The following is a 249,597-nucleotide window of genomic DNA, read 5'->3' on the forward strand; positions in this document are numbered from 1 at the left end:
TTAAATATACTTTTATTGGTACATTGTAATCACACATCATAATGAAGTTTGGAGTGAGAGGGGCATACACGCACACAGCGCTGGTGCACTTCCCCCTGGCATCCCACCCCACTTCCTCCCCTTTCCTGTACCTGATATTGGGATTTGCATTAATTATTTCACATATATACATAGCATCAATTATAGGGATGAGGGTGTAGCTAGGAGGTAGAATACCCCTGGTTTCAATCTCCAGTACCAAAAAATAAAATAAAATAAAAAGACAGTGTTTTGATTCCATGAGAGGCTCTAAATGGCAGAGAGCAGACTCACCCTGGTGAAGGGGACCTGGCCCATGATGGACGACGTGTAGGGAGCTGGTGGAGCAGCTAGAATCTGAGCTGCTGTTGGCAGCACAGGAGGAAGGAGGACAGACACATCCCTCATGCAGGGCTGCCTGATGGAAATAAAATGCAAAACATATATGTAATTTCAAATTTTCTGGTAGCCACATTAAAACAGTAAAAAGCCACATTAAAATGCTATTTAACTCAATACATCCAAAATATTATTTCAATATATAAGCTGTACAAAATGTTTTAGATATTTTGCATTCTCTTTTTCATACCATGTCTTTAAAATCTGGTTATGTATTTCATACTGTCAGCACATCTTAATTTGGATAGGCCACACTTCAGTGCTCATGAGCCACAAAGGGTAAAAGCTACAATAGTCAGCAGCTTGGGTTTACTCTGCCCGGAGAGCCTGACTGGAGGTGGCCTTGGGTAACTGAGAGATACTACTTCTTCCTCCTCATCCTCCATTTCCCTTCTTCCTTGATATTATGTAATGCATTCTAATCATGTACCAGACACCAGATACTATGCTGACACCTCAAATGCACTGTCTCAAACCTGCAGTCATCAGAGATCTTTATAGTTATAGCAAGTGACATAACCAGATGATGGCAACATAGCATGTGGTAAGATACGGACTTGAGATCCCTGTTTCTGTCACTTCTGCATACTTCATTAGGACTTTTTTTCGTGGTACTGGGGATTGAACCCAGGGACATTCTACCTCCAAGTTACACCCCAGCTCTATTTTTTAATTTTTTTTTATTTTTTTTGGTTGTACTGGGGATGGAACCCTTCTACCTCCAGGCTACACTCCCAGACCTATTTTATATTTTTTATTTGGAAACAGGGTCTCGTAAGCCAGTGAGGCTGGCTTCGAACCTGTATGATCCTCCTGTCTCCACCTCCCAAGGGTGGGGATTACAAGCATGTGCCACCACGCCCGGATTATTATTTTTGAAACAGGGTCTCACCAAGTTGTGGAGGGTCTTGCTAAGCAACTAAGGCTGTCTGCAAACCACAATCCTACTGTCTTGGCCTCCTAAGTGCTGAGATTACAAGCATGTGCCACCATACCCAGTGTTAGGTCAATTAATGTCAGTGTTATTTGTCAAATGAACTCAATATAATTACTTCTCTGATAGATATTGTTGTGTGGTTTAAATGAGACTATGCCTGAAACACTGTAAACATTCAATAAATATTTATATCACCAAGTTGTAAAATTGCAGAACACTTTGGAATTTGCAACACATTGTAAAAATATTACTATTGTGACCAAAGCTCAACAAAGATAAGTGACTCAGCCAAGGTAACTACTAACAATCAGACTCTTGCCTGGTATGTCTGTCTTTAGAGAACTGTTTCTTGCCATCTGTTTTCCCTTATAACATGGCCTCAATTTGCATTGATTCTGACTTAAAATGAAAGACTCCTGAGACATAGATTCCTGATACCTGTTTGCCATTCTCAATGAAGCAGAATTTAGAAAAAAAATTGGTGTTATTTTATAAATAGGAATTTACTATTCTAAGAAATTACACAAGGAACACACACAGAAAAAGAAGAGTTGCATTTAATTATCTTTGCTCCCTTTGAGTCTGATTTTACTAGGGAACAGTGTTCTAGTATACAGTAGGGTGTGCTTGGTATTTTAAACCAAATTTGCATTTTAGCAAATGACAGAGATTTTAAAGGCTACATTATTCCCCATTAGCAACATATTTACAAGGATGTGTACCTCTCATTGTTTCAGAAAAAAAAAATCTCTTGAAACTTAAAGAAATTTGGTAGTACTACAAAAATGCATGCAATCCTCTAGATATGTTATGAAAATTTGTGTGTATAAGTACTTTTTTCATCAACTTAGCAAATAAAAACAAAAAAAAGATCGGCATTGTTGGGTCTCACTTGACTGGCAGTCCACTTGAGCATGCCCTTCGGTAGAGTGACATACTTGCCACCTGCTCACAGGATGGTTTGTTTCAGCCTTTCCCCATACAGCCTCTGCCACAGCTTTTGTCTGTTTGCATCTTGCTCTCTCCTCTCACTCCTTTGTTTTCCATCACTGTTTTGCTCCCCGCTTCCTTAAGAATTAGGGAGAGAGGTCAGATGCATCAGTCACCTGACTCCTGTTCCAGCACTAGGGGTGACACCTCTGCCTACCACAGTGCTGGTTAGGGGCCATGACTAGCCTTGAATGTGGGCCCTGCCAAGAATGTCCACTTCTAAAAAACCCCCACTCAGCTCCATTTTAGTTTTGTAGGGACTTTGTAGACCCTCATTACTTGTTTCACCTTCTGAAAGAATAGCCAAGGTTATAGTTTAGCCTGTTTCCACCATGGCATTTCCTTTCCCTGTCTTTGACAGTCTCTTTTACAGGGATTCCTACAATATCCCCCAAGGACTCCTTCCACAACCTGGCTGCCACTGCCTCTGCACCTCATCTCCCACCACACCGCCAACCTCACTGTACCCTATGCTACAGACCCCCACACATGCAGGACACACCTCTCCTGCTCCGGTACCTAATTTCTACTCACCCTTTAGGCATCATCCAAGAACTCAGCCCCTCAGGAAAGCCGTCCTTGGTTTCTCAAGCCAGGTTAGGATTCCATGTAGACTCCTGTATAGCATCCTGGGCCCCTTTTTAACTGGCTGCTCTTTTGTGAGTTGTCCTGTACAAGATTATGTCTCTTCCCTTTGCCCAGAATTCTAAATTCTAAAGAGAAGCTACACCTAAGTAATACAGACATTGGTATGGTTTGGATCTGCAATGTCCCCAAAGGCTCATGTGTTGAAGGCATGGTCCCCAGTGCAGCAATGTGCAGAGGTGGGCTTTGGGAAGTGACTGGGCCATGAGGACTGTAGTCTCCTCAGGAGATTAATCCATGGATGGACTCATATTTGAATAGACTTTGGGGAGATGGTAGAAATCACTAGACCTGGGATCTGGTTGGAGGGAATAGGTCATTGGAGACTTGCCCTGGAAGGGTGTCTTGTCCCCTCCCCAGTGTCTGTCTATCTCTCCCTCTTTCCTAACTGACATGAGGTGAGCAGCTTGGTTCTACCATAGCCTACCCATCATGCTGTTCTGCCTTTCCACAAACCTACAGCAATGGGGCCAAGCAACTGTGGGCTAAAACCTCTGAAATTGTGAGCCAAAACAAATCTTTCCTCCTCTCAGATGATTTTATCAAGAATTTTATCACAGTGATGATAAACTGAAAAATACAGCTGTTAACTGCTAAATAATTTTTCTTTAGATTTGCAAAACCCAGGACACCGGGTAACCTTCATGCAACATCAGGATATGTAATGCCTTTCTTTATTCTGTAGTTCTCTGCATCAACTAACACAAAGCTTGTGAACTGCTGTAAGATATGACTTTCAAGTCAAACATTTCTATTATCGCCAAATTTGTCTTGGAAGAGAAATGTCTTATTTATAAGAAATATTTGGCCAGGTGTGGTGGTACATGCCTGTAATCTCAGTATTTTGGAGACTGAGACAGGAGGATCACAGGCTCAAGGCCAGCCTCAGCAACTTAGTGAGACCCTATTGCAAAATGAAACATAAAATAGGGCTTTGGGTAGCTCAGAGGTAAGACACCCTTGACTTCAATCCCTGGTACCACAAAGAAAAGAAAAAAGAAATATTTGGGTTAGCAAATATATTAAGAATGCAGATGATGAGGATATATTTCTGATTTTTGAATTACAGGGCTGCCACGTAATGGCTCTGAAACCTTGAGTTCTTGACTTTTCTGGGCCTCAGGTTCTTCATGTGTAAAATGGAGGTTATAGTAACAAGAGTGCCCACCTTAGAGAGTTGTTATGAGGGTTATAAGAATACACATAAAAAAACTTATAAATTCCTGGCACATATAAACACATAATCAATGCTAGCTATTACTATTACAGTTATTAAACCAATACAGATGGAAGATGAGCTCAAAAACTAAAGTTGATTGTTTAGCATTTGCTTGATGTTTGGGGAAAACAGCTGAAGCTGCACTGAGTTCCAGTACCAACGGAAGAGATAACTTTGACTTTGGCAGGAGAGGGAAGGAGAATTCATTTGTACATTCCACAAGTATTTACTGAGTGCCTATTGTGTGCTAGATATAAAAGAAAATAAGACAGCCACACCCTGTACTAAAAAGGCTGACAAAAAATAAATAAATAAAGAGCCGGGCATGGTGGAGCACACTTGTAATCCCAGTACTTGGGAGGCTGAGACAGGAGGATCGCAGGTTCATAGCCAGCCTCAGCTACGTAGTGAGGCTCTCCATCTTGGTGAGACCCTGTTTCAAAAATATAGAATAAAAAATAGGACTGGGGGTGTAGCTTGGAGGTAGAATGCCCCTGGGTTCAATCCCCAGTACCACACACACAAAAAAAAAATCAAGAAAGAACTCGAGAGGCTTGGTAGTAAGGTGGTGGGGACAGACCCTCTCTGTGGAGCCACAGGGAAAAGCTTGAGAGATAGAAATGCTATGGAAGGATTTTAAAGCATCTGCTAGAGGATGTGTAAATCCTGCCCTCCACCTTCTCCATGAAATCTTCAATAAAGTTTCCATTGCTCACTGGAGAGAGACTGAAGAATGGGAAGAGAGAAAATATCTGGGTTACAGCTGCTGGGGGAAAGATGCTATAGGCAAAAAAGCTCTTCTTCACTCTTGTGTGCTACAGTAAGGAAACATTCTAGTGCATGCAATATTTAATGGTTATAAACGATACCCAGTGGACTGCATAATGCAAGGTTCTTTAAAATGAATGTGAAGTAAACAGTACCAAAAGCAATTACAGTAAGTGAGGAGAAGAGGCACTAGGAAACTTGGGATTCTGAGAGAAAGGGGCCATGTCTGAAGCTGGGAGTGGATATGATCACCAAGCAGCTCTTGTGAATAATTAAACATGATTCCTCAGCTACTGTACCGTGTTATTTCGTAACTACTGTCTTAGATGATACAGATTTTCTTAAACATAAATGTCCTAAGGATTAGGTGTGGAGAGGAAATGGTCCACTGTGCACTTCTGCTCCCAGCCTTTCTTGACTTCCAGTTCCCCACTTATGAAAGTCACTATCCTGCCACTATCTCCTGTAAGTAACCATTTGAAGAGAAGCACAGCAAATATATTTCTTTTAAAAAGCAACAGCCTAGGAAGTAATCAACTTAAATAAAACAAAACTACCAATTTGCCTGAATTTCCAAGAGTGAAATATATAAAGCATTGTTGAAATTTACCTATACAAATTGAGACTGTGGGGAGAACAGGGAAACTAGTCTGCATCTTATAATGTGACTACTGATTAAAAAGATATATGGTTGTTTATTAATGTTCTCAAAGCACTGTGAAAATTCATATAACCTTGGGTGTATTTTACCCCAAGGCTATGAAGAATATGGAAGCATTTTATATTTAACAAGGCTAAAATATGTTAACTCAAATAGTCTGCTTTGAATATGATTTTCCTTTAAATCATTAATGAATAAAGAGTGCTTGGGTGGTCAAGCATTAAATGTAAATGAGTAGTTTTCTTTTTCAGACCTTATAATCTAATGTCACCTGATGTTCAAATTTAAATTTGATAATACAGGAAAGAACATTACAATTTACAATTTACATGTAGTTTATGTCTAGAGTGTGTGTGTGTGTGTGTGTGTGTGTGTGTGTGTGTGTGTGTACGTGTCACTGGGTCACTGGGGATTGAGCTCAGGGGCATTCTTCTACCCTTGAGCTACACCTCCAGCTCTGGTTTTTTTTTTTTTTGGTACTGGAAATTAAATGCAGGGGCATCCTACCATCAAGCTATACCCCCAGACTTATTTTGCTTTTTTTAAAAAATTAATTAATTTATTTAGTGTACTGGGGATGGAACTCTGGAGCATTCTACCTCCGAGCTACAAGAACAAGAATGTGGTCCTTTTTACATATCTATGTGTTTAATTTCTCTCTCTCTCTGCAGTACTGGGGATGGAACCCAAGGACATTCTACCTCCAAGCTACACCCCTATCCCTATTATTATTATTATTATTATTATTATTATTATTATTATTTTGGTGGTACTGGGGTTCCTGGAAACCCTTCTACCTCTGGGCTACACTCTCAGACCTATTTTATATTTTTATTTGGAAACAGGGTCTCTTAAACCAGCACGGCTGGCTTCGAACCTGCGCAATCCTCCTGTCTCCGCCTCCCAAGCGCGGGAATTACAAGCATGCGCCACCACACCCTGCCCTATTTTTTATTCTTTATTTTGAAACAGAGTCTCACTAAGTTGCAGAGGGCCTCACTAAGCTGAGGCTGGCCGCAAACCATGATCCTCCTGTTTCACCCTCCCAAATGCTGGGATTACAAGGGTGTGCCACCACACCCAGCTTTTTTATTTAGAAACAGCGTCTCGCTAGGTTGCTGAGAGTCTCACTAAATTGCTGAAACTATCCTTGAATCTGTAATCCTCATGTCTCAGCCTCCCCAGTACTGGGATTATAGGGTATTAAAAATATATATAGAAGATGGGCGTGGTGGCGCACACTTGCAATCCCAGCATTTGGGAGGCTGAGACAGGAGGATCCAGGTTCACGGGCAGCCTCAGCTACTTACTGAGGCCCTCTGCAACAGGCTAAATTGGGGATAAAAGGCTGGGAGGGAGCAACTGACTTAGGAGAACCCATGAGAATCAGAACCCCACTTCCCTACAGATTAGGGCTTTTCAATGGGGTTAGGAATGGTATAAGGATGAAGGAATAGTTATGTACGTTGTTTTTTGGTGAGTTTGAGGTCAGGCCACACCTGATAAAATCCTTAACCAGGAGGTAGGTGATGGTCAGAGGTGTTTGTATTTGTGTTATTTCTTTTGTTTGGCTTCTAGGTGGCCTTTCACTTAAGTCCACAGTGCCTATACAGGGGTGTGCCACCATGCCCAGCTGAAACTATGGCCCTAAGTACTTTTTTGTTGTTGTTTGAGATAGGGTCTTACTATGTTGCCCAGACTGGCCTTGTTCTCCTGGGCTCAACTGATCTTCCTGCCTCAGCCTCCTGAGTAGCTGTGACTACAGGCGTGTGCCATTGTATCTAGCTTCTAAGTCCAATTTTCAGGCGACAAGTGAAAAACTTATAATGATAACCCAGTAAAACAGTTTTAATTGGGTGGAGAAAGAAAAAGAGCTTGCCTGTTCTTTATCTCAGGGACCATATTTTTAAATATAAAATTAACACAAAGTGTTAGAGGGAAGCAGAGACAACCCTAGACCTCTTTAAATGGATGCAAAACTACCAATAAAATTCCTGAAGGACCAAATAATATAGAAAACATATGTTTACCCTCTTATTAAGAGGAATATATTTTTTAAAGCAGAAAAAGCCTTTACGAACCTCTTCAACTTCTCTAGGGTCTAATAAGCCTCAGAATGGCAACTATATCCTATTCTCAGGCAGAAGGTGCGGACTGCAAAGTAAAACTGCAGAGACTCAGGAAAATCAAGGTGGACACCAGGCCTGGGCTCTACCCTTCTATCATCAGAAAGAGAGATTTCAAGGAAAGGGCAATGAAAAATGTACATCTTTTAACCAGGTACCTCTTAAGAATGACTGATCCTAGCATAGTAAACTTTTCAGCTTAGCCCTCAACTCCTCCACCCCCACTTTGGAGCCCCCCCTCAACACCCCAAAACAAAAAACTGTCAGGGTATCACAAATTTCTATCAAAAAGAACATTAATGTCCCTGGGTCAACTATGAAGTTTGACTGTGTGTGGGGGGGGGGGGCTGGAGATTGAACCCAGGGACATCCTACCTCCAAGCTATGCCTCCAGACCAACTTTTTATTCTGTATTTTGAACCAGGGTGTCACTTAGTTCCGAAGAGCCTCACTAAGTAGCTGAGGCTGGCAGCAAACCTGCAATCCTTCTATCTCAGCCTCCCAAATACTGGGATTACAAGAATGCGTCTACCTATGAAGTCTGTATCAGCTTTTGCCAAGACTGATGTTGGTTTGCAGGAATAACTAAATTCACAAGAGCTAACGATTCAACCTAGTGCCAGAATGCCCGATTTTACTTTAAAACCTTTTGTCTTGCTTTGAAAGCCATTAACAACAGCAATACACCACCTTCCAGAAATGCATTCCTACACCAACATGACTCATGAAATCGGAATTTCTGAAAGGCACATCCCTGAGCAACTCTCGTACCACGCTGAGCGCCTGAGAACATTCTGGAAGCATCGCCAGGAATGGTTCCTTCTCTGCAGGAAAAGACTTAAAGCAGAAGCCACAGCTTTGGGGTGGGGTTGGGGTAGCGGTTTGCCTCTGCCATGCTTTACAGGAACGGGCTAAATTTTAAAACGGGTCGACTATGACTTCTTCGGGTTTTTGTTTTTCACAATACTTTCTTCTATGGAGTGGCCGGAACATAAAGTTTGGAAAGTTAAGCGCCTAAGATTCCAGATAACCCGTACGCCCTGCGGGCGTCGCAACCCGACGGCTCGCCCTCCTCGCCCCGCGCGGACCCCCGGCGCTCGGCGGACCCCCAGGCCTGCGGGCCGCTTCGATACAAGTGTATCCATGTCCGCGCCCGGGAGGCTAGGGGGCGGCCCGGCCCCGCCGCGCCACTCGCTCCGCCGCTGCCGGAGGCGCCGGTCGTGCCGAGGCCGCCTCGCCAAGCTGGCCGACAAGACGCTGCGCACGCCCAAGTGCTCCCGCTGCCGGAACCATGGCTTCCTGGTGCCGGTCAAGGGCCACGCGGGCAAGTGCCGCTGGAAGCAGTGCAGCTGCGAGAAGTGCTACCTGATCACCGAGCGCCAGAAGATCATGGCGGCGCAGAAGGTGCTCAGGAAGCAGGCGGCCGAGGAGGACGCGGGCCGCGCGGGCCCGGGCGGCCTCCCCGAGCCCCCGCGCGGCCGCAGCCCGGGGCCCAGCGCCTTCCAGCCCGTGGCGGGCCGCGGCCCCGCGCCGGCGCCCAGCCCCGGGCCGAGCGCCGACCCCGGTAAGACCCCGCGGAGCCCCCCGGACGGGGACGCGCGGGCGCCCTCCAACAGAAAGGCAGACGCGGGCCGGAGAGGGAGAGGGGCCCGGGGGCTTTTCGCTTTTAGCTGCAGACTTTGCCTTTCCACGTTGCGAGGAGAAAATGGCGTCCGGCGGCCTAACCGGCGCTTCCGGCAGCCTGCCACTGCGCGTGCGCACCCCAGCCCGCCATTTCCTCCGGCCCGTGGCTCCTCCTCGAGGATTTATCAGCGGGTGGATTGTGGGTCAACCGCGACTGCGCCTGCGCCCTTTCCGCCGTCCCGTGGCTCCCCCTTAGCGTGGCGAGGCCCGGTGCGCATGCGCGCCCCTTCCCGCCTTTTCCCTGCGTGCGGCTGGCCATGTGACAACTCCATCCTGCTCAGGGGAACGGTTGCTATATTGAAATGCCCCCCCCATCTTGTGCATAAATTGCTTTATTCCCTGTGTTTTGCTACTTTCTGTGTTAAAAGCACAATTTTAGGCCACGTGTAGATTTGAGCTTTTCAGGATGGTTCTTTTCGGGTGCAGATGTGTTTTTTGGTACTTTCCCTACAGCATTGTAGAAAGGGCTCAGATCCGAGTTGGGAGGCTGTGCACGCGCTAACCGTGGACAAGTTCCTTCAGAAATAGTCCCTGGAAGCCTGCTGAAGATCGCTTCTCATTTCTGCCTTCTGGCGGGCAATTTCTTTTCTGTCTGTCTTTTCATAACAAGGGTTAAACCCAAGTGTACTACCGCTGAGCTACATCCCCAGTTCTATTTTAATTTTTTTTTTTTTTTTGAGACAAGGTCTTATTAAATTGCCCAAGCTGGCCTTAAACACAGTCCTCCTGCTTCAGCCTCCAGAGCTGCTGGGATTAGAGATCTGTGCCACTGCACCCAGCCTTTTGGCACTTTTTAAGAAAACAACGGCCCTCAAGGAATGAGCTTTCTGTTGGGGAAGACAGAACTGAAACAATAATCCTAGAAAGCTACCTTTCCAAGAACATGGTATGCCTTTCTTTGTTCCCTCTCTCAACAGGAACTGAGCACTTAAAATGTGCCTTCTCAAGCACACTAATGATAGGAAGAAGGGAGGCACATTCCTTCCCCTCCAGGATCTTGTCCTGTGGGAGGGACAATATTGATCAAAGAATAACACAAATCAGTGTATAAATAGAGCTTTAAGGATTGATGGCCTGTGGTCTGAAGGAAGAGCTGAATACATATGCTCCTTGGCTTATGAGCAAAAACATCCCAATAAACCCATCAGAAATTGAAAATATCCTCAATTAAAAGGGTATGGTGGTACACCCCTGTAATCCCAGGACTTGGGAAGCTGAGGCAGGAGGATCTAGGCCAGCAAGAGGTCTCAGCAAGACCCTATTTCAAAATGAAAAGAGCTGAGAGTGTAGTTTGGGTAGAGTCCCTCTGGGTTCAATCCTCAGCACCCCCACACACAACATACATGTATATATGTACGTATGTGTGTGCACATGTGCATGCACATGTGCGCACATGCATGCATCAGGCTCTTGGGTTTGAAACAGCCTCACAAATAAATGCCTGATGCTCCCTCCAGACATGCAGGGGATGGATGGTGAATTCATAGTGCTTTAATGTCAAGCTGCTCAGCCAAGTCTCCCTCTGGATCACAACTCCTGCGTGGGGCCTATGGTGGCAGCTCAGAACCAAATAACCAACCGAGGTCATACAACAAAGGCATATAACAAAGTATATATACTTATATTACTACACAGGGCCTACTAAGCATCCTAGTTTAGGAACACAGTCTACTGTAGACCTATCGGTCGTTTCCCCTGGTTATCACCTGGCTGGCTGGGAGTTGCGACTCACTGCTGCTGCCTGGTGTCCTGAGAGAATATCTTACTGCATGCATATCACCAGCCCAGGCAAAGAGTGGACCTTAAAGTATGGTTTCTACTGAATCCATATCACTTTTGCGCCAAGGTAAAGTTGAAAAATCATTAAGGCAAACCATGGTAAGTCAGGGATCATCTGTACTGAGGCCTTCAGGAGGCAAAGTGAAGTTAGGAGGAAAAGCCTTCAAAGCCAAGGAAAAGCATCTGCCAAGGGCTCATGGGCATGAAAGCGCGGTGGCCAAGGGATGGAAGAGCAGTGAGTTCGAAGTCTAACCAACATGTGAGCTCTTTGAGGATGAATTGGCGTGTTCATTGCCCTTGGACACTAACGCCATGCTCCTCCCTAGTGCTGTGTTTCTAACATTTCCCACCTTGCTTGTCTTTTTCAGGGCATCCGCTGACCTCAGATTGTGTGGCAGGGCCTGAGTACATGGAGAGGGAGCCTTCTAAGCTGTACTCTGGCTGTTCCACCATGCACTCCTACTGCCCTTTCCCATTGGGCTACCAGGATCCATCCCCGGCCCCGGGGATCGCCCCTCAGCGGGGCTTCCGGCATGTCTCCTATAGCCACTACCATGGAAGCAGCTTGGTGAGTCCTAGCCCTGACTCCATCCCAGGTTCCTCTGTGTCCCAGCTGCCCTTGCTGTTTTTATGGGTCCACGGTCCCAGGAAGCTAGTGTCATAGCCAGCGTACCTCTGGGAATGCCCGTGTGCCTGCACTACTGGGCCTGGGCAGAGGCATGTACTTTTCAGAGCTGCGGGCTAAAAGACTGTGAGACCAGGGGTGATCATTAGCCTTGATTCATGGAATACAGACACTAGCACCAGAGATGGAATACCAGTTTCCCAGGGTTACAAAGTTAATGGTAGAGCCAGGACCAGATGTAAGACCCTGCCCACAGATAGAGCCCTCTTGGGGCTGCAGGGGGCTTTTAGGAGGAGGTGGCATTTGAACTAAGTCATGAAAAATACAGAAACCTTCCCCTAAGCACCCTAGGAAGCACTAATAGAAAGAACCGATGATTTAATAATGTTGTGAGATTCATGGTCAGTTACTAACTGGTGCTTTCCTTAAGCCTGAAGTTTTGAATATCAGGTGTTTAGAAAGTCACATCATCCCCATTGAGTGAGGGGCAGGAATGTCCATGTTTGTGACCTTGGTTACCATCTCTCTCCAGACCAGATCAGTTAAAAGCCCTCTCCGTCTTGGCAGCCTCTGAGGGTCGCCAGGACTGCAGGACAGGGGGTGTCTGGGTGAATAACCCTGCTTTTGGTCCCATAAAACTGGACCTGTGGGTGGGGTTGACAACACACAGAGCAGGTTCAAAGAACTAGGGACTGCATTGCCTTTTCCTCCTCCCTCAGAATGGAAGGCAAGCACGGATACATAGACATGCTTCCCGAGGGGGAGAGGGAGAGGACCAAGCGTTCTGGTTCACTGTGGAAAAGGATGCAGCGAGACAAAGCTTGATATTTACATAATGAAGTCATTACCACAGTCCCCAGAGGGCAAGGTCCTCAGGCCCCTGCTCCACGCGGAAGGTCGCTCCTCACTCTGTTCCAGCCCAGCAGCATCTCTCCTGTCTGCGTTAGATGTTGTTTTCTTTTACTTAGAAATCATTCTCCATCCAGGCACAGTGGCCCTTGCCACCATGCAGAAGGAGCATGGGTTCCAGGCCAGCCTCAGCAACTCAGTGAGACCCTGTTTCAAAGAAAAGCTGGAGTTATAGCTCAGAGAGAGAGTGCCACTGGGTTCAACCCTCAGTACTTAAAGGGGTGGAAAAAGGGAAGAAAGGAAAATAGTTTCTGTTCATTAAATGGAAAAATGTTCGAAAAATACTGGTCTTAATAATTTCCAGAGTGCCTACTAACCCTGTGTGAAGCCTCAGGTTGGTGTTTTTCCCCCTCTGTTGAGTCAGGAAAAGTGTTCAGAGAAGCTCCATTTTTGTCCAAGGTCACAGGACTGGTGAATGAGGATCTGGGCTTCAGCTCACATAGCTGGGTAGTGGAGCCAGGACACCCACCTCTGTTACCCTTGACTCTCACTCCACTACAAGCCACCCAGACTAAAAGATGTGGGCACTGCCTTTGGCCACTCACTGCCACTCAGAGCAGGGCGTCTCCAGCCTCCATACAAAGAGGGGCCGTGGCCAAGCAGAGCCGCGCCATCTGCTCACACAGAAGCCCGGAGCCTGGTGTCCCGGGCATGGCTCTGATTGACAGGCCTGCCAGACTGCCTTTGTTGTAAGTGTGATCTTGGTCGGTTTATCTGGTTCTGAGCTGCCACCATAGGCCCCAGGCAGGAGCTGTGAGCCAGGGAGAGACTTGGCTGAGCAGCTTGGCATTAAAGCACTACTAATTCCCCTCCCACCCCCTTCATGTCGGAGGGAGCATCAGGCATTTATTTGTGAGGCTGTTTCAAATCCAAGAGCCTGTGAATGGCTTTCTCCTATGTCCTGCTGCCCCCAGAGCAGGCTTGAGACACTACCCGGGGACATCTATCCCTGTCCCTCTCCACCTGTTGCTTCTGGGCTTTCTCTAGTTTCCTCTTTGCAAAAGAGCAGAGACCCCTGAGAACCTTAGGCCATCAGTCTGTCAATGTAGGACTACCCGTCTCATGAATAGTTTAAATAAGGTGTGCCTAAGCTGGGCATGGTGGCACACACTTGTAATCCCAGCATTTGGGAGGCTGAGACAGGAGGATCTGGGTTTGCAGCCAGCTTCAGCTACTAAGTGGGGCCCTCCACAACTTCGTGAGACCCTGTTTCAAAATAAGGAATAAAAAAATCGGCTGGGAGTGTAGCTTGGCGGGAGAATGTCCCTGGATTCAATCCCCAGCACCACACACACACAAAAAAAGTGTTCCTAGCATAGGGTCTGGTGCGTAGTGAGTGCTTAAAAGTGGGTGTTCTTCCCTTCCTATGATCAAATAAAATTAGGACATGTTGGCTTAAGCCTTAAATATACTTATGTATGACCTTACCATGTGGGGAAGTGTATGTGAGATTTCTCAATCTCACTTGATAAGAACACTTTTAAGAGAATTTGAGAGTACCTTGTAGGACTAGGGGTTGCTGAATCACAGCTTGGGACATGCTGCTCTGAAGTCTACATAGAGAAGTAAACTCTAAGAAGTACCTCTAGGGTGCATTCCAATTTTGTATTACACTCCTGTCTCGGGCTGCGTGTTCAGCCTGGCAGACCTACCTGGGCCCAAGTGCTATAGGGTAGGCTCCACTCCCATCTTGTGAAGGAGGAACAGAGGCACAGGGGCCTTGGTCGGTAAGGCCACCCGCCTGTGCCAGGCAAGGGGGCCCCTGGAGGTTGGGGTGCATTCAGACCCTTTTGCAGGTCAGGTGAGTGGGCTGTGCGGTCTCGCCGATTTGGGATCCAGTTCTGTGCCCCTGGCTATATAGTGTCCTGTCACCAAACCTGTTTTTCTATCAACACTGCTGGTAAAGAGACCTGCCTTGGAGGGTCGTCAGCATCTAAGCACGCTGCCCCTGGCACAGTGGCTCAGTCCTGCTGTGCTCAGCTGGTCCTCAGGCTTACATGAAATGTGCCTGAGTTTCTTCTTGCCTTCCATCATTTGACAGATGTTTGCTGAACACCCTGTTCCAAGTGCCCTGCATGGAGGATCTTGGGCTGCGGAGGTACATCTATCCCATGGGAACCTCCTTTGGGGGGAATAAGAGCTGTGTTTGCCCAGCAGCCCTGTCTAACAGTCTGCCTCTGCCGTGTGCCACGCAGGTGTCAGAACCAGTGGGAGACTTCCAGCCAAGCTTCTACTCGCTGCCGCCGCCGCCACCGCCACCTCAGCCCCAGTTCCTTCCACCAGGCTTCCTGTCTGCGCTCCACTTCCTCCCGCCGCCGCCGCCACCTCCGACTTTCTCACTAACCCTCCTTTCTGACACGGACAAGGAGAGCACTGGTAAGTGAGCAGTGGCCTCTGCACGTCCAGGAAAACCAAGAAGACTTCCTGGAGGAAGGCGGAGCCATCTGAAGTGGTTCTGGAGAGACAGGACATGGGGCACAAAACTTAAATTTGAGCTGGGCGTGGTGGCACACACTTGTAATCCCTGCGCTTGGGAGGCTGAGACAGGAGGATCCCACAGGTTCGAAGCCAGCCTCAGCTACTTAGGCTCTCAGCAACCTAGTGAGACCCTGTTTCCAAATAAAATATAAAAAATAAAGGTCTGGGAGTATAGCCCGGAGGTATAAAGCCTCTGGGTTCCACCCCCAGTACCACCAAAAAAAAAAAAAAAACCTTAAATTTGCTGGGCTCTGAGATAAGTGCTTTCCCACACCCCTCCCCCAGCCTCCACAAGCATGCATCCAAGGGAGGTGGGAATGGGACCCCCAGGTGAGGAAACAGGTTCCTGCAGATGTGAATGGCAGCGTGGGATTTGAGCAGAGCTCTCTGTCTGCCTCCAAGTTCAGTGCAGTGCTCATTCCCACACCTGTCAGCAAGGTGCAGAGGGAGCGTGCCCGTGGTATGTTCAGCAGGCCAGAGAAGCCAGGCCTCTTCACAGGGACAGCTGAGGCTGAACCCGAGCAGCGGCAGGAGCCACTCTGGAGAGACCAGGCAGGAGTTTCAGAGCCTGCCCCTGCCTACCCTGGCCCCTCAGCCTGTCTTCTCGCTCTAACATAGTCCCGCATAAGGTTACTGGGAAGGTCCACTGAGTCTTTGGGTGTAATGCTTTGAAATTTGTCTTGTGAGCCCTTACAGTTTTAAAAGTTCTAGGACTTTCTTCCTTTCAGTCATTCCTGAACCCCCTGGGTTTAGAATGGACTTACAAACTCCAGGTAGTCTTTAAAATGACAGTGAAAACCCTCTTGTGAGCTGAGTGAGTTTAGCACTGAGGAGGTAGAATAGGCAGATAGGGCCAGAGGGCTGCAATGGGAAAACTCAATTTCCTGAGAGGCAGCAGGTGCTAACTAAAATCCAAAAGTGTGCGAAGTACAAAGGATGATGCTCACACTCAACACTGTGGTCTCTGTTTCACTCAAGAGCAAACAGGCCAGTTGCTCAGCTCACTGGCTCCCCTGCTGGGAGAGCGGGGCTTGGAGCTCGCTGGCCCTATGAGGAGGCCTGTGTGTGAGTCCTGGCGCCAGCACTGACCAGCTGTGCGGCCTTGGGCAAGCGTGTTCACGCCCTGATGCGTCAGTTTCAACTGCAGAAGTGGACTAAAAGTGGCCCCTCCTTGCCAGCTTATTCTGGGGATGAGAGAACCTGAAGCCATGAAGGCTTCAGGGATAGTTATCTGTCATTACTGTCTCCCCACACTGCCATTGCAGGGTAGGTGTTGTCTCCTTTTTTTAAAATTTTATTTATTTATTTTTATTTTTATTTTTATTGTGTGTGGTACTGGAGATGGAATCCAGGGGTCATCTACCTCCAGGCTACACTCCCAGACCAATTTCTTTTTCTATTTTATTTGGAAACAGAGTCTCTTAAACCAGCTGAGGCTGGCTTCGAACCTGTGCGGTCCTCCTGTCTCAGCCTCCCAAGCTCCGGGATTACAAGCGTGCGCCACCACGCCCGACTTTGTTGTCTCCTTTTAAGAGCACAGGTTTAGAGCTGTGGAGAGCCTGGCTAACGCCGGCTTGTTAGAGGAGGAAAGCTGGAGTCAGAACTGGACAGCACCAGGGACCAGGGCTAGCACGCCAGTCTCCCCACCAAGAAAACTCAGGCAGATTCACTCTCCGCGAGGCTGGAGATGATGAGAAAGCTTAGAGAAAGTCTGTATCTGAGTGTAGATAATTGGCACCCCCTCTAAATCCAGCTGTCTTCTTCTCCTCCACAGATGACCAGGATGCAGAGGTGCCCCGCGAGCCCAGCCAGCCCTCATCTCAGGAGCAGTCCAACTAAGCCCCAGGCCATCCTGCAGGCTGCAGCGGTGTCAGGGGTGTGACCGCAGGGACTTTCTTGTCTGTTCAGTGTTGTGTAGAGAGGAAAGATATCCATAGGTGTAAGGTGGCAGCTAATTCCCATCTCAAGATAGGAGGAAGGAGGGTGGTTTCTCAGGTTCTCTTGATCCCATGCTGAGGCCGTGGAGGAAGAGATTGGGGGAGGGGGTAAGGATCTGAGGAGGGGGCTGGTGATGCTTATGTTTAGGAATGAATTTAACTGTCCTAGGTTGTCTCATTTATTGGATTCACCCCATAGGCAGCCTTTGATTTCCTCGGGCCCCACTCAAGGCAGAAGGTACCATCTATTTTAGCCTTCTGCTGCCCTGGCCTGGTCCCCAGGGCTGGGGCACCGCAGACATCAGGCCTCCTCCCAGCCCGGTGTCTAGTGCACGCAGCCAGGTCTGGGGCGTTGACAGCAGGTTCTGCAGCGCCCCGCCTTTGCCTGGCCACTGCCCCTTGTCCCGTCTTCAGGGAACTTGCTAGAAAGCATCCTGACCACCAGGGCAGCTTCAGTTCCCCTCCATGAAGTTTCAGCCATTATAGGCATCCTTTCTGGTTTTAAAAAAAAGTCTGTTAAAGTTTCACTATTTGATGATTTTATAGTAGAAAGCTCATGTACTTCTGCACGCAGTTCTAAGAGAGTAGAATGGTGTGGCCAGATCACCTGGGACAGCAGTTTCTTCTCTTGGGACTGTTGACTGTTAAAATAAAACAAGCAATGGAAGTTCTTTCGGAAGGTTTCTTTGTAATCCTCGTGGAAGGGTATGCTAGGCAGAAGCCTGGGTGTGTGGGGTGAGGATTCACGGCCTGCCACTGGCTAAGGCAAGTCCCTTTTACTTCCTCCCTTGATCTTAGTTACAAAGTGAGACATTGGGCTGCTTTGTAGATTTCTCTACTTTATTATTAAGGAGTGAAGACCTTTTAAGAAAATTTGATGTAGACACACCAGAAATAAAGATTTCCAATTCTTTTTATGGTCCCTGTAGAGGGACCTGGTTTTAAAAAACAGAACTTGATCCAATCCTGCTCTTTTAGAGTCCTGGGCCTCTTCCCTCCATTTCATTCATCCCTTCATTTAAAAGATGTCCTGTGTCCACTGGATTCAGAAAAAAGCAGCCTCCCGCTCTGCCCAGGAGGGTGGTGGCTGTGGGCATGGCCAAGCCCGGTGGAGCCGAGCTTTCATCCTCACCTTAGAGGACAGGAGTGAGTGAGGTGAGAGAGCTGGGTGTTCCTAGCTGTGAGGTGCAGGGAAAGGCTGATGTGTGGGTGCCCAGGCATCCTAGGTCCCAGACGGGTGGCAAGAGGATTACTGAGAAGTGATACCTAACTGCTCTGTCCACGCCAGTGTGATGGTGGGGTCCAGCGCTCGAGTCCCTTCTAGCAGAAGGTACTGGGACAGGAACCACCGAGAGAATGCTTTAGTTTCTGCTTTATGGGTAGAGTGCTGCCATGAGGCAAACACAGGTGTGCAGAGGCCTGTGGGTCAGCATCGGCTTCAGCCCAACATGACACAGACGTCTGGACAGCATGACACTCGTCCCCCAGTGCTGGTCCTGCCCCCGGCCACAGTGCTACAGGACCTGGGCATGGTGGGCAAAGACCTGCCTCTGGTTCTCAGCCTGTTCTAATGGACCCCCTGACCTGTCAGTACGGCGAGGTGGGGCCTGAGCAGGGATCCTACTTCTGTATTACACTAAGTTTTATCTTAGACTTCACATTTTTAAAGATCTTTCAACCAGGCTACATTAATCAACAAAGCTATTTTCCTGTTTTTGATCAGCATACACACATAGGAGATGGCCAGTGACCAGGTGGACTGTGCCATTCCTGACCAGTGCAAAGAAATGGGTGTTGAGTCTGGGGTTGGAAGAGGGAGGCTCTGGCCTGAGAAGTGCTGTCCTCTTGTAGGGATCCCAACCACCGGGACTGCAGGGAGGGAGAGCTGTTCGGTTCTACCAGCCTGTGATCTGGTGGATCTCCAGAGATGGCTCAGCGCCTTGCCCGGAGCCATGGGCGCCCAGCGGGGTGAAAAGGCCAACTGTGGGGCTGGAGTTGCCCAGTGCTGGCCCCTGTCTACTGGTTTCGGGGTGGGAGGCCTGCCTTCTGCTGCCAGCCCAGGTTGTAAGAGACCCCAGCTGCCCTTGCTCCTGTGGGCTCTCCCCATGGTGACCCAGCCTTCTGGGTCTGCAGACCTCTGCACCCTGCAGCCTTCCCAGGCAGTCCAGCCTGTGCTCCGCGAGTGAGTGCTGGAAAACCAGATCTGCTCATGCGGCTGCTCTGCTCACAAGCCCTCTGTGGCTCTCTACTGGCCTTAGAATTAAGAACCAACATTTCACTGGACCTGGCTACCTTTCCCTCAGTAGTTGGCCTAGCTCAGTCCTGGAAGGGAAAGTCAGCCAGGTTTAAGCAGGAAATAAAGGAAAGTGGAGTGACCAGTATCCAGTAGCAGCGCTGCTCAGGCCAAACAGCTGAAATTTAGCGCTAAACCAGAATAATATTCTGGAAAGCAGCCAGCCAGCATTCCTTGATGCCGGGTGCACTGGCCGAGCGCCGCCAGGAGAGGGCGCGCCCGCGGCAGCTGGGGACTCGGTCAGTTGCCTAGCGACCGGCCTTAGCAGAATTGCAGCATCCTTCCCCATGAGTAGGATCTTGCTGCGTGGTCCTTAAAGTGCCCTGGAGAATAGGGGTTTCCCTGAGAAATAATGACGCCTCTAGGCTGTGCTATGCGACCGCCAACTTTTCAGCAAATCATCTTTGAGCGGCCCCCGCTGAGAAGTCATGCCCTCCTTTGTCTTCAGCGCCACCTGCCACTCAACCCCCGTGGTCCCACAACACATTCCCTGCTTCCTTCCCTTTTTACGCTTTCTCGCACACAGAGTCCTCTGCCTAGACTACTTGCTTTGCTTGGGCAGCTCCCTTGATCCTCACAGACATAGTTCCTGTGTCCCACCCCCAGGAAATCGGCCCTGACCCCTACCGCCTGGATTAGGAGGCTGTGTAGGGTCTGCGTGGCCATCACTGAAGTCCCTCCCTCCAGGCTGTGAGTCTCCCGGAGGCAGTGACAAGATCTCATTTGTCCCTGCTGTCCCAGTATAGGGCTTGCCATTGGTCAGGCCGGTACTTATGGAGGGACTATTGCAAACCACTGTCAGGACATCCTGTTGCACAGGGAGGTCACACCTGGGACCCTAAGGGCTCTTCCCGCAATGCTGTCCTACAATGCCAGCGTTAGGAGGTCTCTGGGTGCAGGCTGGAGTCACCTTGCCCTCGCCACCCACTGTGGCATCCTTTGTCTTACAGCTCTTGCGCAGTAGGCTGGGGACTCACACTCAGAGGAACAGAGTCAGCCCTCGTGGCACCTACAGCACCCAGTGCTGGCCTCAACCACCACAACCCACTGGGACTCCTTGGTTATAAAGGAAAGTGAGGTGCAGAGAGCAACGACCTGCTCAGAGTCACTAGTCTGCAGGTGTCAGAGCCTCCGGAGGGGGTGGCTGAGGGTGGGTACAGGAGTGGGTAGTACACCCCTGGGAGCCAGTCACGGAGCTTTAACGTCCATGTTGTCTTGAGTTGCCAGCCTGAGATTTTCGACACACAGGGCCTGTGAATGCGCCTTGGTCTCCGGTGTGTTTCAGCATGGGGAGAGCAGTCTGGGGGCATTTGCCTCAGGCACCACTGCTTTCTCCATGAGACTCACTGAAGGATTCCTAACGCTGGCATTGTAGGACAGCACTGCGGGAAGAGCCCTTAGGGTCCCAGGTGTGGCCTCCCTGTGCATCAGAAGGTTCTTGTCAACACCTGTTGCCTGACCTCCCACTGTGGCCTGGGCGTCACTCGTGTGCCAACACTGGCAGAACGCTTGCTCTTATGGCCACGGCAGAGGAAGGGGAGGGGCTGTCTTCCAAAGCAGCACCCCTGCGGTGTGGTTCCCTGAACTCCACAGAGGAGAAGCCCTCCAACTCTGCTGTGCACCATTTTTCTGGAAATCACAAAATGTGCCTCTCTGGGCCTGTGGCAGGGGGTGAGACCCTCCCCCTGCATCCCTGGGGGCTCTCACAGCTTCTTCCGCTCCTGGGCACTATGGTCTTGGTGGGCCCCTTTACAGGGAGCTCAGAGACCCTAGACTGTGCCACAGCTTCCTTTTCTTGGCCAAGGCCGGGCTCTTGGGAGATCCTGCCCTTCCTCCCTGCCGCCTCCTAGCTGTGTGCTCTTGGCCACGTAACCTCTCCCTGCCTCCCTTTGGCCCCCAGGGAACATTGGTTCAGGGGTGTGCTGAGGATGCAGGACCCTTGTGTGAAATACTTCCTCCCAGGGCACCTCTTGGTGTCCAGTATAGGGTACCTGTGTCATTGGATGGGTAAAGACAACCTCCTCTTTGAGACCATGTCAGGAGGCTACAAATTGCAAAGCTCCCAGCCCAGGGCTGTTTTCAGCTATGGCTCTTTACACACTAGGCATCATGCTTGAGTGCTTTTCACAAGTTCTGTGACTTCTCGGTGACCCTTCAAGGCAGGCACCCCAGTACCTCATCTTACAGATGGAAAAACTGGGGCTTTCACAGGTGAGTTCTTGCCCTCAGTCACACTGTCTGTAAGTGACAGAGCTGGATTCAATTCTCGTTCCACCCGAATCCAGAACCAAGTTCCAACCGCGCTGAGCTCTCCTGCTCCTCAGGGAGGGGGAATGAGTCTTGGAGAGGTCCTGGCCCCGCCCCGCACTGAGGCTGGCGGCCCAGCTGCAGTTCGCCCAGCCCAGCTGGGTTTCAACAGTGCCGACAAGAAGACTACAAAGGACAATCAGCTCAAGACTTACACAAGGAATGAAATCATTAAAAAAAATCCAAAACCTTTAATTTCGTTTTGAAAATCATGAACAAAGAATCATGAAGTTGATTTTTTTAAAAAAAATAACGACTATTAATAGCATATTGAATTTAAGTCTAAACTCTTTCACATGGTAGATGGGAAATTTCTCAATATTAGTGCTTTTAATTCAAATGCAACCTAGGAGCTGGTTTTGAAATTATTACAAGGATAATTTATTTTCATGGCCATTTCTTCATTGTTCTCCAGCTTGTTTGGTTGGTTGTTTTTGTTTAAAATTAATTAATTAACTGTAATATAAGCAAGGCACAAAAATAGTAAGCAGTTTAAAGCTGCAAGCCAGGAACAGCTTCCTCCGTCTTACTATCTCAGCACTTCCCTCCCTCCCTCAGACGCATCCCTTTATTTTCGTCTCCCCTTCCAAAGATGATTTGTGCATCCATAGCTTTAAAATTTTTTATATACTGGGAATCAAACCCAAGGGCATTCTATCTCTAAGCTATACCTCTGGGCCTTTTTACTTTCTTTATACTTGTTTTTATTTATTTATTTATTTATTTATTTATTTATTTATTGGCACTGGGGGTGGAACCCAGGGGCTTTTTACCTCTGGACTATACTCCCAGACCTATTAAGTTGCTGAGAGCCTCACTAAGTAGCTGAGGCTGGCTTCGAACCTGTACGATCCTCCTGTCTCAGCCTCCCAAGCGCTGAGATTATACAAGCGTGCGCCACCACGCCCAGCCTACTTTTTATTTTGAAAATGAGATCTAAGTTTCTGAGGCTGGCCTTGAAACTACAATCCTCTAGCCTTAGCCTCCCAAGTACCAGAGATTACTGATGTGAACGACAACACCTAGCTCTCTCTAAGCTTTTTTTCTTGGTTAAACTCTAATGTTGAGATCATTATACATTCACATTCAGTTGTAGGAAATAATACAGAGAAATCTTATATACCATTTTCGCAATCACACCCAGTGGAAACATGCTCTCCTGTTGATGTTGACACAAGTCACCCAATTTATTCAGGTTCCATTTTACATTTTGCATTTGAGTTAATTTAGTTGCAGGTTGAGGCCCAGTTTCTGACCTATGGATGTCCAGTTGCTCTAGCATCATACATTCTGCTACTGAGTAGAGTTTTCTTTGGTTTTTGATACTGGAGATTGAATCCAGGGGCACTCTACCGCTAAGTTACATGCCTATCCCTTTTTTAACAAAACTAATTTTGAGATAGGGTCTCCTTAAGTTGCCCAGGCTGGCCTCACACTTGCGACCCTCCTGCCTCAGATTCCTGAGTAGCTGGGATTACAGGTGTGCACCACTGTGTCTGGCTCCCACTGAATGGTTTTTGCACTTTTGCCAAAAAAAATCAATTGAGCATATTTTTGTGGGTGTGTCTGGATTTTCAATTCTGTCCCACTGATCTGTTTTTAAGTACACACAGAGGAGCACATGATTTACACCATTCTGAAAGCTACTCTGTTTAGAGTTTCCAAGCCTTTTTGTGTGTGTGTGCTATGGGCCCCTTCATCAGTCTGGTGATGGTGAAAGCTGTGACCCCTTCTCAAAGTAGTTTTTTCCTCCTCCTCCTCCTCCTCCTCCTCCTCCTCCTCCTCCTCCTCCTCCTCTTCCTCCTCATATTTTGTGGGGAAGGGAACTGGCAATTGAACCCAGGGTGTTCTACCTCTGAACTACACCACCAACCCTATCTTATTTTTTGTGTTTGTGTGGTACTGGGAGTGGAACCCAGGGGCTTTTCTACCTCTGGGCTATACCCCCAGACCTATTTTATATACTTTTATTTGGAAACAAGGTCTCACTAAGTTGCTGAGAGCCTCACTCAGTAGCTGAGGCTGAAACTACAATCTGTGTGATCCTTCTGTCTCAGCTTCCCAAGCGCTGGGATTACAAGTGTGCACCACCACGCCCAGCCCTATCTTATTTTTTTTGAAACAAGGTCTCGCTAATTTGCTGAGGGCCTCATTACGTTGCTGAGGCTTTCCTGGAACCTGTGATCCTCCTGACTCAGCTTCCCAAGTACTGGAATTACAGGCGTGTAGTGCTTTCAGTGGAAAAAATATAACTCATGAGGGTACAGAGTTTAATAACTTGTCAAAATAGAAAGCTGCATTTGTTATTCAGTAATACACATACGATCTGACTAACACATACGTAGCAGTATCTAGCAGTGAGTCTAATCACTACTGATAGTTCGAAGCAGCGCTATCGTTGATCTTTTGAGATATTTTCCACAAGTGTAAAGTGACACAAGAACATGTGTGATCTCTATCAGAGACCGAGTCACAGCTCATTCTACCAGGGCCTGTGGCCTACGTTCATAATCGAAGGAAACACTGAATTAGAGTCAGAGGTTCCTGGGAATCGAGTTGTGGCCTTTCCCCCACTGTGTATGAGAGCTTAGAGATCTGTATATCATCTTCAGAATTCTTGTTATCACCTGTGTAGTATGTCATTGACTGGATGCACTTAATGTATGTAACCAGACTCCTCCTAAGAGACAGGAAGGTGGCTTCTAATCTTTTGCTATTACTGCTGTCTTCATTTCTTCTGCTAAGTTTTCTTCTGCTGAGAGAAAGTCTTCTTTCCAGCAAGGCCAGCACGCTGACCCTCTTGCATTCAGCCACCCTCGGCTGGTGACCCACAGCCAGCTGAACTGAGGACAGCGTCTTGGCAAGAAGGCCCCAGTCCCCCCTCCCCACCTCCTGGATCTGTCCCCCTCCTCAGCAGGACATCCTTTGCCTCTCCCCCAAGCCCTGGACCAGGGAGTCCATGCGAGCCCTGGCAAGCCAGCCATGGGTAGGCAGGCTGCAGAGGGTTCCCCAAGCTGTGCGGCATCCTGTGAGCAGATGTAAAACCCCTCTGTGCTTTTGTGCTACATTTTATTAACAGCAGATCGCAAGATGCTAACATTTTATCATGTCAGCCCTTGCACTTGAGCAAGCCCAGGCACTGGCCTGCGAGTAATTAGCTGCTGGGTGGTGTCTTTTCTTCATCTTTTTCTTCTTAAAATTGGAATCAGAAAATCTGTTCTCTCTCTTTCTTTTCCTTCCTTCCTTCCTCCCTCCCTCTTTTCCTTCCTTCTTCCCTTCTTCCCTTCCTTCTTCCCTGTCCTTCCTTCCTTCTTCCCTTTCCTTCTTTCTTTCCTTCCTTCCTCCCTCTCCTCCTTCCTTCCTTCTTCCCTTCCTCCCTCCCTCCCTCCTTTCATTCCTTCTTTCTTCCCTCCCGTCCTTCCCTCTTTCCTTCCTTTCCTCCTTCTTCCCTTTCCTTCCTTCTTCCCTTCCTCCCTCCCTCCCTCCCTCTCTTCCTTCCTTCTTCTCTCCCTTCCTTCCCTCTTTTCTTCCTTTCCTCCTTCCCTTTCTTCCTTCCTTCTTCCCTTCCTTCCTCCCTCCCTCCTTTCATTCCTTCTTTCTTCCCTCCCGTCCTTCCCTCTTTCCTTCCTTTCCTCCTTCTTCCCTTTCCTTCCTTCTTCCCTTCCTCCCTCCCTCCCTCCCTCTCTTCCTTCCTTCTTCCCTCCCTTCCTTCCCTCTTTTCTTCCTTTCCTCCTTCCCTTTCTTCCTTCCTTCTTCCCTTCCTTCCTCCCTCCCTCCCTCCTTTCATTCCTTCTTTCTTCCCTCCCATCCTTCCCTCTTTCCTTCCTTTCCTCCTTCTTCCCTTTCCTTCCTTCTTCCCTTCCTTCCTCCCTCCCTCACTCCCTCCATTCCTTCCTTCTTCCCTCCCATCCTTCCCTCTTTCCTTCCTTCCTTTCTTCTTCCCTTCCTTCCTCCCTCCCTCTCTTCCTTCCTTTTTCCCTCCCGTCCTTCCCTCTTTCCTTCCTTCCTTTCTCTTTCCTTCCATCTTCCTAGTAGTAGATGCAGTACTTGGGACACTCCGGTGGGCTTGGCTGCCCTTCCACATCCCCAGGCCATTAATTTCCAGTCACCCAGCAAACACCGCGTTGCCTCCCAACCTTGTCCACCACTTGCTGAAACAACTGCCCCCAAGGGAGACAGATCATGGGCCCCACTGGGATGTGTGAAACACACCTAGCTTCGAAGCCCAGTGTTTCAGTTGTCGGCCTCTAATTAAGTCAGTGTTGTTCTGCATCTGGCTCTTGGATTTTTTTTCAATTTGGAGTGAATTTTTTACTCCCATGGCATATTCACATCAGTCATGGAGTGATGTCAGCCGCCATCTGCAACATCAGACACGGCCTATGTTCCATCTGAAAAGTCAATAGCATTTACTGGGCCCCGACAACGTGTCAGGCCTTGTGCTGGGCACTTGGGATAAGATGGCTATTTCCCTCACACATCACAGCATGAGGGTCCCAATTCCCAGATCTGAACACCCCCAGTGCCTCCCCTGGCTCCCCACTGCTCCTGGCTGGCCTGCAAGGCCTCCCATGAGCCTAGCCCGCCGGCCACTCCTCTGTGCCCCTTTGCCCCTACTGCACCAGCACTTCCCCAGATGCCTCCAGGCCCAGCTCTGCGGCACCCTCAGCCTGGTGACCCTCCTCCTCCTCGGGCCGCCTTCGCTCCGTGGAGTCCCCAGAGCCCCCGCCACGCTGTCCTTGGTGCCAGGCATGCTTCCCCCCACACTCTCACTGCCCTTGCCCCTTCTGTCGGTTCCTCACAGCTCAGAGCCACATCTTACTCACCTGTGAAGATCACCAGCGGCCACCCTGCCCAAATCCAGTAGCCAGCTGCCAACCTCTGCTCCCTTGAGCTCCTAACCCTATTTGCACACTTTTTTTGTAGATGTTCAGGACAGTGCTCAGGTCCAGGCTCCACAGGCTGCTCCTTCCTCTTCCCTGCTGTCCCTGGACACAGCATCCCAGGTGGAGCCTGGACCCTCCCTTCTTGCCGATGCTCTTTCCCTGGGCAGCTCATCCAGGTCCCTGCCCTCACGCTCCATCTAGTGTCTAGGTGACCCAGTTCTTCATCCCTGCCAGGTCTGAGTCCTTGGTCACCCTGTTTTTGGTGCCTGCTACAGTTTCCACTGAGCAAGCATTGTTGGATGCTTGAGAGTGCCTCTCCCTGGCCTCGTGAGTGCCTGGCTGCCCACGAAGCGCTCTCTGCATCATGCAGCAGAACCAGTTGCCCTTGGCAAGCCAGGTCACTCACCCAGACCACAATGGCCACTACTCGCTCACCAATTCAGTAGCATGAGGAGCTTAGAGGGGCCAGCAGGTTGCCCCAGTTTCTAATTCAACAGAACCATGGCTGTGTTTCTTGGAGGAAGCCTTTGAGAGACACGACCTCCGGACCCACCGAGCCCAAGGTTAGTCTTAATCTGGATTCCTCAGAAACGCACCTCAAATGTACTTATTGAGGAAGCACTCCCGGGGGTCACCAGTGAGGGAGGTGGGGAACAGTCCAGGGGAAGGGGAGAAACCGAGGATGGATGCGAGTCCCAGCAGGTCTTGGCCTCAGCCTGAGCCCACGGGCAGCTCTGGACTGAGTTACCTGCACCCAAGGCTCAAGAGCTGGGCTTTCAAGCCCCTCACCCCTCAGCCAGTGGCCAAGGGCTTCCCAGGGTGAAGTAAATTCTCAGGTACCTAGAGCTACCTGGGCTTGTGGGCCAAGCAGGCGGGGGAGTCTAAGGGACATCCTTTGAAAAGAGCCTCAGATGTGGCTGTTGGAAGCAAAACCACACCAGAACCAGAAGAGGCCTAAAGATGGAAACAGGGAGTCTGGGCAGAGCTCCAACATTGTCTGCTCTGCTGCAGAGATGGGAAACACAAATTCCATAAGCTGGGTTGTAAAAGAATGCTGGCTGCACAACTGTGCAAATATACTAAAGCCATGGAATCATATGCTTTAAAAAGGTACATTATACATTGGGTAAGTTGCATCTCAATAAAGCCTATTATTTTTTCAGAAGAGGGCAGCAGCCTCCTCCTGGTGGGAGACAACCCCAGAGAGTACTACTGGTCACCGGGTAAGTCACAGGTCCTGTCTATTGGGAGAGGCCTCTAGCTCACCTCCGCCGGCCATTGCAGCAGCCCCGTCATAGCTCTCACTGTTCATTGAGTGCCTGGGTTGGGGGCAACGCAGCGAGGCATCCTATAGCGCTGCAGATGGCGGTGCTGGCAGAGTCCCCAGCCAGGAGGGTGACTCCAGATTCCACAAGGACTAACAGAAAGTGTCCAGTGGAATCAAATGGCCGTCATGTGGTCTCCCGAGAGACAGTGTCTGCTGCACACCTCTGGCAGCACCGGCCTGTGTTCTTGGCACACTGGGCCTGGGCAGCTGTAGCCAAAAGAGCTTTGGTGAGGAGTCTGTGTCATTGAGCCTGTGAGAAGCCTCCGTCTCTGCAGCTTTGGACTGAATGTGTTTCCCTGAAATAGACGTGTTGCAGCTCTCAGCACCACTGGCTGTACTTAGGGATGAGCCCAAGAGGACACTAAGGAAGTAAGGTTAAATGAGGTCATAAGAGTAGGGCTGATGCAACAGGATTAGTGTCCTTGTAAGAAATGCACCAGAGCTCGCATGCTCCCGCCCTGCCTCCCTCCTTAGCCTCTTGTGCACAGAAAGATGTCTGAGCACATGAGACAGTGGCCACCGAGAAGCCAGGAGAAGAGGCCTCAGAATGAAGCCTACCTTGCTGGCACCTTGATCTTAGACTTCCCAACCTCCAGAAATAGGAGCAATGCATTTCTGTTGTTTAAGACACCTAGCCTGGAATTTTTTCTGTCCCCACTTAAACAGAGTAAGATACTTGTTGTCATGGTCACCAGTTCATGTGCCCATTGAGCACAGGCAGGACAAGCTGGGGAAAGGGACACCCACAAAATGGGCTACCTGTCCACTGCAGAGCGTCCTCTGAGTGGGACACAGCACATGAAGATCTCCCCACATCCTTTTTTTTTTTTTTTTTTTTTTTTTGCAGTTCTAGGGATGGAACCCAGGGGCATTCTACTTCCGATCTACACCCAGCCCTTTTTTTTTTTTTTTATTCTTTATTTTGAAACAGGATCTCACTGAGTTACAAAGGGCCTCACTAAGTAGCTGAGGCTGGCCACGAACCGCGATCCTCCTGTTTTGGCCTCCCAAATGCCGGGATTACAAGCATGCACCACCACGCCTGGCTGTTTTAAGAGGTCCAGCTCTATACCTACTTCCTTGTTACCAATTTTCTGATCACATTCTTTCCAATTCCCTGCATGCCCACGATCCCCTTGCCCACCAGTCAGCGTCAGTCCATACTCGGGTTCTCTCTCCTGCCACCAGTGTGGCTGATCAGAGGGGGCCAGGGGAACTTCTGCCCGTGGAGAATCTCCTCTCACCCAGGGCAGCCCAAGTGAAGCAGCGATGGAGCCTCCGGCCACTTATGGTGAGTGTGGGCATACTATGCACACCCATTTGGAAACTAGACTTCTAGTGGTTTCTGTTAACTGGTTGAAAGGAATTCCCCAAAAGGGAGAGCACTGCAGCAGGAACAGAGTCCACGGAATTGGCGTGTGCCTCCGAGACCTGCTACAGCCCAGCTTTGTGCGTACCTTTCTGCTGATGCTGGGAAGGCTGCCTTCAGCAGTGGGCAGCATGCGGTGTGGGATGCTGGGCTCCATCTATCGTTTTGGTTTGGAGAAGCAGATAAAACCCAGCGAACTAATTCTACTGCAGCAGAATAAACTACTACCAACTCGGTGGCTTAAAACAGCACTCGTTTCTTATCTCACAGTTCCTGGAGGTTGGGTACTGACTGGTTCCTCTGCCCAAGGTCTCACCGGGCTGAAACCAAGGTGTCAGCCGAGGCATGGTAGGACCAGCCGGGGGACCAGCCGGAGGCGGCAGCAGGCGTGGGGGTGCGGTGAGGGATGGGCCAGAGCAGCAGTGAGAGAGTAGATGTGGGGAGGCCTTGGATGCAATGCCAGGTGTATTAGGTTTCCAGCGGGAGACCTAAACCTTCCAGGAGGCTGAAGAGGGGCAGCACCTGCATATCCTGAATATAAAGCAAGAGGTTTTATATTCAAACTTATGCTCCAGAAAAGCTTATATACTTTTCTTTGTGTGTGTGTGTGTGTGTGGGTCTGGGGACGGAGCCCAGGAGCATTTGACCTAGCTACACCCCCTGCCCTGTTTTTTATTCTTTATTTTGAAACAGGGTCTCACTAAGTTGCGGAGGGCTTCACTAAGTAGCTGAGGCTGTCTGAGAACTGTGATCCTCCTGTCTCAGCCTCCCAAATGCTGGGATTACAAGCGTGCACCACCACCACGCCCAGCTTTACTTATATATTTTAAACAGTTTCACGTTCTATGGAGCACTTGTTACGCTATTTTGAAAAGCAGAGCTGTGGTTGAGGAACATACATTAGACTAAGACCAGCTCTGCTGCTTTGGGTACTGCTGAGAGTGACCTGTGAAATCATGGGACAGGGCGTGTGCAGAGCCTCACCGCCCGAGGAGGGGCCCTGCCGAGGGCGCAGCCTGACAACTGTGAGGCTGCCTGGGAAGCACAGCAGGGGGTGGCGCAGAGTCAAGGTCCCGCCCCTTGTTCTTTGGAGGGGGACACTGAGGCCTGGGAGGTGAGTGACTTCCTAAGGTGCAGAGTCAGCCTAGAGTGCAGCAGATGAGATGCCAAGGCTCCCAGAACACCAGGCTCTCTCAGGAGAATGCACCAGAGGCACAGGAACACACAGCCTTTCTGGCCTCCAAGGATCCCATGATGATGGGCCGAGCACCGGCTTGGGAGCCAGGAGACCAGAGTTCTAAGTCCCAGCTTGTCCACCTGCCAGCTGGTGGCCGTGGGCCAGCGCCTCGCTCTCTCAGCCTGTTCTCTTCTCTGCTGAGTGGACACATTGGCCTCTTCTTTCCCCAGATGCGGTGAGGCTCCACTCTGGCTTCTGTAGAGCACAGGAGGGATCATTCCGTGAGTTCAGGGGCCAGGACATGAAGGGGACACTGGGGCGGTTCGCTCTCCTGTGGCCACCCCTGGGCAGAGAGATGTGAGTCTGCTCTAGGAGCGAGCCGGGCCTGGCGCGGGCCGGGTGGCTGCGGCAGCTCTCAGCCCTCGCCGCAGCAGGCCCTGGGACTCTCGCCACAGGAACATGTGTTCGCCACCACAGGCCTTGAATGTCTTGTAAAACTCACAATTTGTTCAAAAGAATAAACAGCATGAAAGGGGATGCACAGCCTCCATCCAGGGCTGGTGGGCGGGGTGGGGGGCAGCTCCCAGGCTGGTTCCCATTTAAACCAGATTCACAGCGTATGTTCTGCTGGAGGTCTGGGCTGGGAAAGCCCTTCCCAGCACAGGGCTGGTGCTTGGCTCTGGCCTGGGATGGAGGATGCAGAATCTCACTTCCCATCTGTAAAACAGGGATGCTAATCAGATGACTATATGCTATATAAGATGGATACATGCAGAGTGCTCAGAGCCTGCCTGGTGGAGCCAGGGCTAGGAAGGATTAGCTGTTACCCTTTCTAGAAGGCAGGTGTGGGTGCAGATTGGGACAGAGCGAGCCCCAGCCCTGGGGCCTCTAGTCACCTGGAAGAGTCAGGGAAGGCTTCCAGGATAGAAACTGAGGATGGGGAGATGAGTCTTGGTAGTACAAGTGGCACGTATTGAGGGCTCTGAGGTGGGAAAGGTTTTCATACTTGAGTTAAATTGCTGGGCTGGATGTATGGCCCAGCAGTAGAGCACTTGCCTAGTATGTGCCAGGCCCTGTACTGCAAGAAGGAGAGGACAGAGGCAAGATAAATTCCTCAGGGTTGAAAGGGCCAGGTGACAGGATTGTGTGCTGTCCCTAGAGGATGACCTGAAGCAGCCGGGGCATCTGGGAGCCTGCCTAAAGGAAATAGCACTGCACAATGAGAAGGCCCTAGCACTGCGCAGAGGGGCTCCAGGCAGGAGGAACAGCTTGGCAAAGGCCACGCCGTGGGCCAAGCTGGTGCGGAGCGGTCCCATCAGGCCTGGGCTGGGCAGGCGCACCTCCCCATCTGCTCTCCAGGAAGGCATGAGCACTGCCTAGTCCTGAGTGCCCGGCTCCAGGAGACTCTGCAAACGCCAGCATGAGACAGCACTAGGAAGGGGACGGGCGTGCCGTCTGCTGCGCAGGCTCTGCTGCCCCACGTGGCGATCCGGGCCTGTACAGAGTCCTTCTTGGGGGAGTTTAAGCCAAGAACCAGGGCAATGGCCCAGCCTCTGACCAGAGCGGATGATGTACCAAGACAGGAAGAGAGAAGAGTCATTTGGGGCGCGGTGTGAGGACCCAGCTATGAGAAGCTGCCCGTTCCTGGGGCTGAGGTCAGGAGGACCTCCAGGAAGAGGGGTGCTGCAGCACGGGCTGCGAGGGAATCCTGAGGGGAGCCCCTGTGGGTCGTGTGAAGGGGCGGCTGAGTCAGAAGAGGAGAGGGCAGGGGCTCCAGGGGAGTGGGTGGCCCCCAGGCCGAGAGGCTTGGCTTTGGAAAGTGCCCATCGATGGAAGAGCCAGGAGGGTGTGGAGCCATGGGGTGCAGAAAGGAGCAACAGGCCAGGGTAAAGCGCCTTTTAAAAAGTGAGCTACGAGGTGGGAGGTCAGAAACGGAGTGGGCAGTGCGGAAGGCTCCACAGGTGTGTGCCAAGATGAGCCGAGAAACTGGTTTTGGTTGTTGTTGCTTTTCTTTTTTTTGTACTGGAGGTTGAATCTAGGGAGCATTCTACCTCTGATCTATACCCCTAGACCCTTAAAAAAAAAAAACAGTGTCTTGCTAAGTTGCTGAGGCTGGCATCCAACCTGCCATCCTCCTGTCTCTGTGTGCCTGCACTGAGCTGCTGAGAATTTAAATTCTGGGAGAAGGGAGCTGGGGAAGGGGGTCATGGGGCTTGTGGCTCCTTGTCACAGGTCCATCAGGTGGTGGCTCTTGTGGAGTAGGAGCTGAGGCCGATGGCTGAGGGTCTGGCATCCAAGAGAGAGGATGAGAAGGTTCTTAGGGGCTTCTGGGAGCTCTGGTGGGGGCTCTGTGGCCAGGCGCGCAGAGCCAGGGGGTGGGCCTGCAGGGGACTCCAGGGTTGAGCCAGCTTGAGCCAGGAACATGGACTCCACCTCACTCTCAGGCCTCAGTCTACCTGGGGACCACCTGGCTTCCAGGCAGGTTGTGAGACAGAGAGGAGAGAAGGGCGTGCCAGTCGAGGGCCCTGTGGCCTGGCTGGGGGCAGAAGTCAGGTGGGGATGAGCGCCTGGGGAGCAGGCTCTTCGGCCCCAGTGCCCCCATTCCCACCCTGGGGTAGCCAGCGGAAGCTGATGCATCCTCCCAGTGCCTCTCTGCCTGCCAGGGGCAAGCGGCACATCTGCCTGGGCCTCCAGGCCCCCTTTCCTCCCCTGGGTAAGGAGGGGTGTGTAGATGGGGGTCAGCCTGCTCTGAGCCTCCTGCTCCAGTCTCCCCTGACAATTTGGTTTGGTTTGGACTTGTCCTCTGGCCCCTTCCATCACCCAGAACAAGAAAAAAGGAAGATGAGAAGGTTCTAGGTGGCTGCTGGGAGCGCCAGTTGCCCCGCAGCCTGTCAGGACCCAGCCTAGGCCCCCTCCTGCCCACACTTTAAGCCAAGTCTGTGGAAAAAAGGAACGGCCACCAGGGGGCGCCAGGACCCAGCCCTTGCAGCACATCTGCACTTTGTGTTCTGTTTTTCCAAGGGGTACTAGCTGCAATGAAAAGCTGAAAGTCTGTCATAGAGTAGGGCCTCTCCTGACCGAAGAGGAGGCAGGAGGCCCCACCCAAGTTCCACCTCTGCCAAAGACTGGCAAGTCCTGCCGAGTGCTCCAGGTCTGTTTCCCCGTTGGTCAGTGGGGGTGAGGGGGAGCGGACAGTGGGAAGTGTGTCTGCTGGGAGAGGCCCCCCTCTAGGCTCTTGATGGCCTCCCAATTGCGGGGCCTTTGGAGTTTTCTCAGGTTGTTTCCATGCTGGCCCAACCACCACAGGCCTCCAGGGTGTCAGGAGGAGCCCTCTCAGCTGGTGGGGAAACCGAGGCACAGGGAAGCCAGTGCTTTCAAGCTCACCTGCCTGGAAATTCCCGCAGCACAGGAAGCTGTGCGCTGGCCTCAGGGCCAGGGTGACTGCCTCCTTCCTGCCCTCTGTGAGCACCCAGCAGGTACCACGTGGGCCCGGGGATCAGGCTGCAAACATATACAGTACCCTGAGGAGGGCGTTGGGCCCAGATGCAGCCTGGTCAGGAGGCCTAAGAGGGAGCCTGGAATCTGCCTTTGTAGCAATCGCCCTGCGAGGCCACGGCACAGGTGAAGGCAGCTCGTGGGGCCTGAGGCTGCCTCGCCGCCAGGCCTGGGGACCACAGGCTCATCTCCTTCCATTCCAGAAGCACCAGCCAACTCCTGCCCCATGGGACCTCACTGTGCCCGGGGCACTTGGAGAGGGCTCACACCTGTCCAATCTTTGGCGGCTGTAGCCCAGGGACGCTCACCTAGAGCAGGTTTGCAGAGTGGTCAGGGCGCTCACCAGGAACAGTGTGCACAAAGGCAGGAAGCGAGAGGCAGAGCTGGGAAGAGCAGGGCCCAGCATGGGCGGCCTGACCGGAGGAGGGCCAGGCCTTAGGCCTCACTGAGGCCTTTCAACTCTGAACTGGGGCTTGGGAACTTGGGTGTCTCTCACACTGCTTTGCAATTGCCGTGTGTGTGTGTGTGTGTGTGTGTGTGTGTGTGTACGCACGTGTGTGTGCATGATACTGGGGATTGAACCCAGAGCATTCTACCTTCAAGTTACACCCCTAGCCCTATTTTATTTTTTTATTTTAAAACAGGGTCTTGCTCAGTTGCTGAGGGCCTCATTAAGTTGCTGAGACTGGCCTCCAACCTATGATCCTCTTTTCTCAGCTTCCTAAGCACTGACATTATAGGCATGTGCTACATTTATTTATTTATTTATTTATTTATTTATTTATTTATTTATTTATATATTTTGGTGGCACTGGGGATGGAACCCTTCTATCTCCGGGCTACACTCCCAGACCTATTTTATATTTTATTTGGAAACAGAGTCTCTTAAGCCAGCGAGGCTGGCTTTGAACCTGCGCGATCCTCCTGTAATCACCTCCCAAGCACGGTGATTACAAGCATGCGCCACGCCCAGCAGCAACTGCCCCTTTATATCACTAGCGGGGTATGGTGGCGCATACTTGTAATCTCAGTACTTGGGAGGCTGAGACAGGAGGATCACAGGTTCACAGCCAGCCTCATCTACTCATCTACTTAGCCTCTGCAACTTAGTGAGACTCTGTTTAAAAAATAAATAATAAAAAAAACAGGGCTTGGGGGAGTAGCTTGGAGGTAGAATGCCTGTGGGCTCAATCCCCAGTACTAAAAAAAAAAAAAGAAAAAAGAAAGAAAGTTTCATGCCAGCTTGGGAGGCCCCATGGATGATGAAGACTATGAATCCACCTCTGGCAGGAGCCCTGAGACCCCAAAACACCACACCCAAACATTTCCTCGCTGGAATGCAGGCTGGAAAGGGCAGTGAGCCCAAGGGTGGCGGCTGAGGCTGCTCAGGGAGTGGGCGTGGAGGGCAGGAGATTTGTTTTGGAGCAGGAGGCACTGGGCTGCTTTCTCCACTACAGCATCAATGGCTGCTTGGAAATGTGTGCAGAATGAGCTGGAACATTACCGAAGCCATCTGCACTGCTCTGCAGGCTGGGAGTTCAGGGTGAGTGGGACCTCTGGTCCCAAGTTTCTCCCTAAAGTTTTTGGATCAAATAAGTACAAACCATGATATTTCTTCTGAACTCCACTGTCTCCACCAGCCATAAGGTAAAGGGATGGAGTATTTATTTATTTATTGGTACTGGGGTTCCTGGAAGCCCTTCTACCTCTGGGCTACACTCCCAGACCTATTTTATATTTTTTTATTTGGAAACAGGGTCTCTTAAGCCAGCAAGGCTGGCTCCGAACCAGCGCGATCCTCCTGTCTTCGCCTCCCAAGCGCGGGGATTACAAGCGTGTGCCACCATGCCTGGCGTACCCTTTGAATTTTCTACCACAGATTTAATTTTGGTCACTTGTTTGGTTCAGTTTTGCTCTGCTGCCCACATGATCTGTTTTCTTCAGGTTTTCCCTTTAGGATCGTATCAAGATTGAGATGCAGACAGACATGGTGGCACATGCCTGTAATCCCAATACTCGGGATGCTGAGATAGGAGGATTGCAGGTTTGAGGACAGCCTCAACAAGTAGGGAGACTCTCATCAACCTAGCGAGATGCTGTTTCAAAATAAAAACAAAGTAGGGCTGGGGGTATAGCTCAGAGGTAGAATGTCCCTGGGTCCAATCCCCAGTATAACACACACACACACACACACACACACACACACACACACACACACACACACTGAGGTGCTAAAAAGCCCGGGAAGCTCTGTGCACCTGGTTTCGAGCAGGAGGTAGGGAAGCTTGATGACTTGGCTTTGCCAGGGCATTCTGGTGGCAAGCTAGCTTTATTTGGACCACTCAAAATGCTGATTTCTGGAAGTCAGCTTCGCCAAAGAAAGATCTCCAGCTCTCCACCCTGTGGGTGTCTCAGCCCCTTGGTGTTTCTGCATCAGAGTTTGCTGGCTCTGCTTCTCTAGAGGTGAAGCAGAACCTGCTGTCTCCTGGAAGCAGAAGATGGGGGGTGGGGGAGGGCTGGCCGCTTGGCTGTTCAGGGGAGCGGGGAGTTTGAGAGCCCTGTCACTGCCTTTCCACCAACCCCTCTCTTTTTGTTCCACCCCCTCCACACCTTCCTCAATACCCAGTGCCCGGGCCCCTCACGCTTCTGGGACTCTATGAGACCCTGCGCACCCCTGAGAGCCCCCTCCCAGACTTGAGCCGTTTCTGTCCCCCTTTCATCAGCTCCTGGCTCCCACTGGGTCCTCCTCTACTCTCACGACTGTTTGCACTATGAGATCAGCGCTTATGTCCAGTCTCTCTGTGGTGTCACGGACACCTCACTAATGGCAGGCAAGCCAGGGAGCCAAAGAAACATCTGCACTGTGGGACGGCCAGTGTTTACGGAGCACTTGCTCTGCCCAGAGCCCCCCGAAGCGTACAATAACGTGTTATCTCCTGGGGTCATATCACCAACCTCGGAGGGAAGTTACCAACGTGGGAACTGGCTCAGAGACCTGGGCCACCTGCAAGGGCACCCAGCAGACCACACAGGCGCCCTTGGCAGAGCCAGGGCTCTGGGCAGCCCCGCCCACTCACCTGTCCTGCCCCCACCTGGACTGGGCGGCCCTGCGTCCCGCTCACCCCTCATGCTCTCTCCACACTATGCACGGGCTGCTCCCCTGGAGAAGGAGCAAAAGAGGCTGGGGGGCGTTGCCTATAAAAATTAACATTGCACAGCTCCCAGGGCAGCGGTGAGAGCCCCGAGCTCACCTCCTACCCGCCCTGTGCCTATGGTCTTGGTTTGCAGGAAAGGTTGGCTTTGGTCTGTGCCGGGGACGCACACCCTCCTGGCCATTCCTCTTTCCACTTGAAAAGGCTCGCGTCTCTACTGCCTAACCTGTTCATTTTCTGTCCCTAAGGTGGCCAAGCAAGGGACAGAGAAAGGGAGCGCCAGTGGGAAAAGTCACAGGACAGCCACTTGGTGCCGCTGCCAAGTCAGTCATTTGGGCTGCATGGACTGTCAGCATTAAGATGTTTAGAAGCAACACATCCAGCATGCTGGCTTTAAAAAATAATGGCTTTACCGAGACATAATTTACATACCATACAAGTCGCCCATTTAAAGTGTACAATTCAATGATCTCAGTGTCCACAGAGTTGTGCAACCGCATCAAAGTCAATTTCAGAGGGCTGTCATCACCCCCCAAAGAAACCCCATCCCCGTTAGCAGTTACTCCAGCCCCTCGAGCTCCCATTCCTGGGCACCACGAAGCGGCTTCCTGTCTCTGTAGATTAGTCTAGCCTGACATTTCATGTAAACGGAATCACACAGCGTATGGCCTTTTTGGCCTGGCTTTTTCCACTTAACGCAGTGCTTGCAGGGCTCACCACCACAGATCATGAGCCCTGTGGTGCATGAGCACTGCACTTCTTTTTGTTGCCAAATAATATTCCAGTGTGCAGATATGCTCCCTGTGTTTATCTTCTGTCGACTGATGAGCACGCAGGTGTTTCCCACTTTGGGGTTATTATGAATAGTGCTGCCATGAACATTTCTGCACTAGATTTTGTGTGAATATAGTTTGATTTCTCTGGAGTTTTTATTCTACCTAAGAGTGGAACGTCCAGGTCATACAGTAACTCAACAATTAACTTTATCTTGGTACTGAGGATTGAAGCCAGGGGCATTCTACCTTTGAGCTATACCTCAGCCCTAGTTTTAACCTTTATTTTAAAATAGGGCTCACTAAATGGCAGAGGGACTCACAAATAGCTGAGGTGGGCCATGAACCTGTGATCTTTCTCTCTCAACCTCCCAAGTACTGGGATTATAAGCATGCATCACCACACCCAGCTATAATTAGCTTGTGTGTGCGTGTGTGTGTGTGTGTGTGTGTGTGTGTGTGTGGTACTGGGGTTCCTGGAAACATTTCTACCTCTGGGCTACACTCTCAGACCTAATATATATATATATATATATATATATATATATATATATATAATTTTTTTGTGTGGTGGTGGTGGTACTGGGTTTCCTGGAAGCCTTTCCATCTCTGGGCTACACTCCCAGACCTATTTTTACATTTTTATTTGGAAACAGGGTCTCCTAAGCCAGCGCGCGTGGCTGGCTTTGAACCTGCGCGATCCTCTTGTCTCTGCCTCCCAAGCGCGGGGATTACAAGCGTGCGCCACCACGCCCAGCCTATTTTATATTTTTTTAAATTTGGAAACAGGGTCTCTTAAGCCAGCGAGACTGGCTTTGAACCTGCGCGATCCTCCTGTCTCTGCCTCCCAAGCACGGGGATTACAAGTGTGCGCCACCACGCCGGCTATAATTAGCTTTTTAAGAAGCTTCTAAACTGTTTCTCCAGCAGCAGCACCATTTTAGATGTCTACCCTCAGTGTAAGAAGGTTCTGGTTTCTCCACATCCTCACCATAACCTTGATGGTCTGACTTGTTGACAGACATTCTAGTGGGTAGCTATCTGCTGGTATCTCGGTGGAATTCTGACATGTAATTCCCAGATGGCTAATTACTTAAGCAAATTTCCATGTGCTGAGTGGCCATTTGTAAGTCTTCTTCAGAGCAATGTCAACTCAGATCACTGGTCCTTTTAAATAATTGCAATATCTAGCTGGGCGTGGTGGTACACGCCTGTAATCCCAGTGCTTGGTAGGCTGAACCTGCAGTACTTGCAGGTTCGTGGCCAGTCTCAGCAACTTAGTGAGGCCACCTGGAACTTAGTGAGGCCCTGATTCAAATGCCTTTGGGTTCAGTCCCCAATAACTACACACACACACACACACACACACACACACACACACACACACACACACCAATTCTGCATTCTTGGGACAAATGCTATTTGGTCATGGTGTATGTACCTTTTTATATGTTGCTGGATTCAATTTGCCAGTATTCTGCTGACTTTGAGGTTCATATATGTCTGTCTTTTCCTTGTGATATCTTTGTCCAGTTTGACTCTCAGGGTACTGTTAGCCACCTCTTAGAATGGATTGGAAAGTGTTCCCTCATCTATTTTTTTGAAGTTTGTTTTTGTTAATTTTTTTTTTTTTTTTTGTGGTACTGGGGTTCCTGGAAGCCCTTCTACTTCTGGGCTACACTCCCAGACCTATTTTATTCTTTTTTATTTTTTTGAAACGGGGTTGCTTAAGCCAGCGCAGCTAGCTTCGAACCTGTGCGATCCTCCTGTCTCCACCTCCCAAGTGCGGGGATTACAAGTGTGTACCACCACGCCCGGCCGGTTTTTTGTTAATCATTTAAGCATTGAAATTCACCAGGGAAGCTATCTGTATCTGGACCTTTCTTTGTGGATTTTTTTCATTACTCAGTATTTTTGCATGTTATAGGCATATTCTTCTGGAATTTCTTCTAGAGATTAATATAGTTTAAAATTTTTGAACCAGACACACGTTTGTGACCAAATGCTAATGGCGGATGTTTATGTGCCAGGCTTTTCCCAGGTCTGAGACACGGTCCAGGGCCAGGACCAGGCTGAATCATCTTGTTTTCCTGTGCCTAGTTCAGAAGAGTTAGAGACAGTTTGATGAATGGATCAGCATTAGTTAAGAGACCCAAAAGAGAAATGAGAAGCAGCTGAATTTTAAGTCTCTTTGGGCTGGGTCTCTTTGAGAAAAGAGATTTTGACAGGCATCCTGGCCTGGGTTCTGTACCCAGTAGGCAAATCCAGGCCCTCCTTACGCTTCTCCCTCCTCATCTGTAAAATGGGGTTGGGCCAGTTTCCCTTCCCAGATAGCTGGAAGCCCTGGGGGCCTTGGCACTTGGGGCCATCTCCCAGCCTGGGCCCAGGAGCCACACGGGATCACTGGCTACCTGCCATCATCCGTGTGTGCGCCATTCAAGTGCTCAGCGTCATGGAGAGCTTGGTGGCCTGGCCTTTGAGGAAATCTGTCATTAGGTGGTGAGATGGCTCAGGGAAGAGTTCATGGAGAGACTGACCAGCCTGGCATGGACATAGGAATCCTGGAGCTCTAGCCAGGGATCTAGAGACTCGTGCACGCAGCTCTCTCTCCACCTGCTGAGTGACCTGGGAAGGACCCCACTCCTCTGTCTCCCTGCCCTGATCCTGTGGATTCCCAGGCTCACTCAGAGCCCTGGCATGCTGTGAGCTCTCCCACTGAGCTCTGGTGCCAGTACCTGCAGAACCAAAGGTCAACACAGTGGAGGTGGGGCTGACTTGGGGCGGCAGCTTGTTCTAGGAGACAGGAATCATCCCAGAGTTGGTCCAGCATCTGAGCCTACACTTCCTCTCTCTCTAGGTGGTCAGAAGAGTGAACGAGTTGACACATCAGGTGGTTGGCCCCCAAAGCTCCTGCCGGCATGAGCCAGGCCTGAAAGTTGGGGAGACCAAGGCAGGCTCTTGGCCAGCAGAAGAGGGTGGGTAGCATGACTGCAGGAGTGACAGCTTAGCCTTTGAGCAGCCCAGGCCTGTCAGCTGGCAGGGTCCTGCTCTGTCCTTGTGTCTGGCAAGAGCAGGAGCTCCTTCCCCACTTCTCAACCTACCTAGAGAGATGCTGAAAGTAATGCTATGCCCGGGCATGTGTCCAGTGGTCATCAAGAGAGCTCCATGGAGGAAACTTATTTCAAGAGCACATAAAGTACACACAAAAAAATTAGGAGAAAAGGCAGAGATTTGTGTCTATGGGAAGGGAGGTCATGTGGGGGTATTTCTGGGGCTGAGTGTTGAAATGTGTTTCCAGGAACCTATCCTACTGGATGGGTGGGAGGATACTCAGAGGTGTCAAACCCTGTAGAACTAAGCAGGCTACGATGAATTCATCAATTGCAAATTAATAGAGGGGGGCTGCTCCCCTCCCTGTCCATCCGTGTCTCTTCATTGACATACCTGGCTTGTCAAAGTCCTCCTCAGCACCACCTTATTGTGGTTTTCCATTTTTCATTTGAAGATCCTGAATCCAAGAGGGAGCATGTGATTGGTCCAAGGCTGCACAGTCAGGATTCAAATGGGGACCCCAGGCCTCAGGTGGACAGCCTGGGGCATGCTGACCAGCGAGGCCTCTGCCCAAGACAGCACGCGGTGATAAAAATACCATTCTGTGAGTCCCAAGAACACATCCACCACCAAATTGTCGTGTGTCTCCAGGCAAGTTAGGACCATCTCCTTGGCCTGTATCCCCACATGTAAGGTGGACCTTGGTTGAGAGTTACAGGGAGAATGTTCAGGGTGCTGTCTAAATGGAAGTACTAATAGTCACATTTGTTGAGCACCTGCTGTGGAGGAGGCCTTGACTCTGTTTACCCACTGAATCCACCCACCAAGGCAGGAGCCACTGTTCCTTCTCACGGAGTGGCAGTGCAGACTGAGTGAGGTGACCCGGGGGCTCTGGAATTCTGCTGTCAACACTTGGGGCTCATCATCGCCAACTCCTGAGCCTATTTCTTCACTAGTAAACAGAGTCCAGTGAGCAAGGCATGGAGACTCACGCTTGTAATCCCAGCATTCGGGAGGCTGAGACCGGAGGATCACAGTTCATGGACAGCCTCAGCTACTTAGTGAGGTCCTTTGCAACTCAGTAAGACCCTGTTTCAAAATAAAGAATAAAAAATAGGGCAGGGGTGTAGTTTGGAGGTCAAATGCCCCTGGGTTCCATCCCCAAACCCGCAAAAAAAAAAAAAAAAAAAAAAAAAAAAGCAACACATAGGGCAGTGTGTGCTGGCTGCATTCGCTCCTCTCCAGGGCATAGAACCACCTTGTAAAGTCAGGCTCCGGGACAGCGCACAAGCTGGGTCTCGCTTGGTAAGAACAGTGTCCAGGCCGTGGATCCTGGAATCATCTTGTGCCTAGTTCAGAATCATCTTGTTTTCCTGTGCCTGGATTCATCCTGGGGTCACCCTCTACCTCCCAGCCTTTGCTTTCCAGCAGGAACCCCCAGCCCACTTCTCTGGGGCTCAGCCCCATCCGGTTTGCTCGTATCTGGTGGCAGAGGTGTGACGGACACAAGAAACTCAGATGAGGGGAAAGGGCAAACTTTCGGAAATCCCAGATTGCCTGTGCACAGTCCTTCAGGGTTTGCGATGGCAGATCTGGCCCAGTAGTGCTCTTCATTCCTCAGGAACCAAGAGGGCTGGGAGGGTGGTTCCCACTCTACAGATGAGGAGAGTATGTAAGTGGTTTCTGTGTGCCAGTGGTAGAGGCAGGCTGTGGGCTGGAGCCGGCTCCAATCCTGGGGTCTTGTCTCAACCATCCCAGGTGAGGCGGGCACTCAGGCCTCACTGCAGGGACTTGCTGTCCACCAGGCCTTGCCTCCTTCAGAACTTGATTTCCCCTCTTGTACATATTACCCAACCCACTCCTCTGCCTCGGAGAGATGGGACCAGCTGGACTCTAAGGGGCTCAGTTTCCCTCTCCATGAAGTGGGGGTGGAGGGAGATATGGGCTCTGTCGTGGCCTGGCAACTCCAAGGTGCTGAGGCCCACAGAAGCCAGATGCCCTGGCCACCAGCCCCCAGTCCAGGCTCAGTTCCCTGACTGGCAGGCTCCTTCCTGGGAGCAGAGCCCCAGCGCGGCCACGCCTCCTCGGTCCTGGGCAGCCTGCATGGGTCTGCACACCAGAACCACCGAGAAAACATCCAGGCAGGAACCCAAACCTTGCTCCCTGCTCCCTGCAAGCCCACAACTGCCACCTAGATGGCCCTGTGCCACGTCCAGCCTTGGGAGCAGCTCTGGGTGGCCACCCCACTGCTGTCTGCTTTGCTATGGGAGAGCAGCTGTCAGAGTCCTGATTTGGCACGTGAGGCCTTTGGAAGTACGCCATCCAGTCCTTGACCAAGGGACAGGATTCTTTGTAGTTTCCTGCCCACTCTTGCTTGCACACCCCCAGAGATGAAGAGCTCGCTTTCATCCCAAAGTAGTTCATTTTACATGAAAGGGCTCTGTATTATATAAATATGACATTTGGCTCAGCCCACCCTCTGTGGTCCCTGCTTGCTTGGGAGTCTCCTAGCACAGCCTGGCTCCCTCTGTCCAGGGTGTCTCCCAGAGCCTGGGTGAGGCCAAGGAGTCTCCTGTGCTCCCAGGACCCCCAACACCCTCAGGAATGAGGCCAACAGGCCTCTCCGTGCACTCTCTTGTTCTTCATGTACACAAGCAGATTAACACCCAGAAACATTTATTAAACCCCAAGTGTGGCCAACTGTGCACCAGGCCTCTGCAGGCAATGGGGCCACGGGGCCACCAGCATGGTCCCTGCTGCGATAAGACAGTCACACAATAAATGAACTGGGGATCCTGACCCGCCCAGCAAGGCCTCAGCCCAGAAAATCCATGCTGAGTTCTACTTGCCTTGGCTGCCAGGTAAGTGAGAAATCCCAGTCTGGCCACACTGGACGGCCTACACGCTTCTCTCCTGGAAAATTTCAAACACACACAGACATAGAGAATGGTGCAAGGACCCTGAGATGGGATGAACCCATCTTCCACCTTCTGTTCCCATACTCCCCTCCACCCCGTCCGGCCCTGGGCAGCACAGGTACTTTGGTCTGCCTTAAAAGTAGCCCCAGGCCCTGTCCAGCACCACAATGGCCTGCTGCAGGGCCCAGGGGCCTGGGAGTAGATGGAAGGCTTCGTCTTGCAGCTGCAGGGCATCGAGGGCTGGCCAGTCTTCCCCCTTTGACTGTTGTCAGCCTGAGACCTGACCACTTAGAAACCCATAAATCCCTGGCAGAGCCGAGGCCCAGGTGAGTATATAAACTGGGACTTGTAAAAACAAAATAATGGTCCCCTCCGGACTGGAGAGAGGGATGCGTGCCAGAAGTCCTCAGGCGGCTCCCAGTCCCACACCCCAGGCTGGGGCACAGACCAGCAAGCAACAGGTGCCCCAGCTCTGCCTGGCTCACGCCGGCGAGGCACCTCTCCAAACCTGTTCTTCCCTCTGCAAAATGAGCCACAACACTTACCTTGCCAAATGTGTTGCTGACTGCTCATGCTCTTTGGGAGAAGGCAAGCAGGGGCGCGCTAGTTTTTCAGGTGCACAGGAGGGATGAGGCAGATGAGCGAGGGCAGAGGGCCCAGGCTCTCCACTGTGTCCCTGACCTGCAGCGCTGACCTGCAGCGCTATGTGACTGCACAAGCCAGTCTGCACTGGCATCCTCTCTTGGGCGGGACGACTGAGCTCCTGGGTAGCTGTTGTGGCCCTACTCTGCGTGGGCTTCCTTGCCTCTCTCTCCTGCTCCTCCGAGGGTTTTGACAGGCAGGCACAGAGCATGTGCTGTGTACCGGCTAGGAGCCTCAGTCAGCAGAAGACGGTAAGACAGGGCTGCTCTCTTGGAATCTGTGTTCAAGTGGCTGCTTCACCCAGCAGAGGGGGCATCAGGGCATAAACCTGCCTGGGCTCCCCTGACGACCCTGCGCCACTTCCCTCCTCCACCCCCAGCTGACTGGAGCAGGGATGAGAGGGGCGGGAAGGTTTCTTTGGGCTGGAATTTCCAGTGTGTGTGGTGAGGGGGTGGGGCTGGGGTCCTTTTGGCCTGATGGCCCATCCTGTACTCTCTTATGGGTCCCCAAGGCCAGTAGGAACATGGGAGTTCCTAGAGGGCAGGCTCAGGTGTGGGGAGTCCCTGTGCACAGCGCAGAAGGACCCTGCACCTGGCTGACAGAGTGAAGATGTCCCAGCACAGGAGGAACCCCCTGCAGGAAGGCCTCCCCAGCAGGACCCTTCAGGAATCTCCTTTCCAGCCCCGCCTGCTCCCCGGTCACTGAGCTTCTCTGGCCACAGATTAGGGGCGAGTAAAAAAGGAGGGAGGGAAGAAAGGAGGGGAGAGAGAAGGCTGACCCGCCCTTGGCTACCTGGTGGGGCAAAGATCTGCTCACACTGCTGCAGCCAGAGAAAAATGGGGGAAGGAGGAGACTAACATGAGGAATTGGGTGGGGTCTAGGAAGGGGCGTAGAGAGGGAGGGTCAGGGCCTGTGGGGCAATGGTGAGAGCAGAGAAGAGGATGGAGAGGAGGGAAGGAAGAGGCAGGCTCCTGAGGGAGGCGACAGGCCAGGCTGTGGATTGGGGAGGTGAGAGCCTGGACTAGGCAGAGGCCGGCCAGGTGGGAAGGGCAGCATGGTCACCTGGAGGGCCTGGGCACTGTCCCTGCACCCTGGGTCTTCCAGTAGCTCTCCAGGCCTAGTGAGAAACCTCAGCCCTCCCTGTGTGACAGCAATAGCTGCATGTCCCTGCCACGCAGGGGAGTGGTCACCATGCCCCCTGTGCTGGCGGCAGCAGAGGCCCTGGCCTGGGGCAGAGCGGGGCAGGGGCGGCAGCCCTGGGTGACTTCTAAGTAGGAGACAAGGATGTGCTGGCTGGGAAGGACGCCGGGTGTCCTGGTGCATCCTGCTGATGTAGGGTGAGGGTTCCCAGAGTACACCAACAGTGGGGACAGTCTCCAGCAGGGGAGGGAGGTCACAGTCGCCAAGATGGCTGGGACTTTGAGCCCTACTGTGTGCAGGACTGGCCTGCCCTGCCAGCTGCTGGCTTCTGGCTCTGCTCTGCTCCGTCTTTGTTTCTCTGCCTTTGTCTCCTTGCCTCTCTGCTCTCTGAAATTAAATGGGATCCAACTGCCAGCTCCCTGTGTGTTCTCCTGCTCCAGGCTCAGCCCCTTTCATTATTAATAGAAATATGTCCTCATTGTACAGTTTAATTCTGCTTATCTGGAGTGGATTAAGTACTGACAATGACATGCAGTATTGATTCCTGAGCATCCCTGTGAAAGGAATTTTGCCACGGCCTAATGAGTTCCATAAAATCAGTGGGGGCTGGGGCAAGGGGCGAGGGACCCCAGCTGGAAGTCAGGTGATGTGCCGGCCCTTCCTGCTGAGTCTTGGACTGGGATGCAGGGCTGAAGGGGCGGTGGGTCTTCGAGGGTCAGGAGGGAGCAGTGGGTGCCGGGTGGCTCTGGAGCCCCAGGCCTGGGTTTGGATCCTAGCTCTACTGCTGGCTGGGTGTGTCGCATGGGCAGGTGACTTAACTCTACTGTCTCTCTTAACTTTACTGTCTGTAAAGTGCGAACAAGTATCAGGGTCTGGCAAGAAACAGCATTCTCAGATGGGGCCACCGAGCAGAGAGGCTGAGGAGCTGTCCTACTGGGTGGCAGGTGTTGGGCAGAGGAGGGAGGATACCTACCCTGGCTTTCCTAACAGTGGGAGTGGCACATCCTGGAGGAAGACAGGAGCCGCCAGGGCTTGGGAGAGGAGCTGCTGCAGAGACACAGCAGGTGCCCCTTCCCCCTCGCCAGGCTGGGCCTGGAGGAAGACAGGAGCCGCCAGGGCTTGGGAGAGGAGCTGCTGCAGAGAAACAGCAGGTGTCCCTTCCCCCTCGCCACGCTGGGCTCCCCACTGACACAAGGGAGGGAGGAGCCTCGAGTGCAGCCTCCACAGGGCCACAGACATGGTAAGCAGACAGGCGGCGTGCTCACCTCCTCCACCTTGGGAGGATTGTTGGTGTGACTGATGTCTCCCCAGGTGACAGAGGGACCAGGCACACAGCACGGATTTGTCACAGCTTGGCTGCTTGGTCTTGGTGAGCCTCAGTTTCCCCTCTATGAACAGGGGTCCCCTAGATCTTCCCTTCTCTCTTTGCCTACTTAGGCCAGCTCTGCAGTACACAGGCACAGAGGTGTCCCTGGCCTGGTGTGAACCCTGCCTACGCCCCTCAGCAGCAGAGGGGGCAAGGCCCTCTCTAGGCACACAAGACAGGTGACCTCCCTTGCTGTTTTTCCTGAACTGTGATGAGGAATTTCCCTCTGTCTTCTATTCGGAGAATGTAGTAAAATCCAGGATGTTGTCCAGGTCACCCGTGCAGGCGTGGCCTGTGAGCCTGGTCTCTGTGCTGGACGCTGGAGAGGGCCAGGTGGGCAGGGAGGCAGAACCAGGCCAGCCTCATCCCAGCAGTGGCCTCCACCACTCAGTCAGGCCTGGGGCTCCCCGCAGCCCGTGGGCTGTGGGCACCTGGAGGGCCGGCCCTGTTCTCCAGGGGTCCTCTGCCAGAGGCAGACACAGAGCTGCAGCTCACTTTCCTAAAGGGCAGGGCCACCAGCTGGGGCCCGTGTGGCTGGAGCTGTGGGGCAGCCCGACCTGGCCATGTTGTCCTGGGACTAGCACCGGCATGCTAGGACTACAGCCTGTGGTGGGGACAGGTGACATGGGCCCCATCATTCCACCGGGAGCCCAGGGCCCGAGCTGACTCCTGCGGGCCTCCCAAGTCCTGCACAGTGGCTCCTCGTCCCACACTCCTCCAAGGTTCTTCTGGGCCATGCCCTCTAGGCTTAATCACAAAGCAGAACCAGACCCCCAGTCTCGTTTCCAGTTTTTAATGTTTTTCTTGTAAAACCAAAAATATAAAACTGGCAGGGGAGTGGAAAACAAGTTCTATACACCTTATATACACGAGGTCTGTGATTTCCAAACTGTAGGGAAGAGGAACAGAAAGACATGATCAAGGGACTGTCACAGGGTCACAGTCCCGAGTTCGGCCACGCCGTGGGCGGCACCTGTGCGCCTGGCGCCGGCCTGCGCCTGTGGCGGGTGAAGCAGCGTCTGCGGAGTGGGCGGGGCGGGTGTGGGGCGGGGCCTCCTTCAGGTGTCTGTGTAGATGGAGGGGATGTGACTCAGGCAGTGGTCAAAGGCCCCATTGGGGAAGAAGCCGCAGTCCTCGGGGCCGCTGGACACCACATCTTCCGATGGCTGTGGTGGCAGCGCTGTGGGGCACGAGGCCTCGGCCAGGCCCTCGTAGCCTGCAGGAGAGCAGAAGAGAGTCAGGGCTGGCAGAGGGTCCTGCCAGAGCAGTCAGACCTGCTCAGGGTCCCTCCCTAGTGTTCTCTGTCCCCTCCATGGGCCTGGCCTTGCAGTCCCAGGGAGCTGGAGGCAGCTGGGGAGACAAGCAGGTTGGTTTGGGGCCACGCATTCCTCGGTGCTGGGTGTGGGAGGGAGTTCATGATGGGAGGTATCATAACCATTACCCACAGGGGTGGTCACTTTTTGAAAGGACTTGGCTCATCCATCTAGTTTCCTTCCATTAGACTCAAGAAATCCAAAGAGGGGACCAAAATCTACTTGGTAAATGCTCGCTTAAGCCCCAGCTCAGTTACACTTCACAATAATCCCATTTATGACTGAAAAGATGGCTCAGAGAGGGTGAGACAGTAGCCTAGAGTCACACTGGTAGTAAGTGGGGAGCTGGGACTTGAACCCAGGTCCATCTGGCCCTAGAGACACCCAGCTGTTCCACTGGACATGCTATCTTCAGCGTAGGCTGCTGTTCAGAGACCCTCAACTTGGGTGGGACCTGGAGGGGTCAACTCTTATAGCCCCGGTCCCGAGCTGCTGTCACAAATGTGTGCGGCCCACAGTGAGTGCACCTGCCTTGCGGACCGGCAGTGGGGCCGGGGCTGAACTATTCTGAGGCCTTATGGCGACTCCAGCTTGTTTAGTCTGAGTCGATTTTGTCTTAATAGAGGTTGGGCAGTAGGATACTGAGCAAGCTGGGATGAGGCTGAAAGAACTAGCCCACCTGGGCTGGGAGCCTGGCAGCTGCTGCTGCCCCTCAGAGCCACAGACTTGAGGCCTGGATGTTGAGCTGAGACCCTGCCTGGACCGGGTGGGGAGGAGAGGATGGGGTGGTGCAGCCCACCATGACAGGCATGGTGCTGGCCAGTCATGCACATTCCCATGCCACACAGGTCTATCATGTGCATACGTGGCACACATCCACCCCTGTGCTCACACACAAATGCACACATGCATGCACAGATGTGAGCTATGAGGCGGTAACATGATGCACACAGACGGGGTGCGTGAACGTCAGCACAACAGGATTGGAGTTCACATGTGCCTACCTGTGAGCTCATGTCCTGGGTGCTCCTTACTCTGCCCAGAATGACTGTGTAAGCCTTATGCACACACAACAGGGGGCAAGGGTACAAACCTGGGAGCAGTGGTGTAAACATGTATGCATGGAGCCCCATACAGACACACCTACTGTGTGCTTATCCCTCTGTCCCGGGCTGCACACACTCAGGGCTCCCAGGAACACTCTGCGGCTGGATCTCAGCTTCCCCGTGTCAGCCCTTGTAGCCTCCAGCTCCATAACAGACGCTGGGGCTGCTCTGGGTGGGGCCTGGCTAGGGATTCGGGGAAGTTCTTTCCACGAATCTGCTGCCCTGCTCCGAGCCCAAGCCCAGCCTGGGCCCTTCTACCTGGGGACTTCTACCTGCTCCCACTTCTACACTCAGACCCCAGAGCACCACTTGCAGGTGCACCTGAGAACGAGCACAACCCAGGCTCCGGTCCTTCCTGGTTCCCTCACCCGTTACGTGGGGATCAGTGTTTGTCTTATCCTGTGCTGTAACCGCAGGGTCTCCAGGTGTGCCTGGCACACAGCAGGTACTCAATCAACAGGGTGAAGCACCAATCGGACCATGAGCTCTCAGCCTAACATTTCCTGTGTTCAGAAACATGCCAGAGTTCAGACACACAGAAGCTGTGAGGTTGGAAGGAACACTGACCTTGCAGTTAGGAAGGACACAAACCCCAGCTCTTTGGGGCCCAAGGCCTGAGACTCTACTTCCCCTCTGTAAATGGGGATGACCTTGTCACACAGAGCTGCCCAAAGGATGCAGGACAACGTGCATGCAGTCCCCAACGTGGGGCTGGGGCTGGGCCTCGGCCGGTGGGTGGCGCTCACCTGTGGCAGGTAAAGGTGCACTGAGGCCATGGTAGCCATTGGGCCGCAGGGGGTTGAACCCGTGCGCCTCCCCGGCCAGTCCATCCCCACTAGCTGCCGGCTCTGTGGTCCGGTAGCAGTCGCCGTAGGGGAAGCGATTCTGGATGGCGTGGAAACTGCCCTGGTAGCCTGCAAGAGGAGGTGGTGGGTGCTACACTGAACAAGTGCAACGCCAGGGCAGGGAGCAGCAGGGTGGCATGGTGTGGTGGACCCCCACTGTCTGGTCCAGGCATCAGTGTGAAGGAGAGAAGAGAATAAGAGGCAGAAAAGGCGCTGGAGCCCTGGGCCCCTTTCCAGTTCCACCCTCGCCTTCAGAACTGAGTTCCTTTAGGAAGTGACCCTGACCAGGCTTTTCAGGTCCCCCAAAGCCCAGCTGCTTCCAGCCTTGTGCCCATTCTGTCACTTTGGGGTCCCATTGGCCTCCCCCAGAACAGTGGGCCACTGTTCTTGGGTTTCCCCGAGGGAGTTGGTATGTGTGCAGACAGGGTCCAGCCAGGCCTTACCTTGTGGGCTGGGCAGAGATGGGGGCGGGGGGCTCTGGAAGGGTGGGTAGGACGGCTTGCTGGGGAGTGTGGCAAAGGGCTGGCCTCCTGGAGGCTGGCTCTGGGAGGATGGAGGCAGCAGAGGTGGCCCAAGTCCCTTCATTGGGCTGAGCATGGGCGACAGGAGGCTGGGCCCCAACCTGCAGAGGACAGAGATGACCATCAGTGGGCAGGGCTCTGGGGCCAGTGGACACATGGCCACTAGGAGCCCTCCAGCTGCCTGCTGCTCTAGAAGGGGCTCGATTGTGTTCAGACTGGACTTAAAGTTCAAGTGAGAGCCTGGCGTTTAGGGTTGCTAGGCGGCAAGAAGCTCTGGGGTCCACGGAATCGCGCTCAAACTCCTGACTGCTCTCACCGCCATGTGACTTTGAGCAAACCGCACCATGTCTCCCAGCCCCGGGTTCCTTGCAGGGCTCCAGGTTCTCCTCCAGACACGCTGCTGCTTCCTGCCAGGGCTGAACGCTGCCAGCCCTGCTGGATGCCCAGCATTCCAACACCGTGTGCCACTCATTACCCAAACAAGCCCTGCACTGGCCCATCTGAAAGCCTTGTGGGTCCGCAGCCCACAGAACTAGGGTGATAACTGAGCATCCACCTTGCCCGGGGGCTGGTACTCTTCTGCTCCGCTTTGCAAGAAAATTAAGGTTCAGGGAGGTTGCTCAAGTTACTCCCAGCCACGCTGCCCTGACCTCGCAGGTAAAATTAAAGCAGTGTAGACAAAGCACCAGTATGATATCTCATCCACTCTTAGCCACTCATCAATCGTCATGATCAAGATGAAAGGAAGAAAAACCAGCAGGTCGGTCTATGTCCAAAGGTCAACTTTCTCCCCCCTCCCGTACAGGGTACTTTGAGGGACCGCTTCCTGTTGCCATCCCTCCTCTACTCGCACGTCTCCTGTGACGGGGGCTTGCCATCTCCCTTCATACTGAGCCTGAGGGGATACAGGCCCAAGGCTGTGCTCTCCGGAAGCTCATGCTCCAACCCAAGACCGCAGCAGCAGAGCTGCTGGGCTGAGCAGGCTAGCTAGCTGGCTTGCACGTCACTGCAGATCAAGTTCTTTCCTAAGCCCCCACCTCACAGGAACCAAAATGACTCAGGTCAGTTGACTTTGGGGACTCTGTGGACAGGCCAAAGGCTCTCAGCCTAAGAATCGTCTCTGTGTATTGCAGAAAGGAGAGGATGAGAGCTGTCTCTACTTTATTTGGATTTGACAAACTACCACCTTAAGATAGACTGCAAATTCAATGTCACAGCTCCAAGGTGACCTTGTCAGAGAGGCACGTTACCCTTGCCCATCCCCTGCTCTATGAGGTATTGACAGGACAGACCAGTGCCACCCTCTAAGGGAAGCAGGACCATGTGGCATGGAGAGAGAGCAGAGGCAAGGGCTCCCTGTCTTCAGCTGCACTGGGTTCCCCTCCAGCTGGGGCGCACTGAAGTCCCTGCTCCCCTCCCACTGTGCTGTCATCGTCCGTGGGTCTGGGGCCCACCACTGAAGTAGGGAAGGGGACCCCAGCGCCAGGTCCCTGGCCCTGCAACTTTAGGTACCTGCTAGAGCATCTCATGCTGACCTTGTGATATAAGACAAAGCTTACTTTCTATGATTCATTAAATGTCTGACACCCTGCCCTGATGTGTTTTTTTTTCTCTTTTAAACTTTCCTGCTTACATGAATATGGTTTTTTCTATCCTGCATAAAAAAAGTATAAAAGATTGTTGTAAGTTCTGAATAACGAAGAAGATTGATCTCATGTGACAATTCTTTTCTCATTTCAACCTCGGCTCTTTCATCACTGACGCACAAACCCCGACTTATGCTAGGGCTGGACCCCGGCAGGTCCCTGCCCCCTTCTCGAGTTCATGAGCTCAATCCCCATCTCTGTAGATTACTTATCATAGTCATTAGCTTATTTAGGCCTGTCTCACAGGGCCATTGAGTGGGACAGGTCGACCTCTGTATGCTCTGAGCTGTGGAGGCCATGCACAAGCCACGTGTGCTCGCTGCTGATTCTCTTGGCTATAGCCAGGAGGACGATCCTCCAGCGGTCCTCCAGGCCTGCCACGTGGCATCTGCATTGTGCTTTCCATCCCATCTGGGCACCTACAGCCCAGCTCTCAGCCCTCTGGGTCACCTGGTGCCCAGCATGGGGCCGGGCACCCGGTAGACAACTGATAACACTGACGAAAGGTTTTCTGAATCTCTCAGCTACAAAACCCAGAGACTGAGAACACTGCAGAAGCCAGGCGAGCCAGATCCGAAGGCAGAGCACACGCATCTCCAAGTCTGTTTTTCCTGCCCGGCCCTGCCATAAATTCACATTTGCCACCTTCACAGCCAGTGAAATTAAACAAAACACCACTCTACCCGCAGCAGACACGCAGCGGAGGCTCCACGGCTCCACCTGAGCTCTCGGAGGAGAGGCGATCACCCAGAGCCCTCTTCTGAGTCATGCAAATGATTCCTAGATCAAATGCTTTTGCTTCCATTGGAACCTATAAACATTAATGTGCAACCTCACTGCCCCAGTAGACCGGCAGCTTCATACCTGGCACAGGGCTAGGGGAAACCCACCCCATTCTACATCTTCCCTGAGCCAGGGTAAATACATTTGGTCATGAAGTCAGGCCCTCTCAGCATATTTCTGAGTGAATCAGATAATTCTGTCAAGCTATTTAAACGTCCCAGAAAACCACTAGGGAGCCTGGAGTGGCTGTTCCCTGTTGACTTTGGCAGGAAAGGGAGGCTGAGGCCCTTTCCTCCTCTCTCTTCTCAGGGGATTAAAAAAAAAAAAAAGGCCCATTCAGGCTAAGCCTGGGCCTGGTGTCGGGCGCAGGCACAAGGGCCGGGCCGGGCGCCTGGCTGCTGCGGCCACTCTGCGGGTGGGTGGGCAGGCGGGCAGCCACTTGTCATCACTCTGCCCCTCGTGCAGGGACTCCTGATGGGCACTTCTGCAGGCAGCAGGCAGGTGACGGATAGGGCCAAGCAGAGGGGACGGGCAGTAGGCCTCTGATGTATTTTCCTGTGGCTGGAGATGTCTGGGGTTGGCTGGGGCGACTATCAAAGGAACCAGTACTGGGTGGCACATACACCACCACATGTAGTTGATCCCCACATCACTCCTACAGAAGGGCATTTTGATGAATAAACCGAGGCTTAGGGAGGGCCCAGTTCTCTGGTTACAAGATTTTCTTCACTCCCTGTCCAGGCAGACTGTTGGTGGCTGTCTGTTAGCACTTCAGCACAATCTCCCACAATCTCTCTGTCCACCCCAGGGCTCATCCCAGGTGGCCCTCTGTAGTCAGGGTCCTTGCCTGTCCTATGCCACCGTGGCCTGTTATTCTGCCCCTGCTCCGCGCAGCCTTGGACCAGGGGCCATCCTGCCCCCCATAATCCAGCCCAGGCTGCAGGCCAGGGCTGCCCTCCTCCCCAGCCTGGCCCCATCACTGCTGATACCTGTTGTGGGCCTGCTGGCCTGGCCCTGCTGAACACACCCCACATGAAAGTCTGTTCCAGAACACACCGCTCTCACCATGCCTGCCTTGGCCCTGGATCACTCCAGCCTCACCTCAGAGGCCTGGCTTGGTGTCACCTGCTCTGTGCCCCACCCCACTGGTTCCCTGCTGGGCTCCCACAGCCTGTCCTGCCTCCTCCCCAGGAGCACCTGCCACCACGTGACTGTCCCACCCACTCCTCATGCTGAGCTGGGGTTGGGGGCCACCCACAGGGCTCTATAACTGGACACGGGAGAGCCTGGATGAATGGATGGAAGGAGAAGCTGGTTTAAGCCTGTGGCTGCAGATGTGGCGATGAAACCAGGCTGGTCCCACGCGAATTCCAGCAAAGGCAAGGCCTTGAGGGGAGGCAGGGAGGGAGAAGGCACTGGGGCCAGGCCTTGGTGACAAACATGATTAAGTCACTGCTGGTGATAAGCAAAGCTGGCAGGGAGGGCAGGGTGGGCTGAGGCCCCCGCCCACGTGTAAGCCAAACGGGTTTCAACAGTATTAGGAGCCAGCAATTAACACACTGCCAGGCCATTAGTGGCCACAATGAAAACCACATTGAACATGGGGGAGGCGGTTCCTCTGCAGTGACCCGTTGGTCGGGGCTCAGAGGCAGCCCCTGCCAGCCAGGCCATGGGTCAGCACTCATGGCGTGGGCAGTGGGGGTCCAGCCTGCATATCGGTGCATGCTAAGTCACAGCGAAGCCGGGCAAGGATCCCTAGCAGGACTGGTATAACTTAACACAGGAGGCACATGGCCCCTTCCCTGGCCCCCCTGGAGCAGAGGGGGAGGCACCCAGGAATTGGGGTGCCAATACAATCTGCCTCAGAGCCACGGGGAGGCAAGGATGAAATTGTGTGTGGAACCTGGCAGGTACAGAGCACCATATACGTAAGGGCTTCATAAACGTGCCTCCCACATACGTACCCTTCATGTCCCCTGAAGAGAGCTGGCTTGGTGTACATACCCGTCCCTGGTGCTCTCCGTGGTGGGCAGAGGGGACAGATGGTGGTGGGAACTGGTGGTGGTGTCCAGGGGGTGGTGTCTGGAAGGGACGTCATGCGTGGGGGGCAGGATGCCTGAAACGACCCCGTTATGAGGGGTGATGGAGCCAGGATACACACCTGCAGAGAACCAAACAAGTTATCCCTGGGCTTGGGCCACTCCCTAGAGATGGCCAGGAATTGTCCAGGAGCTGCATGTGCCTGTTTATGGAGAGAAAACGACAAGAAGAATGAGTAAGGTCATACTGAGAGAGGCCAGGTGCCCAAACAAGGGAGGTGAGGGCCCATGCTGGTCAGGTCCTGGCCGAGCTCACTCTGATGGCAGAGGTGGACTGGCAAGAGATAGGCACAGGCTGGTGTGTGTGTGTGTGTGTGTGTGTGTGTGTGTGTGTGTACTGGGCTGGGGGCTAGTGTGGAACAGGCTACTTCAAGTCTCTAGAGGGCTTTTTTGGAGAAGCAGGGAATTGTTCTGTATTCTCCAGAAGCAGATGGGGACCTGGAATAGAGAGAGACTTGAGAGAAGCAGGAACCAGCTCAGGGCATGGTGGTACCTTGTAACAGGCAATGCTGCCACAGGGTACAGTGACCTACCCATTCCCATCCCCGGGTGTACCAGCAGAGCCTGGGTGTCCACAGTGAGAGATTCCAAAGACAGCATGACCAGCCAGCCTGGGAGCCCTCAGAGGGGCCGCCATGGATGACCGCACAGGCTGTACACTCCACAAGGGTCCCAACTAAGGAGACAAGTCAGCTGTGTTCTGGCCTCAGATTCTAGCCCTACAGAAGGCATCTGTGGGGTGATGCCATCTTTTATCACCCCTGCCCCTCCCAAGACAGGAGCTCCTGGGGCTAATGAATCAGCAGGGCTAATGAATCAATGGAGGACACTAGATCGGAGCCCTGTGCTGGTTGGTCCAGAGTCCCAGTTGAGGGTTTGAGAACTGCTGAGGCCAACATTTCTTAAATGTCTTCACCATGAGACTCCTACTCTGGGGTAGGGCCAAGAGGGACACAGCAAAGGCTGTAAGGTATCGATGTTCTTTATCTGGAAAAAAAAATGGGGTGGATTTTGCATTCACTTTAAACCTACGTTTACTTGAATAAAAGTGACATCATTCTCCTGAACCAAGGCCCCAGGTCGCTGTGTACCCAGCAGCCGTGCTAACCCGGTGCCGTGTCCACTCTGACTGCTCAGTGCCCTTCCCCCGCCAGCTGTTGCCTCTGACCATCACTCCAGTTACTGTGGATCCAGACCCAGTGCTTTCTGTTGCCCCATAAAGACCAATATGAGAATGTATCAGGTTCCTTCACAGAGGGGATGAGAAAGAAACATTACCTTAGCTGTTTGGGGTTCCAAGGCTAGCCCATCCCAGGCTCGCCCTTCTGGCCCTGGCCTGTAATTCAGGAGGCTACTACAGAGAACTGAGCACATCCAGGGCAGCCACTGCAAGCTCAATGCCTTAGGCACACGGCAGGGATCAAAAGAACAAACTAAGAATTAGCAACAGGGAGTGGTGGGGACTGTGGCAGAGAGAGAATGTGCCCCTAAAGGCCTCTATGCTGAAACTGCCGAACAACAACCACAGTCTGCAACCCCCCAGCAGGCATCCACGGCTGGGTTACAGTAAAACATCAGTCACTGTTAATGCCAAGTTCTGTCTGCACAGACCTAGTTCAACCATCTCAGTAACTGTCAGCCAGGGATAATATCCCATTTAAGATGAAGAGACCAGATCTTAATAAGATAAATAACTTGCCCAAAGTCACACAGTGGGCAGCTCATCAGGCAGTATGGAGAGAAAATCCACTGGAGGCTGGTCCAGGAAATGGCTCCAGCTAGGCCGTGGTGCAGACGTCCTGCTTGGGGCCTTGGCTCTGTCTGGGCTTTGTGGCTGGCTGTGAACCCCAGGCTCTGGGTGGGGCCGGAGCCCCTCCTCCTCTGGACCCCGGCCCTTACTGCTGCCTCGAGGACGTCTGGAGGGGATTCTGCGGCTGGAGCCTGGCTCAGAGCTGCTGGGTTGACCCCTCTTACCACTCTCCTTAGGGCCTCCTGGACTGCCATCTTGAACCAATTTGGGGGCTGACAGCTGGGAAGGCCTGGAACCCTGGTAGCCCTGCTTCCTACCATGCTGACCTCATGCTTCCCACGTCCCTGCCACCTGTCACTTCACCAGGGTGTGCTGCGGGGGCCTGCCCTCTGAGCTCCGCTGGCTCCAAGGAGGAGCCACCACTGCAGGTGCGCACTCTGGTCAGACAGTGATGATCTGATGTTACTCTCCAGCTCCTCCTTGCCCCTCTGTGCCAGGTCCTCGCATCTGTCCCCTGCCTTTGCAGGTCCTTGTCTGTCCAGCCCTCTGAGGATGGACATCCAGTAGTGACCGAGTGTGTGAGCTAGAGCTGCAGAACCTCTGTGCAGACAGGACGAAGGAATCAATGGACCACAAGGGGCAGTGGGGTGGGGACCCAGCCTGCCTAGCCTCCCCCAGATGCCCCTCTTTGGGCTGCAAAGCAGCGCCATCCATCATCAAGTCTGAGTGCTTAACCTCTGGCCTGAACATCTGTTTCCAGCTGTGTCTCGGCCATCTGCATCCTACAGAGGACTCTGGTGGTCCTGAGCACAAGATCCAGGGCCTCTGATTTGGCCTGGCCACTCCTTTGTTCCCCTCTGCCATGGAAACAGCTAGAGGACAGGGGCCAGCAAAGGGGGGTACACGGTAGGTACTTAGTATGGCATAGAAGCAGCACAACACTGGCCTGTTGGGCTAGAGTGTAGCCCACAGCAGAGGACCTGGGGGTCCTGCTTCAGCTCTCTCTGGCTGAGAGGGCATGTGCCTACTACGTGGAACTAGCTTGCACAGTGCAGGCCCTATGCAGCAAGAGACAGTTGTTGCCAGCCCTGCCCGCCTCCTGGGACAGCCATTGTCAGCGCCAGGAAGCCTCTTTCCTGCAGAGTAGAACAGCCCAGGAGTCCCCAGTTGAATGTTCCAAGCAGCTCTGACCAGCCGTTGGGAGCTGGCACGTGTCTGTCTTCACCTCTGGGCTGGGTCATTCTTGTGGTCCCTTCCAGCCCTGTCCTTTGGCATTCTGGCCCTCTGAGTAGCAGCCATGGCAGAGGGGCCCCTAGCCAGAGGGGGAGGTCCACATCCGTGGACATCTTTGCCCTGAGAACCCAAAGAAAGGGGGAAAACCTGATCCTCCCAGGCTCTTTGGGAAGAGCTTTGACATATTTTAAAATTTGTTGCTACTCTGCTGTTGAGGGGAAGAATAAAATTAGAATGTAAAAAATGTTTTAAATGGTTGGAGTAACTCAAGAAATCCCAGAGGGCGGATAGAGCGTTCTCTCTCTCCACTGAAGTTTCTTTAGGGCGGGTGAGGCAGAGCACAAGCACTGTCAGAAGCAACCCAAAGGCTACGAGGCTGGTTCCCAAGCTGGGCCAGCAACTGCCCATACCTGAGACCTGCCCACGGCCAGCAGCGGCTGGAGAGACAGGCTGGACAGGCCTACAGGTCCAGGGCTGCAGTTTAGTGACGGGCTGGAAGTAGGTTGCAACTCAGTTGCCTACCCTCTCAGAGCCTCCAAAGCAGTTGCTGGGCTGAAGGTTAGCAGCCCTCAAATCAAGGCTGGGGCAGAATGGGTGATTCTGAAGGCAGTTCCTGCCTGCAGGTGGCCCTGGCCATGTGTACACCCAGGGCTGCAGCCTCTCTACACACGTCCTGGGCAGGGCCACATGTCCCCATGCTGAGTGCTGGTGAGGCAGAAACTGGCCCATCCTGCAGATCTCACAGGGGGCCTGGTGGGGGAGACAGGTGGGGAACAGCGACAGTCCAGTGTTCAGCACTGGAGCAGCAGACAGCCAGAGGAGGACTTCCTGGAGGAAGGAGACCACCTCAGTGAAAAGAGAGGGGAGGTTGGCAAAGGCATGGACAGGTGCTCAGGAGCAAACAGGAGCAGAATGTTCAGGAAACTAGATCCATGTGCCACAGCTGGGACAAGAGGCTGCCGTGCAGAAGGGCGAGGTCTGCGAGGACAGGCTTCTCCCCATGGGCAATGGTGAGCTATGGATGAACGTGAAGGAACACCTGCCTAGTTAGATGAGCCGCAGGGCGAAGGTGCAGTAGAGACCCAAAGGCAGACGGGCCACAAAGCCCAGAGGCGTAGGGACCACGCAGTGAGCCGTGCCCATGGCCCTCAGAGGCAGAGCTGAGCACCACTGTTCACATACCTGGGAGCAGATCCTGGCCCAGGGCTCGGCCGCCCTTCCCGTCACCCGCAGCCAGCTGTGTGGATGCATGGAGCTGCTGCAGGGCCAGACAATCAGTCAGGACATCAGCCTCTGCATCAGGGCCCGTGCGCAGCTGGGGAGCAAGCAGAAGGAAGGAGTGTGAGTGTGAGGCCACCTGCCCACCGGCACCCTCACTTCAAGGGACAGGGCAGGATGGTCGGCAACTCTGGAAAGCCCCCTCTCCTCTCTGAGTCTCAGTTTCCTCATCTGTACAGTGGCTAATGGTGTACATTATGAGGATCCTGTTACTCAGGGTCCTCCGAGTAGCAGATACCAAGATGGAATCTGGCATGCAAGAATTTTACTAGGGGAAATGCATTGTGGGAGAAAGCAGGGGCAGCCAGGGAAGACTGGGGTACACTCTGACCCAGCGTCCAAGGGGAGGAGGGGAAGCGAAGGGTCCTGCTCCTGACACATGACCCCCCAGAGCTGCACACAGTCACGGGCTGGGAGCAGCCGAGGCACAAAGTGTGTGGCTGAACAAGAAAGAGCTGCAGGTCAGGTGGGTCAGTATATGGACTTGGGGTTGTCCAGCTAAGGGCAAGCCTGGGCCGGTCTGCCCTGTAACCCAAACCAAACCACTCTTGGGCCAACAATCCAAACCAATCTTTGGCCGCTCTTACAGACAGTAACCTCTAAACATCTTCATTTCTCCAGAAGGAGCCAGAATGTGGGCAGAGTGGGGGCCTCGGTACCTGGGGTGATAAGGGGGTTGCACCTGCACAGGAGGGAAATCCTAAAACTTGGCGGTCAGAGCTGCAGGCCCTGGACACTGGTTTATCCAAATGTTCACTCTACTCAAGACAAAACAGGCCCTGGAAGGTGAGAGCCTTGTCCCACATCCTTGAGAAGTCAAAAGTCAGCCCAGAGGGGTTTCCCACTCCAGGCCAGAAGGCCAGCGCCTGGGCTGGGGAGGCAGGCCAGCCTCACGCCCAGCTCCCAGCTCCCGCCCTGGCAGCTGTTTTCCATGTAAATGAAGTTTCTGGCGAAAGAGGGCCAAGGCATGTTCTTGCAGACCGCAAGTGGATGGGATTAGGAGCAGCAGGAGAGGGGAATTAAGGAAGAAAAGCATTTCTAATTCTCTCTGAAATGCAGCATGGCTGCCAAGGAGCTGTCATAATACAAGGGTCGCTTTACCCAGAAAGATACATCATCCCCGATGGCTCTTAATGGATGCTTATTGTTGGGAAGTTTGCAGATCTGCGGCCCCATGTCCCTGGAGGCCCAGTGCAAGCCAAGTACGGGGCCTGGGAAAACCAGGGCAGGATTCTGGTCCTCAGGCACTGGTCTGCTTGGGACAGGAGGCTCGCTGGCATGGAGCCTTGGCCTAGTGAAGCCTTTTCTCTACTCGGACCCCTCCACCCAAGAGCAGTGCTAAGAGCTTAATGAGGTACATGTGAAGTGCTAGGTATGGTGCCTGAGCAGGAGGCGGCTGGGTTAAAGTTCAGCCCCTTCTCAGGGTGGCTGTGGAGAAAGCCTTTCCACCAGTGAGCTCACTGCGTGTTCCAACCCTGTCCCTCCTCACTCTACCACTACCAATGGCTCCCCACTGCCTGCAGGATGGAGACCGGGTCCTGAGTACGTTGGGTTGAACACATTAATGGGCTCTGTCCCCTCATCCTCCTGTCATGCCGGCACCCCCGGGCTGGTCCCCACCTTTCTCTCACCTCTCCCACTCCCTGTGGCACTGGCGTACCCTCATGCCCTGGGCCCACGTTGTGGCCTGGGCCTGGGCCCTGGAGTGCCTGCTGCTCTCCTAGCCTGGGCCCTCTGCCACCCTCAGTCTGCCAGACTGGCCTCCACACTTCTGCCTCCCCACTGAATTCCCTCCTGCCACCCTGGCCCATCTCCCCTGTGCCCCAGAGGCATCTCTCAAGGTGGCACGTACCTTCCCTTCTTAAGGCCCTCAATGACACAGAGTGCTCAGGACAGAGCCCAGATCCCCTTCCCCCTCCCCACGCTGCCTGACCCGAGACCACACGGCAGGCAGTGGGCTCCATCCTTGCTCACCGCCGGCCACGCAGGCTCACTATTCCCACCTGAACTCGCCGGCAGCGCCAAGCTTGCTCTTCTTGCCTCAGGTTGAGCGACACTCAAACCAGCAACCCTTCTAAGCTGGTGCAGCTGCGCTGGGTTCAGTTCTAACTCCTCCATGGAGTCATCTGTTTGGCCCTCACTACTGTGTATATGTGTGCGTGTGTGCAGGTGGTGTTGTGGGGATCAAACCAAGGACATTCTCCCTCTGAATTATACCTCCAGCCCCTTTTTAAATTTTTTTAAACTTTGAAACAGGGTCTCACTGTTGCCATGTGTTGTCCTTGAACCTGAGGATTCTCTTGTCTCAACCTCCAAGTACTGGATTACAGGTGTGTGTCACTATATGTGACACTGGCTCCCTTCAAAGCAAGCCCTTCACGATGGTTTCCAGTGCCAGTTCTTCCAGGGACTCTTCTGCGCCCAGGTGATGGGCCAAGGCCCCCTTCTCTGTGCCTCTGATGCTCTGGCACATCCCTACTGTCATCCGTACCATACTGAGTCGCCTCCACAGGGACCACACTTTCTCTGCTTTGTGCCCTCAATGTTTGCACAGAGCTGGGTGTTTAGTGCAGGAGCTGTGGCCAGAGGAGCAGGGACGGTATGGGTGGGGTGAGCGGGAAAGGGCTGGGGTCTGTAGACACGCTGAGGAATAAGGAGGGAGGCAGCTGGACGGCGGCATTCACGGTTGAGCGTGTAGGGTGTGGGTGCTGGCGTGTGCTGACCAGGCCAGGATACCAGTGCGTCTGCAGGGCGTCTTACCTTCTTACGCACCTGCTCTTTGGCGGAGTGCGCCTTCACGTGCTTGCGGAGGGAGCTGGGGTCCGTGTAACGCTTGGAGCAGCCGGGGATCTGACAGGCGTACGGCTTCTATAACATCAGAGGGGCACCTCTTAGGGCCAAGGTCAAGGCCTAAGTGACCTGCTGGCGAGGGGCAGTTGTGGCCATAGGGGTGGGAAGGCGACAGCCTGGGGGTGAAGACGGGCTCTGTGCCTCCATCCTCTCACTGTGCTGGGACCACTGGCAGGGTGCCCCCCTCCTGGGGCCTTACTTTTCTCCTCTGCAAAATGGGATTGAGTGAATTCTACAGGTCCTTCCAGAGCGCACTGGCTCTGAGAAAGGAGCCCTTTATATTGCACAGCTGCAAAGAAGCCAAGAGTGGACAAGAGTCCTGTAGAGGCTGCCCTGGAAAGGAGGCGGAACAGGAGGCGGAACAGGACCAAAGGCTCAAGGCAGGCCAGCCTGGGTGTCCCCATTGAGGGCCTCCTCCCCCCCAGGTGCAAGCAGCTAGAGGGAGCTGGCTCAGAGAGCCAGCCCGGGGGCAGGCCCATTCCCTGTGCATGCACCTCCGCTGCTCATCTGGAAGACCAAAGGGGGACCCCAAGCCATCCCCCGCCTGACTGCTGCCCCCGGGCTCCACCCTTTCCACCACAGCCTGCCTCACACCATGGGCCCTGCTCTTGGTCTCCATAGACCCCTCAAGGGATCCCTGGATCCCAGAACACAGCCATCACCTGGATTACTGGCCCTTTGAGTCTGGGGCCTTGCTGCAGTCTCCACCCCTCCTCCTGCCCATCCCACCATCGGACACCTCATCTCTACCACCAGCCTGTCACTGCCAGCTACTGAATCCTGCCCCCTCCACAGGTTGAGCCTCACAGCAGCAGTGCCATCCACCCCAGGCTGCTGGGTTTCTTCAGTGTCCCTCTCCTCTACCAAGGGAGGGACCTGTCTGCTTCCTCCAGAATCTCAGAAGAAGGGGCAGGGACTCATGGCTCTAACTGATCTCTCCCCAGGGGCTTCGTGAGGCCTGGCGTGGGGACTTGCTGCTGCTGGGCTCCCCCTGGCACACGTGGAGTAGTTCTGATTCCTGGGGCCTCCGCCCTCCTGGGGCTACAGGGACAGAAGAGCGTTTGCAGGGGATGACACCTCTCAGAGCCAAGTCCCAGGAACTGCAGAGTCCCACTCCACTTGGAGCTTCCCCTGCAAGACTAAGGCAGCTGCGGCCCAGGGACCTTAGGACAGGAAGCAGGAAGAGACCACCATACCTTGGAGCTGCCACGGAGGGTTGCCAGGTAAAAGAACGGAGGAAAGCAAAAAGAGAGAGACAGTGGTGAGAAGCTCGCCAAGGCTGGCAGGAAGGCAGGTGGCAGCAGAGGGGAGGCCTGCCTCAGACAGCCCCCACCCTGCAGATGTCACACACACAGCCCCCCTCTCATGAGCCTTGGCCTTGACCCCAACACACGCGTACACCGCGCATGTGGACCCTTTCTCTCCCGGGCCCTGACCTACACCCCAACACCCCAGCACACACACACTCCCCTCTTCCCCACAATGGGCCCAGCCCTGCCCTGAGCCAGCACCAAGCCCCGTCCCTTGAGGACACTGATACAAATCCACACGCTTTGTCAAAAGGCAAACAAACAGAGCAGGCATTTGCCTGGAAACGGGGCAGTGAGGCCCATCTTTGTGTTTGTTTTTCCAGAGCTTGACGTGCATAGAACATTCCTCAGGGCTGGCTCCCCTGTGAGCTCTGAGGAAACTGTCTGTCCCAAGCCAGGAGTCAACCCCAGGCCTGGGGTCCCTATAGGGCTCCAGAGCCAGGCCACTCCCCAGCATCGTGAGATGTCCACTGCAGCTCCCAGGGGCCCTCTGATCGTTCCTCGGCTGCTCCCTGGGTGCCAGTACTTTGCTAAGCACTAGCCAGCCATGGTATCCTCTGAGACCCACACACTCCACAGGAATTATCCCCACCTCCTGGAGGGAGAAGTCGAGGCCTGAGTCATGCCCAGGATGGTCTCCCAAGGCCTTGTGCCATGACACCTCCCACCTGCAGCCCCAAACGGTCCAGAGAAGTGGGCAAAGGAGAGGTTATCACCTCCATCTTGCTGATGGAGGATATTGAGACCTAGAGTGGGTGGCAGCTGACTCATGTCCATATAGGGACCTGTGGCCACCAGGACTCAAACCCACACTGGATGCCTGGGACACGGCAGGGTTCAGGCGGTGTTCAGTCCCTTGATAACAGGATGGGAAAGGAAGGGTAGCCCAGACTGCCTGCAGGCCTCTGTCTCTTCTCCAGAGGCAGGTATTTTACCTTTGAGGAAACCAGCACCCAGGGAGGCTATGTTCAGACTTCTGGGAGCAGGTGGCAGGACCAGCATTAGAACCCAGGCCTGGTCCTCTCCAGTCTCTGTGCAGGACCCCGTCTAGGAACAGGACCCCATACTCTTTGATGCCAGGGGGAAACAATGCCCTGTCCCCATGGGGCTTTGTTCTCTGAGGGTGCATTCTGGGATAGGCAGTGGAGCTGCCTGTGGTGTTCATGCAGGAAGGAGCTGGGTCCATGTGGGGTGCCAGGTGTGGTGGTTACACCTCCCAGGTTCCCCTGGAACCTCCTGGGGAGACAAGGGCCTCACTTGACCCAGCCCTTGTAGCTCTGGCCACATATCATGTAGGGCAAGAGACCTGTTGCTTTGGGGCTGGGTCCAAGAGATGCTATATCTCTGGGTCCAAAAGATGCTACAGGAGGAAGAGGAGAGGAGGGAAGAAGGGAAGGGCTAAGTCAGGGTAGGTGGCCCAGGTCATGGAGATGGTGCGAGGGTCCAAGGCCTGGCATGTTGGTGTTGCCTTTTGGTCTCTGGGATCCTGGGGCACCAACTGCACCTCTCAGAGCCAGACCAGGGTGCCAAGGGCCCCAGGCCTGAGGAGGTGACAGGGGTGGGGATGAAGTGGGGGAGGCGCCAGGGGATTTGTTAGAATCACTCCTTGCTAGCCGGGCGTGGTGGTGCACGCTTGTAATCCCAGCATTTGGGAGGCTGAAACTGGAGGATCGCGGTTCAAGGACAGCCTCAGCTACTACTTAGTGAGGCCCTTTGCAACTCAGTGAGACCCTGTTTCAAAATAAAGAATAAAAAGTAGGGCAGGGGGTGTAGCTCGGAGGTCAAATGCCCCTGGGTTCCATCCCCAGACCCAGAAAAAAAAAAAAAAAAAAAAAGAATCGCTCCCTGCTTTAGGTCCTCATGTAGCCTTGACAGTGAAGAGGGGGTTGGGTCTGGGTTGGTGACAGATGCTCCTTGTCACTCTGTCCCTTCTGCTCAGCAACAACCCTCCAGGGCAGCTATGTCCCCATCAGCACAGGACATGACTGACCCCTGCCAGAAAACTGTCCCACCTCAGCTGTCAACAGGGCCAGAGGATGAAGGCAAGGATCTGCCTAATACCAGCCCTGCACCTCAAAGCAGCTCCGCGCGCAGCCCCACCCTCCTGGCCTACCGTGTCGAGGTGGGTGCGCTGGTGCTTGGCACGGTCGCTGGAGTTGCTGAAGGCCTTCTGACAGCCCGGGTGCTGGCACAGGTATGGCTTCTCGCCCGTGTGGCTCCTCAGGTGGATCTTGAGGTTCTCCAGTCGTGAGAAGGCTTTGCTGCAGCCTTCAAACTGCAGGAGAGGCTGGTGAGGGGCGTTCTCAGCCTTGGGGTCCCCACCCACCTAGGGGCAGCAGCCATTCAGGCCGGCTCGGCACCCTCTGCCCCTGCCCCCATGCCTCCATGAGTTTTGGATCAGCTCCTTATAAAGTGCTCAGGGCCCAGAAAAAGTGCACCCTGACTTGGAATGGGGCTGGGGGAGGGAGTGGCTCTGGGCTGAGAAGACCCCTCCCAGAGCCACTGAACTTTGGCTGCGGCACAGGCCATCGCTTCTGTCTTAGCAGAAGCTGGGGGCACAGGACCCCAGGCCTCGACCTGAGGGCGCTCTGTCCAAGAGGTCTTGGCCAGTGCCTTAGACCCCTCTGTGTTGTATTTTCCTGTCTCCAATTTGAGGTCATGTGACCAGCCATCGGGGCTGGCAGGAGGGCCACCAGGTGTGGGATGCTGATCGTTGAGGTCCTTGTCCACCTGCACTCCACTGCAAGGAAACTGGGAACCACAGAAGAGCCTTAAGAAGGGAGGGACAGGGTCAGATCTGTGTGCCAGGAAAAAAAGAGAGGACGGGTTTAGCTATGTGCTCTAGGAAACTGCCCTTCGCTGCTGGTGACAGGTGGGAGAAGAGAGAAAAGAGGCAGCTGCAGTCATCATAGAGGGTCACCAAGGCTGAATCCAGGGCAGAGGCAGCAGATGGAGCAGAAGCAGGGCATACCTACTGGACAGATGTGAGGACAAGGGCTCAGAAATAGTGACCCTTTGAAGGTTGGGTCACAACTGCAGGCCTTACTCTGCTGGGCCAGGGCCAGGGCCAGGGCGAGACACTCATAGCTGGGTTTCAGAGGCACTTCCCCTTTCTGCTTCCAGATGTTCCCGTCCCGCGCATCAGGAAGGAAATCCTGCGTGGGCCTGGTGGGCCACCAGCTGCCCCTGCAATGGCCTTCTGCCAAGTCCACCCCACTGTGCGCTGAAGGAGCCTGGGTGGAGAGCAGGCTTCCTCCCTGGCCTGTGCGGACTGGGGGATGTGGGTAGCAGAGGACAATAACTCCTTCACGGTGCGTGATTTTCTGACTCTGAGAGAGTCCGCAGGACTCTGGAGATCAGTATATCACCCTCCCGCAGGGGTCTACATATCTCTGTCTGTCTATATATCTCTTCCAACCCTCCATCTCAGCACACTTGCTCCCACCCCCTGCTTTTGTTCAGACTGCCCCTCCTGGGACACCTTTTCTTCCTATTCTCTGACAATTTAATTCATACATTTTTCAAAAGGCCAGGCTCAGGAGCTTGGTGTTCGTGTCTTCCCACATGGCCACAACCGCCTCTCCCATCTGCGTACATCACACGAGTCCACCCAGAGGCCTCTGCCTGAGCCGCTCCTGGAAGGCCTTTCTTCTCTCCGCTCATTTAGCAAACGTGAAACCCACTGCTCAAGAGTTGCCTTCCCCACCCCACCTCTGCAATACCCCAAGCTTGTGGACAGAGGGAAGACTTAGCCAGCCCCTGCCTTGCTCCTGAGAGGCTGAGCTCCTGACAGGCAGGCTGGCATCTTGGTCAGGGGCAGATGGTGAGTTATAAGTGTGATCCATGGGGGTGGGAGCAGGGGCCGCCAGGCCTCGGGGTATATGTACCGCTCTGGCCCAGAGGGAAGAGTGGGTGGAGAAGAAATGCTGCTTATCAGGACAGGTCTGAGAAGAGGCTGTGGGGCCCTGAGGACAGCTCCCCAGCTTCTGGGGCCTCTAGACTGCCTGCCAACATCCCTGTGGTCCTCCCTATCAACAGCTGCATGGATGGGGACAGAGGCCCACAGAGGACAGGTGCGAACAGGTCAGCATCTGGGGTATGCCTGGCTCTGCTGGGCCTGGCAGCAGCTGCAGAGAGAAGGGGTGTGACCTCTTCTCTCCACAGCCCTCTGCGGGGGCATGACTGTGCCCATGGTTGGGTGAGAGTAGTCATGGTCACGGACTCTGCTGTGGACCTGCCAGCCGGGCTTCTGTCTTGGCCACGCCACTTACTGAGTGACCCCAGGTGAGCGAGTCACTTCAACTCCATGGACCTCAGTTTCCTCATCTCTGCAAATGAGTGAGCTCTACAGTGGTGGAGGGTGGTTGTGAGGAGCAAGGACTGATCCCTTCTCATCTGGTCACTGTAGCTATCACTTCTGGTCACAGAGCGTGTACAGAGTGGCGTGGCAGTCTGCCTGGGCTGGCCGCCCTCTGCAGGGCTGTGTGTGAGTGTGCACGTGTGTGCGTCCTTCCTCTTCCCAGCCCCACTACCCAGCTGCAGCTCGCTCTCTGGGCGAACCTTGTCACAAGTGGCTCAGTTTCACTGGGGCATGTCGGCTCTGCCCTGGGCTGGGACCAGGGATGGGGCTCAGGGAGGACTGGGGACCAGGTCGCAGGGGCAGGGAGCTGCCCCCTGGTTCCCCTCTGTTGAGCAGGCACCGGGGCAGGGTGCCGGGAAATGCATAAACACTGAGGTATATCCCAAGTTCAGGATGACGGCAGTGACTGGGTGGCCCCTCAGACACCTGCCACTGGCTGAGAGGCTGTTGAGTCTCTCTCACGGAATCAAGACAACAGACCCTGCCAGGGAAATGACATCCCAGCTCCACCCTGCAGATGGAGAAACAGCACCTTGGAAAGGTGACCTCATTGGCCCTAGGTCGTATACCCAGTAAGTGATGAGTCTGGGATCTGACCTTGGGTATGGATGACATGTCCATGTAAGTGACCTTATTGGCCCTGGGTCACCTACCCAGTAAGTGACAGATCTGGGATCTGACACTGGGTCTGTATGATGTGTCCATGTGTCCCTAACCACTCTGGCCACTGGCTCAGGGTCCCCTACATACATTATCAGAGCCAGCCTATCACTCAGGAGCTATTTCTGTGGTTCCACACTGGGGCCCTTGTAGGTTTCGATCCCAGAAAAGGCCAGGCCCAGCCCAGTCCACAGAGTTGAGGGTGGGAAATGCCCCTTGATGCCACCACACAGGACAGAAACCTGGCGGCACAGCACAGAAGAGAGCATCCCTGAGCCACAGAGTGGAGCGGCCCCGCTCCCACATGTGGGGCGCGTTACGAAAGAAGATTAAAATAATGGGGGAAAATACCCTGGGAACCGTGAAGCCCCAGACCATCTGGAGTTTTATAGTAACAGGCAGAGGAAAATCAACCTAATTGAAAAAAGTCCACTGTGATCTATTACGCTGTGCGCAGCACAGAGCTGAGGGCACAGATGAAAGACAGAGGGAGCCATGGTGGGAGCGGGGAGGGCTGGCATCTCCCTAGGCCATGCCAAGGACCTTTCCAGTTCGGGGGGGGGGGCTGGCTTGCTGGGCACTAGAATCCACAGGGCTGCTCACCTGCTCAGCCAGTTGTCCTCTGTCAGCCTTTCCCTCATGTATGAAAGGCTGAGACCAGCTGGGTGTGGTGGTACATGTTTGTAATCCCAGTACTTGGGAGGCTGAGACAGGAGGATTGCAGTTCAAAGCTAGCCTCAGCAATATAGTGAGGCTGTCAACAACTTAGTGAGACCCTATTTCCAAATAATAAAATAAGAAGAGCTGGGACCACAAAAAAAGCAAGCAAGCAGGAAAGAAAGAGAAGAAAACAAAAAGAACAAGAAAGACTAAGACCTGTGGGGCAGCCCTGCCTGGTGCCTGCAGTCAGCAGGTCCTAGGCAAGCACATCTCTCCCTCTGGCCCTGAGAAGAATCAAGGGCCCGATTCCACACTCAAGGGGTGTCACACCGAGCACGAGGTCACGCAGGCAGAGGCCTGTGCTGCAGCTCTGCCAGCAAGGATGAGTGTAAGTCACATCCATCTCTGTCCTCATCTTTCTCCTCTCTAAAATGGGGCCACCGCAAACAGCTGTCAGGAGTAAATAAAAGGCTGTGCCCAAAGTAGGACCTGGCTCGCAGTTGGTGCCTAATGAATGTCAAGTGTCCTCCCTGCGGCTGACATGGCCCAAATAGGAGGGAGGGCCAGTTTCTCATGCCCTAAGAGGAATCTGGACACAGAGTATAAAGAGGAGGTTCGGGGGGACAGGGCATGAAGTGGGGCCGGGGAGGAAATGCCTCCAGTTTTGGCATTTGCCAGTGACTTGCTTCTAAACAAACATATTTATGGTTTAAGGGTAAGATATATTGGGTTACAACAGTCTGGCAGGCCATTCGGGGATCAACTTCTCATTTTTGTACAAACTTTTAAGATACTTTACAACAATGATTTAGATGGGAGAAATGTGCGGTGCCAGATCCTTCTCCAAGATGTCAAATAACTCTGTGTTTGGCCAGTTTTAAAGGCCAGGCAGCTGGGAACTGAGGGCCACTGCTCTGCCCCATGCCCTGGGAGGGGATCCTGGCTGTCCTGCCCTCCTGCCTGGGGCTTCTGCAGGGTCTCCTCAGAGGCCCATGCTTGAGTCCTCTGGGGAAAGTCAAAGCAAGAGTGAAGGGATAACCTTGGAAGAGGGAAGGTGGGGCCGGAGGACTGGCCCGGGCTCTGGACAGCGAGGCCTTCGAGGGTCGGTCCAGCTTCGGCATGCAAGGGCTGCTTGAGCAATGGACAGCCAGACAGAAGCACACAGGTGGGAGACTAGGCCCTAACAGCCATGATTGCTTCAGCTACACACCTGGACCGGCCAAGTACTCCCTAAACGCTGTTCTCTGGGCCCCATCAGGTGGGCACACTGACCCCTGTTGCTGGAGGTGGATGCCAAGATCCAGGGAATCTAGGTTAGTTTGAGTCCCAGAGCTCAGGAAGGAGCCTGTGCTCATCCTAATGCTGAGCTCTGTGTCCCAGGGCATTCTCCTGTCCCAGGCAGCTGCCATACCAAGTCAGTGTGGGAATTCCTAACTGCTCAGCCCAGGAGGCCCCTGTAACCACCCAGAGAAGTTATCAGGCCAAGGGGGTAAGGGGGTGCTCAGCAAGGGAGAAGGGGAGCAGGGCCGCATGCCTCCCTCCCAGGGCCGGGCAGGGCCGTGGACACCCTGACCCTTCCTCACAGGGACACAAGGAGAGCTCTGGGCTGAACTCTTTTCTGGGAGAAAGCCAGAAGGTAAGAAATGGGTTCCTGTTCCCAGCAGTTGATGGGGTCCTGGAAGGCAGCTACAGAGAGGTCCCAGAAGGCCAGGACAGCCTTCCATACAGCCTTCTGGGATTATATATATATGTATATAATCTCCCAAAAGTAGGGTATGCTGGGGGCTGAATCTGTCCATGGTGTCCAGGGGACACAGGGAATCTGGGCCCTCCTAGTGATGAGCCATAGCTAGACATCAATTAGGATGTGGGGGGTAACTTAGCTGGGGGCCAGGGCCAGAGAGCATAGGCAGCACAAGATGGGTGACAAATACACACACCAAACCATCACACACACACACACACACACACACACACACACACACACACACACACACACAATCTGACATTAACACCTCTTCTCACCAGGTCCCGAGTCAAAAATACAAAGCCCAGGACACCAACACAAACACTGATTCACACTTGCACCCTCACACCAAGACCCAGAGATTGTCTCTCAGTGCCCCACACCACACCCCCTTTACAAACACACATGTCACACCAGGCGTGGTGGCGCATGCTTGTAATCCCAGCATTTGGGAGGCTGAGACCAGAGGATCAAGGTTCGCAGACAGCTTCAGCTACTTAGTGAGGCCCTCTGCAACTCAGTGAGATCCGGTTTCAAAATAAAGAATAAAAAATAGGGCAGGGGGTGTAGCTCGGAGGTAGAATGCCCCTGGGTTCCATCCCCAGACCTACCCCCCAAAAGACCCCACACATATCACAGCATACCTACACCCTCCACCACATATACACACCCATAAGTCATGTCACAGAAACACACTTGCACATTCACCCAGACCCCCAAGGCTCAGACTTCAGCACAGACACAAATGTTCTAAACCCCAGACACACAACTCTGTGCACAACACAGCACAGCACATGCGGATACTGACCCATGCCTACACCATAGATAACGTCAGGTGGGTTATGTGTGCCCAGGGAGAAAGGCCTCCACCAAAGACAACTTCCAAAAAAAGACTTCCAAGAGGTCAGTAGAGAAAGATGTGTCTTCATACCCACAACTCAACATCCAACACAACCAGACCCCTGGACAGTGGCGCTCCCATGTGTCCCTCCCCAGGCTCCACACAGCCCCCAGGAGTGGTGCTGAGGCTGCAGGCGGAGGGGCTGGACCCACTGAGCCTCCTGACTCCCCAGTGCTGCCTATGGGGACAGCACACAGGGCCCAAGAGGACCCCAGCGCAAGGCCTCGGCCACAGTGGCCCTGCTAGCCTCTCATCCAGTGCTCACACAGCACGTGCTCACGCTCAGGCCACACCTTGCCATCTCCAGGCCTCTGCTCACGCTGGGTTTTCTACTCTAAACATCCCTTGGCTTGCTGTCTAGCCCTCCCACTCCTAGGCTCTAGGCCCCTGCTGAGTCCTTTATTAAGCATCCTTCCTGCCCACCTCTAGGAACCCAGTCCTTGTCCTGCTTCACTTCACGCCAGTGCGGAGGGAGGCCGACCTTTATGCACAGGCTACATGCACCCCAGGCCTCCGCTGGGCACTGGTGCCCCACAGCTACCTTCAGGAGATGGCTGCCCATTCTACACTGGGTTGGACCTGAGGCAAGGGGTAGAGACAGGCAAGGTGGACCTGCCTCAGCATGGTCACCACATACAGCCGCCTACCACAGGTCAGGTGCCCCCAGAAGGGCCAAGCCCATGTTTGCAACGTAGGGGCCCACATTACACTCTCTTACCACCTGCTGAACCCAGTGCTTAGACTTAACAAAGGGTGCTCAGGAAGGGTGGATGAATGAGTGGTGACAGCCTAGGCCAGGGAGCCAGGCGCATGTGTGTTCCCCAGCCAGCAAGAGTAGGGGCGTTGCAATCAGGGACCAACTACACGCACAAGCCTGCCATGTTAAATCCAGCCACTGAGGGAACGAGACGCAGGGAACGGAGAGGGGACCTTCCAGGGTTCCAGTGCCCAGTGAGCAGGCACCTCCCTTCCCTGGCCCCATCAGCATCCTAACAACCTGCCAGAGGCAGCACGAGGCCTCTGCTTTTAAGGTGGGAAGACTAAAGCCCAAGGAGGAGGCAACTGACCAGGGAAGAGCCTCAGCATGCATCCTCTGGCTGAGTAAGAAGAGGAAAGTGCCCGGAACACAGTAGGTCTGCACCACACAGCGTTTCTTGTGGCCAATGATAAAGTGGCTTGGCGAGTTCCTCAAAGAGGCTGAGGAAGGGGAGGCCCACCTCCCTCCACCAGAGGCCTCTGTTTAAGAGATCCCTCTGGGACTGCTCAACAGTCAGGAACTGCTGCGAGCATTGCCACCTCCTCTCCATGACCCAAGGTCCTGTGTCCACAGTGATGTCAGTTACCAGCCGGGGTGCCCAGTAAACTCGGCCATGGACACGCCTCCTGGCCAGGCAGTGCAGGACAGTTCCGATCCCTTCTGGGCCTGGGTTCTCATCTGTGGAATGGGTATCCTTGGGATAGCTTCTGCCTCTCCTCAAGTGCCCGAGAGAGGAGATGCCTGAGTGGAGTGGACGACAGTGAGTCCTTGGCTTCTGGGTTTCAAACTCCCAGGCCTTGGGCCCAATGGAAAGAACTCTGGACACAGTGATGAGTCACATGCGGCTAATATTTCAAACCATGTTCCTGCCATAAACCCGCCCAAGAGTGCCCAGCACGGGGCCCGGCACAGAGCCAGTGTTTATGAATATCTGTTCATGAATGAAAGAACCAAGCAACAAACACAGGGGCCTTGAAGGAAGTGTGGGGCGGGGCGGGAGGAGCTGGCTGCCCAGCAGCAGCCTCCAAATTCATGGGGGCCCAGAGAGACCTCGTGGTGAGAGGGCAAAGCTCCCTGTGCTTGCCTCCCCCAAGGGATGCTCTAGCTGGGCTGGAGACATGGGAGGGAAAGTGAGACGCATGGGCGTGGCAGAGTCCCCGAAAGTGTGGGGCTCTGAACTCTGCCTTTCCACCCCTGGGGCCAAGCCCTAAGGGTGCTGATGGTACCCCACCTAGCTTTGCAGGGTCTGAAGCTAGCCTCTCCTCAGGTGGGGCCCTGGGCCATTGAGGGTGCCCTACAGTCAGGCTCCAGCTATCTCAGGGAGTCCCACCATGGGAACCACAGGGGAGACAGTGAACTGGAGCCCCAAGGCCGACTATTAGACAGGAACCAGGACGGCTCAGCAGATGCCAGTGTGAGAAATGACTCTGAGGATCCCTTTGTTTTGCATAAGCCCCCAAACCCCATAGCCCAGAATTCAGATTCAACTAAGAAAAGTTGGGCGTTGCTCTGTGAACCACCTGAGGTATGCTGCCCGGCACGTGGGCTCAGAATAGGAAAGGAGTTCATGACTAACTTAAAGTGAATTTTTTCCCCTCTCATATTCCAGTTAATGGGTTTCAGGTTTAGTTCTGATATAAGTACAAAAGAGGCCACGTATTGTCCCCCTCAAGGGGACGTGGATAAGGAAGGACAGCTGGCAGATGGGCACCCAAGTCGGGCCGGGCCGCCCTCTCCGCACCCTGCCTTGCTTGCTCTGCAGAGTCCTCTAGGTGGAGGGCCCAAAGTAACCTGGAGACTAAGCTCAGGTGCTCAGGGAGGAAGTGCGGCGGCAGGACCGGCCAGGGCAGCCGAGAGCCACATCTTTGCCTTCATCCTTGCAGTACGGGAAATTGAAAGCAGACTGTCCACAGATTTAGGAAACATTTGGTCACAGAAAGAGACTAAATTCTTTCCTATCATCGGGATAGATCGTTAGTAGTACTAACCATTATAATGAGAGCATTGGTTTCTCTTAAAACCCCAATTCTTAGCCATTCAGCCCAACACAGTCTCTGGGATCCAGATCTCTGGGATCTGGGAGGATCCTGTCCCTTGCTTGCACAGGGACGTCCCCATTGGCCGCCAGCTCTCACAGGAGCTCTCTCTGCTGAGAACCCAGGGGAGTGGGAGGAGCTTTCTGGGGAGCCCAGCCTGGCCCAGATGCCAGGCTCAGCAGAGCCATGCTACCCAGCTCAGGGAGGCACCTGGAACCCATTAGCATTATGTCAGGAATAATGTAAAATTAAAACACTTAGCTTTGGCCTGGAAAATTAAGAAGGACAAAAAGAGAGGGATGCCATTGTGCTGAGCCATTCGGCTATGACTTGGGCACCAATAATTTATAGAAAATAAATTGCTGCTTGTACTTGGGCCCAGCCAGGGCCCCGGGCTACCAGCGGGAGCTGAGAACCAAAAGAGGGGTCTGTGGCTCCATCCAGGAGTAGCAGGCTGGGAGCTTGGGCAGTCCCTGACCCAGGGCTCATGTGCCAGCACAGTGCCAGGAATATGCCCCCCCTGGCCCTCTCCTCAGGCCTCCCTGTCTCTATTCTGGCCTTCCCCCTCAAATCCATTGTCTAGCTAACATCCAGGGTTCTGATAGTGCAAGCCGCCTGCTGTGGTTTGGGTCTGGAATGTTCCCAAAGGTTCATGTGTTCAAAGCATGTCCCCAGTGCATGGTTCAGAGGGGGGGCATGGCTGGAGGGGTGGGTCACTTGGAGCTTGGACCAGGGGACTCTATGTGTCTGTGGGCCCCCTTCTCCTGTTCTCTCTGCTTCCAGCCACCATGACGGAGAGCAGCTTTTCTCTACCATGTGCCCTGACACCACAGCTTCTGCCTTGGAGCTGTCCAACCATGGACTGAAATCTCTGAAACTGTGAGCCCCAGTAAACCTTTCTCCCTCTAAGCTGTGCTTGTCAGGTTTTTGGGTCAGAGTGACAGAAAGCTGACTAATACACTGTGTTTGTCACCACTCAAAGCCTACCAATGGCTCCCTACTGCCTTCTTTCAGGCTATAGTCTAAGCCCTCCATCTGGCCTTTCCAGTCTCTCACCATCTGGCCTTTGTGGGCCTTCCAGCCATAGCTGGCTCCCCGGTCCATCTCTAGGCTTGAGTGAGACCAACTACCTGGGCTGTTGGAACTTTCTATCTCTGCTCTTGCACATGCTATTCTCTCAGCCTGGAATTTCAGGGGCCAGGGGCCAGGTCTAAGCGGAACTCTAAGCGGGGTTCCTCTGCAGGGGTCCTGGGATTTGGGAGGTCCTGACCTCGATGCTACCCTTCTACCAGGGGCAAAAGCAGGATGGCCAGGCTGGGCTGCGTGGAACTCAAGACTCATCCAATGTCAGGACAGGCTGCACCCAAGCCAGCCAGAGAGCAAGGCTTACCAAGGCTTCCCCTGGTCCTGCTTCAGTAGAAGGTCCAGGCTCACTTTGGGAACAAGGTGCCCTGGAGTCACCCAGGCCTGGGCTCAGGTCCTGGCTCCCTTCCAAGTCTGTGACGGGTGCAACGTGCCCATCCTATCTAGGCCTACTGTGCTTGCTGCATCAGAAGGTGGCTTGATGACACAGTGTTGCACCTTCCCCAGCTGTGGAGAGCCTGCATCAGACACTGCTGCAGCATGGCCGCTGCCACCTGCCACTGCTGTGCGGATAAAGACTCGAGGTCTGAGGCTCCTGGCTTGCTGGGAGCTGGTCTGGGCAGAGTCCACAGGCCTGGCTCATGCAGAGTAAAAACCGAGCGGATTACAACCCGCCAATCATCCACTCAGCTCACTGCACAAGCTCAACACCCAACACACATGGCTATCAAAAGAGCAAGCTGCCAAACAGTACGCAGAGGAAGATTCCATTTTAGCAGAGTGTCATTAACATACACATAGAGAAAAGCCTGCGGGGGGGAAACCAAATGCTAGGCAGTGGCTAATTTTTTTTTTTTTTTTTTTTTTTTTTTTGGTGGTTCTGGGGTTCCTGGAAGCCCTTCTACCTCCGGGCTACACTTCCAGACCTATTTTTACTTTTTTTTTTTTTTTGTGTGGTACTGGGGTTCCTGGAAGCCCTTCTACCTCCGGGCTACGCTCCCAGACCTATTTTATATTTTTGAAACAGGGTCTCTTACGCCAGCGCGGCTGGCTTCTAACCTGCGCGATCCTCCTGTCTCCGCCTCCCAAGCGCGGGGATTACAAGCGTGTGCCACCACGCCCGGCTGCGGTGGCTAATTTTGAGTGGTGTAATTAGGGATAAGCCTTCTTTTTTTAGTTTCTTTCTTTATACTTCACTTTCTTTTTCTACTTCTTCACATATTATACTTACTGCTTTATAGTTTCACTGTTTTACTGAGGATTTAAAAAAGTTAGTGGGCAGTGTAATACTTTCACGGGCAGGTCCAGGGTGCAACACTAGACTTCTTTCTTGGGTAGTACATGGGCTTGGGTGAGCTGTCCTGGGGAGCAGGACCCGAGACACGCCCATCTTCTGAGAGGAGTCAGGAGATCTGAGTCGGGTCTATACTGGGCCTATGTGCCATGACCAAGGGCCTCCCTCTGAACTCTGCTTCTGCATAAAAACTGAGATGACTCAATAATTTCTCGAGGGGATCTGAGGATGAAGGAAGAGGTGGATGGTGACCAGAAGGGCCAGGGCTGAAGCCCATGGTGGTGACAGACCTGAGGTGACTTCTATGCAGGTACTGAGAGCCTGTCTGCCTCCCCACAGGGTGACGTCATCCAGCACCCGTACACACATGGGCACCACTGACAACGAAGGCATCTCAGGGAGACAGAGGGCTGGTTTAACTGACTAGCGGTACAGACAGTGAGGGCGTGGCTACACTAGCTCCCGCAGCAGCTGAGCCGCTGGGCCTCCTGGCTGGGGTGTGAGTTTTGAACCTGACCAGGTCCAAGTCCCATGGTCACCAGCCTCGGGCACGTTACCTGTCCTCTCTGTTCCTAGAGCCGGCTTCTGGGGAGCAGAGCTAACCCTCCCTGCTGGCCAGCTTCACATAAGGTCTAAATGAGGTGACAATGGGTAGGACCACCACTTGTGGGCTTGGGACAGGGCCTACCAGCAGTGCCAGCAAACTCCACACAGCCTGAACCACAGTCCCTCTGCTCTCAAACCCCTCAACCCGCAATGCTCTTCTCCTGCCCTTCACCTGGCAAAGTCCTACTCATCTTCAAGTTTAGCTCACAAGTCACCTCTTCCAGGGAGCCTCCCTGGATCCCCCTGTGGACCCTGATATGCCCTTCCCTCCTTCATAACCCCTGGACTCAGCACTGGGACTTTTAGTGTCTGCCTGTCTCATAGCTGGGGGCAGGGGTCAGTTCTTACTGGCCCCTCACTCCAGTACCCAGCAATGGACTGACCAGGCACAGAGCAGGTGCCCAGGGCAAGTCTGCTATCTGTAACAACCTGCTCCTCAAGATCAGCTGCCCTTGCCCATCTCTGCCCTGGAGAAGGAGAAAGGCTCTTGACTGAGGTGAGTGGAAAGGGAGGGTAGAGGAAGCTTGTCTACCTTCGAGATGCAGAGCATGGGGCTGGAGAGGGAGAAGGTGCTGACAGCTGCCTGGCAAGTCAGTGCTGGCCTGAGACGGAAAGCCAGGTCTCCAGACGCCCAGCCTATGACCTCTGACCTTTAGCCTTGGGTCACCTTTCACACCTTGAGAAGGGAGGCAGGCAATAGCTCTGGGATTCACAGGGGCAGAGCAATGCTGAATTCCATTGGAGGCCCTTCTGTTCTCTCCTTGTCAGCACAGAACTAGCCCAACCCAGGTCCTGGGCTCTACTCTGCCTCCACCCCGGATCCCCATAGATGGAGAAAAGGTACAACTCATCTCTGTGAGGTCCCAGTTCTCAGGCCCTGACCCAGGCAAACTCCCTTCAACACGTCTCACCCCCAGAACTTCACTGCAGCCAAGCTCTCCAGAGGACCTCGCCAGCCCACCCACGGCTGGACCTGCGGGGACTCGGCCTTCAAACACACTGCTAATGGCAGCACAGTGCGTGCCTCCATCTTGGATGGCATGGATAACTGTCCATTCTGGAGCATCAATACTTGTTGAACCTGGCCAACCAGGCCTCAGAAATTCTACTTCCCTGCTTCTCTGTTTGTGCTGAGCCACGCCCGGCTGTCAGGGATCACCAGGGTAGAACTTTCATTAGAAATACGGGTCAGGATGTCCATTTCCACTTTACTCCTGCAACCAAGAGCAGTCAAGAGGAGGTCCAATGGAGGCACCAGGGACGGCTTTTTTCTGTCTATGCTTTAGTGTGTGTTTCACATCTTCTGAAATCAGCATATAAAACTCTTACAAATGCTTATTTTTCAAAACTCAGGCAGCACCTCCTCCTGCATCTCCCCTTGGTGTTTTCCATGCACAGGGGCGGGAATGCTTTGGGACAGGCTGCAGCTCTCCCCTCAGTGGCCACACTAGCTGTGCTGGGCTTTTCTTGCTAACTCCCTGCTCAAGGCCACCCTGGAAGTCCCTCAGCCTGGGACCCGAGTTCAAGCCAGTTTGGCTCTGGTGCCCTTCCTCTTTCCCCCGTTCCATTCCTGCTCTGGGCCTCAGTTTCCCCACCTGTACAATATAAAGGAAGAGGCCAAAGTTCATCTCACAGGTCCCTTCTGGCTCTGGCATGCCATCCTGAGTGTGTGCCCAGGGTGCCTGAAGGTGGGGCCCGGTGTGGGGTGCTTTGATGGCCTCCGTCATACCCGCATGGGACTTGGACCTTTCCAACAGAAGGCCTGGCCCGTGCACATCTCTAGCAGGAGAGCAGGGTCTGTGTGCAGCGCTAGGATGATCTGCTGCCCCTCTGTGCTGCTGTTGTGCCCTTGCATCCATCATGGGTGGGGAGTGTCATGGCGGGGGTAGGGGTCACACATAATACAGCAGGACAGACACTTACACCTGACCTCAGCTCATCCCAGGGTTATCCCAGCTTAGGAATCTACCACTTTGCCACACTGCCTTTCATGATGACCAGACCCTGGGCCCGAATTTGGGGACAGGTCTTGCAGGAGCTTGGAGGTTGCCAAGGTGCTCTGACAAGGTAAGGGTTGCAGACACCCCTGCCCTGTGAAGGTGAACCAGGAGGAAGGGCCAGAGCTCCTGGCTGATGTTCTTACGCTCTGTGTCTGTTTCCTTGTGGTTGTCCATGAGCCTTTAGAAAAGTTCTTTTTTGTTTTGAACAGATCTGTTGACATGTAATTCACACACACAATCCACCTATTTAAACTATATAATTCTGTGGTTTTGAGTATGTTCACATCTTTGCATTACTATCAGCATAAGTTTTAGACCATTTCATCTAAAAGAAACCCTGTCCCCATTAGCAGCCAGGCACTTTCTATTTTTCCCTCTTTCTAATCCCTAGAAATTACTAATCTACTTTCTATCTCTATAGCTTTGTCTATTCTTGACACTCTATGTCAACTGAATCATACAATAGATGGTCTTCTTTCCTTTGGCATCCCCTTTTAAGGCTTATCCATGTTGTAGCATTTATCAGTACTTCAGTTCTTTTTATAGCGAGATAATGTTCTATTGTATAGAGACAGTGCAATGTGTCTATCCATCCACTGAGGGACATCTAGGTCACGTCTACTTTTTGGCTACTATGACTAGTGCTGCTATGAATATTCACATCCCAGTTCTTGGGTGGACATTTCTTCTCATTTCTCTTTGGCATGGGGATGGAATTTATAGATTCAATTGTTTAAGGAACTGCCAGACTGTCTTCCAAAACTACTGCACTGTATCACATCTGTTTTATCAGTATATGAAGGTTCCGATTTTTTCACATCCTCCCCAACACTTGCAATTGACCATCTTTTCTTATTACAGCCACCTTAGTGGTGTGACGGTATCTCTGGTGGTTCTGACTGGCATTTTTCTGATGGCTAATGACACAGAACATCTTTTCCTGTGCTTTTGCCATCTATGAATCAATCTATTCAAGTCCTTTGCCCACTTTTAGATTAGGCTGTATATCTTCTTTATTATTAAATTGCAAGAGTTTGTAAAGTAGTCTGGGTATGAGTCCCTTATCAGATATACGATGAGTCCCTTATCAGATATACGATTGCCAAAGCAAAGTTATTTAGAGCAAAACCAGGAGTACTCACCACTTGCTGGGCCCCATTTCAACTCTTTCCATCTAAGTGTTTTAATCCCCACAACAACTCCACAGGTAGGTATTATTGTTGTTATCAGTATTGTTGTTATCAGTATCATCATCCCCACATCAAAGATGAGCAAGCAGAGTCACAGAGCCCGCCTATTCAGGACGAGGAAGAGTGGCTGGCTAGGGCATTGGGGAGGATCAAGGCCCACCCACCCTGGCGTCAAAGCACTGACTGGGTGCATACCTCCTGCGGGTATGCTGGCATGTGGCCGCAGCAAGAGAGCCCCTCAAGGGGATGTGACTGTGCTGACAGATGCTGGGGCTACCAGGTTGAGCTCACATCCTGAGGTTTCCACCCTGCACTGCCAAGCTCGAGGGATCTGCATTCGATTTTACTTGGGAAGTTAGGAGTCTGTCCTTACAGGCGCGCATGTGCCAATTGGGCAGAAAAGGAATATTCTCCCACAAAGGATTCCAGACTCTGGCTCAGGAACCACCCACTGCAAATCATGGACAAAGATGTCTGGGGATGATGAAGTCAGCACCACGGGGAGGTCAGCCATTAACACATTAGCGCGTGAGCATCCTCCCTCGCTCTGTGGCAGGCTGGGCTGGAAGCTGTGGTGCGGTGGGAGCAGAGGCCCCAGGGAGACCCATCCCGGGACTGGCAGGTTAGATGTGACTGGGCTAGAGGAACACGGACTTGCACAGAGCCAGGTTCAAGCTGTCCTTGGATGGCACGGTTCTGGGCACCAACCCAAGGTTGAGGCTGGAAATCAGACAAGCTTTATACAAGGAGATGGCTAATAAATACCCTGGTTATAAAATAGGAATTGTGGGAGATCTGCTCAATGTGGGGGAAGCTGAGTTCATTTGTACCACAATCCACATATTGGACCACAATACTGCTGGGAAGAGTGAAGGTCATGACATGCCATGGAATCCCAGGGAGTTCCGCAGCCACAGGGCCACATGTAAGGATGCTAATGTCAGGGAGTTCCCGCAGGGCCACATGTAAGGATGCTAATGTCCCCCCAAGGAGCTGAGGCACAGGGCGAGGAAGTGCCCCATCCAGGATGAGCATGCCTGGGATCCAAACCCTTCTCATTCTAAAACCTGGGCAATGGTTTTTAAATGTTACTCCTTGGTGGTAACTCACTCTGCATACACTGTGCTGAGTACTCCCCCACCTGCCTTTTTGTGGTACTGGAGATAGAACCTTCTACCTTTGAGCTATACCCCCAGCCCTATTTTATTTTTTATTTGAAAACAGGGTCTTGCTAAGTTTTTGAGGCTGACTTTGAACTTGAGATCTTCCTGTCTTGGCCTCCCACTTATAGAATTACAAGCATGTGCCACCATAACAGGCTAAAAACTCTTTCTTTTAAGGTCTTTTAAGGGCAGGAATGGGTTTAAATGAAAATACTTACCATGGTGTCTTGGAGCCACCTGCTCTTTTTCTGGTCTGCAAAACTTCTAACATAAGATTATGCCATATTTAGATATAAAACTAAAAAAAAATTTGAAATAGGGTCTCCCTAAGTTACCCACACCGGCCTTGAACCTCCAATCCTCCTGTCTCAGCCTTCCAAGCACTGGGATTACAGGTCTGTGGCACCATGCCTGGCTTAAATAAAGAAATTTTTTTTTTTTTTTTAGGTGGCACTTGGGTCCTGGAAACCCTTCTATCTCCGGGCTACACTCCCAGACCTATTTTTTATATATATTTTTATTTGGAAACAGGGTCTCTTAAGCCAGCACAGCCGGCTTCATACTTGCGAGATCCTCGTGTCTCCGCCTCCCAAGCACAGGGATTACAAGCGTGTGCCACCATGCCTGGCTTAAATAAATAAATTTAAAACACTTTTTTGGGGTTGTGGAGGAGCCTGGGGATGTGATGAGCCAGCACTTCAGGAACCTGGTAACCCACGCAGGCCAGCACTCCATGACCAGGACGGAGGCCTCTCGCAGAGACAATCCTTCACCCTCTGTGGCGCTCAGGAGGCTCCATCCCTCCTGCCCTGAGTGCTCACTGGCCAGATGTGGTGAGAGTCCCTCCCCAAGCCGCCCTGGGCTCTGGCTCTACCGAAAGCAGCTCAGAACCCTGGGGGACCCATGGGGAGCTCCACCAAGGTGCTGCCCTCATCCGGATCCTATGGTGCTTCACAGAACGCAGATGGCCTCTGTGAGCCCTGCAGTCCAGCCCTTACCACACGCCTCCCTTCTCTGCCTGCTGCCTTCCCTGGCTGCACCCGTGACCTTCTGCTGCCGGGGCTCTGCATGGACTGTCCCCCTGCCCAGCATGGCCTTTGATACCTGTGCTCTTGTCGCCCTCCAGACCCTGTGTGGTTGCATTTCAAGAAGTGATACACCCCTCCCACACTGCTCATGGGCCTCAACTAGTAGAAGATGTAGGGATCCAGGATCCTGGATGAGAACCACAGCTTGGGGACTCACCTCTCCCAGCTGGATGTGAGCCCTACACCAGCATCCTATACTCAATACACACACGCCTCACCAAACCCAAGCACACCCACACTACAGTCTGTCAGTGTGCTATGGGGTAAACACGAGGTATACAATGTATGTTGGGGTACAGTATTCGGGGCGTGGGTTTGCTGTGGGTTTGTATATAATTATACAATGTCTGTCTCCACTAAGCCATCCCTCAACTGTACCCCAATATGCATGGACCTAACTGCACAAGCCCCCCCCACCCCCCACCAAAACCACAGATCCACCCCACTCTTTATCACCAACCATATACCCCAACCACAACCGCAAATGTGTACTCAGCAACCCCGACAACTGCCAACACACCCTCCACAGGAATACACAAGCCATGTCTCCTAGTCACCTAGGCTGAACACACTCCCAGACACACGTGAGCACACACTGCCTCTGACAGAGCCCCAGCCTCTCCACACACTGGGGCTCAACTTGTACGGGTGGAACCAGGCAGCTCCCCGTGAGCGCTCACGCCAAGCCCCCACCCCCTGCACAGCAGGGCCCAGGTGGCAGCGGCCCCCACCAGAGCACCCTCTGGTCCCCTGCCCACATTCCTGCCTGCTCGAGGGGTTTATTCTTCCCTTGTTCACTGATGATTAAAATACTTCTAAACAGACCACAAAGATTGTTGTCTTTGTCTTCCTTTTTTTGTAAAAACCAACAGATGCGTTTGGGGACCCTCTGGATTTCCTCTGGGGTGAGTTACATGACCACAGCCAGTTTCTAGAGGAGAAAAGCGAACATTCCACAGGCCTAACAGAAACCTCCACCACCGTCCCTGCCTTCCCAGGGCGCTGCCCTCTACCCCGTCCCCTAGGCACAGGCTGTAGCCACACAAGAGACCTCTGTGGTTTTCTATTTTTATTTTTGTCATCAACACTGGAGGAGGGAGTTGGGCAGGCAGAGACCAGGCACCTCAGTGACAGAAAAGAAATGTCCCATGACATCAGCCCTTTTAAGCACTGAACAACTTGGAAGGAAAACCAAGTGCCGTTTCTACTTCACCCAGAAGGACTGAGCATGCAGCGGATTCCTGGCTCCCTTGAGCCTTGCCTGGGGCAGAGCTGGCCCGCCAGCTGAAGCCATGGGCTCGCCTGCCTTCCGGGCCTCTCTTCAGACCCATCCACCCCATTAGTGGGCCGGGGCGGCTCCTGTGGAAGATATAGGCCAACCCACCTGCCCACATAGGTGTGCTTTGGGTCCAGGATTTACCCAACAGCACAGCTTCTGGGCTGGAGGGATGTGTGGGTTACCTCTCCCCTTCCTTCTCTCGGGGTGGGAATCCACTCTGTGGACCTGCAGGGTCACACAGCTGCTCAAAGGCTGTTGCTATAGCCAAGGCAGTCTTTCCAGCCTGTGCACCCATCTGACTACCCACCCAGAGGTCAACCTGGCCATTACCCATGGCGTATAGTTGTGAAGCACCTTAGAAATGCTGGGTATTGTAGCTACTGGAGACACCATGGGGAACACTACACATGGTCTCTGCCTTTGGCAGCTCATGTAATAGGGTGGGGTGGGGGACACCAAGCAAGTGAGATGATGCCAGGCCATGTAACCACCATGGGGAGCGACACTCAGCCTCAGGTGTGACAAGGGGTGGCGGTATGGGCGGGGGTTGTCTTCTGACTTGGAAGTAATCAGGAAAAGTCTCTCTGAAGAGGTGGCATTTGAGCTGAGATTTCAAGTGCTAAGCTCTAGGAATCAAGAGTTCCAGATAAAGGAAAGGGTTGCAAAGACCCTAGAGCAGGAAGAGGTAGACGGAGGCCAGCATGGCAGGAGCAGAGGAGTCACTGGGGAGGGGGGAGCCCTGGCACTCAAAGAGTGTGCCAAGCCGGGCGTGGTGACGCACGCTTGTAATCCCCACACTTGGGAGGCTGAGACAGGAGGATCGCACAGGTTCGAAGCCAGCCTCAGCTGGCTTAAGAGACCCTGTTTCCAAATAAAATATATATAAAAAATATAGGTCTGGGAGTGTAGCCCGGAGGTAGAAGAACCCTGGGTTCCATCCCAAGTAACACCAAAACAAAAAAACAACAAAAAAGTGTGCCTTGCTGGCTACAGGGAGGGTTTGGCCAGCTGTTCTGGGAGATAGGGCTCTATAAGTCAAAGCAATGTCAGCCTCAATAGCCTCCTGGATATCTCTAAACAGAAAAGAGGACACTAAGCTCCCAAGGCCTGGCTCCAGGACCCTTGCCAGAGAAGGGGTCCTGGACCCTGAGAAGGCCAACCTGAAGCCCCAAGGCCATGAGATCCCATTCCTCAAATAGCATCCCTCTCCATGACCTGACTCGGATGGGACTTTCTCATTGGTCTGAGGATCCCCAAAACAAGGAGGGAGAGCAGCCACGACAACCTCTTCTTGACCAAGGGGGAAACTGAGGAATGAAGAGGCAGAATGATCATGTGAGGACACATAGTAATTTGTGAGTGGGGCAGGTCTTGAACTCATGTCCTTTCCTCGGGGCCTCTAGAAGAGCCCCTGGGCTTCACCATATCCTTGTAGATAACAAGTGGCAGGCAGACAGGCAGGTGCAGTGGCTGGCCATTAACAACTCCTGAAATCACATGGCAAATCTGAGGAAGAACCAGGATGGCACTCAAGTCTGGCACCGCAGGACTAATCAAGCAGCTCTTTAGAGTTAGTTTGGACTCAGTTTGTGCTGGTGGGTAACAGGGACACTGGAGGAGGGTGTACGTGGGGATGGAGTTGGGGTCACATTAGGGAGGCAGCACACAGGCCCACCAACTTGACCTGGAACAGGCCTGTCATCAGGACCCAACAGCCTGGCCTGAGAAGCTGGGGGATATCCCCTAAGGGCCCCTACCCTGAAGGGCTGATGTATTCCAGGAAGATCCAAATGGATGCTTAGTGCCCTCTTGTCCCTCTGGGGCAAGGTGCTGGCTAAGGTTTCAGCTGCTCTCCTGCAAATCCTCTAACCCAGACCCTTCATGTACTCTGAAGATTGTCGAATAACAATCATCAGCTTTACTTTTTTTTTTTTTTTTGGTGGTACTGGGGTTCCTGGAAACCCTTCTACCTCTGGGCTACACTTCCAGACCTGTTTTATATTTTTATTTGGAAACAGGGTCTCTTAAGCCAGCAGGGCTGGCTTCGAACCTGCACGATTCTCCTGTCTCCACGGGGATTACAAGTGTGCACCATCACGCCCGGCTCAGCTTTACTTTTAAGAAGGCCACTCTGGGTGCACTCAGTATAGAGGACAGAGGCCATGCAGGCAAGGGCAGGCAGGGATGAAAGGTGGGCCCAGCTCTCCTTCCCCCTTGGATTGAGACCAAGTCGCTGGACTTCTGAAAAGACCCAGGAAACAAGGCCTGTCTATGGATGGCCTACTGGCCCCAAACACAGAAACCAGGCTGTCAAACCATACTCAGTCGAGATGAGAATACCTTGCTAGGCTCAGGAGGGCCGTGCAGAGCCTGGACAGTGTTTATCCTCCTATCACCTCTGCAACAGCAGCCTGGCGCTTGGCGGGGTGCACGTGGCACATGAACAGCTCCAGGCTGGCAACCAGAGACCCCCCCTTACCTCCCTAATTCCTGGGGTGAGCCCACCCATCAGGGCAGAGACTGGGAGCAAAGTGTGTCCGCTGGGTCATGGTCACCCCTCGCTGGCTGAACATTCTGAACTCATCAGGTCTTTGGACAGCACCAGGAAGGAGTTTTTACGATCCCCTTCTGACAAATGAGAAAACCCAGGCACACAGGATGATATAATTTGCCCACATTCACAGAGAAAGAGAGGCAGAGCGACTGGGATTGGACTCTCAAGCCAGAGCCTCGTGTAGGAGGCTGGTCCTCAGCACTTGTGACTGGCTAGATGTAAGGAAGCAAGTCTAGGATGCCTCCTGGTGTTCTGGGGATAAGGCCGAGGCCGGCCCGGGTACACCCAGCATCTGGCCCATCAGGTGGGCTTGAAACAGCCAAAGCAGATCACATGGCTGCCTGGTACCGTCGAGCAGCTACCATGAAATATCTTGTCACTCCAATTACATCTCCGAATACCTCTCCTAATTCACTTCCTGTAAAATCAGACAGACTAGGTAAATATATATCTTTTCCCAAATGAAGCACATTATAGTACCTAACTGGTTTTTATCAAGTTGTTTCCAGTCTCTTGAAGAGTTCTGATTTCTAAATAATCCCTTATCTGTTCCATATGCCCCTCTGAAGTCATTGTTAACAGAACAGCAGAAAACACATAAATAATCTTCCCTTCTGCGTGAGCTTATGACTAACTCCAGTTGCTGTCAATCAGAAGTCATTAGGAGAGTCCCCAGTCAAAGCAGCTCGGAGTGCTGCTGAGATGAGGAGCTAGGCCTCGGCGAGGCTGGAGTGCCAGGCCCACGGCAGACACAGCTTGTTATGCTGAAAGGGCGTGCTGGCCAGCACACGCCATGTGCAGCAGCGTGACCGAGAGTCCGAGCTTGGAGGCACAGGATGGTGCAGAGGGACACACTCAAAGGAGCCCACGCAGGGAGGGGGACTTAACAACCCCTCCCGGCAGGCAGACAGTCTTGCTGAGCGCCACCCCCTGGGGCTTAGTCCCTGGCTCTGCCACTCTCTGTCAGTCCCGTGCCCCTCACAGATCTCCGAGACAGCATCCCTCTATGCACAGTCACACGTGCCTGGCCTGGCCTGCTGACCTTTCCAATCGCATCCCTGACCCTAGCACACTTCAGCCAACCCCTACTGAGCGCCGGTCCGTGTCTTCTTCTAACAAACTCCCCTTGTTCCCTAAGGATCAACCCAAACATGTCCACTGCCCTCCCCTGAATCCCCACTGGACTTGGGCAAGGTCAAGGAGGGTGTCATGGTACCCAGAGAGCCCTCAGAAAGGCTGTGCAGCCAGGCGTGGTGACGCACGCTTGCAATCCCAGTAAATCTTGGTTTACAGCCAGCCTCAACTACTTAGTGAGGTCCCTTGCAAGTTAGTGAGGCCCTGTTTCAAAATAAAGAATAGAAAATAGGGTTGGGGTGTAGCTCAGAGGTAGAATGCCCCTAGGTTCCATCCCCAGTACCACAAAAATGAAAAGAAAAGAAAAGAAAAGAATGAAAGGCTGTATAAATGAATAAATAAATGCATGAATGAATGAGTATCCACCTTTTCCTTGGGCTCATCCCTGTTTGCTCAATTCAGGACTGTGTGCATGTAAACGTGCGCACATACACACCAAAACACACACACCAACACACACAACCTTGGTCTGTGCTTCTTTGCACTGACCTGGACTAAAGCCTGCCCAGATATGGCCAATGTTTATGAAGCCATCACCAGGGTCCCAGCTAGTCCTGTGGGCCACAGCATCCTGCAGCCTGGAGCACACACAACAGTCCTGGAATTGTCTGTGTTGTCTTGGAAACCAAAACCAGAAAGAGGTACAAATCCCAACCTGATGAGAGTTTACAGTAGTAAGAACTGGACCAGAGCCAGGCATGGTGGCCCATGCTTGTAATCACAGTACTTGGGAGGCTGAGACAAGAGGATCGAATGTTTGTGACCAGCCTCAGCCACTTAGTGAGGCCCTCCACAACTTAGTGAGACTCTGTTTCAAAATAAAGAATAAAAAAATAGGGATGGGGGTAGTAGAATGCTCCTGAATTCAATCTCTGGTCCCACAAAAAATAAAAAACTGGACCAGAGCTGGAAGACATTTTATGGAACCTAGATTTCTTAGGTTTCTTAGAAACAGAAGGCATGAGGTTTTGCTGGCCTCTGACATATTGTATAAACTCTATCTTTTTGGACACTGGCTTCCATGAGGGCAGGAGCCACGTCTTCCTCAGCTATGCCTGTCCCTCCTCTGAGCCCACCCTGATGACACCAGGGCCTGTTGGCTGGGGGTGGACTGGAGAACGCGCCTCAGGCCCCAGACCCCACAGGCCAGGGCCCCTTGCCACTCATGCAGCCCAGGACTGTCCTGAGACGCTGGACTCTGGGTTAGAAGAGATCTAGGTCCTCCCCCAGACATTCTTTCCTGACTGCTAGCCAACCCCAGGTCCTGGTGGCGGGCCTGCGCACCCTTCCCTTGCCTGGCCCTACCCTTTCTGCCAGGCTGGGACAATAGTCAGTGGCCCTCAGTGTCCAGCCACTGGCCTTCATCTCCCCACCCATTCTGACACTGTGTGGGCCCAGTAACATGGTGAGGGCCTGGTCCTGAGTGCTGGGCACCCCCCCTTTCCTCATCTTCCTACCGCGTGCCCAGTGCCAACTTATCTCACCCTGGCCACCCGCCGGGTGCGGGAGAGTGCTGGTCTGTCTCTGACACACACCCTCATCTGCATACTTACATACACTCAGACACATGTACATGAGTTCATACACACACACCTACCTATACACACACCCCTCTACCTTTGCCCACAGTGGTCCCTCTCCTGGAAGGGCCTTCCTTTTAGTTTGGCTAATACCTCCTCATTCATCATTTCAAGGTAAGTGCTTCCTCCTCTAGGAACGCCCCCCCCCCATGACTTCTCAGGCAGGATCAGGACCCCCCCACCTGTCATTCTCAGCAATGTGGCAAATGCACAGCAATATAAACAGCTTCCATCTGGATTTTCCCATGAGCAGGGACCACCTTCTTGATGCTGATTTAGAGAAGAATCTCACTGGAAGCCAGGGCTGCTCATAGTGCACAGCAAAGCCCATAAAGAGACTCCACCTCTGGCCAGTCCCAGGGAAGTGGCCGTGGCTGCCTCGTCTCTGTCCCAGCACTGAGGGAGAAAGACCCTATAGCTGCCAGGTCTGTCACTGCCTGGCACCGCAGCCTCCCAGTGTCCAGCCCTGCTCACAGCCTCAGGGATGAGCGCAGTCCCTGCTCCTAAGGGCAGGGGCCTCCACTGACAGTTCAGATGGTGAGAGACCTGGCCTACAGGCTAAGATAACATCTGTCCCTCTCCACTGCCCACCTTCCAGGGCTGGAGGAAGCTGTGGTGGGGAAGGAGGGTGGGGCACAGGTCAGATGAGGCAGGATCTGGACTAGTCTGCTTGGCCTGAGGCAAATCAGCACAACTGGCTCCATCAGGCCTTGGCAAAAGATTCTAGGCACTGAGGTGGCCGTGCACATAATAGGTGCTCTAAGAAGGCCTGGAGCATGACCCATTTGGTGGGTTCTCCTTCAGAAGCAGCCATGATGGTGGTAAGGGATCCTGGGCTGGCTCTGGGCCTGAGCGCCCACCTAGACCTCGGGACTCCAGGCCTGCTGCCTGAAGGATCATAGACAATTTACCACTCTACTGTCCCACGTTGATCCTGCCAGCCCCTAATGTATATATACTTCATGACCAAACATCTGCCACGTACCAGGCACCGTGATGGGCTCGCTACAGCTGTCAGCTGGTTAGTGTAGTTCCCACAGGCAGTGTGTCTACACTCTTCATAAGTCCCACTCTGCCCCATGAACGAGGTCACAGATGAAGAAACTAGGCTCTGTTTTAGGCTGGACCACTTGCACAAGGTACAACAGGAGGGAGCCAGAATGAAAACCAGGTCCCTCTTTGCAACAATCTCCTAGGGATGTTTTAATAAACAGCCATGCCAAGAAGACCTTGGGCCTTGCAGGTAAGCACAGTGACGGGGCAGTTGACTACACTGCATTTATAAGCGGTGCAGGACTTTACAAGTCTCCAGCTACAATTTCATCATAGCCTGGACCTGGAAAGTCTGCATAATCCTGGAAGGCGCTGGGCTGCAGCTAAAAGACCGCTGTGACTGCTAATTGGATCCTCAGCCTACACTGTAAATCAGACAGAAGTGTGGGCACCTCGCTGCACTCTTTTTCCAGACAGCCGCTGTATGTCTTTACATTACGGTTGGCAAACCCAGGCCTTAAATAATTTCAGTGTAACCCAGTCCATAAATCTGCCCTCACTCCATGGCTGGAAACATCGCCAGAGAGGAGACCATGCTCCCAAGGTAAACAGTCAGGCTGGAGGCTGCCTCCTGGCCAGCCAAACACCAGAGCAGAGCGGCGGGCCTGGGCGACAGCGCTCAGAGAACCTCAGAACACACTTCATTCAGCAGAGGCCGGAGGAGTCAGTGGCCCGGCAGTTTCCGTGGAGTACCACACTAAGGCAAGACGCCAAGGGAGCTCAGGCAGGTGGCAGCTGGGGTCCTGTGGTCAGGGGGACACATCAGCGAACAGCGCAGGTCCAGGGAGAGCCAGAGGCATGAGAGCGCATTCCCCTCTGCACTTGCCACAGCACACACTTCTCCTCTCCTCACACCTGGGAGGCTGGCCTCAATACCCTGTTGTAGAGCCAGGACACTGGGGCTATCCCTCCATCCACACAGGTGACAAACAGGCGGTCAGGGCTGCCTAGTTTCAAAGCCTTTTTTTTTTTTTTTCATGTCACACATACAGAGGGAGATGGGGGCAGATGTGGCGACAGAGACCACCTTCACCTGGCCAAAAATCTATCCTCCAGGAAGGATGAGTCCAAGTGTGGTTATGAGAGCAACACAACGGAGCTTCTGAGTGGGCAGGCACACCAGAACGCCATGCGGGAGGAGGGGACTTCCTGGAGAGAGGAGAGGCTGGACAGCCCCATCTTACCAAGTTGCTACAGAAGGCACTGGGGTGACGGAGGGGAGAAGGCCCATCACTCCTTCCTCTTATCATTACCTGGCAAACACCAGCAGCGTGCCATGTCCTCACCAGGCGATGAACGCCCAAGGAGAAAGATCAGTCAGTGTATGCCTTTAGGGAGCTGAGAGGCGAATAGGAAACGGTACCAAGAACTCCACTGCACAGAGATGAGACACAGAGGGAACCGGGGACATCAGAGAAGGGCAACCCTTCCAGCCAAATAGCAGGGACCACACCTCCACACTGACTCATGATGTACAGAAACGCCCTCCATGCCCTAGACCACTCATCTCATCTGCTCTTAAGACACCGGAGAGCCGGGAAGCTTTCAGCCAGCATCCCAAACTCCTGGCTCAAGATCCCCCAGGAAAATAAGTGTGAGGCCATCTGCCTGCCCTCCTGCTGAGGTCCAGCCAGCAGTCCCCTCACCCGACAGGTGAGACCCTGGATACCAGAGGCGCGCGCTGCCTCCTCCTCTGCCAGAAACAAACACCGAACCTTAGCCACCAGGACCTCTCAATGCCCAGTGTAGAGTGGAGGTGCTGACAGATTCAGATATGTTGGAGATTAAACGCAGTAACGCATGGAGGGGACTCTGCACCGTGAAAGATCAACATATGGCAGCTGTTCTTAAAATAACGCCCCATCAGTGCTGCTTTGCCACAGACTATTTTCTATGATCCTCACGGCGACTTCCAGGGTAGTTTTTGTTATTGGTGCCCATTTTACAGATGAGGGATTCTGATCTGAGGTTTCTGCTTCAAAATGAACAGACTATGCATGAAACACTATTATGTAGCTTGAGTGAAAGGGTGAAGAAAATCGGGAGAGACACATCCAAAAAGCCATGTGCTGAAATCAGGCTGTGAGGGGCGGGCTCCCCCATGGGCAGACGCTAGCATGGGGCTGCAAGTAGATGTGAGGGCTGGACTTTCACCTCAGACAGCCAGGTCCTGGCCAGGCTCTGAGGGTGACCTGGTGCTGAAGTCTCTCTGGTTTCTGGCAGACTCAAATGCTATTACAAGTGGCCCTTGTATCCATGGGCTCTGCATTCATGGATTCAACCAACAGAGGATCAAAATAAGTGAATAAGTAAAAATAAAATGCCTCCCCACATCTGACTTTTTTTCCTTTCTTGTCATTATTCCCTAAACAGAACAGTAAAACAATTATTTACGTAGCATTTACATTGTATTTTTACCGTAAACAACCTAGAAATGATTTTAAAAGTATGGAAGGATTGTGTAGGTTATATGCAAATACTGCACAGTTTTACATAAGAGACTTGAGCATTCACAGATTTGGGTATCCATGGGGGGTCCTGCAACTGCTCTGGGTGGATCTGAAGGGACAACTGTGATCCCCTAGGAGAAAAACTTGTTCAGCCCAGGCCTCCAGTGTGCCCAGAGACAAGGACCATTCATCTCACTCCCCAAAAGCGTGACCATCTCATGCTCAAAGATTACCAAGCACACAAGGCAAGCAGATGGGAGGCTGCGCAGACGATGGGCAGCAAAGTCAGACCCTCATGGATCCCAGAGTTAACAACTATGAGACTTAGAACATAAGTGAATGTGGATGAAATGTTTAAAGAAGGAAAGGACAGATTCACAAAAACAAATCAAGGATAAAGAAGACTGTCAAAACCAACCAGCCACACAGGTCAGAAAAGGGCCAAACAGAACTTTGAGCAATTAAAATGAAATTTGCTGAAATAATTTTTAAATTAAAAATGTTAATTTTTCACCGGGTGTGGTGGTGCATGCTTGTAATCCCTGCGCTTGGGAGGCGGAGACAGGAGGATCGCACAGGTTCAAAGCCAGCTGTGCTGGCTTAGGAGACCCTGTTTCCAAATAAAAAAGTATAAAAAATAGGTCTGGGAGTGTAGCCCGGAGGTAGAAGGGCTTCCAGGAACCCCAGTACCACCAAAAAAAAAATTGTTAATTTTTTAACGAAATTAGTCAAACAACAAATTAGACATACTAAAACTAGAAGAAATTTTGCAGTGTTCAGATGGGAAGGACAAACAGCTAGAAAGAGACAGAAAGAAAAAAGAAAGAAGGAAGAAAAAAAGGGAATCAGAATAAGAAGAGAAAGTGCACCTTTACTCAAGGCTACTAAAGGGAAGAAGAGTGTGCAGGAGAGAAGCAATGACCTAAGAGGTAAAGCTCAGAGTCTTCCAGAGCTGCAAGACAGGAAGAGAGTACATGAATTCCACACTACTCAGAGTGGAGACAGTTCAGAGTATCAAACAAGTAGAGCCTACTAAAAGCAACACAGAGAAAATAAAGAGGACCAGAATCGAAGCAGATGCAATGGAGTATTTTCAAAGTGCTGTGAGACCATAACTGTAGCCTATGGGTAGGTATCCCTAAAGCATCTTTCCAAGTGAGGGTGACAGAAAGAGCAAGGAACTCCCTAAAGACAAACTCCAGGAAACAGGAAAATGATCCCAGAAGAAAGTACAGCATGTCTAAGAACTAATGATGTGCAAATAAGTTTGTAAATGTGCCTGGAGAGCTCAAGAAATGTTGTTCTATGAAAAATTAGAATGCTCTGCAACACACGGGACCACAAAAAAGCCAGAATTAGAATACTGTACAAGGATAATGGGTTGGAATAGAAGGAGTGATTAGAGACAGCTTGTTAAGGCTCTGGTGTTGCTGAAGGAGGATTAAGGTATTAACTTTCCACTCTCTCAGGTCCAGAATGCCTAATAAAATTTCAAAGGTAATCACTGAGAGAAAAGAGTTAAATGTATGACTTTCAAACCACAAGGGGGTAAGGGGGCAATAAAGAAAAACCAACAACAAAAATCCTCTTACTCATTCAAATCAGCAAAATAAGGCAAACAAAATCCAGAAACAAACACACAAGAAGAAGTAGAAAGCAAAATGTAAGATATCAGAAACAGGTCCAAATACACCAGTAACACCAAAACTAAACTAAACTCACTGAAAAAGAGCATGTCAGAATGAACTAAAGAAACAACAAAATGGAAAAAAATATTGTTAATTACAAGAACTAGACCTACAGTGAGACGATGTAAAAGTTAAAAATGACCATGCAAATGCCATATAAAACAAAGCCCTATAAAGCATAATTTAAATCACAAAAATTATTACAGGATAGATTATCTAATGATTAAAAACTTAAAATTTCTAGAAATCTAATGGTATTACAATAAAACCCAAGGATACGGATAAGATGTGCAAAGCCTGCTCCCTTGGTAGGAGATTCTAACTTTCCTCTCAATTATTAATGGATTAAGCAAAGAAAAATTAAAACTACATAAACTTTGGATGATACAAGATGTTTTATCTACTGAACAAAAATAAGAGTATACATTCTTTTCAATCACATATGGAACATTTACAAAAGAGCCGCCATATACTAATTATAAAGGCCCATATCATATAAAAATATTCTACAACCATAGTGAAACTAAATCAGAAACCAATTACAAAAAGGGGGGGAAATGTCATGCTTGGAAAATCAAAGATTCACCACATAAAACAGAACATCATGATGGATATTGATAATACTGACATAGAACTGAAAAATGTCAATGCTACACATCAACAGTTCTGAGAGGCAGTAAAAGAAGCATTAAGAGGGGAAAATATGTATATTTTGTGTACTAGAGATTAAACCCAAAGGCATTCCACCTTTGACCTATACTCCCAGTCCTTTTTCTTTATTGTTTATATTTGTTTACTTATTTATTGTGTGTGTGTGTGTGTGTGTGTGTGTGTGTGTATGTGTGTGTGTGTGTGTGTGTGGCACTAGGGATTGAACTCAGGGGCATTCTACCTTTGAGCTATATCCCCAGCTGTATTTTATTTTTTATTTTGAAACAGGGTCTCACTCAGTTGAGGAGGGCCTTGCCATGTTGCTGAGGCTGGCAGCGAACCTGTGTTCCTCCTGTCTCAGCCTCCCAAATACTGGAATTACAAGCATGTGTCACCACACTTGGCTTAATTATCTTTTAACTTTGAAACAGAGTCTCACGAAGTTGCTAAGGGTCTAAATTGCTGAGGCTGTCTTCCAACCTGCCAGACTCCTGTCTCAGCCTCCCAAGTCCTGGGATTATAGGCATATGCCACTGCTCTTGGCTAGGATGAAAATCTGTTTTGCAAATTATTATACTAGGAAAAAAAGGCTGAAAATTAATGTTCAGGAATTAGGAAAGAGTCCATCAAACTAAGCCAAAAATGTACAAAGAAGGATATGATAAAGATAAAAGCAAAAATTAATATGGTTTAAACAAAGATACAATAGAGAGAATCAACAAAGCCAGGAATTCATTCTTGGAAAGACTAGTAAAAGAGACAAACCTCTAGTAAAATGAATAAAAAAAGAGGGAGAAAAGGCACAAAGAATAATAAGATTAGGAATAAAGAAGGAAACATAATTACAGACCCAGCAAAGATTTAGAAAATAAAAGAATACTGACTGATTTATGGCAATATACTTGAAAACATATAAAAATGTACAAATTCCTGGGGGCAAGGGCTAACTTCAGAAGAAATAGAAAGCCCGAACTGTTCTGTGCCAATTAGTGTAATAGGAACACTAATATGAAATTTTCCCACAAAGATAACATCAGGCTTAGACAGTTTTATGGGCAAGTTTTACCAAATGTTCAAAGACTATATCATTCTAATCATATGCATATTCTTCAAGAAATAGAAAGTAAGAATAGTCCTCAACTTGTTTGATGAAACCAATAAAACCCAGATATTGAAATCAAATGAGAAAAGTTTGAGAAATGAGCAGTTTATAAGCAAGTATCATCCATTAATAAAAGAGTAACATCTTGAATTGAATGATATGTAGAACAGAGAACACTCAATAACCAAGTTGGGTGGGTCCCAAGAATGACTTAACATGAGAGAAGTCTGTAAATTTAACTAACCACATTTACAAACTAGTTATACTATATATTGCAATAACCTTAAGGAATTTAGAAAGAGCTTTTGGTGAAATTCAATGAGGAACAAAAAGGAATGCTTTTCTGGGCATTGCTTTGCCAGGTGGTAGAGCATGCCTTTAATCCTAGTACTTGGGAGGCTGAGGTAGGTGGATCACAGGTCTGAGGTCAGCCTCAGCAGCTTAATGAGACCATTCACATCTTAGGGAGACCCTGTTTTAAAACACATCTCCAAGATGTAGCTTGGAGATAAAACACCACTAAGTTCAATTCCCAGTACTAAAAAAAAAAAAAAAAAGAAGAATGATGTACTAGAAGTCCTAACTAATACAACAATAAAAGAATATCAAAGGTATACAAGTCAGGAAAGAAATAAAACTGTTCCCAGATGACATGAAAGTGTATGTAGACAGTCCAAAAGAATCAAGAAACCTCTGGAACAAATAAGTACTTAACAGTCATGTTGTAGGATGCAAGGTTAATATATACAAAAGCCAATCACTTTCCTATAAGCAATGAGCATGAGAAATTTCAAATTAAAACACAATATCATTTACATTATCACCCCCTAAAAATGAAGTACTTAGATATATAAGTCTAACAAAATATAGATGATCCCCAATTTAAGATGGCTCAACTTAAAATTTCTCAGCATCCCCATGGGTTTATCAAAACGTAACCCCATCATCATAATTCAACAAGCACCTGTATGTATAAGATATATGTGAGAAAAACTATAAAACTCTGATGAAAGAAATCAAAGAACTAAATAAGTGGAAATATTTCATGTTCGTGGGTAGAAAGATTCACTATTACCAAGATGTTAGTTCTTCCTAACTTGATCTATAGATTCAAATCTCAGTAAGTTATTCAGTATATTTATTTTTGTGGTACCAAGGATCAAATCAGGGGTTTACACATGCTATAGTCAAGAAGCACTGAACTACATCCCCAGTCCCATTTTGTAGACATTAATTGATCACAAAGGTTCTCAGGAGCAGCAAAAGACCCAGAACAGCCAGCACAATAGTGAAGGAAGACAACAAACTCCCAGGACTGACACTACAAGATTTCAAGCCTTATTAAAAAGCTACAGTAATCAAGACACTTTTGTATTAGCAAATAAATAAATAAATAAATAAACAGACCAGTGGAACAGAATAGAAGGTTGAGAAATAGCCCCACATGAATATAATCTACTGAGTTTGACAAAGGAGCTAAGGCAATGGCCAAAGGACCTTTTCAACAAATGAGCTGAAATGACTGAGTATCTGCATGGCAAAGGAAATAAATAGAATCTAGACCCCAGATCTCACTCCTGCCAGAAAAACTAATTGAAAATGTATCACAGACCTAAGTGTAAAACATAAAACTGTAAAACCCCTAGAAGGTAACGTAGCAGAAAATCTTGGTGACATTGGGTTTGGTGATACAACACACCAAAGCCATGATCTATGAAAGAAATACTCCATAAGCTGGACTTTGTTAAAATTAAAAACTCTTTTGCAAAAGTAATTGTCAAGAGAATGAAGAATCAAGCCTTAAACTGAAAATAATTGCAAAGTACATCTGATAAAGATACTAGCAAAAGTATACTACAAAACTGAATTAAGGCAATATGGTAGTGGCGCAGGAATAGAAAAACTGACTAATGTAATGGCGGTAACAAGAAACCGACTCATAGCTACAGAGAAACATGATATATGGCAGAACGGCACTGCAGCACAGTTAAAAAAAAGGATGCGCAATTCAATGAATGATGCCCCAAACAAGTGATGTCCAAGAAAAAAAATTAACTGGATCCCTACCTCACATCATATACTCTAATACCAATGAATTAAGGGCTCAAATGTCAGAGTAAATTTAAAAATAAATCCTTTTACTATGATACAAGAGGACTTATTTATGGCATTAAGGTAAAGAATGATTTCTTACAATACACACAAAACACAAAGACTTATAAATTCAACTCATTAAAATGAAGGGTATTCTGGGAACTACTAACAAGAAAGTGAAAATGCCTATGCAGGGTGCTGCATGCCTGTAATCCCAGTACTTGGGAGGTCGAGACAGAAGAACCTCGGATTCAAGAACAGCATTAGCAACCTAGTGAGCCCCTGTTTCAAAACAAAAAAATAGAAAAGGGAGGTAGAATGCCCTGGGTTCAACATCTAGTACGATCGGTCAATAATTAAACAGAAAAAAAGGGAAAACGTAAGTCACAAATTTGCATAAAAATTATTTCCTGTAAGTCAATGAGAAAAAGGAAACAGACAACTGATGGAAAAATAGGCAAAGGCCGTTAAGGGCTTTTCACAGGAGAGAAAACATAAATGGCCTACAAACTAAGAGAAGGCGTTCAATCGTATTAGTAATCACCTAAATGAAAATTAAGATCACAAGATGCCATTTCACACATGCCAGACAGCGAAGTTATGTAACAATGCTTTTGAGGAGGTAGAACAAAGGGCTTCTATACACTGTAGCTGGGAGTGTAAATTGATAAGACCGCCTTTAAAACAGTTTGGCACTCTCTTTCATCCTAAACCAAGAGATTTCATTTCTAGGCATGCACGCACACACACACACACACACACACACACACACACGCACGCACACACACACACGTTCTAATGAAACTTGTTGCATAGATTCACAAAGACACATGAACAGAATGCTCACAGAAGCATTGTCACTACTAGCAGAAACACCCTAAATGTCCATTAATAAGAGAACAACTAGAGTTTGAATTATTCAAAGAACATAACGTTACACAGTAGTGAGAACAAATGAATTATACAAGATTATGGGTAAAAACCCTTAAACATAAGATGAAGTGAAAAATGCAGAGACTACACAAGCATATTATTTTTTATAAAGCTTTAAATGAAGCAAAACTAAACAATACATTGTTTAAGGGCATGTATGTGTAATGAAACCACGTTAAGAAAAGCAGAGAATGCTAAACAGAAAATGGATCGTGGCTCCAGGAATTCACAGATGCTCATTTTGCCATGCTCTATTACTTACACATATTTGCCTGCATTCTTTGGAATGTATCAAATATGATATAATAAGAATATAACATAAGGGCTCTGAGTGGAACAGTACTATTTCACATCCTGGTGTCCCCTTCTTCCCTGAGGGCAGCCTCAGCGAGGCTCCTTCCCCTATGCTTCTGTTTCTTCATCTATAAAATGAGGGCGGGACACATCCCTCATGCGTGTTGCGAGCTAAGCCTAACTTAGCACAGGATCTGGCGTGTATTGAGCACTGGCTGCTATTTTTTGTTACTGTTAACAATGATTAGCATAGTAAGTGGCAGGGCAGGGACCCAGGCCACCCCTTCTATTTGACCCAGTACTCTGTCCATGACATCAACTGCCTTCTCCACCTGTGGCTGCTGTGGGCTGCAGCAGGGTGACTCTTTCTGGCCTTGTCTAAAGAGCAGCTGTATCATGCAGCACCATGGCCAACAGCCCCCGCACATCTTCACATTCCTGGTGGTTTAAAATCCTCAGTAGGCCCTGCAGCAACCTCTGACCTTGGTGATGAATTTCCTAGCCTGGTGCTGAGAGCTCTCAGCAGGTGGTGCCAGGGAGCAAGAGGGTGGCACAGCTCCTCTTGGACACACATAAGCTCCGGGGACAGAATCATGCCTCTTCCAGGCCTCAGTTGGCTCCACCACCTGGTGCTGGGGCAAAGAATGAGGACTAGCAGCTGCAAGTCCCCTGGCAAGGAATTCAGGCTCTGATCCTCGCGTGTGGGGCCCCAGGCTAGTTGCTTTTGCATTGGGTCTCCAGCCTCCAGTTAGTAAAACAGCACCTAGCTCAACTATGCCAGCACGCTGAGAACTGTGCCTGGCACAGAAAGGGCTTGGCACTCTAGCTCTCATTACTCCCTGGGGAATCCGTCTGAAGGGGGCACCAGTTTCAAGTTAGCATCCTTCTTGAGGGCTGGGACTCCACTTGGATTTTGTCTTGTCCCAGGGCCCAGAGCACAGCCTGGGTAAAGAGCTGCAGGGAATGTGTGCTCAAGTCTCTTATCAAATGGCAGACAGCCTCTGCTTCACACTCCCAGGGCAGAAGCTCCTCCCTGCCTTCCCCTGGGGAAGGTCCTGCCTGCTAGAAAGTTTTCCTAATGCAGAGCTGAAACTTGCTCAACATCTTCCTCCCTTTGTGCTTAGAGAAAGGAAGAGGACAGAGCCTAGCCAGCTCCCATCAGCATCCACTCTCAGAGCCCCACTCCATCTGCTCTCCTCTGTGCCCTGGTCCCTGCCTGGAAGAGGCATCCTTCTCTGGCTTTCAGAGCCCATCCTCAGACATGTGTTGTGTGGACACCCAACTGCACATGCACATGGTCACGCAGTCACACACCAACACGCTCACAGGATATACACAGCTTCCTGGCCCACAGAGACATATCCAACCACACCAATGTAGCCAGGGATAAGAACATGCAGACCCACACACATCAACCTGTAATCACACATGCACATACATGAACATGAAGACACGCACAAATGCACACCAGCACATACCCGCAGGTGCACTGTGAGAATGCCGGCAGTCAGGGTGCCAGGGTGGGAGCCCCTCGGGCTAGACACTTACTTGGGTGGCCTCACCACACTTATTGGGCATGTGCAAGCTAGCGCAGGAGGCTGCCGGTTTCCCGGGTTCTCAGCCAGCCTGGCATCTGAAGGGTTCTTCTAGAAGTGGCATGAAGAGACTTGGGACATACTTTTTTCTCCATTCTATGCCATACATGTTGTCAGGCAATGACAACTCAAATGGCAGCTGCCCAGCGACTATGCACAGACACTGCTGTCCCCACCCCATCTGCTCCACATTGCCAGACAGCATCACCCATCCTGACACACTGCACTTCTGCCTCCTCCGCTGCCTGGCGCCCAGTGCCTTCCAGGCCACTCTCTGTAAGTGCTCCTCAGTCAAGCGCAGGTGAGGCCACTGGGCTTTTGGTCAGCCTCCCCGTGACTGCCCCGCCTGCCTCCCTTCGGGTCCCTTTCACCTCTACCTCTGTCTCCTGCACATCACACACTGCCTGGGACATTCCCACTACTCAATAAATGACTGCTGAGGAAGTGAGTGAGCCCCTCCCCACTACTGCCACTTGTAGCAGGCCCCCTCACGGTCTCCCACGATCCTCCTTACATGATCCTCCACTCAGGGTCTGCTTCTGGGACACCCACCCAAGCACCGCTCCACAGCTGAGGACATGGAAGCTTCAGGAAGGCAGAGGAACTTGTCCAAGTTGGCCCAGCTGGCTCCACCTGCTGACAGGTGTGCTCCTGATGTCTGCTGGTCCTCAGGATGGGCAAAGGAAGCAGCCCACTCGACCCTCGTGTCCAAGCCACATGTGAGGTCACAGCTGTGCCATCAACAAGGGCACTGGGAGCCGGGCCCAGCTGTGCAGTCTAGACGTAGATGTGGTCAAACTGCGGGGAGGCAGGCCCAGCTCCGCCAGGGCTGGACCACAGGCAGTATCTTCCCTCCCCAAAGCCCAGGCCCCTCCGTTAAAACCCTCTCGACATTTGGCGCCACCATTCTAGCGCCAGAGCAGCTGCCTGTCGGCCTGGCATCTCAGCTAGGTCCTTGCTGGACACTTCAGCCCCACACAGAGCCTTAGGAGGCCAAGTTGGAAAACTGCTTGCATGCACCATGCTCTCCAGCAGCCTATATAAAGCTGAAGAAAAGAGGTCATTAAGCCCTGGGAAATGGCAGCCAAAGACACTAACTGTGTTCTTGGAAAAGCCTCCAGAATTAAGTTATTACCTGTTAGCTAACAAGAGCGGGCACGGATTTTAGGGAAGGCCTGGCTTCTGAGTGTGCGGCCCTCAGAGGCACAGGAAGCCCATGCGCTCAGTGTTCACATGCACACCACGCCCTCCCCCTGCGTCTCTGCAGCCTTCAGGCCATGCCTGAGCTCCCCAGTCTGACCCAGGGGGCTCCACTGTGGCCCCTGCACCCCTCAGCCTCTCCAGCACTCCATGTTCAGGACCACTGTTCTCACCCACTGGCCTCTCCCTAAGCTGTACCTCTCCTGGGAGGCCCCTCCCACCCTTTGCACCTGCATGAGTCCATCCCATCTCTCTTGAGGCTCCCACGCTGGCTTAGGGACTCTCCTCAGGGCTCCCCGTCACTCCCCTCCACAGTTCTTGTCACATGGCTGTGTACCTCAGGTCATGACCCGGGCTCCTTGTCCAGACGCTCAGGATGAGATTCCTTTCTTTGTGACCAACACAGAGTGCAAGGCGGGACATGGAGGTGTTTGGTGATGAACAAACGAACGTATGAACGCACAGCTGTGTGCGCACAGAAGCGGCTCGAAGCCGGAGATGGCTGCGGGAGCTCTGCAGTGACCCTTCACCATCTGAGGGAAGAGAGGTGTCCCAGCCCATGGGTTTACTATCTCATCTGGGGAGCGCAGGGCAAGCCCACGGTCAGTAGGCCATGCACAAGGGTTCCCAGAGGTCCAATGGGTGTGGGCAGCCCAAACCACACGGCACTGTGTGCTCCCATGGGGAGGAAGAACAGCCCTGGCACCCACACCGCCCGTGCTGCACCCTACAACTTCACGGCAACCACAGGAGACCCTGGCTTGCCTGCCCCTCACCCCAGATGTACACTTCCCGCAGAAGCCCTGCCATGGGGCTCCCCAGCTCCTGCAGACAGGCTCCTGGGCACCTGGGGCTCCACTCACCCTGGGGGACTTCCCACACTGGCCCCTTCCCGAGTCCTCCCTCACATGTTGCTCCCAGGTTCACACATCCGAGATCCCTGAGAACAGAAGGGAACAGACTAGAACACGGCGACAGGATCCCCCATGTTCCCTCCACCTACATCCTTAGAGAGGAGGAAACTGCACCAGAGGAGGAAAGGGGTGACGCGAGGCACAGGTGTCCTGCGATGCCCCACCTCTGCAGGTCCTGCTTTCAGGGCAGTGTCCACTGGGCATGGTACTTACAGTCTTTTAAGGACCCCATGAAAATGATCGTATTTGATTTCAAACTGGAAGAATAAAGGAACTTTCAGGCTACAGGAACGGTTGTAATCTATGATATTAATGTCTTTATATCAACACTGTCATAGAACATAATTTATATTTTTTATGGAAAAAGGAGTCTGACTGCAAAAGTACCTAAGAATGTCACCATACCACTTTACACTGATAGGAACTGGTCCCACCTGCCTGGCCACCTGGGACCCAGGTCTACTCCTGTTTGCTTCAAACAGAATCATGAACTTGCCAGCGGGGGTGGGGTGGGGGCAAGGAGGGCAGAGCCCTGCCAGGTGCATCTAATTTAGACCCTAAGTAACCACTTCAGACAGCTCTTGAAAGGCTAAGCCCATCACCCTGGCTGTGGGTGGGCGTCCCCTGGCTGATTTCTCCAGCCAGTCTTCAGGAATCTTCCTGGACTCCCAATGTGGAGACAATTAAAGGGCTGGTACTTTTAAGGCATGAGCTGCCAGCTTCCCTGCAGAGGTGTTGACTGAGGGCGGCAGACCCTCTGTTCCTATCAGCGGGAGCATGGAGCAGCCCTTCACCCACAGGACCACACCTCGTCTTCACCCAGCACTGCAGTGACAGGGGAAAGCACCCATCCCCCCTTTCCAGCTCCAGTCTCCTCATCCATCAGGACGTAAGCAGGGGTCTCAAAGATGATGTGAAGGGCCAGGAATCAACCCCAGGCAGATGGGGGTTATCATTTCCACTAAACAGGCAGGTAAACAGGCAGGTGCGTCCAGCCAAGTCACGGTGCATAGGGATCACGCAAGGCCTTGGGTGCAGGGCCTGAAGGGCAGGCCCCAGGGCTCTGGAGCATGGCACAGGCTTACCTGGATTCCAGTCCCCTGCAACTCTTACTGGCCACGGCATCTCCCTACATCCTGTCTTCACTGTATGGAGCCACCAGCCCTGACCTCCCAGTCTTTCTTGGGGCTAGAGCCCAAGGCAGCTGCCCCAGCCCTGCACACTTCCCCTACCTGCAAGGTGGGCTATCCTCCTGTACCTAGGCAGTAGAGATGACGTAGGAGGTGGAGAAGTGAGGTTCCAGGATACCTGGGGTCCCGGGTGCTGATTCTTCTTTTTAGTTTTGGACTGGGGATTGAACCCAGAGGCATTTTACCTCTGAGCTACATCCCTAGCCCCTTCATATTTTTTTGTTTAGAAAAAGGGTCTTGAGCCAGGCATAGTGGTGCACGCTTGTAATCCCCGTGCTTGGGAGGCTGAGACAGGAGGATTGTGCAGGTTCAAAGTCAGCCTCAGCAGGCTTAGAGACCCGTTTCCAAATAAAATATAAAATAGGTCTGGGAGTACAGCCTGGAGGTAGAAGGCCCCTGGGTTCCATCCCCAGTACCACCCAAAAAACAAACAAACAAACAAATAAATAACAAACAAAAAAAAAAAAGAAAGAGGGTCTTACTAGGCTGCTGAGAGTCTGGCTACATTGCTGAGGCTGGTCCCGAACCTGTGATCCTCCTGCCTCAGTCTCCCAAGTACTGGGATCACAGGCATATGTCACTTAGCCCAGCTCTGGTGCTGAGTCTTAATTCCATGAAACCTCCCACAAACAGGTTAAGTAGAGGGATCAGCTCCAAATCCACAAAAAGCCCAAATGACACGTGATTGGTTTTGAGGAACTGCAGGAAGTAATTAAGAAGTCTTATTTATCAGGGTTCTCTGGGGTGAACTCACTCACACTCAGTTTTAGAAAATGACCGTCAAGGAGAGTACCCCAGAGCGGCAGGAGCCCAGGGTGCACTCCCGGCTGCTCCCTCATTCATAAAATGGGACGGTAATGCGAACAGCAAAAGGTTCACAGAGAAGGCTTAATCTGGTATTGGGAAGAGAGTGGGGCTTCTCACAAATGCTACTTCTTCCTCACTTCAAAGGGCTCACAATAATCATTCTTTGCTATATTATATTAGTCCTTTTGTTGCCAATTAATGCAAGATTGTATGCTTGCCCCACCTCTGTGCCCAGGGTCATAAAATGTGGAGCACACATTAATGATAAACAGCTGCTGCAGCAGCAGCTAATTACTGAGCATCGACTATATGAAAGACTTGACTGTCAATTTCGAAAGACTTGACTGTCAATTTCTTCCGCAGCTGCTAAAAGAGTATGGGCACCTGGACAGGTATCCTCTCTGGGCCTTAGTTTCCAGTTTTGTAAGGGGGATCATGCTGGATGGTCTGTAAGCCCATTGCTGAGTCTGACATTCCAAACCCCGGGGACAGGAACAGAACCACCTCTCCTTTAAGTGGATATTGCAGGTGACAAAGGGAGGGAAACTGGGGCCAGAGGTGGGAAGTGCTAAGCACCTACTGTATACCAGGCATGAGCTCTCTGAGCAGACTGCCCTGGCTAGCCTAACCCAGAAATACCTTTGGGGGTGCACCATGCAGTCCCCAACATGAAGACCCTAACTCCACATTCTCCAGCCCTCCTGAACCTGAGCCACACGCCCTCTTTTCAGTCAGTGACAGTCACCTAACAAATGTCTGTGGATTGCAATGCTCTGTGTGTGTGTCAGGAACCAGTCATAGCACTGGTCACACGGGAGGGAATGAAGCCCAAAGAGATCTAGACATCACGGCACTTGTGGCTGGGTGGAGAGAACCACTCACAGACACACACGTGACATGATGTCAAGCAGATCAAGGGGCAGAGAATGGCCAAAGGTGCTATTTCCCACAGGTGTTCAGGGAAGGCCTCCTGGAAGAGGCGATGGGCAGCAGAGGCCTGATCAGACCTGTTGGGCTAGAGCAAGAATACCCGGGCAGAGGGAACAGCCATGTGGAGAGCCTGAGACAGGAGTGAATTTGGCACACCTGAGGAATCGTCAGGAGGCCTGCAAGGCTGGAGGAGAGCAAGAAGGAGAGGTGCAAAGGAACTGGGGTCAGAGGGCTGTGCAGGGGTCCCCACTGGCTGCTTCCTTGTCCACATGTCTTCTTCTTCCCCTGGGGCCATGCCAAGAATCAGAAATAGCACTGGAACATCAGGATGTCTGAGCTCAAAGGATCTTAGGAATGGAGCCCAAGTCTCCCACTTGGCAGATGAAAAAACTGAGGCCTTGTGGGGGGTGACACACAGAGCCACAGGCAGGGAGCTCTCACCCCCCTGACCTGCTGGACTGAGCCAGGATCATGAGACTTGAGAGGGCTAAGGACTTTATCTAGCAAAGTCCTCAGTGCCCACAGAAAAATGGAGGTCCCAGGGTTCAGGTGGCTCCGTGCTAATGAAGAAAAGAGGGGTGGGAGCTGGCAGGGAAGCAAGGGGCTCGTTCCATGTGTGTACTGTGCGTCTGCAGGAGTCAGGCTTCCTCTAGGCCTGCTCTGCACAGCCACTGGACATTGCTGTTCCTGTGCCCGCCAGAAGGTCGAGAGCTGAAACCTACCTCTGGTTAAAGTCCTGAGGGGCATGCCTTATGAGCCAGGCTCTGCCAAAAGGGCAGTCAATTCTAGCACATGTGCACTGCACACGCCACCAGCCATCTCCCATGAGTGGCCTCGAGCAGGTCCTCTCCTGCCCCGTCAGAGGCTGTAAAGCTTCCTCCCCAGTGCATACAACCCAAGCCAGGATTCCTCAGAATTTGGGAGGCAAAGAGCCCTTGACACTGGCCTAGCACACAGGGGGCCCTCAACAGACAGTGAGCCTGTGAGGCAGAACACCAGCCAGAGTCAAAGATGGGAGCTGTGGTTCTTTCGCTCTGTGATCCTCAGTGAGCCAGATAATCTCTACAGGCCTCAGTTTCCACATCTGAAAATGGCGCAAGTGCACTCCAGGGCAGTTGACTTGTGACCTGGGTGAGCCACCGTCCTTGTCCTGGGCCTGCTGGAAAGGGGAAACAGAGCAGGCAGGGGGTGCAGGGATTTTAAGGGAGTATCTGGGGCATAAAAGACACATTTATTTGTTTGGGGCCAAACCACTCTCCCGTTCATTGGCAATGAAGCCTGGTCAGAAAGGATCGTGCAGGCCAAACTGACTCCCAAACCCTGGGCTTCAGCATATGCTAGGAAGCATAGACTCATGGGTAAATAGAGGCATGAAAAGTTACTGTAGGCAGTGGCAAGGTCATGGGGCAGAGAGCCAAGTAGATGGTTATCAGCTGAAGGCCACTCGCGGGGCTGGCAGTGTTCCACGCCCAGCAGAGATCGCTCCATCTTGGCCCCAGAAGTGTACCGTCCTGCAGAGAACCCCAGTCTCATGTCCCTCCTGCTCCCTGAAGCTTATGTCCCTACATGGCGGGTCCATCATGGGAGGCTGGAGGTAGTCACACGGGATGGACGAAAGCAGGCCGACTCCTCACAGGCCACCTCCCAGCCACTCTCAGGACCTCAGTCTCAGTGACAGACTCACTCTATCACTGTCCCGTCAGAAGAATGCCGGGCAAGGAGGCGGGACCGCGCGGGTCTGCACCCTAATCACTTGCAGACCGCAGAGGCCTGGGCCTGGCAGAGGAAGATTTATTGTGGGGGCTGATGGCAAACAAAGAACAGTTGTGCAAACTTTACGGAGCCACACTGTGGGAAATGCCTTTCCCGTGTCCCACTGGTAAACGCGCTGGGTGTGTTTCCAAGGGGTTCTGGCCTCCATGACCCAGTCGTGTGCAGACATTGCCCTGGTGCAGTCCGGGAGGACGGGCTCTGGATTTGCACTGACCTCCCTTCCTGGGGCCTTCGCGTCCTCGCCTGCCCACTGCCACCCCCTTCTTGTACCCGCCACTCTAAAACTCTCAAGTGTTAACTCTGATCATACGACTCCCCTGCTAAGAACCCTTCTTGGATTCTTGCCACTACCCCTAGGGTAGAGTGCAAGCTCACACTGGACTGGGAGGCCCAATGCCAGGCGCCATTTCTATCCCCAGCCCCATGCCCAGAACTGACTCCAGGCCCAAGAAGACACCGATGCCCCTCCTCAGGGGTGAGACTGCCACATCTCAGAACTTGTGCTATGCCCTTCCCCTGTCATGCTTTCCGTCATGACTGACACCTTGAAGACTCCTACCCTGCCCATCCATCAGAGCCCAGCCCTCATGACATCCTGAAGGGAGCCTTCTCCCTCTGGTCTCTGAGTCATTTAATTACCTTGCCACCAGACCATTCTGCATCCCATACTGCAACCCTTGCTTCAAGCATCGACTCTGGCAGAGTGCGGGTGTCAGTAAAGCTATGTTGAAAGGCTGGCAGAGGGGAGGGCAGGCCACAGATGAGCTCAAGGCTCTCTCCAGAGCCTTATTCAACAGACACACTGTCTCTTCTCCTGAGCATCCTGGGTCTCAAGGTGACATCCTGGTGTCCCAAGGTGACCAAGATCTTCGGAGCGTCTGGCCTGTCACTCATGTAACAGATAAAGACAGGACATTGAGGCCTATCGCTGTGGCCAACCCAGAGGACACATCACGTCGGCTCTGCTGGCCCGTCTACCCCTCAGCAGAGACGGAGCCTCTCAATGCTCCATCACAGAGTTTGCCATTTCCAGGACGCCTCCTTCAGAAAACACAGCCTGGACACTTTCTCAGAGTCACTGCTGATTTTATCTGACTTTCTCATTCCACGAAGAGAATCATTTCAATTCCATTTACATTAAATTCAAAAGCTGTTTTTCTTTTATTACTATAAATTCAATTCAGAGGGTTGTGTTTTTTCATCCCTAATTTTTTTCATATTCTAGCAAGCAGTGCTGAGCTCACAGAATTTGGCTGGCACTCCGGTTCCCTCGAGTTTGGCGCTCCCAGGAATGCGCTGTGAGAGGCAGATGTCTTCAAACCAAGGAAGCGGGGCTCCTGCTCTCAAGCTCCTCATGCGCGCCGGCTCGAGGCCAGTGCTCCATGCCGTGACCTCGCTTAATCCTCATGCACACTCCTTTGCCCAGGCAGGAAACTGAGGCTCAGAGAGGTCTCACGCCTGGCAAAGGGACGGAGCAGGGTTCTGAGCCCCAGCGGTTATCCTGCGTGCTTAGCCATTACCCAGCCTGCTTCACCAATTCCTGGCTCAGATTTCACACGAGGGAAAAGGGGTCAGGCCATGTGGGACAGCTGCAGATAAAGTGATGAGGGACTTCCCTGGGGGGCTGGGGACCACCAAGTTGGCTCTTGCTGGAGAACCCAGGTGGAGGGCACACCTGTGAGGGTGACCTGCCTGTACTCAGGGATCTGGCTATAAGGAGCACTGGACTGGGAGTCAAGAAGTCAGCTTGAGCCCAGTGTTGCAGACTGGGGCAGCAATGCCCCTCTGCAGTTTAGGGAACAGCCCTCTGCCCCTCTAAGAGACTCTCCTAGAGTAATATCATGACTCCCACTTTTTTAGATGCATGAGCCAGAGCCTGAAGTGAGGTACCCTGTCCCAGGCTATAGGCAGGTGAATTAACAGCTAAGTGGGGCTGAGAATCCAACTCCATCCGGCTCCAGGTCCTCTGCCCTCTTCCAACAAGCTATTTTCATCTGGGGCCTCAGTCTCCCCTCTGCACAGCAGCTAGAGAGAACCTCAGGGCTCTCAGCTGACTGAAAGGACAGAAAGCAGGAAGGGCACTGGCTTCCAGGAAGCCTCTCCTTTGTAAGCCCCTGAGTCTGATTTTTAAGAACCAGAAGAGAAGCTCCTCAGTGTAAGCCAAGATCTAAGGCACTTGCACTGGGCACAAGAATGCGGTGTACTTCAACCTCAGGTCTAAAAACAAACCCACTTTACAGTTTGCAAAACTGAGGCCGGCACACTGTGATTTGTCTTAAAGGTCATAGAGCCAGTCCACGGCAGATCTGGGATGTACAGTCATTTCTATTCCTTTAGGGGTGTTCATGACTGAACAGCCAGTGCCCTCTTTAGACTCTTCTCCTTTCCCCAGGGCACACTAGCCAGAACAGTCGGGACCATTTGCTGCCGTTCCCATGTGCCACTGCCAGGTGTCTCACAGAAGCCTCTCAGCGAGCTTCATGCCTCCGTTCCACAGGCAAGGGAACCGAGGCCCACGGGAGCCAGGCCACGCTCGCACACAATCAGGGACAGATAGGCAGTGAAGGCAGCTTTCAAATTCAGACTTTCTTGTATAAAATCTTCAAGCTTAGCAACTTTTAAGGTCCCACCAGTGTTATGACTTCACAGAAAATTTCACTGGAAGACACTGTCCAAAAAAATGCACATCACCGTGGAACAGAGAAGCTGATGACCACGGGGCGGAGGCCCTGTCCTGGGGAGTAGGCTCAGCTCCTCCATCACCAAGGCTGGCCCACAGCAGGGAGCACTGTTATAAATGAGGCCACACACCCTGGGAGAACAGGAGGCTCAGTAAAGGAGGAGCCAGGGAGGAGGACTGGATTGGGTTGTGAAGGATGAATAGGAGTTTGCCAAGCTGGGACAGGATCTGAAGAACCTGGAGACTGCGATTTCTCTGAGCTTAGGAGGAAAGGAGGCCCTGGGACAGATGAGGGAGGAGGCAGGCATAACTTGCTGGTGACACTGAGCCATGGTGGCCCCTCTGGGTTTCGGCTTCCCCATCTGCTAATGAGGGAAGACTGGAAAATGGACACAATCCAGGAGGGCTGGTTAGCGTGGGTACCTCTGGAGGCCGACTTGAGGCCACCTTTACCCAAAGCCATTTCCCTGCTCAGTTCCTTCTCCACCCCAGGAGGGAGGTGAAGCTCAGACCCGTTTCCTAAAAGGGCAGACTGGCAGCTGAGCTGGTGGACAGGTTTGGCCTCTCTGGGCTCATTTATGGCAGGATCCTCCAGGACAGCATTTTTAAAAACATGTTTCATTTTGTAGCATTTTAATCTGACCAGAATCTCCCATCTCCAGGAAGGGAGCCTGTTTTCAGGTGACTGACTGTGGAATAGATGAGATGTCTCACTCTTCAACCAGTAAGGTGCTGTCTCCCCCCATGACAGAGTGAAACCTCATGGAGTCACCGTCAACTGGCTCAAGGTGACTGAGAGGCTGGCTTCTTGGGGGAAAAAACCCACAACAATCCATGCAAATGCCCATCAGTTTGCTCCCGCTGCCTGAGGGCTCCTGGGGGCAGCGTCCACCTCCCTTTTGTAGTCCAGCGTGGCGCACACAGGTGCCGTGACGGCTTGCTGAATGAGCCCCAACTCTGGGTGGTCTCTCCATCATTGCAAACAGACTGATGACTCTGCCTGGGAGGAGGCACACGCTGGGGCTTGGGTAGTCTCTGGAGTCAGGACTCAAATTTGAGCCCTTAGTGCACTTGGGACCTAAACTGGATTTACCCTTCCCTACCTGTAAAATGGGGAGAGTGACCTGGAATGTCCCAAGGGCTGACTGTATATGGAAGTCCTACATAAACTGAAAAGTACCCAAGTGTTTTAATAACATCCCATCCCCCCGACTGACTTGGACAAGGTTATGCCTCCGCGCCTCGGCGTCTGGCTGCCCTCCCTCCTTCCAGTGTCCAGCAATAATATCGCAAGATTCAAGGGCAGCATTCTTCCCACGACGCCGAAAGTCTCGGAGCAGATCATCTTCACCTCTGGACCCGCAAGCCCAGCACGAGGCCTGGCACACGGAACGCCTGCCCCTGGGTGAGAAGAGTGCTCTGGGGAGGAGTCTTTCCTTATCTGAGGGCCACTTTCCCACAGTCTAAACCTTCCCCAACTTTTGGTTGTGCAGTCCTGGGTCCCTGGCCACCCTCTATGGGTCTGTCTCTCCTGTCCTCCATCACTACAGGATAGGATCGACTGGCAGACCTGCTCAGATGCTTCAGGCTTCCAGAGGATGCCCTGGCATGAGGCACAGAGGTTGAGATGAGTCAGGGTGTCAGCCTTGAAACACAACACAAGCATGTGCGGCTGGTCTCAGGACATGGGGAGCAGACGCCCAGAGCCCACCACTGGGATCTAAAAGTTCGGGGTGACTGTGCTGCTGAGGGAGAGGCTGGGTGGGGCAGGTGGAAGGCAGCGGTGTGGCCATGGGACTGTCCAGGCAGCTGAGCTGGATAACGCAGAGCTGGTCACTCTGGCCCTGAACATCATAAACACAGGATTCTTCTATGAAATGGGCGTGCAGATTCACAGCTGGGCAGGTGGGCAGATCTGGTGGGTGGATCCCTGCCCCAGGGTACACTGTGACCTCAGGGGTGTCTTAGCCTCTTTAAGCCTGAGTTCTGAGTAGTTTTGTTCTGAAGACAGAATGGGGGATGGCTAGCAGAGATTCAGGATAAAAGACCCTAAATGGGCAGCCCCTCCCCACACCCAGGGTTTCCTTTCTCAGGGTTGGGGCAGAGTGAAGTGGGGGCCAGAGCCCTGGGCCTACAGGGATGGGAGCCGAGCCTGGCCCGGGCTGGGTGGTAGGGATGGGAGCCGAGCCTGGCCCGGGCTGGGTGGTGGGGATGGGAGCCGAGCCTGGCCTGGGCTGGGTGGTGGGGAAGTCCTCCCGGGAGGTCCAGCCAGATAGCTAGTGTTCCGAGTTTCTTGGCTGGTCACAGCCTTCAATCAGTAATGCTCAGCTTCTAACCAGGTGTGTTTCCGTGGTCCCAGGTTCACATGGGACAGACTGGCCAATGGTGGCAAGGGGTATAAGAGCTGGACACTGGTGGCCAGGGGAGCTGCACAGGATGGAGACCTAGCCCTGAGGCTGTGGCTCCTCACAGGGACAGGAAGATGTGCGCTCCAGCATCTGCTGGCACCGCTGGCCCAGCGCCCCAATGCCAGTGCCAAGCACCCTTCACAGACACTGCCAGCACCTGGTGGCAGGGCTCCTGCCTCACCAACAGAGGCTCTGGATTCAGGTGACCTCCAGTCCAGGCTTCACCACTGACAGTTGATTTGAGCCTCTATTTCTTTATCGATAAAAAAAGAGCTCTAAAAATCCCTGTCCAAAGTCCCAAAGCTACTGTACTAATCTCCTGGATGACCAATGGAGAAGAGTGATAGGAGAAGAAGAGAACTAACCAAGCACTTTCCCTGCATCATCTCCTCTAATCCTAATAACAACACCCTACCAGGCGAGTACTACTGCTGTTCCACTTTACAGTCTAGTGCGGTATGCTCTAGTTCGGGGGGGGGGGGGGACAGCTGCCTGAGGTCACACAGCTGGCAAGCTGCAGAGCCAGGATGGGACCCCATGGGACCTGGCCTCTGCCCGTACCTTCCATGTGAGGTTACAGCTCTGGTTAAACTGCACCAAAGTGAGAGATTCTCCCTGTTATTGTTATTTAATCAAAACCTGAGACAGGAAAAGGACCACTCTGAGAAGTTGTCCTTTTTCATTCTGCCTCTTATTCCTGCAAGCTCTGCAGCCTGCTCCCTCCTGCGCTCTCAGACCATCAGAATCCCGGCTGTCTGGGAGAACCAACCTAAAAAGCATAAAGCTAATCTCGTAGGAGTGAACGTCTTGGGGGCGTCGCGTCAGTGTTTGGGTTGGACGTAACCTTGTTATCGTAACACAGATGAAGCCTCAGATTTAATAAGGCTAAGACAACTAGAGCAATGTAAGAAACATAACAGGATATTGCAAGAGATTAGGGAGCTTCCCGTGGACTGCATGGAGGCGGAGGGGGGGAGATGGAGTAGTTTACCAGAGGGCCAGTGAGTCCCCAGCCCAGGCCTGGCCGAGGGACCACGGTGCTGGGCAAGGCTCCTCCAACGCGGAGGCCGGCCTGGTACCAAGGGAGCAGAGGCTCCGCAGACTAAATTTAAAGCAGCTGGGAGGCCGGGGTGTTACAGTTGCATGGGGAGAGGGAGCTTACCTCATGAAAGAACAGTGGAAGCAGCTGCTGGGGAGATAATAAAAGGATTAACTGCTATTTTAGTGGCCATTTACTCTTCAATCAAAATGTCTCATCTATTTCCTGTTCTCCAGAGGCTCCAGGTCCAAAATTCCTTTGTCTATTACAGTACATGGTAGCAGAGGCCTGTCATGAAAAATTAATAACTTCACGGGGAAGGGGAATTGGACTTATCTGGGTGCAGACTGGGGCCCGCCCCCTCCCTAGGTCACCCACTCCCGCCAGCATTACAGTGGAGCGCTCCCAGCCTGTGATGAGCAGGAGGGATTGGGGAGGCTCTGAGAGGCCTTTGACAGCCCTGTGTACAAGATTGCTGCTGCTGCTGCTGCCGCCGCTGCTACTCCTGCTGCTACTGCTGCTGCTACAGATGAAGGTGCCCAGCAGGCCGGCCCTAAGGCCCCAGAGAATCATTAGCTCAACAGCGGATTTACACAGACAAGATCATCACAGTGAGAAAGGTGTGGGTTCAAGTCCCACACCAATGGTTCCTCACCGTTTCCATAGCAATTTTGGGCAAGTTATTTTTCTTATGATTATTACTATTATGCTTACTGTTGCTGCTATTATTTGTCTCTAAGTAGCCGTGTGACCGGGCCAGTTACATAATCTCTCTGAGCCCAGTTTCCTCTTCTACAAAATTGGGATTTAAAATTTGCCCACAGGGCTGGTGAGGACCATCTGGAGCTATCACGTGGAAGAGCATTTGCGCACAGTCGGCACCTGAAAACCCCTGGCAGGTGCTACCATCACTGTGCTCCCAAGCATGAAGAGGCAAGGCCAAGTGCTCTCCTAGGAGCAAATAGGAGACTGGCCGGACCCGCTGGACCTTAGTTTCTCCAACTGTAAATACCCTGGGTTTGACAGGACTCTTGTAAAAACCAAACCAAATCACCAGTGAGCTCGGACACCACCTCCCCCGTGAAGCCCTCTGGGTCTCCTCGCCCTTGGCCTACATGATCTCCATCCCGGATCTGCCACTGATTCCAGTCCCTGGCACGCAAAGCCCTGTCCCTGAGTGGGAGGTCCCCAGAGTGAACGCTGTGACACATGCAGTCTGGGCCCCAGGGCCAGGTAAGAGCCAGTGAAGCCAGCATTCTGTGGAGTCCAGAATCTAGTCCAGGAGAGAGCCTGAGACAGCACTGGCTTCCCTTGCTGGCCCTTCATTCCCCATGCTGGAAAACAAGGAGGGAAGGCCTGGATCATCTCAAGGGCCTGAGGGGCAACGTGGGTGCTCGGGATGCCATGACTCCACACAGGAGGCCCCAGTGAGAGGTCACTGGCCACATGTCAGGGCTCACTGGACCATGTAGCCTCTACCTAGGCCCCACCAGCACCAGTGGGCTCACCCACAGGAGAGGAGACATGCCAGGGAACCACTGCTGTCATTCCAGGGAGAGACAGACAGCCTGTCTGTCCCCCGTGGCCTTGGCCACCAGTGGGCTCTGTCTGTTGGTCATTGTCTTCCAGCCAGGGACATGTCTTGCAGCAAGCTATGTGTTACAAGATCCCAAATTAACTGGGGCATCCCCAGAGTATGGCCCAGCAACCAGTGGCCCTTCCCCTCTGCCAGCATACTCAGCCCAAAGGCGCATGGCAAGCAGAACCCCTGGACTGCTCGGTCCAGCCTACCCCACCTCGCACCACACACCAGGCTGCCAGCCGGCTCCCTCTTCCTCCTGCCCTGGCATGGACTGTGCACTACAGCTCACTTGCCTACAAACTTCTCGTCCCCAGGGCCTGGAGTGCTGGACCAGTGCAAGCCCAGCTCACAGCTCCATAGGCAGACACCCAGGGGCGAGTGCTGGCCCAGGGGAACGAGTTTCCAATGCAGTTGCCAATGTGTCCTGCCTCGGCCCTAGGTGCCAAGCAGGGGATACTGCTCCTTCCCAGACTGAACACTCCATGAGGTGGGGCCCAGCAACAGAGACAGTGCACAAACCTGGAGAACTGGGCCTAGACCGTGGCACTGGCCCCTGCACACCAGACTCCCTGCCTCCTGGAGGCAGAGAAGACCGACCTGCCTATAAGGCCCAGCGGTTAGACAGAGGCATCAGGGACCAAGATATGTTCCCAGCCTTTGATAGGGATTCCCACCACACTGAGAGCAGATCACAGACATGACCAATCAGAGGGGCCAGAAGCCATTTGCTTGCAGTTAAATATGTGTGAGTGTGTGTGCATGTGTGTGTGTGTGCGCGCACATGCATACATGGATTTATGTGCACACACACGTCGTTCTATTCCCCAGAAACCCTAATCTCAACCCAGGCCAGAACATCACAGGTGCTATGCAAAGCCTTGGCTAGTTACCCTTGACCTTAGCCCGAAGCCTGCCCTGGGGGACACAGCTCTCCACCCAAGTGCCGATGAGGACCCAGTGCTCCTCAGGGGAAGCAAGCAGCTCTGGAAGAGGCTCAGGAGCTTCCCTGGGAGGGAACCTGGGTGAAGGCCCAAGGCTGGAGGATAGCACCATATCACCCCATGTATCATCCAGCCACCAGCAGTATGAGGTACCCGTAAAAGAGAAGCCGGCTGCACCTGCCTGGCCTCAGGGTCATGTGGTATCAGGACACTGGCAGCTAAGGCACATCCAGTGGGTGTCTAAGGCCAGGGACGGGGCACCTGGCAAGGCCAAGGTGGCACTGCCAAGGTCACCAGTGGTAGAAGCACTGGCCATCCCGACCAACGCCCACACCATGGCACTGGGCCTCGCAGGAAATGGCATCAAGCTCCCAGGGGCCTCTCCAGGGTGGCGAGCTCCGCGGGGACTCACCATGCACTTGTTGGGCTTCTCGCCCGAGTGCACCCTCATGTGGATGAGCAGCTTGTAGCGGGCGTTGAAGGGCTTGTAGCGGCGCACACAGCCGGCCCAGAAGCAGGTGAAGTCCTCGCCCTTGCGCTGGTCGATGTGGCTCTTCTCGATGTGCCGCACCAGCTCCTCCTGCTGCTCGTAGGCTGCACAGCAGTCCACCCAGCGACATGCCTGCCGCCCGGCCACCACCCTGCCCGCTAGGCCCAGCCCCAAGCCTCCGAGGCCGGGGCCAGCTGGCAACTGAGGCAGGGGGTAGGGAGGCGGCAGGCCCTGCTGATGAGGCCCAAAGAGCTCCGAGAACTCGTCCTCAGGCTCCTGCTTCAGGAAGCCTGTCTTCCGGCAGGCTTCAAGCTGCAAGCTGCTCTCCTGGCTCTCGGTGGGTGCAGGGCCAGGCCGGGCCCGCTTGGGAGGGCACCCCAGGTCTCCCGGCAGAGGAGGACTCCTGAGTCCACTGATGCAGGCGACAAGAGTCGTCTGGGAGGAGCGGATAATGGGGGTGAGATCGGAGGAGGCGCAGGGTGAGGAGGAGACCGAGGAGGTGGGGGGCAGGCCCAAGAGGCAGCAGCGCTTCAGGCCACTCTCGGGCAGGTGGCCCTCGGGCGGGGGGCCCAGGCCGGAGCTGGGCTCGCTGCCCACAAGGTAGCAGGAAGGCACAGGGGTGGCGAGGCCTCGGCCCGGGAGGTCCAGGTCCGTGTGCAGGCCGGTGGCAGGCGGGGCCCGGCAGTGAGTCAACAGGGGCGTGCAGGCTTCGGCCATGGCCTGGTAGTCGGGCAGGGATTCCTGCTTGATGTGCTGTGTGCCTGGAAGGCCGCCATTCACATATGTAGCCTGGGGCCTGGGCGACCTGGAAGACAGTGCCGGGAGCCATTGAGAGGGCAGCCACTCCACAGTGGGAGGCCAGAACTGAAGGGCTGAGAAGCCTGGAGCAGGACAGGGAGGCTGAGGGCTGGAAGCAAAGGAAGAGAAAGCCAGAGATGGGCTGTCTGTGAGTAAGACGAGTGCAGAGAGGAAGAGGAGGCTGGGTAGAGAATGGACAGGCGGGAGGTCTGTCCAGGTGAAGAGGAGACAGACTGCCAGGAAAGACTGCCCTGCTGTCCCTGCCTGAGGCTACATGCCCACCTCCCAGACCTCCCTCGGTCTGCCCCGACCTTCCAGTGAGTTCTGTGGAAAGAAGGCTAGACTGGCATTTGAGGAACACCTAAGATTCTGCTCACATGTCCCCTAAACCTTCCTTAATTTCTGTCACCTTTCTAAACTTTAAAAACTGCTAATTGTATGAAGTTTTGTCCCATGTGGCCTGTCTTCCTCCCTGTGCTGGTGAGCAGGGTCTGAGGCAGCTTTGGTGAGAGGGTATCTTAGTACTAACTGTGGAAAAGCTTCTCGGCAGTGACAGCTCCGAACATCAGGCCCTGACACTATGAATGCACAAAACTTCAGTCTGGGGAGAAGCCTGCAGCAGCTGGGCAGGCAGGGTGCAGAGGCAGGAGCCAGAGTCCAGGCTCAGCCCCACCCAGCAGCGCCAACTTGGGCAAGGTCTGGGCCTCTCTCCCCACCAGTGACATAGAAATAATCTACCTCCTGAGAGAGAAAGGATGGGTACCAGGGCTGGGTCTGCACGGCAGCTATCTTCACCACGAGTTGTACGTTACCTAGAGAAAGCCTCTCCCAATGCTGCAGGGTGTTCCCTTTGCCCCTCACAGGAAGTCGGGCTCAGAGATACATGGGGATGACTGCATCAGCATGCCCATCATCCTGGACAGGGACCAGGTAAGACATGAGGAGACACCCTTGGGCCTGTCACAGAGAAGAGGAGAGAGGCCAAGAAGGTGACCCTGAGCAGGGAGGTCCCCACTGGCTGGCTGACAGACAAGAAACCCAGTCTGTGTCCAGAGTCTGATCAGGACACTCCCCGAGACCTGCCCCAATCTGAGCCTCAGTCTCCTTGCCTGTGAAACAAGGCTTGAGCCTCTCTATGTAGAACTCAGAGGGTGGTTGCTGGGAGCAAGTGACAGCCCTCTGGGACACGTGGTGCCGATATTACTGGTGCGGGTCTTCAGTCAGTCCCTCTGTCCCCCAAGATGGCCTTGCAACCCCAGCCCTCTGGCTCCCAGCAGCAGCAGCACACCCAGCTCCAGCTCCAGGTACAGAGGAAGGAAGATGAAGAATCAGATGGGCTCCTGCCCATCAATGCAGAGAAGGAGAAGCCGAGAACAACCGAGGCTTGACTGCCTGTCCTGCGGTAGCAGCTAGTGCCTGGCTGGGGCCAGGGGCTCAGCTCCCCTTCTCCTGCACAGAACAGACCCAAAGCTCTCCCTGGATGAAGGTGCTCTTGGTTTGTTTCTCAGCTACACTGAGCAACCCTTGTCTTCCTCACCAACAAACTCTCTTCCCTCCCAGGAACTCTGCTGCCCAGAGGAAACTGAGGGGTGGGTGGCCAGGGCCAGGTGTGGCTCTTTTGACCCTGTTGGGAGCCTGCTCATGCTGTGCTTTTACACCTGAGGAAAGGAGGCCCAGGGAGGCTCAGCATCTTGCCAAGGTCACCCAGAGAGCCAGGGACGGAGTCAGGACTCAAAATGCACTTAGCCAGGCATGCTGTGCCATTTAAGCACTGAAAATGACAAAATCAGGACATTGCAGAGGTTATTTAAACCTTCTCACCACTTATCAGGTGTCCTCGGACTAATTACCTGGCCTCTGGCCTTGGTTTCTACACTTTGGCAGTCAACATGCAGTGGTCAAGGCAGTCAACACTTGTGCAGTGCAGGGCTGCGCGTGTGGCCCCAGTACATGCACCATGACTGTTGCTTATTTGCAGCAGAACCTGGGGGCATGGGGACTCATGCAGCTGTTACTGGGTAAGCCAGAGCTCCTCTGTCAGTATTAGGGAGGCTGGAGGCAGCTGACTCCCCAACCGCATTCCAGGGGCTGCTGCAGGAGCCAGGTGACAGACCAAGAAGCATGTGGTGGGGAGGTGCTAGGTAAGGCAAGGAAGGGCACGATTTCTACGGGGTGTGGCATAGGGCTAGGGGGTTTTCTTTAGAAAGTGAGGGCATTTAAAAGTGTCAGTTTGCTGGGCGTGGTGGCGCACGCTTGTAATCCCCGCGCTTGGGAGGCAGAGACAGGAGGATCACGCAGGTTCAAAGCCAGCCTCGCTGGCTTAAGAGAACCTGTTTCCAAATAAAAATATAAAATAGGTCTGGGAGTATAGCCTGAAGGTAGAAGGGTTTCCAGGAACCCCAATACCACCAAAAAATAAAATTAAAAAAAAAGTGTCAGTTAATTCAACCACTTTAGCAGAGATGGCAGCGACTTTGCTTGTGTAGGGTTCTGGGAACAAACTTTCCTTGCTTTACACTGTCAAAATGACATATAACACTTCTGATTGTCTCTAGCAAAAAAGCAAAAGACCTACCCGCTTCCTTACCTTTTCTTAGGTCAGCAAGTTCCACCTGATGTGGAATAAATTTCCCTAGAGAAACTGGTTCCTGCTGGGAGCCTGAGCCAATTATCAAACCGATAAATGCACCTGACTCTCACTAAATGATGCATAACTGGAAGCCAAAAGAAGCTTGTTTCTCATTACGGACTCAGTGGACCCAGACCCTTCACAGGTTGGAGCCTTAACCCACATGGGGCAGCGTTTGGAGATAGGACCTTTAAGGAAGTAATTAAGATGAAATCAGGTCAGAAGGCTGAGGTCCTATTCCAAGAGGACTAATGTCTCTCAGAAGAGGCACTCAAGACACAGACAACATAGACCAAAGGATGAGTGTGGAAGATGTGGAGAAGAGAGCCATCCCAGCTGCACCTTGACCTGGGACTTCAGTCTCTGAAGTGTGAGGAAGTCCATGTCGTTGTCTAAGCCACTCAGTCTATGGCACTGGGCACAGCAGCCTAAGCAAACACTCTTATAAATCAGAAGCCTCAATGATGTCAAAGAAGGTCACAAGGGATCTAAATTCTCAATGAAAGACAATTCCTCTTGGGAAGAATAGACATCCTTCTCTCTAGTAACCTCTCGCCCGTGCAGCTCCCCTGGGAGGGAAGCTCTGTTGGAGGAGAGATTTGCTTCCTTCACAAGGGACCCCTGGCCCAGCCCCAGCCCTCAGCCCACGGCAGGCACTCCATCTGCCGTGGGAGAGAGGCGAGCCAGCGTCTGGGCCAGTGTCTAAAATCTCTGGGCTGGGAAGCAGGCTCCACGCCAGCATCCTCTGGGGTGGAGCAGGTGTGCACACAGGCCTATCTGTGCACCAGAGGGCAGGGAGGAGCAGCTGCCCCCTCCCAGGGGAGGGGCTGTCAAGGGAGGCCCAGCCCACCAATAGGCAGGCTGTGGGAACATCTGTATGCACTAAGGTAGCCCTCAGTAGGAATGTGTGAGACCTGAATGGTGGTTTCCTGGTGGGGCTCTGTGAACTACAACGGGCTCTCCTGGGACAGGAGACGGCACGGGGACAAGCCCCTCTCCACCATGAGCAGAGCAGAGTGGAATGCTGTGTGAACTCAGAGCCAGGTCTGTCTCCCCAGCCACCCTGACTCTGCCTCTTCTGAAACTACTAAGAAGCCATCTCAGCTTGGGCAATGGAGACACACCTCAATAAAACCATCTTGCGGCTGGGCGTGGTGGCGCACACTCGTAATCCCCGAGCTTGGGAGGCAGAAACAGGAGGATCGAGCAGGTTTGAAGCCAGCTGCTTGTGCTGGCTTCAGAGACCCTGTTACCAAATTTAAAAAGTATAAAATAGGTCTGGGAGTGTAGCCCGGATGTAGAAGGGCTTCCAGGAACCCCAGTACCACTAAAAAAAAAAAAAAAAAAAAAGAAAAAACCATCTTGCATGTCTCCTAAGGCCCTGGCACAGAGAGAGGGTCTCGACCAGGCATTTTAGTGGCACGAGGCTCTGACCTGTCCTGTATTCCAGTGCCTGTTCCCTGGTGTGCCCCGCTAGCCATGCAAACTAGGCAAGGTTCTGAGGCTCCTGGTCCTTGCCCCCAGGGAGTTCACAGGTGGGATGGGCACATACCTGTTGGGGTGGGGGAGGTGCAGCAGCCTCTCACAGGTGGGTAGGTGGCCCCGGGGCGGCGGGGTTCCCGGAGGGAGGAACAGACCCTGGTGGCAAGCCGGGCCAGGGCCCTCAGCAAGGTCCAGATCCAGCAGGCCCTTCTCGGAGCCAGGGGTGCAGTGGCCGTAGCTCCCATTCACTAGGCAGAGACAAGAGGGGGAGAGGAGGTAGTGAGTGGGGGTGGACTGCAGAGGGGTACGAGAGAGGGCAGACATCAGGGTACAGCTGGGAAAGAGCATTGGAGCTACCCGAGGCACCATGAAACCGCTCTAAAGTGCCACACCCACCCTGCAGGATCAGTAACAAATTCCCCAGTTCTCAGATGTGAATGCTAAGCCTCCTGTGGTTAAATGGCCATTGCACAAACACTGAGTGCTTAATGTGTACTGGGGCCTATTCTAGGAGCAGAAAACACTGGTGAACAAGACAAATTCCAGTGTCTTAGAGGGCACCCCTGGTTACTCGCCCTTGGTCACAGGGCAGACGCAGCACCCGTGCAGGTGTGGGCGGCCCAGAGGCGGTGAGAGTGTTGGTGCACAGGAACCAAGGAGGAGGTGCCTGTCCACAGCATCTACCGTTACTGGTACCAAAGCCCCACCTAGGCTGTTTCCCAGAGACACCCCAGAGCCAGGGCATGGTCATGCACCCCTCTGTACCCCACAGTTCCCAGACAGTCTATCGTACCCCACTTGCCTGACTGTGGGTTTCTAGGAAGGTTAACTGCAGCAGCAAATGTGAAAGGACTTGAAAAACGACATAAAGTGTAGTTAAAATATTAGGGACAGTTGCTATATGCTCCTTCCCCTCTCAGGGCCTCGGTTTCTCATGTAAGGTGAGGATGATTAATCTGAGGACCATCTTCTGGGGCTTTCTGCTCTGTCCCTCTGGCTGTGATACTAAGGAGGAAAGGTTACAGGCTTTCGGGCCTCTGGACCACAGCACGAGTCCCTTTCCTGCCCCAAACCCACTCTGCTACCCAGGCAAATCCTGCGCATGGCAGACCCTCTGCTCCCCTGGGTAAAATGAGACAGTCATATCAGTTCCTCAGGGATGCCATGAGGTTGCATGGGATGCAAAAGTCCTACAGGTACACCGGGAATGGAAAGGTTTTTGTGGTTAAGCAGTGCTCTTAAACCCACAAAGTGCTCTATGGATGTGATAAAACATTATAAATGGGCCCAAGACTTGTCAGCACTGAGTCAAAATAAACTGTTAAGATGAGAAAAGAATAAGGGGGAATACCAGAACATGGCCCAGCCCTCAGAGTAAGGACAAGGACGGTGTCAACGAGAGCATCCTGCGCTGAGCAGTCCATGCAGGTGCCGGCTCCTTTAAGGCTCCTCTGAGGGAGTGTGAGTGTGTGATCCCCATTTGACAGAGAAAACAGAAGGTCAGGAAGTTACCTTATGCCCAAGCACATAGTTAGCAAGCCTCCAGGCTGGGTTACGTCCCACGTCTGCCAGCCTCACAGCTTAGTCACTAGGTAATAAGAATGGCCTTCTAGAGAGCCCACCCTTAGCGATCTACTCCCCAGTCCCAAAGCTGACCTCCAACCCCAGGAAGTCCCTTCAAGACATAATCACCAGTGCTGAGGCCAGTATCCTACCCCGCCCCACGCCCACAGGCAGTCACCTGTGGAGCAGGAGTCTGCGAATGAGATAGATGTGTTGTTCTCAAGGTCCCAGACAGGTGAGGGGTTCAGGCGAGCCTGCCGAGGGGCTCAGATGCACATCTGCTCCATGCCACCTTCCCTGCCCCAGCCCTAGGCCTGTCCTGCTGCGGAGAACGCTTGCCCCTCTGGCCTCGGCGGCTGCTCAGCCAACCCCTCACAGGCTTAGTTTTTAATAACTTGGTTGTTTTTTAATTAAAAAGAAATCCCTGGTAACAAATGTGAATGGCCCGAGTTAATGAGAGCAGGCTGCAGCTCGTTTAACTCCGTCTCTGGTTGGCCGTCCTCGCCTTTTCCAAATGGTTTCTGCATGTGATTTTATTGTCCCACTGAGGCAAACCCTGGGCCCAGGCCTCAGAAAACTGTGGATAATTTTATGACCATTAATAGCATTTGGAGCAGAAAGAGCAAAGCATCACGCAGACCGTTTCACCAAGGTCTTTCTCCCAGAGTCCTGGAGGGGTGCAGTTCCAAGCTTCCTAGGGGCCCCTGGGTTGCTCATCCTCCCCTCCACTTGGAGCTGTGTGCAGCGGAGTGGTGGGAGCCTAGCATTTGTCAAGCCCTTATCAAGGCTCTCAGGGTCCATCCCCAAGGCCAGCTCAGTACCTCCATTCCCCAGATGAAAAAGAGCCAAGGCTTGAGAGATCTGCAGCCTCAGACCAGGCCGAAGGTCTGTAAGTGGCAGGTTCAAGATGCAAACCTGGATCACTTAGACTTCAAGATCTGGCACTGTCCTGCTGCCCCGCAGTCCACTGATGAATAACTGAAGACCCCAAACAAGCGTTGGACTATCAGAGAGGCTAAGCTCACTCAGGGCTGAGCTGAGATCAAGCCCTTCTATGCTAAGGGAGCACTCAGCCATTATCAACAAGCCTTCAGGCTGTGGGCTGCTCCTCCGCCTGGTGTACAGGGCTTCCTAAAGTTGCAGGCACAGCCAGGTCCCAACCAAGGGCTCTGAAAGCGCACACCAGACTCTGTGCAGGCCTGCTTTATCAAAGGCTGGAAATTAAAGGAGAGGCTATGATGTGTGTCCCAGAGATACTACTGCCACTGCAAAGATGTGGGTGCTACCCCCATAGGCACACGTCTGCCAGGGACAACACAGTACCACCTCCTGCTGAGGGAGTCCAGCCTCTCCATCCCCAAGGGCATCGCAGCATCGCCAGGAGAGTCCCTTCCATTCAGGCTCTGTTTCCAGGGAGCAAGGTGGATCTTCCCCTGGGGAGCGAGAGGTGCATGCAGACTGCCCTGCTGCCCAGAGACAGGACTGGGGGTGTTCCGGGGAGGGGCTGGACCCTGAAGCTGGCTTTCCCATGCAGATGAAGCTCCTCTATAGGACTGGAGAGTGATTGGTCCTGCATTCATTTTTACAAGTTGGTCTGCAATCCTAGAACATCAAGGCTAGAACTGATCAATTATTTCATTAATAGATGAAGAAACTGAGACTCAGAGAGGGAAAGGACCTTCTCTGGTCACACAGCAAATCCATAGCTAGTGAAGCTAAGGAAGAACTTGGTCTGGTTTCCTCATCAAAGCTCCTGGGTTTGGTTTTGGTTTTTAATCTGTGAAACAGTGTTAATACCTATCTCCCCAGGCTGTTATAACAAGTGAGGTTACAAATACAGGGTACATGGCCTAGGACCTGGCTTACAGTAAACATCAGAAAATAATGCAATGCACCAAGTTAAATAGGTACTTAAAAAATGTAAAAAAGGAAAAGAGAAGCCGGGTATGGTGGTGCATGCTTGTAATCCCAGCATTTGGGAGGCTGAGAGAGGAGGAATGAGGTTTGCGGACAGCCTCAGCAACTTAGTAAGGCCCTTTGCAATTCATTGAGACCCTGTTTCAAAATAAAGAATAAAAAATAGGGCTGGGGGTATAGCTTGGAGGTAGAATGCCTCTGTGTTCCACCCTCAGTACCACAAAAAAAAAAAAAAGAGAAGAAAAGAAAAAGTAACGACAATGATAATCACTTCTATTTCTTCTCTAGTTCAGGGCAGGGAGACAGGGTCCCATGGGGAGGCATTCTGTCCCCAGAGATTAGGTCGAGATGACCCTGAGTCTAGACTCAGAAGGAAGAGCCCCCAGGACTGAAGGTCACCAAATGTGGGCTGTGCTGCAGGGATGAGGTCAGAGCCCGCAAATCTGAAGCAAATGACTCTAGTTACACACCAGAGAGCTTTACAAATTATTCTAATGAGTTGGCTATAAAGTGGCACCACATATAAGGTGACTCCCCGCAAGAATGTTAATGTATGCTGAGACCTGCCAAGTCCGCCGGAGAGTGGACAATGGCTTATTCAGCATCTTAGGCCCAGATGCGCCTCCCTCTGACCTCAGTAGTGGGGTCCGGGAAGGCCCATGCCAGCTGCCATCTCCTTTCCCAACGAGCACTTCTAGTGCCTACCAGCTACCAGGCTGGGGACAGGGCAGCACCCTTTACAGTTTACAGGAAAGGTTTACACTCATCATGAGAAGCCTCAATGCAACCCTCTGAGTTGGCTGCACAGCTCAGAGGGGGCAAGTGACCTGTGGAGCCCACACAGCAAGTGTAGGGATCAGGCTTGCTTGATGCCACCATCTGGCTGCAAAGTTTTCTCTAAGATGCAAGACAGGAAACAGCTTAGGCTTTGTGGGCCATTCAGTCCCTGCCACAGCACTCTACTCTGCCGCTGTACCATGAAAAGCAGCCACAAACAACACGGAAACACGTTGAATGTGGCTGTGTTCCAATAAAACTTTATTTAGAAAAACAGATCCCTGACTGGGCTGTTAATCTGCCGAGCCCTGAGCAGCAGCATCAGGAGAGGTGGGGATGCCAAATATGAAATGATCATGCTTTCTGACATCTGTAAAATGAGGAGAGTTTTACAGGGAGGCACTGATGAGCATCACATGCCGCCGGTGGGGCTGGCCCTGGTGAGCATTCAATAAACAGAAGTGCCCTTGGCCTGGCTCTGTGGCCCCTGCAGCCCAGGCTCACCCATCTCCCAGGTGGTACCTCACACTCCCATGATGCCTTGCTGCTGCACATCCTGCCCATCCATTGGGGGCCTGGCCTTCCCACAACCCTCGGGCCCTCAGAGCCCACAGAAGTGCGTCCCCTCCTGGAAAATCCCTTGGTCTCCTGCTTCCCCAAGCTTCCTGCCACATAGCTCTCAGGGGTGCACCATTAGCACCCCTGCACGGACCTGGCACTTTCCAGGTCTCCTTGCTATCGCTACAGGGATGGAGTAGACTCCTCTGTACTGCCACCCTGGAACTTTTCAGTGCAGTTAAAGCCCTCCTCCCCTTTGCTCTGAGGAGGCCTCAGGCTAAGGATCTTGGAGCCCCAGAGCTGCTGAACGTCAGCCCACCCTGAGAAGTGGCTTCGACCAACTTCGCACACAGAAGAGAAAACGGGGCCCAGGCTGAGGAAGGGACTTGTGTGGGTCTCACGCAGCAAGCAGGCAGGTTCTCTAGACACCTGGGGACACACCCTCTTCTGCAGGGGCTGGAAATGCTTAGGAAGGGTCCAAGCTGGCTGAGGAAGGGCCCAAGCTGGCTTTCATGCCCACTCCACACCAGCAGCTGTGACTTATGAGAACCGAGCAATCTCTAATCACACATCTGAAGTCCCAACCCAAAATTAACTTTCTACCTAATTGACCCCACATGCATGCGTAGCCTCAGTGTCTTCATCTGTAACATGGAGATAAGAATCCAAGCTGCAGAGGTCAGCTGTGAGCATCCAATGAGATAATATGCATGGAGTCCTGGCATGGCGCCTGGCACGGCAAAGGTCCCCCTGCTTTGGCTATGTTGACAGAGGGCAGACAAGGCTACAGCCTCCCTGGGGCAGGCCTGCTTTTCCTGGCAGCCTCAGGCCAACTGGCATTAGTCAGCAGCCCTTCCCAGGAGTCTGCGAACAGGATCTGTAGGCGCAGGCACGGCAGAGCACAGCAGGCCTGCAGCCCCTCTCCGAACCTCAACTTCCCCTCTGAGTAGTGGGAGTGCTGAGCCTGGGCTTCCCATGTGCCAAGCGTGGCAGGAGGAATCACAGAGCACAGAGCCCGGGAGGCCTGGGGCTCCCTGCTCCCCAGGCCAGGGAGGGTGAGCAGGTCATCTGAGGAGCCGCGCCACGGCCTCTCCCAAGGCCCCATTCCACCAATCAAGGCTGCTTCATCTGCCCTCCTTCCCTGTTCATGAAACCCAAAGGCCCAGTGACCAGCCAGGAGGAGACCAGGAGGGGGACACCAGGTTCCTCCAGTCACCAAGCAGGACAGGGTAACCAGCCCACTTGCTGGCTGGAGCCGCCTTGGAGTGTTCACTGCCGTCACGGGGCCTGTAACCTGGGCAGGGCCTCCGGGGCTGCAGCTCCTGATGGTTGAGGCCTCACGCCCGGCTCATGGCCTCCCACTCGCTCTTATCCCAGACCACAAGAACCCCATAAATTCCCCCTTAAAGCTAAGCTAGATTTACAGGGGCTTGAGCCAATAAAATGTGAGCAGGCTCACCTCAAGACGGCACCACAGAGAAGTCAGGCAAGCCCACAGTTCTGCCCTGGTGCAGCCCGAGCTGGTCACACATATAGGTGAAGATATGTACATATGTAAATGCAGAGAAGGGCCCACTCTTCCCTCAGACTCTCTTCTGCTACCAAGATAGCACATATTTATAGGAGGAAAGGATGGAGGAAGGGAAAAGAAGGGAAGGCGACCTCAGCAATAATTAGAAAGTCAATTACCATCTATAAAGCCACCAACCAGAAGGACCACTGCTGACATGAGGACACAGAAACCTCTATGCTTTCCCATGCATCTCCATACTTTTTATATATATATATAAAGCCAGGATAGTACTTGGGAAGCTGAGACAGAAGGATAGCGCAGGTTCAAAGCCAACCTCAGCTACTTAGTGAGGCTCTTAGCAACTTAGTGAAACCCTGTTTCCAAATAAAATATAAAATAGGTCTGGGAGTGTAGCCCAGTGGTAGAAGCCCTGGGTTCCATCCTAAGTACCTCACACACACACACACACAAAGCCAGGACAATATACATATCTTCTTGTCCTCTGCTTTTTTCATTTAGTGCTATATGATGAATGTCAAATTTGGTGGAGTGCCCATTATGTGCCAGGCACACTCCAAGGCTCTTCTGTGCCAGTATGCCAGCCCTATTTTCCAGAGGAAGAGAAAGAGACATTCCCAAGGCCATGCAGCTGATAAACAGCAGAGTCACGATGTAAGGCCAATTCTATCAGACTTGAAAGGCATCAGAGATGCCGGGCATGGTGGCGCACAGACAGTTTGGTTTCTGATGGGACTCTTCCCGACTTGCAGAGTGTCATTTTCTCATTGTTCTCACATAGCCTTCTCTTGATTTGTGAGTGCAGAGAAAAAGCGTGAGGGAGGGCTCTGGTGTCCCTTCTTATGAGGACAGTAGTCCTATTGGAGCAAAGCCCCACCCTCATGACCTCAGCCTTAATTATCCCTTACTCCAAATACAGCCAGGCACTTTAATATCAGACTTCCCAGCCTCCAGAACTGTGAGCCAATACATTCTATTCATTATAAACTACCCAGTCTCGGGTACTCTGTTATTGCAGCACAAAACTAACCATGACAGAAGGTTAGTCTGATACAAGGTGCTTTGTTATAGTCAAATGCAAAAAGTCCCTTCCAACCAATAGTTTTAATGATTATATAGTATTCTATCTCATGGTTGTACATATTTTACTGATATCTCAAAGTCAGATTAAGAGTATTAAAAAAAAAAACTAGGAACAATCATGAGACAAACATCTTTACAGACTTGTCTGAATGTTTATCCATATCTACGGCCTTAGGATAATTTCCCACATGAGACAGTTGAGTCAAAGGATGTGCAAATCTTAAGAATTTTCCTACCTGCAGTGATACCTACAGCGTCACTCTATGCCGTCAGCAGTACAGGACAACATCTGTCTCCCGTGCTCACATAGGCTGCATATTCTCACTGAAAAGCGAACACCTGAAACCTGCTAGCATGACCACTCAGAGCCATTTACAGCGGAGAAAAATAGGAGCCATTTACACCAGAGAAAAAATAGGACTACTGTCCTCATAAGAAGGGACACCAGAGCACTCCCTCACTCTTTCTCTTTTTCTCTGCACTCACAAATCAAGAGAGGGCCATGTGAGAACAGTGAGAAAAGGACACTCTGCAAGTCAGGAAGAGTCTTCATCAGAAACCAAACTGTCTGGTACCTTGATCTTGTATTTTCAGCCTCCAAAACCAGGAGAAAATGAAATTCAGTTAGTTAACCACACAGGCTATTTTGTTACAGCAGCTACAATAGACTAATACTCTGAGCAAACAATCGGCTTAATCTACCCTAAATCTGTTAATGATGTGAAACAATCACTAACACGTTCTCCTATTTTTCTGCATGTTCAATAGTAGAATGACTAAGTGAACTATAGTAAAGTTATTTATAAACATTAAATATCATACGGTAAAATCTCACCATCATGCACTAAATGTTGTCCAAAACTTCAATTACTTAAAAATAGGTATATTATTGTGCAATTAAATTTTTTGGGTTCCTGGAAACCCTTCTACCTCCAGGCTACACTCCCAGATACCTATTTTTAATATTTTTATTTGTAAACAGGATCTCTTAAGCCAGCGAGGCCGGCTTCAAATCTGCGCCATCCTCCTGTCTCCGCCTCCCAAACGCAGGGATTACAAGCGTGTGCCACCATGCCCGGCACTCTAATTTTTAAAAAGGCATTTTGGGCGTTTTTACCCAACTAATGTGTGGGGAAGTGTTTTTTTTTTTTTATTAAAAGAACCCATTTGTCACAAAGTACATACCCAAAAGGAACTGAGAATGTTTCAAGTGATCATGTGGCCACAATTCCCCACTGCCATGGCAAAGAGCTCCAGTCCTTACTTGTGAAGAGGATGGATGGAGGACAGGAGCAACTGCCAAAGGTCAGCCGTGCCGTACAGGAATCTGCCTCATCACAAGACACCTTGCCATGAATTTCACTGAAGATCTTCATTATAAACAAAAAAAAGTTTTTGGCTGGGTGTGTTGGCACACGCTTGTAATCCCAGTATTTGGGAGGCAGAGACAGGAGGATAGTGCAGGTTCGAAGCCAGCCTCAGCTACTTAGTGAGGCCCTTTGCAACTCAGTGAGACCCTGTTTCAAAAAATAAAGAATAAAAAATAGGGCTGAGGTATCAGTCAGAGATAGAATGCCTCTGGGTTCCATCTCCAGTACCACAAAAATAGATAAATAAATAAATAAATAAATAAATAAAGTGTTTGTAAGAAATATGTTAAATGAAAGGAGGGAGCCAGACATAGTGGCACACACCTGCAATTCCAGTGCTTGGGAGGCTGAGACAGGAGGATCACAAGTTTGCAGCTAGCCTCAGCAACTTAGTAAGACCTTGTTTCAAAAAATAATAATAATAATAGAGGGCTGGGGTGTAGCTCAGAGTTAGGAGGCCCTTGGGTTCAATCCCCAGTGCCAGAAAGAAAGAAAGAAAGAAAGAAAGAAAGAAAGAGGAAAGAAAAAGAAAGAAAGAAAGAAAGAAAGAAAGAAAGAAAGAAAGAAAGAAAGAAAGATTATTCTCAGAATTGTTCTCATGCATACAAATGAGTTTTATGGCATGTACATTTGAAAATACTTCCTAAATATCTACATTACATATATCAAAATATTTCAGGTTGATCTAGGTTTAATGACACATGGCTTGGGAGACTGAGACAGGAGGATTGTGTGTTTGAGTTTAGCACATGGTAACTTAACAATACCCAGTTTCAAAATAAAAAATAAAAGGGGCTAGCTCAGAGGTAGAACACTCCTGGGTTCAATCCCCAGTAACACACACACACACACACACACACACACACACACACACACACACACACTTAATATGTTTTTAAAATAAACAAGTAATCCTTGAGACTAAAAACAAAATGAAGTGGGATTAGACCCCTGGTCTTTAACTTGGGCAGTGAGCATTCTCCAGGTGTGTGGACAGGCACCCGTTCCTCCCAGCCCACCTCAAGCAATTCAAGGCAGGGGTGGTGTGAGGTACTCCTGGATACCACCCCAAGACCCCTTGCCCCCTTCCCCTTAAGGCTGGTAGACCACCGCTTTAAAGGAGACAGGAACATCTGGCTGGCAGGAGGAATGTGCTGCCGGGTGCCTCCCCGGCCCCAGGGCTGCCTCTCCTTCAGGGTGGGTCTGCAGGAGGCCAGTGGAAGAGATGGCAGTGCCTCTCCTGGGGCAGCAGAGGTTGCAGGTTGGCATGGGCAAGGCAAGGGCCCAAGGAAAGAAAAAAATCTCCTGGCAGAAGAAATACTGCATAGACTTGGTTATTTTAGTATCTCCCAGAGGTGAGGGAGTGGTAGCCTGGCAAATAAACCCTGATGTCTCTGATTAAAATGCTTTGTTTTACCACAACAAGTGATCATGATTCCAAAATTCAAGAGTTGGAATTTCTATGCACCTGGGGTTCTACACCTCCTATTTCTCCTACTCTGAGATGATACAATTTTATAAAGCTATTTATAATTTCTGTGCTCTATGATTCAATGACAACATGGTCCAGACACAAGGAGATTCTCTGATTCCAAGGTTGTAAAATTCCACACTTCTCTGACCCAACAACTGCCATTTTGGAGTCCACCCTGAAGCTCCAGGTGAACCTCGGCCTGGCCCCAGTTGTCAGGGAGAGCAGCGACAGTCACCCAAAACAGTTTATTTTTATCCACGCTCAGGATAGCCATGATAGTATTCCGATGACAAGAAATCTAGAGAAAATGGCTGTTAAAAGTTATAAAAACCTCGTAAGGACAAACATATTCCACCTGTGTTTTTTTCCCCAGTAAATATAGGACCATACATGTTAATGCCAGGTTTATATTTGAGTTCATGTTTAGCCTTTTTTTTAATACTTCTTCCCTTAAATCAAGCTAATTAGTTAACTCCTACATCTGTGTTAGAGTTTTCCACCCAAACAATGAGTTGTTTTTTTTTTTTTCAAACTGCTGAAAAAGAGCCAGGGGTGGTGGTGCACGCTTGTAATCCCAGCGCTTGGGAGGCTGAAACAGGAGGATCACACAGGTTTGAAGCCAGCCTCAGCTACTTAGTGAGGCTCTCAGCAACTTAGTGAAATCCTGTTTTCAAATAAAGAGTAAGATAGGTCTGGGAGCATAGCCTGGAGGTAAAAGGCCCCTGGGTTCTACCCCCAGTACAACCAAATATATATATATAGAAAGCCCAGAAGGGAGGCATGCGGGCAATGAGGAAGGGGTGCCTCGCCAGCCCTCTCCAGGTGGGGATGCCAGCACCCAAACCGCCCACTCCCAACCTTGGGTCTCTGGGCAGGATCAGAGAATTCTGAGAAAATACAGACACCCCGGCAGAATTCCTCTGATTTATAATGGTGCGGAAGCGATACACATTCAGTAGAAAGCTACTTAGTTCTGATCTTTTCCCAGGACAGCAATGTGCGGTAAGTTACTCTCCTGCTTCGGGAAGTGGCAGCGAGGCAGGGCCCCTCATCACGATGCCGAGGGGAGATGGGGGTGCTCTGCCTCTGCTCTGTGGTATGCTGCGTCCCCAAGCCCCACAGAGCTCAGTTAGGAGCGGTAAGTGTACTTCCACTTGTTTTAACCTAGGACAGCTTATCCTAAGTGAAGCGGCATCTGCACCACCTCCCTATGGGAAGACTGGGAACCGCCTCCTTTTAGGACAGTGCTCTGTGCAGGGACACAGCTCAGGCAGGCAGTGAGAATGGTCCCTGTCCCTTAGAGACTCAGGATTTGAATACCCCATGGAAAAGATGATTTGCTCCATAGAGCAGCCACAAAAGCTGGCAACACCTACTGGGGAAGTTTCAGCTCTGGCTTCAGAAAAATTTACCACTTCACCCCAGATCTGAACCCACTGGATGCCAGGGCCCTCCTCCAGGAAGCCTTCCCTGACCAGCCCTGCCCCTGACCAGTCTGTTTTCCTCCTCTTCCTTCCCCATTTCTTCTGTCTGCACCCTTGGCTTGCCAGGCACCGGGGGTCCAGAGACACCACTGCAGCCACAGTGGGGATCACTGCGGAGATTTCTGGTGGTCGCAATACTGGGAGACACTCATTTAGTGGGGAGAAGCCAACTTCCTGCCAAGGGTGGGTGAGTCCCACACTAACTTTTTAATATCTTGCCAGATATTCAAAATATCTGTAAACAAGCAGGCAGGCCATCTAAGCCCAGAACACAAGTCCATTTTACACATAAACACAGAGTGCTTTTTCATGGTCTTAACATACACGAAATTTTCCAGGCATGGAACTACCATGTAAATCAGGGAAACACTGCGCTCTTTTCTTTGGAACCTGACCAAAGGTTGTTCCCCCATTCAGGGAATCACGTCACCTTGGTCACTGTGCCTAAGACATTTGTGCATCCACAGCCGTCAGGCTGGCAATGCTGTGCACAGGCATAGATGCCTGATGTCACCCTGTCTTCCAACACATTTGTGCCTGAGCATGCACGCGTGTAAGCACATTTGACTTAAGAGTCACCTCCCTTTCGTGTCTCTTTTATATGAGAATTAAAACGTTACGTGAAGCCGGGCGCAGTGGCACACACCTGTGATCCCAGGACTTGGGAGGCTGGCACAAGAGAAACACAGGTTTGTAGGCAGTCTCAGCTACTTAGCAAGACCCTGTTTCCAAATTTAAAAAAAATAAGCCAGGCATGGTGGCACATGTTTGTAATCCCAGCATTCGGGAGGCTGAGACCTGGAGGATCACGGTTCGCGGACAGCCTCAGCTACTTAGTGAGGCCCTCTGCAACTCAGTGAGACCCGGTTTCAAAATAAAGAATAAAAATAGGGCAGGGGGTGTAGCTCGGAGGTTGAATGCCCCTGGGTTCCATCCCTAGACCTGCAAAAATAAATAAATTAATTAATTAAATAGGTCTGGGGGTGAAGCTCAGAGGTAGAACACCCTTGCATTCCATCTCCAGCAAAACACACACACACACACCCAATAACATGGAGTTTCCTAAATGGTGGTGCAGAGGTGGGTTCAGAGGGTGGGTACAGAGGTGCATATCCACAATTATGGATGAGTTTTGTGTCAGGAGTGCACGCTTGTAATCCCAGTACTTGGGGAGGCTGAGGCTCACAGTTTGTGGCCAGCCTCAGCTACTTAGTGAGGCCCTCTGCAACTTAGTAAGATCGTGTTTCAAAATAAAGAATAAGAAATAGTCTGGAGGTATAGCTCAGAGGTAGAATGCCCCTGGGTTCAATCCCTAGTACTGCAAAAAAAAAAAAAAAGGAGCGTAAAGGACACAGCACAGGAGGGCCCAGCAAGAACCCCAGCCCTGGCCAGCTCCTCCTCCTTCAGAGGAGGAAAGCAAGGTCTCCTGAGGACACAGAGTGAGTGGCAGGGGCAGGACACCACCCCAGTGTGGCGTGCCTGGCTCAACCTCGCAGCAGCGCTCCAAGGGCAGGACTGGCTGAGTCTTGACTTCTTTGAGTCCCAGGGTCTGTTTCTAGATTCAGTGCCAGAGTACTGAACTCAGAGGGACCCTCAGGAAGGCAGGCACCTGGTCCCCACATGGCTGCCCGGCAAGCTGAGCTGGCACCTCAGGCCCCGGCAGAGACATGGTGGGGGGCTCACCAGGCTGGCTCCAGAAACCACAGAAGTGGGCCTGAGGAGGGGCTGAGCAGTCAGTCACTGGGCACTAGAGGAGATCCACGGCAAAGCTCACCTCTCACACCTCCCTCCCACCCACCCAAACTTCCCCATCTTCCCCTGTGCTTGGTCTCAGCTCCTTTCTCTTCCTCAGCCCCATCTTCTCCCCTTCCTCCATCCTTACTAACTCTGCCTCATTTCAAGCCACCACCTCCACCTGGGCGAGTCTCCCTCTCTCCCTCCCTCCACCACGGCCAGGTGAGCTTTCTAAAGTGCAAAAGTTCTGGTTATCACTCCCCAACCAAGGCTCCCACTGTCCCTGAGATAACCTGAGTACCCGGGCCACTCAGCCACTGCTCCCGCAGTCCCGCCAGTCTCCTACAGTTCCCGACACTCCTCCCCTCAGCCTGTCCAACTGCTCCCAGCTCCCAGGTCTGCCCTGTCTCGCCCTTTCCTCTGCTATACCCCGGCCTCCTGCTTGCGCTCTCTCCTGGGCTCCGCTTGCACAGTGTAGCAGTAGCTTAAATGTAAGTGCATCAGATGGTCCGGGAACAAATGGGGGGGGGGGAGACAGAACAAATGCAGAACCAAGAGGTCAGGTGAGAGGTGTCTCAGGGAGGCCTGAGCCTCTGCGGCTGGGAAGGACTAGCGGGGGGACACAGAAAGAAGCCCTTCCCTTATCATACAGAACCCTACCCCACTCCAGCCATTATGGCTTCATCACTGAAACCCATTGTGTCTCTCAAGAGATGGGCGTGGAAACATAATGAACACTCCCAAAAATGTGTTTGAAGGCACCTGATCAGCACCCAGCAGTGTTTTCTGTCCAAACGCTCTTCGCTCTTCGAAGGTCAGAGCCTGGCCCCATCCCACAAAACCCGCCCCTCCCCCATCAGGGGGTCTCAGGCTAAAGAAGGCTGAGTGTTGGCCCCATCAACCTGTGTTTAGCTGTCACCTTCCTTCTTGCCCCCGAGGTCAAGAGTCCAGGGAAAGGGCCACTGGGCAGGAGCAGAGCCCAGTACTCCAGACTCTCCCTGCCCTTAATGCCCAACCCCTAGGCCTCAGTTTCCTTTTCTGTATAACACAGGAAGTTGGCTCCAGGTGTCTCTCAATGTTCGCACTCCCTTCTAACCCCAGCACGATCATGGATACCCTGTGCAGAGGCTCCCTGATGGCAGAGGAGGGGCAGGCCCAACACTGCTAACAGGCTGGCCTGGGCTGTAGCGGGCCCTGCGAACCGGTGCCCCGAGCTCCCCCTGTGAGCAGCCCCCGCACACACCGGGCACCAGCTCAGACATGAGTCTGACGCTACAGCCTGGTGAGCCACGAGCACCCTCAGACCGCGGACGATGCTGTGGTGGGTCGGTGCCAGGACTGACACTCTCCTGAGGACAAGGCACAAGCCCTCTCCGTGACCCTTCCTCTAGTGTGGTCTCCACTGCTGGGAAGCCCTCCCTGACCCTGTCACCCTCTCCCCAGGTGGCAGCTGCTCCTGCCCACACCCAGCCGCCCCCCCCCCCCGCATCCCTTACCATGTGGGTGTTGTAACCATACCTGGGGGGCCGGAGCACTATGCTAAATGGTTTATCAGGCCTCTCAAAAGATCTTTCTAGAAAGATCAACTACGCAGTTTTACAGATGAAGAAACCAACACCCAGGGAAGGTGAAATGACTTCTCCTGAATAACATACCTGGACAGAGGCAGATATAGGACTTAATCCCAGGACTGGTGACTCTAGACTCTAGTGCAGGGCTATGGTGATTGTCCTAGACTCTGCCCACCAGGCTGCCCAAGGCTGGGGGAGTCCATTCTCCAGGAACCTGCTTGTACCCTGAGCAGTCATCCCCAGTACCCCCCAGTCACCCAGCGTGAGAGGTCACAATCAGAAGAACTCTGGAGATGATCTTAGCTCGGCCTCTTACATAAAAGGGAGGCAGAGGCCCTGTAGGAGCTTGCCCAAGGTGGTACTAGGGCTGATGGCCAAGGCAGGACCAGAACCCATCTCAGAGCTCACGCCACGGTGCCTCACTGCTGTCCCCCGCAGGCAGCCGGTGAGGTGACGGCCTAGAAGGGCAGGGACCACAGGCAGACCACTGTGTCTCCACACACTCCCATAAGCTCTGCCAGGCAGAGGTCATGTCGACCTCACTGGAGAAATGAGGAAACTGAGTCTGGGATGTGACGATGGCAGCAGCAGGATGCAAGCCAGGTCTGTCTGGGGCTTTGCTGGCCGCCCTCCAGGACCTGGCACCTCTCACTTATACAGGTGACCTCATTCGGTCCTTGCCGAGGCCTGTGGCTGTGGCTGGGCTGACCTGTGCTTCCGATGACAGCTTGGAGACCCAGAGAGGCTTTTCTTCAGATGTCACAGCGCACCACTTTAAGGACACATCTGGTCACAGAAGAGAGGGAAAAACAGGAGGGCCATGGGGCTCTGGTTGCAATTTCCCGAGACTAGCCTGCTTTCTCCTCACCCTCTCGCTACCACGTGTGCTGGCTGAACTGTGGCCTCTCGCTGCCAAGCACGGGACCCCGACAGTGGCACGGCCATGAATGAGCGCAGTGTTTGGGACCAGTCAACAAGATGGATGTTGTTTCGTTTTGGCTCCGCACACCGTAAACATTCTGCGGCAGACGTAGCTCCAGGTGGCTCACTGGCTCTCACTGGGCAGCTGGCCAGCCTGCAAAGCCCCATTAACATGCACATAAACAAGGAGGGTTGGGGAATGGAAGGCAGGGGCTATGGGGCCAGCGAGAACGCAAAGGAGCTGAAATCCTGGCACCAGGCTGGAGGTGGAGGCAGCCATCAGAGACGGACCAGGCCCAGCCTGGTTTCTGTCCTAGCTCTGAGGCTGAGCTTTACATCTCATGCACGCCTCAGTTTCCCCATGTGGAGAAACAGAAATGGGCTCCACCATTAGACTGCCCATAGAAATTCTTTCTGAATGAGTGGACAGGACCAGCAAGTGTTTGAGGGCAAGGATCGGATCTGATCCATCTTGTCCCCATGATTAAGAGCATGGGCTTTGGAGACAGACAACCTGGCCTGAAATCTGAACTCACTGGCCAGTGTGTTTCTGCCCTGGTAACCTAACTTCTCTGATTTATGTAACATCAGAAGTTCATACTTGTTGCATGGGTTTATTGTGAGGATCAAATGAGATAGTGCCACTGAAAACCAGTGAGCTCAGGGTCTGGCACACAGTCAGTAAACGGTTGTCATTATTTGTCATCATTTGTGTCCCCAACGTCTCAGATAGCCTGGTAGAAAGCAGACTCTCAGGAGGAAGCGGGTTTGCCAAGGCTGGGGAATAGCCAGGTCTTCTGTGATCTCCTTCCTGCTCTAAGATGATCTTTGGAATCAGGACCAAGCACTCAGCCTGCCTGGCGCCCATGTGGGCCTCACAGCCCAGCCCCAGACATGGAGCCCCAGGCCCATGTGGGAGACGGTCCAACTTGACATTGATTCTCCAAGTTGGCCAAAAATCAATGTGTCAAATGACCAATTCGTCAAAAGCCAATTAGCCATAAATTACTTCGCCAAATGGCTACATTCCCAAATTTTCCAAATAAACAGTTACCTAAAACTTGTTTATTTTAACCATTTATAAAGATGACAATAATTTATGTTAGAGGACATGGTTTTCGTTTTAGTTAATAAGTTTTCATTTTGTGTTCATGGTAGCATTTAAAAAATATTAAATTGGTTAAAACCAGGGATCATGGGTTGGTTTGGTCTTATTGAGTACTTACTATTCAGTATACTGTATTTGAGTCAGTAATTGAATGTCAATCTTTCATACAGGAAGTGTGTGTGTGTGTGTGTGTGTGTGTGTGTGTGTGTGTGTAAAAGTCTGAGCCCAGGGACACCTCCCAGCCTTATTTTTTATTTTTAAACAGGGTCTCACTAAGTTGCTGAGGCTGGCTGAAAACTTGTGATCCTCCTATCTCTGCTGGCCCTAAATACAGTGAGAAGCATTCTTATGAGAGACACATAGACAAAAGAGGAGGTGATGGTGTGAGGAGACAGACCCTGGAATCACCAGAAGTTGAAAAGGGCAAGCAATGGATCCTCTCCTAGAGTGCTCAAAAGGAGCAGGGAGCAGCTGACTTCTCAAGCTTGGACTCCTGGCCTTCAGAACTGTGAGAGAATGGACATCTATTGTTTTACATTTTTCATCACTTTTCTTGTGTGTGTGTGTGTGATACTGGGGACTGAACCCAGGGGCATTCTACCTCTGAGCTATACCTCCAGCCCTATTTTTTTATTCTTTATTTTTGAAACAGGCTCTCATTAAATTGTAGAAGACATCACTAAGTAGCTGAGGCTGGCCACGAGCCCGTGATCCTCCTGTCTCAACCTCCCAAGTACTGGGATTACAAGCATGCACCACTCCTGACATTTTCCATCATGACGAATTTCCAAAAACAAACAAAAAATTAAAAAAATAAATTAGCTTAGCATTGTCATAGGACACAGGTTCAGCATGTAAAAATGAATTATAATTCTACCTACTGAAATAAATAATGGGAATATTGATTTTAAAAGCAATACCATATCAACAACATAAAAATACAAAGTGCTTAGGAATAAAATTAACAAAAGTTGTGTAAGACCTTTACACTGAAAAATATTAACTACCACTGAGAGAAAATAAATAAGACCTCAATAAATTGGAAAGATATAAGGCTCAATACTGTTAAAATGTCAAATTTATTCAAACTGATCTATAAATTTACTGGCATCTCAATCAAAATCCCAGCAGGCTTTTCAGTATAACCTGACATATTGATTCTAATATACATGTGAAAATATTAGGAACTTAGAATAGCCAAAATAACATTGAAAATTAGAAACTCATACTATCTGGCTGTAAGATTTTTTTATAAGGTTAGAATAATCAAGACAGTGTGGTATTAGCATAAGAACCAATATACATGCTTATAATCCCAGTACTTGGGAGGCTGAGATGGGAGGATTGCAGGTTCACAGCCAGTTTCAGCTACTTAGTGAGGCCCTCCATAACTCAGTGAGACCTTGTTTCAAAATAAAGAATTAAAAATAGAGCTGGGGGTGTTCAGAGGTAGAACACCCCTGGGTTCAATTCCCAGTACTGCAAAAGAAGAAAAAAAAAATCCCAGTACTGCAAAAGAAGAAAGAAAAAAAAAAAGACTGGTGTACAAATCAATTGAAAAAAAATGAAGTCTGAAAAGTCTACAAATAAATGCACATTTTATCATCAATATGATTTTTCATAAGGTGCCAAGCCAAACCAAAGAGGGAAAAAAGTCTTTTCAGTAAATAGTGCTAGGAAAACTGGATAAATTGGGTGTGGTGGTGTACATTTGTAATCTCAGTACTTGGGAAGCTGAGACAGAAGAATTGCAGTTTTGCAGCCAGCCTCAGTAACGGAGTGAGGCCCTCCACAACTTAATGAGATCCTGTTTCAGAATTTAAAAAAAAAAAAAAAAGGCCAGGTGTGGTGGCATATGTCTGTAATCCCAGTACTTCAGAGGCTGAGACAGGAGAATCGCAGGTTTGAGGCCAGCCTCAGCAATTTAGTGAGACCTTCATTCAAAAAAAAAAATACAAAATGCGTGAGGCATACTGGGCGTGTGTGGCTCAGAGGTAGAATTACCCTGGCTTCAATCCCTAGTACCACCAAAATATAAATGAAATAAAATAAAGAAAAACTGGATAACTATATGAAAAAGATAAACTTGACCCCTACCTCACATCACACACAAAACTTAATTCACAATGCATCACCAACCTAAACTTAAAGCTAGAGCCACAAATCTAGATGAGAGCATCCCTTTGGACAGGCAACATTTTCTTAGAACACAAAAATCCAGAAAATATTTTATTTTATTTTTTTGGTGCAGTAGTGGGGATGGAACCCAGGAGCATTCTACCTTCGAGCTACACCCCCAGCCCTATATTTTTATTCTTTATTTTGAAACAGGATCTCACTGAGTTGCAAAGGGCCTCACTAAGTAGCTGAGGCTGTCCACGAACCACAATCCTCCTGTCTCAACCTCCCAAGTGCTGGGATTGCAAGCGTGCACCACCACGCCCAGCTTCCAGGAGACATTTTAAAAGTTCCTAAATTGAAGTGAATAAAAATTCAAAACATTTGGCCAGGTGCATCAGAACACTTCTATAGTTCCAGTAATTCAGGAGGCTAAGGCACAAGGATGATGAGTTCAAAGATAGCCTGGGAGCAGGGCGTGGTGGCGCACGCTTGTAATCCCCGCGCTTGGGAGGCGGAGGCAAAAGGATCACACAGGTTTGAAGCCAGCGGCACTGGTTTAAGAGACCCTGTTTCCAAATAAAAAAGTATAAAAAAATAGGCCTGGGTGTGTAGCCCGGAGGTAGAAGGGCTTCCAGGGACCCTAGTACCACCAAAAAAAAAAAAAAAAAAAGACAGCCTGGGCAACTTAGCAAGATGCTAACTCCAAATAAAGTAAAAAGGGTTGGGTATGTCGCTCAGTGGTAGAGCACCCCAAACTAACTAACTAACTAACTCTGTTCTCTGAAGAATACCTTTTATTTTTTTATTTTGTTTTGTGGTAATACAAATGCAGGGACAGTCTGCCTTTGAGCTACACTCCCAGCCTCCTCCTCCTCCTCCTCCTCCTCCTCCTCATCATCATCATCATCATCATTATTATTATTAATTATTTTGAAACAGGGTTATTATTATTATTATTATTATTATTATTATTGAAACAGGGTCTCACCAAGCTGTAGAGGGCCTGGCTAAGTTGCTGGGGCTGGCCGTGAGCAGTTACTCAGGGTATTTTCCAGGAGACAGGTCAGCAAGGGCAGCCTTCAGCCAGAGACATGCAACTGCAGAATATACTGGGGGCCCTGAGGACTTCAGCCCTGGAAATAGGGAACTGGGAAGTCCAAGGGTTAAGATGAGCAGGTGCTATATGGGTAGGGTCTGGGGAACCTGTATCAGGAACCTTGGGCTTCAGCCTCTGTTGTGACAGAGTCAGATTTTATCACCTGCCCTGACTGGACCGAGCCCCAGTTAGCAAACCATTCATTCATTCTTCACTTATTCCAGTATTTATTCAATAAATTTTTTTGTGGTACTGGAGATGAAACCCAGGGGCATTCTACCTCTGAGCTATACCCCCAGCCCTATTTTTTATTCTGTATTTTGAAACAGGGCCAGTCTCACTGAGTTGCAAAGGGCCTCACTAACTAGCTGAGGCTGTTGGCAAACTGTGATCCTCCTGCCTCAGCCTCCTGAATGCTGGGATTGCAAGCGTGCACCACCATGCCTGGCTGCAATAAACCTTCTTATCTCCCCATCCTAGATGGCACCCGCATTCCCAGCCTTGGGATATGTAGTCAACATGGGGTGAGCTCTCATTATGTGCCAGGAACTAGGCCTGATGCTAGATTAGCAAAACTTTAATTCATCCTTGCATTTTCTCCATTTTTCAGATGATAAAATGAGAGGCTCAGAGAAGAAACTGAGTCAAGACCAGGCCTATCACAGTCTCAAACTCCCCTTCAGCTGGATTCATCCATCTATACAGGCGACCGCCCACATACAGGCTGAGGGCCAGGCCCCACAACCAGCACAGGGCATGGGTGGCCACCATGCTGCCACAGAAGAGATCATGCCAGCCCCCAGAGATGGCCTCTCCCAGCAGAGGTGGAGCTGCCTTCCTGCACAGGGCCCTGGGCTGGCCCACAGATCCCAGGTTGAGTGACCTCGGAGTAGCTGGGAGGGCACCGACTGGGTCTCACTGACTGGCTTCTCAGCGGCTCTCGACAACGGCTACACTGTGCCTTTGCCTGCTGGCAGAACCGTGGGCGCAGAGTCGGGCTGCTCTGGGAATGGCAAGGGAGGGTGCAGGGCCCAGTGCCAAGGTTCCAGCCTCCTTGCTCCAAGCCTGCACCTCTTTGGCGTGACCGGACCCTGGCCAAATACCGAAGTTCCCATTACTGTGAGCTAGAGGGGCCGTTAATCCAGTTAGAGGCAAGTCAAATAAACAAACAGCAGACAAACCATCACTTCCCCGGGGGCTGCCTCCCCTTCCCTGCTGGGATCTCTTGCCAAGTCTGTCCTCGACAGCCTGCAGCCTCAGCTCTGCTTGCAGCCCCTTGCCCAAGCTCTGCTGCAAACTCTCCACTCAGTCCTCGGGCCCCAGGGCTGATGCTCCCATGCCTGCACCTAGGGGATCCTGAGCTGGCTGGGGAGGCCTTCCCTGTCCACCCTGGAAATCTCACAACCACACCGTCCTGTCCTACCATCCTAGAGCACTCACCATTATCTAAGAGCATCTCGTTTCTTTGTTGACATCTTTGCTTTCTGCAGGGACTTGTTCAGTTGTGACCACCACCCAGTTCTAAGAACACCGTTAGGATCAGAGCAGCAATTCAACAAGTATCTGTCATGGGTATGAATCCTGGGAGCCCACCTTAAGTGATGACTTCGGTGCCACCTAAGGACATCATTTAAGGTCCTGAGCATTATTGTACTTCCTCAGCATCTCTGTTAGCATCCACACACCTCTCTCCCCCTCCCCACAGCCTCTTTTTCAGCAGGACCACAACTGATACACTCTTGCATCTGGTGCTTAACCAGCAACCAGCGCATCACAAAGCTTAATACATTTTCACTGAATAAAAAAAAGAATGCAGTTTGGTTTCCCTACCTGTGATAATCGGAGAAAAGCTTTGTAAACTGTAGAGTGACATGCAACACACATTTTCCAAGGCTTGCTGGTCAGAGGCTCTTATCACCTGTCCATTGGATGGAGTCCTGGGCAGTTTCTGCCTCTGCCCTAATCCTAGATCCCATAGCCACATGGACACACAGGAACAGTGCGGCCCCATCCCAGTTAGCATGAGTCTTGAACAACTGGTTACCTGAGCAGCCTGGGATGCAGAGGTTAAAAAAAACCACAGAGCAGAGGGAGCACTCGCAGCCCCAGGAGGGGGAGGAGCGAGCTGCCGGCACATGTGAGCAGCAGATGGTCAGCCGGGCCGATCGGGAGTTCTATTTCAGTGACAATTCATTTTCAGTAATTATCCCTCTCTCCTTTAAAGTCACCTAAGGCAGCCCTCGTGGGCACAGCGAACCTCTTCCCTAGGCGAACTTTCAAGTTATTTGCACTTGTGGAGATGCATAGAATTCAAAGCAGATGTGTCAAATTGAACCTCCCGCTTGCTGCTCCATCTCCATTTTTTTTTTCCCCTGCCGGCCCACTGTAAATGTTTTTAAAATGGGACCCTGGTACTAGACATGTCAAATAGCTGAATTCAAGGTAGAGGGGCTGCCAGCAGGGAAGACAGATGACATTTAAAATCCCTTTCGACAGATTAACTCAAGACACTTTGAAGCCATAAATCATGCAGACAGCCTAGAAGAAGCTAATAATGGATTTGGGTTTTGTTCATATTTGTTATCTTGAAGAGATAGCAGAACCCACGGCCCATGTGCCTGGCTGGAAAATCCTCTGGAATTTCTTGAAGCTGAGCACCAACCAGAGAAGAAAAGGTAAAGACGAACAAACATTAATTATGTACCTGTTGTGAGCTTGGTATGCCTTGTTTTGTGCCTGTTGCAATGGCAACTGTGTAAAAAAGACAGTATTGTGCCCATTTTATGGGTGAGGACTCCAAGATGCTCCCAGACGACCTGTTTCAAGTCTCACAGCCTGTCTCCTCACTCCAAAGCCCTTACTCTTCCTGCCCAAAAGAGTCTAAGAAAAGAGGACCCAGTCTGAGAACACAGGGGACTTGTGAATGCCCCCCCGGCAGGGCCAGTTCCCCAGGGGGCCTATGCTCTGTCCACCACCAGGCTTTCAGCTGTGCTGGCCTCTCTTCCTGGGATGCCTTTTGAGGTCACCTCTTAAGTTATGCTGCCAGGACCTGGCCTGGGCTTCTGCTCTCAGGAGCTGCCTGAGGGGACTGAGCTTCTGGGCTTGCCCTGTTCATCCCAGAGGACTGGCCCCAGGTAAATCTGACCTCCATCCCTGAATCTCTGTGGCCACACAGGACATGCTTAGTGCTGTGTAGCAATGGAATTCCGAGGCCCCAGCCCTGGACACTGGCATGGCATCTGACCTGTGCAGGCAGATCCCAGGAAGAGAGCCAACATTCACAGAGCACCTTAATGATTCATTCAGCACACATGTCTGAGTGTCCACTCTGTACCAGCACAAGCACAGAACCAGGCACAAGACATGGTGCCCACACCAAGCTGACAGCTGAGTACCAGATACCTATACACCAACTTAGCTGTATCAGCCCTAAGAGGAGAGATCGTTACCCCACCTAGCGGACCAGGAAGCTGGGGCTCGACAGGTGATGTGACTGGGCCAGGATCAAGTGGGCTGTGCCCCCAGCCTGCCCACTGCTCCCCCAGGACCCCACATCATCAAGGCCCCATCCCACTTGTTGCCGGTCAGGTGTGCACTCAAGTCTACTATGCGCTGAGCACCACACTCAAAACATGGTTCAAAGTGCAAGGTGGAGACAGGATGGATAGTAACCAGATATAGGGACAGGAGACAACACCCTGAGAGGTCAGAAGGGGTGGCCACTGGGAAGGCTCCCAGGCAGATGACAGAATCCTGGCTGTCCCCATTTTCAGTTCTCAATGGCTTCCACCCACAGCAGTGGCTCCCAAGCTCTCGGGGACATTCTCACTTGGGGAACTTTTGAAAACTATCTCTGGGCCCCACCCTGGACATATTCCAGAGGACCCTGCCTCCTTTAGCTCACCTGGGGTCTGGCCATTGCTGCACTTCAAAAACCAAGTCACCTCCTCAGCCTGGTGCATTCAAGGCCCTTTATAACCTGACTCCAAACCACCGTGCATACACTCCCATCAATACACTTTGCTCAGTCGGAGTCCAGGCCTCCAAGCCATTTCCAATTCCCCTAACAGGCTCTGACTGTGCAATACACTCTCACCCCATGCGTCAGGACACCCCTTCCCAAGCTGCCTTTCTGCCCATCCACTTCAACTCCTACTTAGCCTTCAAAGCCCACTCAAGTGCTTCTTCCCTGAAGCCCACCAGCCATCTCCACTTCCCGGCCCATGAAAAACCGCCACAGATTCAATATCCCACCGCAGCGTCACACAGCATCCACAACCCCAGCTATCACACCCCTCGACTGTCAGTCTCCAGGGCCTCTCTCTAGTTATCCCCTAGCCCTGCTGCCCCCTTGGAGCCTGGCTCACATGGTGCCTGAGGAATGACAGGCCTGGATGGCTCACAGGACAGGCCTGGGCCCAAAGATTGTGAAGGGCAAGAGGAGCGCACACTGGGCACCTGGGTCCACTTTTCCCCTCTGTGCGACAGCCACACTGGCCTCTTCCCACGGCTGAATCCCTGAGACCTCACTCCTGCCTCCGAGCCTTTAAACTAGCCATTTCCTCTGCTTCTGCTCTGGACAGTTTGAGGATGGCTGCTTCACATCATTGGGACCACACTGTGTGCAAGAGGTCCTTGTCTGCCCTGGTTTTCTTCTTAGCACATGTTTGCTCACTGTCTCCCTGCCCCTTAGACACAAGTTCCATGTGAGACTCTCTCTGGACTCAATAAATATTTGCTAAGTCAGTGTATTCTGCACAGGCTGGAGAGCCCTCTGGATCATTCCTACACATACATAAGCCTCCAGATAGCCACTTAGACCATTTGAAATTGCCATTTAGGTTTTCCTTCTGGAGAGATACACATGGCTGGCTACACATGTTCATTAGTGGTGAACTTCGAGGAAAAACATCTTCAGAAGTGAAAAAAAAAAAGATTCCATAATGCCATCTCCCAGCCTGCTTAGATACATTCATTTTTCCCATTACAGCTATGTGTGTGATTGTTTCTGTGTGTGCACATACATATACAAATATTTAGCACATTACTACAGACTGCCATTTGCTTAGTATTTGCTATAATAAAAAAAGAAATCAAGTCACGAGCATGTTCTCTTGTCATTAAGGATTCTTCAAAAAAAAAATCCCTTCTTTCGAATGGCTGCATAGTATTCCGTCATGGGACGGCACCACCATTTATTCAGCTCTGCCCTGCTGTTACACATTTAGGAGTCTTTTTCAGTTTTTGGCTCTCATAAATAACGCTGTGATGAACGCCCTAGCACATAAATCACTGCCTGCAGCTCCAAAGGCTTCCTCAGGATAGCTTCCAAGAAGAGGGAAGTGGGGCCAAAAGGGATCTTTCCAAGCTCATGGAACACAGGTCGAGCTGCCCTCCAGAAGCCCCCGCCAGTGGCGGGGCCCGTCCACCACATCCAGCAAGGGCTAGTGACTTCCTTCATCTTTGCTGATCTGTGAGATGGAAAAGACACCTCACTGTTATTTGGCTTTTATTGCTAAGGGGGCAAATATTTTAAAATGCTGTTGGGCTATCTGTATTTCTTCTGCCTTGTTCCTATCCTTTCTTCTTATCATTTTGTGAGTTTTTATGTATTAAAGATATCAGGTTTCTCTTCGTAGCAAATCCCCGTCCCACTTTCTAATTGCCTTGTTTGTTGTTGATCAATGTTTGCGTATCAGAATGTTTTAAATTTTTCAAGGACTCCAGCAGTCTTTTGGTTACAATCATTTCCCTGGCCTTTTTGTAAACCTAGTCCTTTTCCAACTAGACATCAGATAGATATTTCCCTGTAATACCTTCTAATTTTTTGTGTGTCTTCATTTTTCACACTTAACTCCTTAATCCATCTGGAATGTATTTTGTAAGATAATGTAGGTGAGGATTTAACTTTTTCCCCAGACAGTTAACCAATTGTCCCCATCTGTGTTGGGTTTTTCAAGATCCTTAAGGCAGGGTTTCTTCCACCTCCCTGAGCAGCACCATAGAGCAATAATAATCATAGATATCATATGTGTGTACTTATACTTTACAGAGCATTATCCATTCATCATTCACTCATCACATCTTGAGCACCTGCTATGCACCGGGGACTAGTCTAGGTGCTGGGAAGATAGCTGTGAATAAAATGGATAGTAATCCCCGCTCTCCTGCAGTTCATCTTCTAATGGGGAGTATAATATAAAACTAAGTAAAATATAAACAATGTGAGATGTGGAGAAACATAAAACAGGAAGGGGAATAGGAGGTGTTTGAGGGAAGGATAGGTGCCCAGGGAAGGCTTCACCGACATGTGTCATTTAGGTAATGACCTGAAGCAGGAGATAGACCAAATCATGTGGATATCTGGCAGTGGAGAGACATCCCAGGCAGAGGATACAGCCAGTGCCAAAGCCCCGAGGCAGCAGCAGGCCCCACTAATATTCTAGAATCAGCTAGAAGCCAGCATGGAATAAACCAGAGGGCACAAAGGAGATGAAAGCAGAGGCGTGTCTGCACGTGTGTACGTGTGGACGCTGCAGACTTTGCTTTACCACCACACCTAGACAAATGAGGAGTCTTAGTGAGTTTAAGCAGAAGAGCAACCTTTTTTGTGTTTCGACACAGGGCTTGTCAAACTCAACACCACTGATATTCGGGGTCAGGTAGTTCCTTGTTCTGCTGGGTGCCCTCAGGCTCTCCAGTAGTGTGTACACTTCACAGCAGGACAATGGAAAACCTCTCTGGACATTGCCCCAGGTCTCCTGAAGCAGGGAGAGCAAAAGTGCACCAATTGAGAACCACTGCTTTAATGATCACTGCCAGCTGAGCTGACCACAGAGAGGGCAGAGACCAAGTCACAGGCCCCAACAAAGCCAGGTGTGGTGGCAAGCACCTGCAGTCCCAGAGCCGTAGGCTGACACGGGAGGGTTGCGAGAGCCCAGGAGTTGGGAGATCAGCTTAGGCAACACATTGGGACCCTGTCTCAAAATTTAAAAAAAAAAAAAAAAAACTATTATAATCCACCAAGGAGACCCAAAGGCAGCTTTAGCCATCGTAAGAAGTAGCTGGATTCTGAATATACTGTGACCAGCGGCCTCAGGATTGGTTAACAAATCAGTTATAGGCAGTGAGAGGAGAAGGATCAAGGATGGTACCGGAAGTTCCTATCCTGAAGCTCTCTAAAGATGAAGCTGCCATTTTACTGAGATGGGGAAGAGGGGGAAAGGAGCAGGTTTGGAGCAAATTATCAGAAACTCAATTTTGGCCACATAAGTTTGAGACCCTTTTTAGACTTGCAAATGGAGATACTAATAGGATCTGGATTCACAGGGCTAGAGTTTTGGGGCCAGATCAGGGATGAAGACAGAATTTTGGATTCGTAGCAAACAGATGATATCTGAAATGCCGTGGTATAGGATGAGACCACTGGGGAGAAAGTACGACAGAAAAGAGAGTGGTCCAAGGACTGAGGCCTGGGCTCACTGGTGCTTAGAGGCCAGGGTGCTGAGGAAGGAGTGGCCAGAGGCGAGAGGCATTCTGGGCCGTGAGAAAGCATTTTGAGGAGTGGAGAACTATTTACTACATCCATGGCTGTGGATGGGACACCTGAAATGCAGACTGAGAATGCCCACCATGGGCCTGACCAGAGTTCATTCATGGTGGTGGGGCAGAAGACACTCAAGATAGGGAGTCCAAATGGCTCCTCTGTTTGGCAGTAATGGATTCTTGAACTCCCCTCAGGCCTGTGGCACCCTCTTACTGCTAAAGCAGCAGCCACTGGCAGCCTCCATGGGCTCAGGCTTTGGACAGGGGCAGCTGTAGCCTCTTACAAGGACATCCAGGCACCAAGGTGGTGGAGGCTGATGCTTCCAGAGCCATGACTGATCAGAGGCATGGGACCCACGAATAAATGCTCAGCAAGATTGGGATGCACTGCAAAGGCCCTTCAGAGAAGCAGCGACCCCGAGACGCAGGGCTCTCCCTATGTCCCACACTGGGATCACTCCCTGAGGAACCACCTGCACCCCAGCAAGAAAGCCTCTGTTCCACAGGAAGGAAGGAGAAAAACAGGGAGGGAGCTGGAGGTGCGTACAGAGACAAGAGATGCCCTTAGTTTGGGCTTTTGCTTTTAGAGGAGAAATAAAGAGAAATAAATAAAAGAAAAGCAGGTGTGTACTTTGACAAGAATGATCCAGGAGAAGAGGCAAAAATGAATGCAGAAGAGGGAGGAGTGGCTGGAGCAGCAGTGGCTTTAAGCAAATGAGAGGAGGCCCCTCGGCGACGCTTACAAAATGGGCCATGGACTGTGCCACAGCAAGCCTAAGCCAATTTCAAAACACTGAAATGAACAGAACTGGTTGACCACAAACATAAGGAAGATCATTAGAGACCTTATGTTTGTGGAAAATAAGAAACAAACTCCATTAAGCATAGGTCAAAGATGTAATGGAGATTAGAAAATATTTCAAACTGAGTAATAATGAAAATTCTATACATTAAAACTCATGGGATGCAGCCCAAACAGTACCTATAGAAAAGGCAGTAGTTTTTGTCTTAAATTTGTTTGTAAAAAAAGAAGTACTGACCCGAAGTTTGAGTCATTATTTCGCTTCATGCCCTCTTCCATAGAAAAACACTCACAAAATAATAGAGAGGGATCCAGTTGAGAAAAATGAAACAGTCAAAAGAAAAAAAAATGTTGGAACTTAATGAATTAAATATCCACTCCAAGAGGTTAAAAAAATAAAATGAAGTAAAAAAAATGACAAAGATATAGGCAAAAATCAGTAAATGTAAAAATATCCACATGTACATACAACACAATAAAGAAGCTCAATAAATTAGTCTAAACTGGTTCTTGGAAAAGGTTAATAAAACCGACAACTAACAGGATCACAGCAAAGTGGGAGGAGGCACAAATAACTAGACTCCAGAGTGAAAAAGGATACGGAACTTGATGCTACAGACAGTAAAAAATATTTAGAGAATATTAGAAATATCTTTATGTCAGTAATTTTGAATTGTAGTCGAAATGGACAAATTCCTAGGAAAACACAATTTTCCAAAACTGATTAAAGAAGAAATAGAAAACTTGACTAATCCTATAGGCACTAACATATTGAATTAATGGTTTTCAGTGTTCCCACAAGGAGAACTCCAGGCCCAGATGGCTTTTCCAATGATTTCTATATAATATGGAAGGAAGAAATAATTCTACTCTTACATGCATTTCAGAGACAAGAAAAAGAGGGAAGACTTCCCGATTCATTGCATAAGTCTAGGAAATTCTGATATTAAACCTCACAAGGGACAGTATGAGGAAGGAAAATTTCATGTTAAGTTCATTCATGAACACAGATGTGAACGTTCTAAATGAAATATTAGCAAATGGAATCAAGCAATGTGTAACTGGGAAAAATATATCATGACCAGATCTATCCAAAAGACTCGAAGTTGGTTTAACATTAGAACTCACTGCTTGCTATTCACCTCGCGAGCCAGCTTAAAAAGAAAGCAATATCATTTCAATAACTGCAGAAAAAGCATTTGATAAAAATTCACCATCAATTCACAATTTAGAAAGAAAACTGCTGGCCAACCTGGAAAATAAAGGAATTCCTTAATGTGACAGAGTGTTCACAGAAAGCCAACAGCAGAGGATCTCAATTGGTGGTAAAATATCGAAAGTTTTCTCTTTGCTAGTGAAAGGGAGACAAGACAGCCTGCCCTGACTGCTCCTATCTGACATTATGCTGGCAAATGCCAGCCAGCATGGAAAGGCAAAAAAAAAAAAAAAAAAAAAAAAAAAGGAAAAGATTAAGAGTTTATGAACAGAAGCCGGGTGTGGTGCTGCATGCCTATTAATCCCAGTACTGGGAAGCAAAGACAGGACGATTGCGGTTCAAGACCAGCCACAACTTAATGAGACTCTCAGCAACCTAGTGAGACTCTGTTTCAAAAACAAAAACACAAACAAAAATTTTAAAGGGTTGTGAGTATAGCTCAGAATCAGAATGCCTCTGGGTTCAATCCCCAGCACCAATAAATTTTTTTTTTTTTTTTTTTTTTTTGGTGGTACTGGGGTCCCTGTAAGCCCTTCTACCTCCGGGCTAAACTCCCAGACCTATTTTTATATTTTTATTTGGAAGCAGGGTCTCTTAAGCCAGCACGGCTGGCTTCGAACCTGCGTGATCCTCCTGTCTCCGCCTCCCAAGTGTGGGGATTACAAGCGTGCGCCACCACGCCCGGCTAATAAATAAATATTTTTTAAAAGAGTTTGTGAATAGAATTGTGTAATGGTTTCAGTGTGTCTCCCAAAGTCCATGTGTTAACCCTTAATTCCTCAATGTGACAATGTTGGGAGGTGGAACCCTTTGGGGGGTGTTTGGGTCACAGGGGCAGAGTCCTCACAAATGGATTAATGCCATACTTGAGGGCCTGGGTTAGCTATTTGGAGAGCTCAGCTCCCTTCTCTCCTGAACATGCCTGCTTGCACTTCCACTTTCTGCCATGAAAAGCAGAAGAACCTCGCCAGATACAGGTGTCTGCTTTTGAATTTCCCAGCCTCCAGAACCATATGCCCAAGCAAACATCTTTTCTCTATAAATTATCCCATCTCTAGCCATTCTGTTATAGCCACAGAAAATAAAAACAGGCTGATATCCAGACTAAGGTTTTCCAGATCCCAGCCCACTCAGGCACCCCCACCTCTTACCCCAACTGCACCTGTCTTCAGCCCAAACCTGTTCCTTCATGTGGTCAATCAGCCAGCACCAGCTGGGCCTCCCAAGAGGCCACCCACCCCCCTGGTGTTGGGAGCCGTTAAGGTCTTTCCCTAGATTGGTGTCTCTGACTCAGCTGACTGTCCTTTGCCCAGAGTCAACAAGGTTTGGGGTTATGGAAAGTTCAAAGAAGTCTGAGAGAGGATCAGGTGGTGATGACACGAGGGTACTGTTAGGCCTATCTGTAATGTGTGTGTTTTGTATTGGTCTTTATTGTGTTCTGGTGGTGGTAGCACGAGAATATTGATTGACCTGTAGCTGTGTATAAATATCTCTGGAAAAACAAGTCAGGGTCGGCACAATAAAGATGAGATTGACCCAGAAGTTGCGTTGGCCAGGAGCGTCCACGCAATAGAGAATACTAACCCAGGCATAGTCGTCAACCTGTAGGAAATATTTTTTTTTTTTATTGGTGCACTGTATTCATACATCATAGTGGGATACAAACTTTTGTAGACATACATGCACACATCGCCCAGTCAGCCCCCACCCGATCCCCACCCCATTCTCTCCCCATCCCTCCCTCCCATGCTTGGCTTAGTGGTTGACATCTAGTATTATAGCAATTTATCCAAAATTAAAAATGATAATTTCACATAACAGTTTCATTTGTCTGATACCAAGCTTTTGATGACTTAAAGATAACATTTCAATATTTCTTTTTACTTTCTTTCTTACCAGAGAATATTTTTTTTCTATTTTTTTAGGTGAAACTATCATATATTTATATATTTATTTTTCAGAAAAAAACTCTATCCTAATATGGATTATGGACTCTAGATACCCAAAATGATCTTGAAAAAGAACTAAGCTAGAAGATATATATTTTCTAATTTCAAACCATATAAAGCTACAATAATTGAAACAGTGTAGTACTATTCTAAAGGCAGATATATAAACCATTGGAGTTAAATAAAAGCCTAGAGCTAAATTCTTCCCTATATTGTCAAGTTATTTTTGACAAGGTTTCCACGAACATTTGGTGGTAGAAATAATAATATTTTAACTAAATATTGTTGAAACATATTACATGGAAAAGAATAAAGTTGGACCCTTACCTAATCCCATATACAAATATTAACTCAAAATAGATAAAAAACCTAAATATAAATCTTAAGACTAAAACTTTTAGGAGAAAATCTGGGTCATAAAACCTCACAACATTGAAATTGGCAGTGATTTCTTGGATATGATTTCAATGGCACAGGCAACAGAAGAGTATACAAACTCCCTAAAAAAAAAAATATTGTATATCCAAAGACAATGTAAACAGAGTTAACAGTTACTAATAGAATGGGATAAAATATTTCCAAATGCTATATCTGAAGGTATATTAATATTCCAACTAGAAATCCTAAAAATTAACAACAATGAAGGCAAACAATACCATTTAGAGATAGGTAAAAACTAACATAAGTAATGAATCTCCACAGATAACCAATCTTAGTTGACTGTTGGATGGAAACTCTTGTTTCTCTGGTTCTGGTGTGTGTTACCTATTTCTTCTTTGTAGTTAATCTCTTTGAGTATTTTCTCTAGTGCTGGTTTTGAAGACAAAAATTCCTTCAGTTTCTGTTTGTCATGGAAGCTTCTTATTTCTCCATCTAATTTGATAGAAAGTTTTGCTGGGTAGGAAATTTTTGGCTGGAAGTTGTTTTCTTTCAGAGTTTGGAATATGTTACTCCAAGCCCTTCTGGCTCTCATGACTTGGTTTGGGAAGTCTGGAGTGATTCTAATTGGCTTGCCTCTGAATGTCAGTTGGCCCTTTGTTTTTGTTGCCTTTAAGATTTTCTGCTTGGCTTCCACATTGGTCATTTTGACAATTATGTGGCGTGGGGATCCTCTTCTCCGATCCTTTCTAAAGGGAGTTCTATAAGTTTCCTGGACCTGTGTATCAACCTCTTGCTCTATGTTTGGAAAATTTTCTGCTATTACTTCCTTGAAGAGATTGTTGATCCCTTTGGTTTCACCTTCTTTTCCCTCCTCTATTCCAATTATTCTTAGGTTAGCTCTCTTAAAATGGGCCCATATTTCTTCAATATCAGATTCCTGCTGTCGGATATTTTTTCCTAGATTGGAAACTATGCTTTCATTTTTGGAATGATCATCTTCTAAGAGCGAGATTCTGTTCTCCATGTGGTCTAATCGGTTGTTTGTGCTTGGAATTGAGGCCTTTACTTCATTAATTGCATCCTTTATCTCTTTTTGGCTCTGAGTTCTTTTCGAAGCACCTCTATTATTTCTACAGTTATTTTCCTGATTTGATCTTCTAGAAATCTCTGATTTTCTGTTTTATCGGGTTCTGATGTTGTGGGGTTGTGGGCATTCATTGCTCCAGTGTTATTCCTCTTTCCCATGATTTCGGAAGTTTGTGCCTTCTCTGGGTTCTTCCCTTGGGTCACTATGACTTCACTTAAGGTGTTCTGGATCTCAAGACTGTAGTATCTCAGACCCCACTATTCCTTTACTGGGTTGTATCACAGAGTCTCTGACCCAGAAAGTCGATAGAGGCTGCTTTAGACTGTGGGGGGTGCCAGGTTGCACGTTCTCCTATGGTGTGATATCTCTGCCACAGCCCCTCCCCCACTGGGTCAAGTCCCAGGGAGTACAGTACTGGGATTTCTCCTCTGTGGCCCGCAATTTGACTCACTGTTCTTGAGTACGCAGATGTAGCTGTACTGGATTCGGTGAATTCTCTGCTGCTGCCACGCCCTTGGCCGTGAGGCTGGCGTATTTCTTCTTGGTTTTGATTTCCACTCTGAATCCCTGCGGCGTGTGCTGAGCTCAGCCACTGGGAGCTTTAGTTTTTACCTGCGGCGAGAAATCCCACCTGGCTGTTCCGCAGCGGCTCACCTCGGCTTGCTGTAGCCGTCCGGTGAATTTGCCGCTGCCGCCAGCAGTATGGTGCTACTGCCGCGTCCTCGGGCGTAAGGCCGGTTATCTACTCTGTGGCTCTGAGCTCTGTTCTCAGTCCGCTTTCTCTCTGGAGCCTGGTGATTTTTTTGTTTCTCTGGTGATGGTGTTTTCTGGCTATGAAAGGCGCTGATTTTGTGGTAATGGAGATTGGTTGTTAGCGGGGCTCTTAAGCCCCGCTTTTCTCCTGTAGGAAATATTGAACCACGAACAGGGGTCTACCAGTAGAGATAGTAGGCTGGCGGCTCCCCCACATTAGAGTTAAAAACTCTTCATCCTCACGCCTCACTTCAGAACCCGTACTCTTGCCGGCTGGCTCCGGCACCCTGGCACCTTCTGCCTCTCACTAGTCCCCCACATGGGTGTGCTAATGACTTCTCTAATAGCTCAGTCCTGGCATGGCCACCACTGTCTCTACCTCAGCTCCTACAGGCCCTTGGAGGCAGGACTAGATCCAGTTCACCTCTGGTCCTTGCCCATCAATACAGCAGGTCCCAGGGCCATTGCTGGATAATGGATGAGCCTACCCATTTCCCACATACCAGCTTCTTCCCACTGTCATGCTGGGAGGTGCTGCTGGCCCTTTCTGGTGGCCACTGAGACCCAGGACAAAGAACCCACAGAGACCTATGGTTGGGGAAGGTCACCATTGCCCACAATTACCAACAGCTGAGCACCCCCTAGTGGGCTGACAACAGACATACAGTGAGCGGCCCACAGGAGTGGGGGGCTGGGAGCAGGCAGGTGCTTCGCCTGCTGGGCCAGGGGGCCTCCAACAAGAGCCACCATCAATGAGGTGAGAGTTGGGAGAGATGGAGTTGGGAGGATGTCCTCCGCTGGGACTTCCAGTGGGTCCCTGGGGGTAGAGAAGCCAAGTCAGCAGAGAGCAGTGTGACCAGAGCAGCTGCTCCTCCGGCTGCAACACCTGAGGCCCTCCTGGGGGAAATGCAGGAACACACTGGAGAAGGTTAGTCGACGAAGAGTCAAGAATATATCCTAAGGATGGCAAAATCAGACTGTGTGATATTAGGGGGAGAAAAGTACAACCCAGGGTCATCTGTGCCCACTCATACCAGTGACCTCAGACAGGATGCAGAAGAATCCTCCCAGGTCCAAGCTGACCTGGATAGAACAGATAGCACGTGTCCAGTGTGCAAGGATCCCACATGCCTCTACTGGTGGCACTGAACCCAGCACACCCACAAAGGACCCCTCAGTGACCCCTTCATGGGGGAATGTTTCTAAAGCCAAGTGTCCACTACATGCCCAGCACTGATGGACAGACGAGGGCCATACTGGCAGGGAGAGAAAAGTATCCTGAAACAGCGCTCATGGGCAGGGGCAGGGGCGTGGAGGAAGGTGGTATATCTGAGGCCCGACTGCAAGATTCGGCACCTGACAGCCTGAACAATAAATACTCCAGGAGAGAAAGAGCCAGGGTCCGGTCTGGGTACAGAGAGATGACAGTGTGGGCGTGAAGATGGCCACACATAGTGCTGAAGGCCACACGGGCGAAGCCCCTGGCCACACCATGTTGGGGTACAGGAGCTCCAGATCTGGCATCAGCATGCACAAGAGCAGAAGCAGAGACTGCACCTCCAGAGTAGGGGAGGAGGCTCCTTTTCTTCCCATTTTGTCTGATAATAATCATAGGCCTGTTTAGCTGGTGCTAGACACAAAAACCAAATTCAAGGGTGCCCCCTGGCTCACTGCCATCGCAGCAACAGGCTAAGTGTCTGTAATCCAAAAATCCCAAATCTGAGACTCTGAAACTCCAAAATGGTTGAGCACTGAGATGCTTGAAAAGCTCTGACTTTCGGGGCATATGGAGTTTGGATTAGGGGTGCTCACATGAGAAAGTCCATGCAGATATGTCAAAATCTGAGAAACTCTAAAATCCAAAACACTTCTGGCACCAAGCATTTGGATAAAAGATACTCAACCTATATGATGGGTGTCAGGTGCAGGAAATGAGCAAAACAGACACCAGCCCAAAAGGCTAATCGTCGTCCAGGTGGCACAGGCCCCAGCTTGTCCAAGGCCAGGTCCCATCCTCAGCTGACAGGTGACTTGAAACCCACACCCACTTAACCAGAGCCACTGCAGAGAGTCGTAGAGTCCGGAGGTGACCGGCTGGACCTGAACCTGCCTGTCCCGTCTCTTCCCAGTGCTGCCGCCTCCCAACCCCAGAAGAGTCATGGAGGCTTGGTGACCCAGGACTCAGGGAGAGGGGGTCCCACACCCATGTCTCAACTACACCCCACTGTGGGTCCCTGGCCAGTTCACCTCACTGCTGAAAAGTCCCTTTCCAGCCCAGAGGCCAAAGGAGGAATCAGCAGAGGGCCTAGTAGACATAGAGGTGTGTGAGAGCCCCGCAGGGAACTATGGGAGCTGCCAGAAGAGAGAAAAAGGTGGTGAGACCCAGGCAGAGCGGCTGGGGTCCTGGTCTGCTGACTCACCTGAAGTTCTTAAGCAGGAGAGGAGGCACAGGGAGCCAGGGGACTGGATGGCCCCTGGGTCCCCTCAGCTCGACAGAACTGTTGACAGGACAGGCCCACATCAAAGGTTTGAAACCAGGACCTGCTGCCGGCAACCATGTAGCTTTGAGTGTGTTCTCAGCCCCTCTGAGCAGTACTTTCCTCATGTGGGAGTTGCAGGTGACACCCCCTTCTCTTCCGCAGAGATGTTCTAGAGCTGAAACCACACCAGAGGACACAGCTATGGGACACGGTGCCTGGCCAGCTATGCAGAGGGGCCCTAGGAAGGCAGGGAGGTGTGTCAGAGGACCTGGCCAGCAGCAGCCACAACAGGACCGGGGCTGCCACGCCCAGCTGCTGGAGTTGGACACAGCAGCTGTGCCAGGCTGCTGGGGAAGCCTCTTCACCCACAGCCATGCTAGCTGCCACTGTCCCCAGAAATGTTCTTCTTGGTCGCCAAGGACTGCCCTCCTTCCCTCCCCGCACTGGGAGGCCAGGCTCAGTGCTCTGGGAAGGCCCATCCATCTCCTCAGGGCAGCAGGAGGCACCCCATCAATCGATCAGTATATCCCAAGCAGATGCGCACAGGTGCCTTACTTGGAACTCCCGCCCTCTGCTGAGGCTGCAGTGAGCCCAGACTTTCAGGTGATTCACAATGCCACAGGGGCCTGGGGCTGGAGCCTTGCCTCCTGAGGGTGACTGTAGGGTTCCCTTCCCTGTCTTACTTCAGAGACAGGGCAGGGACCTTCTCTATCCTGGACCCAAGGTAAGCTCAGGTTTACTCGGGGAGTATTTACAGACCCCCAGACTTTAGGGAGCTGATGGTAAGGCCCTAGGAGCACCACTGTGGGCTTAGCAGTGCACAAACACTTTCCCCCAGGACTTCTGTCCCCATGGCTACCCCACCAAGGAAGCCAGGAGAACCAGTGGACATGGTTAAAAGCTATAGCTTTGCTGTCTTGGGTCTTGTTCAAATCCCAAGCCTGATACATCTGAGCCTCCATACTTCTACAAAACAGGAAGGATGCCCTTAACAAACATTAATGTGGTGAGATCTGAATTAAAATAATATACATGAGGTACTTACATGGAACCTAGCACATCTCAACTATTTGAAAAGTTGTCACTATTATGACTGCTCAGGTGGGGACCCAGCCAGTCTGAGGTCCCAGGGCAGTCAGATCTGAGACACTTGTGAAGCAAGTGGCGTCAGGGTGGAGGTTCTGTGCCCAGCATTTGGCCTCAGGTATGTAAAGACTAACTCGACAAAGCCCCTTCGGGAATGTCCAACGAGAAGGAAAATATCTGAGCACACAGCCGCAACAGGTCACTGATATGACCCCTTTGGTTGTATCCTGTGGCCGAGACAGGAGTGTGTGAGAAGCAGGCCGGGAGACTGGCTTTAAGACAGGCTAAAGTCCTGCCCTGCCCCTCCCTGGGTTTGCTTTTCATCAGATACCTGGGGGTTGGGCAGCAGAATTTCTGAGGTCCCCAGCACCCTGCTCTTTGACACAGCCTGTGTATGAACCTGCCTGTCACATGAGCGTTTAGAATCCAGCAGCCACACACCCATTCACTGAGCACTGGCTATGCGCGGGCGCCCTTCCAGTACCCGGCTTGGATGTTTGCTCTCAGTACTGCCCCAGAGAAGGAGCGCTGTGTCCTTACACATAAATGGAGTGAGAGGTGCACACCAAAGACATCGGCGTGGAAGAGCAGCCTTGCTGTCCCCCTCCCCTTACACACACACACACACACACACACACACACACACACACACCTATACTGAGATGCACACAGCAAGACCATGACATGAGCAGAGTGTTGGGAAAGGCAAGGCCCAGAACGAGCTAAAGCCCCGGAGGGTGCAGAACAGGCCTTCAAAGGTCAGGGAGCCCAGCTGGGACACAAGCAAAGCAAGGGGCCCACACCACCCTCCTCCCAGGAGAGAGTCCCAGGATGTCCTGGTGCCATCGGCAGGGCCGGAGTTGGCAGCTCCTCCTGGGACTATGTACCCACAGGCCCTGTCTTTTTTAGGAACTGGGCGGCCAGGCAGATCCCTGGCAGAGTGGAGGAGCATCCAGTCCCATAAGGATTTTTGCTCTGAGCGTCAAGAGTGTTGGTCTGACAGTTTGTCTCTACTCTCAGAAAACCTGAGAGATGAAAAAAAAAAGACCAGCCATTCCCCGTTCAGCACCTCAGCATGCACATGTCCATCTCTCCAAGCCTGTCTCCTCATCCATGATGGGGTAAAAACACCCAGCTCACAGCTTGTCCAGAGGCTGCTGTGCCTGCCCTTAGGAGCTAAAGGAAAAATCAAGGGAGTTCTGCGGAGCAGACCACATGAGGCTCAGCTCAGCCTCCCCCACTTCTCACTGTGACCTGCTCTCACAGTACAGCTCTCTGTTGCCCCCAGGCCCTGCTCTCGGAATCCCTCTCCACCCAGAACGACCTTCTTCACCCCCTTGCTTGGCAAACTCCTAGTCGGCACCAGGAAGTCAGTGCCGACGGCCTCAGGCGGCTGTGTCTCTCCTGCTCCTGCCGCTCCTGGCCGTCTCCATCCGGCCTGCTTGCCCTGAGTAACATGGCCCTTACACACTCCAACGAACTCTGGACCACTGCGGGGCTGATGCGGCATGAGATCACCTTGGGGCCCCCGCACAGAGTCTGGCTAGAGCAGATGTTCATTTGGGACATGAAGGAGTCAGAATTTAACAATGGATGCTGCAAAGTGACAGGCCCTCCCTAATGCCCTGCTCTGGACCTCGCGCAGTAAAGCCTTCTGTTTCCCAATAGCACTGGGCCATCCACCTCTCTTGCCCCTCTCATCCCCGGACACCTGCCCAACACCTTCTCTGGGCTGGGCCCAGGAAACATGGAAATGGACCGTAAACCCCAGGTAAAAGCATTCCAGATAGGTTCCCTGCCAACTACCATGGGAGAAGGGAAGGGTGGGACCCACAGCAACCACACTGTCAGGTGCGGCCAGCTGGGCTGCCAGAGCCAATTCTCCAAAGAGATAAAAGCCCAGGAAACGAGAGTATGCAAGGGAGGGAAGGAGAAAAAGGGAAAAAAGAATTAAAAAAGTGTTCTTTTGGTATTTGTTTTCAAAGCCACTGACGAAAACCAGATTTGAAGTTTGGGGTAAAAAGGGATTTGGGCCTTTCAAATTCCACTCTCCACTAATTGACTGCAGTTCCTTTGAAAGGGCCCCCAGCTCTTCTGAGCAATCAGCAGCCCAGCTGGGACTCCACAACAGCAGCATCCAGGCCTCCTGGCTCCAGAGGGGCGCCCTGGCTGGCTGAGCTCCAGTGATGAGCTCTGGACAGATGGACAGACAGAGCACTGGGACTCTTGACATGGCACACTTGGACCCCAAACCCATGCCATAGCCTCTCATGAACTGGGCCAGGTCAGGCGCTTGTGGCTTGTCCGTGGCAGTAGGAAGCCACAGCAGATTCAGGCACAAACCTTCTCAGGGGAGAAGGTTTTCTAAGAAGAGAGAGAAACTGTCAGATCAACACCCTTAATGCTCAGAGCAAAAATCCATATAGGACTGGATGCTCCTCCCCACTCAGCCAGGGATCCGCCTGCCTGGGTTCCTAATCCTTGTTAATCCTCCTCTCACCTGGCCTCAAAGCATTTTGTCAACAGCTTCTCTTTGGGGCAGCTCAGAAACAAATCTCCCTGCTCCCACTTTGCACATGGAGAAACCTAAACCGGAAGACCCCAAAATCCCAGCAACCCAACCCCAGCAAAGCCAGGAGCCTCACCCCACCCACACTGAGGAGGCCAGAGGGGTGGAGGGACTTCCCAAAGCCACTCAGTCTTGACCTTAGTGGCCGCAACCCAGCTCCAACCGTGAGCCCATCCCCCAGGACAAGCAGCACCAACTGCTCACCCAAAGCCCAGGCCCAAAGTCAGCACAGCGAGAATGTCCTAGAAAACATGGTCCATCCTTCACAAATGGGAAGTGTGCTGTCCCCAGCAAAGGCTGCCTCCTAGCTCTGCCCCGGAAGGGCCATCCCTCAGGAGAACTCATACCCTCGCCCGGAGGCTAGCTCTGGTGGGCCACTTTCTAGGACACCCTCTCCTCTCCAGCACAGGTCTCTCCCGACCACCTGCTGGCTCCAGACTTCGAGTTCCTCCAGTAGACGGCCAGCTTCCCTCCCCCCCCCGCCCCGAGATAGTGCCGGCCATGCCTGAGGAGGAAGCAGAGAGGCCCTGGCAAGCCGAGCCCCTCTAGGATGAGCCCTGGGTGTGAGTTCTGACTCCACCAGCTTGCCCATGCTCAGAGCCTTGGGCTTCTCACCAGAAAAGACATGGTGAGACCCACCAGTGGGGGCCACACCGTCTCACTCTATGAAAGTGAGTGATGGAGAGATGGTCCGTGCACGCTGCAAGGTAGGACCCAGGTCCCCTGCCCAACCTCACCAGGAGCACAGCACCACAGCACACGAGGCCTTCCGCTGAGGCCACCCACTTCTCTGCCCACCTCGTCACAACTTTAGGAACTGCTCATCAGTGCCATGACCTCCCCAGGCCTTTGTCAAGGAGGCTCTTAAACAGGGCTGCCAAACTTTGATCCATCCTGCATCTCCCAACTAAAACACCAGCTCCTTCAGGAAGCCCTCTGAGTCAAGCACTTCCCCCTCTCTGCGCTTTAGGGCTTGTCTCTCTGGCCTCACAGGAGCTAAGCCCCATCCTCTCTTGTGGCTCAGGTCCGACTTCACCTCCTCTAAGCTTCACCTCCCCTCACCCCATAACTGTGCTTCCCACCTCTGGGGGCCATCCTAACATGGAAGGCCACATTCCCAGGGCCCATGTGGGCCTGGCACTCAGCCAGTGCTCAGGAGGTGTGGAGAAGCCAGAGGCCGGGACAGCTGCAGACCACAGATCTTTCTGAGTGCCTGCATCCTGGTACCTGGACACACAAAGCCACCAGGGTCTGCCATGACCCGACAGCAGAGGGCTTCATATGGAAGGAATCAAGAAGGCTGAGGCATCGAGTATCCACTGGAACAGACACTTTATTATCCCGGCCATAAACCTGATTTACACTCAGGTTTCTTCTTTCCAGAAGCTCTGTAAAGTTTTAGCTTTGCCCCAGCAAGCCTTGGGAGCAAGCCCGCAGAGCAACAGGAAATGGCACATTATGATGGGGGTGCTTGTGCTCCTGTCCCCCAGGTAACCTGGCATGGTGTCACCTGAGCTGACCTGGAGCCAATGAGGCTGAGGGTCTGCATTCAGACGACAATGCACAGCCGGCGTGGCCCGCACGAGCCACTGCCCACCTGGGACTCAGTCTCCCTGTGGGTACAGTGACCATGCTGAAATGTCCAAGGACACGGGATGAAAAGTAGCTGTGAGTCCAAATCTTACTAGCTTTACAGCTAGCAGATGACTGACACTCTCTCTGTCCACCTCTTAGACTCTTGAGGAGGGCACAGCATGGACACGCCCTCTCCACTCTGCCCCCTGGCTCGCACAGCCCTAGCCATAGGTGCTGATGCATGGGAGTAGGCCCTTCCAACCCGATGTCTAAAACCCAGAGACAAGCCAACAGGTGTAAAACCTTGTTCCCAAACCACAGAGGAGGAAGACCAGACTTGGGGAGGGGACTCCCCATTCATGTACTCCAGTGAGCTGAGAACTCACCTACCAAGCCCCAGTGTTCTGGGCCAACTTGTTTTGAAGAAAAGGGGCAAGCCAGGTGTGGTGGTGCACACTTATATTCCCAGTACTATGGAGGCTGAGACAGAAGGATCGCAGGTTCACAGCCAGCCTCAGCTACTTAGTGAGGCCCTCTGCAATTTAGTGAGACCCTATTTTGAAATAAAATATTTTTTTTAAAGCCTGGGAGCTGGGTGTGGTGGCAAAGACTTGTAATTCTAGTACTTGGAAGAGTGAGGCAGGAACTTTGCAGGTTCATGGCCAGCCTCAGCTACTTAGTGAGGCTCTCTGCAACTTAGCAAGACCCTGTTTCCAAATAAAAATTAAAACATAGGTCTGCAGGTGCAGCCCGGAGGTAGAATGCTCCTGGGTTCAACCCCCAGTACTGAAAAGAAAGGGGGGGGGGACAGAGAGGGAGAAGAGGGCCAGCACCCATCCTAAAGTCAATTCACATATATTAAAGATGTTTCTGTAAGGTACCGTCTTGGGTCAACTGAACTGGCCTGCTTTACCCCCACCCCAGTTACCAGTCCCACATGGCCATGCTGCCTGGCCATGCTGCCCCATATGGCACTGGCCACTCCCTCACTCTGGTCAGGCCTCTGCTCAAATGCCACTGACCTGGGAGCCTCCGACCACCCAGCTAAAACCACAGCCCATCCCATCCACCCCAGCCCCTGCCCTGCTTCCTGCTTTTAATTACCACTTACACTACCAGACACAATCTCAATGATTGCTTTCTTCATTAAGCAAATATTATTGAGCATCTATTATGTGCCCGAAGCTGTTGCAGATGTCTGGAAGATGACCCTGGATGAAGCAGACAAAATTCCTGCCCTCCTGAGCTCCTGAGCTTATACACTGCATCTTAAGACATATACACTATATTCACAGCAATGTTACATGTAGCAGTCAAAAACTGAAAACTGTTCACAAGCAGTGGAAAACTGTTCACAAGCAGTGGAAAAGATAAATTTTAATATTCTATATCAATGAAAATTAATAAACCAGAACTACACAGCAACGTGAGCAGAGTTCAGAAACACAGTGATGTGTGAGGGAAGCCAGAACGTCTGTACTGTCTGATTCTAGTTATATAAAGTTCAAGACAGGCCAGGCATGGTGGCGCACGCTTGTAATCCCCGCGCTTGGGAGGCAGAGACAGGAGGATCGCGCAGGTTCAAAGCCAGCTGTGTACGCTGGCTTAGAGACCCTGTTTCCAAATAAAAATGTAAAAATAGGTCTGGGAGTGCAGCCCAGAGGTAGAAGGGCTTCCAGGAACCCCAGTACCACAAAAATAAATAAATAAATAAATAAATAAATAAAGTTCAAGACAAGCAAAAGAACTTTATCATGCTGGAAGTCATGCCTGTTGTTACCCTAGAGACAGAGGCAGGGAGTTGAGACTGGGAGGTTGTGTGGATGGGACTTACTGGGAACTTACTGATGTGACAGTAACATTCCATTTCTTGCCCTAAGGATTGGTTGCGCAGTTACTGTCATGTTGTGATAGTCAAACTACACACTTAGGATTTGTGTACTCTCAAATATAAGATTTACTTCAACAAAAAGTGCAATCAAGCTGGGTGTGATGGCACACACTTATAATCCCAGCGCTTGGGAGGTGGAGACAGGAGGATTGCGCAGGTTCAAAGCCAGCTGCGCGGGCTTAAGAGACCCTGTTTCCAAATAAAATAGTATAAAAATAGGTCTGGGAGTGTAGCCCGGAGGTAGAAGGGCTTCCAGGAACCCCAGTAACACACACAAAAAAGTGTAATCAAATAAAAGTAGAATAACAGAAACAAAAGTTCAGTGCATGGTTACCTCCAGCCTGGAGGCAGGGAGACAAGACAGGGGCAGCACATGGATAGATATATTCTGTCAGTGTCCAAAGTCATGGTTTGGATAGTTTGTTGCACTGAGATAGAGGATGGGGAGATGGAGACAGACAGACAGACAGGCACTTTAATGGGTGGAAGAGACAGTGGCATAAATCAACTGCATTCCATCCAAGCTTTTTTTGGGGGGAGGGATTCTGGGGATTGAACCCAGGGGCATTCTACCTCCAAGCTATATCCCCAGCCCTATTTTATTCCTTATTTTGAAACAGGATCTCACTAAGTTGCAGAGGGCATCACAATTGCTGAGGCTGGCCATGAACATGGGATCCTCCTATCTCAGTCTTCCAAGTACTTTGATTACAAGTGTGCACCTCCACGACCAGCTTCCAAGTTTTTGCTTTTAAGATTAAACACATAGACAGGCATGGTAGCTCACACTTGTAATCTCAACACTCAGGAGACTGAGACAGGAGGATCGCGGTTCACGAACAGCCTCAGCTACTTAGTGAGGCTCTTTGCAACTCAGTGAGATTCTGTTTCAAAAATAAAGAATAAAAAATAGGGCAGGTGGTGTACCTCGGAGGTAAAATGCCCCTGAGTTCCATCCCAAGTACCGGGAAAAAAAAAAAAATTAAACACAGCTGGGTGTGGTGGCGCACACTTGTAATCCCAGCATTTGGGAGGCTGAGATGGGGGATTGTGGTTAGCAGACAGCCTCAGCTACTTAGTGAGGCCCTTTGCAACTCAATGAGACCCTGTTTTAAAATGAAGAATAAAAAAAATAGGTTTGGGGTGTAGCTTGGAGGTAGAATGTCCCTGGGTTCCATCCCCAGTACTGCAAAAAGAAAGAGAGAGAGAGAGGGAGATTAAACACATAGATACGTAAAATGGACCACATTCTTGGAAGAGCTAACCCAGAACCACATCACCTACCTGATGAGATGAAAAAATAACCAAATAGTCAAAGCTAGAATAAAATTAGTAGTATTCCCTGATTTTTTTTTTTTTTTTTTTTTTTAGTTTCTCTAATCTGGAACAAGGTCCTTGTCTGATAAATGAGAGGAACCAAGGAACCAAGGCTCCTGGGGCTGAGCCCCACCCAGCTGCCCCACCACCGCCCCCAGGCTTGTGTTTATTCTGGGCTGGCACTGGCCTGATTAGCACGGCTCTAGTAAACTCCCCTTGCCACCTCTCTCGGGCATCCAGCACTGGCCCAGGAGCCCTGGATGTTGGGCCAAATGAGTTAACAATTTCCTGCTAGCCCTGTGGCATTTCTAAAATGTTACTCCCCCCCCAACCTTTTTTTCATAGCCTGAAAGAGCCAGAGTCGGAGCCATTTAACGGTCCAGTTCTGGGCTGGATCTGTCACCACGACAGTAAAAAATAAAAATTAAAAAAAAATCTTTAAGTGCATCGTGTGCTTATAATAAATAGTTTGCACAAAATTATTCATCCACATATGGGCAGAGAGATGCCTTTAATGTGCATATTGTTTGCGGAGAACTCATAACCAAGGTTGTTACTGAGCAGAATGTGGAAGTCGTTTTCTACTATTAAATAAGGGAAACAAGGTTCTCATTTTAAAATTAATTCAATGAAAACTATTAAGCAGTTGGCCGTGAATGCCTGGGTATTTTTTCCAAACTGATACTAATAAGGACTCCTACCCCCAGCCCTGCCTAAACAAAAACACAAAATTAACCATATAAGTTCCAAGAACATTTTTCCAGCATTGTTCTGAAACACACAACCAGGGGAACCGTGCAGATCCAACGAAACCTGAGCCCTGGTGCCCCACAACACTGTCTCCATGCGGGCCTGGGTGGGGCAGCTGGCCCTTGGGGCTACAGGGCTGGAGACCAAGTCCCATCCCCACTCTGGTCATCAATCAGCTGAGCCGGGGAATAGCAGGCCCTGGTCTCACAGTACTGAGGGGTGGGAAGGACTCGGGGTGAAGAAATAATGCAGGTCCCCCAGACCTCTCCAGAGAAATAGTCAGCACGTCCCATAGAGCGGAGGGAAAAGGCTTGGCTCTGAGAGCCCCTCTGCCATGCCTGAACAGGGCAGATCAGTACTGACCAGGAAACGGGGCAACAAGAAGAGTAGGGAAGGCCAGACTCTGTCGACATGGCCAGGAGTCTCTGTGAGCCCCAAGCCATCCTGGGATGGTGCATATGCCTGTGTTCCTAGGCGGGGACAGTGTCTTATTCACCCAAGTCTTCAGTGCCTGGCAAGACCGGGAACAGACCAAAGCTCAGTGAACTGAGATAATAAACAGATGAGTCCCCAGTGATGTCGTCCACATGTGTCCTGTGGCTGTGTGTGTGTGTGTGTGTGTGTGTGTGTGTGTGTATGTGTGTGTGTGATTTACTAGAGATTGAACCCAGGGGTATTCTACCTCTGAATAATACCTCAGACCCTTTTATTCTTTATTTTGAAACAGAGTATCACTAAGTTTAAAGGCAAGGCTGGCTGCAAACCTGGGACCCCCCTTTCTCAGCCTCCCATGTACCAGGATTACAGGTGTGCACCACTATGCCCTTGCCCTGTGGCCTCTTGATCCCCAGTGGTTTACAACAGTCTCCTGCATCACCCCTCTTAAAACTGAGACCCATGGTGACACAGCAGGATCCAAACGGCAGGCAGTCCTAGAAGGGAACAAGGACCAGCTAAGGGCACCAAACAGGGGGCCCGTGACAATCCTGGCCCCGCCCCCTCCTGGCCACATGGCTCCGAGCAAGCCACAGATGACATCACTGAGCCTCCTCTTCCTCATCTGCACATGGGTTAATGAGAATGGCCACTCCTGCCGACCCCCCATTTGCCAAGAGGATCTGCAGATTACAGGAGAGAAGAGGAAGCACTGACATGCAGCAAGCTCACCCCTTCTTTCTTTCTAACATGTCTCTCCAAAATGCATTGATGGCACAGGCTCTAGGGGCACAGAGACAAGCACAGGCTAGAGGCTGGACTGAAGCTTGCGTGCGGGATCTGAGCATCACCAAGGCTGGCCACAATAGGAGGGAAGAAAAGGTGTTGCAGACATAGTACCTGGCAAAATGGGAGCTTAGCCAATGCTGACCCAGAGAGGGGCAGATGGGTTGACATACAAATGGGGACAAATGGCCAGATAAAGATGTTACCTTGAGGTCCCGGCTCATCCTCCTCCCCTGGAGGCAGTGTGCTGTGGCCTGTCCCCAAGAGACCCACTTCCAGAGCGACACTCTTCTTGTGACCCCCCGAGAACAACCACGCATCGCAGCCTGAGACTCACGGCCAAAGTCTGTGCTCCATTCTACTTCTCTCTGCATGTCTTACAACTTTTGGTATCTTTCTGCAGGTCTATGGCTTTCTCTCAGCAAGTGGGAATCTTTCCTTCCTGTCTCTTTTTGGCCTCTACCTCCTCTCCTCTTTCCCTCTCTCCCTCCCTTTGCCCCACAGTCTGTCTTCCTCATCCCCATCTGAACAAGTTGCTTCCCGCAGTTGCCTGCAGGTGTTTTATCCAGGGAGACACTGCTTGTAACCACAGAGAGGATCAGGGTGAGAGGGACAGCCCTGATGAAAGGGGGCGTGGCCTGGAGCCAGCTGTGGCCCTGGTCATGGCTGGTGGAGGAGATTGGCTTCCTGCCAATCCCTGCCTCCTGGTGCTTCTTCACCTCCATCCCTGGCTCTGCCCTGCCAAGGGCCCTGGCCACCAGCAGTGAGCAAGGAGGGAGGAGGACCCCCAGGCGAGGACTTCCTGAACCAAGCCCCCAGGAACAGGGTGCCATGGGGCCACTGGGTCCCCTTTCACGAGAAGCTCTGGGATGACTTGGATGTGGAATGTCCCCCAGAGAAGCTCATGTGTTGGTAATGCAGAAATGTTTGGAGGCAAAATAACTGAAGCAGGGTTCTAACTCCATCAGTGGGTAAATCCACTGAGGGCTTAGTACTCTGAATGGACTTACTGGAGGGTAACCCTAGGCAGGCAAGGTGGAGCTAGAGGAGGCAGGTCATTAGCCTTGGGGCTGTATTTGTCCTCCTCTCTTGCTTTCTGCGTCCTGGCTGCTATGAGCTCAGCACTTTTCTGCCATGCTCTGCTGCCCAAGCTCTGCCTTGGAGCTGACCACCCAAGGACTGAGCCTCCAAACCATGAGCCCAAATAAACCTTCCTCTAAGTTGCTTTTGTCAGGTACTTTTGGTCACAGCAACAAAAAGCTAATTAATACAGGCTCCCCTTCAAAGTCCTACCACCCCTGTCATAGAAACAGCACAAAATTCCACCTAGCTTGGCGCCAAGACCAAGGCAGCTCAGCACCAGAGCAATGCTGACCTCTACACAGATGAGGGCTCCCAGTGCACAGGTCCAAGGCGACACACACCCCAGAGACTGACCGGGAAGGGGGACCTGTCCTCACTTTGAGATGAGAAAACTGAGGCCGCGACGGCTCACCTGCACTTCTAGAGCAGCCACCTGGAGTTTCCTTCCTCACTCGCCAGCTTGCTTCAACTTCTGTACACCCAAGGCAGGGCAGAGTCTGCAGCTTAACTGGGTCCCGTATGTCCCTGTGCACACTCAAGTGCAGCAGTTACTACTCTATACAGAAATCCCCAAACATTTTTTTACCTCAAATACCCATCAGGAGAAAATATATTTATTTACAGTTTTCACTGTTTTCATTTATATTACCAGATGCCCTCCTTCCCACTCATTAGGTCTATAATCTTAGGATAGCTAAGTAACTTCTGTGTCTTAGTTTCCCTATATACAATGAAGCTAAGCAAAGTGCCTGCCTCAGTAGCTATTGGAAAGAAAGAATGAGCTAAAAATATGTGCATCCAGCTGGGAGGGGGGGCGCACACTTGTAATCCCAGCATTTGGGAGGCCGAGACAAGAAGGTCGGGGTTCGCAGACAGCCTCAGCTACTTAGTGATGCCCTCTGCAACTCAGTGAGACCCTATTTCAAAATGAAAAGAATGAAAAAAATAGGTATGGGGGTGTATCTCAGAGGTAGAATGCCCCTGGGTTTCATCCCCAGTAAAACACACACACACACATACACACACACACACACACACACACACACACACACGTACAACCTCAGAACAGCACCTGACACACAGGATCATCGTTATCACTATTGTAACAACAAAAAGACATTCCATAGAGAAATGGGTCTCCCTGGCCTCAGTGCCTACCTTAGCGATCACAGGTCCAAGTGGTCTGGCCCTTGAGGGCGAGGACCATGCCTTTCTTATTCATCCTTTTCTTTCCTGTGCCTAGTAGAAGACCTGACCCCCAGCAGGCCACCAACAAACCTGCTGGAATAAAGGACAGACACCAGCTCAGCCCTTACCACCAACTGAGGTAAGGTCAGTTATCCGCTTTACAGCGAGACACCAAGGCTCTGAGCAGTGACAGAGCTCATCTACAATCACAAAGAGTTATGGCAGAGCTGGGGCCCAGACCCAGGCCCTCTGTGCCCACCCCACGGCTGGTGGCCTCTCCCCAACACCAGGGGTTCCCAGAGCAGATGGCTAGGATCTGGCCACTTGGGGATGGGGACTGCTCTTGGCCTGACTGCCCTCCTGCCCCCAGCAGAGGAGGGAGAAGGTGTTACCCAGCGCCTCGACTGGCCTCACCCTGCAGGGGAGCCCCGCATCCCATGGCCAGAGCGCCTTCTCCTCACCCCACTCCTCCAGCCCGGCCAGGCTGCGATCGGCCAGTGAGGCTGCATAAGCGGCTTTCTGAAATGTCACCATGAACAAAGCTCCCTTTTCTGCCAGCCCCTAGTATTTACAAGCAAGCACAAATCTGTGAGAAAATTCAATTGAACGCAGATGGCAGGAAATGCCTCTAAAATGACAGTGGCCAAATTCAAACCACAAGACATGAAAATAACCCAACATACTAGACATGAAGAACATATCTTATAGACTTCTCCTCGTGCGATTTGCAATCTGTGATGGATTACCAAGAAGACAGACTGCAGATTTATTGGACTTCTGTAGAACACGGATTCCATTTGCAACAATTAAACCTTCCGTGGTGGAGGACGGGGTCGGAGGGGGTAGCAGGAGATGGGAAGTTAAGGCCCGGTGTCAGCACTCGTAGGGTCCGTGTCGGCCTGGACCAGGTGTGGGCTGGACAAGGGAGGGCTGGGCATGCCAGTCCATCTGATACTCAAGTGCCACTGGGTCGAGGTCCAGCTGCGTTGCAAGGGGCTGAGAGGCAAAGCACACGGGCAGGCTTCCTAAGGGACAAGCATATGCAAACCCATGGGTCCTCTGATTATATGAGACCAGACCCAGGCTATGGATGGATCCTTTCCCAGCAGTGGTCCAGGAGATGCTAAGGGGAAAGACGGTGAGAGAATGAATGGGATGCAGGACGGTGATGCTGACAACTCCATGCCCCTGACAAAGCAGATAGTCTGATCACTAATAGATCAGACTGTCTCCTCCCTGCTAAGCTCAGAGGCCTCAGTATTTTGGAGGTAGCACTAGCAAGTGGCCAAATCCAAGTTAAGAGCATAAACTGGCATGCCATCTCTGGGCTGATGTGGTGGGGACTGCGGTGTGGCTGTTGGCTGGAGCAGCAGCCATGTGCTCAGGGGCTGAACAGGTGTGTTTGAATTCCTAATGACTTCTATGTATGCAAATAAGACAGAGGTCCACCTGTGCATAATGGGGCAGTAGCTGAGATGTGTGCCAACAGGTCAGAGATGCAAATCTATGCCACAAAACTAAGATTATTTTTCATGTCACTGATATCCAGTGCCTATACAATCTCACCTCCCACTCCTCGGAGGGGCTCAGACCTCCGAGTGGGGTGGAGTGGCTAAAGATGAACACAAATCTGTCAGGGCTCTCTTAAATAAGTGGTAGTCTGTGAGCCAGGTGTGGTGGCACACACCCATAATCCCAGTACTTGGGAGGCTGAGACAGAAAGATTGCAGGTTTGGGGCCAGCCTCAGAAACTTAGTGAGACACTGTTTCAAAAAAGTATATAGAGCCAAACTGTGGAACCAACCAAGGTGTCCATCAACAGATGAATGGATTAAAAAATTATAGGAAATAAGCTGGGCGTGGTGGTGCACGCTTGTAATCCCAACATTTGGGAGGCTGAGACCTGAGGATCGCGGTTCGCGGACAGCCTCAGCTACTTATAGTGAGGCCCTCTGCAACTCAGTAAGACCCGGTTTTAAAATAAAGAATAAAAAATAGGGCAGGGGGTGTAGCTCGGAGGTTGAATGCCTCTGGGTTCTATCCCTAGACCCGCAAAAAAAAAAAAAAAAAAAATTATGAGCAATAAACACAATGGAAGGCCGGGCGTGGTGGCACACGCTTATAATCCCCGCGCTTGGGAGGTAGAGACAGGAGGATCGTGCAGGTTCGAAGCCAGCCTCGCTGGCTTAAGCGACCCTGTTTCCAAATGAAAAAAATATATATAAAAATAGGTCTGGGAGTGTAGCCCAGAGGTAGAAGGGTTTCCAGGAACCCCAGTACCACCAAATTAAATAAATACATAAATACATAAATATATAAACACAATGGAATTCTGCTCAACAATAAAGAAGCCCGATGCAGCCTTGACCATTCTTCCAGCCACCGTGCCCACGTGCTGCCCACCGCCCCCCACAGGGAGCACACTCTTGAAAGGCCCCGTGCTGTCATAGATGCTGCTGCATATGCCTCTTAATGCTCTGCTCCCTGGTGTCTGCTCAGCAAACTCCTATTCATCCTTCAGTGCCCAGCTCAAATCCAAGGCAACTGTTAGCTCAGACTCAGCACCTCTGTCCTGGCCACATGATCTCCAATGTTTTCCCTCCTACAGACAGGGAGTGGGACAAGGTGGACATGATTCATAACAGAGTATGTGTATTGATGCTCTGTGACACTAGTCTCGGCACTGGAGCAGATGCTGGGGTTGCCCTGGAGAAGGCCTCAGGAAGGGCAAAGGCTCAGGAAAGAATATTTCCAAAGCCCGGCCTGGCAGAAGCCCAAAAGAGCACTGGGAGGAGGGTCATTGGGGAAATGAAACAGAAACACAGTGCTCAGCTCACCAAGAACTGTCCAGCAAGTGGAAACCCCTCAGGGCAGAGATGGGCAGGGCAGCAGGCTCTTTCATTCTTCTTCCCCGAGACTAGAGATGCCAAAGGCCTCGCCCAAGGGTGAGCTGGTAACTGCCATGCTTGCACACAGGTCTCCCTATGCCAAGCAAGAAGGCCACTCCTCCCCAAGGGGCTGCAGCATGCTCTGCCCACCCCACCCTCCTGAGAACTGCCCCCAGCCAGGCTGCCTCACCTCACCAAGGGCGCCTTCCTGGGAAAGGTGGTGAGGTGAGCTACTCCAAGCCTCAGTTTCCTCCTCTGTCAAATGGAAAAGAACAGGTCCCACCTCAAAGGGTTTATGCAAAGACGAACAAGTTAAAGATAACAAGTGCTCAGAACCAGGCCTCTGTGTCTTAAGGGCTCAAAATTAAGGTCAGTTGCTGAGCTGTTAGAGACACCTGGCACAGAAAGCCCCCGCTCTGCTACCTTCCTGCTGGGTGGCCTTGGGAAGGCCTCCTGCCCCCTCTGAGCCTTTTTGCCTCATCCAAAGAAAGGGACGTGGCCGAGTGATGGCAAAGATACTGGGCAGCTCAAAGCTCTGTGTGTCTTCTCCAAGCCGGGGCCATCTTGATAGCATATCAAGAGCCCCACCGCTTTCCCAGACCCCAGTGGGGGAACATCTGAGAAGTATTAGGGCCTCCCCAGGGAGGCCAGGCCACTGCCTCTTCATCCTCCACGCCTCTGGCTAGGGCTTCCTGGCTCCCTTGGCCCCACCCTCACCCACCCTCTGCGTCCACCATCTCCTCAGCAAGGAAGGGGCGGCTTCCTCTGGGTAGAAGAAGATGTGTGTCTTTATTTGGCACCTACTGCAGACCAGGCAGAGCAGCAGCCCTTCCCTGTGCAATCCCAACTGTCACAACTCAGAGATGAGGACAGCACAGCGTGTGTTCCCAGGAACCCAGCTCAGAGGGGGCGGCGTGACGCCCTGGTCATGAGGACACGTAAGTCTGCACCACCCTGCACACCTTCAAGCGCCTTCACAGAGACCCTAAGCTGAGGAAGGGAAGCAGGAGGAGATCTCGGACCATCATCCCCTGAACCCAGCTGATGGCCTAAGGTACAAAAGGGGGCACTTGGGCCGGCCTGGAGGGAGGAGAGGGACCTGGAGCCAGTACACACACTCGAACCTCTGAGCCAGCGCCCATCACGGATGCACCTCCCTCTCAGATGGCTGGGTGGGGATGTGGGGGTGTTGGAGGTGCTCAGGTTTATGGGAATGTGTTCCCCAGGGTTCCGTGGGGAGGAGAGACTCCAAAGAGAGCAGAAGGCACTGAAAATCATAGTGCAGCCTGCCATGGGCGCCCTGCCAGCCGACAGGGTGGTGGCAGCCATGAGCTGGTGGACCAGTGGATGAGTCAGTCCACTGAGTGGCCTTGGGCAATGCCACTCCAAGAGGCTGCTGGGTGGATCATACGTACAGACATGTGCACACATCCATTTCAGCACCGCCTGGCTTGTGGGACACAAGCAGAAGAAGGTGAGGGACATGGAGCCTGTTGGGAAGACAAGTAAGCAAATGGTTGGTGACACACAGATGCCTGAAGACTGCAGGAATTAGGAAAAGCCCTTCACCCTCATGACAGCCTGGGAAGGCTTCCTGAAGGAGGAAGCATGTTAGCTGGAGAGGGGGCTGTGGTGGGGAGGCTGAGGTGGCAGCACATGCAGCTCCAGGGGCGGAGGAAGGGCTGGATGGCTCATCTGTCCAGCTATGTGTCTGGGCATCATCCTGGAACAAAACTCTCAGAAAAGCTGAATTGACTCTCATTAACAACCCCCCAACATCAAAGATGCTCCAAACACCTGGTCTCCCAAGCCCCCAGACCACTCTACACAGTTGGAACTACCTTAAAGGGGACATGCTGAGAGGACCTAAGTTATTGAGGGACCTGAAAGCCTTCTGGTTCTGGAGGTGCAGAAAGGTGCCACGTTCCAGGGTCAGGCAGGAGCCCCCAAACCCCCTCTCCATGGTCCCACATGGTCCCCATGCTGCCCCTCTGCACAGCCTCAGGGAGATGCCCTAGTGTGGGGGGAGAGAACAGGGATGGTGGAGTAGACCACACTAACCACAGGTACCCCGCACCATCCGAGAGCCCAGGGCTGCACATCAGAGAGTCAGCTTCCTGTCCTGATGTCCCAGCTAGACTGCATATTGTTAGGCAAAGAGGACCAGTGCAGGGAGTGACCGGGAGCCACAGACTGGGGTGACACTTCTGCCCCACACATGCGATGAGCTTCCTGTCCCTGGAAGTATGCAATCAAGTGGCTAAGGTCTTGCTTCCTAGGGGAGGGCTTGACTGAAAACGAGGCCCCTACTGCCCAACCTCACGCGCTGGGAGCCCTCAAGCAAGGGGTGGAATCTCCAGGGCCTCAGATTTTTCATTTGTCAAACGAGATGTTCTTTCCTGGTTGATGGGCCCCGGAGGAGCCACGGTGAGGGCCAAACAAGAGCGCGGACGTGAGGGCACTCTGCAAAGTACAAAGCGCTATAAAAATGCACGGCACTATCATTATTTGAAACAGACTTTCAGAAGAGCAGGCCCCCTAGGACCCCAAAGCAATGCATCCTTTGCCTGCTATTGGAACCATGTGTTCCCAATGAGGTAATGGACGAGAACACACTCTGTAAAATGTAAATCCCAGCACGCTGGGAGCTGTTGCCGCTGCCATTAGGATGACGGAGACGCGCTGATGATGAGCAGGTCTGTTCTCCCTCTGCTGCTGCGGGGAGCCCAAGAGGCCAGAAACCATCAGCTCTGGGTCCCGAGAGCAGCCCTGTCCTATGGGGGCCACCAGGCTCCTGGTCTGGAGGCAGCTGGGAGGCCGTTTCTGACACACCCAGCTAACCCCATCAGATGGCTATCCCGGATTCAGCCAGACTCAGCAGATCTTCCCAGTCCAGCCCCAAATCTGGTCCCCCCTCCCCACCTCCAGATACACAGAGCAACCTAGATACTTCCCCCGGCCCACTCCAACCCTAACAATGATGTTTACTGAGCACCAGTATGTGCTAAGATTATTCTCAAACTGAGTAAGAATATGTGCGTATGTGAATGTTTCACTGAGTCTCTCTATTACATACAATTATAATGTACCAGTAAAAACAATAAGAAATATAAAAGGCCATTCTCAGCTCTTTACAAAGTCTTTTCCCCTAGTCCTATAAAGCAAAGACTATAACATCCCCATTTTATTTTATTTTTATTTATTTATTTATTTTGATGGTACTAGGGGTGGAACCCAGAGGCTTTCCACCTCTAGGCTACACTCCCAGACCTATTTTATATTTTATTTGGAAACAGGGTCTCACTAAGTTGCTGAGAGCCTCACTAAGTAGCTGAGGCTGGCTTCGAACCTGTGCGATCCTCCTGTCTCACCCTCTCAAGCGCGCGCCACCACACCCGGCTACCATCCCTGTTTTAGATGAAGAAACTGAGGCACAGAAGGGTAAGTAACCTGCCCCTGGTCACACAGCTGCTAACACCGGGCAGGGCTGGGGTTTGAACTCACTGACTCATCGGCTGTCCCAAGCCAGTGCACTGCCTCCCCCACCTGCCAGCCACGCCTTGCGTCTCCCCGCTCAGCTCCGTGGTGACCCTCGCCGCCAGCACCTGGATTGTGACCACCAGCCCCGTCTGTTCCTATGTCTGTCTCCACAGCAAGTGAGCAACTCAAGGCCTGGGCCTGCCTTCTTCTCTCCAGGGTTTCTTAGTTCTGGCAGGGGCTGAGTCAGAGCAGGCAGGCACCCATGGGTGCTGATCACACTAGACGGAACCCCACCCCTCAGGTCTGGGCCTTGCTGGCGTGAGGAGGGCAGGCAGGGGCCCAGGGGTGGACAGTCCCCTGCATCCTCCCACTTCATCCAAACACAGGTTCCAGAAGTCACTGGTCAGACAAGGCCCCCCACCCGCCTGTTGGGACTGTCTCCTCTAGGCCCCAGGTGAGGGAGCGAGGTGCACAGTTAAACAAGGAGAGTCACTTCCCTGCTCTGGGCCTACCTAGAAGGGTGATGGGCAGCGGGGGAGAGAATACCGGTGAATCACAGCTGCAGCTCTAGAAGCCCTGGCTGCCCACACTCCACGCAGGCCTTGGGGTCGGGAGGACAGAATGTTCTAAGGCTGAGCCTGGCTCCCTCTGGGCCAGGGCCACATGGTCCCAGGCACTGGCCTTTACAAGGAGCTGTGATTTATGGCTCTTGTGATTTGTGGCTCTTGTCATAGGAAAAGGCTCCTCTGATATGGCTCCAGACGCTTCTTGAAGGGCAGTGAAGGCAGGGACACAAGTCTAGCTGGAGTGGCCCCATCCCAAACCACCCCTCCCTTCTTGCTGGCTTCATATGGTCCTGTCCAGTGGGTCAGGACGGCGGCGGGGCACCCAGCTCAGCTCATCTGCATGGCACCTTAGCACCATCGCATGGGATCCCTGAACTTCTGAGAGGCACAGTCCCACCACCGCACATGCCTTCCATAGTGCTTGGCTGTCCTCGGGTAAAACTCCAAGTTGTCACCTGGCTCCTCTGAACTCAGTGGCCTCCTCCCACCTATTCCTCAAGCAAAGCTGCTCACCCACCGCGTCTTCTCCACGATATCGGGCAGAGGTGCCTCTGGCTAAGCTCTGCCATTACACAAGGTTCTGCAACCTCACAACTACTGGCGTTTTGGTACAGACGATTTTCTATTGTTGAGTTTATCCAGCATGTTATAAGATATTTAGCAGCATCAATATTGAAAGCCGGGGGCTGGTCTTGGGTCCAGCTGCCCCCCTTGCTTTTGAAACGCACACTACATTTTTTTTTTGCAAAGTGCTTTCACACCCATGTTCTCCTCAATCCACCTCACACCCCGTGAGGTGCCCTACTCTACAGAGGAGGAAACTGAGGCACAGGTCAGAAAAGTGAACCGCCCAAGGTCACACACCTGGCCAGGGGAAGGGCAAGGACTGGGCCTGGACATTCTCCCAGTCTTTAGCTAAAACTAGGCCCTCTTTGCTCAGTGTTTCTGGACCCTTCTCTGGGCCTCCTTTCCTGTGTTCACCAATAGTTCCTAAATGTGCCCTGTCCCAGAGGCTCTCCTAGGTGAGGGGAAGACAGAGAGGAATGCTTGCTAGAGTCCTGGGGCTCAGATAAAGGCCCACAGGAAGGGGCAGGTGTAAACAGAGCCGGGTGAGCTGAGTGCATGAGCCCCTTCTATTACCCAGCAGGTGCTCTGTACAGGGAGAAGGGAAGGGAGGGCAGAAGAGACAGGCTCTTTCCCCCAGGTAAGGCTGGGTGATGACTTGACCCCTGCCCCACACTCCCAGGCTAGGTCGGGGGCCCCAAGTCATTCGTCTGACAAACATTTGATGGAGCATCTACTCTGTGCCAGGCAGGCTGCCAAGGGCTGGGGGTACTGTGGAGAGCAAGCCAGACCCATCCCAGCCCCTCCCACCACAGGGTTACTGCCTGGTGCATCTCTGACCTGCATAGACCCAGAGCAAACTGAAATCAGGGCCAGCCGTGTGCCCCTCACCCAGAACCCTGCACAGGCCTGGCCCCGCGTGGCCCATCTGCTGGTTGAGCTGGACAAATCATGTGTCCGAGCGCTGGGGGGCAGGGTTGCACCAGAGAAGACCTGCTGACCAGGGCAGCTGGCAGCCCAGCCTGCGTTCTGCTGTCGGATGAGCAGATCCTCTGCTGTACAGGTCATGCTACACAGGGAGATTATTGGTCTGGCTTTCTACTGCTTTTATCTAAATGACCCAAAGCAGAAAACAAAAGTGGCTCTGCAGCCACAGCCCAGGCAGGAATCCTATTTCTGGAACAAACTCCTTCTCTGAATCCAATATTAAACTAGCTCTGGCCAAAATTGGCTCAGCCGGCAGGAGCCTGAGTGCTCTCCCAGCCCAAACCCTCATCTCCAGCAAGGGGAGGTGACTTCCCAGAGTGACCTGGCACCTGGCCAAACAGAGGTAAGTCAGGCTGTGTGAGGCTTTTAGATGAGAAAACACATTTTGGACTATCAATCTCCCCCCAAAAATGAGCCTCTCGTGCCAGGTGTAGTGGTGTACGCCAATTACAGTACTTGGGAGGCTGAGACAGGAGGATCACAGGTTCAAGGCAGCCTCAGCAATGTAATGAGACTCTTGGCGATGACACTGTTTCAAAACAAAACAGAACAAAAAAAAAAAAATAGAGGAGCCAAGCGTAGTGGTGCATGCTTATAATCCCCGCGCTTGGGAAGCAGAGACAGGAGGATCGCGCAGGTTCGAAGCCAGCCTCACTGGCTTAAGAGACCCTGTTTCCAAATAAAAAATATAAAATAGGTCTGGGAGTGTAGCCTGGAGGTAGAAGGGTTCCATCAAAAGGGTACCACCAAAAAAAAAAAAAAAAAAAAATAGGGCTGGGGATGCAGCTTGGAGGTAGAAGGCCCCTGGGTTCTATCCTTGGTACCCAAAAACAAAAAACAAACAAAAAACTTCCTTTTTTTTTTTTTTTTTTGAGGTACTAGGGACAGAACCCAGGGATAGTCTACCTCCGAGCTATACACCAGTCCCATGTTTTTATTCTTTATTTTGAAACAGGGTCTCACTGAGTTGCAAAGGGCCTCACTAAGTAGCTGAGGCTGTCTGGGTGTGAACCACGATCCTCCTGTCTCAGCCTCTCAAATGCTGGGGTTATAAAGGTACAACACCAATGCCCAGCAAAGCCTTCCTATTTTTCTATAAGTTAATTTTTAGAATTCTACACTGACGGTATGATAGCAATAACTAATTCAAAAGGAGATGCATTATTTTAGAAATCCACCCCCACAGAAGTATACGCAGGCCTTAGAAAGGGGAGGCATCAGACTAGGGTTTGTAGGAGAGAGGCACTTGTTTTTTTTTTTTGGTACTAAGAATTTTATTATTTTATTATTTTGTTTTGAAGAGAGTTATGCTAAGTTGCCAAGGCTGGCCTCAAACCTAAGATCCTCCTGTCTTGGCCTACCAACTACTGTAATTACATGATTGCACCCCATGCCTAGGTCTTCGCACCACTGAAATCTGATCTGAAAGGAGCCTAGGCCCCCATGTTGTGAAAAGGCTGGTGGCCTGGCTGATGGGTCCAGGACAAGGAAAGCTCACTGGTTTCTTTGCCTGAGGCCTCAAGGAATAGAACTAGGACTGAGGAGGAAGCTACAAGGGACAGATCTCACTCAATGTAAGAAGTTTCTTTGGTGTCTGGCATGATGGCACACACCTGTGATCCCAGTACTTGGGAGGCTAACACAGGAGGGTCACAGGGTCAAGGCCAGCATGTGTAACTTAGTGAGACCATGTTTCAAAATAAAAAATAAAATAGAGCTGGGGGTTCAATCCCCAGCACCACTCCCCCCCAAAAAAGTATCTTTGACAGTAGTAAGCTTGCTGTCACTAAAAGTATTCAGGGGAAGACTAAAGATTTTCCTTTGGGAATATTTTAGGAATACAGGCAGATGAATTTCACATAGACGGCATGTGAAGCTGAAATATATTGGAAGCTGGGTGTGGTGGCGCAAGCTTGTAATCCCCGCGCATGGGAGGCAGAGACAGAAGGATCGCGCAGGTTCGAAGCCAGCCTCGCTGGCTTAAGAGACCCTGTTTCCAAATAAAAAGTATAAAATATGTCTGGGAGTGAAGCCCAGAGGTAGAAGGGTTTCCAGGAACCCCAGTACCAAATAAATAAATAAATAAATAAATAAATAAATAAATAAATAGAAATATATTGGAAGTATAAAATATATGTATTAAGTATATTTATTACATAAAATAGGATGCACTTACTTCACTGAATCTTCAAAGCTTTCTACAGATGAGGAATGGAGGCTCAGAAGGTGAAATGCTTTGCTTGAGACTGTAAAACCAGCCAAGACAAAGCAGGCCTGTGAACCGGGGTGTGCTCACCCCAAAACTCTTTCTGCTTACTCCCAGCATTCAACTTTTAAAATATCTGTCATCAGCAAGAAGAGAATTTCAGTCCTCGCTCAGACTTTCTACTACTGTAGGATGAGGAAATGCTCAACTTCTGTCTGTAAGCTGTGGCCTGGGTCCCTGGCCAAGATGCTGGTGACCGTGCACAGAGTCAGGGGGCCAAGGCTCACTGAGCCGAGCCCTGTCTCCAGCCAGCCCACCCTGCCCAGCCACTGCCACTGTTCCAGGTGCTAATATATGACGGAAGCCCAGGGCACATCCTAGGCATCCCCCCGGCCCATCAGTGCCCAAAGCTGGACTTAGGAAGCAGTGTGGGAGGAATCAGGGAGGTCTAGCCTCCATCACCCAAGGTGACTCAATCCATCTACCTAAGCCCTGCCTCCTTTATGCAAAATAAAACCATTTTGTCCACCTGGCCCAACTCACAGCTAATGGGGCTTCTGCCCACAATGTCTTCTCACTTTCCCGTCCTATACATCCAGCTCCGAAGTCGCTTATTTGTGAAGCCTTCCCTGATCACCTTCTGTTCCCAACCCAGAGGAGTTACTCTGTACTTTTCTTGAACCTCAGACTATTTACTTAAGTGTAGGGCCTGCAGCAGGCACCACATCTTTCCAGCTGCAGGGTGGTAAGGTGGACTTAACCGCCAAACCAACTTGCCCTTGCAGGCCCTGCATCTGCAGATCCCTGTGAAGTCAGCCTGCAGCCAATACACGGCTGGCTATGTCCTCTGGGGGCTTAACATCTGCTCCTCTCCTCCATCTCTTGACACAAACCTCAGTCTCCTGTGCCCCACAGTGCCTGGCTCAGGGCTCAATACAAAAGAGGACCATGATTGTTCAAATCCTGCTGCCCAGGGCAGCGAGTGCCCAGGAGCTGCAGCGGCCCCACCCTCCTCTGTGCGGGGGCCCAGCCGTGAGGCTCTGGCCTCTTGTTACCCACCCAGGCTGTGCATGGGGTTCCCCCCAGCCCAGCCTGGCCAGACCACACCAGGTTCCTGCCCAGCCAGGCCACTCGGGTGTCTGCGCATGATCCCTGAGCTGGCGAGCACTCCGTGTTCCCCACCATCCCGTGCCTATAAAGGCCGGAGTGGCGCCACAGTCCCGTGGGCCTCGTTCCAGTCTGGGTCCCCACCAAGGCCCTGTCTCCCTGAGCTGCTTTCAGCCGGGGACTGCAGCACTACGCCTTTAACCTCCTATTTGTGCACGAAGAGCATTTTGTTAGAAGAACACGGCAGTGGCTTAGAGAGAGAGCAAAGATGAGCTGGCTCTGAAGGGGCCTGATTACCAGTGGGGCTACTTGCCCAGGGAAAACAATCCCAAAGGAAAAACTAAATAAAGCACGTGTGGAGTGAGCCCCAAGGGCTCGACAGAGAGCTCGCACATGGGAGACCTGGCTTCAAGCCCTGACTCACCAGCCACGTGGTCTTGGGTAAGTTGCCCCCGCCACGGAGCCTTCCTCAATGCCCCCTACCACTGTCCTCACCCAAGGGCACCCACTACTCCCTGAGCAACCTGTGCCTCTTGCACCACACTGGGATTTCCTCCCAGTCATGGGCAGATCTGTTCTTCTCACCCAGCTCAGCGCCTGGGCCAGGGCAGCACCAGTGAGCACTTGTTGGATAGACAGATGGACAGACTATATGTTCAACTACCTGGGCTTTTTTTCTCTAGAGCAAGAATTAATTAGGCCACCCTGCACTGTCCCTACCCCTGGTGTGAAGCATAACACCAAGGCACAGCAGGTGTCAATGTCTGAGTCACAGCAAGGATGAACAGGAGCCTGTGTCACCAGATCCTCCTGGACACTGTGGCGAAGGGTCTGCGGCCCACACCTGTGTACGGGTGGCTCCGGTCAGTGTCGCCCAAAGTGTGCTCCCCAGTCCAGTGACATCAACCTCGTCTGGAAAATTGCCAGACTTGCAAATTCTCAGACCTCACCCTAACCCTCGGGGGCCAGGAACCTGGGTTCTACTGAGGTTGTGAGGGGTGGGGGCATCCACACAGGAACATCTGAGAAGCACCCATTTGCATCATGGCTCTAAGATACCTCAGTTCTCTGTGCCCCAGTTTCCACCTCTGTAAAATGGGGACAAGAAGCTGGGCATGATGGCACACGCCTGTAATCCCAGCATTTGGGAGGCTGAGACTGGAGGCTTGCGGTTCAAGGACAGCTTCAGCTATTTAGTGAAGCCCTCTGCAACTTAGTGAGACCCTGTTTCAGAATAAATAATAAAAAAAATAGGGCAGGGGGTGTAGCTCGGAGGTCAAATGCCCCTGGGTTCCATTCCCAGACCCGCCAAAAAAAAACACAAAACAACAACAAAAAAAAACAACCATATGTAACGGTGCTCAGAAGACCTGCAGGCCTGCAAGTTCTTGTTGCTGTGGTTACCAGATGCCCAGCCACTAGCCCTGCAGCCCTGCCCTGGAGGGACACAGCTGCAGGCACAGCTCAGGCCCAGGATGAAGGCACATCCCCCAAGGGGTGTGCAGGGAAGTGCTCAACGATGCGTCAGTGAAACCCCAAGCTCACATCAAGGTCAAGCTGGTGCTGTCCACAGAAGGGATGCCAAGCTCAAAGTATGGAGCTGGAAGGAATGTGTGGGCTGTTTTACAGAAGAGTAAACTGAGGCCCAGAGCAGGCCAAGACTGGCCTGGGGTCCTCTTGGCAGTGTGGGGTGAGCAAGCTGGGATGCCGGCTTCTAGGAGGATCTCAAGCAGAGTTCAAGCAGGGGCCCTGCAGGACTCCTCCCTCAACAACACCCGGTGGCAGGGGCTACAGGTTGTACACAGCACTGCTGACTCAGTCCAGGACAGGGTCTCACTGGGCTGCAGGTCAGGACGAGGAACACAGCACCTCACCTGGCAACAGCCGGCTCTCTTGAGCCCCAGCTTTGCTGGATGGGGGTCAAAGGTGGAGTCTGGACAACTCCAGCGGCCTGGAATTCCCAGAGCAGCCTCTTTTCCAAACTTTCATTCCAACTCTTTCATTCCTGTGCTCTGCCCACATCCTACTGCTTCCCTGAATCAGAAACTCAGGTTTAATCTGGCTCAACCCCAAATGAGAGCTGCCCAACTTTGGGCACATCACAGTCCCACTCTGAGCAAACCAAAATTCCCCAAAGCCTCCAGGACCCAGAGCATCCATCTCCCAAGCCTGTCTGGGGAAATATAAGTGGAGGATGAACAAGAGGAGCTATGGGGACACGTGGAAATCGCTGTCTGATCACCTGGCACAGTCAGTCTCAGGACAGGTGGACACATCCAGGGGCTTTCTCTTATGACTCTGAAGACAAGGAGACCAGCTCCCTCATTTTAACAGGAGTTTAAAGAGGCACCGAGCAGTGAAGTCCAGATTAAAACCTGGATCTTTCTCTCCTGGGCCAGACTTGCTGCAATCAGAGCTCACCCTGTCCTGATACTTCTCACCAAAAGCTCCCTATAACGGCTCCATGGAGCTGCACCCACCCATCCTACCTCCTCTCTCTGGCCCAGAGAGTCCAGCCTGCAGCCAGCAGCCACTAGGACCTCGTCCAAAAGTCCCCAGGCAGAAGCAGAAGGAGAGAAAAAGTCACAGTTCAGATTTAAAACTTCTTGAACAGAACCTTCTTTTATTTTGAAGAAGAAATCATACAGTTGGTTCAAGAACAAAAAAAAAAATTAATCCTTGGGTTCGGTTTGGGATTCAGCAAATTAGCACCATTTGCTCTGGTTTGGGGCTTGAGGTTTTTTGGTCAAGTCTATGGAAAGCAACAACTGGGGACACCCTACTCCACAGGCCCCAGAGGTGTCAGCCTCAATGGCTCCATGTGAGGGACAAGGGTGAGGAAAGACCCTCCGGGAGGCCCAGGCAGGAGGCCCAGTTCTGTTCTGGCTACAAGAGCAATCACCTCAGGCCTGGGTAGAGAAGCAGCCCCTGGCCCCAGCTTAGCCTCTCCCCATGCAGCTGTGTGCTGAGCCACCCCCCGCCCTTTGCAGCTTTGCGCTCTCCCCTACACCCTGGCACAGCAACCCGGTTTGGAACCTCCATGCCTGAGAAATCCAAGCTCATCCTCATCGGCCCTGCCCATGCCTTCCTAATGATTGTCCACCTCCCACCACACTGAGCGCTCCTGAGGGCAGGTCCCTCGTGCCCAGCACAGGCCTGGGCACAGCAGGAACTCAGTCAGAAGTCACCCACTGCTGGCTCTGCCACAGACATGATCCTCAAGAAAAATCAGACTGAACCAAGCCAGGCATCCAGCCTCTCTCCAGCCAGAGCTCACATTCCAGATTTGTCCTAGGGCCAGAAGCACTGGCCCTCCTGACCTCCCAACACGCCCTCTAGCACCCTCTAGGGCCAGGCCAGGGCTGTATCCCTCTCCCTCAGCCTCACTTTGGGGCTGGGAGCTTTAATAACCTCTGGAAATTACTGTAATGGCTCTTTCATGCTTGGCTCATGCCAGGAGCATGGACTTTGGACAAATGTGCCTTCAAATCTCACTCTTGGGCCTCTCTGAGCTTTATCTGGAAAATGAAGATGTTAACAATAGCTATAGCTATTTTGCAGAGCCTGAGGATTAAGTGATATGACACAAACAAAGCAACTAGCAGGGTTGGCAGCACTAGATAACCACAAACCCAGGTTCTCCCCTCTCACTCCTGGGGTTTCTCCCTTTGAGGACAGCACCTGCCACCTTCTACAGCTCTAGTTGCCAAGGCATGGCAAAGGGGCGGGGATTGGCAGGTTCCATGCAAGAGCTGACATTTTCATCAAGAGTATGGTCTGGACCCAGGCGTGGTGTCGCACACTTGTAATCCCAGCATTTGGGAGGCTGAGACAGGAGGATCGCGGTTCATGGACAGCCTCAGCCTTTTAGTGAGGTCCTTTGCAACTCAATAAGACCCTATTTCCAAATAAAGAATAAAAAATAGGGCTAGGGGTGTAGCTCAGAAGTAGAATGCCCCTGGGTTTCATCCCTAGCACCACAAAAAAAAAAAAAAAAAAAAGAGAGTATTGTCTGAATCCAGTCAAATAATCTCAGTATTTGGAAGGCTGAGACAGGAAGCCTACAGATTCAAGATCAGCTCCAGCAACATAGTGAGGCCCTCGGCAACTTAGTGAGGCTCTGTTTCAAAAGAAAAAATAATTGGAGTAGGGAGCTCAGAGATAGAATGCTCCTGGACTGAATCCCCAGTACTACCCAAAAAAAGCATGGTTTGTAGATTAGTTATCATGAAATGGTTAATGATTGCCACGACCGGGGCTCATCAATGAGCAGAACTGGCGGAATCAGACAGGCTCCTTCTGTGAAGACCACATGCTGAGCCCGACTTCCAGGAAAGGAAACAGAGATACAAAGCAGACTGTAGCTTTCCAGAGTTGCAGGGGCAGCGGCAACAGAGCTGGGGCCGGAATCCGGTCCGCCTGGCTCCGGGGTGCACTGTGGGAAACACCCTGCGGATGACGGGCGCGCGGATGACGGGCGCATCTCACCCACACCTAAGTCTGTTCCCAAAAGTTCTGCTCCCTGGTCTGGCCATCAGTGCGCCACAGGCGTCCAAAGGAAAAACAGCTCAGTCTGGAAGGCAATAAAAATGTGTTTTTTCTTGCTAAACAAATTAGTTTACATCTGGTGATGTGCAAATAAATAGAGGGCCCCAGACCAGACGTCTCCCAGGGCCTGGGCCCCGCTCAGGCTGGATCTGGCTCCGGGCAACTGCCAGGGGGCACCTTCACTTCTCACTTGCTGTCATGCCAACCCTGGGGCCACCACCGCCTTACTTCTGTCACCATTTCTGGTAGTCCATTTGGGATCCTCCAGCCTTCCTTCCTCTCGGGAAGAGCAGGGTTCTGGTATCTATCTCCTGTCGTCCCTCCCACCCCTAGCTTCAGTTTCCTCCTGTGTGAAATGGAATAATGACGTCTCCTGTCACAGCCATGAGAAGAAAAATACCTGCAGCCATCCCTGCTCCAGTGCCTGGCATTAGGAAGTGGCCCAAAGTGTGGGTTCCATCACTGTTCCCGGGCACCGCGGGTCCCTAGGAAGTGCACTGGCATGGCCGGCCAATAGTCAGTGCGCCTGGCCTGGCCTGCATTCCTGAGGTGGTGAGCACCCTGCCACCCCTGCTGGAGAACCACACTCCCACCAGCCTGGCACATACTCTGAGAGGGCCTGTCATCAGGATCCCTTCTGTCAACGTTTCTTCAAATGTGATTCGCTGGAGCTGAGAGGCACAGCCTCAAAATGGGCCACAGAGTTCATCTTACTGCCGGGATGAAGAAACTGAGGCCGAAAGAGGTTGGCTCACTTGCCTGGCATCAGGCAGCAGGCCAATTCTCCAGGCCCTCAGCCCTAGTATTTTCTAATTCCCACTAATGAGGACAAGCTGGGACCTGCCATCCCACACCACTGATGGGGAGATGCTACAGAGATGTGTAGAAAGCACGGAACCATTGGCCTGCAGCCTGTGCAAGGGCTTGCCCATCAGGACCGCCTGTTCTCCTGGGACTTAAAGGTTATAACCTCCAGGACCACCACAGAAATGCCATTGGGTGGGACAGGGGTCACACCTGGCCCTGGCAGCCAGAACAGATTAGGTCATCCAGGAACAGAACATGGGCAAAGCTTTAGACTGGAAGAGCAGGGGTAAGTGGGGGGAGTCCCCCATCTCTGGACCTCAGGCTCCTTAAAGCTGGTCCCCAGGGACCCTTCCTAGTCAGAAATCCTGGCTCATTGGGACCCAGCCTCCTAGCCCAATTTGCCATTGAGTAGAGTGTGCCTGTGGTCCTGATTCCTAGGGGCAAACCTAAAGTGAGCCCGGCTGCTCCTTCCCTCTGACCCCTCAGCAGCCTAGAAGCTCCCCCTCTTCCCACAGCTTCTTCCTATCAAGCCCAGGTCCTCTTGCTGCCGTAGCCACCTGGAAGACAGAGGCCTGGGAGTGGGGGAGAGGCCTCCCATCTCCCTCCTAGCCCCAGGCCAGGCAGGGGCTCTGGTGGGAAGGGGAAGGGGCCCACAAAGAGGGGGAGGGGCCAGCAGGGAGGCTATGAGTGTCCCCAGCAGCTGGATGACTGTGGGAACTGGGATGGCAATTAAAATAAACCCCAAACAGCCTTAAAATAACTACAAGGCATTTCCAAAAGACTGTATTGTTGAATTCACTGTTTGTTTACTGAGGCTCTCCGAGCTGGGTTTCAGATGAAAGGAGGAGGGGACCAGATGTGAGGCTGAACGTCTGTCCCCATGGCATCTGCTGCTCTGCAGGACCCTGGTGATGCTGGAGGTGGTGAGGACCCTAAGACCCCAGCCCGAACCACAGCTGTCCTGCCTAGGCACCACAAAGCCACTTCCCCCACCTACACTGAGCCGGGGGAAGCCAGGGGTCCCAGAAAGCGTGGGCTCCAGAAGCACAGAGGTCAGAGTTCAAGTCCAGGCATGCAATCTGGGAAAGTCCTCATGCTGCCCGAGCCCGTCACCTCAGGACAGCAGCCATGCCTGCCCCGCTCTGTGAGCAGGACAAGGGAGGAGGTCCGGAGCTCTGCGGGGTCCTGGCAGCCCTACTTCTCCACTGCTCTTCCTAACTCACCAGGATTTTCTCCTATAGAGGACGCCCAGTGCAGTAGCTCACCCGCCTCATCCTGCTGAGGCAGCCTGACCTGGGGAAAGGCCCCCCACGTTCTGACAGCACCCCTAGTAGCCTGCTACTCCCATACCTAGTAGCAGGTATGGAAATCACTGGTTCCTTACCTGTCCCTGCCCAGGTCACATGTCTGTGAACTCCTCAAGGTCAGGCACCAGGTCAGATGCTCCAAGTGCCCGGTGCCAGGCCATGGCTGGACCTGGAGCAGGCAAACCAGACAGAGAGAGAAGGCAGGGGAGCGAGGTCTCCACCCCATGCACAGGATGGTCTGAAAGATTATCATGTGCAGCTACCAACAGCTTAAAAGTCTGTTCGTGTTGAATCTGGCAACTGCCCTTAATGTCCTCGTAGGGAAAAGCATGGAGAGAGATCTCCATCATACCAGTTCCACAGGTGGGAACACAGAGTCTCCCAAAGACTAAGAAAATTTCCTTCCCTATCCATAAACCCATGCTCTTTGGCAGGAAGTAGACACTACCCATTTCATGAGCAAGGGCAGAGTGCTGGGACAAAAGGAGACAGTCATAGACCTCTGATACTGACAGAGCTGAGTCACCTTGGGCTAGATATCAAGCCTCAATGAGCCTCTTCTTGCAAAAGAGAGATAGTGTAACCGCCTTCCTTGAGAGTATGAGACGCTGTAACAAAAGACCAGTGCTCTACAAACTGTAAACTGCATGGAAATGTGGGCAGAGTCATCCTGCTCCTACCAGAGGCGGTCTTCCAACCCACATGGTCAGAAAGCAAATCCTGTTTTGGGGGGGTTCGTACAGGCAAGGATGTGTGTGAATGAAAAAGTGAATGAGTGAGTGAATGAATGAATGACATTCCCAAACCAGAACCATTCAGGCATCTGAAAGCCTTTTTTAATACTGGAGATTAAACCCTGGGGCATTCTACCTCTGGGCTCAACCCCAGCCCTTTTTTATTATTTATTTTCAAACAGTCTCAGTAAGTTGCTGAGGGCCTCACTAAGTTGCTAAGGCTGTCCTACAAGCTATGATCCTCCTGTCTCAGCCTCCCAAATACTGAGATTACAGGAATGTGCCCCCGCCTTATTTGAAAGTCTTTGAAGGCTAATTCTTTTTTTTTTTAACAATTTTTCTATTGAACATAAATAGTATACATTTAAACTATATGAAGGCTAATTCTAATAACTCAGCAGTAGAAATAAAATATCAGGTCCAATTGCACTGATGTTTAAGTGAGCAGGATGAGATATGTTTGAAGACTTGGAATTAGCTGTGGGTAAGTTGTTTCCTTACTACACACACCCAAGGAGACATTCGTCTCCAAAAGATGGCATGCAGTCACCCTCTGGCATGTCCAGCCACTGGCTGGAGAAGCTCCACCCTGGATGAAGCCTGGTCAGTTTCCCAGGCCTTGGGCCTAACTGCTGACACTTTGTGTTCATATCAGATGGAGGTGCACAGGCCTCTCTTCCCAACCCTGAGGCCACAAGGGCCTCTAAGCTTCTGAAGCTGAAGATGCCTACAGCACTCTCTGCTGCCCTGGCTCTCTCTCCAGCACATAGCTGCCTGAAGCCCCAGGACCAGCTGCAAGTAACCACAAGGGCTTGCTGGCATGCCCTGCCCCACAGCTGATCCTGGGAACCAGGAATGAAGTGGCCAGAGGGCAGCAAAGACCAGACTAGCACAGCTGGTGCATGGAGGTGTCTCAGGGCCTCATAGTCTCTGGCTGGGGCTGTCGCAACAACCCCCTCAGTGGCCACGCCAGGGACAGTGCCAGGGGGGTGGAATACACTGGCCGGAGCCAGGGAGGGGCTGGGCCCATGGCAGAGGCTTGGCATAATTACTGTAAAACTGGGACAGAAGGAGAGAAACAGATGCCACCAGCCCGGCAAGCTACGTCTAGTCACAGGCAGCCAAGAAAGAGCATCCGTATTACCTCAGCATGAAGAAAAAAGGGAATGGGGTCCCTGAAACCTCCAGAGCTCCTAGATGGTAGTGTCTTTTCAAGGACTCTCAAACAGGAGTAGATGAGAAGGGCTGAGCCTGACCCAGTCCCCCACCCCACAAACACCTAGCTCCAGGTGCCCGGGACAGAGAGGACCTGCCTGCAGGGAGCTCATCCTCCCCCAAACAGGCTCAGAGGCTCAGATACACTGAGGGTCACCTGGCGGGCAGGAGGGGGAGCTGGGACTCGGAGCCCTCGTGGATCTCCCATCATCCCCTCCTACGGCCATATGCACCCGTCAGCCATTTGTTCCTTCGCCCTGGGGCCTTCTCTGTCCCTCCCCTCCCCACACTCCTGCGCTGAGTTTATACTACACTAATTTAAACCACTTTGTAGGCTACTTTGCAAGTGTTCTTAATCTTTCAACTAATTCATCAGCTCTTGGAGAATAAAGAAAATTTGCGATCCCTGTGCTGCATGCAATAAGCTCTTGGCATGGGCTATGGACCACTCCAGCCCTGCACAGATGCTCCCTTTTAGAAAGGTGGGGAGCTCTCTCCTCCCTGTTGCTCCCTCCACACCCTGACTCCAGGAGCAACTACTCATTCACCCCTGCGGCCATTTTCAGTAGTCACCATCTCTGGCCGCAGACCTGGGCCAGGTGGGAGAAGGAGGAGAATGGGGCCTGGTCTTTGTCCCTTGCAGGGCGCTCACAGTCCTGCAGGGAATGGCACTCTGCCCCCCTGTGACCAAAACAAATTAAATCTCACTGGAACAGGGCCTTCCTCTGGGGGCTGCCTTGCCACCTAAACCCCCATCAGGGGAGCTGAGGCACAGGAGATGGCAAAGGCCCTGGAGGTGACCCTAAGTGCAGGGTGGCTGACATGGATTTTCAGAATACATCATGCCGCGGTCTGAACTGATTCCTCTTGAGCCATGACCATAGAACCCAGGTGAGGAGGGAAGGACCAGGAACACCTGTCTCCCTTTGGTGAGTCTGGGAGGGTCTTCCACAGCACAGTGTGGCAGGAGCTCAGTAAACCAGAGCAGGGGGAAAACCAGGATCCCCAATATGTTACAGTTGGGGAGGCTGCTGCCCAGAGAGAGACAGGGCTGCCCTTGGCACTGTGATGGGCTGAACACTAGTCCCCGCCTGGTACTGAGCACTGCTGCGAGGTGTTAGAGAGGATCTCACAAGAAAATACAAAACAAGCTGCAGGGGGCAGGAAGGGGCAGGGCGGGGACAAGCAGTCAGGGAGGCTTCCCTGCAGAAGTGGCATGAAAGGAGACAGAAGAATGCATACAAGATTAAGAGCAAAAGCTGCCAGCAGGGGTGGCAAACTAAACTGCATGGAAATGTGGACATAGTCATCCTGTGAGGTGAGGCACAAAGAAACTGAGGCAGGAGAGGAGGCGAGCTCAATCTGGCAAGCACAGTCCAGGGCTGGCTTCTGGGCACCGCTCTCCCAGCTCCACACAACTACCCTCCCAAGCTCATGCCATGGCCAGGTCCCATCGATGCACTCACACTCTAACTCCCTGGTGATATCCCCTGCACCAGGGAGTGTAGGTGCGAACCCTGGCCAGGAGTCTCTAGAGCCTAATTCCCTCACCAAACGCCCCTCAGCTAGCCATGGTGCAGCAACCAAGGGCAGAGACCACGCACCCAAGGTCCTGGGTGCCGGCCCCAGCCCTGGGATGAGTCATGCTACCTCTGTGGCCTCATCTGCAACCTGGGGTTACTGCTGATGTCAACCACCTCAAAGTCCTCATGTGAAACAGACAGTATCATCCGCGTTAATCAGTCAGCACTGTGTCTGGTGCACAGGCCAGTCTTCTCTGGCCCTGGCAGAAGGCCTGGCACAGTGCACAAGTAGGGGATAAAGGAGTCGCGAAGGGCCAGCAGGTACGGGTACAGGGAAGGAGCAGGAAGACCCAGGAGCACCTGCCATGGAGAAGTGGTCACTTGCTGAAGAAGGGGTCTGGGCATAGGGGGCTTGGGTTGGAAGGACGGGGCTTTGTGCAGTCCCTCCCAGGACTGAGAGTCAGTCTGACCTGCCAGCCTGCCGGAGCATGGACAATTTTAGAAAGCTTGATTTCTTAATCAACCTTATTCCACTGAGGCTTAGAGCTGAATCCATTCCCCGAGCTGGACATTTATGGGCCTCAGGGAGATGGAAGAGCAGGATGGATGAAGTGTCCACATTCCAGCTGGGAGGTTAAGGGCTTTGGTGTTCCTTCCTGCTGAACTCCAAAAGTTCCCAGCCAGGCGGGGTGGGGCCAAGTCTCCTCAGCCGCCCCGGGGGTGCTCTGGCCACCTCCATTTCCATGTGCTCTGGACAGTTTTTTAAATATTGTTCACAAAGGACTCCAATAAACCCTATGCCCGGGACCTGTAAACTAGAATCTGTACACACATCTTAGGATAGCATCACCCACAGCGTCCTGTCAACACAGGGCTGTGCACAGGCCCAGAGTGAAGGATGAAGGAACCTGGGGCCCTGGAAACACAGGTCCAGGGGAGGAGCCCTGAAGTGAGAGCCCTGGGAGGCTCCCAGCCCCTGCAGTCCCAGTGACCTGACCCTCCAGAGCGTCACAAGGCTGTCACACAGAGGTGTGTGTGTTTATGTAGTGTGTAAACCAAAAGTTCAGCCTGATTTCCAGCTAGTTCAGCCCTGGGAAAGCCCAGAGGCCTTTGGGGGAGGGGGGGGGTGTCCCGTTCCCCTGGACACTGGGCTGAAGTGGCCTCTCTGTGATCAGAACCAGACCCCTGAGGACCCACAGTACACCACTGAAGGTGAGTCTCACTTTACCCTGTGAGGTGAAGAAATCACTGGAATTCCAATTCCCCAAGGTAGCTGGCTGTTCAGAGAGATTCCCCCCTCACACAAAAGAAAACAGAGGTCCCTGCAGTACCTCCTGGAGCACAGGCTGCTTTCTGTGGCTGCCCCCAAATCGAGAACCTTCAGTGGCTCCCTAGTGCCCACAGAGTCAAGTCCAGGCTCTTCGGCTTGGCATTTACCCCCTTCTTCCTTTCCATGAACCTGTCATGCAGCTGCCATGCCAGGCCTGTGGAATCACCTGCCTGTCCTCTGGACAGGAAGCCCAGCCCGGCCTCACCCTTCACCAACTGAGTGGCGCTGGAGACTTGGCTCAGCCCAGATCCATAAAGATGGCCTGACTTATGCTATGCGCTTGGCCCTGAGCCAGACACAGAGGACGAGGAGAGGCACGGGACTCAGTCGGAAGCAGGACAGTCCAGAAGGAGGAGTCTGCAGAGGAGACAGCCGACCTGAGCAAGAGGTCAGAGAAGGCTGCCTGGAGGGGGTGTGAGCGGGGTCCTGGGAGGGTCAGGAGACAGAAGAGGACAGCGAGATCTGCACACACAGACAGCAAGGGCAGAAGCAAGCAGGAGCGTGGAGGTGAAGAGTGAGGGCATGCCTGTGCCTGGCTTCACAGCCTCCGGACGCAGCTGCAGCTCTCAGAGCCACAGAGGGGACAAGACAGCACCCACCAACCTCCATGCCGCCGTGCTCCTGCTCCCCTGCAGCCACGGACATGCCATTCCTTGTGGCCGCCCCGCCATGGAGGACTGTGTCCCCAGAGCGCCGTGGTGTCTGCGCGGCCGGGCACGAGCTGTTATTATCCCCCGTCAGTGCTGCCGGCCTGTGTACATTCCTCCGTAATGAGTCTGACCCTCCTCGGCAATGTTTAATCAGAGCCTAATCGACCCCGTCTTTGATCTGTTGCATTTTCTGCAAAAACCCCAGTACCTGATTTTTACAATCTGATTAGCAGGCTGGTTCTCCGAAGCCAAAATTACCCAGAGTGGCAGAGATCCCCGCTGAGCTCTTTGTGGTTTTGCCCTCTCTTCCAACAAGTTATTTCCTGAAAGGACTGTCACTGCCTCCCTGGCCCCCATCTCCCACATCCAGCCTGCCTTCGAGTCTCCCTTAGCAGCTCTAACCTGTGCCCCATCCCCAGGGGCTTTGACCTTGGCCACAGGTACCAGGGGCAGGACCTCCTGCCCCTGCCTGGCCATCCAATCTGTCCACACTGCAGTCGGGTCTCATCAGAGCCACGGCCGCTGCCGCAGGAACCACTTCCCGCTGACCTCCTGCCAGGGCTGTGAGGCTCTCACGCACCCCCTCTGCCCTTCCCGCGCCCGGGCCCTTCATCTGGCTCAGCAGTCTCTGCTCCCAGTCCTCTAGGCTGCCAGCTGGCCCCGCTCAGCTCCCAGAGCCAATATGTGTTCTTCCCTCTCTCCCACCACGCTGCCCACCCCCATGGCACACCATTTCTCCAGAAACAAGAAATGCCTGCCATGAAGTAAGGAGGGAGGGAGGGAGGGAGGGAGGGTTGCCGGAACCCTTGCAGTCCATACTAGAGACAGCACACCCAGGTCAAACGGTGGCTGGCTGGCTGTCCACGGAGTGCAGTTCACCCCTCCCCGCTCAGAGGTTCCAGCAGCTCCCGTGCCTCTCCGATGGCTTCCTTCTCACCTGCTGTATTGTTTTCTCATGGGGAAAGAGGAACAGGTGGGAAATAGAACACGGCTCCTGAGCCGGGGCTGGAGGCAGATGAACAGAACCCTTCCTCTCCTTGGGAAGCACACACCCTTTGGCGGAGCCAGTGAAGGGGCAGATAAACTAGAGCGCAGGCAAGTGTTGTTCAGGTAACTAGCTGCTTGAAAGAGATGGAAGGATTCAAAGAGCTGGGTTTTGAGATGTGAACGGGAGCTCTCCAGCCCGGAAAAGTGAGGCCAAAAGGGCACAGTTATGAGAACACGGGGCAGAAGAAGAGGTGGGATGGTAAGTTTAATGTGGCCACATCAAAAAAGGCCTTGTCTGCCATGCCAGAGAGGTGGGACGGTACCCTGCAGTCACTGTGCCTGTCACCCAACAGAGCTCCCTGACAGTGCAGATCCCATCTCTTACAGTGATACGCAGGGACCCAAGAGCAGTGTATAAAAGCTCCCAAGAGCTATTCCAAAGCCAACGAGGACACTAAGGCTCAGAGAGGCCAGTGTTCTAGCTGAGGTCACACAGCCCAGTATTTTCTGGAGTGAAGAAAAGATTTTCTCAGGTAGATGCCAGAACCAGAGCCAGGCAGGAGAGCTCGACTTGGAAGGGCTACCTGCCTCTTCTCAGAGGGAAGGGAGGTGCTCCTGGCCAGTAAGGCTGCCAGGCCCTGCAAGTATCCACTGTCGGGGGGGGGGGTGGCAGACAGGAGGAAAGAAGGTGGGCCTCCTGAGGGCTTCCCAGGGCTCCTGTTCAATCTCAGCCATTCCAGAGGAACTCAGGTGACAGCTCGTCCAACCCCCTAACCCTGCTCTCTCCCAAATTCGAGGCACTAATCCCCATCTTGCAGTTTTCCGGGGGTGCTATCATACCCGCACCCTCTATGCCATGAGAGGCCTCCTAAACACCGCAGGCAAGCACATCTGTGTCTTCTCTTCCTCCACCCAGGACATGCCCAACACCTGGAGCACAGAATCAATGTGCAGCCTCCTACCTGCACCACCTCCTACACCTGCCTACACCTCCTCTCTGCCAGGGAAGAAGTGTGAACCTGTTAACAGGTGGTGGTAATAACTGCTCGCGTCTGTGGAGGCTCCAGGCCTCATGACAGGCGCTGGACCTCACTGTCACCCAGCTCAGGGTGGAGACACCCACATCACCACTGTGGAAACAGAGGGACGGGGGCCGCCATGGAGGCCAGACAGGCCTGGCCACAGCGGCCACAGCAGGTGAGCAGGTTTCTGTACTCTGGCTGCAGCCCCATGGGTGGCAGCCCCCCCAGCTCCATCCCTGCTTCCAGGGAGCACCTCATCAGACTCTCATTAGGTTCTGTTTTCTCTGCAAACACCCTCACGGCCACGCTCCTCCTGTGCCCAGGAATGCCAGCCCGGGCTCTGGGGAGAAGTCTGTCTGAGTCTATATTTTGACTAGTCCCCACAAAATATGCTCTGAGCATTTGTCAAGGGCAATCTGGGGAAGGGAGAGTGGGAGCAGCGAGGAGGTAATGCACAGGCTCCCACAGAAGCTGGGGGGGCCATCACTAGGCACCACTGCCCGGGGCGGTCCTCCACTCTGTGCTGGCCTTTCCCAAACTCTCCCTGCCATGGCCACCTGCTGAACCTCCCCATCCTCAGCCAGCCCAGGCAGGATGCCTCTTCTCCTTGACGTCTTCCCAGACTGATCTGGGGCTCCTTCCTTGAGCCTCCCCAGCAAGGTCCTCCCCCGGATCTCACACTTCCAGCTCTGTGACTATGTCTTGTGTTCCCCACTGGGCCACAAGCCCCCAAGGCCAGGACCACAGCACCAGCAAGTGTCACGGATGATGCCAGGAGCTCGAGACAAATCTCCGAGGACTGTCTTCAGTTTCTATGTGTACCCTGTCTTGCTCAGCAGGAAATCCATTCGTGGTGCACCCTGAGGACTCTGCAGGCTCCAGCAGGCAATCTTTGAAAGCCCAGGTGAGGCAGAGGCACCAGCCCCTACCCCGGTCCCACTCTATGCCAGGCATCCAAGGGGCGAGAGACCAACCAGATAACTTTAGGGAAGGCCCCATCTTTGCTTTAAGGGAGCCTTGTGGGTAACTGAGGCCCCCCTCAGGCAGGATGGGCGTCTCAGTGCAGAGCAGGGAGCACTGTGGTAGAGGAGAGGGCTCTGGCCCAGGGGAGGGGAGGAAGAGGACCAGGGAAGGCTGCCAGGGGAGCTCTGCAGAAGTGACATCTTAGCTGAACTTTAAAAGGCATGCAGGAAGCACTCCAGCACAAACATAAAAAGGGCGACGGAGCCGAGGAAACAGCACAGCCGAGGCACAGTGATGCAGGGGAAGAGTGTGCAGCCGCGGCCAGGGCGGCAGGATGGCGAGTGCGGCAGGTGCCAGGCCCCTGCTCAGGGCTGGTCAGGGTGGCTGGCCAGGGGCGGGGCTCAGGCTCCCAGCAGCCCTGAGGGTGAGGGCGAGGAGGATGAGGTGGGTCTCCTCCCACCAGGTGTCAGGTGGGCACCAGGATGGGATGTCTCTACTGGGGACAGACCGCTGCTTGCTTACGCAGCTGCCTTGACAGACGCCTGCTCCATTCTGCTGGGTGCTGACTCTTTCCCAGGGAGGGCACTTCCCCAACACGGGGTCTTCACGGCCTCCAGATCCAGAGCCCCTTGGAGGGTGCTGTGTCAAGGGCCCACTGTACAGCTGGCTGGCTGGCACGCCACAGCATACCCTTCACCTCCCCTGTCTCTGGGCCTCGGTGCCCTCAGAAGGGCCTCTTCTCTGAGGTCATACTCATCCCTTAGCATAAGCAAGATTTAACTCAGGGGGCTGAGGCAGGAGGGTCAGAGGTTCAAAGCCAGCCTAGTCAACTTAGTGAGACCATCTCAAAAAAAAAAAAAAAAAAAAAAAAAAGAAAGGCTGGGGTGTGGCTCAATGGTAGAGTACCCCTGTGTGCAATCCCAATACTGTAGAAAACCAAGCAAAACAAGCCAAGGCTTACTGACTGCTGATCAGGTTCCCATTCCTGTTCTCTGGCGGTCCCATGAGACTCTGACCTCATCCTAAAAGAAGTGAGACATGGAGACATTTCTTTAAAGCAGCATGTAAAATGTGCTTGAAGGTGGCAGGCAGGGAAGGCTTCCTAGAAGAGGTGCTGGGGCTGAGCCTGGGAAAGGGGTAAGTGTGAGGATGACGGGAGGAGTATGAAAGAAGGGCACTGCAGGCAAAAAGAGGGGATGGGTTGTGGAGGGGACACCCGGGGATCAGCAAGGAACCTCCCAGGCCCACAGCCCTGAGAGAAGTGGGTAGAGGCCTCACGGGGGGAGGGGAAGAGCTGCCCCTCCTGGGTCATGCTTACCACCTGTCTGCAGGCTGCAGGGGCGCGCCCGCCGAGCCCTGCCTGCCCTGACCCCTCCTGAGCAGAGAGCCCCCCAGACCCGCTGGGGCGGAGCGAGTCGCTCTGTGACTCCTCCACTCTGTGACCGTGGATCTTGGCATTTAGCACCAACACAGACTTATGCATCTGGTCAGCCACGGGTGGTGACACTGTCTGAATGGTGATGGCAAATGCTTGCACCTCTCAGGGCCCACAGCCAGGCACAGCCAGCCCTTCCCCTCCAGGAATGCACGCCTATGATGCGCCCAGGCCCCTCCAGCTGCCCCAAGCACATGACACTGGGGGGGTGTCAGGAGCTCAGCCTGGAACTTGGGCCTGCCCTTCTCTTGCCAGCTGCCATGCCCAAGAGCTCCCACTGGACAAGTAGATTTGCACCCCTGGGCCACACCTGCTGGATGTAACACACCTGGTTTCTTTTTTTTTTTCTTTTTTTTTTTTCTTTTTTTTTTTCTTTTTGGTGGTACTGGGGTTCCTGGAAGCCCTTCTACCTCCGGGCTACACTCCCAGACCTATTTTTTTATATTTTTATTTGGAAACAGGGTCTCTTAAGCCAGAGCAAGTGGCTGGCTTCGAACCTGCCTGATCCTCCTGTAACCACCTCCGAAGCGCGGGCATTACAAGCGTGCGCCACCACGCCCAGCAACACACCTGGTTTCTTCCCACCGGGCCAGCATGAGCTGGTCTCTTTCAGAACAAAGCCCCCTCAAGCCTGCACTGGGCTCCCTACTGGAGTCGCTTGGTGTGGTCAGGACCTGACACCTGTGGCCAGCCCTCAGCTATGAGCTGTACCCCTTAAGACAGGCCCAAACTGATGCATCTCTGGGCCCCCAGCCTCCAGCACTGGTCAGAAAGAGTACAAAACAGGACTCAAAAAGCAACTGGCCCAGCCAGAGGCACGGGCTGTCACAGAGGCATCAGGCTGACGTCTGAGCCCCAGTGCTACTCAGCACCTTGGCGGAGCATCTTCAGGCCATGGCAGGGAGGGCCCAGCACCCAGCCCACCCCTGGCTCTAGCCCGCTGGCACAATCCTGGGGAGGGGGGGGGTCTCTGAGACCATTTCTCTGAAGACTGGTGCTGCAGGACACTAATGGGGCTTCCGCTGGTCTCATCTGGTTCTCCTCTCAAAACCAAACCTCAGAGGGCCTCCACTCGAACTGACCACCAAAGCCCCAGATGGAGGGAGGACACTAACACAGGAAGCACCTTGCAGCCTTAACCTCTCCATCCTGAAATGGACACAGCGGGACAAGGGACTGGAGCACTCGCGCCATCCAGTGCTGCTCAGCGTGCCAAGGCCGGCTCCCTTCCCTTAGTCACCCGCGGAGGCAGGTTGGCAAGGACCACTAACTGCTTTGTACAGCTAAGAAGATGGGAACCGGGGGGTTGAACTGGCTCAGCAGAGGTGGGTGGGGAGGGCATCCCAGCAGAGGACCAGCACTGGCAGATCAGACACTGCTGTCCATGCAAGCACTGTCCGAGGGCGGTGTTGGAGCCGGAATAATGAAAGCCAGGTGCCGTGCTCACCACTCTGTGTATACTTAGACATTTAACCCTTGTGACAACCCCTTGATGTGGGTGACTTCCCCCCTCTTTACAGGTGGGTCGACTGAAACACGAAGACTAACTAACTTTCCTAAGGTCACCCAGGTGGCCAGCAGGGAAGATGTGAGCCCAGGCTTCATTGTCCCCTTTTTTTAACCACTGGGCCACACTGCCCCTCAGCAGGGAAGGGGGCGGGTGCTCCCTGCTCACTGCCTGGCCCCCCTGAACACTGGATGAGCAAATCAGGGGGCAGACTGAGCTGGGATCGGGCACGTCTTCCACCTGTAGTATTCTTTCAGCCTGTAATCCTTGTACCCCTGGCTGGACCACAGAATCCCCTGGGCCCTCTCCTCCCCTCCTGCTCAGGCTCTGCTCCCAGCCTTCAGGGCTTCTCGTCCCAGCTCTGAGCACCTGCCCTGGCCTCTGGAGGCCCTCCAAGCCTGTGCATCCTCACCTTCAGGCTTGCTCTGACCCTGTTGCGGTCTTCCTGGCTGAGGGTGTCTATGCTTCACCACTCTGTCTGACTCCCTGGGCTGATGTCTCTCTACCTCCACCCAGCTGGTGGACCCCACATGTCCTCAGTTCTACCATGGCTTACAACCTGCTTCTGACCAAACCCTCCAGAAACTCACTCCCACCAGCCAGGGCCCCCACCTCCGCCCAGGTGAGGTGCCCTCCCCTGTGTATCCACCAGCTGCACCCATACTGGAGGTGCCCAGTGCACGGACCCAGCTTCCTCGCCACCTGCTGCCCACAGACTCCTGCTCTGACATGGCATCCCTTCCACCATCACAGGAGCCAGCAGGGACGCAAGTCAGTGCTCCTCAACGTCCACAGAAGCTTGGTCCACTCCGGCTCTATGAGTCGGAATCACTGGGGATGACCCCCGCACCTCTCAGTGCACCTTCTCGTCTTATCTCTAAGCCCCTGCACCCAGGATCCCAAGTGTACACCCCTAGGGAGGAGCTGCGCACTCTGCTCATCCACGCTCCCCATCTCCACAGGGGTCCCCTCTCCACCCCATCCCCTCTCCCCAGTCCCTCAGCCTCCGGCCCCCTAACCCCCGGCTTCCAGGCCATTTCTACCGGCCACTCCTTGTAGCTACTCAGCCAGTATCAGGTCACACTCTGGCTGAGCTCTGGGTTTGCTCAAAAAGGGTCCTCATCCCTGCACAGCTCCACCTAATCAAACTTTCAATTCCTCAAACGGCCTCTATGTTCCCTTCATGGTTAGATCTAACCTCCCTTCTCCCCCCACCTCAATCTGGAGTCACACGCACCAGCCCCACCCACACATCCCAAGGCACAGAGATGAGTTATGTCCCAGCAGGGCAACGGCTTCGAGGCCCACACATGTGGGGTCATGGGGGTGAGGTGCCGCGCCTGTAACCTGCCACTGGGGCCAGTCTGCAGCTCACCCTGCAGCTCTTCCTACCTCTGTTGAAAGCCTGACACCTCCAAGATGGCCTGCTTTTTCCCCTTGGCTCAAGTTTTCTCTTCCTTCTTATCCATTTTCTCTTTCCCCTCAATTAAATAGAAAAATATCTGAAAAGCTATTGTTTAAATGTCATAAAACAACAAACCCCTTTCCGAACTCACCATGCCACATAAGAGACTAAAGCCATTGCCAGATCAATTGTCCTGGAGCCCAGCTCCATGTCATACCCTTGCTCAAAAACCCTCCATGGCTCCCCATTGCCTGAAGGATAAGAGTACTCAGCCCAGCCATGAAACATCTAGTAGGAGCCAGTGTCTTTGGGATGCACATGGAAAGAGTACAGTGGTCACATGAAGAACATAATAATAACCATATCTAACAAGGAATGAGCAGTGCCCTGTGCTTTATGCACAATGACACTTAGGCGCACACACACTTACACACACACCTACTTACACGGGGCTCACAGCGGCCTGCCAGGTGGGTAACACCATTGTCTGAGCTGGCATCCAGGGCTATGCTGAAGAACAAACAAGAGTTGGGCAGGAAGCTGGGGGAAGGCAGACCATCTTCCAGCTGGCCCAGAGAACACGCTCAGGCCCCTCTCTGGACAAGCTTTGCTCCCTGAGACACCCCAGGCTCCTCGGGGACTTCCCACTGCTCGCCCTCCGTGACTGCAGATGTCCTGTGCATCAGCCAGGCCTGAGGGCGCAGCTCAGATCCAGGTTCTGTCCCTCTAGATCCACCTCACAGGTGCCCAGCACTTTACGGTGCGCACAGCACTCCCTGGCTGTCACGGCAATCCAGGGAGACAGCAGGGGAGACATCACTCCTTTTTGCACAGAAAGGATCCTGCGTGGCCCTGGTATGTCCCAGGCTCTGTTTAATAACTTAATCCTTCCTGGGATGCCCTCCCCTCTGAGACAACCCTCATCTCTTTGCACAGATGAAGAAACCAAGGCAGAGAAGGGCCGGGGCTGGTGATGGCCCTGCACAGGGTTGGCAGGGCTTGAGCCCCATCTCCCTGGGGCGCTGGGTCTCCAAAGGCTGCCACCATGGCCAACTCGGCCTCAGAAGGCAAGCCAAGCAGACCATCTTCCCTGCCACCGCCACCAAGCACACAGAGCCGCCAGCCACGGGCGGCAGCCAGCCACTCAGGATGGTTTTCAGCAGCCCGTGGGGCCAGAGGCCAAAACAGCTAAGCCTGGTTCTGGCGTGTTCCCCCAGTCACCCCCACCCCATCCCGGTCCCAGAGCACCCCCACAGATCCAAATTTCCATTCCCTCAGCAGCATGAGCTCAGTGGGGAGGATGGCCATCTGATGACAGCAGTCCTGGCTGCGGGGTCGCCAGGGTGTGGGCGCCATAAAGTGGGCGCCCCCGCAGGATCCGCCGGGTGGGGAGGGAGCACCACGCAGCACCCAGGGCAGCTTCCGGAGCCTCCGCTTCCTCACCGGGAAAGCATGCCTATTGTTCGCTGCCTACCCAGTGTTCCAGACAACCATGCAGTGCAGTGTCGCGGGTATGCACATGCTTTGGAAGACAGAAAATAGGACTCTCGCGTAAGGAGGCTCCGTCATTACTAGCCAAGCCAACATGTGCCAGCCGGGCCTGATGCTGGGCACTGGGGTCTCACAGGAGAGTAAACACAATCTGGGCCCCCTCCAGCTACTGCCAGGTTGGGGAGACAAACAGAAACCGGTTAAATGAGTCAGACAAGGTGGCACGCGCCTGGAAAGCCAGTACTTGGGAGGCTGAGAGAGGTGGATCGTAGGTTCGAGGCCAGCCTCAGCAACTTAGCAAGGCCCTCAGCAAGTTGGTGAGAGCCTGTTTCAAATTTTTAAAAAATGAAAATGAACTAGGGCTAGAGGTGTAACTCAGAGGAAGAATGCCCCTGGGTTCAATTTCTAGTACCACAAAAAGGAAGTGAGGAAGGAAGGAAGCAATAAACAAACACACAGGCTTTCAGGGACTGAGGATCCCAGGAGGGGTCAGCCCAACCCTGGGTCAGGACAGGTCTTCTGCTTCCTCACCTTGAGGCGAGCCTCAAAGAGCAACAGGAGTTATCCAAATGGAGGGGGCTAGGCAGAGAAGGGCGTGGGTAGGAGCAGGGACTGGGCATGGTGCTTGCAGCTAAGTGTGGCTGTGCAGCTGGGCCAGGGTGACAAAAAGTAAAGCACGCTGCACATAGTAGGTGCTAAAAGCTAAAACTCCACCCTCCCCGTTTGCAAGCCTACCACCCTGGCCTGAAGCCCGCCTGCCTTCTCTTCCCAGTGTGCAGGACCCAGGTCCCTGCTCCTAACAGACAGTCCAGGGGAGACCCACTGGCCCAACCATCTGGGCACCAAGTGGACCCAGCCCACTAGTGGAGCCCACACCAAGCGGCTCCTGGTGAAGGAACAGCGCCCCCAGGAAGAAAGCCCAGGCCAGGCCAATGCTATAGGGGCCTGGGTAGGCTTCCGACTGCCTGTGTGACCTTGGGGACATTGCTCAAGAGCTCAGCCATGGACTTGGGGTCACGGGTGTGACCAGGGTTACTAGGGCCCCAACACAGTCCTGCACACCCATGAGTGTTCAACCCTAAGAGCCACAATCTCATCCTCGCAGTAAGTTGAAGCTGCCTGGAAAAACCCAGGCCAAAGAGTCACTCATTAAGCCCAAGATGTAATACAAGACTACAGTGCTGACGCAGAGGAGCAGCCCAAGTAATGGGTGAAGGTGGCCATGGTGGAGGCAACCCTGAAACACTGGCCTAGTACCTCCTGGCACAAGGGAGCAGGCATCCTAGTGAGGGAGCAGAGGAAGTCAGAGAGAAGATGACGGTCCACAGAGTTGGGCCAGTGGGTCTCCCCCAGACTGTCTGCTAGGAGCCTCCCTGTGTGTGCCGGAGCCTGACAAGGTGGGGCCGAGAAAGCCTAGCCACCACGCTCCCAGCTGGACCCCGCAGCCCAGACCCTGCAGGGTGGCATCACCCTGTGAGCTCACAGCTCCCGTCTATAAAGGGAGTGAGAGACCTCCGAGCAACCTAGTTGGGGAAGTCCAAGAAGATGGCATGACCAGCCATCAGCAAAGAGTGAGAGTTTGAGAGAAGCAAGGCCAAGGACAGTCACTGCAAGGCCAACACGCAGACCAGTGGGCCAAGACCATCTCCTCCTACTGGTCCCCTGGGACCTGCATTGGTTTCCAAGCTCTCCGCCCACACCCCAGGCAGGGCAAGAAGCCAGATCCTGGCCACCCTACACCGCTGTGGCCACGCGCCTGTTTTCATCTGTCCAATTGGGAGCTCCCTGGAGACAGGACCTATATGAGGTGCCACCACACAGCTGGACACAAGCGGGCATCGGCAGTGAAGGCCCAGGCCTGCAGAGGACCAGGCTGTCAGAGGCGGGAAGGCGATGGCCAGGTTGGCCCTCTGAGCAGACAAGAGTTTGGAGCCTAGAAAGAGAATTTCTGGAGAGGAGGGAACAGGCCTAGAAAAGGCTGCTGCACTACCACCCAACACTGGCAATAAATTATGAGCACGCACCTACTGAATACCAGGGGGGTTAGCTTACACTCAGGGTCTCATTCAGCCTTAGCAACAACCTTTCCATCTATAAAACAGTTTAAGTAATACAGTCAGGTTCACCATGTGGGGGCTGCAGAACCCACAGTCAGGGGCAGCACACCAACACACATGCCTGAGATACAAGAATTCCTGGGGCACTTGGATCCCAGCAGTAATCCCCACTTTACAAGGAGGGACAATGCTGAGGGGTTTCTGCCCTCAGGAGCTGGCAGGCTCCAAGTGATGACTGCTATGCTCCGCACGGGCTGGAGTTTAATAAAACTAGAAGCAGCTAATAGTTAACAATCAAAAATAATATTTTTCCTTCAAGCAATTAAATTGTAATATAGGCTCACTAACTCCTTCCTGTTCTTCCCCCTTGAGATCTCAGATCAAGCACCAGGAGAAATAAATTACGTGCCCCTCTTCCCCACTCAAAATACAAGTTTCAAAGAACCTCTGGGAAAAATACTGCCTCCCGCGTGAGGCCAGAAATCCCTGAGGAGTCTCACAAAGGCTTCATGCAATGAGTCACCTCTCTGCACACACAGGACCCGCTGCCTGCCCTCACCCCACATTCATTTCTTGCTCTTTCTCAAAAGAACCAGAGAGTAAAAATTCATCTTACCACAGCACAGCCCAAAACTCTCCATGGCCCCACCTCTACATGGAAATAAATAAAATTCCCAGTGCCCCCACTTGGCTGCTCCAAGGGCCTCCACCCTCACTCCTCCCTCCCCTCCGTGCGCCCACCTGCCAGCAGCACTCTGTGGCTCCTCCTCTGAGCCATCACCCAGGCTGGTCATGCTACCTGTCCTCCCTTTCCACTCATGCTAAGCCCCACCCTCTCCACTAACCCTCCCCTGGGACAGCTCACTCATTCTGGAACTCCCCCAGCCTCGTCCCTTCAAGATTCTCTCTTAGGCTGGGGTGGTGACCCACGCCTGTAGTCCCAGTACTTGGGAGGCTGAGACAGGACAATCATAGGTTTGAGGCCAGCCTCAGCAACTTAGTGAGACCCTCAGTAACTTAGACCTGTTTCAAAAAACAAAAAGTAAAATAGGGCTGGGTATAGCTCAGAGGTAGAATGCCCTGGGTTCAATCCCCAGTACCACCATCCAAAAGAAAAAAGACTTCCCCCTTTGATTTAGAGATACTGTCTCTGGAGACCCACAAGATGAGGAGAGAACCCCCTGGGCCGTGGTATCCATTCTCATCTCTGCTCGTCATACCTCCCCGCCCCACCCTGCCCTGCCAACAGACACCTCAGCTAGCCTGGTGCCCGGAGTTTTCCAGCAGGTATATCTATAGTTACTGGGTAAGTTAATAAGTGAATCAGTGACCACTGAGGCCTGCTTCTCTCAAGACAGGGAAGAGAGCTGGGAGGAGGCAGGATGTGAAGGGACCTTTGGACATTACTCAGGTAGGAGGACAGTCACACAGCATAGACCCTGACACTGACGCAACCATGTGCCTGCTGAGCAGCGAGGAGGAAAGTCCCCAGTGGCACCCCACCCCAAGTCCTCCAGGGGCTCCCTGCCTGCAGGGGCTGAGTTGGGGGTCCTGAGCTCGGCCTCCAGGGCCCTCAGTGAGCCTCTCCCACATTCCCCACGTTCACTTCCTACTCCAGGTGCCCTGGACTTACAGTCCCCCCACTCTGCCCAAGAGACCCCCTTCATACTTCAAAACATGGCCTAGTGTCACCGCTGGGGTAGGGACCCTCCTCTGCGGGGATGCTGTTCCTGGGCACCTCCAACCCTGACTGTGAGCAGCTTGGGACAGGGTCAGGCTTTGCCCCACCCCCTGCAAGGCCTTGGGCCTGCTCAGGCTCAGGCAGTGTGGTGTGGTGGAGCTGAAGCAGGGGAAGGGGAGGAAGGAGAAAGCTCAGCTGCAGGATGCCTGGCTCCAGCGAAGCACATTCAGCACTCACGCTGTCGAGCTCCGCTCTCAACCTTGCATCATGGACCGTCCACCTGACTCGGTGCTAACAACCTAGGATACCTCCTCCTACTACTACTATTTCACAGATGAGTGAATAGAGGCACAGAGAGGTTATGAAACCTGCTGAGGTCACAGAGCCATAGAAGTGGAACTGGGCTCCCCCAGTGGTTCTAATCACCACAACCAACGCCCCCCTGTAAAATCCAGGGGCCCATGGGGGAGGGGCAGGCCAGTTACTCCAGCAACCAAACCTCTTACATCTGAAAACCTCCCCACCTCTACATCCGTTTTCTGATCTCTCCCTACTCTGACCCAGAGAAGCACTGTGTGCTGCCCAGGCCAGCATTCCAAGGACTCCCTGCCCCACCCACTGGGAGCCCCAGACCAGACAGCAAACAAACAGCACCGGATGGAAGAACCAACCAGAAAACCCCACAGCTCTCCCAGAACACGCCCCACCCCACGCTCGGGGGCTGCGGGATGTCTGACCTGGGGACACCTCAGACCACAGCTCCAAAAGCAAATGCCATACGGGGAACACGCACCAGAGGATGACACAGCAGGAGTCCCAGGTGCAGACTGACCATCTGGGAGACTTCCAGATCCCTGATGTCAGGGGGCAGGATCAGGAGGCCACTGGGGCTCTGCAACCTGACCCCCCGTATTCCCCAAAAGGACCCCTGATCACTGCCTGGGAGGCTTCCCTGTACCCTGGGTTCTCAGAGGCAAGGCTGGCAGCCACCCAGCTGCAGGTGGTATCCCTCTGTCTCCTCCCAAGTGCCCACGACCACTGCCCGGCTCAGAGCCCCAGCCCTTGGGGCCAAGGCTGGGCCTCTGTTCAGCTGCTGCCCCCTGGGTGCAGGGAGACAGAAGGCTGCCGTCAACACAGTCACGTCTGGAAGGACCACGCGGACAGCACGCCGGCCAGGGCCGCCCTCATGGCTGCTCACACTGTGCTCTGCCAACTTTCCCAGCGTTTCCACCCCATAAAAACCCAGCCCCTTCCACAGACACGCCATCTCACAGTTTACGAGGCCCTCGACCTAGATTATCTCATCTGACCCCAGCCACAGCCCTGCGTGGGCAGCACCTTGACCCCATTTTCCAGAGGAGGAGACAGGCTCAGAGAGTGAAGGGACTGGCCCCAGGTCCCATTGCTACCAGGACCATGGCTGCCACAGCAGCGGGTGCCCACCACGTGGCAAGCCCCGTGTGAGGCACGTTACGGTCCCTCCTGCTCTCCAGGCCTTGGCTTGGAGGTCAGGCTGCTGTCACATAATGCCACAGGCTGGGGGGCTCCTACAAGGGACATTGATTCTCACGGTTCCAGAGGTCGAGGGCTCTCAGACTGAGGTGCCAGTGTGGTAGGTTTCTAGTGGAGGCCCTTTCTTGGCTCATGGGTGGCCACCTTCTCTCTGTGAACTCACAGGGTGGGGGGAGAAAAAGCCATCTCTCTAGTGTCTCTTCTTCTAAGGACACCAAATCCCATCATGGGGGGCCGCCCCTCATCTAAACCTACTTAACTCCCAAAGCCCCATCTCCAAATACCATAGTGGGGGGCGATTCCTTCCATAGCATGTCCACAACAACCCATGTCTACCACAGAGGACACCGAAGCGCAGAGTTGAGTGGTCAGCAAAAGGTCACTACAACAGAGGAAGACTGAGATTCAGATCTTGGCCTCTCTGACCCTGAGCTGGGCTGCCTCCATCAGGGGAGGAGGGCAGAGCACAGAGATGCACTCAGCCCGGGCTGCAGCCCACCAGTGTCCACATGACCTCAAAGAGCCCTCCCAGCCTGTGGTGCGCTCAGACGCTCCTGAGCCTCAGCCCGGGGCCAGGCTAGCCTTGTTCGCCCCAGCAAACTAGCTACAGGTCTTACCTGCTCATACCGCCCATTCACAAGGAGGAGAATTCCATGCTTTTTCCTTCAGTCCCCTGTGATATGCTGACTTCTTGGCCGACACAGGCTGTCAAGAGGGAGCAGGATGCAGAGCGGCCAGAACACAAGCTTGGTCCATGCCAGAGCAGGGTGAGGAGCAGGCCTGAGGCAGGAAGGGCACAGAGGAGGTGGGGCCGTTTTTCTTGGGGTTTTTTTTTGGGGGGAAGCAGGTACTGGACATTGAAACCAGAGGCATTCTACACCTCTAAGCTATACTCCCAGCCTTTTAATTTTATTTTGAAACAGGTTCTCACTAAATTACTGCAAACCTTGTTAAATTGCTGAGGCTGGCCTCCAAACTTGCAATGCTCCTGTTTCAGCCTCCCAAGTACTGGGATTACAAGTGTGTGCCACTATGCCCTTTTTCAAAAATAAAAAAAAAAAAAGCTGAGTATTGATTCAAATAGCACAAGATTCAACATTTTGAGGCTGGTACTAGAGATTGAACCCAGGGGTGCTCTACCTCTGAGCCACATCCCCAGCCCTTTTTACTTTTTACTTTTTTTTATTAAATTGAAAGACTCTCTAAATTGCTGAGGCTGGCCTCAAACCTGTGCTCCTCTGGTCTCAGCTACTGGGATTACAAGCGTGTGCTAGCATGCCTGGCTAGATTCACCCCTTTAAAGTGTGCTACTTCATGGGTTTCCTGTATTTACAGAGTTGTGTGCCCATCACCACCAACTAATTCTAGAACATTTTATTGCCCCAAAGAAACCCATACCATTAGTAGCTTCCAGTAGCCACTACTCTGCTTTCACCTCTGTACCTCTGCCTATGCGGAGTCTTTCATAGAAGTGGGATCATACGGCAGGTGACCGCTTATGCCTGGCTTTTTTCATGTAGCATAATGTCCTCAAAGTCTATGTGTGTTGTAGCATGTGTCAGTACTGCATTCCTTTTATGGCTGATTAATATTCCATTGTGTGGACATACCAGATGTTATTTACCCATTTGGGGTTGTTTCCATTTACTGGCTATGAATAACACCACTGCTATTAACATTTGTGAACAAAGTATGTACAGACACATGTTTTCCATTCTCTTGGCACTGACCTAGGAGTGTAACTATTGGGTCAAATGGTAACTCTGCTTACCATTTTAAGAAATGGCCCCAGTTTACATTTCCCCCAGCAGTGTATGAAGAGTCTGATTTCAGCCGGGAGTGGTGACACATGCCTGTATCCCAGTGCCTGGGAAGCTGAAACAGGAGGATCACAGGTTTGAAGCCAGCCTTAGCAATTTAGTGAGATTCTTAGCAACCTAGTGGAACCCTATTTCAAAAGAAAAAAAGAAAAACAAATAGGGCTGGTGGTGTGTATCTCGGAGGTCGAATGCCCCCGAGTTCAATCCCCAGTACCAGAAAAAAAAAAAAGAGGTCTGATTTCTCCACACCCTTGCCAACACTCGTCACTGTCTGTCTTGATGAAAGCCATTTTGGTGGGTATGGAGTAGTATCTCACAGGGACGAGGCAGGATTTGAACTCCTCGCCTCCTGCTCCAGGAGGGGCTTTGGGATTCAGAGTCTCCCACACTCTGCTCCATCTCCGCTCTCCCCACTTCCAACACCCTCCTCTCCTGTCTCATTGAGATCAATCATGACACGGCAGGTCTGACCTAAGCCCTATTATTATCCCCATTTGACAAATGCAGAAATTGAGCCATAGAAAGAATTGCCTGTAGCTGGGCTTGATAGTACATGCCTTTAATCCTAGTACTTGGGAAGCTGAGACTGGAGGATTGGAGGTTCAAGACCAGCCTCAACAATTTAGCGAGATCCTATTTCTTTCTTTTTTTTTTTTTTTTTTTTCGGGTCTGGGGATGGAACCCAGGGGTATTATACCTCTGAGCTATGCCCAGCCCTAATTTTTATTCTTTATTTTGAAACAGGGTCTTAAAGCCGGGTATGGTGGTGCACACTTGTAATCCCAGCAATTGGGAGGCTGAGACCGGAGGATCGCGGTTCGCAGACAGCCTTGGCTACTTAGTGCTCAGCTACTTAGTGAGGCCCTCTGCAACTCAGTGAGACCTGGTTTCAAATTTACAAATAAAAAATAGGGCAGGGGGTATAGCTCAGAGGTTGAATGCCCCTGGGTTCCATCCCCAGACCTGCCAAAAAAAAAAAAAAAACAGGGTTTTACTAAGTTGCAAAAGGCCTCACTAAGTAGCTGACACTGTCCCCAAACCCTGCAATACTTCTGTCTCAGCCTCCCAAATGCTGGGATTACATGCATACGCCACCACAGCTGGTTTGAGATCCTATTTTAAAATAAAAAGGGCTGAGGGTGAAGCTTGGAGGTTGAATGTCCCTGGGAAAGGAAGAAAGGGAGGGAGGAGGAATAGAAAGACAGAACCAGGGTTCAATCCCAAGTTACAGCTTGCCTCCAAAGCCCTGGCTCTTCATGCTGGAATCTTCTGCCTTCCAAGTCTGAGGCACTGCTGAGCACACTCGGTGTAAAAATGTAGGAACTACCACCCCACCCAACCCCTGTTAGCTGTAGCCACCATCAGAGAGCCCAGCTCCCTCCTTAGGCAGCCCAGCCTGGCAGGCACAGAGTGGGAAGGACAGTGTCGGCGTGGACCGCTGCCTGGGGGCCACTGAGGACTGGCCATGGCCTCTGTGCAGCCACAGAAGCCCAAGCAGAGCCAGTCCCAACCTGATAACAGGTGCCCAGTGGCCTGGGATATTATCCTCAGACCCCATGGGGGAGCACAGCGCTGGAGGGTCCCACAGCTTGCCCCAAGTGGGGCAGCTCCAGCTGTTCACAGACCAACATTGGCTTCAGATGTGAAGGGACCCAGACTCCAACCCCCACCTGCCCTCACCAACGTGGGCCAGTGACAGCCCCTCTCTGAGCCATGACAGATGCAAACAGTAGCCCCTCCCTCCTGCAGGGTTCTGGGGGCAATGGGCATGGCCCATTCACCTGTGCCCAGCCCCGTTCTAAGTTCCCTCGTCGTTGTCCTCTACCACCCTCTGCAGCAGGGACATTCATATCGCCATTCTACAGATGAGGAAGGGAAGGCGAGGTCTGGGCCCTCCCTCCTGGGTTGACCAGGGCAGGGCTGGAGACCCTGCGAGGGACACAACAGCCCTTGTCCCCAAAAGTCCACGGAGCAAGCTGGTCTCCAAGAAGCCCTCCAAAGCCAATCAGCACCCCAGGTGCTGGGAATGCTGCTTCCCAGGCTGGAAAGGCTCTCCAGCCCCCCACAGTCTACACAGGGTGGGCCCAGCACTGCTTCTGACCCTCCACGGCCTCAGACAGCGAGACCCGGCAGGGCAAGCACTCCTGATCCCCCATCCAAACCGCACACAGTTAAGCCTCTTAGATTTTCCAATTTTAATCAAGCCTCGCCCCAAGCAACATTCTTCAATAAGGGGGATTTGTTTGGTGTGTTCTGAGAATCCGTGTTACCTACTAAAGAAACAAACCTGCTTCCTTGGTGCCACTTGCACTTTTAGTACAGTACACAGCCTTCAAAAACTCTTCTCTCTCCACCTGGAAAATCTGTCTGCTCATGGCAGACCGGGCACCCTCACCCCCCAGGACCACTGCACTCTGGACAGCATCTTGGAGAACAGCACTTCTACCTGGTTCCTCCTACTCAGCAAGAGTCTTACTTTTAACCCCTCACAACAGATCTGTGGCAGGGATAGAGTGGGTTTTTATCAATCCCAACTTATGGACAGAGAAGTGAAGATGCAGAGAGGGAAAAACCTTGACCAAGGACACACAGAGTTAGTGTCAAGGCCATTCACTTGCTCGTTCAAAAAAGAGCCGATCTAGCGATAACCTGTACTTGGGAGGCTGAGACAGGAGGATTGAGGGTTTGAGGCCAGCAGTGTGTGGTAACTTAGATCCTCATTTAAAATAAAAAAGAGAGTTGGGGGATGAGGTATAGCTCAGAGGTGTAGCATCCTTGAGTTCAATGCCCAGTACCACAAGAAAAAAAAAAAAGAAAAAAAAAAAAAAAAACACCAAGCTAGTCTCTGTCCTGATTCAGAGCCTCTTTTCAAAAAACTTCCCACCGGGTACCACAGGCATGCGCCTCTGCCAGGGTTTTTTTTTGTTGTTGTTGTTTTTTTTACCCCATGGGAAAAAAGAGAAGGGGCTCACTTTTGGATAGAGGGAGCTTGAGGAGCCTCCTACTCTGAGTTACTCCATTTCCAGGAGTTGGAGGTCCCTCCAAGGGTGGGCAGTTGGGCAGGACCTGCAGCGGCACACACCTCTGTGGGACCAGCAGCACCTGAGCAAGTCGCTTCCTGAGAGGGGGGGAACAGCCCCACAGAGTGGACTCACCGGGGCACACCTGGTGACCGTGTCCTTGCAGCCACCAGTTCATGCTTTCCCAGAGTGTTTGCATGTACCACCGGCTGCTGAAAGGCAGAAAAGAGCTTCTCCTTCCCGCCTTTTTTTTTTTTTTTTTTTTTTGGGGTGGTGCTGGGGAAGGAACCCAGGGGCATTCTACCTCAAGCTGTACCCCAGCCCTATTTTTCTTTTTTTGCAGGTCTGAGGATCCCAGGGGCATTCGACCTCCAAGTTATACCTCCTGCCTTATTTTTTTTTTAATTCTTTAATTTGAAACAGGGTCTCACTAAGTTGTGAAGGGCCTCATTAAGTAGCTGAGGCTGTCTGCGAACCACAATCCTCCGGTCTCAGCCTCCCAAAAGCTGGGATTACAAGTGTGCGCCACCACACCCAACTTTTCTCCTTCCCATTTTGCATAGGACATGAATGGGGCTGCAGGAGGGATTCAGAGCAGGGGGCTAGAACTCACACTGGCTGCAGCATGCACTTAAGCTGGGCACTACCTGAAGGAAACTTTTCTTAAGCCCCATGCTCCCTCCTGGTAGGATCTAGCAGATAATAACTCCATGTTGACCCTGGTCCAGAACCTTTGTATCTATGATCAAATCTGACTGCCCCAACAGCTATTTATCACACAAAAATTTAGAGCCTCCCTCCGGGGAGGGTGGAGCCACCCAAGGTACCAGCTGGCAAGTGACAAAATACTGTGTGTGTGTGTGTGTGTGTGTGTGTGTGTGTGTGTGTGTGTTTTACTGGGATTGAATGCAGGAGTATTAAACTCTGAGCTATACTTTCAGCCCTATTTTCATTTATTTATTTATTTATTCATTCATTCATTCATTTTTTGTGATACTGGGGATTGAACCCAAGGGCATTCTACCTCAGATCTATAACCCCAGCCCCAGTTTTTATTCTTTGTTTTGAAATAGAGTATCATTAATTTGCAAAGGGCCTCACTAAGTAGTTGAGGCTGGCCATGAACCCACAATCCTCCTGTCTCCGCCTCTCAAGTACTGGGATTACAAGTATGCACCACCACACCCAACTCCTATTTTACTTTTACTTTGAAAAAGGGTCTCATCAAGTTGCAAAAGGCCTTGATAAATTGCTGAGGATGGCTGCAAACCTGTGATCCTCCTGTCTCAGTCTCCCAAGTACTAGACTTACAAACACGTGCCACCATACCAGGCTTTGCCTGCCTCTTGACAGAAATCAGATGTCCGATCTCCAGGGCAACAGCAGGTGGTGATGGATAAAGGCCCGTACATAGAGAGTCGGTGTTTCCAAAAGCAAACTTTTCCACTGGGAGGCGGAGGAGGAAGGACTCACCTTCTCTCTTTCTGTTAGCCTCTACTCCCATAAAGCAGCTAATAAACTAGTCAGAAATCCAGGAGAGACATTTTAAATATGAAAAGAAATCCAAACTCACTCTTCTTAGTTCTCTGGTCACCTGCCACCAGGTATCCAGAGGAGAAAAACAAGGCAGGTCTTCTGATGGTGCTCAGGGCCAGAGGCAGTGGAGCCCCCAGACTCTTGCCAAGGCAACAGGAGGCCAAAGTAGGGAGGTGGGGGCTTCCACCCAGGCTGTCTCTACTTTTTAGAGTTACCCAAATCCTTTAATTGACTTCCATGGAAAGGCTCCCAAGTAGACTAATCCTGCCTATGGAGCTCTCTCTCCATCACCAGCCCCGAGAAGGCCAAGGAACACCCAAGTCTCCATGTCCTGCTGCCCTGTTTGCCCAGGCCCACCTTGCTGGCCTTGAGCAGCCCCTGCACCAGAGCAGCCTGGACAGCATGATGAGAGGCCTTGGGCTGGAGCCCTGGATTCAGGCTGCAACTGCCAGCTGGGATGACCTCAGAATGTGCCTCAGTTTCTCTTTAATAATAATCACGATCAAAGAGAAGCACACCAAAGAGAAGGCTATTGTCACTGTCCCAGCTTTACATGGGAAGGAACCAAGGCCTATGAGGTTAAGTAACTTGCCTGGAGGCACAGACAGCAGAAGGCAGGGTTCCTGTGGGCTGCCATCCATCCTCGACCCCTGCCACCCTCAGTCCCCCACAGTCTGGGAGCAGCCAGAGCTGCCAGGCAGACCAGCTGGACCCGAGGAAAGCACTTGGGTGACAGCCTGGCACAGAGCAGGTGCTCGGGGAAGAACGTCCTGGCCCCTTCCCTCTTCCCTAGAAGGGTAAGAGTAAGAAAAGCTCTTCAGATCCACTGCTTTTACCCCAGGCCTCTATGCAGCATAGGTCCTTGGCTGGGAAGTAGTAACAAATGGTCCCATCCAGGCAAAGGGACCGCCTGCCACCTTCAGCACTTTCTGCAGCCTGCTGAGGGGCGACTGCACCTTCAAGGCCCCGCCAGGGGCTGCCTCGTTCTCTGAACTTGGCCTTTCAAAGGGGCTTTCATTTATCGGGCTTTAATGTTTCACATGATTTAATCGGAAACACGTGCCTTGTAAATATTGTCTGTCATGTTCCATCAAGTTCACAGGGAAAAGTACAAGTCAATAAACAAAGGTTGTAGCATAAATCTACCTTGAACACATAATACCTCGAATAAGAAAATCAAAACACGTGTGGCCTCTGACCTGCGGAGCTGCACAAGCGGAGACTCGGGGTACAGTCAGAAACACTTCTTAATGTTCATCACAGGGAGGCTGCGCTAGAAGGTTTTCATAGGCCAAGTGCACATGGAGCCCTTCCACAAGAGACTCGGCCCAGCAGCACCTGTTAAATCAAAGTGCTCCTGACCGGACCAAAGCTGGCTACCTCCCCTGGGAACGCTCTGCGAGCCCCAGAAGCATCTTTCTTAAAAGAGGGGGCATTCCCCCCATTATCCTCATATGGGGGATGCAGAAAAGACTATGATAAAGGCCTCCTCACTTCCCTTCCCATTCCCTTCTTCCCTGGCACCTTCCCAGGCTGTTTTGAAAGACAGAAAAGGAGATGAGGATGAGGTTTGGAAATCAAAGCAGCTAGGATTTGAGTGCCAGCTCTGCCATAGATCACGTGGCTGTTACCAGCATCGTAGCTGATCCCACCACTAGAAAATCCATTAATAATGCCAGGCGTGGTGGCACACGCTTATAATCCCCGTGCTTCGGAAGCAGAGACAAGAGGATCACGCAGGTTCAAAGCCAGCCCCATTGGCTTAAGAGACCCTGTTTCCAAAAAATAAAAAAAAAGTATAAAATAGGTCTGGGAGTGTAGCCCAGAGGTAGAAGGGCTTCCAGGAACCCCAGTACCACCAAAAAAAAAAAGAAAGAAAGAAAAAAAGAAAAAAAGAAAATCCATTAATAATAACATATCCTGTGATACTGTTCTTGCTATTAAAGATGCTGAAACCATTTACTGACTTCTCCCACCCCCCAAGAAAAATGAAAATGTATGTTTGTCCAGGACCTAGATGGGGTACTAGACAGGGCCTCTGTACCCCCAGTATGTGCCCACTCACACAAATCCATCCACCCTCACAGAAACTCTCTGAGAGCTTTGAAGGGAAAGCCAAGAGTGGAGGGAGCTTGACAGAGTCGGAGGACTCAGTTTTCCCATCTGCCAAATGGGGGAGGGGAGCACAGGACTGTTGCCAGGACTACTGCTCAAAATGGTACATTCAAGAATGACACCATATGCCATAAACAGTGACATATGCCTATAATTCCAGCATGTGAGAGTTGAGACAGGAGGATCACAGGTTCAAGGCCAGCCTCAGCAACTTAGTGAGCCTGTTTCAAAATAAAAAATAAAAGGGGCTGGAGTGTAGCTCGGAGGTGGAATGTTCCTGGATTGAATCCTCAGAACCAAAAACAAAAACAAAGTGCCACCATAAAACCCCTTATAAATATGTCTCTCTTTTCAATTAGATTCAGACCCCAGAGTCATGGTCTAGAAGGGTGTTTTTGTTTTTGTTTTTTGGTGGTACTGAGGATACCAAGGGCATTTCTACCTCTGAGCTCCCCCCACTCAGCCCTATTTTTTTTTTTTTTTTTGCAGTACTGAGGATGGAACCCAGGCGCATTCTACCTCTGAGCTACACTTCCAGCCCTATTTTTTATTCTTTATTTTGAAACAAGGTCTCACTGAGCTGCAAAGGGACTCACTAAGTAGCTGAGGCTGTCCACGAACCACGATCCTCTTGTCTCAGCCTCCCAAATGCTGGGGTTACAAGCATGCACCATCATGCCCAGCTTTTATTCTTTATTTTGAAATAGGGTCTCACTAAGTTGCTGAGCACCTCACTAAGTAGCTGAGGATGACTGCAAGGTTCTCCTGTCTCAGACTCCCAAGTACTGGAATTACAAGCATGCGCCACTACATCCAGCTGGTCCAGATTTTACAACTAACTCATCTATCTAGTCCCACTCCTTTGTTTTGTGGTTCTAGGACTGGGACTCAGAGTAGGCAAGGAGCCAGCATCACCCAGCAAGTTGGTAGCAAGGCCAACACTCAATGGTGGGGCATCGGGATGCGCTATGGTACAGAGGGGCTCTGCGTGTTTCAGCACATCCCCCGGGACTGCAACCCAGCTTCCCGCCTGGCCCATTGTCCTGAGGGAATGCTGGCTTCCCTTCCCCAGGAGTCCTCCTCCACTGCCCCCGCACCCATAGTCCTTCTGTCAAAGAGTACTCCAGTATGGGGCACAGCACACCCTGGAGCCTGGAGCGCTGCCTCTGCCAGACCCGCCTCACCTCCAACCAGCCTGGGAGCCCCCCCCCCCCCCCGCCTGCACTGGGCTTTTCCTTCTTTTGTTTACATGTTTACTCTGCCTCCCCCTCTAGAACATCCACTTCACCCAGTCAAGGAGCAGCCATCTAATCTACCACTATATCCCCGTCTAGAAAAGCATCAGGGACACAAGAGTCACTCAGTAACTGTTGAGTACGTGGATCTGCTGAGTGAATGAGAACAGGGGCCTGGCCTCCCACGTCTCTGTGTTACAGCATGTCAGGGCTGGGAGGGGCTTTAAAATCAGGTCCAAGTAACTCAGCTGGCCCAGGTCGTCCACACGTGAGTGTCCTGGAACCTGATGTGGAGTCTCGACCGTGCAGGATCGTGTCGGTGTGTTGAGTGAGCTGGAGAGCTGGGGATGAGTGGGGCACAGAGCAGGTGGGTGTTCCTGGCAGTTAGATGGCATCACTGCCGGTTATACAGAAGGGTGGGTGGGCTGGATAGCCGGTGCATGAAAAGGTGAGTGCGTGAACCAGGGAATGGATGAGCTCATGCCCAGATGAAAAGACTCACCCGATGGAAAGATCTATCCCTAAAGGAAGGTCAAGGTCCTTCAGGATGGCAAAGACAGAAAGCCTCACCCTCCCCTCTGAGTCATGCCTCTGTGTGGGGCTCAGAGGCATGACTCCAGGGGGCGCAAGAGCAGGGTTCAGTGGGGCTGATGCATATTGCTTGCTGAGGAGTGCCTGGGTGAGCGTGTGAAAAGGTAGGTGGTGTCCACCCACAAGGGCATGAAGACGGACTCAGAGGCACACGGGGACCCACAGCGATACAGGACGGGAGGGGAGTCCTTGGACAGGAGAGCAGGTGGGGAGGTGAGGACAAGACACAGAGACAGCTTGCTATCCACACACTGACAGTCCCCTAGCTGCCACCCTGCTGGGCCTCCCTGTTCAGCCTGTAGGGACTCCTTCTTCCCAAAGCTGCAGTCTTGGGTGTTGCCCTGCTCCCTCCCCCAGCTCCCAAACACCATCCCTCTCCATCTCGGGGTAAGGAGGGTCTCCCCTGCTGACCACAGGGAAATAAACAGCCCAAAGCCTTTCGAGTTTCAAACACAGGATGGCTGGTACGCTCACACAGGGCATGGAGTGCCAGAAACTGTGACCCAGGGCACTCGTCATACAGGCCACATCCTCTACTGGGCTGTCTGCAGGCAAGTGGTCCAAGAGGAAGGACTCAGACTCAAACAGGTGCAGAGACTTGATCAAGGGCACATGGTGACAGCACTGGTCTTCCTGGCTCCCATGCACACGCTCTGTTATAAATCTTCAAGGCTCTGCATTGTAGGAACACGGGCATCTATGTGCGGGGGGTTTCCAAGGCACCGTCCTCTATGTGCAAACACCTGGACAGTCAGCCCACCCGCCGCCTGCCAGGCTCGGGAATCAGGAGTCCCTGGCTCATCCCGTAGCTCCCAAGCCGGGTGCTGCGGAGCACGACACGGCGCCTGTCACGCTCCTGCAAACACGGTGCCTCCCGCGGACCCCCTGCACATGTGGGGAGCCAGTGCCAGCCACCCTCCCACGCATGTGAATGTTCCTAAACAGAGTAATTAGAGTGGTGTTTAGGTAACTTTTACACAGGCCCCCTAATCAGAATCACATGTGGGGCAGAGCCAGCCATGGTGGCCAAGCTGAAGGGGCCGGTCAGGCCCTCCCCAATGTGACTGCCACCTTTCTGCCTTCCTCCCAATACACTCACCCCCCAGCCCCCACCCCAGGGATAAAACCACCCACACAGGCCAAAAGGAAAACCCCTGTGGCTCCAGGGCCCAGACACCCAGCGGCACTCTAATCACAGAGACACACGGTCAGATGTGAACAGACTCTCAGCAGTAGTTGCTGTGAAGCCCGACAGGGAGAAGCAAGGAGGAAGGAATCCACTCATCAAGTCCACACCAAGAGCTTCGGCTCACCACCCAGTGGGTGTTCTGCCACTGAGCTATACCCCCAGCCCCAGTAAGGCCCAGTCTCTCCTGATTTGCTATGTGGCCTTAAGCAAGTCACTTGGGGTCTCTGGGCTGCAGTGTCCCATTTATCTAATGGAAAGATAGAGCCTGGTGACCCCTAAAGGCTTTCAATGACATGGCAGCCTGAGGGTCTGTGGGTCTGGAAGTGACAGGCACTACCCCAGCTGTTTCTCAGCCTCAGTGGGTACTTTGAGGCCCAGGGAGTGTGAGTTCCTTGCTCCCTTCCAGCCTTGCTCCAGCCATTGGCAGCCATGTTTCTGCTCCGGCAATACCAAATCCCATCCCAGTGCCCGGCCCAGCAGCTCACCCCAGCTAGGCCTTTGCCTAGAGCAGTGTTCCTGGCACAGTCAGAGCTGAGATCTGTTACACAGCAGATCCTCATGCAATTGGCCCGGGCGAGACTGAGCCTCTGCAGTTTCAACAAGCTCCCAGGCCATCGATGCCGGCGCTGTGGCTCCTACCACGCCTGGGTAGTGAGGGCCTAGAACTTTTTCTCCCAGGGCCACCATGCAGCCAAGGGCCTCCTCGCCCTCGCTGTTGCTCCCTCTCCCCGGGGAATGACTGGCACTCACTCGCCACAGCACTGCTCACCATGAGCAGCTCCCAAGTCCAGGTCTGGCACACAGGTGGGCGGGTGAGAGTCCCCTACATGAGCTCACGAGCAGTGAGGAGACCCCAGACCTGTCCACAGAGCCTGCCTCCCGCCCCAGGATGAAAGCACGGGACCAGCCAGGGCTCGAGCTAGGCAGCTCAGGTACAGGGACGAGCCACCATGGACCTGGGCTGACATGGATCTTCTTTTATAAGTGGCCCTTGCTAGAAGTGGCAAGAGCCCAAATCTGCATGTGGCCCCAGGAGGGAAGAAACGGAGAGAAGAAAGGAAAGAGCAGGGAGCGAGGCAGAGAAGCCAAGATGGAAAGATATGGGAAGATGCAGAGGGAAAAAAGTCAGAAGTCAGTGCGGTACACGGTGAGATCCCAGAAAGGAGGGGAACTGAGAAGGCAACGGAGAGCGGAGGAAACAAAAACCTAAAACCAGACAGTGGACACAGCCCGGCACTAGAGAGAAGGAAAGAACAGACACGGGCAGGGAAGACTTTCTAAAGGGCCTGAAAGACGTCAGCTCATCCAGACGGTGCACGATGCCCCCACAGGACACCCTGCAGCCTCTTCCTGAGCACCCATATCTGCACTCCAGGCTCTGGGGCATGGGACTGGCCAGGGAATCCCCGAGGCCTTCCCCCACCCCCTCCACCTTCCCCAGGCTCCCCTCCCCATTATAATCACTCAGCAAAGAAAGACAGGCTAGAAGGAGCAATTTGGATTTCTTTTGTCATTGTTGTTCTAAAGACAAACAAGGTCCAAAGCTTGTAGGAGACTGAGCTGAGCCTAAGAAAACAGAAGCAGCACAAGTTTCACAAACTGCCAGCAAGTCGTCCATCTTCTCCGAGTCTCCGCTACTTCAGCAGCAAAATTACCAGGCTCCCCGCAGAGCACTAAAAGGCCTGACCAGGTTTTGCAGACAGGAGAGCTGCCCCAGTGCAGCACTCAAGTGCTTCACAAATGGCCACCGCTCCCGGGTGCAGGGTGGGCAGCGCGAATACTCTCCGAAAGAGGTGTTTTTGTTTGAAGTCCTTTCCTACCCAGCATCTCCTCCAAGCCTCACAGGAGGCTGCCCATGAGTTGACAAACTGAGGACTCTGACACAGCACCCAGCTGTGCCATGGTGCCACCTCTGGCCTGCCTTCTCAACTGCACCAGCTGCAGGCACAGCATCAGAGTGAAGGCTCACACAAGACTAACAAGAAATGCTTTATGGGGTATGTGTGTGAAAGACAGAGACAGAGACTAGGGATGGAACCCAGGGGCCTTCTACATCCAGACTACACCCCCTAGACCTATTTTATATTTTATTTGGAAACAGAGCCTCACTAAGTTGCTGAGGCTGGTTTCAAATCTGCGATTCTCCTGTCTCAGCCTCCCAAGTACTGGGAATACAGGCATGCAACCAACGCGCCCAGATTAAGAAATGCATTTTTCCCCAAAACTGTGGCTGACCCCCTCCTCATGCTGTGCCAGGCCCTCAGCCTGAGATGAGTGGAGATGAGGAAGTGGGGCCCTTCTCCCTAGGGAGATGGGCATCCAGTGTGACACTGCTGGGGTGGACAGGAGTGGGGAGAAGTGCCACCCTCCTGGGGCCAAGGCCCGCTCTGCTAAGAACACTCCCCAAGGCCCGCCAGGTCCTGCTGCTCAGCAATCAGGAGAAAGGAGCCAGCAGATGTCAGGAGGTCATGGGGACGCAGACTCACGCACCGGTCAAGATGCAGGACAGTCTCAAATCTGAGACTAGTCTTGGCAACCTAACAAGACCTTGCCTCAATTAAAAAAAAAAAAAAGTCTGGGGCTATAGCTTAGTGGTGGAACAACCCTGAGTTAAATTCCTAGTCCCATCAAAAAAGAAAAAGAAGCACCCAGCAAAGAAGAGTGGGGGTCCATGCCTGGGCAGCCCTGGAGCTCAGAGCTCCCAAATTTAGACTGCGTCGTTTAGGGGGTTGTGTGTTTCCTTGGCACAAGTTAACAGGCAGTTCAAGTGATTCGGTTTTAACCCGGGTGGGTGGGGGCCTGAGCAGGACAGGAGAGGCTTTGGGAAGGAGCGGTCAGTGATGGACTCTGGACTGGGGGGTGAGGACTCAGCAGGGCAATGGACAGGGTGGGCCGCACCGGCGTGTGCCTGTGAGGAGAGATCACGACCTGGAAGTGTGCGATCAATCAGTAAGTGAAAATGAAACAAAGGGAAAACAGGAACACAGAGGTGAGGAAAGAGACAATCTGGAGTCCTGAAGCTCTCCTCACAGAGGGACAGGAGACTTGTACCCAACAGAGACACGTGAGGAGGTGCCAGCAGAGACAAAGGGGCGCATCTGCAGCTAAGAATAACTAAAAACTCAAACAGGACACACTGTCAGAAAACAGATAAAAAGGACAAATAAACGGGAGGGGGTAGAGACAAGAAAATTAGAGGATTAATATAGAAAGCCAAACATGCGACAGGCATGGTGGCACACACTTGTAATCCCAGCATTCGGGAGGTGGAGTCCGGAAGATCACGGTTCTCGGACAGTCTCAGCCACTTAGCGAGGCCCTTCACAACTCAGTGAGACCCTGTTTCAAAATTTTTTTAAAAAGACTAAAAATAATAGGGCTGGTGGTGTAGCTCAGAGGTAGAATGCCCCTCTGTATTGCATGTTGCAAAGGGCTTCACTAAGTAGCTGAGGCTATCTGTGAACCACAATCCTCCAGTCTCAGCCTCACAAATGCTGGGATTACAAGTGTGCACCACCATGCATGGCAAAAAAAAAAAGAAAGAAAGAAAGAAATTGTACCAGGTGTTGAGCCCAGGTGTGTTCTACTTCTTTTTTTTTTTTTTTTTTTTTTTTTGGTGGTACTGGGGTTCCTGGAAGCCCTTCTACCTCCGGGCTACACTCCCAGACCTATTTTTACATTTTTATTTGGAAACAGGGTCTCCTAAGCCAGCGCACGGGGCTGGCTTCGAACCTGTGTGATCCTCCTGTTTCTGCCTCCCAAGCGCGGGGATTACAAGCGTGCGCCACCACGCCCGGCAATGTGTGTTCTACTTCTAAGCTACATCCCCATCCCCCCCTTTTTTGGTACTGGAAATGGAACCCAAGGGCATTATACCTCAAAGTTACACCTCCAGCCCTATTTTTTATTCTTTATTTTGAAACAGGGTACTCACTAAGTTGCGGAGGGCCTCACTAAGTAGCCGAGGCTGGCTGCAAACCTGCGATCCTCCTGTCTCTGCTAATTTTAAGTTTTGAAATTGGGTCCCCCTAAGTTCCTGAGGGTCTTTCTAAGTTATTGAGACTGGCCTCGAACCTGTAATCCTCCTGTCTCCACCTCCCAACTACTGGGATTACCTGCATGCACCACAGTGCCCAACTAGATTTGAAATTTTTAACAGAATCAGCTCTGAAGCTAGACAGCCTGAGTTCAAATCCCGGCCCTGCCACTTATTAGCTTTGTGGCCTGGCCAAGTTACTTAACCTCAGGGCGTCTTATTTCCTCATCTGTAAAATGGGCATAACAAAGGTCTCTATCACATACTTCAAAGAATTAAAGTTAAAGGATGAACTAGTTCACAAAAGCATCTAGAACAGTGCCTGGCACGCAGTAAGCATTACTGTTAGCTCTTACTACAATCACTCAGCCAAATCTCTATCAGAAATGAGACCTTTTCAGACATACATCTTCATTTGTCTTACTTTGTATTTTTTTATTTTGAAACAGGGCCTCACTAGGCTGCTTAAGAGTCTTACAAAGTTGCTGAGGCTGGCCTCGAACCTGCTATCCTTCTGTTTCAGCTTTCCAAGTATTGAGATTACAGGCATGTGCCCCAGGCCCAGCTTGAATACCTTTCTTCTACTGGGAAAATTACTCATAAGGTAAAACCCCCACTTCACAACAAGCACAAGCATGTCCATGCACTGAATGTAAGGAGGGTCAATGTCAGATCTGTCAGCTCCTCCGACTGCCACCTGTCCCCCATCCCGACCACACTATGATGCAGCCCCGTCCCTCCCCTGCCTCTCCCCACAGCACGTGCCATCACTCGGTAAACTTCCTATTTAGCTTGTTTATTGGATTGCTGTGTCTCCCCTGTGGGGCACAGGCTTCATGGGTTCAGGCATTTGTGCCTGACTGTTCATGCTCCCCAAATCTGAAAGAGTGCCTAGCTCACAGCAGGTGCACAACAAAATTTGTTTATTAAAAAAAAATAAACAGCCGGGCATGGTGGTGCACGCTTGTAATCCCCGCGCTTGGGAGGCAGAGACAGGAGGATCACGCAGGTTCGAAGCCAGCCACGCGTGCTGGCTTAGGAGACCCTGTTTCCAAATAAAAATGTAAAAATAGGTCTGGGAGTGTAGCCTGGAGGTAGAAGGGCTTCCAAGAACCCCAGTACCACAATAAATAAATAAATAAATAAATGAATAAATAAATAAATAAACAAACAAACAAACAAACAAACAAACAAACAGTTTTTCCAGCCTCTTTTGCAGCCATAGCATGGTAATATGATGCAGGCGTTGCTGATCAGAAGACTGATTAGAAGACCACGGTTCTAGGGGTATAGCTCAAACTCATCCTGGCACAGGTCAAGACAGGGTCCTTAGCCCACCATGTCCCCAGGACCTAGCGTGCCCCAGGGCCTGGTGGTGTTTCCACCTGCCAGACCTGCAGGGGCTCTGACGTAAGGATCTTGACTCTGTAGTTCCTAAAGCCTGGTTCTCCAGCCTTAACAGGAAATTCTGAGAGCCAGAGTATCCTTTTAATAAGATCTCTTGTCAGCCAGTGTGGTGGCACGTTTCTAATCCTGGTACTTGGGAGGCTGAGATAGGAGGATCGCAGGTTTGAGGATAAACTTAGGGAAGCCCTGTTTCAACATTTAAAGATAGGTCTGGGGTTGTAACGTGAAGGCAAAATGTCCCTGGGTTCTATTCCCAGTACCACAAAAGAAAGAAGAAAAAAACCTCTTTTCTACTTACATCAGCCAGTCAGCCGGGCCTCATGATCCAAGATACAGGAGGTCCTGCACAGGACAGCCTGGAGGAACGATCCCAGGAGGTCAGCAGTGCAGCTTGGGACATGGGAAAGATGAAACTAAGATAGCCTGGTACATTTAAGAAAGCATGACTGACAGGCATTTGATAGACTGATGAAATAATTAGAGAAAATAGTACTATACCCATAAATGTAAAAGAAAGCAAATGAAACAGAGGTCATATTTAACCTCAGGAAAACAAAAGATTGTGCCAGAAAGGAAAAGTTCCCATGGTGCAGTATTTGATTTGATCTGCCATCCCAAATGTACCACTAACCTGAGCAAGTAGACTCCAGAGAGTGCTACAGAGACAACCCGACCACTGCCCTGGCCCACCCCGGCCCTTTCAAAACCTCATCTGAAGCTAAGCATGATGACACACACTTGTAATTTCAGTATTTGAGAGGTGGAGACAGGAGGATCACATTTTCAAGGATAGCCTCAGCAAGATAACGAGACTCTCGGTAACCTAGCAAGATGCTGTTTCAAAATAAAAATAAAATAAAGCTGGGGATGTAGCTCAGAGGTAGAATGCCCCTGGGCTCAGTCCCCAGGGCTGCACACATGCGTGAGCGCGCGCGCACACACACACACACGCACACACTATGCAGACTCTTTCCCCATCCCCACCCCTGTAGAGTCACTGGAAGTTTGGAAGTTCCTTTAACTTTCTGGATCACTCTTCAATCATAAAACATCTTTTAGTCCCAAGAACTTTTTGTCCCAAGAACAGTCTCGATTTTGTAATTAAGATGTCCGGTCCAGATTAATAATCTTGACTCCAAGCTTCATTTATAGCCAAGATCTACCTCTCCCCTAGTGGGAGGGAGCTGGCCTGTGCAGGGTGGAGGCAAGGTCCCAGGCCCTTGACCGCAGCCTGAGTGGACTTGGAGCTCAGCACCCACTGCGACCTCCTGGGCCCCGTCTCTGGGTCTCCAGGGAGTCCCTGGTTGGCAGACACCTGCCAGCCCACCATGCTCCATGGGACACCGCTAGACTCTCCACTGCCCTCTTGAGCAGGGTTGGCCTGAAGAGGACTCTGAAACTGTTCCCTGGGCTGCCTCACTGGTAGGAAACAGTGCGTGACTCTGTGCTGTCACCAAGCGGGACCCTGACCACAGCACTTCCTCCTCCTGTGTGTCTGGTACTGGGGATTGAACCCAGGAGGTTCTACCACTGAGCTATATCCCCAGCACTTTAAATTTTTTTTTCTTTTGTGGTATTAGGGATTGAACCCAGGGGCAGTCTACCTGAGCTACACTCCCAGTCATTTTTATTCTTTGTTTTTGAAACACGGTCTCACTAGGATGCTGAGAGTCTCGCTATGTTACTGAGGCTGTCCTCCAACCTGTCATCTTCCTGCCTCAGCCTCCCAAATACTGGGATTACAAGCATGTGCCACCATGCCTGGGTTGCCTTTTTTTTTTTTTTCTGTAATAGGTTCTCACTAAATTGCTGAGGCTGGCCTTGAACTTACTATCCTCTGGTCTCAGTCTCCCAAAAACTGGGGTTAGAGGCATCTGGCGTCCTTTCCTCTTTCCTCTGCACACATGAAGCCACTCGTCGTTCCACCTGCTTCCAGGCTGTGCCCTGCTTCCCGTGTGGTCCTCTTCAAGCCCAGTCTTTTGAGCTGCGTGAGGAAGAAGCAACCCCTTCCCAGCCACATGGCACCAGGAAGAACGTGTCACAACCCCTCAACAACTGTCCAAAGGAGCCCTCCCTTTTGTCCCCTCACAGCGTGCTGGGCAAGGATCTCCAAGGCAGTCTAGTTCAGCACCTAAAATCCTCCAGTGGAAGGAGGCAGCCAGGTCTCTGTCCTACCCACCGACTCAGACCAAGAGAGCACAGTTCCCACATCTGCCCCCACCACGTGGGTCCCAGCTCCGCACGGAAGTAACTAGGGAGCAGAGGTGCACTTGGGGGGCAGTACACGTGGAGCCTGGGGAGAAAGGGGCAGTTAGAGAACAAAACCCAGCCAGGCATTTCAGCACACGCTTGCTTTCCTAATACTCAGGAGGCAGACACAGGAGGATCACAAATTTGAGAAGAGTCTCAGCAACTTACCAAGACTCTCAGCAACTTAGTGAGTTCCTGTCTCAAAATTAAATAAATAAATAAATAAATAAATAAATAAATAAATAAAAAGGGCTGGAGGTGTAGCTCGGAGGCAGAATGCCCCTGGGTTCAATTACAAGGGGAGAGAGACAAGAGAATGAGAATTAATAAAAACCCAAACCCTCACCTCTCACAATAGGAAGCCAGCAGACGGCGGGGACAACACAGCAGAAGTCTTGTCTAGAGAGGCCCATCCTCACCCCTCAGCTGTGTCACCATGGCCACGCTACTCCCACCCGCTGGGCTCTTTCTGCTGCGTTGAGTCAAGGAGCCGTGTCTACCGAGTGCTGAGAGACTAACTGGACAGGGAGGCCAGGTTTTGTTTTTGTAACTGAGAACTATGGAAGAAAACGCTAGAAAGCAATAACTAGATGAGCCCAAGGTAGAGCTATCGTGCCACACAAGGCCATAGAGCTGGCGCCCCCTGGAGGTGGGCATCGTGGAAGCACGGGCCTCTCAGGAGGCTGACCATAAAGGACCAGGGCTCTCTTTAAAGACACTGCATCTGGCTATTCAAAAAGCTATGTCTGGCATTATTTTGCTAGAAGTAAAATTTTATTTTTAGAACATTAATAAAACAAGTTACCGCAAATAGTAATAATAACAAACAATGGGACTTGATGAGTGACAAATAGAAAAGCAAAGAAGGAAACGACAAAGGAAAATCTTGGCAATGTAACTATATAAAAATTTTTGTTTCAAAATCCTCATAAAAACTTGTTTAAACAACAGACTCATAAAAGTATTAGCAACAAATATGATGAACAAAACATTAACATTCTTAATGAGAGCACTTCCAAAGAGGCCAATTTTTAAATTTTATAAGTGAAATATTCAGACCCCTAATATAAACACAATTTGCAAATGCAGAGATATGAACTGTGAATAGATGCACAGTACAGTTTCCATCACACTAGTAATCAAATAAATGCAAGGTGAAATAGCAACTAGGTGTCATTTCCACCTTGGAATTCATAAAGGAATTTTAAATTACTGGTGAAGATGCAGATGAGCATGTTCTCCCAACAGACATTGCCCGCAGTGGTGAGAATTATATAACCTTTTACAAAGTGATAGGTGTTAAGTGTTACTATGCTTTAGTCTAGCAACTTTCACTCTGGGGAATCTATTCTAAGAAAATAATCCAAGATATGAATAAATATTTCTACAGAAAGATACTCATTGTAGCATTATTTCTACTAAGGAAAAAGGTTAAAAATTCTAAGCACTTATGTATGTACAACATATATACACATTTGCTTGCATGCATATAAACTATCTCTGAAAGGTCAGATGAAACCTGGGGCATCACTAGTTTGAGGAGTAGGGAGTAAGGGGAAGGGGGAAGAGGTAGGTGTTCCCTAAGGACTCTTTCTGGGTCAAAATTTTGAACCAATTTAATGTACCACCTATTCAAAAATAATCTAATAAATGTTAAAAATCTAATATACCTTGAATGTTTACAAAACAATTTATTAAGATGGAAAAGGTTCATTATGTTAGAATGTTTTAAGTAAAAATAAGTACATACAGCTATATTCAGAATGATCTCAATGACATAAAAACATATTCACATATAGTTAAGCATAGAAAAAAAAGATTAAAAAGAAATATACCAAGGCAAAAACAATCATTGCTGCAGGTAAGATTAAAAGCAAGTATTATTTCCATCTTTCTAGGTTTCAATAGTTTCCAGATTTCCTACAATGAGTGTGTTGTACTTAAGTGGAAAAATAAGGATTAATAAATTAAATTATCTTCAAAGGGTCACCCACCTCCCAGAGAAGGATTAGGAGTAAGACCAAGTAATTTGTTGGAAGTCAGGGACCTGCAGGGATAAAACGGAACCCCACTGCACTCCATCCCTGTGTACACTGGTGCACAGAACACCCCCAGGCCGTTTCCAGCTCCAGCAATAGACTTGCAGAAACCACCCGCCTGCTCCAGGCTGCCGCCTCCCTACGCACCAATAAAGTAACCCACAAGGGCCTGGCTACTCGGGCCCACCTCTCTAGGAAGCCTTCTCTGATCTCTCCGGGCAGTGCTGCCCTGCGAAATCTGAGAGCAGGACAGACCCAGGACTCCAACAGAAGCCAGGCCTGAAACCAGCATGCTGCCCCACCTCAAAGCTGGTATGTCTACCTGCAGCCCCTTCCACTGGGGGCTCCCAAGGCACAAGTCCTAGTGTAAGGAGAGGGCTTCAATGTGTGATGAAAAAATGAACAGATTAAAGACTTTTCCAGATGAGCACGGTCTGACAGAACAGTCTGTGATCATGAAAATGTTTTGCGTGTGTGCTGTCCAACACGGTAGCCACTAGCCACATGTGTCTACTGAGCACTTGAAATGCAGCTGATATGACTAAGAGGTTATTCCTTTATTTAACCTTAATTAATATAAAGAGCCATAGGTGTTCTTTATGGAAGAACACTTACATTCCCGAGGTAGTTCTAAGATGATCTGGGGGAGATACTGGGATTTGAGCCCAGGGACATTCTACCTCTGGACTACATCCCTAACTTTTTTTTTGTTAACAGGTTCTTGCTAAGTTGCTGTGGCTGTCCTCAAACCTGTGATCCTTCTGTCTCAGCCTCCCAACTACTGGGATTTCAGGCATGTGCCACCACACCGGATGATCTATTAAAAAAAAAAAAAAAAGACTGTCACAGAGTGTGGCAGTACTCGGTAAGCGATGGCTGCCAGAAAACAAAAACAGTGAGGAGGAGAAGGACCCTGACGAGGGTCTCCAATGGTGCCAGGGCCCCTACCTGCCTGGCCAATGCAAACAATGGAAATGGATTTGACTCTGCATCTCACTACCAAACAGCTCTTCTGTATTCTAAGTGCATAGCAACCAGAGCCATTGAAAGAAGCTTAAGCAAGCAGGAGCTGACAACAGGTGCAAGAAAAGAGCAGACAAGGCAGCCCCACCCCATCCCTGAGCCAACCAGCCACAGGAGCGCCACCACCCGCATCCCGCGAAGGGCCGCTCTTCAGAGGCCCCACAGAGCCCTCCTGGACCGCACTGATCTTCATGTGAGCCCCGAGAGGGGAGCTGGCAGATATTTCCACTTCACAACTTGGCAAACCAAGGCTCATGAGATTGTCTGAGATCACCAGGCTGAGACTGGCTGGAGGACAGCAATCTGCTTAGGACAGAAAGACAAATGATAAGGCGGTAATGTTGCACAGGAGGGCCAGGAACCGAGTCAGGCTGGGAGGTACCCACAAACACGCTCACTGTCCCCCTGCCTTCCAGGCTACAAGCAAGGAGGAGATGGGAAGCCCAGAAGAGTGAGAAGATTTCCCAAAATCGCCTAGCAAGCCAGGGACAGAGCCTATTATGCAGAGCCCCAAGATGGTGCTGGAGAGAGGACGTGCCCACTTCCACACGGAAGCATCCCTGTGATTACTGCAGCCTTGTGTGCTGAGAGCCTGTGTGCGTCCACCAGCCTTGCAGGAAGAACAAGAATCTCAGACATGCTCTCTTTCACAGGCCATGGGCTCGAGGACAGGGACTTGGGTGGATGCCACTCCCTTTTTCCTGGACACCCCCTCCAAGCCAGCCCTGAGCTGGGCATCTGTGGCACAGGAATATGCCGCTTCTCAAGGGCTCCTCCGTACAGACAATAGTCACACCACTGCTGTGGCAGAAGGAAGGACGGGGAAAGGGAAGGCTTCTAGGAGAAGGCCGCACTGGGGCTGGAACTTCAAGAATAAGTAGGGCTGGGGACTGGGTAGGGGCTAATTGGGTCATGTGTGCAGGTATGCCTCAACCATCTTGTACTCCATTAAGATGTACAACTACAATGCACCAGTAAAAAAAAAAATTTTTTTTTTTTTTTTGCGGTATTGGGGATGGAACCCAGGGGCATTCTACCTCTGAGCTACACCCCCTGCCCTATTTTTATTCTTTATTTTGAAACCGGGTCTCACTGAGTTGCAGAGGGCCTCACTAAGTAGCTGAGGCTGTCCACGAACCACGATCCTCTGGTCTCAGCCTCCTGAATGCTGGGATTAAAAGCGTGCGCCACCACGCCCAGCTACCAGTAAAAAATTTTTTAAAAAGAATAAGTAGGGCCTGTCTAGTGGAAGGAAGGGTCTGAGAGCCCTTTCCAGAGGTTCTGAGGCCATTAATGTGGCAGCAGTAACAACAGTGATAACAATGGCAATCCCAACATTAACTGAGCGTTTATCATGTGCCACTCTCCGCTTTTTAAGCATTGACACACATGCTAACGCACGTCATTCTCAAGAGAGACTTTGCTTTATTATTCCCATTTGACAGATAAGTATGTTGAGGCCCAGAAAGCTCAGTCACTGGCCCTGAGTCCCTAAGTCCATACATGGGGCCACGATTCGGACCTGGTGGCTTGGTTCCACGCCCATGGCTTAGTCACTACCTCGTCCACCTCTCAGACACTCCCTTCATGCCAGACCCGGTGCTAGACCTGAGATATGACAGTGAGTGTTAGAGTATTACAGAATCATTTTCCTACTTGTTCTAGAAAAGATCTAAGGAGGCATGAAGATGAGTAAAAAGAAGCTCACAGATCCTAAGGCAAGAGGGGCACGCAAAGAGAAAAAGTCCAGGCCTGAAGGTGCGTAAGGAAACATTTGCTGTTTCAAGGGAACAAGAGCGGGGCGTGGGCCGGAGAAGGAGAGACAAAGCTGCTGGCAGGAGGGCTGCGGGCCAGGGCCCGGCCGGGTTCTTCCCAGCGGCCGGCTGGTGGGCGGTCTACAAGCTGAGCTGGACGCTCAGGGAAGAGCTTGGACGCAGGCACCAAAAAACGATCCGGGGCACAAATCACGTCTCCTCGGACATGCGCAGGTGCTGCTGTGGCTCAGCAAACGCAAAGGATCTGAGAGAACTCTTAAAGGTAGTAGATCCCGAAACCTCATTAGGCATCTTCTCCCCATCAGTGCTGCTGCCCCAAAGCCAGTGGAAAGACTTTCGTCCTCGTATCTAAAACACAGACGCCCCTGCTGCCGGGATAGAGAGGAACAGAAAGGTTTTAAGCAAGACGTATTGAAGATTCGAAGTCTGGGATTTTGTCTCTCTACCCACCCCTGTACCCCCACCTCTTCCAGCCCCCCCACCACGTGTTTGAAATCAACTGTTTGAAGGTCCCAAGAAGAGCCTGCCCTGCGAGAAGCTTCAGTGCGGAGATATTCTCACAAAGAGCGCTACGTAAGTACAAATGACTGTTTGATCAATCCCTTGGCCTCAGCGTGGGATTTGGTTAGAATTAAAGCCATCTGGCCGAGGGGGGGTGGGGGGAGGAGACAGGCAGGCGGGAAAATGACCCGGCCCCCTCCCCCAAAAAGCATTGTTAAAATATAACGGGGGAAACCAGTAAAGTCCCTGCTGTTATTTCAGCCTAAGCCACTTAATCCTTCAGCACATAAAGCAACTTATTTTATGACCTTTTCCCTTTAAAAAGTAAATCAGAAGACGCTGCCTTGAATTCAGATATCTCTGAAACACGCTGCTCATCCCTCCTGGTGAAATATCCTGTTTCATAAACCTCCTTCGAGATACTTGAAACTGCAGATCACCAAATGCCTAGCTTTAGGCATCTGACATTCCAGAGAATTAATATTTAAACTTATTATAGGAAAAAAAGAATTGCGTTTGGTTGAAGCATGAAATATTTAATAGTGTCTCCAAATTAGAAACCCTATTTCGTTTCTCACTGGAAATGCCAACGTTATTACCTGGGCTTTGCACTCGAACGAGATGAAACACACAATCGCGCTGTTTTCTCTGGGGAAGCGGGGAGTGAGACAGGTTTGTGGAGTGGAAGCGATTGAGTTTCATTTTTACGATACACTTAAATTATATTATCATTCTCTGCCTTGAGGGCTGGACTGAGAGCTCTGAAGCTACCTAAAACCACGGAAAACTGGCAAAATCGGTGAGTCCGCCGAAGCCCCAGCGCGGGCTCTTTAAGTCGCCTCCTCTGTCTTGGAAGGAGCCCGCTGCTGGGCCGAACCTGGTAACTTTCTCTGCTCCCTAGAACAAAAGTATTAAGTGGTTTGGGATAAAAATTAAGCTTCACTTGACACAGTGGATTCTGGCAGCCTCTGCCGGCACGTGTAATTTATTTACAGGGTTGGAAAGTCGGCAAAATACATCATCAACTCTTATACAAACTTCTACTAGGTATTAAATACCCAGCGCTCAGAGAAGTAATTCATATAGTCCAGCCGCGTTCCAAAATAAACCCAATCTCCAGCCCCCTGGAGAGCTTAAAGCAGCAAATGGGGCTCTGTCTCCTAGGGTCAGGTTTACAGTCCTCCCGGCTTCTCGCTGAAGCCCTACTTTCCAGCAAACCTGTTATTTCAAAACAAAAGCAACAACAACGTCTAAAAGAGCAATCTGACTGCAAAAAAGACACAAAGATGAAGAGCCAGGGCCAGCCCCAATCCTTCTTCACACAACCCCTTTCAGAGAAGAAAAAAAAAACAAACCTGTCCAGTAAGCCTCTTGCAGCCTTGGCTTCAGAATACGTGTGACTCCGTGACACCGTGCAAATACAGCATACAAACAGCTCGTGCGGGGCCACAGGCTCACCCTGGCAGCCGGACCGTTGCTGTCCACAAGACATTTGTCTCCATCATCATCTGACACAAAATCCCCATCTCCCACAAACTCTCAAGTCCAACGGGAGCCACCCCCAGACCCTTCTTCATGCCACTAAGTGCTTAAAAGACAAGTAATTGTTTAATGGCTCCCTGGAGCCACCATGCATGGAGGATTCTCATCCCAGGGATATCCTGGAGTCTGCACCATACCAGGAGACAGCTCAGGCAGGGGACGTCACCTTGGACCATGACCATGGGGAGCAGGAGCAGCTGCTTCTGAGAAGGGGTACTCCAGAGTCCCAAAGAGCCTTCAGGGAGCCCCAGCTTCCTGAGGACCTGAGTCACGAGTGGGGCCCGTTTCCCCTCTCCCAAGGAGGCCACAGGGCTGGGAGAAGGGCCCTAGTGAAGAAGTTTCCCCATGAGGTCACACCTCCCTCCCCGCTGGCTGAGACTCACAAAGGAGTGCTCTAGGGAGCCTCGGCCCCTTCCCCAGGGCCGGGCGTGACACAGCTTTAGTCCCACAGCTTGGATTTCAAGAGTGGTGTGCTTTGGGGAAAAGTACTGGCCTTGCTTCCAGGCAGACCTGGGTTCAAGCTCCCAGTTCTACTACTTACAGCCTTAACTGTGGATAAATCACTTTATTTTCCCAGCCTCGGTTCCCCCTCCTCTAAAATAAGCGTCATGCCTCCTTTCCACACAGGGCTGTTGGGTGTAACTCAGTGTGATCACAGTGGCGATGTGTGTGCCTGGCACATAGTAAGTGCTCAATAAACAGTCAGTAAATCTTTTTCTTCTGCTCCTTCTGTGTTCACCTTTAGCAGTCACACCCAGAACCTGGCCAGCCTCTTTCTACACCCAGGATCCTTCCCAATCCTCCCAGCTCAGTTAGCACAGAATCCTGGCGTATCAGAGCCGGAGGGGGCTATGGATGACCCACACAAACTGTTCCCCATTTGACAGACGGGGAGACCGAGGCTCAAGCAAGCAAAGGGCATGCCCATATGCATCAAACTGCACAATGGTGCGTGTGTGCGCCCCAGGCTGGACCATAACCAACAAATAAATTCAGGCCTTACAGGAAATGCATTATTCAGTTAGCAGGCTGAAGGGCTCCTCTTGGCGCATCTGACTCAAACGCTGACTTTAAAAACACAGCTCGTAATGCTAACACAATCCACTCGGTCCGCCGGAACCCTTCTGAAGGAAGAACCCTTTGGAGTTTCAGAGGAAGATGGGAAAAGAAGAAAACAGATGCTTTCGGTGACTTTCAACTCTAAGACCACTGGGGAAGGCTGTATTCTCTCCACCCCCTCCCCAGCCAGCCTCTGTTTTCTTTCAGTTTCTTATAAGTAGGCTTTGGGAGGCCAAAGCTGACACAGAGCCTCCCTGCTCTCCTTTCCTTTGTCGGTCACTAGACTGTCAGTCCCTGGACTTTGCTTCCAACACGAAAAGCATTTTTTCCCCTTTTCATTATAAACTATTAATTAGGGCAGCGGCTGTTGATAAACAAGAAGTCTGTTTTTAAACTGCTAGGATCATTAGCACCATGGAGGCAAACAGCACAGATATTTCAAGCATTTGGTCTTTTTTCCTGGCCTGGTATTACAGCTTGCTTTTTGCATAATGCAGTCAAATTTTTCAAAGACCAGTGTAGTTTGTTTCATTTCTTCTTCCCCTTGAGCTGAATGTCTTTGTTTCTTTAAACACAAAAATAAACTACCCCCTACCAAAAGAAACAAAACAAGTCCCAAGGTCCAAACTAATTGCAACTAAAATGTACTAGGAAAAAGAAAATGTTAGAAACCACACACACTAACTTAACTTTGACTATAACCACCTATGTAAGGTGAGGTTGTTGAAACACCACACTGACTCCAAAACAAGGGAAGTTTTTTTCCCAAGAAAACTGCAAGAAGAAAAGGAAATTATCTTCTTTGTGCAAAAGCCACTATTAGCGATAGCCACTGGGTAGCTTTCAAATTAAATGTATTTGTTTGTTTGTTTGTTTTTGGCTAATTCTACCCAAAAAAAGGATTGAAAAAGCCTATTCTACACTTTAGCTTCTCCCTTCTTCTAGGATGCTGGCCAAACTCCACAAAATAAACCGAAGAAAATGATGATAATTATGCAACATTCAGAACAAAGAACATAAGAATATATTTTTAAATGATTCATTGTGCACTTATGCCTATAATGGGATTTTAACGCACTGTAAAAATAAGTGTGCTGGCTCACTTGGCTTCTCACGCAAATAAAACACAGGGAGATGAATAGCTCTGAGATGGACTGAGTTGTTTTGCTTTTTGTTTTTTAGCGGTTTTTGTTTGTTTTTGTTTTTGTTTCCAAAAGGAGAAGTGTGGAGCAAAACCATAGCATATAAAGAAATGTATGCAGACAGCAACACAGCCTATCCATCTAGTTTTGCAGCCAAGAGGGTCCTCGGACCTCAGCCCCACTAAGCACATGACAGGTAAACTACTGAGAAAGAGGCCTAAATTAAGCCTGGATCGTATATGCGAGTTCCCTTTCCTTTTTGCCCGCCAAGTCTTAGCAGCTTCTAGAGAGCCTGGGGGTGGTGGTGGAAGGGAATAGAAATTCTAGCCGCACAGGATTCTTAGGAAATCTTGGGGAATTATATTTCCGCTACATGTCTATAAAAGATTTGTCAGATGCATAACTCTTATGACTGTAGACGCAACATGTTCCTATCTCGTTTGTATACCCACACACATACGTGTTTCTCTTTGTCTCACTGAGCCTGACATTTGGCCAGCAGGTTTTTCTCCCCCTTATTTGAAACCTCAAGCACCAAAAAATTTGGATCTGATTATTTCCGGATCATAGGACCAGCACTTTAAAATGGATGAAATGCAAGCAAATTGCCCACCAGCGCCAGAGGGGGGAAATGCTTTAAAAGTAACTCATACCTTTCTACTGTGGATGCGCTAGGCTCTCCAACCCTTCCCTCAACATCACTGTGGCTTCTTGCTCAAATGAAGAAACTCAACCAGGTAACACCACTAAAAACATCACATCTTACTCTACTGCCACCAGCCCCAGATACATAACCTACAACTGCTTTTCTTCTTGTTTTTTTTTTTTTTTTTCTTCTTGTAGGAAAAAAAATAACCATTTTGGGGGGTTTTGTTTGTTTTGTTTTGTTTAAAGCTACAAGGTTGACTACTTTTTGGCAATAATATAGCCATGTTACATCAGCTGTTTTTTTTACTAGTGGCTAATTTTTACTAATTTTTATTTTTTTTAACTTTTACTAATGTTTTTACATTTGCAATGACCATTGGTCTCTTTTTCTGCTACGACATTTCCAGTCTTGATACATGGTGAAAAGGGCCCAGTGAGTCGCTGTGAGTTACATAGTGACCTCATTATCTGGTTTGGACAGGCGGAATCATCTTTGTAAACTACAAAGTCTTCTAGACATAGCATAGAGGCTAGTTACTAATTTCCAAAAATTCAAGACAGGAGAAATACCAAAAGTAAAGAGAGTTTAAAATTCTCTGGGAACATTTGCAAGGCCTTTGTTGTAGACAGCAGCTCTCAGACGCTTGCACACACAGGTAGAAGGTACAAGTTATGCAATCAGAATCAAACGCACAGAGCCAGAAGCCTCCAACACTGCCACTTACTGTCCGCAGATCTGAGCAAATCCCTGAACCCTCATGTGTTCATCCATGCAGTGGGAGTTACATCAATAAAAGCCAGTATCTGCCCTGTCCTTGACAGATACAAAGCGCTTCTACATCTGTTCCCTCGGAAGAGCCCTCAAGGTAGGCAAAGCCAGATGAGGGAATGTGTGGGAACACACTCTGAAAACTGTAAAAAACTGTGCACAGAAAACACGCGTCATCGGCCATCGCTGCAAAGCTGTCCGCCCGCGGAAAGCCCAGATGTTTACCTTCTTTCCTTGTCAGGACTTATAAAAGCAGTGTCTGGTGTTTAATAATAAGAAAGAAAAATGCAGCATCTGGCAATTTGGCCTTCCCAGCTGTTTGGGATCTGGATAAGCGGGACTCGGCCATAAACAGATCGTGATGCTTATTGTAAATGATGACAATGTTAGTCCATGACGTCGTACCATGCCCTAGGGCCTCCCCGTCCAGCTCTGAGAGCAGACAGCACCCAAACATGTATAGATAAACTGCTGGGTTCAAGAACTTGCTCCCTTCCCCTGCTTAGGGTCTATCCAGAAGGCAGATCATCTGAAACCTGACCCGGACCAAGCAATTCAGTCTTCTCTTCCGTCACTGGGTAGCAGTGGCCACGGAAAACCAGGAGTGTGGCACCGCTCAGCCTCCCTGCACCACTGTCCCAGCGTTAGTGCCTTTCACTTTCAACATTTTAAGACTCAAATCTTCATCCCTCCTCACTCTACCTCCTTTTCCTAAAATTCCACTTCCTAGTATGTACCCCTGCACAGATTAATAAAAATGACCTCTTCTACCTTTTTAGTTGACAAAGCATTCTTAAAACCCTTGTTTTATTTACCCAGTGAAAATGGGCATTATTATCTCTCTGGCAAATGAGAAAACAAGAGGTTGAGAAGGTTGAACACATCACTATAGTAATCCTAAAAATAACCAGGCATCAAGATGGTCCTTTCAACATTCAAGTCGATCTCCGAGTAAATTTACCATACACACGGGAACTTTCGGCAGAGGAGAAAAAATGACTTCCCTCGGCATCCCACACATCATAGGTGGTGGGGCTTATCATTCCCAGCACAGCTAATACATGTTTGAATTGGTATTTGTCTGTCTGTTTCCAATAAGCTTGAGAGCTTGGAGCTAGGCACCATGCATTCAAGGATTCCGTGGTCTGGCGACTATTTTGGTAGGAATAAGTGCAGCGAGGAGGTGCCCTTCTTTAATGGGATGCCTCAGAGCTCAGCCGAAAACCTGCCGGGGGAAGCTGCTTTTCTTTCAGGTAGCTTGGCGTGACAGCAAAAGGGCACGCCTGCGGCGACCCACAGGCCAGGTCGGAAACCTCTCTAAGCCCCCATCCCTGAGCCTTCCCTTCTCCCTAGGCCCAGCTACGCTGGAGCTCCAGCTTCTACAACCCCTGGCCAGCTGGGTGGCCTTCTACATACCAGATGCTTCCCCACCACAGACCTCAGTTTCCTCGTCTTTCAAATGTGTGCTAAGTCCCAGCCCAACAGCCTCACCAGAAGACTGTGAAGAAAAACAATTTAGAAGCCTCCCAGAGAAGACGTAACCACAGAGACCATCTTAAGGGACAAAGCCAGCGGCTTTCTCTCCCACCCCCTTATCCTCCTCTGCCCCTTCCAAATGCAACCCTGAATTAAAGATCTCTTACTTGAGACACAGGAGTGTGGATAAAAATAATTGGGGTTTGGAGGACTGGAAGTAAGAAGATTGTACACAAAGCATCAGATGAAAGGTCTCTAACCACAGTGTGGAACGAGGGTTATGTCCGGGACAGTCATTCACTAGAGCAATGGAGCGCTCGAGCTGCAGATGACAACCACAACTTTTTTAAACAAAACGTTGCAGGGGGGTATGGACGGAAGGGAGGACTGCGGAGCGGGCCAGGCCAGGGAACTCACGGCAGCGACTGGTCTTGTTATGCTCTAATCCTCTCTCTTCCTGGTAAAAGAGACCTCAATGTGTCTTCCAGCAATAACAGTGTGCAAGCTTTTCTCCCCCCTCCATATTTATCCTTCTAAAACATAATCCTTATTTCTTAGAGAAGAAACTGACATTTAACACAAGAAGACAAAAAATAAAAAGTTCTTGCCTACAAAGTCAGGTGTTTTCTTTTTAAAAACCTTATGTACGTTTATGTCCTTTGACAAGGCCCAGGACTCGGAAGGCAGCTGGCCTACCTCTTCTAAGGTGCTGGGCTGATGCCTAGGAAATGTTGCCTACAACCGTAAAACGTACACGGTTATTGTCTTCCTTGAAAAATCACCTGCAGAGAGAATAGAGAGGTTCCAAGTTCTGATCTAACTGAACCCCAAAGCCTTGGTTTCTCCCAAAGGAGGGAAAAATGGGGAGGGAAGAGAAGGCACAGCAACTTAACAATTTCTCCAATTTCTGGTTAATTATCTGTCAGTGTGAAACCTATAAATAATGGCTAGATAATAATTAACTGATGAGACGCGCATGTTTGTGAGAATATCAGAGCCATCCCTGCCTGGAGCCCCACGAGGGAGCCGCCTTCTATTTACCAGCCTGATGGGAAGCAGGGGCCACTGCAGAGGGACTTCTGGCCAAGAAGACCCTCCTGGAGCGCCAAGTTACAAGTCAAGAGCTGGCCGGGCTGAATTACAGATTCAGAATATCTTCCATCAGGAACTAAAAAAGTCATCTGGTGCAATAAATTCCTCACATGACAGAGTGGGAAACTGAGGTCCCAAGAGGGGAGGGGTCCTACTGAAGAACTCTGGTTCTCGTTATTTAAGGAGATTTGAATACTTCAAAGTCCGCCTTCGGCACTCTCTGCTGCTCAGAAACAAATGTCCGTTACAGGAGTTCCTACTCCCCCAAACATATAATAAAATTCTGACGTCTCACACAACTTTTAGCAGAAACATACAGAAGCAAAATTATGTAATCCGAGCTTTCTCTACCCATTTCCCCAAAACCTGCCTATTGCGTTTAGATTAAATATTTCCTATAGCAGCCTTCGTCTTCAGACTGACAAGCGAGCCCCGAACAGCCACAGAGAAAATGAATGACTTTGCAGAGAGTCCCCCCGAGCCCCGGGGGGCCCCGCGCCCGGCCGGCGCGCGCGGCAGGTCTGGACTCACCCTTGGCGGCGGCGGCCTTGGCGGGGCCGTAGTCCCGGGGGCTCCGCGGCCGCAGCAGGTCGAGCGCGCGCGGCGGCCGGGCCAGCAGGTCCCGCGGGCCCCCGTCGCCGCCCCCCGCGACCCCGAAGGCCACGTGCGCGGCGCGGCCGGCGGCGGCCTCCGGGGGCCTCCTCTCCGCCGGCGCTTCGGGCCCCTCGCAGTGCATGGCTCCGCCGGGTCGCGGGCTCCTGGGGAGGGCAGACGCGCAGGGCGTTAGCGGGCGGGGCGCACCTGGCCGGGCCGCCGCCCCCGCCGCACACTGGGCGGCGCCACCCCCGGCCGCCGCCACCGCGACCCCCGCCCACCTGGCGCGCCCGGCCCGGCTCCTCCGCGGACCGACGGCCGGACGGCGAGCGGACGGCGCCGGGGCGGGGCCGGGGCCGGGCCGCAGGGGGGCGCCCTCCGCGCGGATGCCCCGGCGGGGTCGCGAGCCCGGGCCCCGCCGCTCACGCCCGCCGCGCCCCGCCCCGGCCGCCCCCGTCCCGCGCTCCGCCGCGCCCTCACCCTCACCTCGGCCGCCGGGCTCTCGGGCCGGCTCGGCCGCCGCCTCAGGCGCCGCAGCCCCGCAGCCGCCACCGCGCCCGTCCGCGGGCGGCCCGGCCAATCGCCGCGCGGGGCGGGGCGGGCGGGCGGGCGGGGCGCGGGGGTGTGCCGGGAGCGGGGTCGCGGGGGGCCCGACCTGCCCTCCGCCCTCGGGCCCGGCGTTTTCTCCCAGGTCCGCGGAGTTTGAAGCCGGCCCCGGCGGAGGCGGCGTGCGACGGCGCAGGGCACGTTTCCCCGCGGAGCCCAAGCCGCGCGCGGGAGCGCGCTGGGCTCGCGGCGGGGCTGGACCCGCTCGGCCCCTTTCTCACGCTCACGCCTTTGGGTTGTTTTCCATCCAAGCGAAAAAGGTGCCAAAGTGCCTCCGGGCCTGCACCGGGCCCCGCGCTCCTGGCAACCTCCCCAGCAGCCCATAGGGGCTGCCACCTAGGGCCCCAGGCCGGCAGAGGCAACACCGCACCGCTGGAGAGCAGCTCGAGGGCAGAGCGCAAGCCGAGCTCGCGCACCAGGCCTGGGCCCCATTCCCCGCACCCTCCATCCACGAAGAAGACTTCATGACTGAAGCCGTGGCGTGGACCACCTCCCTGAGCCTCAGTTTCCTCCTGTGTAAAAGGAGGGAAAACTGTGCCGCAGCTACTGAAGGATGCAGGGTGCCCCCCCCCCCCCGGTCTCTGCCATGTCATCCAAGCCTCCCCCCGTGCTGTTTGCTTGTAATCTGACAAAGGTGCTGCTTGGTTTGACACTCGTGTGGGGTCTAGTCTCTTTGGCCTTGGTCTCAAATTGAAAAATGTATATGGAATTCCTTCCTATTGCACAACAGACCGGGCTTCTACATAGAATAAGTCACCCCAAGCCGTATGCCCAGAATCTTGGAAAAACCAAGATTTTAGAATCACAAATAATAAGATCTAATTTCCTAAACATTATTAAACACAGTATCTTATGAAGAGGAATAGTGGTAGGAAGAACCTGGGGGTTTTAGTTAGACCCACACACTCTGTTCAGAGGAGAGGTAGCTGTGACTAGCTGGCAGCACGGTGGTGAGGTAGCAGAGACCTCCCACCAGGATCAGGCTTCCTGACTCTCAGTCCAGTGCTCTCCCTCCTGTAAGAGCCACAGTGCACCTAATACATGCAGGTGCCAACCAAGGGTTGCACAGGTCGTCTCACAGATCTTGCCTCTGTGCAGGGATTTGGAGTTGGGGTTGTTATTACTTTTATAGCCAGAGGAGAAAGGAGCAGGAGTCACTCACCAGCCACCAGGTGCCCACACCCCCTCCCACACGCTCTTCTGAAGCCCAGTGCCGGCTCTACTGCCAACAGACCATGTGGCTTTAGACAAATCTAAACCTTACTACGACACCCCTGGGTTCAATCTCTGGTACCACAAAAAAAAAAAAAAAAAAAAGTAACTTCCCACTGGGTCTCTTTCCTCCTCGTAAAGCAAGGTTAGAGCCAGGCCTGGTACTGCATAGCTGTAACCCCAGTACCTGGGACGCTAAAGCAAGATGCAGGTTCGAGGCCAGCCTCAGCAATTTAGTGAGACCCATGGCAACTTAGGGAGACCCTGTTTCAAAATAAAAAGAACTGAGGATATAGCTCGGAGGTAGACTGCCCCTGGATTCAATCCCCAGTTTTAAAAAAAAAAAAAAAAAAAAAAGCAAGAAGGTTGGAAGATTTCTGACCTTTCCAATTCTGCCCTTGGTGAAGCCAAGAGCTGAGTCCTCTGCTTCCTTCCTCAACGCGCGTGTGCGGACACACACACACACACACACACACACACACGCGCGCGGCACTGCACATTTACTTGGGACTCTGAAAACATTTGCTGAATGAGTCACTTAACCAACTGGACATGCAGGCAAAGGCTCTCCAAATTTCCAAATGCAGCAATAGCCCACTGAGCCGTGCTCCAGTGCAGACTTAGCCTGAGCCAGCCCCCTCCTGACCTCGGGTCCCGAGGACCCTGCCTCTCCCTCAGTCAGCTCACAGGTCCACCCGCGACAGACAGCCCACGAAGTCAGCTAACCTGCTCAGTACCACAGACCTCCGAAACACCATGTACTGGGGCCCTTTTGGGGATATACAGGATCCAGGGGGTGTATAGTTTTTTTCCCTAGAAGAAAACAAGAAACTGTTAACACTGATTAAGGGAATAGAGGACTGGGGAGGTCTGCCCTCTGAATTTCTATACTGGGCGGTTCATATTTCCTAAGAATATGTATGTACTATCCTCCTTCCCCCTTCAACAGGGGTTACTTGAGCAGTGGAATTATGGGCTGTATTTTTCTTTTACTTTTAATATTAAAACTCATTAATATTTAATTGCCCAGAGCAAAGCAAAGCAAAACAAAATCCACTTCTACCTTTTACAGGCTAGACAATGATTTGTGGTTTTATACTAACCCATGTCCAGCTCAGACTCTCCTTTGTACTCCAGTCTCACATACAGTCGTCTACTGGATATCTCCATCTAGATCCATCTGCCAAAGACAACATCACTTTTTCCTTCTCTGGCTTTGCGTTTCATTCCTGTGTTCCTCTTTGGATGATGGCCCCTGATCAAGTAAGTCCCGCAAGCCAGCCAGAAATCTGAGAGTCATCGAGGCCCCTTCTCTCCCACATTCCCATATCTGCTTTATCATAAATCCACCTAACAGTCCTTCTCCTCTCCATCCTCACTACATTTCTCCAGCTTTCTCTCACTGCCTCCCTCCTCCCCCTTATTCATGTTACACACTGGTCTCCCTGTCGGCCTCTAAAATAAAAGCTGGGCAAGGTAACACCTGTAATCCTAGTATTTGGGAGGCTGAGACAGGAGGATTTCAGGTTCAAGGGCAGCCTCGGCAACTTAGTGAGGCCCTAAGCAACTTATGAAGACCCTGTCTCAAAATAAAAAATAGAGCTGTGAGTGTAACTCAGAGGGAGAAGGACCCTGGGTACGCTCTTCAGGTCCACAGTAATAATAAAGGAAATATAGATCTGACCCTGGTCCTTACCTGTTTAAATCTCAGCAACAGCTCACGATGGCTATGTAAAAAAACAGTCAGAACATTTCCTAGCACGACCTTCACCCCTACCCTGTGTTCCAAACACCCTCGATGATTTTCATCTCCTAGAACCCAGAACTGATATTTATGTTTTCATAGCTGTGTATTTGATATTTCCTATGCTGAGGCTATTCCCTCTTACCCACCTTGCATATTCCTGCCGATGAATCCTTCAATACCCAGCTCAAGTGTCCCTTCCCTAAATCCTCTGGCTAGAATTACCTTCTTCCTGCACACTCTCTTCACTTGCTTCTTTTTTTTATTATTATTACTCAAAAAAGATTCATTTAATTAGCTTTCTGACTCTGTGCTTGTGCCTTCAACGCTTTCACAATGATTTTCTGCTCCTCAATAAGGAAAGCACGCTTGATCCTGTCGCGGACACATTGAGCACACATGGAACCACCACAGGCCCTGCTGACATGAACCTTAGGTCTCACAGCACGAACCCCGCGCAGTCGGCCCCGGCACACGCCACATACAGATTTTGGAGCTTTCCCAACCTTCTTGGTATACAGGTAAACGATCCTGTTGCCAGGGGTTCGGGACAGCCTAGTTTTGCTAGAAGCTGTATTGTAGGAAAGCCTACGACGATATGTCAAACGCTGGACCATTTTCGGTGTGCCAGCTCAAAGGACTGTTCCTGAGCGCTCGCTACTCCCGCAGCTCCTTGGATGGCAGCTCCTTGGTTCTCAGAACGTGTCACCGTTTTGTAGCTGCCTATTTAACACCCTCTTTCTCTACCTCTATTCTGAGCTCTGTTAGAGCAAGGACAGCCTTTCACATGTGTATCTCCAAAATCTAGAAGAGATTCTTACACGAAGTCAGCGCTAGACAACGCTTGCTAAGTTACAGACTGGGTTATTAAAGACTGACAGTTTCCTTTGCCTACATCTCTGCGTAAGCGCTTCCTTTCCCTGTTAGTCTTCTCACACCATCCTTATCCAGGGGTGTAAAGATACACTTAAGAGCAAACAATTGAAGCAAAAATAGACATTTTATGTTTAATGTCTCCTGTGCACTGGAGACATGAGGAAAGGATGGAAGAGAGGCGATGGGTGCTCTACTGCTTACTCTGACACTATTTCTTACATCAAGGGAAGAGTTAACATGTTTTAGGGAAACTGTTGAGTGCCAGGTACTATGACTGACACTCCCCATATGTGATCTTATTTAATCCTAACAAGACCTCTGAAATAAAGAAGTTATCATCCCCATTTCATAGGTGAGAAGTAAAAGTGTTCACAGTGGAGTGCTGCCCCGCATACATCTGTGGCCTATTGATTTTAAGTAAGGGTGCTGAAACTACTCACTGAGGAAAGAAGAGTCATTTCAGCAAGGACATCGAGACAACTGGACAGACACATGTAGAAGAACAAAGCTGGACCCTACATCATACCACAAAGAGTAGTCTAGAATGGACCAACGACGTAAATAGAAGAGTAAAAACCCATCAAACACTTAAAAGAAAGCATACGGGTAAACTGAGTTTAGATTTGGCAATAGATTATTTGCTAAGACACCAAAACCATGAGCAACAAAAAAAAATTGGATTTCATCAAATATTAAAACTTCTCGGCCAGGCGTGGTGGTGCACGCTTGTAATCCCAGCATTCAGGAGGCTGAGACAGGAGGATTGCGGTTCGCAGACAGCCTCAGCTACTTAGTGAGGCCCTCCGCAATTTAGTGACACCCTGCTTCAAAATGAAGAATAAAAAATAGGGCAGGGCGTGTAGCTTGGAGGTTGAATGCCCCTGGGTTCCATCCTCAGACCCCCCAAAAATAAAAAATAAAAATAAAGAACAAAAAATAGCACAGGAATTGTAGCTCAGATGTAGAATGCCCCTGGGTTCCATCCTCAGTACTGCAAAAATACAAAAAATAAAAAATAAAAAGACTAAAAAATAGGTGTACCCCAGTCCTATTTTTTAGTCTTTTCATTTTTTAGTTTTGCTCGGAGGTAGAATGTCCCTGGATTCCATCCCCAGTGCCATAAATTAAAACTTCTCTGAGCTCTGCACATGCCTGGAGTTCCAGTCCCAGTACCTGAAGGCTGAAACAGGACAATTGTGGGTTTGAGCCAGCACATGGTAACTTAGCATGACCCTGTTTCAAAATAAAATAGGGCTGGCAGTATAGCACAGTGGTAGTACACCCCTGGGTTCAGTTCCCAATACCACACACACATACACACACACACTCACACACACACTCACACAATTTTGCCAGGTGTGGTTGCCTATATATGCAATAGCAGCTACTCAGGAGGCTAAGAGAGGACTGCTTGAGCCTAGGGATTCAAGGGCCAGCCTGGGCAACATAGACCCCATCTTAAAGGAAAAAAAAGAAAAAGAAAAAGAAAAAACCTACATAATGGGAGAAAATATCTGAAAATTATGTAGCTGGGATTACAAGTGTGCACCACCATGCCTGGCTTGGGAGGCTGAGACAGGAGGATTGCATAGGTTCGCAGCCAGCCTCAGCTACTTAGTGACGCTCTCAGCAGCTTAGTGAGACCATTTCCAAATAAAGTATAAAATAGGTCTGGGAGTATAGCCCGGAGGTAGAAAGCCCCTGGGTTCCACACCCAGTACCACCAAAAAAAAAAGGGGGGGGACTAGGGGTATAGCTTAGAGGTAGAAAACCTCTGGGTTTAACCTCAGGACAAAGAAAGAGAGAAAGAAAGAAAGAAAAAGAAAAGGAAGGAAGGAAGGAAGGGAGGGCTGGATATGTATAGCTCAGTGCTTGCCTAGCACATATGAGGCTCTGTGTTCAATCCTCAGTGGTAAAAGGGGGCTCAACAACAAAGATACAGATCAATAAAAATGATCAAAAGAAATAGACACTTCTTCAAAGAATATACAAATGCCCAATAAGCACATGAAAAGATATTCAACATTAGCAGTCATCAAGGAAATGCAAATCCAGACCACATGAGATGTCATTTCACACCCAATAGGATGGCTGCAATTAAAAAAAAAAAAAAAACGTCGGCCGGGCGTGGTGGCGCACGCCTATAATCCCGGCGCTTGGGAGGCAGAGACAGGAGGATCGCGCAGGTTCGAAGCCAGCCACGCTGGCTTAGGAGACCCTGTTTCCAAATAAAATATAAAATAGGTCTGGGAGTGTAGCCCGGAAGTAGAAGGGTTCCATCCCCAGTGCCACCAAAAAAATAAAAATAAAAAAATAAAAAATAATTTAAAAAATGTTGGTGAAGATGTGGAGAAATTGGAACATTCATACACTGCTACTGGGAATGTAAAATGTTCAGTCAAGATGGAAAACAATTTGGTGGCTCCTCAAAGAATAAAACATAGAATTACCATATGACCCAGTGATGCTACTTCTAGATATATACCTAAAAGAATTAGAAGCAGTTAC

The 249,597-nt window shown here is 51.6% G+C and overlaps 2 protein-coding genes across 4 annotated transcripts; one reads left to right on the plus strand and one right to left on the minus strand.

The window, feature by feature from the left end:
* Positions 1-8,906: 8,906 nt before the first annotated feature.
* On the plus strand, positions 8,907-17,076 carry DMRTB1 (DMRT like family B with proline rich C-terminal 1; the record flags this gene model as incomplete). Its single annotated transcript, XM_080691420.1, has 4 exons — positions 8,907-9,585; positions 11,594-11,793; positions 14,955-15,135; positions 17,012-17,076. 4 exons carry the CDS (start codon positions 8,907-8,909, stop codon positions 17,074-17,076), a joined length of 1,125 nt encoding a protein of 374 aa, XP_080547546.1.
* A 31,052-nt stretch (positions 17,077-48,128) lies between these two features.
* On the minus strand, positions 48,129-242,697 carry GLIS1 (GLIS family zinc finger 1; the record flags this gene model as incomplete). 3 transcript variants are annotated; one of them, XM_080692545.1, is made up of 11 exons in its annotated part: positions 242,589-242,691; positions 122,690-122,867; positions 117,633-118,515; positions 114,821-114,844; positions 65,918-66,079; positions 62,405-62,512; positions 59,549-59,681; positions 55,289-55,445; positions 50,778-50,956; positions 50,236-50,403; positions 48,129-48,286 (listed from the first exon to the last, which is right to left on the minus strand). In XM_080692545.1, the coding sequence occupies exons 3-11, from the start codon at positions 118,425-118,427 to the stop codon at positions 48,129-48,131; spliced, it is 1,884 nt and encodes a 627-aa protein (XP_080548671.1). In that variant the 5' UTR covers positions 118,428-118,515; positions 122,690-122,867; positions 242,589-242,691. The 3 variants fall into 3 exon arrangements, with proteins under 3 accessions (XP_080548671.1, XP_080548672.1, XP_080548673.1); XM_080692546.1 differs by lacking the exon at positions 114,821-114,844 and having other exon boundaries at positions 242,589-242,697; XM_080692547.1 differs by lacking the exons at positions 50,236-50,403; positions 114,821-114,844.
* Positions 242,698-249,597: the final 6,900 nt, after the last annotated feature.

The sequence above is a fragment of the Muscardinus avellanarius genome (genome assembly GCF_963383645.1).
Source record: "Muscardinus avellanarius genome assembly, chromosome: 3".
In the NCBI taxonomy this organism is placed as follows: domain Eukaryota; kingdom Metazoa; phylum Chordata; class Mammalia; order Rodentia; family Gliridae; genus Muscardinus; species Muscardinus avellanarius.